Genomic DNA, 288,358 nt, shown 5'->3' on the forward strand with positions numbered 1-288,358 from the left:
GGACCCAAGCTGTTGCCTAGCAACGCAATTCCGTCAAAATGTGCTAAAACAGAGCATTTCAGACAAGAGGGTAAATACAGGTATATTCTGGCTGACAGTATGAGGAAAATAAAGTGTTTTTTTTAACATTACAGAATGTAAACATTTTCTAGTAGAAACATAAAATACAAGTATGAACCTGAAAATGAGCGAAATATGGGACCTTTAATGTTGTTAAAAGGAGCTGGTTGCCTTTTGATAGTAGAGGCAAACTTTTCCTCTGAGTACTTCTGAGTGAAAACAAAGCAGCAGGTGAAACACACACAGAGAGACAGGTGTCTTTACATTACTTATGCTATTCAACAATAAAGCTGTGCATTAACCCTGAAAGCTGGATGGAGAATAAAGAAAGACTTTTTTTCTCTCCTGCAGCAGCAGTGTGTTTGAGCTCATTGGACGGAGTGAGGAGGAGGAGTCAGTCTGAACACCACCAGGCTGACTCTCTGCTCTCTCTCCTGCTTTGACTCTCTGCTCTCCTCCTGCAGGCTGCTCGTCGCTTCCGGAGAACAAACTACTAACTTTTGTTACAGCTGTTTTCTCTTTAAAGCGTTTAAAGTCGAAGCTAGCAGACAAATGGCTCAACCGTTTCCAAACACTTCAGGATGTGATGCAGTTTTAAACTCGGAAAGAGGATTTGCCTAAAAATTGTTGCCACAAACTTGCGGAACAAGTTGGAGCCGAGATAAAGGGATCCGGGATCAGCTATAAAGGTAAGATAGCAGATGTGAGGAGTTAGTTGTTGTTGGTTTGGTGTAACATGGTGTAACATGGTTGCTGCTTGTAGTCTGATAACTTTGGGAGGAAAGTTGAGCGCATGTTGGAGCAGTAATGACCGTAGTTTCACATTTTTACGGCTCAAAACCAATTGGATTTCACGCTGAGTCTCCACGGAAGTCCCCCCGATCCCCCCTTTCAGTCCCCGGTCCCCCCTTTCAGTCCCCCCTTTCAGTGGGGCTTCAATGGACGACTTAAATTTATCTGCTATCAAACAATGGAGGCTTCAAAGCGGAAGATATTTATTTGGTCGTTTTCAAGTTGTGTTCAGTCTTTATTCACCCACTGAGAGCCATGATTATTATTACCATTATGTCATTATATTTATTAGCAGTGCTGGAAGAAGTACTCAAGATCATTTACTTAAGGTAAAAGTAGAAATACAACCGTTTTAAAATACTCTGTTTCATGTAAAACATCCTGAATTCAAAATGAGTTGCTAATTAAAGTTACTTAAGTAAAAGTAGAGAAGTATTATCAGCAAAATATACTTAAAATATCAAAAGTAAAGTACTCATACTATTATAGAGTATTCTATTATTGTGTTTCAGTCACTAATGAGTACATGTAAGAGCATTTAAATGATGTAGTTCATCAATGTGGAGTCAATTTTAGATACTATATGTACTATTTGCTGGGTAGATATATCATATAAACATATCATGTTTTATATTTTCATTTACAAAGTACAACTTGTAGTGGAGTACAATGTTCCCCTCTGAAATGTAGTAAAATAGAAGTATAACAGTAACAGAGACAGGAAATACTCAAGTAAAGTGCAGGTATGTCAAAATTGTACTTGAGTAAAAGTAGAAATACAACAGTGTAAAATACTCAGTTACAAGTAATGAATTCAAAATGTTACTTAAGTCAAAGTACAGAAGTGTTATCAGCAAAATATTAAAAGTAAAAGTACTCATGGTGCAGAATGGCTCCTTTCAGTGTCTATTATCATGTTTTATATTGTTATTTAAAAACGAGCCACTACAGCTGTCAAATAAATGTAGTGGAATAAAAAGTAGTATAAAGTGGCAGAGAATAGAAATACTCACGTAAAGTACAAGTATGTCAAAATTGTATTTCAGTACAGTACTTGAGTAAATGTACTTAGTTACATTCCACCACTGTATATTAGAAATTCAATCACACTTCATATTTAGCATGCAATAATCTTACTTTAAATTCAGCATAAACATCCTCCCACTTGATGTAACGGCTGCAGGCCTGTCTAAATCCACTACAGATGATCAAAAGACAGATTGGGGGTTTTCATCTGTTGCACTGTGGTTGCATAATTTAATCCTCAAGGAGCTGCTGGACTGTCTGAGGTGTCACATCTTATGTGGGCTTGAAAGCTTTGGCACCATCTTGTATGTGAGCCAGCAGAACAAGCTGGAAGGAATTGATTGTCTCTCTCTCGCTCCGTGGTTAGAGGTGACTCACAGCCCTGAAATGTTTATAGGGGTGGATAGATGTGATATGAGGTAACACGCCCAGGTGTTGTTTCTTTTGCCTATCATTAATTACAGATGGAAGGTTAAATTAAATGCCAGTTAATGTAGCCCATTTGTTGTCTTGACACTGATATATGTTTAACAGTGTAAGTCTCTGTGTACACACACTGGGTTTGTGTGGGAGCGCTCCTTATCTGATCTCCTTTCATCTCTGAAGGCTGAAGTTTATTTCCGTTGTAAACCAGCGTACTGATACGAGTATTTTATTCCTGAGCAACCCATTCATCAGCTGTTGGCATTGTGCGTTTTGTTTAATCATAAAATGGGAGGAGTGTTTATGGTGTTCACATCAAAAGGACGGCGCATGACCTGATAAAATCTCTTCCTCCTGCCCAACTGTTATAACGGTTGAATTAAACAAATATAAACCAGGAGTGACTCTTTCCACTTGTGCTTATCATTTTTTTTATCCTCTATTTCCTCCTCCAGGTCCAAGTCAAGATGTCTGTGAGTAACCACGAAAACAGAAAGTCTCGCTCTAGTTCCGGCTCCATGAATATCCAACTCTTCCACAAGACGTCCCACGCCGACAGCCTGTTGACTCAGCTCAACCTGTTACGCAAACGAAAAGTCTTCACAGATGTCGTCCTGAAGGCCGGAAACAAATCGTTTCCCTGCCACCGGGCCGTCCTGGCCTCCTGTAGCCGATACTTTGAGGCCATGTTCAGCGGCGGGCTCAGGGAGAGCCGCGACGCCGAAGTCAACTTCCACGACTCTCTCCACCCGGAGGTGCTGGAGCTCTTGCTCGACTACGCCTACTCCGCCCGCATCCTCATCAACGAGGAAAACGCGGAGTCGCTCCTGGAGGCCGGCGACATGCTTCAGTTTCACGACATCAGAGACGCAGCCTCGGAGTTTCTAGAAAAGAACCTCCACCAGTCAAACTGTCTGGGGATGATGCTGCTGTCAGACGCCCATCAGTGCCAGAGACTGTACGAGATGTCGTGGAGGATGTGCCTTGCAGACTTTGCTACTCTCTTCAAGACTGAGGATTTCCTTAACCTGCCCAGAGACAAAGTCCAGGAGCTGATCCTCAGCGAAGAGCTGGAGGTGGAGGACGAGTGCCTGGTGTACGAGGCTGTCATCGACTGGGTCAAGGCCGACATGGAGCACAGGCACAGCGAGCTGCCCGAGCTGCTGCGCTGTGTCCGCCTGGCGCTGCTCCCTGAAACGTACCTGCTGAAGAACGTCGCTTCAGAGGAGCTGGTGATGTGCAATAAGGTTGGTCGGGAGATTGTGGAAGACGCCGTGCGGTGCAAAATGAGGATCCTCCAGAATGACGGTATTGTAACGGGGTTCTGTGCCCGGCCGAGGAAGGTTAGCCAGGCCCTGCTGCTGCTGGGAGGACAGACTTTCATGTGTGATAAAGTCTACATGATCGACAACAAGACTAAAGAGATCACCCCTAAAACAGACATCCCCAGCCCCAGGAAGGAATGCAGCGCCTGTGCTATTGGTTGCAAGGTATACATATGATCCATACTTGTAATGTTTAATGTAATGCTATGTAGAAGTACACAGAAATAAGACTTTACTCCATGTGTTTCAGGTTTATGTTACCGGAGGACGTGGCTCTGAAAACGGGGCCTCCAAAGATGTGTGGGTCTATGACACATTACACGACGAGTGGTCCAAAGCTTCACCCATGCTGGTCGCCAGATTCGGACATGGGTCTGCGGAGCTCGATCACATGCTGTATGTCGTGGGAGGACACACTTCTCTCGCGGGATCCTTCCCTGCGTCTCCGTCTGTGTCTCTCAAACAGGTGGAACAGTACGACCCTCAGACCAATAAATGGACCCTGGTGGCTCCGCTCAGAGAGGGGGTGAGCAACGCCGCTGTCGTCGGCGCCAAAAACAAACTCTTTGCCTTCGGGGGCACCAGTGTAAACAGAGACAAATTCCCCAAGGTGCAGTGCTTTGACCCCTGCCAGAACCGGTGGTCCGTGCCGGCCGCCTGTCCGCAGCTGTGGCGCTACACCGCAGCGGCCGTGGTCGGCAATCACGTCGTGGTGATCGGAGGCGACACTGAATTCTCCGCCAGCTCTGCTTACCGGTTCAACAGCGAGACGTACCAGTGGTCAAAGTTTGGTGACGTGACGGCCAAACGGATCAGCTGCCATGCCGTGGCGTCAGGGAACAGACTATACGTGGTCGGGGGTTACTTCGGGGCTCAGAGGTGTAAAACACTAGACTGTTACGATCCATCGTCGGACTCTTGGGACAGCGTGACCAGCGTGCCCTACTCACTCATTCCCACCGCCTTCGTCAGCACATGGAAGTACCTCTCGGCATAGACAGAGACGCACCGACTCTTTGAGGTGAGTAATTATAGTCTCCTTAAACTGACGCAAACAAACAAAATGTCAATTATACGTGCTATTCATAGCGTCCCTTGTATCGTCAGAGCATACGTGAAACCAAACAAACAAAAATATCTTCGGATAATACTACTGAACGGAGGTGAATGTCAGTTTGAACCGGACGAGGCCAGTTTAAAAACCCCTCACTGTTTTCAGGGTTGCCAGTGGTTACGGTTACACATTATCTAGCTGCTGTGAAGGCTGGGTGTTGGATAAACATGGTGGAGTCCTGTTTTAGAGAGCAGGAGGAATGTCAGCGGTGCTGGTAATTACAGAGCGAGAGCTGCAACACAAGACCTCTGTCACTGACGGGAGCGAGGCGGAGAGACGGGGGTCGGGTCTGTGCTTGTTGTGGGCCGGGGGCTCTGCTGGGCCGGCCCTGGGTCACGAGTCAGTACCTCAAAAACCTCATAAAAGGTGATGTGACACATGTTGTTTACCATATGGATGGCTTGGAGCCAGAGGAGCACAAGGAGCCTTTGGTGATCTTTAGATAAGAGTAGAAACATACCTTTTATTAGCTTATGTACGTGTGATACACCACTTAAAATCTCAACCTTTTAGACGATTGGAAAAACCTAATATGATTAATAGCTTTCCCCCAAAAGTCCACTGTACACTTAGCCCCTTTTTCCCTTAATGAAATCCCTATCGCACCTTTCTCAAAGTGCTTTAAAGGACAAAAAGAAAGTACCATATGTGCTGACAGACGCTAGGGGCAATCTGTTCTGCTCAAAGTAAAATAGTCTGATCGGTAATCTCATCAGGAATTCAGGATGGGGGATGAAAAAAGAAAGGATACATCTCAAGGGTATGAAAATATGATTGACTTAGATGTAACATACCACATCAGTGAGGAATTGCTCGGGCCTAATCTGCCTGAAGGAACGACAGGTGGCAGTTTTCACAGCTTCATGTGAGATAAGAGATGATACATTTTTCCTGAGGTGTTTCCAGTTTTTCGCAACGGGTGAGGAGGATGAAGGGATGCAGGGGCCAGTAGATGAAACTAGAAGAGGATGTACAGTGATGTTTTTGAAGGTTTTGCAGATTGTTTTTAACATGTGCCTGGTGGTGGTGGAGCTAGTTTTAAGTTTCATGACGTGAGGCATGTCCTCTGATGTTTTTTTTTAGCACTGATGCAATCAATGGAAAACAGTTCATTGCTGCAGTGGTCATTGGGTTTGCTTTTTCAAACAGCCTCCGCTGCATCTTTGTATTGTTGGTTTGGTGGTTTTATCTTTTTATTGGAGGTTTTATGATACCGAGTACATTCACAGAGCGTTCACAAAGCACACGTCTCTCCTAATGTACTATTTTGTGCTGTTCAATGCAGCCCGTTTGCCATAAAGCTCCAGTCTGTCATCAAAGATAACAAATGCCCACACTTACAGCAGTACATCACTTGTGCAACGTTCACATTAATTCACTTTTTGCTTAGTTACAGTTTGATAAGAAGGTTGATACCATACTCACATATGTCTGTTTGATAGAAGGCTACAGACAGCCTTTATTGCTTTAAACTAAACTGGAACAAACCACTTTTGTTTTGAACAACTTTGGCCAGAGATCAAAGTGAACTCATAAACTCATAAATGTGAACTATACTCATGTACTATTATGAAATATCTGACTGTTGAAGTCTGTGGTTTGCATTTATTTCAACCTTTAACTGTTGAAAATCACGTTTAAAGTCTTCCTAGTTGTTGTTAAGAAAGAATACTGAAGTACTGAAGTAAATGGCATGCAGAGTTTGGCCGTTTCTGCGACTGAAGTTTGGATAAATCGTACTCCTCTGTGCTGCAAAACAACTGCTTTCTCTGTCGGGAATTACGGGAAAGAGACTCTGAACAAGCTCCTTTTATGCTGCCAAGAACTTTGAAAGTAAAGCTGAGCGGAAGCAAGTGAGAAGCAGAGGGCTTATGTGTGACTTGTGTATACAGTAAACAGCTGGATATGATGGAACTGGGGGCTTAGCATTATGAGGCTGTCGGTATGGACCGCTAGCCTAGGTTTTCTTGGCCGGGCGGGGTGGAGACAGACAGGCTGGCTATGAAAGATCAAGGCACCGCGTCTTTATGAACTCTTGCAGTTACGGTAGCTACCATCCCACTGTCGGCTGCCTTTCTGTTTTAATTACAGCAGACATGGAAAAAAGCTCAGATTTCCAGCTTGTTAAGCAGGCGTCCTGCCCTGACGCTGGTCGACTCTCTCACCCGAGACACGGGGGCTTCTGAGGAGAAGTGAAGTGGCAAACATTTAGGGAGCAACACAGAGCAGGACGCCTACACACAAAAACAACACACACATATGGAGAGAGGGAGGTGAAGTGGAGAGCGAGTAAGACCAGGAGAAGCAAAGCTATATTTTGCACCATTTGGCGGCCGAGACTAACGCCTGCCTAAAAATACTCTGCTCCCGAGGTTGTCAACTTTCAGCTGGGGTCAGAGAGAAAAATAATTGTGTGTGTGTATGCGCAACTGAGTGTGCGTGTGCGTTCCTTTCATGTTTACAATGGGGCCGAAAACCACCAGTCAGCTGTTCAAGTATTCACTAGTAGTACTGCGAGTTTTTACGCAGTTGTGAAACCACTCGTTTTCCACTCGTACTACTCACACACACACAGAGGCAGTCACATTGCTGGCATTGCCTGTCCTTAAAAAAGCCAGCCATCCTTACTCTAATTTGGGAGGAATGAAGGTGTGGCCTGCCTTCCCATTAGTGAAGATTTGTAAATGTTGCCTTGTGGTTGAGGCCCTTCAGTTGTCCTGGCAGTTTGCGTGGCCTGTATGGGATTGCTAGCCTTTTTGTCACCACCTACTGTAGGCTAGTTTGTGGCCCTGTGCATTTCCACCAGATGTGACTAACCACAGACTCCAGGGCCAAGCCACTGTTGATGGAAAAGTATTTGTAAAAGTTAAAGCATTCTGCTTCGTATTTGTTACGGTCCAGGCGAGAGAATAAATACGTTTTTAGGCTAAAAACAGGAAGACCTAAATCCAGTTTTATTGTAATATTTTGACTATTGCCTGTAACTTTACAGTTAAGCTTTAATTAGTATATTCAGAGTTTGTTTTGGAGATAATAAGCAGAATACCATCGTGGTGTAATCTGGTCCGTTACCAGACTACAGCCAGACAGGATGTAACCGGAGATCCCTGCACAAAGTTCAAGACAATCTCTATCTCTCTCTCCGTTAAACCGCTGAACTATAACGGCCCCAGAAATGACTGTTATCTACGCTTGAGCCTCTGTTTTCTCAGCCCCCCCTTCCTCCATTTTCCTTCTCCATCCCTCCCTCCTCATCACCCCCTCTCCGCTCCAAAAACTCACAGACACAAGCAGCATTCTCTGTTTTTTAACCGAAGCCCTTATGAGGTGGGCACGGCTCTGTGTGACAGGGTACACCTGGAGAGGTCACGGGCCACAGAGGGAGTCCTCGGCGGGCTCTCTGCCTCCTCAGACAGCTGCTGTAAAATGGAAAGGTCACGCTGGGATCAGGGAGGAGGAGTGCAGAGGCCCCAGTCACTCAATACTAATGTTTTATTAATGCCTCGCTGTGAGGGCCACCAGGAACACAAGCTGAATGAGGCTTTTATTGTGGCATCTGTGTACAACAACGATCCCCCCCCCCCCCCTCTTCTCTCAGACACACACAGTCAGACTTAGCACGTGCACACACACTTCGTCTTCACTCCCTTGAGTAATCAATCTGCCACATTACAGCCCTCGGCACGGCTGCTTAAATTTGCATAAACCTAATGGCGTTTTTATTGGTCTTTTCTCCATGCTGTGAGTAACAAAAAGGAAAAGGGAAAAAGATGCTTTAAAATGGCTGAATAATCGCCCAGACTAATTTGATTACGCACTTCAAAAGAGGCGAGCTGTCATACAGTTACAGGGGCCTTTTCAGTCAGCCAGCTGGGATGGGATACAGTGTGTCTGCCTGGTAATTAATCTGAATTACGTAATATTTGCGCCTCTGAAGTAGTACTGGAGTGGCGCTTATTCAGTCACAGAGACGCTCTTTGTTCTTAAACTGGAGTTTCTGCAAGGATTCATCAAGACTCAATATACTTTGCAGCTGTACCAAGATACTTGTGTCTCTGAGCTCACCCGGGAGTCCTTTATCGGTCCCTGAAAACAATGCAAACTCATTGTAAGTGAAGTGACTGTGATTCATACGTTAGTCAATACAGTGCGATTCTTTGTGGTCATTAGTAAACATAGCACAGGCCTAGTTGGACACAAGGGACAGATAAAGAAAGAAGACTTTGGTGTGGTGCATCGTGGGTAATTGGGCCTCTTGAAGACGCAGATGGGAGTCCAAGGTGCAATAAAGCTAAAACAAACGATGAATGTCATGCTGTAGGTGTCGTTCGTTTGGTAAATGCGTTTTAATCTCGTGGTGTGTGTGTTCTTTCAACCACGACAGTGTGTCATTTTTTGAAACGTATAGAAAAGCTTTAGATTTAGTCCTTATTTTTCTTTTGTCAAACTCAATCTGGCCTTTTTCCCATGAGGAGGAGAAAGATAAGTGATGGGAGCAGACAGACTGAGTCAGGTTAAACCCTCAGAGTGCCAGATCCAATCACTTCATATAGTTCAAGCCCATCTGTTTGGTCCGCAGAGGGACACGTGGACTCCCTCCGTCCCTCACAGCGTCACACTGTGGTTACTGCAGTGGACCAGACCAAAGACACACACGGGGCATCTTTCTGGGTCACAGTTATTAACCCCGCCACCTGTGTTGGCACTCCACACGTCTTACCCCCTGTTGGCAGAAGAAAAGTTGGATTTGCGAAGGTCGATTAGGTTGTTTTGGTACAGTGAGAGTTTGTGTTTTGTACAGTTTGAATGCAAGTCAGGATGAGTTTGTCCGTATAAACAAATGTGGGTAAAAAGTGAACAGTGTGGCCGCTGCAGCTCAGCGTTGAGTATAACTGACCTTGACATGATGACAGGTAATAATGACGGTACTGTGAGGCAGTCTGGAGCTCATTTCTGGTGACAGCGGGACCCTTGTTGTGGGCGGCTGAGGGAGCTGAAGTTTGATGATGCGAGACGTGGATGGTGTTCTTTGACGGATGTACTGACAATGACGGACACATAACCTTTGTGGGTCATGATATTTACTTTAATACACTGTGCCCCTTCCTGGCATGGTTGGCCTGGGTTGAGACCCTGCTGGTGTCTTGTCAACATGAATGCAGCATGTGAAAGCCTACTCTCTTTGCGGTAGAGATGGAGGACTAAATATAAAGCTGCAACTCTTATGAAACAGTGATATTGTCGTAGTTGGAGCGGAGCAGAGTGGCAGAGTATTTAAGATTCAGAGGCATGCTCCTCATCATCTGCACTTCAGAGAGATTAGACCAGCAGCAGCAGCAGAAGAACTCAAGAAGTGCAGGCAGTGACCCGTGCACATGTACACACAGAGAGAGAGAGAGAGCAGCAGTGGAAACTTCCACCAGGCCTGCAGTCACATGTGATACAGTAAGTGCTGCTACTGCGGCTTTACTTTGATCAGGAAGGGTGAGCTGAGTTTGTCTCGCAGCAAATGTGCTGTTACTGGTTGGGTTTCAGGGCTGGGTATCGGACTTGAATACTTTTTTGGCACCATCTGAAATGTGTCTGTAGCACAGAAACTGTCAAGTACTGAAAGCTGGCACTGAATGTGTGGCAAGATCTGTAATTTTGTTTACTTATTCTGTGATCACTTAGGTCCAAATTTAAATGATAATGTGTGAACGTAGCCTTACGCCTGGGTCCCACTGCCTGCGTGAGCAGCGTGCAACGGCTACCTCGTTGAACTACTGCGGCTCGCACGTGTGTGGTGTCCACACGGACAGCGTTCCTGCTGCTACGCCGCTACTGCCAGCCCTTTCTTTCTACATAGTTTGCCTTTCATAATGGTCATTTCATTTCATTATAAATGTCATTTATATTTATTTTAGACAGAAAACAAGTTTGTAGTTTTGTAAATAAGCCCTGCTCACGCGGGCTGTGTGGCTGCTCTAACCTGTTAACCTGTGCGGTAAACTTGAAACTTGAACTTGATGGGCGCCAAAATAAAAAGCAACAGGTTGTGCGACGCAGCCGGGCAGTGTGGCCTGGGTGTTAGTGAGCTTTAGATGTGCTGGTAGGTGGATTTTGTTGTCTTTTGACAGAGCCAGTCTAACTGTTTCCCCCTATTTCCAATCTTTGTGCTAAGCTGAGCTAACCGGCTGCTGGCTGTAGCTTCATATTTAACCGAGAAATATAATACTGTAGTTTGCATCAACCTGACAGAGTAATTCTTCTACAGAGTTTAAATGTATAAGCAGATAGTTTTGCTTCTTACTCTGAAGCTTGTTTGTAACCTCTTTCTGTCTCTCTGTTGTGATTCCAGTAGTGCAGTGCTCTGGCCGTGTCCCACTGTTATGCTTCAGGCGATGTATTCACAACAGTAACAGATGCGCATGGATCAGTTGGGGCTTCAGTAGTATCAGCCGGCTTTGTCAGCCATGGAAATGAGAACTCATTAGGTTATCTAAACAAGCCCCCAGCAGAGCCTGTCCAATGTCTTTCTCCTAGAATAGAGAGCACACACACATCCTTCATCTGCTCTGGCAGACCTGAGTTATCATCAAAAATATGCAAATCAGAGGTTAGCGTTTCTCTCCAACCCCCCAAATATCCAGTGGAACATTCCTTCATAACAGCAGGGGAGGAAAATTATGTATCTGAGGTTGCAGAGAAAGGCCAAAGAATTCAGTGTTTGTAGTAAAAATTGTGTTTCACACATTCAGGAATTTGAAAATTGAACCATAAGAAAGCCTCTTACAGTAGGAATTATATCCGGATAAAGCAGATGAGCAGATGATTTTGGAGTATGTGTTTAGTCCAGAGAAGCTTATTTTTACAGCGTGGGGTCCTCAGATATTTATTACCTAGCGACATAAATGGCTTGAGCAGCTTAATCCCACATGCCAGGAGGACTTTGGTTAAATAACGCCCCATCCTGAGGCATTATTAACGCTATGTGGGTAAGCCTGATAAAATGGCATGGTGATAAGCTGATGTGTAGCCCGGAGGACCGAAGTCTCGGCATTCCTCTCCGCTCCCTGAGAATGTCCAGGCTGCCCCTCTGGTCATGTGGTCGGTCCTCATACAGCAGAGTTCACAGGACCTAAACATTAATCTCCTTCTTGTCTCTTTCCCCAGATCAGCCGTGGTGTCTGGTATGTAGGCATGTGTCTCCCTTCACTGGCTCCATGGAGGAGGAGGAGGAGGAGGAAGAAGAGGAAGAGTTTGTGTATTCCTGCTGGGGCTCCATCCAGCCTGATTCACATTATCTTCAGCTGCAGAGAAAGCGAAGGCCGGAGTCCTAGAGACAGCCCAGAGACGGGGAGTCTGCGGCCTCTTTCCCACCTGATCTGTTTACTCGTACTTCTTGTGTAACTTTCCCATGTAGCCACTCGCCTGAGCTGGACTCGTTGCCATGTATACTGCAGGGACCTCACAATCTCTATATAACATGCGAAGCACAGCCAGGAAGCAGACCGAGGTGTGCTCTGAGCATCTGCATCGGAAGCTTTTCTCTTTCCACCTCCTGGGGCGAATCTGTTACTGCGACTGTATCGGCCCTGCACTGCTCAGCTGACTCACTCCATGATCAAACATGTGTATCATCTCGATTACCAGTTTAACAGACTCTGAAAGGACCTATTAGCGTCTCTCACTGACATGTCATTTAACTAAAAAAAAAGAAAGTCAGCTGGTCCTTTGTTGTGGTTTCTCTCCCCTCTTAACACTGGGCGTTTACTCAGGTGTAATTTATTTGGACTGCTGATGTACTGAATTAGACCTTTGCTGTGCCAGGCCTATGGGGAAGGAGAGAAGACATTTGGGGAAGTGTATGATTTTGTGCACAGAAACAATCTTCCTGTCTGTATTTTTAGACTTTGGACTTGGGCTTCCCTCAATTTTGGTAAGCTAAATTTGTATCTTCCTCCTTGACTTAAAATACACACTCGCAAGAGGGAATGTGACCCATTATGGCCGAAGAAGATGCTTTTCTGTTTCATGTCGTTTCAAACTATGATTTTGTCTTTTTTTTGTGTATTTTGTGTCTCAGGGTTTTATATAGTTTTGCCTGTATTTGTTCAAAGAAGGGTAACGTCTTCTAACGTTTTCTGTCTTCTCTTTGTGAATGTACTATTTTATGCTAAACAGTTTTACAGAAGTCTCTCATTTTAGAATACATTCTTACATTGTTATGCCAAGTGTAAATGTATGATTATGCTTAAAAGCAGTGGTCATATTTAAACCATATATATTGCCAAAACCTGAATAGCTAACCTTCGTGCCATTCTGGATTTAAATAACAAAAGCTAAGTGTGTCCAAAGTAGTTAGGAAATACTTTGTAGCTACGATAGATTTTTTTTTTCATTTCATATTTCAGGATCTTTAACGGAAGTCTTTTGTGTGTATAGTTTGTATAGTTGCTATGTAATTAATTTGTAGAAGCCTTTGATTTGCACATTTTGTACAAAGAAATCTCTTATGGTCTTAATTTTGTATCTTTGTCTTAACCCAGCTTGGGTAGTGTGAATAATCAAATTGTTTTTGTAGCAAACTATCAAGTTGTTTTCTCTTTGAACAATCCTCATTTGCTGTGTGCAAGTCTGCAGTTTTACAATAAATCAAAGTATATATCAAATACAGTGATATATTAAGCTATTACTGTTACACCAACTGTTACTTCATGTTCTACAGCTCATAACTCCTCAATAAATATCTTCTTGAAAACATATTTTCCGTTGTTTGTCGTCTTGTTTTTCCAGGGAATGACTGGAATTCAGCAGCTCTCTCATTAAAACAGCGTGGGCAGCCATATAATCACACAGGTACTCTTAACGTGCCTGGAATAGTTTCCAAACGCAGGTTAGGAGTGGTTTTGGTATTTGCCAGGAACACCCGTCTCCTTCCTCCTGCCTGTCTGTGTGTGCACTTAAGATCCAGCGAGATGAACAGTCCATTCTCTGTCTCTTTATAATCTCTCCCACCCACCCTTATCGTAGCGATATCGCACATTCTGGTTATGTGGTATGTGAAGAGCAAGCCTCTGCTGCGCTGGCACTCACATATAAGATGTGCACACATTATAACCCTGAAGAATGTGCTAATGCTGCTCAGCGTCAGTCAGCTGATGCTCCTCCATACCTCTCATTCTGCGGCGGACAGGTTTACGTGAGAAACCGGTGTAGTCCAGACTGGGCGTTGGATAAGAAGAAGTCTTGTTGGCACGTTTGTGCAGACTGGCAGGGAGGAGAACCAGAGAGGAATGTACCCACGCTCAGGTTCAGGGAGGCGGCTCTGTATGTGCTGCCTGCAGGCTTGATGTTTGAAGATGTTTGTGACGTCTTAGCTACTGTGCTGTGGTGATTAAACAATCCACCTCTACTTTGAAATGAGACATCACTTGATGGCTGTTTCTTTACTAGCTTGTGGTATACTTTACCTATTTATTTAAAAGTAAAGGGTTGTCTGAGCATCTGTCCCTCAGAGCTGGCAACAGATGATTTAAACACCAAGTGGAGAAAACTTTAAAGCTCTGACGAAATGGGTGTAGGTATTAACCTTTACCCATTTCCTCCGAATGTTTTACAAATCAATAGTGAAAATGTGAAATAAATCCTAAATTATCCCTTAAAAAGGACCTATGGCATGAACTTTCTCTGAACGACGTTAGCTCATATTTCCTCTTTTGTGAACAGAGGCTCTACACATTTCATTAAATCTATTTTTTGAGTTTGAGTAAAGTTTTTACTGATTTTGCAAACTGAAATTTTTGCTTGATCTTGGAAACAGTAAATTGACAAACAAAAAAAAGTTTTCATGGTGTCTCTCTCTCTTTCTCTCTCTCTCTCTCTCTCTCTCTCTCTCTCTCTCTCTCTCTCTCTCTCTTTCTTTCTCTCTTTCTCTCTCTAGCAATAATAGATCATCATTAAGGTAAAACTAACCCGTTTCACTAAGGTCTAAACTAGTCTGAACTATCCAACACTTGTTTAATTCTTTGAAAGCTCTGGAGAAAAAGCCTGTAAATGGACATTGAGTTAAGGGTCTTTGTCAAAAGACTTAATGTCTTAAATTCCACAGTACTCCTCTGAATGGTAGTATAATAATGTTAATATGTTTAAAAACTTGATGCTGTCAACACTGAAACCTGTTGTATTTGAGAGCATGTTAAATGGCTGTCTGTGTGGATGATCATTGGGTGGAGATGAGATGACTTACCTTGAGGTTATTTGAGGAAGATGGATGGAGGAACGCATATATCAGTGTGTGAGCATGAGTGTGTACAGTACATGTGTTTGTGTCAGACGGTGAGAAGGAAATGAAATGCTGGAGAGCAACACGAGGGAAACAGCCAACCATATGTTTTGCAAGTTGTTTGCAAGTTGAGCTCCGAGTGGTTTGAATATCAAATGAACCTTTCCTCAGATATGCTGATCGCTGTAACATCATGTCCTAAATATTTAAAAATGTTGTAAATGTCTACAAACTTGATCAACAGAAAATATTCCACTAGAAAGGCTCTCAGCTCCATATACATACATACACCAACCTAATTCTATAAATTATGATTTGTGTAACAAATGACATAAAATCTTTAGGGGATGCCCTAAAACAAACAGTGGACTGACATAATGCAACAACGCCGTTGTTAAATCTTTTCAAAGCCAACCGAAAAAACTTCAAAGGTTGCTGTTAATTGGATGTAAACAAGAGACGGCTCCAAAACGTCCCCTTCTGCAGCCATGACATCATGTACGTCCAGTCAAGCATGTGGACATGTTTGTGCCACAGGATGGGTACAATTATTCATCAAAGGTTAATTTATGGATTTTTAAATACAATGCAGACGAGCATAAAAAGATGAAACGCCGCTCTCTGAAAAGAGGACCTGGCACTGGACAGCAGGATGAGCAAGCCGGTCAATGGCTCCTATTGTCATGCAAAATGTGCAAACTGAGCGATTTCAAACAGATCTCGCCGACAACACAATTAAACCATGGCGAATAAATAAATAGACATTTGAAAGTCGGCCGGAGACAAAAGAACCTCAGAGACCGCCAAAACAAAAGGGAGGATGGAGAAGAAAGAGGACAAACTGCCATAACAATCTGGACCCTGGATTGAACGATACGTGGGGTCTCTGTGCATGTGTGTGTGGTTTTTGTGTGCATACTGTGTGAATTTATGCTTCATGCGCATGTGTGTCATTGGTGGTGTGTTTGTGTGTGTGAGGTGGGGGGAAGAGCAGTTACAGCTTCTTGTTAACCCATAAGAAAGGAGGCAGCGAGGTGGAACCGACAGGGACGTTGCACTCTGCCTCTCCACCCAAATATTGGTGTGTGTCTGCTGGCCTGAGACCCCCAGCTGGGGACTCCGCCTGCACCGGATGGGGACAAAGACGCCTTGATGAGTCCAGAATCGACCTCCTCTCACCTTCCCCAGGGGGCCGGGAAAATGCCCCTGCAGGCCGGCTCAGGAACCCCTTACAGCCGAAGGGCAGATCAATATGTGCCTTATGGCAGAAACAGATCTGATCTGACAGATCTGCAAAAAACTGCCTTTACCAAAAGAAGTACAGTCTACTGAATCATTCATATTGTTTGTTAACTCCACATTTTAGAGAGCATCTGACCTGCCAGGTCATTATTAAGAGATCATTTGGATCATTGTAACCACCAGATAGGAATATGAGCAATAACATGTACTGTATATTCGGTGGAGAAGCCTATTTGTGGTTGCACTGTGTACAGTACATGCCTGTCTCTTTATGTATGTGTTTGCGTGTGTGTGCACTTGTTTTTCTGACTTGATTGGGTCCAATGACCAGAAGCCCACAAACGGCATGGGGCCTCGTGGGCCCATAAAGATGGGACCCACACCGATTTTGATTTAAACTAGCTCAGGAGCCTCCCCTGATATGCCTCTTGCTTTTTTTTTCACCTGTCCCACAAGGTGACAAAGTAGCGCAGAGGATTGTGGGTCAGAATAGCCAGAAAAGCATGCTGGCTTGCATACTGCAAAATGCGACCGGATGTAGTAGGACATCCTGCTATTTTTGGCATACTGCACTTGACATACTATGTATTGGGACATAGCCTACTAAATATTTTTCTGGCATACTAAATAGTATGGTAGTATGGGTACTGGAATGCACAAAAGGTATGGTGTGAGACAAACAGGAAGCACAAGGAATTTATATTTGTAGGGACCAGGTGAAGTTTTTGGCAATGATAATTACCTCCGCCAAGGCCGAAGGCCTAGGAAGGAGGTTATGTTTTCACCGCCGTTGGTTTGTTGGTTTGTTGGTTTGTTGGTTTGTTGGTTTGTTGGTTTGTTGGTTTATTGGTTTGTTGGTTTGTTGGTTTGTTGGTTTGTCCGTTTGGAGGATAACTCCAAAAGTCCGCGATGGATTTGAATGAAATTTTTGGAGGGGTTGGGTGTGGCCCAATGACCAATCCATTAGATTTTGGTGGCGATTTTTAAAAAAATATTATTAACCTCTGCTCTCTCCATATATCCACCCTATAGACACCACCCCAAAGCAGATGCTCGTAAGCACGCTCACGCGCGCGCGCACACACACACACACGCACACACACACCACTTGGTTCTCTCATCCTATGGCAGAAATGTGTTAACCAGCCTGTATTCACTGTTTGTGTCATCCTCTTGTTGTTGTGTCAAAAGGAACTATTTTTAAGATTCAGAAATGCTGCTTAACAGTGACACCTGTGGCCTTGAAATCAACGAAAGTCAGTGTCGAGCTCGCGCTTGCTCGCTCTACATTGACATGAACGAGCATCGCTCAAAACAGTGAGGCGACACACATCAGCTAAAACCACAATAACACTCTATATTTCAGCTGCTTGGCAGTAATGTTAGCTGACCAGACGGAGGTCTCCATGAATCACTGCTGATCCTAGTGTTGGCTTTTCCTGCTCAGTGCAGGCTTCAGCAGCGGGGCTCCTCAACGCGTTACGTTATCGCCTCCCGACCGCAGCCGGCAGCCGAAGACACCGGCACCCGGTCGGTAACGAGACGATAACGTAACTCGTTGAGGAGCCCCGTCACTTCACAAGACACGGGAAACCTCTGTTGGTCTGGAGGAGCTGCAGCATTTATTTCTGCACAAACGTCCACTCTACATTCACTAGATATTCTCAGAGCTAAACTAACTCTTCTGCAGTGTGTAGTGAGCGCGCGTTCACGTCTAGAGGTGGAGCGAGACAGCGAGGACGCACGCGCTGTCTGAGTGAAGGAGAGCAGGCAGCGGAGACGAGGCTCCGGCCACACGCGAGCGCGCATATGCGAACGCGCATATGTGCCGACCCGCTACATTTATACGCTTAAAAAGTTACAAACTGTCCCTTTAATGTATTGTCTTTTGTCTTGCAATAAAATAAAATAAAAAGATTTTGATGGTGATCTGGATCATGTGACGGAGTATTAGGGCCACATTGAGGAAAAAATCTGAGATTTCGAGAATAAAGTCATAATATTACGAGAATAAAGTCTCAGGCTGCTATGTCCTCTCGCCCGTTTTGTTGGTTGCTGGTATGTTTTCCTAATATTCCGACTTTTTTTCTCGTAATATTACGACTTTATTCTCGTAATATTATGACTTTATTCTCGTAATATTATGACTTTATTCCCGAAATCTCCGATTTTTTCCTCAATGTGGCCGTAATACTCCATCGTAGGATCATGACCCAGCTTTGGGATTTTTTTTTAATAACTCTGCTCAGCCTGTGCATTAACACCACAGGTTTTAAGACATGTGCAGTGTAACTGATGAGGCGTTCATGACCACCCAGCTCTCTCTCCTCCTGCCAGCTTTCATGAAACATGTAACCTGCCTTGGCGGAGGTCTGCGCTCTCCGAGTGCACTTCTAGTTAAATGTTCTGCTGGAATAGAGAGGAAGTCTGAGAAAAGGGTCATCAACATGAATGCAGAAGAGATTTCTGGGTGTTGTCGTGGGAGGTTCTGTTCTGGGGAAGTTTGCAACAGATGTTGTCCTACACCTAGACAATAGAGAAGTTGTAGCAGAGTGGGAACTGAGGGTGATATTGCAGTATAAGACCAGTATCGCTAGTTGGCGCTAATGCAACATTCTGGATGCCAACCGGCATTAAAACCATGAAGAAGAAGATGGTTCTTCTTGCCAGATAGTGATCTACTCAGAGCCATGCTGTGTCCATGTGCTCTGTAGGCCACCAACCAACTCAACAACTCCTGTGAGCTAAAAGTAGGTTAATTTGATTTAAGTTTGATTTTGTTCATTTGATATTGTTTCTTCCTCGGAACAAGTTCTCCTTGGGGATTAATAAAATACCATTTTATACAGATCACTAGCTTCTAATTTAGCTGCTAATTTCTGGATAAAAAGCACTAAAACGTTTATATTTCTCAACCGATTTAAATGGTTTCACCTGGATACCACTGGCCAGTTTATGACTGTAGCAGGACCATGTAGACATTATGTACATAATTTACCATAATCAGGGTTTTGGTGCATGTGTAACACAAACAGTTTTATTGTGTAATGTTTTATATCAACTGATTTCAATGAGTCGTTTTTCAATTCAAGGTTTTCAAGTAATCTTGTTACTTTTCTAACTCTAATCAGGTCGAGGGTGTCCTGCTGAAAACAGGTGTTGTTGTTAGCAGTCAATTAGCCTTGGGCTGAGTCTGTCAACCAATCAGAGGCTGTGTTCCTGACTGGTCAACCAATCAGAGGCTGTGTTCCTAACTGTGGCAGCTCTGATCTCAAACACATTGTGCATTGGATTGACCCCATCAGCATGGAGTGGATAATAGGGATTTTCTATTTAATTAAATTTTTTTATTTAAGGTTAAAGGTCCACATACATATACTTGTAAAGGGACATACAGACAGCAGGAGCAACATATATAAACAAAAAAAAAAACATAAAAAAGGATAAGAAAAAAAAAGTACTACCCATTGTGACTACCCATTGTGATAGTGCAGTGTCAAGAGATAAGTTCATATACATACAACCAACCTCATATATAGATACATATACATACAGTATATACATATGTCTATTTATACACACGCGTTCATATACATATCCACTTGGATACATTCGCTTAAACAATTATCAATTAATTATATTTACATCCCTTTAGTTGACCTTTATCGACATTATTTATTTATTAATTTTGCTTAACTCCAATCTTCACCCTGACTCAAAGTATCCCACCGACGCTCAAAAAAATATATTCTGTTCTTTATTTCTAGTAACATCCCTCTCAAGGACCCACTGAAACATTCTTGGTGGGCTGGGCTGGTTGTTGGGTTGCAAGGGCTCGTGGCGGTGTTGGTAAACACTATAATTTTATAAATAGATAATTTATGCTGTCACTTTAGGTTACTGGAAACCTGTATACCCGAATGGCAGGATCTCACTGGCTTCACAAAACCTCTGTTATAGCAGAATACATTAGAATTTTAGTGTTATTCAGTCTTTAATACTGTGCGGGTATGTATCAATATTTATACACACTGTTTGTGAACTTCTTTCATCTTAAGTTCATCTATGTGCTGTAGATCTGTACAGTTTACCCAAGTATTCAAGTATTGCAATACTTGGCTCTATGTATAAACTGTAAAGAATTTCAAAGGCTGTATAATGTTTCCATGCAGTGTTTTTAAAGGTTACTGTGTTATATTCTCTGGTATCAGAAAAAAAGTTGCCTTTGCTAATTGAGCAGCACTTAATTATTCATTATTACGAAGAATGTGTGTTGTTATTTTGAATTTAATGCTCAGTGTATAAGTACGCAGGCTAAACGCAAATGCACTATAAATGTCGAGGATTTGTTTACAACCTTGTGTTAAGTGAAATGCTAAATAAGCAGCCATTTGTGTGTTTATTTTTAGTCTTCACAGTGCTAGAGAAGTAATGCTGGTCATGCTGCTCATCATAATCCCAGAAGATTATAATGATTGCACCTGTTAGAAGCTCTCTGCTGTGATTATTGATGCCAAGGGCTACTACATCATTTATCTTTTCATAGTTGTTTGTAACTAAAGTTGCGAAACTACACTTAAAGTGATGATCTAGAAAAATACACTGTTTATTACAAGGTTGGAAGGAATTGTGAACTTTGGTGGACTTAAGCCTACATAGTAAATTATACAGTAGCCTATATCTCCAGTATAATAGGTTGTGAACTAAAGTGGGCTGGTCTGAGGCATCAAAGTCCTGAGCTGCAAATGAGTCCCACTCCGGCCCCTGTACCATCCTCCTATCGATAGAGATACTATTAGAGCAGCACCTGATATAATGAATGATTTTACCATGCATTTTATTTGGCTTCTTGACATGGAAATGGACCAGAAGTGATGTCAGAAGAAAGGCAGTATCACTCAGCTCTATCACTCTTATGGTCATATAACTATTTATATATTCATGGGACATCACTGCAGCATGCGTATTCTAATATGCCTATGGTTGCCTTGAAAAAAGATACATAACTTGGTTGTGATTCTGTTGACTGCGCCACGTAGATCATAAACCCTTGACTATAAAAATGACTCATTGAAATTGGTTGATTTAATTATTGAGGAGGATTGTTTTCTCATGTTGGATACCCGTGTAATGATTTAAACATTATTTTCACAGAGCCATAATGTTCAAAAGGAAGACAAGGATACGGCCTGCTGATGATGCAACGTCATATATTCTTTCGTCGAGGGACAAGCCAAGGTTTATGGAAAGATTTATCGATCATAACAAAGGTACATGGACGTCAGGTTCTTTTGGGGGCAGCATATTACACAACTGCATTTCTCAGTACTATTAATTTACATACACATGGAATAAACAAATATTTAGGCTACATGTCAGAAACGGATATCTGTTGGCAAAAAAACTGCCTTTAAGCTGCTTCCTGGTTTTGTAAATTCCAATGCATTCAGGTATATGCAAGTCTATGTATGCCTGGCTTATATATAAATATTTACAGTAAACACAGGTGAAATTTAACTTAAGTGCTCCACATTTCTTCCAATGGCATATTGCCTGTCTATATGAATTATAAATGCCTATCTTTTTATTTGGAAAATGATAAAAGGCTGTATTGATATTTCCAAAAGGGCTATGAAATCGGCCACAATGTATAATTACACTGGATCTCTAGCTCCAACTTACGTTGGTTTTATTTTTTTTTATACTTTATTTTTTCCCTTTTTTCAAGGTTGTTTTCATATATGCAATTTACAGTTTGTAATTACAATAGTTTATAAACCAATTTTTTAAGCAGTTGAGCTTAGAGAAGAACTCATTAAGTACACTAGAGAAAACAACTTCAACATTCAAAATTGAAATAAAATTAACAAAAGAATTAATAATAATAAAAATAATAAAAAGAAAGATTCGTTGGTTTTAAAGGCAGTAGGCTGTAACATCATTTTGTTATGGTAATACAACATGTAATTTATAAGCAGTGGGTCATGCTGTATGTGAAAGGTTAAGACGACTGAATGTTTCTTCTAATTGAAAGTATATTTAATTATGTGTCCTCATAGGAAGAGGAGTGTTTGCTGTCCGCAGCCCATCGAACCAGATGCTTTTGTCTTGCAGTCCAGGGGAGAACTCGTATCAGTGGAAGAATGCCGATCAAGACACTACTCAGAGACACGGAGTACATTTCTGTTTGAGTTTGAATGGCAGAAACGTCACTGGTGGTACGTACATGTTTTGTAGAGATCAGAGATCAGGGAAATTGTAAATAAGACCTGAAACAAAGGTTTGAATTGTTGGTGAATGAATGAAATCAGGAGCAATCTTTTAATCATACATGCTAGGTGGATCACAACATTTAATTCCAGTGAATCAGTTTTGGTTTGTAATTTTATCTATCACTGATGAGTCTTGACATTTTAGGCTAATGAAAAGAGCTTTATCTGGATCAGGCCTTTCTCTCATCACACGTCATACAGTTAGAGACAATGTGCTATGTATTTTAAATGTCTCTTACAATAAAACTGTGAAGATTTATACACTTGATGAAATTTGATATTTAAGTAGTACAATGTGTAATGGGTAGTTTTCTTATACCTTTTAGTATCGATGCATCCGGAGAAGATGGAGTGAATGAGAAACACAAATCTCCAAACTGCGTCATACTAAACAGCAGGCCAGAAGCAAGAACTGAAATCAACTTCAACGATTGCAATTCAAAATGGCATGGTGTAAAAAGGTTGGGTTGCTTAGATGAGGCATACTGATGCACTTTTTGAGAATTTAGTGTTTTTTAAGTGTCTAAAAATGTGCCGACTAGTACAGCTAGTTTTAGGGTTTTTCAGTCGAGGTTGCAAGTTTAAAATGTGTATTTGAATGCGGTCCATTGCAGCCTCTTTTATGTTGTCAGAGTTGTTGAGACAGCTATGCTTTCAAGGAGTGGTGAGAGTGGAGCCCTGACGCCAAAGATAGATATTTAAGCAATAAACCACAAGAGGCCATGATTTACAACTATTTTACAGCAGTTGTAAAATCACTGTAAATCATGGCCTCAAGTGGCTTATTGCTTTTGAAAAACAGTTACTACATATACCTGGAAAGCTTTCATAAGATATACACCCAGCAACAAAAAAAATGCAATCATTTATTAATAACAAGTAATCATTCTTCCACCAAACAATGTAGTCCTTCAGCGACATTTAGCTGAATGGTTGCCATGGCAACACATAGATGCAGCGGAAAACATGCATAAAGCTTGGTGTAATATTAACATTTATCTGGATATCACCAATAATTGTGCAGTTGTTGAAGTAATGTTCAATCATGTCAGCACTCTTCTTTGCTGGTACAGGGCTGTTTGTCTCTGGACAGGTGTGTTTCTATCACCCCCATGGGTTCTCCAGTATACCTAATGTTAGGAGAAAGAAAAAAAGTTATCATCATGTTGCCGTTACATTATAACCACAAATGTTCTCTTCCCTCCTCCCTTGGTTTGGGGAAGTAAGCTCTTTAAATGTTCATATGTCAAAGTTTAGGGAAGCGACTGTGTGCACAGCTGCTGAAATTATCATCGGTTGTAGAAATGAAAGATAAATAGCATTAAAGAATTGCAGAACAGAGCGTCAATAGTTTTCAATATCTTCTAATACTATGTGCATCTATCACCAAGTATTTTAGTTTCCATGTAGCCCAGTTTTGTGTGTAAAATCACTGCGATTGCATTGACTCTCGCTGAGCTATGCTCTCACCACCTCCCCAGCATCCAGCTCCATCTCTTCTATCCCAGGGGTGAGGTGGTTAAGAGAGTTCATCACTCCCTGAGCTACTCTGCTGTCATGCTCATTTGTGTAATTCAGGTGTTCAGGGAGTAATGAGAGTGGAGCCCTGACGCCAAAGATGATTGATATTTTCAACAGATATATTTTTATTCCATACGGACCTTGTCTGATTGAACTAGAAAAGACCATGCTATGCACATACATGAGTACAATCAGCTCTCAACGCATTCTTGTTTTTTTATCTGAATTCCAGGTGACGTACAAGCAGGCTTCTGCTGTGCAGTAGACACTGAGACATTCCCTAAAGATCTGATGATTCTCATGAGGATTCAAACAGAAGAGGCTAATGCACAGGTAAGGGAGTAATGTAGACACCGTCGTAACAAACTATATTTGTTGACCTGTACACTATGTAGTTCCATTACCAAGATAGACTCTAAGGCTGTGGTCGAAAAGTCTTTTTTTTCGCTTAGGAGGGTTCCTAACTGGGTGAAATGACCCGGAAGTACCTAAGTAGCAGCCATGATAAGAGCTGTTCAAATTCTCTAAATGCTAAGGAAAGGTGCGTCAGTGTTTCCTTTCTTATCTCCTTTAGCATAGGATACACTGGATCATCCTTTACGAAAGGAAAGGAGATAATACCGTCCCACGATTCCTTGCGGCCGCACCATATGTCCGTTTATGAAAACAAACGATATGCCTGTCTTGCATAGATTTAACAAATATTTTCTTATACTAATTGGGATTCACGTTGATAAATGAGTGGACAGTGACAACCATTTAGTTTCACTTTATTTTTATTTAATTATTTCGAACATGTAACAAAAAAACAAAACAAGAATAACAGATCTTTATTTAAAAAATGAACAGTAAACATGTAGCAAACTGTCAATAAACAAATAATCAACATAAATCAATATTACACTTCTAAAAAGGAGTAAGAAGTCCTAAAGCCTACAACTTGAGAATATCTCCACATACATGAGTACTATCAGCTCTTAATGCGTTCTTGTTTTTTGTCTGAAATCCAGGTGACAAACGAGCAGGCTCCTGCTGTGGCAGTAGAGACCGAGACGTAGCCTATAGATCTGACTTCTCATGAGGATTCAAACAGAGAGGATGCTAGTGCACAGGTAATGTAGACACAAACTATGTATGTTGACCTGTACACTGTGTGGTTCCATTCCCAAGATAGGAAGGTGTTCACATTGCTTTTCTGATGCAGCTTTTCAGTCAGGATTACACATTGGGTGATGTGGTTAACCTTCTAGTCTTGCCATCATGGGGCTCTACCGTCTGAATCTTGTCGTGGAAATTACCTGTAAGCACTCAAACATACACAAAATAATGCACAAAACACATTTTGTCCTTACAAAAGCAGGATAAGTTGACCATGGTTACTATTGTATGGCACACTAATGTAGAAAACTTGGTTAAATCACATTACAAACAAGGCGGGCGCTCCACCTGTTGCCATTTCAGTGCCAACTAGACTTAAAAGGATAAAGCAGATAGATGATTCTCGTGTTTCCCGTTCATCTTTAAGAGACACTCATGCCATTATGCATGATTAAGATCCTAATTCAGCCAGTTTTAGTGACAGCTGCTTCATATTTTAAGTCAATATATCTGCCTTGAATATTCGTATTTTCTGTACCCAGATGACAGTATGCCAGATGCACAGGGGTCAGAGAATGAGGTCAGTGGGACATCCCTGCAAGAAGGTACCTCCAGAGTATCTGCCCAAGACCTGAGGAAGTCAGCAAAAAAGAGAGGTAAGCTTAGAAGAATAAAGCAGATTGATGGTCCGAATGTTTCCCATGAGGCATTTCATGTGTTAACTTCAAGTGGTTAGAATAAGACAGTGAGCAGTGACTTTTTTTTTTTAAATGTCAGTGTAGTATGTCATAAAATGTTTAAAAGTCATAGTATGGTATGTCATAATAAATTTCAAAAAAGTCATAATTTAGTATGCCATAAAAAGTAAAAAAAAAGTTATGGTATAGTATGCAATAAAAAATGTCAAAAAGTAATAGTATAGTATGGCAAAAATGTCATAGTATTGTATGTTGAAAAAAAGTCATAAATAAAGGTCATAGTATAGTTTATCCTTAAAAAAAACACACTATAGTATGTCATAAAAGCCATAAAACTAAATTATAGTTAGTAGTGTGTCTAAAAAAGTCATAAAAAGCATATTGTATGTCAAAAAATTCAAAAAATATAGTATAGAATGTCAAAAAAAGTAATTAAAAAGTCATAGTATAGTATGTCAAAAAAGTAATAATAAAGTTTTAGTATATTACGTCAAAAAAAAGTCAGAAAAAAGTCAGTACTTCTTCGACCTCTGCTCACGATTTCATGAATGTGTAGTTGCATGCGTCTCCGACAAATAGCATTTTTAAGATGCCTCTCCCCTCCCATGTTTTTCTCCACCTTACAAACAGAGGTGGGAGGACCATCTGAAATATGCACCCTGGTAGAATAGCCATTGTGACTCCCATCATGTCACAAAGTCAACACGAGGACAGTTTCATTCACAGGAAAAGGACACAAAGGCTTCATCCACTGACCATGGCCAATGAGTAACAACTGTGGGCAGAGACAAGCCAGCGGACATTCCAGGCAAGCCTGGCATACTTGGACTCATTTGGTATAAAATGTCTCTTCCTCTTTGTCACAAAGACGCAGCAAAGCCCTTTGTGTTTTTGCCGGAGATTTATTTTATATATATAATTGACACTTCCTCTGACTCTCATTAATAAAACAGAGATTAATTCCCAGTTGGGTTGGAGTGAGGCTCAAGGAGGGGGTTGCTGAAGGTTGGGGTAGCATGGAGGGGTTTGATATGTTGCCTGAGGTGACACATTTACACACACACACACACACACATACAGTTACAAAACCCCCTTGCTTCTCCAATCAAAAGCCCTTTCCGCTTGGAGAGAGAGGAAAAAACAACTTCAAAAGCATCATCCACAGCCTGATGAGAAGCTGGAGTGTGGCAGCTGTAAACCCGCCCTCTGGCACACGGAAAGACACACCAAACAGAATTGTGAAAATAAGCCACATGCATGTGTGTGTTTGTGTGTGTTTTAGGCGACCCCTTCTGTTGCACCGTGTCCGGCTGACCACTTCGGATGAGATGTGACACTGAGGATGAATAATACAATAGAGAGATACTCGGACGTGTCAGCAGCATCTGTCTCTGTCTGGGGCTGACGTGTGTCATCCTCCCTCCTCATTCAGAACGGAGAGCGGGGGCTTATACAAAACTAATGAAGCAGACACACGCTGTATTAACATACACTCTCATGCATGCACGCACACATAGAGAGGCATAAAAACGAGTGCAGCCCTGATTGAACAAGGGGTGCCATGTGGCCACACCGTGACCAGCATCTCTCATCTCAGATTCCTCAAATTCCCCAAAGAGTCTCAGTCTGCTTTTGATACACAAAAATGAGATCTCAGTGAAGGGGAACGGGTCAGCAGAGGTCGGTCACTGCAAATACTTGCAAGCAAGACCAAAACACTGAATGATTTATGATACGGCTGCAGTGAAAAGCTGGTTATTGCTGGGTGTATTGTTCAGAGTTGTAACTGAACTGAAGTGGAGTTTGTTGTCATTTTCAAAGAAGGCAATGGCCCGACCGCTGCGCTCCGATTGGCTGACAGATGCCGTTTCCCAGAGGGCCGAGGGAAGGATAATTAAAAGACAGATAGATAGAGAGAGAGGGGGGGTAGCAGATATGATGAACAGAGATGAGCAGGAAGAGAGTTGCTGCACTTGAACAATAGTGCAGTCTTCCTTTGTTTGTGGTGGAACAGGTTCTTGAGCAATCAACAGCAGATGACCGAGCTTTCATCGGAGCTTGTATCAAATTATTATATTATCCTACTTAATGCGCTTTAACACTGCCAAGAATGTTGACATGTTAATGGTCTGAAATAAGACCCACGGATAAAAAAAGAAAAGAAAGAGAAAAAGATGCATGTTTGTTTGGGTGTCTGTGTTTACAATGTGTTGTACCTGTGTGTGCACGCCCAAGAGTGATTACACTGGGTTGGCAAATAGTTTCTCCTCTGTTGCGTAAGTTTCTTCCTCAGAGGTGATGAAAACCACAGCAGACGACTGAAAGCTTTTCACTGGGAATAAAGTCGAGAGGTGAATCAGAGGCGCTCTACAGTTTGTTTCTCTCTTGCCAGATAACACTGAATGCATTTAATCTGGAACTGGTCGCTCCTCCAACTGAACATCACACCTAGCGGAGTGTGGCTGCAGTCTTTATTTATATTGTATGTTTATTTCAGCGTTTTAGTCACTGCTTACTTTGTATAATAAGATTTCACATTCATTCATTCATTATCCGTAACCGCTTATCCTATTCAGGGTTGCGGGGGAGGCTGGAGCCGATCCCAGCTGACACTGGGTGAAGGCGGGGTACACCCTGGACAGGTCGCCAGACTCTCACAGGGCTGACAGTGACACATAGAGACAGACAACCATTCATGCCCACATTAACGCCTACGGGCAATATAGAGTCAACAATGAACCTAACCTGCATGTCTTTGGACTGTGTCTGGAGAAAACCCACTCTAACACAGGAAGAACATGCAAACTCCACACAGAACGGCCCCAATTCTGACTCAAATCTGCGACCCTCTTGCTGTGAGGCGACAGTGCTAACCACTGCAGCCCAAGATTTTACATGCAAAAATTAAAATAATATCAACTTAAACATATCATATATTAAACTACCCAGCAGAATATAAAGTAGTTAAAATGAGCTTCACCTTGAAAAAACTAAAACAGTAAAATGCTTTTTTTGCAGTACAATTTGCTGACAATACTTCTGTACTTATATTTAAGTATGATTTTAAAATGCAGGACTTTTACTTGGAATATAGAGAATTTTTACATTGTTGTATTTCTACTGTCACTTAATACAAAGGATCTGAATAGTTTCTTTTCAAATACATTTAGACTGGCAATAATGCCACCTAAATGAGCTTTATATCAACATAATGAGGAAACTTTTCACTGAACATATCTGCAAAGTCGAAAAATTATTATACTGAATGTATCCTGCAAAATATTCTGTGACAACGTATTTCTTATGTTTTAAAGCATGATTGACGTTTTCATGGACAGGTTTAGCTCTTGGTAAAGGTTGGGTAAAGATGATGGTCTTTAATAAATACTGAAAATGTCAACACTGCCTTGAGGAACAAGACGATCTTCTTCTAACCTTAACGTGCTTTTGTAGGTTAACCTAACCAGTGAGATGAGGCAGTTTTTACTTGAGGCGTCTTTAAAGTGAGGGCATGACAGTAATGTCTCCAACTAAAACGTGTACATATATTCCAGGATGCGGTGCATCCTTGGTAATAATCACTTTGGATCTAAAATAAACGGTATTTAAATAAAAAATATGACTTTCCAAAAGAAGTGGTCTCTTGGCTCAACTTGCCCCAGATGAGGCTATCAGTCATACCTGTCCATCAGTGAAGTGAGGTTTTCTAAGAACTCCCCCATCGCTCTTCCAAGAGACGTTGCTTCAGGCGTGCGGCTGACAGATGGTGATGCACCCTAAAAGGTGAACCAATCACGTCCTGGAAAAGGTTAAAAGTTGATTAGCCGACATGATCATCTTTTTATGTATCCTTTATTGAACCATTGCAGTTTACGTAACAAGTTAAAGCTATAATCTCTAAATAAATGGCTCAACTTCTTCATTCAGGATTGATTTTAAGATCCCATTAATAACTTTGAAGGCTCAACATGATCTGACCCCAAGTTATATCGCTTTTTTTTAATTATTATTATCATTATTATTAGAAAGGAGGCTGGGTCATGAATCATATCTTTGGGGGTGTTACACATGCGCAGTAAAATCTGGCCTGCACTTGCTGAAATTGAGCCAATCGCAACGCACGACCGCAGCTTCAGTTACACTGTGCATGTGTTATACCCCATACCCCAAGACCCATGTCCGCCCGTGACCCTGCCTCCTCTCTGAACCCGGGCCGCCGCGGATAGGACTCAGCCTTATTATATGGGCGCCCGCTCTACCAACTGAGCTATCGGGGCGCCCATCACTGAGCTTTAGTCTCCCTGTGCTCCCAAATCCTAAGATCCTCAAACCTCCTCTTGCTAGTTGACCCCAGGTCAAAGCTGGACATTAGGCTTGCAAGCACATTATCTGTTCATTGCATGAAATATATATTTTTATATGAAAGCCTTTCTCGATGCCTGATTTGTAAATTTGTGTTGCATTATCTTCTTTTGTTCTGTTTTTGCCTTTCGGCACGTTATTATTTTAGTTCTTACCATTCTTTTTTATCATTGTATCTGTATTGTATGTTACTTATCTTTTTGGTTTTATTCTCATGTATGTTGTGAAGCACTTTGTAACCGTGTTTAGATAAGAGCTATACAAACAAAGTTATTATTTAGTTTTGCATTGTTTTAGGTCACAGGGCCCTTTTGTACTTTTTTAAGCTGCGGTGTCGGAGTTTGTGAGAACTTTTTTTTCATTTGATTTATACATTTTTGGTCCAACATATTTTGTAAGGAAGGACGTACATGTTGTGGTAAACAAAGTTGTCCTTTTGGAAAACTAGAAAGACTAAAATTCAGGGTGTTGGCTCCACAGATCCAGTGCAGTGAGTATGCCTATTATCAAAGTGGACAGTATGGAGATATTCAGCTTCATATGGGCTCTGAGTTGTGTGCCTCTAAACTGCTTCTGTCCTGTTTGTTGGGTTTTTGTCTCTAGTAATTTGTATAGACACGTCTGTGTTTAATGGTAGTACCTTTGAGTAGTTAAATAAAGGCAGTATAAAATTAAAATTCTCTTTCTTTCTGCACGCTGGCACACACATCCACCCGGCTTTGTCTCATTCCGGTGTTTGGTGTTGCAGCAGTTAGTGGCCTTTTGCTCTTTTGGCAGCGTCTTTCCGTCTCCACTCCCCCCTCTGTCCTCCTTCCCTCCCTCCCTCCCTCCGTCCCTCCCTCTCTCCCTCCCTCCCTCCGTCCCCCATCACCAGCGGCCAGACAGCCATCCAACCCTGCCAGATTTGGTGGGAGGCTGGCGACAGCTCCGTTCCAGCTCCTAAATCAGAGAGGCTGTGTTTAGATCCCCCCTGTAGAGCAGCGCCACACTTGCGATGAGCTCCGCTGCGCTCTACTCTTCCGAGATGAAAGAGGGAAGTGCTGAGGAAGCTCTACGCAGTTATTCTCACCCCTGTTTGTCCATTTCGTGCTGAGTCTGTCAGACTTTTCGAGAAAACATTCTGCCTTTTCTCCTTCATCAGCTAATATTACATTCAAGAAAAAGAGACAAGTGTTGTGGTGGTTCTTGCAGAAGCACTCAAGGAAATTATCAAAGAGCACACAGATAAAGGACACAAACCACCTTATTTAGATGGAGAAAGCAACTTTTCTCTGCTTCTGATGATGTTGAAAGGCTCGTACTGTGAGGAAAGTGCACCACCTCAGGCTACATTCTTCGAAAGGGACAACAAATCCTCACAGAGTTCTTCAAATAATACAGGGAGGTTTAAGTGCACCATCAACAAAAGTGCATCTGTAGCTGATATAGTGAGACCCTACAGCTCCCTTTCACTCACTTTAGATTCACTTCACATCACTGCCTGGTTTTAAGGGCTTCCTGCAGGCCTTTTGTTCCCTTTTACTCCAGATGCACATGTATATTTTCCACTTCTAATGCCCATTTTCTTAAAAGCAGTGCACATGCTCCCTAATGTACTTTCAGAAACAACTTTGATGATGGTAAGAAACTTTTACACAAAGCTCCTATTGGGTCTTTCCAGGGAGAAACATAGCTACTTGATTTGCCCACATCTTCACATTCTGACATGGAGAGGGTTTTCCATGCTGGTTGCCAGTAGGCTGTTTGTCTTGGCACCACCAGCATTTGACTTTAGGTATAAAAAATGTGTGTGTTTGTGTGTGTATGAGGGAAGTTCTTTCTGCTTCTTTGAAAATGCCACAGAGACCTCCCACACTGCATCAGCCTTGAACAATACTGCATCCTGAAACACAGATGGAAAACGCTTAAAGCTGTGGACTCTGATTTAACAATGTTAATTATTGTGCAGATGGAGAATTATCGCATAAAGTTGTGGGTCCTTGTTGGTGAACAAACATTTAGACTATGGGCAAGGAATTCCTTGCGGCCATTAGCGGGGAACTTCATTTTTTAAAGAGTTTCATAAAGGAATAGTTCAAGATTTGGTGAAATAAAGGCTACTTACTTCCTTTCTTGACAAGAGTTATGGTGCCTTCAAATGAAACTCGTGACCTCTTGTTCACAACATGAGAAGTCGTGTACACATATGCTTGGTGTTCAAGTGGTTAAGTCATAAGAACACCGCTGCTAAGCAACGGTAATATTAACGTTACTGTCGGCGTCTAGAAGCCAGAGACGCTAACAATTTAGCAAGCGGGTAACATAATGCAGGAAATGTAAAGGCATAATGACAGAGGAAAAAGATGAGGCAGTTGGGAATATCAACATTTTCCTCAGTCATATAACATTTTGAAGAATTACAATATACAAAACCAAAAAATGAACTTCCATGGCCTCCGCCATTTCTGGCAACGTCAACAAACACGTCACAACTCGTGAACTCTGAGCTTTCAGAAACTTTCCACTTAGAAGGTTGTGAATATCACAAGAGGAGGGCGTTCATATGAACTTCTTCTCTCGTTAACGCGGTAAACACGACCCCATTTGAAGGCACCACGAGATGAGGAGATTGCCACCGCTCTCATTTCTGCACACGAAGCCCCTGTCAGTTATCTTAGCTTAGCATAAAGACTGGAAACAGCTAGCCTGGCTCTGTCCAAATGCAACACTGCACCCGGTGCAGAGAAACCCAATCCAGCACATCATCCCAGTAAAACCAGCTCATTGTTTTTAAACTGTACAATTAAACAAACGAGATACAACGTGGAAATTAGAGAGCTTTTGAAGTGCTGGTAGGCAGGGTTTTTTTAACATTTGGACAAGGCCAGGCTAGCTGTTTCCCTCTGCTTCCAGTCTTTATGCTAAACTAAGATAACCAGCACTGCCAGCAAACTGTACAACAGACAGACAGTTGCAATACCTTCATTTGATGTCTTTTTAGGCTAATTATCATACCACCAAAAAATCATTGCCATAGAGCCTACATAATGCTTAAAAATACAGAAGGCTACCTACCGACAAAATTAGATCTTTTAGCATTATTGTAGCCTGCATTTAAACAACTTTGTTAAATCAATTTGTTTGTTTTGTAATGTAAATATTGTCCGTACAACTTTTGATATATATGTACTACGTATGTATGTGAGCTAGGTGTAGTTTGCTGTTTCTCTGCATATCAGCTTGGTTTTTAGCTCAGGTTTGTAGTCACAGCTAATTTTACATGCTGTATTCCTGGATATGATACATTTCTATGGTTTAATATTTTTTTGTATGGTAAAAAAGACAAGACATTAGTAGCTTCAGCTTCAAATTGAAAGGACAGATATTAGAGTCAATCTTCTCGTCTACTCTTGGCAAGAAAGCAAATATGCGTATCTCCCAAAACTATTCCTTTAATCCTCGACTAAACATTGTTTTGTGATCAAATGATTTGTCGCCATGAATCTCAAAAGCACACATGAGAAGCTAATGTGTTTACTCTTCTCTGGAACAGGCTGATCTCTCACAATGGTGGCATTCAGCACTTCCTGCTGCAGTGTAATCAGCACACAGGCACATGGGAATAAAACTGGAACGACCAGACAGTCACCGGGCTACAGCTGACAGCGAAATGCAAATACTGCGAGCACAAAGAGCGAGTCAGCACAGAGCACACTTCCTTTATAATCCATCTCCCCCTTTCAATTCACCTGAGGCATCTCTCCTGGCAGAACAATAGCCCTGCCCCTGATCTGATTTCTACCTGGCATAACCTTTCTCTGCGGGGGCCTTTTCACCATCGCCCCACACACAGAGACTTCCTTTGTTGATGCAAGATGGAAGATCAGTTTAGCAGGCTGCAGGAACAATGATTCTCATTCATCTGATGCAAAACTGAAGCAGACAGCGTGAAATCAGTCCAAGTTTACATATCACACTTTACAACCCATGAGAAATGTCTGAAGAGATACTGGTGTAAATAAGTAACTACACACAGTTGTTTCAGGCCACAGACCTCTCGTCTCTTTATCTATCACTGATAACAGCTACAACCTGAAAAATTCAAACCTTATCTTTTACCTTAGGCTACCTTATCTTGGACAAACGTCTCTTTTCCAGAATATACCCCAGCCTGCCAAGGAGGTTATGTAAGGAGAGTTTGAAGCAGCCTTGGCTGAGAGACATGTTTTCCTGCCGACTATCTTCCTGTAATCACCTTGGGTGTTAGCGAAGAGGAGAGATAGAGTCCGCTTTGTGTCTTTTCAACAAGAGGATCTTTGTGTCAGCACAGGAGCGATGAAACAAGACTCGGATAAGCAGCAACGAAGCACATTCCTTCATAACATCACTTGCAAAAAGAAGAAAGTAGGAGGTTGAGGAGGATGCAAGCTGGTTTAAAAACATTGCCCCCACAAAGGGTCGCAAGATAAATTTGAGGGGTTGCAAATGGACAGCAAAGCCGAAAAACATATTTCTGCCGCACAAAATCGTACTTAATGTTTGCTTAATAAGCAGCGGTAGCAAAGTCGGTCAGTTCCAACACTTAGGTCCAGACTGAAATGTCTCAACAGCTGGATGGATTGCCATTCAAAGACATTCAAAGACATTCATGATTCCCAGAAGATTAATCAACACATTTTCATGATCTTGACTTTTCCTCTACTGCCGCCATGAGGTTCACATTTGTGGCCTCTTATCAGAGGTAAAATTATAATAATCCGACCTCTTATGATTTCTCAAATAAGACAAGGAAACGTCACAACTGATATGCAACCAGTGACGAGTGTCACAAGTAGACACTGCTTCATTTTGAGGGGTCACAAGACAAAAAGGTTGGGAGCCCATGAATATGAATTGTGGCGTTGTTCAGTAGTCAGGCTGAACTCTTTAAACAGCCTAAAGGCTCATTCCAAAGTACGCTGTTAGATCTGAACAGAAGAGCAAAAACAAATACAGACCAACTGCTGACAGAGAGTCTATCAAACTAAGATTTGTCTCAGCGTTTTATGAGCCTGCAGGGAGGTTCGTCTGCACGTCTATCTCTGTGGAGCGGCTATTTGTTTAACTTTGCGGTGAAAAGTGCCTCCGACACAGAATAACAACAGCCAAGACTCCTGACTTCCTGCAAACTGCATTACATAAAAATGCCTCGGAGCTGCGAGGCGGTCGAGTTGAGGACTGGAGACGTTGGATGAGAGGGGAAGAGACAGGGAGACATGAAATGGGCAGAGCAGTGGAAGGAACGAGACAGAAACAAAGACGGCGTAAAATGCAGCCTCCCTCCACAGGGGAAGCAGCCTGGAAAAATAATTGTTGAGAGGAGACAGAGGAAAGCCACTAATGACAGCAGACAATAAAAACAGGCCACTACTGTAGCGTCTTCCCAGCCAGAATGACAATAACGCAGCAACCGACAGCCCTGCTCTTAGCGAGGTCTGCAGAGGGATTGAACAGCCACAACCACAGCACCTGAAAATAGAGCTTTGTCTGGGAATACTGTTATTAGGTCGTCTAAACACAGGGTCAATAACACCGTTACTGCACCTCCTAGACACAGGAATGGCTGGGGTGCTAGCTAATTGGGTGGTCAGGATTATTTTGACAAGCAGTGAATAGAAATCTAAATAATGAGGCAGAATTATATGGTACATGTGGTAGTTGTTGAGGAGATGGGGAGAGAAAAATCCTTGTAAATACTAATTTACTTGAATAGGAATCATTGCATGCTTGACTTTTTGCCTAAACAGCAATATGCATAAAAAAAAACAATCAGTGTTTGCAATATAAAAACTCAAAAGACAGCAAATACAAAAATCATTTCAAGACTTTTTTTTATTACTAAACTCTCTCTAAGGCAGCAGTTTGTGTCCACAGGTCGTTCTAACGTCTCGCAGTGAATAAAATAAAACGGTACAAAAATCAGTTTTGCTGTGTGTTACAAACGTCATTAGACAGCTCTCGGTAAATAAAAGTTCACAGACAATAATAATAATAATAAGCATTATAAACATTCATTTTCCCCTTCAAGTATGCTACTATCCAAAGTGACTAGTGTAAAATTGGCCGAGGAAATAAAATATGTTCATGATTATTTACACATTACAGGTCCAATATGCGCGTATGAGTGTGTATATATATATATATATATATATATATATATATATATATATAAAAACACGACTGGAAACAAGTCGGTTAGAAATGTTTCCGCTGTGTTTTTGGTGGCGAGCGTACACACACACACAGATACACACAGACACACACAGTGATGTGACTGACTGGCTTCCAAGTTTTAAAACAGAGTAAAGATGTTAAACATTTCAGTAAAGCAAAAGAACATTTAAGACTTTGAGTTGATTCAAACAAGGCAGCACCCACCTCTTCTGTCGAGGTTCACTAAAAGTCTCGTACCTGGAGCACAACTAAAGTGCTCTTACACCACTTTTCCTGCTGCCTGACGTCTCTCACTCAGAATAAAGGAGACACTTGGAAATACAGGAACATGGACAGACATGGGAATGTGTTGAAAAGTCAGGCATTAAAGGTCATTCTTTACTTTTCAAAATATTAGTTTGACAAAACAATCCCAACTCAAGTTTCACTTAATGGCTTTTGTGAAACATTTATTCTATTTGTGAAAATGCAAAAAAGGGAGATTTCACATCAAAACAACATTGGACCAGATCCAGATCAAAAACCACTATAATTACAGTAGACTTGTCAAATCTGTACTTCATTATCCCAGAGACTCTTTAAAGCCTAGACTCAAATTTGTGAAATCTACATTTTATTTGTGAAAATGCAATAAATGGAGATTTCACTTCTTTTTTTTTTTACATCTAGATCACATTGGACCAGATCCAGATGATCAAAAACCACTATACTTAGACTTGACAAATCTGGACTAGATTACCCCAGAGAAGCCAGAGACTTCTGGTCTTCATTAATAGCTGCCATGATTTCATCAATAGCACTTTTAGGACTTCTTGTCCATGTTGGCCTTTAAGTTTAGCATTGGATTAACTATGCAGATGAAGACTGTGTGATATGGTTGAAAGCACCAGGGAGGAAAAAAGCTTGTAAGTGGACATTGAGTTGGGATTTTGTTTGGAAAAGTCTGGAAAAATATTCAGGTTTTTATGGGGCTCACATGTACATTGATGTTACATTGTTGTTGCGTTTGAGAGATGGTGTATATAAATACAATATCTTCTCTATCAGATGAGCTCATATCCTGATAATGAAAAATCCAGATGCTACAGTTGGGTTTTGCCACTTTAAGCCAGAATACTGGGGAACTTCAATGCCCCATTTGATTCATTGTTTGTGTATGCTCTGGTTTCAAAGTGATTATGAAGAGATATTTATGATCTGGACGTGAGGATGGAAAAAACAAACAAACAGCAAACCCAAACGTTTGACCTGAAGCAGAATATGAGCTTGACTAAAACGTTCTGTAAACACACTGGTTATGGACTGTCCCTGGAGGATGTTTTAAAACACTTTGTGGACGACCACACAACCAGCGCAATGTCATTTATCCTTCATACGAGAGCACAGACAGGAACCCCGCCGAATGTGTCTTTGGTTTAACCAACTGAAACAAGCAGATGATTTTGTTTTCACGACTGCTACATAATCTTGGTGAAACATCACTCATGAATGGTGGGAGAAAGACGACCAACAGACAGACAGAGCACCTCAGCTTCAGTGCTACAACATCAACAACACACGTCAGGAGATTAAATAAGCACACCTTCATTTTCAGTTCAACAGCAACGACTGATTGTGGTTTCATTAAACTGCTACGAGTCTATCCAAGCAAGGCTTACCGTAACACACACACACACACACACACACACACACACACACACACACACACACACACACACACACACACACACACACACACACACTCACTCACTCACTCACTCACTCACTCACTCACTCACTCACTCACTCACTCACTCACTCACTCACTCACTCACTCACTCACTCACTCACTCACGTGTATTTTAAGTGTATATACACATATGCACAAACAGACTTTTGGCTGACTTTTGCATCTTGATGCACGTCAAATATCTCCTAATACGAGAATGTGTAAGAGGGCAGCCGCCGGTGCAGAAGATATCACACACACAGTATGTACAACATTATACATAATATACATCAGATCAGACTCCAGCCAGCTTCAGAGACAAGCTTACTTGGACAAAGACAAAAAGCTCTTCCAACATTTTTTCCCTCCAGACACTGAACACATTAATGTGTCAACTACGTCATGATTTAAAGGGTTCTCCCGTATATACAGAGAAGGAAAATCAGACGAACGTCTCCATATTTATTCTGTGAAGAGAGATAAAGACTGTAATTTTAGACAACAGCTGATAGTCGTTATTGCTGCAGGACCACGGCGCCCGGTCACAGTACCGCTTCTCTGTCAGGCACAGAGATTTAAGACCAAGCTAATGAAATGTCATCAGCAATCCATAAAACACACTGTCAATGAAACCTCACCATCTCAATTAAGACTGACATCTTCATAGATATCTCAAAGTTATACCGACTCTGCTAAGAGTAACCCATTCGGAAATGTACTGTCTAAGTCAGCAAAATGAAGTCCAGAGACACAAGCTTTCAAAAACACGACGTGTCAAACACATGAACTTTTCATTTCCTGACGAGTGAAAAATTAGGACCGAAACTTTAAATTGATAACATTTTCTAGCCACGTTAGTCCTGCGAGTCGCTCAAAGACTCAGTACTCAGTACATTAGAGCTTAAGGAGGAAGAATGTGTGTTGTATAATATAGTGCACCATATGAGTGAAGCCACTTCAGAATAACTAAGACTGAGAGATATAAAACAGTGTTAACACCGTGCTCCAGTATGAGCGGTTTACAGTTGGAAATAACACTTTTACTCTACTGGATCGACTAGTGCAAAATCATAAAAATATATTTTTTATTAGCATGATGATGGATATTAATATTTTTCAGTGCATATCAACTCTGTATAAAATTGTTGTGATTATTATTTATGTTCTCTTGAAAGCCTATAACCCAAAATCTTCTCTGCCTAAGCAGTTAGAAAGTTAATTTTACCCTTAAAACAACATGAAGCATGAAATGCTATGACTTGTACAGTAAGCTATGGTTCCACTTAAATGGCAACAGATGTGTTTCTCTAAGATGTGTCTCTTAAAGGGATAGTTTCTGTGAAATGTAACAAACTCAGTGAGGCCTTTTTGATGTCTACAGGGTGCAGTATGCTGAACGGTGCAAAGTTGAGCTCATTTCATGGATGTCTACGGGGTGAGTAGCAGCTCTGCCAAAAGTTTGGGAAATATAGCTTTAAATTCTCATGGTTGTAGGCTAATTTAATTAAAGTACATACTCAAATTGACTAATTTCTGTATTAAAAAAGTGATCTTTTATCAATCAACTTGCTGTTAGGGGTCAAAGCCATGGTGGTAGAACAAAAATGCAACTGTATGTACTAGTGAAACTGTGTTTAGAAATATTATTAATGCAAGGAAAATTAGTAAAACCTCTGGTTTTGAGCAGAGCTACTCCAAAGAAACGCAAGAAAAGACCTAAAGTTGATTGATCTCACATAACTTCAAACTGTACAGACATAATAAAGGCATCCCTGAGTTTGTCTCAGTCTGCATGAGTTGGAAAAACAGTAGAATTTGCCAAAAGTTTAACTCAGGTTTTACAACCAGTGGCAACACTAGAAGTGTATCCCACAGTTCAGCCTTCTCTAATATGCATGGTTAGGAAAAACAAGAACAACAAAATGAAATGAACCTTCACAATTTTGACACCCAAACAATACCACATTTAGTCCATAAGAGTTCATTCATTAGTCTGGAATGGAGTATTCACACTGTGCAAACGAAACATCAAGCAGAAAGTGTTCCTGTATTAAGAGTTTCTGAGTTCCTGTTGAATCATTTCTTGTGGTTCCAGGTCCAGTAGAAGCAGATGGTTAAGGCCAGGGCGCCGTCGCTGCACCTTTCACTTTTTCATGCTTCACTAACCAGCCTGACCGAGTCTCCTGAAAATCATCCAACCGTTTTTCCTTCACATTATTCCTTTCAGTCAAATCCCCTTTCAGCTCTCGCAGCTAAAGTCTTTGGATTGGTTTAACTTCATTTGAACTTTTTCATACACGTTTCCTCCTCATACTTGTCGTCGTCGTCGTCGTCGTCGTGTTAAGAAATAAAACTAAAAATTAAATAAAAAGTACCTGTGGCATCTTAAAAACAAAGATGGGGTAGCAGAGTTAAAATAGAAATGTCATCTTTCTTGAATAACATTTTTCTGTCTTTATGAACCACTGAAGTGCTGACAAAGGCTCTGCCCTCTGTTATGGATTGCTGCAACTTTGTAGAGATATTTAAACCATCTCACCTTATAAACCCTCAATAACAACACACCTGCCCAGTGCCCACACCAAACATACCATCAACATCACCGTATTGCATGCAAGTGGTTCCTTGGAATGGGAGACGTGGTTGATTTGGGACCAGCAACTATCCCGTGATTCTTTTCTTTTTTTGTTTTAGCGATCAGCAGACTGGACTTTAGAAGAAGATGACGTCCTCTTTATTGAGGTCTTCTGTGGCGGTCTTGTAAGGTGGTGGCATGCTGTGGCTGTGGGTGAGCCCGTGAACATTTACCTGGACTTGGGCCTGGGCGTTGGGACTGAGGCCCTGCGGCTGCAGATGGGGCTGGAACTGAAGGGAGCCGGTGCTCTGTGAGTGGGGAGGGATGGCGGGAGGCTGCATGGAGGGCTGTGAAGGAGGCATGGGGGGCTTCTGAACATTTGGAGGGTGGGAGGTGCTGATGGAGGAGGTGGGCTGGGTGTCTGGTCCAGCATTGTCTGGAGGACTGAGTTGATCTGTCACAGACATACAGAGAGAGAACAATGGATTACTCCAAAAATAGCATGAAAACGCCGGCAGATTAATCATTTGTACCTGTTTATTACAGCTGGGTGTTTATTACAGCTGGGTTTACCCAGCCTAAGGAGGATTAAAGTGTTAAAATTGTCTGTGTCAGCAGTACAGCCTGCCATTAATCACAGTGAGGCATGTGAAATTGATAGGTGTTTACACAGGGTGAGGCTGGGTATGAATGTGAGCTTTACAGAGGAACGTGATCGGGTGGGGTCCGGTTTGCCCAGGTGGAGAATGCATGTGTCTCATGTTTGTGTCTGTGAGAACCAAGTTTAATAATGCAGTTGGCAAAGACAAAGAGGAGATTGTGTTTTGGTTTGTCCTGACAGAGCAAAGGAGGAAGTGTGTGTGTGTGTGTGTGTGTGTGTGTGTGTGTGTGTGTGTGTGAGAGTGTGTGTGTGTGTGTGTCATGAGTTTGTGTGTATAAAAGATACCCGCGTGGTGATGCAGGGGAAGAGGAGGCTGAGGAGGGGCTGACAGCGGGAGCTGCTGGTGGGGGCTGATGGAGCGCTTGGCCTTGAGGGCGTTGTCGTCTCGGGCGGACAGCTTCAGCGGCAGCATCTGCTTCATATCCACTGAGGCTGAGAGGAGGAGGAGGAAGAGGAGGAGAAGGAGGAAGAGGAGGAGGAGGGGGAGGGAGGGAGAGGAAGCAAAGGAAACAAGAGAAACAGAGACAGAAGCTCATTTAATTGTAAAATTAGATTGCATTGGTAAACTAAAGTCGCCTTTCTCAGGCCACTATCTGATAAATCAGAGGGTTGACCCAATTTAGACAGCTAATGTGATCCTAATGAGCCACTTAAATCATGCTGATCAGGTCAAGCTCATGTCAGGCACAGATGGCTTGCATATCGATTAAGAGTGAGTGAGAAAAATCCATTTAAAAACAGAAGATGCTGCACTGTTATACATCATCCAAAAGAATGAGAGAGAGGGGAAAACCCCAATGTGACACTCATTAACAATTAGAAAATGAGTGTGCTTTTATGATAATTGTTAGTATGAGTTGATGCACTGTAAGCACTAGTGTAACAGAAAATTCACACGCTCCACCCTGTCCATTTGTTGAGACACTCCTACACTGTCTCCCTTTGTTTCCTTTGTGAAAAGGAAATAATTATCCTCTGCATATTTACTTTAGCAAACTATTCATTCACACTTAATGTGACATTACAGGAATAGTCTGAGTCATGTCTCGATTAAAATAGCAGTTATAAGATTGCCAGACATGCCCGAACATGCTGGTAAGAAAAATCATTATATTCAATTTGTATTTGAGCCATCAAAGATTGCACTAGAGCTGCAACGAATAGTTGATTAACCTATCAACAGAAAAATAACCGGCAACTATTTTAATAATCTACACACTGTAAATTGAATATTATTGAGTTTTGGATAGTTGTTCAGCCAAAAAAAGACATTTGATGTCACTTTGAGATGTAGGACCTGTGGTGGATGTTTTATAGACCCAACAACAAAAACCAAACAGCAGAATAATTAAAAAATAAAATATTGGTTAGTTGCAGCTATTGAATGCACACATACTGTATGACTATGTATATTACTGTTTATGAAGGAGACTCCATGTGCAGGCGTGTGTGCACTTCGGTTACTGTTGATTCTTATCATCAGCAGATGTTTAAACATGGAGAAAGAAAGGAACACAAGTGTCCCAAAACAACCTGCTGATTATGTGAAACTCCTCACCAGTGCTGTCAGTGCGATGTGAGGCTTTACCAATCTTGCCTCCTTTCCCTTTGCCGCCGCTGAACGCAGCCAGCTTGGTGGGGATCTGCTGCTGCACCCCAAGCAGTTTGTGCTGCTGGTTGGTGGTGCTGAAGAGATGAAGCGGCACCTCTGTCTTCAGCGGCAGGGTGGAAGAGCTCGCCTCCCGCCGCAGCATCAATTCAGGGCGCTCTGGATAGTCGGCTGGTGCGACGGACAGGCTGGCACGCACCAGGGGCTTCGGGGGGAGGGGAAGGTCAGAGGCACTGGTGGAGGTGTTGAGGCCGGAGGACATGAGGAGCTCCCCGTTCAGACTGCCAGACAGAGGAGCCACCTGGAGGAGAAAACTGGACGTTATTTAATGAGGTGACTGAAATCTTCTTCAACTGTTGCAAACATCATCATATAAGACTTCAAAATCAGTATTGAAGTTCAGAGAGGACAGCTTTCCTACTCTGCCCTGTAATTATCCATATTTGTGGTCAGATTCAGTTTTGGAATGGAGAGTTGTGAATGTCAAGTTTGCATGTTATATATGTGTCAGCAGCCTGCTGTTAGTTATGCAAGAGAGTGTATTTCTGAAGAAGAAAAACAAAACTTAAAACAGCTTCTTAAGAGTACAGAAGACACACACGCACACAGATACACACTATAAATCGTCTGTGCGACGCCGTGTCATTACAGAAACACAATCTGTTGAGGAGCAGGGTATTTATGGTCTACAGAGGGAATCAGAAACACATGCGACTGTTTCTGCTGAGCACACAGTTTGGTAACAAGTTTTTGATGTGTTCCAAGAGACTCAAGGACAATGCGCACACACACACACATACACACACCCAAAATGAGAAACATAAAACCCTTAATAGTCCCTGTGCACATAAAGGCGTGTCTAACAAAACAGGCAGGGCTGTTAGACAAGCAGGGGAACAAGGAAATGGCTCTCATGACATCAGCGGATGAAAGACACTGACTGCTTTGTCCACTTAATTACTAGACTGAAGGAAAGATGATCTAGAGATGGAGTCAGCATTATTATCCAATCTGCATTCAATGAGACTAACCAGGAGGATTTCTGCAACAATGGAGTGGTGCAGTGTTTGTGTGCGTTGCATTACAAGAGCTATAAAAAGCATCTTTTCACTCTGTTACAGTAAGACAAGTTTAAGCCCTTCTACATTGTGGCCCAATGTGTTGCAGAAGGATATTTATCACACATTAAACTGGAATTACCGCCGAGCGGTTGTATGCCTCCGCCAAGCAGCCAAGTTGCAGTTTACATCCATGACCATGTCTATCCAAAATGTCATCACTTCATCATTTTATCCCTTTTAGACTTTTGTGTGAAATTGTCATTAATTAGCAAATTAATTCTTGACCTTTGACCAGCAAAATCTTATCAGTTCATCCTTGAGTCCAGGTGGATGTCTGTGCCAGATGTAATACAATTCCCTCCAGGCCTGAGATATCACTTTCACAAGAATGGGACGGACTAAGGTCACAGTGTCCTTGACCTTTGACCATCAAAATCTAATCAGTTCATCCTTGAGTCCAGGTGGACGTTTATGCCAAATTTGAAGAAATTCTCTCGAGGCGTTCCTGAGATATCGCGTTCACGAGTATGGGACGGACATACGGACGGATAACCCAAAAACATAATGCCTCTGGCCGCGGCTGTCGCTGGCGTGGATATATAATTAAAATGTCAAAACAGAGAAAACAGTTAGTTTCTTGCTGTTCAGAATCAGCTTGGTATCTACATAAAGCAACATAAAAGTACTTGATGTTTGCGATGATTACAGCCAAGAGACGGATGTTAATGGACTGGAAATCCTCCTCGTCCCTGCGTTTCCAAAGATGGATCGCTGGAATGGTCTCAATCATAGAAAAAACTCTCTTGATCTCTAAGAAACATTCTCTGAGATTCTGGGGCCTGAATGACTGAATGATGCAGCTCAATGCAGCTTTTTGGCCGTATATGCGTCTCTGCTCATTGTGTATTAATTATCATGTATTATATCTTTCGGTTTACATAAATGACACATTTTCAAAATAAATTGGAAAATTTTAAGCAGTCTTAAAACATGTATGTGCTTAATTAAAACTCAGTAGTTATGATACTTTTAAAAAAAAAAAAGGCCAATATCATCATGATCATAATAATATATCACCAAACAAATATTAGTCAGTCTAACACCAGTCTTAACCGTAGTGTCTTCAACCTAAAGTCAGTCTGTAACTGTGTTTGGTATATAGTCCACATGCACTATGATTGATGATGATGCAGAATACTTCCTGTGGAGAAGGGGAACGCATGATGACAGTGTTTTACAAGGCATGAAGGGCAGACTCATCTGACTGTGACTGTGTGTGTGTGTGTAGAGTTGTAACAGCAGAGCATGACGGGACCCGAGGCAGAGAGGGGCCCCACTGGGAAAGTCTCCATACTTCCTTCCCTAAATCCCCCTTTCTTCTTTCCCTCCTTCAGCACTCACTCATCCTGGCACACAGATGTTGCATTGTTCCCAGAACAAGGTGACCGGCTTTAAGCGGCACAAACAGCAGGTTTCCAGGGCAGTAAACTGTGCGGGAGCTGCAGCGCACAAAGATCCCTGACTTGACAGCACATAAACAATTAGCACTGGCTGCCTTCCAGAGGCTTCTGTTAATGACAGGCTTGGACCAGCTAATTATACAGCCAGGTTTCTCTCATCCTGAAACCGACTGCCTGGATACTCCCATATCATACACAGCTTTACAATATGCTGCCTTGGCTTATACACAATGGGACACCAGTGGGAAGGAGATACTGGTTGCTGAATGTTACCTGGACTAAATGATGTGTGGAACAGCACCATGTGTGAGACATTAACTTGAATATTTGTATAATGTGCAGCTCTGATCTGTGGTGAATTAATGAGATTAGCAAACACTGTAGCCTTAAAATCGGTCTAATCCAAAATCAAATTGTGTTCAAGTAATTCATACAGTTTATAAATGTGATGGTGACGCAGAGTAAATACTGTTCTGTATACCATTTATACGATGACTCCTGGGACATCACATTAAGCGATTAGTTGATTGAGCAACCATTTTAATAATTGATTGACGCTATTTTTTAATCAAAAACTCCAAACATTCTCTGAATTCAGCTTATTTAGTGGGACAAAACGAAACATTTGATGACATGACCTTGGACAAGGGATGCAGCGAAACCGGATCACTGACTATTCAATTCAATTCTAAGTTTATATACTATATACATTTTGTACTGGAAATTTAATTCCTGTTTAAGTTTTTACCAATTTGTTGACACATTAAAAAGGTTTACACCTGAATTGCAAATAATGTTGTTTTGAGGATTTTTTTTACCAAGTTTACCACGATTTATGATTTTATTTTAATAAATAACAATTCAGTAAATTCATATCTATGTATTTTTTTTTTTTTACAAAGTTAAAGAAGCGATGTTTAAGTCCAGCTTGATGTTGCCTTACACATAAAAGAATGATCCGAGTCACTTCCACAGTGAGGCATACAGCTTATTAATTAAACACTGGTATCAGATCAGTCCTCGGTATCGGATGACACCCAAAGCCCAGGTATCGCGACTAGATGCATCCCTACTTTGGAAATTCTGATGGGTATTTTTTGCAATTTTTCTGATGTATTAAAAACCAAACGATTGATCAATAATGTGCAGATTCATCGATACTGAAAATAATCATTACATCACATTACCTACATCTCAAGAATTGATGGCAGGAAACAAACAAGATGCACAGAAAAGCGCAACTTATTCTGTGTTCAACTATTTTCTCTCACAGAGCAAACGATTAACTATTGGGTAATTTGACGATATTTCAGTCGAAGGAGGCTACAGAATAGTACTGCACATAGTGCGGGGCAAACAGGTAAGGATAGCTTCGGTGACGGATGGTGTAAAAAAGAAAATATCTACCCTCGAGCTCTGTGTTCTATCTTAGCCTGTGTTGATGTGTAAAGAGTTACTCTTCAGGGTTTTTTTTGAAGACCACATGAACACGCTCAAAAACAGCATCGTAAATCAGCCTGAGGCCAAACAGGAAGCGATAACTCAGTGTAAAAAACACAGATACAGGTCACCATTTTACGACTGACCTTTTAACGTTTCTCTTGAGCTTTGACAATCTTCCCATGTTTTTAGCAATGTTCTTTGTCATGTTCATGTTGTTACTCACACCAGGTAGCAATCCAGTTTTACAGTTTTCTGCTCTTGAGCAAAAAGCAAGAGTTGTTAAACTGAGTGCTTTGCCTAAAGGCATCTCAAAAAAGTTACTGAAGGAAGAGCAGTGGTTATTCATTGATGCGTTTCACCCTAAAGACCCCAATAGGTCGGGGATTGAACCTTTGACCTTGTAGTCATGAACCCAGCTTCCACAATTTAGGTTTCCTTCCAGCAAAAAACTTATTTCTTTCCATTGACTCTTGTTGTATTGTGCAAGTCATTTCTCTGCTTTACTGTCAATCAAATCCCCAACTCCAACTCTATCCTTGATTATGAACACGCTTTATGACTTTGCATTCACAGGACTATTGAGCAATCAGAGCCTAGGCTCTAGCCAATAGAAAAGCCTGAGCCCAAAGCCTTCCTTATCAAGGGGCCAAGTGTGATCACATGAGATAACACATGAAAGAGAAGTTCCTCTGAAGTCAGGACATGCCGCAACGAGCACCGCTCTTGCACAAACACTCGCATATGTTTCGAAACACACAAAACAAGGAGGCATGTTTTTTTTTATGAGGTCTAATTATAGCTCTACGGGTTTGCTGATGAGTCTTAATGTTGGGTGGTGGTGATTAAATGTCGGTTGATATCAGGCTGGCCCGAAGCCTGGAACAGATCCTGAGGTCACAGCTGATGAAAAGACCGTTTGATGTGTTTGACGCAGAGGGGGAACAAACCACTTCCAAATCTCCCACAACCGCAGCAAAGAAATTCCCATAGCACAGCCAACAGTATGGAATTATAACCCATACATCTGCATGTGTACAAAACACACTACTTAGTTGGTCTAAAACAAATATTATGGGCATGATTTAATGGGGTGCTGAGTGTTGATAGGGTCTAGAACTGACCTGCTTCAGGTCTTATCTTGCAGTCCATGTAACAAACAAACAAACCGCGCAGCAATTTTACTCACCATCACTGTTTCAATGAGGGCGTCTGTAATTACCAGGGTCCCTGCATTACTCATCACAGCAGATTAGGTCAACCCAGCCAGAGGCTGTGGTTTTCCAGGATTTGTTGTGAAGTGTCTAGGTACAACTCGCAGTAGAAGGCCGGCCTTCTGCAGCCAGTAATGAGATGATGAATGCAATAGCTCATGTCAGCTGCTTGTGTTCGTCTTGAGTTAAAACATGTCATTGAAAGATCATGTTACCATGAAATCTTCAGACATCTGGCTGCCTATCTACAATCCCTAAGATGTTAAGCTGCAGTAGATGAATAACAATAAAACAGCAGAATGCACAGTTGCAAAAAAGCTCTGTAGCATTTTTTGGGGACGAGTCAGGACTTGAATGGACGACACCGTCAGTTACTCAGCTTGGTATGCAGGAATAACAGGCACTGGCCAATCACAGATATCTGCCAGGCACCAAACAGGTAGGAATGTCAGACAGCAGAGAATGACATCACTAGAGACAGCCTCAATCAGAAAAACAGATCTGTATGCTCGTATACAGATATGTATCAGTGCAGCTCTTCGGGTGATCGGCCCAAAATCTTGGAAAACAGCTGTTCAGTTTGTGCGAACAATGACAATTTAATTTTTTCTTAAGCAGAAGAACACACTGACTCATCCAGCTGAAAGGTTTCGGCTTTCTCATAAAGGAGCATTAGTCAGAGTGAACAATCCTATCATTAGGCCTGCACCTGATGACAGAATCAAACGTGTGACTCAGGATTGGAAATGGAGCTGCCATTAATGTTCATGCTCATCTCCCCGTGATCACATTGCTTGTTTTAAAAATGTACCCACAAATTTAATAAGAAATTACTAAATCAGCCATCGGTTACCAGTATTCACCGTACAAGCAAATCATGTGCAACACCTCAGGAATATTAAAAGAGCGGAGGGACGAAGACTCAAGTGTTAACAGACACAATCGAGATTTGTAGTATCGCCCCCTTTAGCATTTCTCATATTGGATTTTTATTTTTCATCCATGTAATGAACTATTTGGTTTTGTCAGGTCTTTAATTTGCTGGATTAGCAGAAAAACTGAAAATTGCTGTCAGGTTTTATCCAATAACATTTCTTGATTGATTTTCCAGAAAATGATTTATATCAAAATTAAATTGTGATATAAAATTATATATACTGTGATAGAGGATTTTATTCATATCGTCTACCCCAAGTAAGTATACCAGAACTGTCACATTAAGGCCGTTACATACTGGGGGAGCTTTTTTACCAGGATGGCAAACTTTATTACTCCTTTAAATCTTGACAAAGACAGCGCACCTTTCACAATAAAAGCCCTAGACATTTAAATTCGCAGGCGAGTATTTCGCATTTTTGTGTTGTTTATTCGTCACGCCCCCGGTGTGTCAAGGCCTGTATCTTCTTGGTTTGATGAGAAGATAAAGTCTGTATCAAGAGAAAACTTCCCATGCTTCCCTTCCCTCTCCTCAGCATAGAACGCCAATCAACCAAACTGTGATGGTGATACGGGCCTTTGAAAACACACACACAATGCTGATATTAAGTATCTTTACTGTAGCTCCTTGACAGATCTGTTAGCACCGGGCATGAAATTACAGTCAGTGGATCTTTCTCAAAGCTCCTCTCCCATGAAACTCACAAACAATGACCCGCATTGTACTAGCAGGTACTAGGATAGCACAGGGAGGAGAGAGGAGAAACGGAGGTGAAGAGAGGTGAGGAGAAAGACTGCTCCCACCCTGCGTAGGTGGACTCCTGGGTTGAGTGGTTAGAGATGAAATCATTTGTACGTGTGTAATTATCATTCATCAGTGTTTCAGATCCTTGAGTACCTCCTAAAAGGGTGGGTACAGGATTCATGCCCACGGGATGGAAGAAAAAAAAAGAGCCAAGGTAAGGAAAGGTTTGGAAAATGTACGCAACAAATGGGAAAGTCCCTTCTTTTTATTCTTTATCATGTGAGTAATCGTCAGCAGCACCATAGCTCCTGGTATTACCCTCTTCAGCTCACCCTTGTCCTCATTTTCCACTTTCTTACTCATAGCTTTAAAAGGTGCAGTAGCATACTCTTTTATGACCTTCAATTTAGAGTTTCATAGTTTTCAAAAACATTTTTTTTTAATCCATGTCCCCTACAAATTATAATTCAAAAATCTTTATACCTTGAAGTTACAAATGTTTTTAAGTGTATCTGAATTAAATCACATCGTATTGCAAACCTTTTGTTAGCTTAAGCTTCATTTATAGTTTCTGCATCTTTCTGGCTGCCAGAACGAGAATGCCACGACGTACATTTAGCAATCTGCTAATGTGCTGACTGTACGCACCAGGAAATGTGTGAATAAATCCATGTATGTTTATTTTTTGTTTTTATATTATATTGTATTTTGGTAGAATTTCAATTTTTTTATTCTAACGTTTTAATTATTCTATTATTTTTACTGCTTATTTACACCAATGAATCAAAGCAAATTCCTAGTGTATACCTGATACTCTAGAAGATTCTGATGCAAACACCTAATGTAGTATAAACAAAACTGTGTCTGCTGTCCACTCCTTTACTTTTTTGAGGTAAATAATTTTGAGTAAATCAAATATTGTCTCCGCTAGCAATAGCTAACTTGCTAGTCTTGTATTGTATTGTATTGTATGGTGAGCCTGTTCTCCAAACTTAACGGCGTACTGTGATATTTTCACAACTAGTTCCCACCTCAATAGTCTTCCTCTTGATCTTCCTCTGGTGTTCCAGGCGTTCCTTTTCTTTCTCCACAGATCTGGTGGACTCTCTCAGCCTCTCCAGGTCCTGCTGGTACGTCTCCCTCTGACTCTCCAGCTCCTTCCTCTCTTCTGCTAGATGCTCCTGCATCAATAGAACGAGCAATGTTGAAACATCCGGGTGGAACATTGATATTTGTAAAATACATCCTGTGTTTTTATTTCCTACTTTTTAAAAATTACTGGTGTGCAAAATGTACACACTGAACTGAGACATGAACTTGAAAGAAAATACAAAATGTTTCTGAAACAATTTGCATATATAAACTAGAACACTATAGGGACTGTTCGTGAACTGTTCAGGTCATGATATTCAGCCTTCCGCACACATCTTTTGCTCAGGTAGGACAGATCACTTCACCTCCAGCCGTTTGCACTCCTCCTCCCTTTGTCGTAGCCGGGCCTCAGTGGCATCAACTTGCTGCCGGTGCCTCTCCCGCTCCCTCTCCCAGCGCTGCTGCTCCTGCCGGTGCTGAGACTGCAGCTTATTGAATCTGGCCAGCTCTTCTCTCTGCAGGGCCAGAGTCCGCTGTTTCTCCTGCTCCAGGAGCACGTTCCCTCTGTGGCGGCCAGGTAGGGAGGCCCGCTCTGTCAACGAGGCCCGCTGCAGCTCAATGTGACTGTCTTGCTGGGATATGATGGCCTGAAGACAGGAGAAACATAACATAAAGTCATTAGGGAACATATTTGAATTTTGTACCGAGACAATGTTTATTCGCTATTTCAGTGAAACAGAAATTCAACACGTTTGTTATGAAACTGCAAACATACAGAATATACAACATTTTTCAACTTATTTTGTTCACTGACTGTGATAAACACTGAAGGGGACAGTATTACCTGCAGACTATAGAGCCTTTGGGAGAGCATCAGCACCCTGTCAAAGAACTAGAATGGAGACACAGGCAAGGTTATCATAATCAAATGACTACCAGAATTTAATTGGATTAACCCCTAACCCTAGCAAACTTCTCATGGGTACATCTTTTCAGTTCAGCAGGCATGGCTATGAATATCAAAATGTGTAGCACAAGGTGACAGAGGAGAGAAGCAGAGTTTACCTCCGCCTCGGGGAACGAGTTGGACCAGATGCGGTTCCATCTGGCAGGAGAGCAGCAGCTCTCATCAACCTGAGCAACAGCAGTCAAGACACACAGCAGGTCATACTAATGAAATAACGTCACAAACACTCTGAGTACTGTATACAGTACTATATACAATACATTACAGTACAATATAGATGCCGTGAAAACATTTGTTGTAGTCATATGTGATTTTAAAATTGAATTACAGTGGAAACCACTTAAAATGATCACAGTTTCAGTAATCAACTGCTTATATGGTTCAAAAAGCTTGGGACAGAATCATTCCGTTGCTATGGAATTGCATTGCTAGGCAACAGCTTGGGTCCATGTTTACTTCCTGTCAGCTGATGTCATTCACATACGGTGCAGCTGGGACACATTTGTAATGTTTACAACTGTGAAATTGTCTATACTAATGCTATTTAAATAATTTGCATATAGTAATCAAGTAGTCCGCTTACAGTGTTTATTTTGGGTCTTTTCATAAATGACAACATATGCGAAAAAAAATTAAATTTGATGGTAATCTTATTTTTCATGCAGATTACCATCTAATTAATAAAGAAAAAGAAAAATGAAATCGCTAATAATCATCCGCTTATAGTGATCAATTTGACCCAGACGGACGTAATTACAGCAAGCTTAAAGCTCGTATACAGCTGTATTTGATTTTTAGAAGCCATACTTTGTGTAGAAAAAAAACTTAGCTGATACTCAATTCAAAATTAACAGACACAATGCACATGTTTTCTTAATTTCTGTAAATCAAACACACTAAAATATGAAAGAAATTGCATCGAGCTGCTGTAAATAGCCATAGTGGGTAAACTACTACTATTATGTAAAGCAAATAATGTTTAAAAAGCTGTTTTTACAATCTGGATGAGAGCTGAGCAGCATAAGATGTGAAATATTGATTAAATATTCCTCAGTAATTTAACAAGGAGCATTTTTTCTCCCTTAGAGCAATACAGAAACATGGTTTAGTTTAGCTTAGACATAAAAAATAGAATTACTTCATTTAAAGGAATTTTGTAGGACCATAAATAGTGCAAGGTCTTTTCACAGCACTGCAACTCAGTTATAATTACAACTGATCTTGTAACAGAGAATAAAACTGGCTTTGTTTCTCACACACTGCTCATTGTCAGCAACATGTAGATATATTTTATCTGCCTGATCATTCTGGTTTTATCAAGGCTTTATCTATTTATAAACAAATGAAGTGACCTGCAAGAACAGGGTTACAGTAAACATCAGGACATGGAAACTTTCCAGATGACTTGGTCTGGTCACTACTGTTTACAGGAAATAACACTGTGACTCATCACAAGATATACTGTGTGTGTGTGTGTGTGTGTGTGTGTGTGTGTGTGTGTGTGTGTGTGTGTGTGTGTGTGTGTGTGTGTGTGTGTGTGTGCGCGCGCTGAGCGTCTACCGTCTGCTCCAGGGTGTGGCTGCCACAGTGGTCTTTGAGCTGAGGGTCAGAGCTGGCTCTCTGGCTTCTGTCTCTGTTTCTGGACTCGCCAGAAAAGTTCTTCTTCACACTGCCATCTGGCACAGACACACCGACACACCGACACCAACACACACAGAAAGGGACACAGTGACAAACACACACAAGTAATTAAACCAAACAGAAACAGAAATACGGACACACATATACATGTAAAAAACAAGCACATAAATTCAACCAATAAAACCAATACAAGGAATCACATTTTGTTTATAATTTATGATTTATTAATGGCATAAATGCCACTGAAATACAATTGCAAAGCCATTAGATGGTAGACTTCCTCAGGGCGTGGATTGTGCTGGACTCACTCTTACTGAGGATGGTTGGGCTGCTGTCATAGCCCCCAAAAGTATCCGCTCGCCTGGGCAGAACCCCGGAGCCGCTCCCTTCCTCCAGCCGTGAGGTCGGAGCCTCCTCCCTCACTCCGGACTGCAGCAGGTTCTGGAGATTCTCCACTGAAGTGGAAGAGATAGCAAGTTATGGTTGAAAAGCTGCACAGAGTGAGAGGTTTAGGGGGAACAGTAGCAAATTCAACAATGCTACTACCTACTGATTTATTACATAGCTGCAGTGAGCAGTTAATGAACATAAAATTGAGAAAATCTGTAAAATTCACACAATGCCATACCTCTGTATCTAAAGCAGATATCATGCATCATTCTCCTACCCTCAGTGATAGCTCCTTTGAGCAGGGCCTCCCCCTGCTGGAGGTCTGAGGCATCTCCTCGAAGCAGAAGTCTGGAACGTGAAGCTGTGTCCTCCAGACCTGCCACAGACTCTGCCATGTCCGCAAAAAGCTGCAACTTCTCAGTAAGAGCCTGGACGACCACTGCATCCTTCTGGCTCAGCCGCTCTACAATGGGAAACATGAAATGGAATAAGATAGGGCTTAATTTCTTAAAACAACAGATAGGGATGCAGGTTTTGTCACATGCTCACTTCTTGTGCATCTATACAGCAACCCTTATACTTAATCACAGGTGTTATAAACAGCATTTGTTGCCTGGAATACAATCTATGTGTCCTAAATCAGTTTTGATGTACTGAGAGGAGATGTAGAGAAAAAGTCAAATCAACTTCCAACAATTTTAAAGTTAATACACGAGCACCCCCTTGTGGCCGACTACATCTACTATATGATTTTTAGGGGGATTTCTGTATTTACGACATTGCTTACTTGATATGCAGTTACCTTGAAATTCTTTGAACCTGAAAGCTCGTGCCTCTTCCTCCTCGCTGAACAGCCTCTCTTCTGTATGAGGACAACTAAGAGGGGAAAGGATAGAGGCCATTACAGATGGAGAGACAGATGAAGCAAACTGAGTAAGATCCCTATACATTTTCTGTTGTATCGAAGGGCGCTTTCACAAACCATAGTTTGTTTGGCTAGTCCAAATCAGAGTTAAATTGATACTTTCGGTCTGTTTATCTATTTAGTCTGGTTCGGTTCCACAGTGCACAAATTAAAGCGGACCGAATAAAAACATTAATTTGCTGAGGGGTGTGTACGAAGGATTGAAATGATCTTTTTGTCTCGAAAGCTGCCACTTCAATGCAGGGAATCGTGGACTTTGATGCACAGGCTGCCTGCGCTTTGGAAACAACAACAACCGGTCCGAGACCGCTTGTGAGAGGTGGTCTCGGTCCGGTTGTTTTAGTCCACACCAGAGTACGATTACTGCGTTCACAACTGCTCAAACGAACCGCACCAGAGTTCGATTAAAATGGACTAAATGTTGGCTTGTGAAATCGCCCTAAATCTTTCTCATATTTTGTTTAAATGGTTGTGTATTTCCTCCCTGTTAAAATGCAGCTACCTCTCAACAGCTTGCCGTATGTGTCCCATCCAAGTGTTTCGCTCCTCCTTAGAGTTGGTGTGGATCTCGTACATCTCTGGCTCATTGGAGGAGGCACAGATAAGAAACATGGCTTTCTCCTCATGGGCCACTTCCCTGACAATCAGCTTCTGAAGGGAGATCACTGACAGCTTGTTATCCTGAGTGGATCACAATAATAAGGAGGAAAGAAACAGGAGGGTGTGCTTTTTAGTTACTGGTACTTGAGGTAGTCAAATTTGATGAATGACGGTTAAAGAGCCGTCACATATCACTGACTAAATTCTGTTTCCACTCACATCTTACTGCACATTACTCAAGTATTCCTCTTTGATGCACATATAGTTTTTGTTAGATAGTGTCATGCTGGCAGAAAAGATCACTCACCACTGTAGCAAATACATATCTCTGATCCTTCTCTTGTAGCAAGAGTAACACATCTGACAGGAGCACTGCAAGAATATCTGGAAGGACAAAAATCACACCTTTAGACTTGCAAGCTGGAGAGAAGGTAGATGATAATAGATTGTGTCTTTTTTAATGTTAATTAATTCCAAAACTGTGCAAAAGATGAGAACGGCACATTATTGATTTATTTTCATGCACGCCAGTAGATAGTATATCAGGAAAGTATTTTGTTTCACCATGCCATATGATACCTTTGAGCCTGCCAGAAGCAGCTTTCCAGTTGACTGTGCCCTCGTGCAGCAGCCGTCTCCTGCCCTGCGCCAGGTCCTCCCTCCGAAACACTCGGCTGTCTTTGATTTTCCCCAGTGCCTTTGGCTCCATCTTGTTGTGTATGTCTCGGAGTCGAGAGTTCTTCTCGTGGACATTAACCAGTCCGTCGACCTGAACGATGGTGTCTTTAATCAGACCGAGTGCCCGAGTCAGATCCTCGTGCTCCTCTGTACCCGCTAGAGACAAAAAACATGTTTATAGATACAGCAAGATGAAACTATAATGACTTATTCCTCACTAAATATATGGGTGTACTCTCCTCAATAGTGATGTATTTAGCTGAAAAGTGAAATACTGGACCTTCAGTGTTTTGCACAATGCGCTCCACTAGTACTGGGTACTTGGTGATGCGCTGCGTCACCAACAGAATACACTCCGTCACTCCTAACCTCCTCACAATGGACAGGTTGTTGATTTTCTGGGAAGAAAAAAAGGCATTATTTACTTTATTGGGCTGCAAGTGGATTTAACTTAACTACAGATGTACTGTCGATTAAATCTGATATCAAAAGTCAGAAGACTAATGCATCTTACCCGTATGATGTTTTGGAACTTTTTGTTGTTTTGCAGCTGTTCTTTGTAGAAGCCGACAGCCTCCGTGTGGTGACTGCAGAAATCTCCATAGCTGTCCTTCATCCTCCCTCCTATCTCACCTGAGAACTGGAGAACAAAGAAAACCGTCATCTCTCTGTTCTGTTTTTGTAGTCTATGTTTGTGTGCTGGCCCATACTGCACTGTGGCACATGTATTATGCTGTTTACATATAATTTGTGCATCACATTGTTCATGTGCAACTCTATTAAGTGACATATTCCAGAAATCAATGCTGGGCGTTTGTATTCATGTGTGTTCTTGTTGGACGTGCTATGTATCTCCTCCCTACCTGTGCGATCAGAATGTCTGCCACTCTGTTGATAGTGTAGTTCTTCTCGCTGGGCGAAACAAGGCTTTCTCGCCGCCGCTCTCTGAGACAAAACAGGAAGTGTGTGTGAAGCTCGAGGAGGTTTTCCAAACGGGGGAACAGACAGTCCAGCCTGCCTGGCTCCATCTGCAGGTTCTCCTTCAACTCCCGAACGTACACACACAGCATTATCTTCAGTGTTCGCACATGGTGCATCTCCGTCTGCATCAGCTCTGTACAATGACATAAAGTTATAGGTTTATGTTCTGCCATGTAAAGCACATACATGTATGATGCATTGCAATGATATGGACTGGTTCACAACGGGCGCTTCATGGCATCCAAACCTCCCATAACCTATTTTACTCATATTTTTTCCTTGTGCATACACCTGGCTAGAGTTGATCCTTAAAAGAACAGTGTGCAACATTTAGGGGGATCCATTGGCAGAAATGGAATATAATACTAATAAGTGTGTTTTCTTTAGTTTATAATCACCTGAAATAAGAATCGTTGTGTTTTTGTTACTTTAGAATGAGCCGTTTATATCTACATATGGAGCGGGTCCTCTTCACGGACCCGGCCGCCATGTTTCTATATTGGCCCAGAACGGACAAACCAAACACTGGCTCTAGATAGGGCCAATTGCGTTTTAACGTCGGCCACTGTAGTTCTCCTTCACGCTTGGCACAAGTTTCAGATGGTGCAATCTGCAACTTCACCGCTAGACGCACCAGATCCTACACACTGCACCTTTAAAATTAAAGGGGAACTCCATCACATCAAAGTCTGTCTACAGGTCTTGTGGATTATTACTGCATATGTGAAAAAAGTTGTATAAAGTATTTGTGGCTCCTGAGGGAGCTGTGTGAACTCTGATAAATTGCCTTGAGTGATGTCAATCGACTGCATCAGTTCGGGCTGAAGACTGCAAGTTTGAAATTTTAACAATTGAGTAGAGAAAGAAGTGCGTATACTCTGCTTGAGGCTAGCGTCTCACTAGTGGTTGAGTTGCATTCTCGGTAATGTAGGCACAAGGTTTTGTCAAGAAAGAACAATGTGTGGAATAAAAAAGACGATATCTTCTAATTCTGCATCATCAATTTTGATACTTTTCTTTTTTTAATTATCCACCGTGAGTCCAAAAATGTTATAGGAGTGTGATGCTAAATCAGTGGAGTACACTTTTAAAAGTAAAATCAATGTCCATTGTGTGTAGCACTGATGAGCCAGGTTGACAGTTCACCAAAACTATCCCATTAATGAGCTCAGCCTCAATCCACGGGACAGGTGACTCATTGATTGGACAGGTACAGGCCTAAAAAAATAAAATAAAATAATAATCACACTTACCATAAATCACATCCTGTCTCTTCATCATCTCTTTAGTGTGCTTCTTAACATACTGCTGGTCCATCGCCAAACTCCATGACTCTACCTCCAAGTCCTGGGCATCAGACTCCAGATCAGCCCGCACTGTTGCATAGTGAGCATCTGAGGAGAGGAACAGAGGCATCAAAAACTATGACATATGACGGTGTTATAATACAAAAAAATTACTTTTAAGCTGGCTCCTGATATAACGGGAAATTGCACAAAGTTGGGGTCTATGTTTAGGTCAGTGTCTTCACTGAAAGGTCAGTCAGAGGTGAAGGTAAGCAGAACAGCACTCCTGGAAGATACAGTCTGGACTGTACAGCTCGTTCTTGTCATCACTAAGGTGACATCAACTTTCAAACTCTCTCAAACTGACTGATGACACAAAGTGAACAGATTTCGTTTCATCTAAAGGACAAAAAATAACTCAAGTCCTCATATGACTTAAACATAATTCTCTACATTCACTGTCATTCATAAATGATGAACAATGATGTTCAAGGGATGAATCTCTTAAAAGAAAGTCTCCAATTACTAATTGTGAAGCATCCAAGATTAAGAATAGTTCACCGCTGACGTAATGTCTCGTCTTTTTGTGTTTTGGCAGGGCTGAAAATGATAAATGGAGATAGTGACAAGGCAATATGCCGTACTTTCTTTGTTAATCCCAAACTTTTTACAATTTAAAATATAAGGCTTTACCCACCAAACTCTTAGTCTATCATTAATCAGCCCATAATTATGACACTACTGTGTGTGTCATCCAGTATGAAAGCAAAATGCTCTGTCAAAGAGAAAGATGTCAGATTAATCTCAGAGAAAAAACAATGAGGTCTTCTTATTTATGTTTTGCTTTAGTCTGAGCACATTTAAACCTGCACTTCAATAAAAGAGCACTGAACTTGTGGTTTGGACGATGAGACCTGTCAGTGTTGACCTACACTCAGCTCAAGAGTTGCTGATTTGTAGCTGACCCTGCACTCTATACTTTTATTACATTACTATTTATCAACAGATAATACTTAAACTTTTAGGGACTTCCTTAAAAAGGTGTTTGTGGCTGAGTATTTTTTATTGATACAGTCAGCTTAGTGCTAAAAGTACGTACAAGATAGTAAGCCAAATGTTTTTATTAAGCGTCATTCAGACATTGTCAAATTAGTTTTTCTGCAGTTACTTCAGCAATATACTCTAAAGCAACAGAGAGTGGTGGTGCAGTAGCTCTTTCATGGTAAGCGTGTGTCTGATAAAACAATAAACCTTAAAACAGGGGGGCTGGGAGAAAAAGATGGTGTAGTAGCTCTTTGTATGTGGCAAGCTTGTACCCAGTTAGCCTGTCTCCCTCTCCCACACACTACAACTTAATGAGACAGGGTGAGGTCACTCCTGACTCCACAACAAAATACACTCCACTCTCTCTCCTCCCTGCATTTAAGAAAACTCCCTTAAAACAAACTATCACTCTGTACTCAGGCAAACGCATCGATCTTAAGAGGACTGATCGGGCTGCGATAATAAAGTTATTGTTACCACCATAACCAGGAAACAATTACAACCGAGTGTGAAAAGTGGAACTGTCCTCCTCAGTCAGTCAACTCACCTTCAACGATGATGGACTCGGTTGTGGAGGGAGCGAGGGAAATGGCGTCTTCGTTGCAGCGTTTGGAGCGGAGAGCATCTGTCTCATCCATCTCCCCAGGGAGGGATCTGAGGGACGACAACCACAGGTCTAAGGTGGCATACATGCTGACACTGAGACTAACTTAATCCCACTAGCTGGTGGTAGCCTAAGTATGCAACATGTGCATTTACAGGTCCACAGTAACAATGAGCAACAAAAGAGAAACTCATGCAGCTACATTTTTCTCTCCTTCTTTCCTAATTATTGTTGCCCATTTATAACTCCCGGTCTGCTGCTCATGTTTACACCTTCCCTATGCCTCCGTCTCTGCCTCTTTCTCCCCCACCGCCTTCCCATCTCGTTTCACATTTTTCCAAGCAATGCAGCGGAAAAGTAGTCCACTTCTGAGATCCGTCTAGACTCTGTTTCATAAGGCTGTTATATTAAAAAAGACAGCTTGCCTTGATATGTCAACTATAAATACACATCTCACGATGGCACAGAGAAAATTGTATTTCGGCATCAAAGAATCTAAAAATATTCAGCATTAACATACAGGTCCTGTAAACATCTACAGAATTATAGATTTGAGAGAAAGATAGCTAATCTTTGTGGTGGTTAAAAAGGAATCATGTTATTCTGGAACGATCTTTTTTAAAAAGGAGACTAGTTACAAATAAAGAGAGAAATGAAACAAAGTCTTCTGTGCAAAAAAGGCCTTCAGATGAGGAGTGGAAAGGTCTAACTTGCAAGGCAGAGATACTCACCCTGAGCGGTTGTGTTTACGGAGGCTCTGGCCAAGGCCGGAGGCTGCGGCGAAGCTGGTGGTATGGGCGGCAGTCGGCTGAATGCTAGGTCCCCACGGACTAATGGTCATGCCTGGGGTGCTGAGAAAACCTGGGTGGCCATCCAGGGCCTGTGATGAGGCTGGGCCCGAATGCTCCCACTCTCTGTCCCGGTCTTTCAGCGCTGGGGAGGAAAAACAAGAGACAGGTGAATGGAGGAAACAAGAGGACAAGGAGAAGGAAGATGGTGAGAAACGCAGCGAGGAGAGAGAGAGAAAGGAAAAGATGACCAGCGAAGAGCTGAAGAGGACGATGAGGACGAAGAGGCAGGCGGGTGCTTGTTTGACTCCTGTCCGAGTCGACCCCAGTATTTTTTCAGCCAAGATCGAGGAAGGGATCGGAAGAATCGGCAGGTGATCAGGTCACCAACGTGTCCGGACAGACCCCGCAATGAGGCGGAGGAAGAGGAGGATAGTTTAGCAATCCTGGAGCGACTTTTGGAGGCCCCAGTGGTTTGGGTAGTGCCTTTGTTAACTGCTTGCTCCATTGTGAATGTCTCAACCTAGTAGGAGTGGCAGGAGCAGCTTTGTAATAATCCACACTCCAAGGTAAGGTTCAATAGTCTACGTTGCAGTATCAGTAGGTAGCAAAAGTAATAAGCAATGTGCCTTCAATGGAGTAAACCAGAAGCAGAGAACAGCACAAAACCTGGTTTATATATATGCGACCCGCCCAGATACTTCATGTCCGATATCTCTCTTTCTCGCACTTTCGGATTCTTCACTTTTCCTGAATCCCTCTCTCCTTGTCTCCCTGACCCCCTGCAAGAGCTACTGATTGACTAGAGCAGGACAGGAGGAGATATCAGGTGTGGCTGACAGGACTCCAGCTGTTCAGAGGAGAACAACAACTGCTACAGGAGATTAATTTAAGCTGCTGCTGCATGTCTCCTGCGGGTCCAATCACATGCAACAGGACCTGCTGAATATTAAAAATTTCCTGGGATGGACCACTTGATGATAATGAATGAAAACGCACTGCACATTTAACAGGTCAAATGACCTTTAATCTAACCTTTTATAAAGTAGAAGAAATATTGGAATGAAGAATCTGACATTCTTTAAAAATAATTTGCAAAGATAGAATTTTTGTTTTGATTCCTTCTGTTTCTCTTTGTGTTTTGATACAAACTTGACTTAAAGTAAAGTGCTTTTATTGTCTTACAGGCATGTAAAGAAATGTATGTTGTATGTCTATTGTGCTACGGCCCCGGAGGCACTGCTCCGTAGCGGGGCTTAAAAGAAATGGCAGCAATTTTTTTATCTTATGGTTCGGAAGCTGCTCCTTCCATGAGCGCCACCATATAATCAATCAATGAATCTACTACTGTGTATAAATTGTACAATATTACTAAATCCATCCCGGGTTTGGACAAGAATTGAACCAGAGGTGAAGCTCCTGACTGTTGTCAACAACAGCCAATCATCACCTTTGCCTACATTCTGTTGGAGGCCAACTCCCCCTCTACGCTCAGTGTGTAGGCAGAAAAACACACATATACCACAAAGACCCAGACCAACATATACACACACACACACATACATACATACAGTAAGACAAAGAAAGAGAACGTATCCATCATCAGATGTCATAATAATTCATCTGTTTAATCCTCTGCAAACCAACAGAGAGGCAATGTTTTTTTTTATTTGACACATGGGGACTAAGCCATCTTGCTATCCATCAATGTGGATACACACACACACACACACACACACACTTCAATTGATACTGTGGTCAGTGGGACGCACATCTGCACATGCATGTTCTGCTTACCAAGTTTAGGAGATCCCAATGAATAACTCCTCGGTTGAGAATCTCTCTGTGTGGAGAAAATAAAGGAAGACAGCATTTTTTTTCAAGGCCATTCTCTCAAGCTTTCATCAGCTGAGTGACAGATTACAAAATGCCTAAAAATTGCACACTCTTACTGTACTTTCTTTACAGGATGAGACCGCTCACATGGCCTTAACAAGCAAAGTCCATCTCAGGCAGATTCATAAGAGCGGACAGAGGCATGTAATCTTCAGTCAAGCTGTCCCCGAATGAACGCACAACTCTCCCTGCCAAAAGTGGATTCATGCTCCTCTGTCGCGGTGGTGCAGTAGCTACATGTGGAGGCTTTGCTGCTACATAGAGGGTTCCCCTATAACTAATATGCACCACCTCAAAATGTAACTACAGATCATGAAGCATGGGCTACGTGGAGAAAGCAAGAACTGTGGTTGCAAGTGCAGGAAGTGTTTGTTGATAATGAAAACAACAAGTTGTAGAAAAGCTTGGAAATCTCTTTTTTAGAGCAAAGTAATTTATATTGCAAATCTTTTTCTCGTCATTTACTATTACAATTTGAATGAAAAGAACACTGATCATGATGACACATGCATTTAGTGTTGCTGTGGTGCTAAAACAATCCAAGGTTTGAACCTTGGAGATATTGATATTATGTTAATAATACACATATGATAATATCGTGTAAATAATCCGGTGCCTGTTGAATCATTTCAGTTTCTTCTCGTACTCGCTTTTTGTACAGTTATGGTTACAGACTCTCTCTCTCCACCTCCCTACGCTCATATTTTGAGTGTAAATCATTTGCCAAAAAAGAGACAAAATGCACAACAAACAAAGTTAAAGGTGAATTTGTCTGATAGCATTATTGTTATTTTGAAAATTTCTGTAGATATTGCGATAATATTGTTATATTTAATTCTTTTGGCCACAATCATCATGTAGTGAAAATCTGAGATCATGACAGCCCTAGTATATACCTTGTCTATATATGCTAAATAACAGAACACAGTGGAAATGAAGGTACTAGGGGGACTTCACTGTAGCCTCGCCTTAGTCCTTGTTTTTCTATGCTCCAGTGTGGTGTTTACCTTATTCCTGGTGCTGGTGCACTCACCCAGCAGAGACTTGCAGCTCTTGTGAACGTTCACAGCACAGTCTGAAACACAGCAGGACAGGAACAAAGAGTCAGTGCTGCATTAGATACAGAGTATACAATACACAGAGGGGCAACAGTGGTGGCTTCTGGAACGAATATGGACAAGAAAAATGAAACGGTAAACAAAGTTCAGAAATTTCAAAACCAATCCGACAGCTCCCTGAAGGCAGCGCTCAAAGTAAAAGGCTGTAACTCAAACAAAGCACTGCAACGGTGCTGACACAGAAGCCTGGAGGCAGAGCTTTTTCAGCTGCCGCTATCAACAATCACAAAGTTTAGCATTTGTTTTCAGACAAGTATTCTCATAAAGTCATTTCTGGCTCCATGAGATTGGTGCAGCAGTTACTCTAACTGAGGCTTCTGTTTGTTTACATGTACGAGAAACAGAGTCACACTTTAGACAGGCCGCCAAGACTCCCTTTATCTCAGTGATAGGTTTCTCTTTTAGTCCACTTTTCTCCCTGTATGGCAAAGCAAAGCTACTGCTATCCGGTTTAGATGACGTGACTGGTTGTATCTCTGCTGATTAACACAGATACAAATCAGTTGTTTTGGAAAAATATTGTTCTCCCCTCCATGTTTTACTCAATTACTGGACAAAACACTTTTAAAACAACACAATTCAATCTTCCAGCCAGACAACATACATAGTTTATAAGGTAAGCAACAGAAGCCTTTCCTGAGGGACTAGGCTCTCCAAACAAATGAAGCTATCACTATGCAAAGTCTAACCCCAACCAATCCAGTTAAAACCAGGCTGACGTGGAGAAGAAACACATGGCCTCAATGCAAAACATATACAGATGCACACAGGGGAAGACATACATAAACACACAACAATGAGAGCTGCTTCTCTGTAGAGAGGCTGATGAGTGGAAACAGGGTTGGTGAGTTTACAGTAACAGCCTGATCTAATGCTGCTATTAGTGAAAAGCAGACTTCAGCTGACTGCACCAAGCGGGCCACTCAATACTGGAAAAACGTCTGAAATTAGAATCTGAAAAAAAATCACGTGTCATTGTTTTGTGTGTGTTTATCATTCACTGGTGTTTAAGTGCTGTGATTTTAATGACAGCGAGGGTCTTTATGTTGTCATTATTTACCAGATATTATTATTTTCTCAAATGTCAAAAACCTTTTTTCTGTGCGGAATGATTAGTGATCTGAGTGAAAAACGAACTCAAACTTGACCAGCAGCTAGGGCTGGGCAATATATTGATATTATATCTATATAGTGATATGAGACTAGATATCGTCTTAGATTTTGGATAATGTAATACGGCAAAAATGTTGTCTTTTCCTGGTTTTAAAGGTTGCGTCACTTACCAGACTGTTCTAGCTGCTCTATTATTTGTCTTTACCCACTTAGTCATTATATCAACATAACTGATGATTATTTATCAAATCACAAATCAAATAAAAAAATCTGTGATTAATGTTGTGTGTTTTATATATTATGATGTTCTTGTTCATGATCATTTTAACTGTCTAAAGTGTCTTTGAGTTTCATGAAAAGCGCTCTATAGATAAAATGTATTATCATTTTTTCACGTAACAAAGTGAAAATGTTAGTTTTAAAATTAACTTTCCCCCCCACACAACACTGCTCCCTTTACATACAAGGCTGTATGGTGATTGTTTGAATCGGGCTGCATAGCTTGTTGACAAAGGTGGCACTCCTGTGAACAACACAGTTTAAACATGACCCATACCAGCAACTTCCACTAGCTTCTGTACTGCAAAGGCCTCTGTTGCTTATTCCCCTTCTGTGTGCCGGTACAATGGAGGTAATGACAAAAACCCTTCTTTCTGTGCAGTAAAGGCATGAAGCAGTGAGAGATAATCATTTTTGTGTGCAAGTGAAGTGCATATACAATGCAAGTCCTTTTTTATATATTGTTAGTGTAATCTAGCTTCTTTCTTTCCCTTTTACTTTTTAGATCCAGCCCTATCCACCTTTATTCTATTATTTGACTTCATTCATAATCTAACCTACCCCCCCCCCCCTCTTCCTCTCTGGTAATAAATGAACAATTGCTGGCTGAGCTGAAGGAAAAGAAAACAGAAACTGGCTTTTGAATAATCTTCACCAGCAGTGCTGTGTCCCTCTTTGAGTTGGGTCCAGCAGTACTGAACTACTGCATTTTATGAGTGCAAGCCCATTGAATCCTAATGTCGACTGAGCAGTGCACAGTTTGCCCAAAAGCACAAAATACTATACATGCAAACAACACCCTCAGAAATGATTGCGCCCTATCAGATAGTCCTTGTCAGTTTTGAGACCGGAGAAAAGATTGTTTTTTTACCTTGATGGAGGATACGGGCACAGAACTCAGTAAGCCAACAAACTCATCAGCAGTCAAGCAGCCAGACCCAAGAGATCATTTTCCACCTCGCTCCAACTAATATGCAAAATTCCAGTTTCTCTGCCAGCCTGAATCTTTCAGGCAAAATGCACAACAAGCCTTCAATGTCTAATAAAGTCTATCAAGCCAGTGGTACATCTTCAACAAAGCCCAAACTCTAACTAGGCAATGCTGGGAAAAGCATTGCTAAGAACAGGAAAAGATAAGTAAATAAAAAGCCATGTCATTGCAAAAACATCACTTTAAGTCATCACTGAGGAACCCAACAGTAAACTATTTCTGTTTAGGAATGTGTCATAGAGGTGACTGTACTCAAACAGCATTCAAAAGATTTTTTGCTAAATGGAAGTAAAAATTATCCAAAGATAAGCAAGAACAGGGCGTTTTCTGCTTACTGATATCACAGAGCTTATCAGCAATGACTCGCTCACTACTGACCACCTCAACATTTGGCAATAGCACAATACCAAACCAATGCTGCACCAGAAAACTGACAGATCACAGCTCAGGCCAGTATGTACTATCATAGTGTTTATGTCATCAGGTGGACGTAGTGGGTGAGTGTCGACCAGCTCTGCCACTTTTGAGCAATGTGATAAGTTCCAGTCTCTCACTCATGTCAGCCGCACTATGGTTTGCTGATCCACGGGACACTCAGCCCCCCATCAAAACCACCACCACACCCAATATCTGCTGACTGGTAACCACCCTACCAAACAAGAAGCACACTTGTGGTGTACAGCGCACAGTTCAGTGAGTTACTCAATGAACGAGAAATGCAATTGCAAACAAGGCCTAGGTCACAACTGCGATCTGCAGAGTGATAAATGAACAGTGAAAAAATAAGCTAACCAGCAGCAAACCATCAGAAAAGGAAATATCAGAACAAGTTAAAATTACCTGCGCCACAACTGTTCCACTAAAGAGAGAGTGTGTTGCCTCATGTTATCTTACAGGAAAAAGACTTGAATCAGCAGAGCTCCTGATAGTGAAGGGTGGGTTCCTCCTGGAAAATATTAACTCATACAACAGGACTCTTAAAAGTTGTTTTATCATATTTCCTTCAAACACTGTCAGATCCAAGACAGTGTGTGTGTAGAATTGCAGTTTCCAAAAAGGGTGGTTTTGCAAGTTTCGTCACATTAACTAGGACTTGCGCATACCGGCAGTTTACATTACTGATGACCATTTCCTAAAACGTGGTATAGAATTTTAGATGCTGGTATTGTGTAATAAAACTCTCCTTGCTGGTTTACACAGAAACTTTAAGTATTTATCTGCATTGTTAGACGAACAGCTAAACAGAAACCTTTTAATTAAAAAAAAACCCTAAACAATATTTTTCATGAAATCTATGTTTTCTTTTTGTTAGACTTTCAGGTTTGGTTTTCAGTTTTTTTGGTTTGGAGTATTCTTCAAAAAAAAAACTGTGCACCTGTCCATGCACAAACATGAACGCATGTATTATTAACTCCCTAAAATATGGTTAAATTTTAACATGATTTGTAGCATGCAAAAACATACAAAACAAAAGGGAGTTATCTTTTTTAATTCTGTAGCAACAGTACTGCCTCAGTCTAAATGAAAGGTTTCAAATCATGTAGGCTAGTGCCCGTGTGCAGTGTTTTCTATGGGCCATAGCATCTGATTTTAGGTTAAGTGGTGGTACACGATTCACATATGCCAGCATTGTTCAGTTTAAATGTATGAAGAGGGTTAAACAGCATGTACCCCCTCTTCTTGATAACTAATCCAAACATATTAATCTTTCAGAGTGTAACTTCAGATGGTGCAGGGAAACTAACTTGGGGTAGTGTATGTAGGCTAATATTTACTGTGGTTTCCGTTAACCAACACTATTCTGTGTTACTTAAAACTGCATGTGCCACCTACCACCCTATGCAGTTCATAGAAAAACCCTGATACTACAAATGACGAAAAGAGGTCACAACAGCTGTTTTGAAGATATTCCTTTTTTAGCCAAACACAGAAATCACCTGCTCCCTGTATATGTAAGAGGTTACTCTTAATTCCCTGAGACAATAGGGACAAAACCATCAACACTTGTGGCAAACCCTGAAGCAGCCAGCCAACCCATGACATCATCTGGTGAAACAGGAGGAACAGGGGCTCCAGGAGTTGTTTACTCTGTGAAGCGAAACATCTCCCCCGGTCACATTTCTTGCTCAAATAGGAGGGTCAGGATTACCATTGAACACCAGTAGCATACAGATAATACTAGAAGTTAAAGCTTGGGGAAAGCTAAGGCAAAAAGTACATCCAGATCTAAATACATGCCTTATACTTGAAGTTAAAGTCTCACATAGCCTAAGATCAATTATTTTACACATTCAACATCTCCTCTGCTGATTAGCCCCCTCTATGAGACTTGTGTCCATCACCTGACTTAATCAGGCCAATAGATCCCATTAGAAAGTAGATGATAACAACAGTTTAGTAATCTACTGACAAGTATTGAGAGGAGACATGGAGGCAGACCGACTTTAAACCTTGTAAAAAGGCAGACACCCAGAGAGTCAGGCATGCTGGAGGGCAAAGCAGTGATGCATGGAGAAGTGGTGTGCTAACAGGGTGAGATGGGTGAGACCCAGAGTCAGTGGAGTGGGCTGTTATGCACCGGCAGACCTGCCAAGCACAATTAGCACCATGTGACCCAGTCACAGAGAAAAAGCTTAATCCGAACAGAGAGTAAGAAAAGCAAGAATTTGACAATCAAGAACAACATCATTTAACACATCGAGGATTATGGAGTTTCATAACAAAGAGCCAGTTATAGCTGCACAGTCCCTGAGCCAACTATAACGGGGTGGGGAGCACCAGAATAAAAACAAAGATACAGTTATACACAGCTTCGACAGATCACGATCCAAATATAAATGTTTGCTCACCTTTGAATTCCCCTTCATATTAAAAGGCAAAACAATCTGAGCATGCTAGTAAATGTTAATAACAGAAGTTTATCTTGGAAGCTAACGTTAGCTAGCAAATCACCTGTTGAGCTCAAAGCTGCAAAGTCTGCAGCAACTCCTAAAAAGAGCCACATAAAAGTGAAACTGAAGGGAAGTTGTGCAATATACACACACACCAAGACAAACAGAGTTGTCTGCTGTTGTTGTTGTTGTTGTCACTTTAAGCTAATTAAAGCTAACCAGTTATTTTTTTAAATAGCAGCGGTTGGTTGTAGACAGGCTAACTAGCTAGCTAGCCAGCTACTGGGAGTTAATTTGGGGCCAGTTTTGTGATAAATAATAACTTCAGAAGTTGGTTCAACCTTGTTAACACACTTACTGACTCAATCCCCACGTTACACAAAGCTTTAAAGAAGGAAAATACAAGAAGCGGTTCGTTAGCTATGGTTAGCATGTAGCTTCCTAGCTATGGTTAGCATGTAGCAGCGGTTGGTTGCTATGGTTAGCATGTAGCTACCTAGCTGTGGTTAGCATATAGCAGCGGTTGGTTACTATGGTTAGCATGTAGCTTCCTAGCTATAGTTAGCATGTAGCTACCTAGCTATGCTATGGTTAGCATGTAGCTTCCTAGCTATAGTTAGCATGAAGCTACCTAGCTATGCTATGGTTAGCATGTAGCTACCTAGCTATGGTTAGCATGTAGCTAGCCTAGCTAACGGCCAGGATGCCCCTAAAGTTCCATTGAGTGAACCGACGGTTAGTGATCCACCTGATCCCGCTGGAGACCATCGCTACTGTAGCTGCCTTCTTACCGTTCAGGGGTTTATCTGAATCAGCTGCATCCTAAAGGAAATGTAGATAAATCAGCCATTGAGATGATCAACAGCAACAAGTGTCCCACATTCTCGGGTTTTGTCCAGTTTTGTGTCCTCTCTACTCTCAGTGGGAACAATCTCTGGCAGACAAACGACGCATTCCTCAGGCTGATTCTCGGCTGATTCTCCCCTACAGGGCTCGCTTATAATTAAAGGGACACTCACTTGTTTTCTCACGCCTGGTGTGTGTGTGTGTGGCAACCGCACAAGAAGTGTCAAACTTTAGGATTTGTAACTTCACCACTCTCAACAGCCATGCTTAATGAATGGGGAATAGCCTCGGAGAGAGAAAGCAAGAGAGATAGATGTGTTATTGGTTTCTGGTTAATGTCTAAAAGAAGCAGTCTGAATCACAGTGGATGTGTGTGGTGCCCTGTGCCTTGTGAAAGATGCCAGAACAACTTTGTTTAATAAGCACACTATTTAAAAACAAGCACACAGTATATCCCCCCTGCCAGACCACAGGATTTATAAATGTCCTTGGACATATTATGGTGTTTGTCTCCCACAGAACAGAAGGAGTGAGGAAACTTATCAGCCATGAAAGACTAACTGCTCCAGCATATTATTAAGAAAATTACATTATATGCAAGAGTTTTTTAACCGTACAGGACTGACTGTTTTGGGTAGTAATGGTTCTTATAATGATGTAAAAACATCTCTTTCAAAAAACTGGATTTATTCAAGTTTTCCGCCAAAACTAAATTTTACGAGATAACATTTGAACACATCATGATAACGTAATTTATCTTCGCCTAATAGTCATTTTTCCTGAGCCGACTTTGAACGCCTCATAACAATAACTCAATGGCACCTCTTCTAACGTTCATATCTCCGGTATTTACCACCGGCTGCTAACAGCTGACGTTACTAACTCTCCTCCTGCTGATTTCAGCCCAGATTTGTTGTTCACAGTTTCGCTTTATCAGGGTGCATCCCCTCAGGTTTAGTAGCGCCATGCTGTTGAGCAGTTTTTTTTATTCACCGTAACGCGTAATGGTGGGAAAGCATCAATAAGAGGAATCGATAGTCAGAGATTCCTCTGCGTACCACTAGAGAGAGCACGCGTACCACCAGTGGTATTTGTACCATAGTTTGAGAACCATTGCCCTAGGCGAAATTCGGATTTGGAACCCCCCGGAACCCTAACCCTAGTCCCGTAAACCGCAACACACAAACAATTAGTCCCCGATATTGTTGGCATAAAAGTGTTTAGTCAGTTTCACAACAACAAGAGTTGTGGGGTGAAAAGTGTATTTCTTTTTTTGTTCATTTGTTACCTCAATGCAGAAAATGAGGAAGGGCGCCCAACAGCATTTAAAAAAAAAAAAAATTTAGAGGGCGACCAGCGCCCAACGGGGGCGCCCTAGGCGACCGCCTACATGGCCTACGTATGTCTTAAGTCGGCCCTGGCTCCTCTCCTTGTCCTGGAAATAGTCCAGTTCAAAGAAAATTGAAATGGCACTAATACTGAGATCAGTTCTGCTTCCTTGTTCTTTGTTTGAAACTGTATATGTTGATGTGAAATTATCCACCAACAGACCACATGGTTTAGGAGAAGACAGTCTTTGAGTTACAATAATGTTAGCAGATGTTTGCCATAAATCCAGCTGTGCCATCTACCCTGTGGAAGTTTAAAAGTATCACTTTTAAAATAACTTGTATGCACTTTTACAGGGTTTATGGAAGCTCAATAGAGAAAGCTTAACTACAGTATGCAGTTAAATCACATCACAACAATGTCACTTTAATTCTAATTTAAATATATAATAAAGACTAGATTGGCACTTGGAGAGCGCAGACCTCCGCCAAGCTGCCCGAGTAACATTGCCCCCCCTCTCCATTCAGCTTGCGCCATCATCCACGTGTATTTTTGTTTATGTTGAGATCAGCTGTACGTAGCGGAGCATCATAAAACACTTCATTCAAACTGGACAGAAAAAAAATAAAACTCACCTAAACCGTCGTCGTTACTCTTTCCAACAATCACCAAGCGTGCTTTGGTCGAACTCAACTGTAATTTCACCGAGTTTAATGTAAAAAAATGCAGAATCTACAGGTGACCCCCCCTCCCTCCACCACCTGCTCTCTCTCTGTCCCTAGGAAAGAGGCAGGGTGAGGAGTCATCAGTTACACTGAGCATGTCTTAAAGCCTCTGGTGTTAATACACAGGCTGAGCGGAGTTAATAAAAAGAAAATTCCCAAAGCCGGATCGCCACCAAAATCGAATGGATTGTTCATTGTGCCACACCCCACCCCTCCAAAAAATGTCATTCAAATCCATCGTGGACTTTTGGAGTATTCCTCCAAACGGACAAACCAACAAACAAACAAACCAACGCCGGTGAAAACATAACCTCCTTTCCAGGCCTTCGGCCTATTCAAATTATGAATTACACCCAAAATGGTGCATATCTGCATAATGACTTTAAACTTTGAGTAAGGTTGATATTTTGCTGCTTTTTCTTACTTTGGATCTTTACTTGTAATGGATATTGTATTTAAAAAGGTGCTGTTAAAGGGCATGTTATTAAGGGGTTAATAAGGGATGTAATAAAACTACCATTCATTATTTCATTAATTAATCTCCACTGACACTTGCCATTGAATTTTTACATCACTGTATTTAGAAATCTCTAAAATCAAACTGCACTTTAGCACAACCTTATACAATAGATCTATTACCAAAGGTAGAGGTAAGAGTTATAATACACAACTATCACTTTCTGCCAAATTTTACGCTTACCCCACTTTAAACTCTTTTGATTATTTCATTGTTAAGTGGCCTTCTTTTTCAAACATATCTTATAATAAAAAAGGTCTTATCTGTCACAGTCAAACTTATTTCTTTGAGTTTTTCCACTGTACTCTACTCACAAACACTTTTACATGTCTTTCATCAGGTATTGCAGGTATATCAGCTGACCGCCAGGCTACATAGGAGTGGCTTAAGAGAGACCAAATACAACAAGCCACGGGGTGTTAAAATGTCCTGTGCAGGTCTACTCCACGAATGGATGCACAAAGCTGTGGTTGGGCCAGACGAACCAACCCAACACTCAAAAGACACAGGAAACGTGAAGAATATTTCAAGCCAGAGCAATAAAGTTAAGGCGTGAAGTAGATTTACATAAACAACTGTCAGACTGGTGCTAATAGATCAGATAACACATCTAAACAAGTGAGCCGAGTTATGCAAAACTAGGACCCACAGTGATGATGCAGTGTGAAAAAAAGTGCAGAGAGAATTGCAGACTATGTCAATGTGTTTAAAGAGGAACTGAAAGGGAGTATACCATCTTCTTTTCAGCAGTAACATTCAAAAGAAAAGCCACAGTCAATATGACGAGTGGCCTGAACTATAATTATCACTTTCTGGGTTATGACATAGTTGTGAAGACAAAGTGAAAATCTTATTTAGTGTATTTTTAATGCTGTAATCTGCCACGTAACAAAAATGTAAACAAGCGTATTAAAATAACGCTTGTATGTGCTTGAGTACTCCAACAAGTGGGTGGTTGAGCATGCGTGCAGTCAGCGTAGGTACGGTATAAAGAGGTGCAAGTTTGTGAGTGAGCGGAGCACTTGTGCACTCGTGTGTCAGACTGAGAACAAGCGTGGGTGCGTGTACACCTGTGGTTGTGGTGTTACTCACTCATGCACTGCAGGCCATGCTTTCTCTGCAGGGTCTTGCTGCACAGTGAGCAGGTGGCACAGCTGGAAAAAGCACCTGGCACCAAAAAATGCCCGTTGCTGATTCTCCTGCCGCACACTTTGTCTTTCTCTTTGGCCTCTCGCTCCTTCTCCTTCTCTTTTTGCTGCTCTTTTTCTCGGTTCTTACCCTGCAGAGGAACGAGAAGAGCAAACACACAGGTGGGGGGGGTTTACATGCAAAGTTGTGTGTTCTCTTTCACCATGGTACATACTACATGGCATGACATGGCATGACATTGCATAACCGTGTCAGAGGCAGGATATATAACAGGGTTTGTGTAAGTAGATTAGTGGCTCGTGTGTGCAGCAACATGCACACAGGGAACTGTTTACAACTCAGGATTTGGTCTTTTTTTAATGCTAATTAGGTCATATATTCCTTTGCCGTTCAGGCAGCATGGTATATTGCAGTATGAGTTCAAAGTGACATCTGTGGTATAGGTTTACCTTATCTTTATTGAAGGAGCCAGTCACCCTGTTCCTCAGAGAGCTGAGAGTCCTCTTCACCTTGGTGCCTTTCTCCACCTTCTCTGAACGATCCTCCTCTTCTTCATTACTGGTAGAAGAAGCAGAGGATGAAATACACACCAAGAAATAAAGGAAATACAAACACACAGAAACAGACTCTGACAGAATTTAATACTCAGATTTGATAATCATTCATATTTATTGAAAATTATTTATCTGATCATCTTGAAACTCTATTCTTAATATCTTTCAAAAGCTTAAGTCAAGATAGGACATTGTTTGTCTTGTGCAACTTATATAATATATATCATAATTGTGGAAATCAACACACGGGTGATTTTGTTGAATAGTTGCAGCAATGGGAACTTTAATTGGATTGTTTCCATGACAAGAAACCACATCACTGCAGGACCAAAAGCAGCTTTAACTGTACAGACTCTTAATGTTTTAACCCTTTTGGTTTTGATCATCCCCTGTTATAGATGGACAATGAAACACCTCTATGCAAATATGCAAGACACATAGCAACCATTTATTGAGCACATCATTATTATTGTTGTTAGTATTTTTTTTTCATCCAAAATGTCCATAAAGGTGAAAATGTCTGCAGCGTTAGTGATAAGGGAACTGTGATAAGGACGGTACTTACTCATTAGAGAGGAACTCGTACCAAGTGACATTTCCTACAACTTTGGAGTCTGATCTGTTGTTCCTCTGTTTCGCTCTGTGGAGGACAAAGAGAAGGTTTCAGTATGGAGAGAGACTCAGTTTCAATGGCCCAAATATTAACCATAAATAACCATAAGATACTTTTAAAGGGGGCATAGCATGCTTATTTTCAGGTTCATACTTGGCATTTTGGGTTTCTACTAGAACATGTTTAAATGCTTTAATGTTCAAAAACACTTTATTTGTCTCATGCTGTCTGTCTGAATATACCTGTATTCACCCTCTGTCTGAAACGTGTTTGCGAAGGTTCTCAGTCATCCAGGTCATGATATCCGAGTAAGGGGTTAAATCAGCGGCAACTGGACTTGGTCTGAAACGCTCTGTTTTAGCGCCTGTCTCTTTAAGCCCCCCTCCTGAAAAACTCCAGGGTGCTCTGATTGGCTTGCGAGAAAAGTATGGAGCACCTTTACAAAGTTAGTTCTCAAGCTGTGGGTGGAGGTGCTCAGATGGGGGGCGGTATATTCTAATGAGCCTGAATGTGACACAGGAAGGGGAGCCAAATCTGAATGGCTTGTTGAATAACATGTTTTCTAATCTATGCAGTCCACAAAAAAAAAAACTGTCTGGGTTGCTTTAAGGCCCTGACACACCAAGCCGACAGTCGACCGTAGGACAGTTTGGGGCTCTAGTCTGGACGTGTCAGAGTTTTTTTGGCCTTTTCAGCATGTTGAATCAGCAGCGGTCACTCTGATTGGCTGTTCAGCTTAAACGAATCAGTGCACGAGAAAAGAAACGGAAGTGAGGAAAGCAAGCAATGAGTAAAGTCAGGAGGAAAAACACAGAAGGCTCTTCTTATTATTCATTTTCATCTCATGTGATCATTCCAATACACGGATATTTTCACAACGACATGGCCATGTGGAATGAAGCCGAGTTATGAGTGAGAGTGGTGTGAAAACGGTCGGCAAACGCCGTTTTGTTTCATGTACATATCATAACAACGGCTTGTATATTCGTCGTCCTCGGTCTTCCGGTTTCCCTTTTTGAATGACAAATACAGACTACCGCCGCCTGCCGGTGTGGAGAGTTATTTCTCACGCAGGCGCAGTATGTACGTGCTAACTGGCCGTCGGCTGTAGTCTTTGCAATGTGTTGAAATGTAACTTGTCGGCCAAGACAAAAACGAAGTGAGGTGATGCAACAGTTGGCCTTCGTCGTCGCTAGTTCTTTGATGTGGACTTGGTGTGTCTGGGCCTTTATTTATATTTATTTTTAACCCTAATGTATGTGCACAAGCATTGAACAAGTGAGTTTTTCATGATATGTCCCCTTTAAAGCAGCACAAGTGAATAGAGAAACTGAGAGTATAACATGGTCCAGCCAGAAGTGCACTATTAAGTGGTGTTTATCACAAAGTCAGCTGGGTTTCATTGTCAGGTGAGCTCAATGTCAACTAGTGTTTTTGTGAAATAAAAAAACCCTCTAGTGTTCCACAGACCCTTTCCAGGGATGATGGAGAATTCAGTGCCCAAACAGGCACATGCAAACACACGTCGAAATAAAGCATGCACCCACACACAGTGCAGTGCTCCCCCTGGTCACAATCTGGCTCTGCTGCTGCTGCTCTGAAGACGAGCGTTTGAGCCAAGCAGACCTCCCTCTCCTGTTTACTTACCCATGGTACAGCTTTAGCTCCTGCAGGACTTTTTGTACCATCAGCCTAAGACAAACAAGACACTGAGACTGAGTGAGGAGAAGAGAGGAGAGGAGAGGAGAGGAGAGGAGAGGAGAGGAGAGGAGAGGAGAGGAGAGGAGGAGACTACTGGGAGCTGGGTGTCAAACTGCAATTTAGAAAAGGATCCTTTCTTGTCTGCTGCGTCCACACAATAGTCAAAGCACACAAATACAGTACTACACCGACACACACACACACACACACACACACACACACTGAGGGGCCATCTAAGGAGCTAGGAGAGAGGACTGTGGGAGGAGGAGGTTGCAGACATATGACATGGAGCAGAAATGTCAGGAGGGAATGGGGGAAGCCCCCCTGTTATGTGGGAGTTAGACAGCTGTACCAGACTACAATAATTTACAACTACAGAACAGTATGTGAACTATTGTACTGAGCCATTCAAAAGTGTCAGGTATAATTTACTGATCAACAGTTGTCTGCTGTGAATCAAACCAGAGGAGTATCTTTCTTCTTTCTTTCAAGCATCATTAAACCTGAACTGAAGCATCCTCTGGAAAGGAAATAGATATTCCACCTTATATTGCGTGTCATAAGGGGGGGGGGGGAGGTGTAGCCTCAATTCAAGCTGCAGATGCAATTGATGTGCAGACTTACATATGGCTCTGTCCTTCAGTAGAATGTAAGTTTTCTTCAGGGTCAAACTCCTCTGCTGCAGAAGAGAAAAGGTCAAGCATGATGAAAACAGCTGCCTGCTGAGTGTAAAACACACAAACTAACATGTACTCTATACGTGTACCAACACTCAGCCCCACCTCCTGCTGCCATGGCGGCCTGTTTGGATGTCTGCACAACACGAGAAATGTGTGCAGCACGGGAACATTCGTCAGTGGCGAGGATGTCTGAGCGGGAGTACAGATGCCTGCCAGGCACGCCACCAGCCTGGAAGCCCTGAAGAATAAACACACATGTACATCAAGTGCACATTAGATCCGTTTCATCTCCACTCCCCAACATACAGCAGAAATACTTAAAGGGTACATTTGGAGATTATTTAAAGTTTTCTTATTAACAACAAATCGCAAGAAAGACCAACAACAACAAAAATGAATTGATCTGTATCATCTATATAGCAAAAGCTAGACATATCATATTAGAATTGTCCAAAAAAACATTAAAACACATAAATGAGCCACACTGTTGCACTGGGTGACATGTTCCTTCGTCACCATGAACACACATACTGTAGTTTATTTTGCCTCAATGCTACATACCAGAGGTGGTACCAAGTCATTTATTGCAAGTCACTAGTAAGTCTCAAGTCTTTGCACTCAAGTCCTAAACTTTGAGTTTTGAGTCCTAAACAAGTCATAATGTGCACTGCAATTCGTTTTTTTTGTTGACTGCCGCATACTTTAAACGAAATAATCTGTAGTATAATTTTTTTTCTAACTGGCACTCAGTAACGTCATGGTTCTTTCCTGCAACTTGATTGGATGCTGTCGGATTGGTTCAAACAAAGTGGATCTGGGGAATTAAGTATCAACTTGCTAGGAATGAAAAGCGATTCAGGAAATGAAGGGAAGCAAATTAATTCATGTAATATTTTCAAGTCAAAAGACTCAAGTCTAAGTGAAGTCACAAGTCACTGGTTTTAAAGTCCAAATACAATTTTTTTTTATTTTGTCAAGTCGAGTCTAAAGTCATCAAATTTGTGACTCGAGTCTGACTCGATTCCAAAACATGTGACTCGAGTCCACACTGCTGCTACATACACCATCCTGCTGCTGTAAATACTCACGAGAGCACCAAATGTGCATTAATCCAGGGTTGAAAATAGTCCCTAACAAATGCACTATTTCCTGATGTTTGAGCAACAAAAATTTCAGTTCCCAGATGTTTAAGGAAATTACTTAGATTTTTTTTAATGAAAGGATATATTTGTGACCTGTTTTTGAGGATTTATGTCTTCACTGGAGACCAATGGGTATGGAGCTGGAGCTGGAGCTTTCATCTTGAGATAAGATTAGTTGACAATAACATATATAATGTGTCACTGTTGCTTTATTACCATGCTAGTGACCCTGGATCTTGGACAGGGGACCCTCAGCCTGGAGCCATCTGTCTCGTCTCCAGGACAATCTGTGCAGCTGTAGTCCTGCTGCTGGCTGGACTGTCCCTCCTCATCATCCTCTCTCTCTCCATCGCTGTCCATGGCCATGGTGTCCAGACTCAGTCTGGCAGCACAGCACAACAACAAACACACAGCAGGCAGTAAGAAATGTATCTATTAACCAAACTAAACTTTTGAGAGAGACACTATGAGTCTATTTTTGTGTTGTTTTTCGGTTTTGTTTTTCATTAAGTATTTCGGTGCACTGTTCATATTCACACCCCAAAGTAGCCTCGACTGCATTATTTAAAAGCTGTGAAAGAACAACCAACTAAACCACCAAACACACTGAGCTCAGCTAAAACATGTGTAAGACTTTAGATATGACTCATGAGCTGTTTGGGTGTTATTATATTCATCCTTATGAGATCTTTCCATCCTTTACAACCATCCATCCATCTTACCTCCTCCCCAGGTTGATGGGGGACACGGGCATGCACCAGCTGTGCCTCCGAGACGTTGACATGGATCTGACCAGAATAGGAAAGCTATCCAGGTCTGGCTCTCCGTCTAAATCCATAGTGGCTTGCTCCTTTACTTCCTCTGATCCTGTTATTCCTTTTGCTGTTTCCATTGATCCCAACAGTCCATTCAGATTAATAGTCAAGCTGAGCCCTACAGCAGGGCCTGAGGAGTCACCGCTGTCAATGATACAACCCGGCAATATCTTCGGACTGAGCTGAGTGACCACAAAGTTTTGATGAAATTCCTCCGCAGGGTGTATATAGTAAGGGGAAGATGGTGCAGCGACCTGAGGCGAGTGTGTGCTCAAAGAAGTCTGGTTGATGGCAGGATTGTCTGTGTTTAGGGACACCTGGAGGCCAACAGTCAGAGTTTTGCTCTCTGGGACTGTGGTTACTGTGGATGCAGTACTCTGTGAAGCCGGTATCCCTCCCTCCAGGTCTTTAAAGTACTCAGAGTCTCTGAGAGAAGAGCTGAGGCCCTGCAGGTCCTCCACACTGCTGCTCACCTCCAAACAGGGGCAGTCGTAGTCGCTGACTACTGAACACGCATCCTGCAACTCAGCAAGGGAGGCAAGAAGGCAGAAAGGGGTAGGATGAAGCCAAGAAAGATTTAAAAGCAGAGGGGAGAGAGAAGAAAGAGGAAAGACGTGAACAGAGAGGAGATAAGGATATTCTGAACATCAGCTCAAATCCAAAATTCAAGTAGGCTAACTCAAGTAAGTCCATGCTAGCAGCTCTGTGAGGCTGTACTTAAGCACAGCGCTTTTTCAGCTTAATGTTAACATGCTCACAATGACAATGCAAATGTTGCCAATATCTGTCAGGTAGAATGTTTACCATGTTTATCATCTTATTTGACAAGGTTAGCATGCTAACGTTTGCTAATTAGCTCTAAACACAAAGTACGGCTGAGGTTGATGGGAATGTCAGCTCTATGTTCCCTCAGCATCATCCTTGGCCCATGTTAAAATCGGTCTATAACTTTTTTAGTTATCGCCCTGACAATATCCAATAACAGACGGACAGTCTGGCTAATACTTGTTGTCTTCGTTGGTTGGGTTGGTGAGTTTTAGGTAGGAGGAGTGAGATTGGTTAGGGTTAGAATATCAGGGTGAGCTAATCAAAGACAGAGTAGGGCGGATCATGCCTTTGCCATAGTAGAACAAAATTGTGACTGGGAAGGTCCAGCGACGTTATTCTACATAATAATTATCCATGTGCATCTGTTTGTTGCATGGAGAGTGTTTATTTTCGGAACAATGGGCGTTTGTTTTCTGGGTAATGGGCTGTCAGACAAATGGTCTTTCGGTTCAATGTTTTTTGGACTATTGGGGTTTCAGAATAATGGTCCGTCGGAACAACGGCATGGCACCGGCGGGAGTACTTACTGAGGGAACATTGGACTGAGTGAACATAGACACGCTCCCAAAAGTCATTCGTTTTGCAGGTATTTGGTCATAAACTAAAGAACTGGACAAACTGAAGTTTGACCTTTTGATGGAAGGTCAAAGGGTCAACGTTATTATAATACATCCTCTGGGGACATAAATGTCTGAACAGCAATCCATCCCACAGTTTTGTATAGATTTTTCAATAAAAATTAACAAAATGTTAATCTCATAGTGGTACTAAATGAAATGTCAGGGGATCACCAAAGTCATGAGGATTCATCATCTGGGAACCATGAATGTCTTTCAATTTATCCAAAAGTTCAGTGGTTTTCCAGCCTTTTTCCTCAAGGGACCCCTTTTCTATCGTTGAGTAAACTGACAACCCCTGACTAAGTGACATATTTTATGGATATTTCACATTATATTCAATACATAACAGTACAGAACAACTGATAAACTGTACAATTAACCCAAATAGTGAACACAATAACAGCAAGAAGTTTGTGTAAAACGAGCGATTTGGATGAATTTTGATCAGATTATTTCCTGTGAATACTACATCAGAGATGAATTTTCCTGTTGTTTTTAGGAACTCTTTGTCTGTATTGTGTGTGTTTTAAATACTTTTTTCTACTTAATAGGCTTCTTTTTTGACAAATGCAGTGTTTTTTTCTCCCTGGTGCTTGGCCATTGTTCTATTAGCACTTTGGTTGTTTAAACTGCATACTTTTCTAATGCAGGACAAGGCTGTTTAGCAGAGAGGGAAGGCTCTGTGAATATAACTTGTGTTCAGGTCTTCACCTTTGTCCTGCTAAATCTTAAATAATAATTCAAACTATTAAAATATCAATTTCACTTAGTTTTCTTCACAGAAATGAATGAAATTCTGAGATATAGGCCAACTGTATACTTTTAAAAAAGGTTGTCTTACACGCCTTAAAATCAAGAAGGCCTCGCGACCCCCCGTGAAGCTTTGGCGACCCCTAGTGGGGATCGGGACCCCACTAGTTGGGAACCATAGCTATAGTTGATATCTTACAGACATTGCCATCCCAACAGCCATGCCACTAAAAGGGAAGGGAAACAAAATTGAAAATAAAAAAGATCTAAACCAAGAATAAAGAGCTTTACCGGGTCTTTAATGGTGCTACCAAAGAAGACATCCTCAGCGATGGAGGCGGGGGATAGTGATGAGGAGGATTCTGTCCTGCTGGCAGCATGAGGCTGGACACTGAGCTGGGCACTGGGAGGCCCACAGGGCTGACTACATGGCTTGCACTCTGATGCTGAAAGATAACAGAGAAGAGTTATAAACATTTAACAATAACTTCAACAGGAGAAGAAGAACACAAAGAAAGGAAGACGTGGCTGATTGCAACAGCTGCGCAACACCTGCGTAATCAATTTCAGTGTGTATGATGGAAGACAAGCTCAGTTACAGCCGCTTGCTCCATCCTCTCACTGAAAGCTCCTTTACATTTCCATTGCATAAACAGATTCCTGGATTCACATGATGCCACAAAACCACTTTCATCACTGCAAACTGCTTGGTGAGCCAGCATTAGTCTCCATGTCAGTGGTGGAGAGCTGGAGATTATTCCCTCACTGAGCTCTCAGTGGCCCGAGAAGCTGCTTGTCTGTGGTAAATAATGTAATGTACTATAGTTAATAACATGCTATATGAAGGAGATGTACAGTACAGAGGCAAATATGGAGCTTGGTATCACATATTTGAGGTAAAAAGTGTGTAATTATAAATTCTTTTTACATTTTGCATTAATGAAAAACAAACGTGTCAGTGTCTCGTGGTGTCTGAAAGGTCTGTTAAGGCGTCTGAGTATGTCCTGTTCACTGTTAGGGTTTCAGCCACACCATGCCCATCTGAGGAGGGGAGAGCCGCAGCTACGACAGGTTACATAAGCCTCATTTCATAAGGGACGCCTCCTGTGAACCCGAGCCTTAAACCTAAGCCCACCTGGCTCCACAGTCAGGCACTCACTCAATTCTCCTTGAATAGGTTCTCCTCTGTTTCTGTTCCCCTGTGAACGTTCATTTTCTGATTTACCACGATGACCAGTGTAAACAGGTATTCTGCTGCCGCTAATGCTATACATGTTACGTCTGATTTCAGTAATGAAGGAATGATGAAAGAGATGCTCTTACTCTCTGAACTATAAAACAGAAACAGAAACATGCTAGGAGTAAACATCAAAGGGGACATATCATGAAAAACTCACTTTTTCAGTGCTTGTGCACATACATTTGGGTATCTGGAGTGTCTACCAACCCATTACCTGGGAAATAAGACAACCCAGTCAGTTTTTTTGGGCTAAATCAGAAAATATGTGTGTTCAACAAGCCATTCAGATTTGGCTCCCCTTCCTAGGTCACATGCATGCTCATCAGAATATACCACCCCCCATCAGAGTATCTCCACCCATGGCTTGAGAACTACCTTTGCGAAGGTGCACCATATTTTTCTCGCAAGCCAATTCAGCAACATTAGCTTAGTCGTGTTTCTGTCAACCTCACGAATGTTCAATATTCACTCTTCTTTTAGCTCTGGTTTGGTCTTCACCAACTCCTGAGAGGCATATTTTGCTTTTCAGCTTTGCTAAATGCTCCACTATGTTCAACAGAAAGTCGGTAACCATGTCAGTGTGCTGTTTGGTGCTGAGCAGGTTAGCATACAGTGGGTTTATCAGACATTTTTTGCTAAAAAACAGTGTTATAGTCAAGACCACCTAAACCGAGACCAAGTCAAGACCAAGACCAAGGCAGGGCGAAACCGAGTCAAGATCGAGACCAGACCAGTGGGAGTCCCAAACTGAATGACACACGATAAAATGTGGAACATGCAAAGCAGAGGCACTCCTCAAATGAATCTGAAAGTTCAACCATCATAAAAACACCAACCGAAAACAAATGAAGATTCCTTTTCAGTCACCTCTTTTATTGCCAAATATATATATATACAACTTAGTGATATCCCTGCAATTGTGGTCTTGAGCGGTCGTGAAATAAAATCCAGAGTCCTCTTTGTCTGAGGCCGAGACAAGACTGAGTAAAAATGCAGTCGATTCCGAGACCAAAACCTTCAAAAAGTGGTCCTGAGACCGGTCTCAAGACCAAGACCCTCAAGACCAAGACCGGTCTCGAGAACTACAACACTGCTGAAAACAGCTCCCTACAGTTGCTGGAAACAAAGTCGATGAGAGCGGTGATACTGAACAGTAAGTTTACGGGCTAAAGGATGCTAAAATGCTAGTGATAGTGATTTGATATGTTGTTACTATAAAGATATTAATCAGAGTAGCTGTAAAACCCCAAAAAGATATTATATAATCCATTATGCTACAGTTATCTACAGTACATTGGATTATGGACATATCCTGTATGCTCAGGTTGCTGCCACTACCTTAAAACCATTAGAGGTTATCACACTCACCACTGTGAGTTATATGAAATTGACATCTAGAAGGTATCAGCAGACCTGCATTTTTATTTATGAGACAGACTGCAACACAACGTGAAGTTAGAGACGTTCATTCCACTTTGCAACATTTCTTGCAGATACTTCCAATAATATTTGTGATTCTTTTAATTAGACTGTCTGTGTGTGTGAAGATTGTTTTGTGTGCCAGTCACTCCTCGACCTTATGTATAGTACTTGTGCAGTGAGATCGAACGCAGACCGGCCACACTCTGAGTCCTGTACCAAGTCCTGCAATAAACCAGCAGCATCCACACTCCCCTCCTCAGAGATGCTCTCACATAAACACACAGACAGACCCACTGCACATCTATTTTCTATATTACTAAATCACTCCCCGAGGCTGCGGGGATGGCAGTGTCCCCGCCGGAGGGAGAATTTGTTTGCATCCAAATCCCACTCGTGTTAAGTGTAAACTCAGACGCTCGGTACAGACACTGCAGCGGCTGCTTGATGCTGTCTCTTAGTGCCGCTGTAGCCTTTTATGGTTGGCCTCTCATATCTGGTAATACATCACACAAGGATGAAACATCAGTGTGTGTGTGAGTGCGTGCTCAGGTGTGTGTGTGTGTGTGTGTGTGTGTGTGTGTTTGGCACTGTCATAGTCAGCTGTTCTTCCCATAGTTTGGCTCCACATAACAAAGGGTGGTCTGCTACTAAAACGAATGGCTATTATCAACTAATAAATCACTAAATCACATCAACACCACGCCTAAAACTCTTTCAATTATGACACTTAAAGTTTACGCAATATAATACTTCATGTGCTTTATATTACTTTTATTTATCTGTTTAATGTTGTTCCTCTTTTCATACATTGTAATTCCACAACTGTAACTTCTGTCTACTCTGTTAAATGTTTTTTGTGGATTCTTTCCTTATTCAAATCGAGGGTCTAAGGACCGAGGCTGTCATGTCAACACGTTGTCATCTCAACTCATCACATACTGACACTTTGTCAGACCCCTCTGCGCCACTTTTCCGTTGCAGTAAACACATGCTTAATGTTGTGAATTAAACAAAACCACTTAGTTAAGTTTAGGAAAAAACTACATGGTTGTGCTTAAAATGACGATGTTTTTTACAGTGAAAATGTGACTTGACGTGAACACGGGACATGAACGAACTGATTATAACATGAAAGTGAAATGTAACGCACAGGACACAAACAGCAGTCTCCTGGATGAAAGCCTTGTGTTTGAGAACCCATCCACCTCCCCTCCCGCCCGCCCAGTGAGTCTCCTTTTGCTACGTCACCAGCACTTGTTTACTGTTGCCACAGATGGGTTTACATTGTAGTTAATGGACAGCCTGGTGCCGCGAAAAGGTGCCTTGTGCGGTATCGAACGCCGGCGGCCGTCACAAAGCGTCGGTATTTCACGCCCTGGGAATGCATATGTTGCACAGATTGTCCTCTGAACAAAGTTTTGATTTTGGGCTATATAAGTAAAATTGACTTGGCTTGAAAAACACCTTACAATAGATCAACTATTTTACTGAATTTATGTAACTTCAGTTGTTTTTTTGTTTTTTTAAAGTAAAACCATGTTTTTAGGAACTGCTCTTGTGACAAAATTAATACTAATTAATTCTCTAGTGGTGCAAGAGTTTCTTATTTTATTCCTGAAAATGAGTAAACCGTTAAGTATTTTGTTAAAACTGAAGAACAGCGATTCCAACAAAGTAAACACAACTTTAAATCTATAGAAATACTGTAATTTTATATAATAAGTATGTTTCTACAGAATTCTGTAAATGACAGATTTGTGTGCCACAGTGTGAAATCCTGTTTGTGAAACAAGACATTTTTGCGCAAATGTGACAGAAGGAAATGATCTTCACCACAAAGCCTACTGTACATCTGTTTGCAAAACTACATGACGATCACAAGAGGAACTCTGCCATCATATGATACGGTCAGTTGATTATTTACAATGTGCATGATGACTTTATGACAAAGCACATAGATTTAGAAAAAGTGTACAGATGTGTTTTCAACAGAGACACTAGTACAATAAACACCTTGTTATGTATCGTTAAGGTCATTCTGATGAGACAAACATATTAACACAACTAACATAAATATATTATTCAATACTTCAAATAAAGTGTTTGGATTAAGGTCACGGTGACCATTCAGCGCCTGGATGATTCACGGACTGGTGTACAAGTGTGTGTCTGTGTGTGACAGATGTTGTGTGCAGGTGAAAAACAGAACACAGAGGCTGTTAGATCTGAGGTTGAGCCACACATCAAAACAACTGTCATCTCACAGATCCTCTTTGATCAGAAATTCGTCCGACTACAGTTTCAAAGTGCCGAGCTACACAGACGCCACAGCTGAAGCAAAATGGAAGCGTCCTACAGTATACGGCTTCTTAATGTCATAAAAAAAACCATCATATTCCTCTGAAGATAACAGCATGGGAACAGACAGCATGAAATAAATCAAGCTCTGTGTGTTATAGAGAAGGATGAACAGAGAAAGAGGAGTTTTTGTATCTGTAGTGTGTATAAAACTCCACTATTTTCAGTGAACTCTGGCTTTCTTATTGGACTTACATAGAAAACTGTAAAATCACACCAATGCTGCACCAAACATCGTTTAAAAAAAAACTTAATTTAGGCTGTTAACTCCACAGGTACTGTCGCAGTATCGCCAAACAAAATCAAATCAACGGTTTCTCCTCAATTGTAGATGCATGGTGACATTTGTTCTCACAGCTTAAACAATGCACCAGGGTTAGAAATGACTCATTTAACTGATTCACAGCAACTGTCACTCACCACACCTCAATCATGTCAAAATGGTAAACAACGACCGACACATCCTCCTGAGGTCGCATCCAGTCCACAACCTCTACTGGATGACGACCTCTTCTTCTCTCTCTCCAGTTGTACCACCTAACAATGTTTCCTCTGTGCTATCCAACAAACCAAAAAAACACCTGAAGTGTAATCTAAATGTGCAACCAGTACCTCTCTTGAAGGACCATCGCTTCATCCAGAGTTTGGAGAAGGAGGGCCAGGAGTTGTTAAGAGGAGAGTCCGCCATACGAGCAGCACAGTGGGAAAGGCCAGCTGGAACTGGAGCTCGCTCACACTGGAGCTCTGGCACCCAGCAAGAGGAGGAGAGAGGGCAGGAGGGGAGAGGAGGGACGGAGGGAGGGAGGGGAGTCGAGAAAGAGAGGGAGAGAGTCCAAGGCAAGGAACACTGAGCTGCTGGTTGGGGATTACCTCCCCAAAGAGTGGAGGAAGAAAAAAAAATGTGACAGTGGGAAGAGAAATGTAGGTGTGAAAAGTGTTTTGGATCTGTTGAAATTTTTTAATTCTCTATGATACAGTGTAAAAGACTCCAAAGAGGTTTCAAGCTTTTGGTTTTTACTTTAAGACCATCATCAGGAGCAGGTGGAGGTTATAGAAAACAACAGCTCCTTTTTTTGAGTAACTCCACTTATACAGGTTATAATTATGCGTTGTGTTGCGTCTCCTAGTTTCTGATAAAAAGTTAAGGCAAATCTTGAAGATGACCAAGGAGGAGATCAGAAAAGGGTGTTTGGGGTGACACAGCAGTGAGCAAAGGTGTAGTAAAGGGACGTAATGAGTGTTTTAACAGTCTAAGATTACATTCAACACTCATAAAATGAGTTTGTTGAGCATGTTTTACTGCTCCAGACCAGTTTAAAGATGCCATTGTTTTAGGGAAATAAGTCAGAAGCAGAAAAAGAGAAGGAAGTATACGCAATGAAAGTATAAGGCAATGATGCATGCAGTCTGTTCTTTTCTTACTCTGAGTCACGAACCCCTACATCTTCTGGGAAGAAGTAAAGCAAGAGGTCATTTAAAAGAGCTAAAAGAAACTGTCAAGAGGACTGATCACCAAACAGGAGAGAGAGGAGAGTATATCTCTAACTGCTGCAGCTACTGGACACAGAGCCTGACAATTGTTGCAACCATTGTGCTTCTTAATTTGCGCAAGTGTAACTACGGATGACTGTCAAGTTCAGCTCACTGCACATCAAGTGGAAAAGTCTTCTTACTTTCCCACAGAACACTGGCACTGAGAAGGCAAGTAGAAATGTGCTAAAGCAGAACATTATACTGCAGAAAAATACTTCAAATTTCAAACAATGCATTGACAAATGCAAGTAAGGAACTGGGCTCTTGTGTGCAGATCACATTTACAACTCAGAAAAAGCAACATAAACTCTACTTACATTTGATGATAGGACAGATGGCAGCGTGTGAGCCCTCTTTATTCACCTAAACAGGGCAGAAGAGAGGAGAAAAGGTGTTTTATAGTCCCTGAAGTCTGACTGTGCGTATGTCAGGCTCGCCCTCACACTGACTGCCAGAGGATCTCAACACTGCTTCCTCTTTTACTCAGTATGTGCAGCTGAGAACAAAGTGCTGCTGAATGGCCCACACGTAGTTTCACACATCGCTGCTGCTTTAAAATGTGTTGCGGGCAGCTCACGCGCTCGTTGGTAGCACAGCACGATAGCATGATACTGTAAGTGTAGACAATGAGTGACCTATTGACAATAAACACTTGTTCTGACCTCATTCAGTGCACACATACACCCATCATTGAGTTGTAGTTTTATCTCATGACTTACATCAGTCTTATCTCTATTCTTGTGTTGTGCATCTTCATGTCTTGCAGCGTTATGCTCCCCCTGCACAGCCCTGAGAAACTGGGTTAGGAGGAACTCGCTGCGTTTGTAGTGGTTTCAGTCAGAGCACGTCTTCATCAGAGACGCACCTCGACGCACGCTGTACCACCATCCTTTACTTGGAGATCTCAGCGTGTGAATGAACGCCGAGGTTCACATGAATTAGCTGCCAGGTCGGATGTCTTCCCCTGAAATACAATTCACAAGCAGTGAGGAGGGTATGGGCTGATAATGCATGAAGGAATCATTTATTTTCTGTTTATTGCTTATTTATTTTGCACAATGTAAGACTACACAACATAACAAACAAAAAAAAAAGAATAATATAAAGTGCAGGAAGAGGCAAAAGACCCACTGGGCTTATCTGAAGCCTCCACCTAGAGACAAGATTAATATAAATAAATAATATGACTACATAATAGTGATAACAAACAATTAGAACAAGATATATATAATAACAACAATAACAATGCAGTAAATATATCAAATTTGACAAATTTGATGACTAGGTGGGGTGTAATTTAAAATGGTCAGTCACAGTGATTCGGCAAGAAATGCAATTGTTAATAAATATACAAATATATAGATATATTGCATTCTGATTAAAATGGTCAAGTTTGAAGTTTATGTCATTCTTTCTTTTGCAATTGCATCGTTATATAATGTAAGAGAATTAAAATGACGGGGAGCAGCTTTGAATCTTTGACTCACTGAGAAAAAGCAAAGAAGGCAAAGAAGTGTGAAGAAGAAACACTAACTTTCTCTCTCAACTACTGTCGAGATGCCCATGAGCAATGGAGAAGTCAATGGTCATTGATGAGGTGGGTGTACTACTAGGTACATGGGTAGTTTACTGAGATAGGGAAGTGGGTATACGCTCCTATATATGGCTTTTTGGCTGATAGGTGGGTATACTGTACACCACAGGAAAAGAGGTGGGTATACCTATTATACCTGCATATACCCTCCACTACACCACTGCCCGTGAGCAAGGCACTTAAGTCATGTGAGCTGATCATTTCAACAGCAGGAGGTTTATGGCTGAACTTGTTAGTGAGGTGTGAGTGGACAATAAAGCTGGAGGAAAAGAACATGAATCCCAAACAACAAAAGCAAAGTTAAAAGTGTGTAACATGTGATGGAAGGTGTTTAGACAGAGCTAAGTAAAAGTAGCAATACCACATTTAAAAAATACTCCTTTTAAAAGTTGTACTTAAGCATTACCCATGCTTGCATGTATAAAGCATTACCAGCAAAAATTGACCAAATGACCCCTATCATACTTTTATATATTATAGGCCTATAATTTGGAGTATTATGACAGATGCATGGGTCAGTAATGTTGAGAAACTAGCAAGAGCACACGTGATTTAAAAAAAATGATCCAACTGAAACTGAAACAGAGCCCAGTGTTGCCAACTTTTTTCCAATGAAATAGCAGCACTAGCCAGCTCCAAAGGTTTCTAAATTTAGCAAGAAAGTCGCTCTGCAACACTGACAGTCCCTCCAAAGCCACTCCCCCACAATTATCATAATGAACATAAACATATAATAATGAACGTAAACAACAAACATGGCTATTGTTAGTACTCACAGCTGACAGGCCAGCAGCTTGTGGAAGACTCTGGTGACGCGCAATGAGTGCACGGGCAGAGTGCACGCAGGAGGGCAGGTAGACAGACAGACAGACACAGACAGGGGGTCTGTCTAGAACAGTGGTCTCAAACTCAATTTACCTGGGGGCCGCTGGAGGCAGAGTCTGGGTGAGGCTGGGCCACAAAAGGAGCTTTGTTAAAAAAAACAACAATCTTCTCAAACGTCATTATTAACAGTTCTTTAACTTGAATGGGTTCTTCTGAACATGAACTGTCCTGAACATTAATGGAACATTGAAGAACATGAACGGTTCTTCTGAACATGGCCTCTATTGCGTCTCCCACTTTTCCTGAAATTGTCTGTGCTCGTCACCAACCTTTCTCTTCACTGCAGGCTTTGAAAAAGACAAGATATATATTCATTCCACTTGGTGTCACTCCGCAATAAAGTTGTGCCTGCTGTGTTTGTGTTGCTCTGCAATTACACCACCAAACTGCTAGTTGGCGGCGGCGTCTCTATGAGTTTCCTCTTCTTCTTGTACTACAAACAGAAACTGAGCGGAGTTGGAGCTAATAACTGTTGAACCACAGAACTTTTACTGACATTACTGCAACGCCGAAAAGAGAAAATATATCTGAGTGGATTTGTGTGAACAAACATTGAAAAGATGGAGGCAGAGAGAAGTAGAACTTGGTCCTGGCCGCTCAGCATCGCTGAGAGACTGGACCAATCACAGCTGTTGCGGTCTGCGTCGCCGCGACGTGTAGTTACATTTCTGGAGAGGTGCACGTCAGGCTACGGCGTCGATTCAACGCAGAAGTATAAATCAAGCTTTAATCAAGCTTATGCGATGTTACACGGGCGCCGCCACAGTTGTTGTGAAATGTTTCTCTGCTTGCATCAAGCCCGGCCGATTGCCCGTCCCCGGGAGCCATATACCCCGCTGTGATTGGTAGGTTCGTTCAGCTCGGGCTCGCGCAACAAAGGGACCTTCAACGGCAAACTGCCATTCACATAAAACTCGCGGGCCGAGGGCGCCTGGTTAGCTCAGTTGGTAGAGCGGGCGCCCATGTAACAAGACTTGGTCCTGACCGCGGCGGCCCGGGTTCGAATCCGGCCTGTGGCCCTTTCCGCATCCACTCTCTCTCCCCCCTTTCCAAGACTCTATCCACTGTCCTGTCAATAAAAATGAAAAAATGCCCCCAAAAAAACTTTATAAAAAACTTTATAAAAAAAAAAAAAATTTGCGGGCCGCACTAACATTAAACTTTCATATCAAGGTGGGGGCCACAAAATATCGTCTTGCGGGCCGCAATTGGCCCGCGGGCCGCGAGTTTGAGACCCCTGGTCTAGAAGGTAAAGAGCAAATTGCGAAATCTGACAAAAACTTGCAAAAACTCTCGCGAGACTTGATGCCCGACGACCTATCCTAATATTAAAGGTCCCATATCGTGCTCATTTTCAGGTTCATTCTTGTATTTTGTGTTTATACTAGAACATGTTTACATGCATTAATGTTAAAAAAAACCTTTATTTTCCTCGTACTGTCTGCCTGAATATGCCTGTATTTACCCTCTGTCAGAAATGCTCCGTTTTAGCGCATTTCAACGGAATTGCAACAGAATTGCGTTGCTAGGCAACAGTTTGGGTCCATATTTACTTCCTGTCAGCTGATGTCATTAACATACACTGCAACCAGGAATAAACTGGGACACATTTAGTTGACACGTTTACGTTTAAAACCGTGTAATGGTCTAAATATTGTATATTTGTGACATCACAAATAGACAGAAATCCCAACGGCTTGTTTCAAACGCACAATTTCTGAATACGGCTGTGTGTATTTCTCTGTATATTGAGCGTTTCGATACTTTTACAGTATTTATAATGCTCTTAAATCTGCTTTATAATATAAAAGACATGAAAATCGTACTTTTTACAATATGGGACCTTTAACTATTCGAGATCAACGCCTAACCGTTCACTTTATACATCCATGACCCTAAGCCTAACCCTAACCCTAAACAATACTTGGGAACATCTACTTTGTTGCTTTCCTCCACAGGAGCCAAACATTCAGTATCTGTTTTTCCAGAGCTTTCAACTGCATCTCAGTCTTCATCAGTGAAGTGATAATAATCAGTGCTATGATTGTATATATGGTTGATATGGACCCTTGTGTCGGAATTGAAGTTTAATTGAAATATGGCTAAAAGGTGAGATTTCTCTCGCTACCTGCCTCAGTCCATAGTTAAGAACCACGAGAAGACACATATTCTCCAATAATTTTATTCATAATTTTAATATAAACAGTTAATTGTTGAATAATTTACACACAGCAAGATTTTATTTTCATATCATTGCAACATTTTCTGTACATGTCACTACTTGGCTCTCCTTTGAAAACATAGAAAAAATAAATTGTCAAGCGTTCATTTAGTCATGGCACATTTTTGATCCTGTACAATATGCATGTATTTCTGTCTGTGTGAGTGTGTGTGTGTGTGTGTGTGTTCAATATGTTGATATCTGTGATACATAAAGATAATGGCACATTTGGATCCAGTGTGAGGGATGAAGCGATCTCTGTGGGTTGCGGGTTTTTTTTGGACTGTACAAACACACATATACACCTGCTGTCTGCATACGCACCGATGTCTCAACATAATGTATACACAACATATCCCAAAATTAATACATCAGCATATTCATCGGCAATAAATGACATTAATAAAGAGGTATCCTGCAAGACTACACACAGCATTCTGGGGACCACCTATGTGCACTGAGGAGAGAAAGACTTGAAGGAGGAGGAGGAGGAGGAGGAGGAGGAGGAGGAGCAGCGATCAGAGACAAAGAAAGCCGTGGTAAAGACTTCAACAGAGGACAACACAGACACAACTCCATTGATTTAAACAACGTACAGCACAGGGAACAGGATAGAGATAAATATAAGGGATTGGTGTGTAAACTGGAGCAGACCACTGGACCGACAGATTAAACTAAAGAAGAGGCTGCTTTTCCTCAGATTTGTCGTCTAACAAACAGGGTCACCACACCTGCAACGCCACCCCACTCCCCCCCCCCACTCCTACACTGTCCATCTTTAAACAATGCGTCTCTCTCCCTAATCAATAACACAAATATGAACAGTTCATCCTAACACTACTGACAGACAGTACTTAATTCATTCATAGCTGAAGGTGTTTATGCTGAGCCTCCTTAAAGAGAATAGTTCTGACATTTTGGGAAATATGCGTGTTCACTTGCTGGCAGAGTTAAATGAGACTCATATCTGTTACATATAAAGGTTACATCCAGCAGAACAGACCAAAGTTTGGAAAAATATTTTTTAACAGGGTTAGCGTGCCGGGCAATTGGTCAGGACCCGTTGCAAGGCAACCATTGGTAAGTCCAGGAAGTTGCTGCTCCCAGCCAACAATTGGTGCAGCACATATAAACCGTGTAAATCGGCAAATTTTTTACATTGTTTTTTGTTCAGATTAAATAAACGAGATATAATGTGTTAATTGGTGAGATTTAAAGGTGCTGGTAGACATATTTTGTTACTGTTGGATAGAGCCAGGCTAGTTGTTTCCCTCGGTTTCCATTTTTTGTGCTAATCTAACGCTTACCTGATGCTATCAATCTTCTCATCTAACTCTCGGCAAGAAAGCAAATAAGTGTATTTCCCAAAATGTCTTACTATTCCTATAACACCTCCAGCTTTACAGTCTAAACTTACAGATGTATGGTTTTTTGAACCAACGGTAAATTTTTCTTATTTCTTTTTTTTTTTTTAGCTTATTCAGGATTTTATCACTCATGTTTCCTCTTCTTCAAAAGGATGTGCAGTGGTCTTTTCCAGTTTTTCACATACAAAAAAAACAAACACATTTGCAAACTAAGCACACGTCTCTTGTCAGAAACAATTTCATACAACAACATCTGTGATAGGTGACATATTGTGTGACACAAGAAAGGCTTTATGGGTGACATGCTGCTGTGGTTGGGTGGGGTGGTTGAAATGCATGACAACATTCAGAACATGCATCTGGATTAAGCGCAGGGTTCACTGCGAAACGTTTCAGGCCACGTACTATTTATGTGTCGGTACACAGGGGTAAGCCCTCAGACTGGAGTTGTGCTGCTCCTGTTAAATACATTGACAGACTTGACTCTGCTCTTTTCTGTGTAGTGGGTTGTGTCATGAAAACAAAACAAAACAAAAAATCTATCTTTTTAAATTTAGAAAAAAGTTATATACACATTGATAACAATGTTAAATTCATAATGTACAAGAGTAGTAAAAGTTTACAGTCAGAAAAAGTAATTGTATTTGCCCTCCATACTTTGGCTAAAAAAAATAGAAATCAACATCTCTAAAATGTAATACTTTTTTCTTTTCTTTAAAACAAAACAATACATACAATGCTTTGTTCTCACCCTGCGCTGTGTTACTAGCATGCTCTGTCCAACCATGCTCTGTTCAGGTCATCAGAGTTCAACAAAACAAACCTAAACTTCCCTAAAAATCAAGTGCTTTCGTTTTTTCGGGGGGGCCAAAGAGATCTGCTGATATTTACAGTTGAGAGCTTATTAATCAGTTCATTTTTCTCATTTTTGAAAATCATGGAACAATTGAATGCATTTCAAATGGAAAATCCCTAATTGTAATGCAATCACTTGTTGCTAATCATGGGTTTTTTGCATGTGCTTTGGGGCGTTGCTGTCGAAACAGACTGATGACGAGAAGCGAAATCAGTAAGCATCAAATTATCCGCTGGTAGAGATAATTCTTTTTCCATGCACAAAGCAAGCCAGAGCTCAGCAGAGTAGAGACACAAGTCATAAAATCCAAATTACAGTATTTCCCCACTAAGCAGTGAGAACGTTTTTCTCTGCAGTTACAACTAAAGAACACAGAATGCATAAAAACATAATTTCATTTCATGTTTGGAGGTGGGAAATCCTCTTTAGTGATTGGTGGAGACACGTTTCTGCTCTGAGGGTAGTGGACTGGCTGGGAGGAGGTCAGGTGGGCCGTTAGTCTGAGCAAGGCACTATGGGTCGGGGCCCTGTTTGCTTCGCCACCCCTGACCTGCAACGCTCCCATCCAACCGCTAGAGGGCAGTCCAAACCACATCACGCCAGAGAGAGAGGAGGATTCCTGATTATCTTCAGAGGGGCAGAAGGATTTCAGATTTATGAAAAGGGTTGTTTGGGATTTTGTTGTTGAAAACTTGTCCTTGTCCAAAATCTCCATTTTGCTGTTTTTGCAAGGATGCTGAGGAACTTGCGCTTCAGTCAGAGTAGATAAAAGGTAGGTAGGTAGCTCTTCTTTCTCCTCGTCCTCTTTATCCTCCAACCACAAAGCATCAGGCCGCCTCCCTGAGACGAAAAGTTACAATCTAGATTTCATGTCTGTTAATAGTTCTTATGGCACACAGGATTGTCCCAGTCAAGCTTTTTTTTTCCTTTGCAGAGGGGGGTGGGGAGGCGGGGGGGGTCCTCCTCTTTAAAACGTTTTAACCAGCCCAGACGTCAGCGTCCTGATCAGCCAAAACAGACCCAATTCATGGCATTGACAGAAAATAAAGGTTATCTCTTGATATTCACAGTAGAAAAAATATACATACAAAACAAAAATCAGAACAGAGAAACAGACAAATAAACGACTGGAGGAGACGTGGGATTTGAACGCTAACTGTTTTGACCACAAAGAGACGAGTAGAAGAAGAGTAGGGCTTTCTGCCAGACAACAGGTTTAGTCTAGATGTGATTTTTTTTTTTTTAAAAAAAAGCATGAGCATCCAGGGCTGAGTTCAGTTAGCCTTGGCTGCATGTGGGTGATCACAGATATGCATTCACAGCCAAGAGACTCATGCTAATGTCACATCCCCAGAAAGCAGTAGAGCCGCTACTACATACAGTCCAGAGGATTGGCGTAAATGGAAAAGGGGAATACACACAATAAAGCTACGCTGCTTCTTCCAGCGCCCGGGGGGAAGCCTCCTGTGGGTTATTTTACTAACTGTAGCAACAATGAAAAGGATAGACTGTCCATAAAGCCAAATTACTGCCTGATGTTCCACATTTAATTAGTGGTAGGGGTAAAAAAAAAAAAAAAAAGGAGAGGGATATTAGTTGTATATCTTGTAAATCAAGACATTTAAAAACAGAAAAATTTGACGCCCCCAACAATATCCACATACTGCAGGGGTCGATGACAGCTTCCCCCGGGACACAAGAAGAAAACTGAGAAAACAAGGAGGCAGAGGGGTTTAATACGCCGCAGGGGAAAGGAATTCATCAGCAGTGTTGGTAATGTACAATAAAGTGATATTATTTGAAATGATGGGCTATTGAGAGACTGACGGGGATGATTTAGGCTCTTTAGACTGATTCCTCCATATGCACTGAGGTAGACTCTGGCCAAACACAAAGACGACGACAATTACTTACTTACTTACTAACTAACTAACTAACTAGCACTCCTGCTGCTCACCATCAGCTACTCCACCTGTACAATAAACAAACTAGGCTTTTACATCGCTCCACTCTCAAACACCTTAAAAACGCTCGACTAAAAAGCTAACTGTGTTCTTCTTATACAATGACAATGATCATAATAAAATAAATATCTGGTATTTCAAAGATATGGGCACCATCTTAATTAAAAATTGCATATGCGTGTGAACACCACCACAAGATAAGCAACCTAGGTCAAGGTGGAGACGCGAGCTACGTCCCACTTCCATACTACATACTAATTCTAACTGTAGTGTATACAAAGACTGCCAAAACAGTGTACTATTAAGATAAGGATTTAGTATTAGTACATAGTGTGGGATTGCGACACAGCTAAGATCCACCATTTTTCTGTCATGTACGCACGGGCATCAGATTATTTTTTTTTTATATATCTTTTTTTTCTGCTTTTATTTTCCAAACTATGTCACAGATTATTTACAAAGTACAAAAGCCCAAGATTGTAACTCCTCAGAATAATTAGCTAAAATCTACATCATAACCTCGGGCGCCTCTGAGTGCACAACAGCACAGACTCTGGCCGATCCACAGTGTCACCGCTGAAGCACTAGGTGAACATTAGTGTTCAAACCTTAACGCTGGCAACAAGCTGAAAAATACAAAATAAAAGAAAAAAACTGCCCCGAAGACTTCTTCTCTTCCAGCAAAGAACAAAGTTGTAACCCTACAAAGACAAGATGTAGATGCAGCTTTGATTCCTCTGCCTCTCCTGCCTCATGAGAAGAACTACAGAGAGAGCACAGAGGCCTGTGTGTGTGTGTGTATGTGGGTGTGTATGTGTGTGTGTGTGTGTGGTTGTGTGTGTTACTAGCCGATATAACTAGCCTGGACGTGGCTCTGGGTTTGAGAAGGCACTGGTAAAATATGGAGGCAGCTTCTCTGCTTTCTCTGACTCTGTGGGTTCTCATTGTTGACAGAAAGCTGCCAACACTTTGGCTATACTATAAGTGCTGAATGCTGTTCGGCTAGATTGGCAACCACACTGGTTTGTGTATCCAGAAAGAAAACAAAAGTCATCGACTGCTGTGGTTAGAGAGCGAGAGAGGAGCGTTTACAGAGGATCTGTAGTGAAACTCTCCGAATGAAGGTGATCTTAATGAAGGGTCAGCAGCTTTTCTGTAGCTTCGTGTAAGGGTACGGTTGACAGGAATGTTTTGGATTCCTGGCAGGAGGGACAAAATCTTCAGATATTCGATTATTAAGAAGGAAAGTCTTTCATGTGCGTGCTCTGAATCTGACGGGGTGTGGTGATGGTATCAGTCTGCCAGCAGGCTGGCAAAACAGGCGACGAGGGAACGAGCAGTTCCAACTAAATCCTGGAATGTCAGACCTGAGTGAAATAGCTGCTGCACACCGTGTCCTGACTGCGTGTGATAGCAGAGAGAATAATAGGATTAACAATCACTCACACTCAGAAAGATAGAGAGACTGCCCCTCTCTCCACTACCTGCTGTGGACTCTGAACACAGTTGGAACTTTCCGTATTTCTCTCCAGCCCCTCGACCACAAAACGTGGAAATTTCCAACAGCCTGATTTTTTTGAGCAGTGAGTTCAGCAGCCAATGGGAAGCCTCAGAATTACTGAGGAGGGAGCGTGCGCAGGAGGTGTGTGTGTGTGTGTGTGGTGCAGAGCAAAACATGTAAATGTGTGAATTTAATAGAACCTTCCATCTAAAACACTGAGCTCCTGAACTGAGACAGCTCCCAGGTCAGATGGGAATGCTACTGCTCTCTGATTTAAATTATGAGGGAGATTATTTCTGGTCAGACAAAAAGGGCCTCATCGTTCCACTTCACCTGCATTCAGCTGAGAGCTGGTGTTAATTCCCACCCTTCCCTGATCCAAGCAGCGCCGACACACAAGTTAACTGAAAAGCCATCACTGCTATGCCAACATCCAGGCTATTGAAAGAGGCTGGGACACGGTCTTGAGCTATTGGGTATGACACATGCACAGTGTAACTGGAGCTGTGGTGTTGGAGGGTTACAAAAATAAAGGGAAGCTGTCCGCTCAGGTGCTGTTTGGGTGCGCTCGGCCTGACGGAACTTATTGGGTTACGCTCGAATGGATGGCGGCCGATAAACAATAGAATGTTTTCAAATAGAAAGCATTTGATTTCGGTCTTTTATTAAAGATGTTTTCAATAATTGCAGTAGGGCTGACTCGCATGCTTCGAAGCTTTGACCGTTGCCATGGTAATCGCACTCCAAATCAGTATTTGAATACTTTTGTTTAATACATAAGTATGTAATCATAATGTATAAATCACAAAATGGCCCATGAAACATTATTCATATTCAACATTAATCATTATTATTAGTTATTCTCAGACGGATATCGCAGTTTGTTGTGTGTACAGTAGTGCGGCAGCGGCACAGCTTCAAATACCTTCAAATATTTCTAACCGAAGCAGTGCAGACCAGGGTTTACTGTGCATGCGTGGCACCCCAATGACACGACGCGTGACATCTCCTCTTTCAACCCTCCTTGGCCGAGATAAGGAAGTACAATCACCAGGAAAGAGGACGAGTTCTCCTCGCTCTCTAACATCACTGACAGTCGACTTAGACAACCAGCACAACCACCTGAAAGACGTAATAAACCTGCGATAACAAACACATACAGAGCTCAGCTCCAGCGTGACCCGACCAGAGAGACAGCAGACACAGAGACAAACACGCATCAGGTGCACTTCCACCTAGAAAGACCTCATTCCCCTTTTATAAAGCTTTCTTTTTTTGGTTATTTCGTTGTTGTTTTTTTTCCATCGTAGTGAAGTTGCCTCCTCAGCTCTCAGTGGAAACACGGTTTATAAAAAAAATGATGCAGTGAGTTGACAATATTTCGGGGCTTTCTCCTTTTCCCATCCACACGGACAGAGAGTACTCAAAGGGGGACTGGAGGCCTAAGACACAGAGAGCACTGATGGTAGATTAGTGTGATTTCTGGGGCTATAAAAATAAGAAAATTAAAAAACCCAGAAAGAAAAAACCTGGCAAAACAAAATACTAGCAAAGCTTCTGATGAAAAATATTACAAATATGAACTATATACAAAAACATCAATGTCATATATTATATATGAAATATTGGCACATAAATACCAATATTCCATATATACTATATATATTATATATATTTATATATTTCTATACCCACTAAAATATATCAAAGCAGCAGCTATTGGTCAGTCTGAGGAACTCTTTTGTCCAATTCTTAACTGTTTAAATATCCTTCAGCCATATAGTGAGGACACAGAAATAAAACTGAGAAAGAGAAGAGGAAAAGAGAAGAACAATAAAAGCAAATAAATTAAAACTATTCACCAAACACCCGATGAATCTGTGTGTAGTTTGGAATTCTGCAGAACCAAAAGAAAAATAAAAACAAAAAGAAAACATTCCTCTAGGAATAGATGTTTGTTCTAGGATCAAGTCTTTGAAAGTCATCCCACCGTTCCAAACTGATTAAGTCATTGTTCAAAAGGAAATTAGTTTAAGCGCTGATAGACACTTCTCTTTGTTTATAGGCCACATAAAAAAAGGCCACTATCTGAGTAACAAGATTTCACTTGGAGAGAAAAAAAAACAAAGCACAGAAATGTGGAAATGCAGAAAAAGGAGGGACAAGTCTTGAGGAGGTTGAGCGTAAGCAGCCTTCTTGGTTGTCTAAGGTTTGTTGTGTTCACAGTTTTGTTTTTTTCTCTGTTTCCATCACAAGGAGTCCTGGAAACGTGGCAATAGTGAAAAACAATAGTAATACGGTAATAGAAAGTCCGATGTGTTGTGGAGGAAGATAAAAAAGAGTTTGCATCCCTTGCTTGCCTGTGTGCGGCAGCCTGAGGAAGAAAATAAAAGTCCTGAGATCTGTGTCTTTTTTTTTGAAGGGCTTCTCCAAGAATAAGAAAATCATTAGAAAATGATGAGAGGAACATGACAGACACAGAAAAAAGTGGACTGGAAGAGAAAGAAGGATGGGGGGGAGGTTAAACAAGTTCTTTTAGGAAACAGGAAATGTTAGGAAGGGCTGGATCTGGGCAACGATAAGATTCGTCCATTTTTCTTGCCACCGTTCATGTGTGTGTAGGGGACATGCTCCTCATAGTTCCCCCTGAGGGCCACCGAGGGCCCGCTGTCCCTGCCTAAGCTCTCCTCTCTATGGGAGTATGAAGACGGGTCCAGTGGGATGCTCTCCATGTTGTCCAGATCCAGGTCGTAGTCCTCCGTCTCGGGGACTTTGTTCTCCTCGCTGTAGAAGAAGGAGCAATCCTGGAAAGACGGGTGCAGTTCCCCCCGCAGCATCTCGATGATCTCGGCGAACAGCGGACGCATCTTGGGGTTGTACTGCCAACACATCTGCATTAGGCTGTGCCTGGGGAAGGGGATAAAGAGACACAGAGCTTTAACTCTTTAACACATACCTCGGTCGGCGTTTCGATATTTGCACATATCCAAATACCTGTTGATAGCCAAGTATTTCATAATGTATAAAAGCAGTTGTGTTTCTCGTTCCGACCACAAATGTGGGATTTTCTTTTCGGCATGCATCTGTGCAAACTGTCGGCTAGTTGGTTTGTGTACAACACACAAAGCTGAACACAAACAAGCATGAGGCCGTGAGGCAGTGTGTTGCAAACTGCCTTAAAAACCTCAATTGAGACCTCACCTCATATTCTGAATGCGCTGTATACATGTCCAAAGAATGCTCCTAAAACCTGAATAATATTGGCATATCCAACATGTCTTAATCAGAAAAAAACTCCATACGGAATAAGGCCAAATTCCGAATATGTAAACTTAATATGCTGTTTACATGAACCGTATCAAATTCGGAATATTGTCTTATTCGGAATAATAGAGGAATATTAGTGTGCATGTAAACAACGTGTGCTTAACAGATCAGTTTTACCATATAAAGTATTATCAGAATTATAATGATGTCCCCAACAAAAATAAGAAGGCATCAAGAGGAAACCATCCATCGGAGATACTAGATATAGTTAAAGGACCAAGTGAGCGAAGGTGCCCCGAGGTGATTGCGTGTCTGTATTTACTCACATCCTCTCGGGGCAGTTATCCGGCCGGTCCAGGAATTCTCCATCCATGACAAACTTGAGAACCTGTTCGTTGGATAAACCCTGGTAGGGTTGCTCTGCTAGCGTACTGATCTCCCACAGCACGACGCCAAATGACCTGCAGACACACACATATAACCACATGTGATCCAGAGGCACCGGTAATGTAATCAGGGTTGCAAGGACTGTACAACAACTACAGAGGTGTGACTTACCAGCAGTCAGAGTGGGCAGTGAAGACTCCGTCCTTCAGAGACTCCGGAGCCATCCACCTGACAGGAAGCAGGCCCTTCCCTCCTTTGCGGTAGTAGTCAGTCTCATAGATGTCTCGGGTCATACCAAAGTCTACGAGAGAGAGAGGGAGAGATGAGAGGGAGCTCAGTACACCATAACTCAAAGCCCACATCAAAACATGATTCAATTCAACCAAAACACAGAACTAACGGAGATGAACTGCAATTGCAATAGGAACAAAACAAAACAAACATAAGCAGCAACAGTACCTCCGATCTTGACGGTGAAGTCCTCTGCCACCATGCAGTTCCTGGCTGCCAGGTCTCTGTGGACAAACTTCTTGGCGTTGAGGTAGGCCATGCCGTCTGAAATTTCTGCTGCCATCTGGATCATCTCCTTCAGCGTAGGCGGTGAGCGGCCTGTGGGGTTGTGCTACGAAAAAAAACACACAAAAGACAGTTATAAAGTCAGTCAGTGACGTGCTTAAATATCAGAACGAAGCATCATTTAGCTGTCGTGATGGGATTTCTGTGTTACGTACGTCAGAGTCCGGCCTGAGACAACGCAGGTAGCTCTTCAGGTCACCGTGGGTCATCAGCTCCATAACTACCAAGGTGGGCTGACCTTTGGACACCACGCCTAACAGACGGACCTACATAGAGAAAAATAAAGAAAAACACACAGGGTCATACTCATGTGAACTAAACCAGTGATTCTCAAAGTGGGGCACTCTATCCGCAAAATCATTTGCTATAAATTATAAAATTGTGCTGCATCAATAAAAAGTGCAAATCTCATTTATATTTTATATATAACGACTCCAATAAAGAGCTTTGGTCACTTAGATATGAGGAAATACATATAAAAATGATAATTCCCTCACTGCTCCAATGTGGATGTTCAAACCCTCAAAGTAGAGGGCAACTTTGTAATTTAACCTCATAATTAAATTAAATAAGAGAAACCATTCCTGCTGTTAACCAGGCAGACAAGATAACACATCTATACATTTTGCCACTTCATCTTCTTCATTGTAAAGAATAAAAAAATCCCCCCATACATCTCAACCTGATTTTTTACAGCTGACAGCACAACATATGGCAGTTTAATTGGTGCTTAGTAGGCTGTTTAATGAAATAATATTGGTATGCACAAAGTGTGAACATTTGTTTTTGGAGTCAAACTGTGTGCCAATATGGCAGCATCAACACAACAAGCGAGTCATGATTCTATGAGTCATACGTGTTCATGCTGGTTCCAACAACATTGATGGAAAGCTGTAATATACTGTAATTCACAAGTGTATGGATACTGTAGCTGCTCCAGTGTGCCTGTTAGTCAGTAATGAGGCTGTGAGAGGAAACATACCACGTGGTGACAGCTGAAAGCCTTCATGACCGAGGCTTCATTGAGAAACTCGATCCTCTCGCGCAGGCTCGCCGATTCGTTGACCGTCTTGACGGCGACGCGTGTATCCGGGTCTCCTTTGACGATGTCCTTGGCGATCCCCTCGTACACCATGCCGAAGGAGCCCTGACCCAGCTCTTTGAACACATTGATCTTGTCCCTGGGCACCTCCCACTCATCAGGAACATACACTACACAAGACACAAATCACCATTTCCATCAAGTGAACCATTCACAATCATCACAAGGTGCCACTTATCTGTTTACATACAGGAGAAAGCACAACGTGTGTTACTTCCCAATCTTAGTAGTTATGTTATGATGCTCTCTTACCATCGTTGGTGCTGATGTACTCAGGGTTTGAGGAGGCGATAAGAGGTCCTGTCGGGCCTTCTGTTTGCCTGTAACATGACCACAGAAATCATCTGAGATGCTAAAAACTGTTATAAGATGTGCATTTTCCCCAGTCTGTCTGGACCTTCCCGCAGAGTCTGTCTGTGTCCTGTCACACACCCCTGATAGCTACTAGGCTCAAAGTATTCAAACTGAACACCCTCTTCTTCAAATCCCACCATAGGTTCATCATCCTGATGGGCAGCATGTCATAGATCTTACCTCTTCTTGAAGATCACAAAGACTCCACCTCCCACGAACAGCAGCAGGATAAAGCAGATGACTGGACCCATCACAATCCAGATTAAACCTGGATCCGCTGTAATAAACACAGAAGTCAGTGGTCAGTTCACGTGGAAGATTGCAGGGTATGAAAGACAGATCTGCATTAAAGAATAATAATGTGTAAACCAGCTGAAATAGGCCTTGGTTATTAATATTATTATGTACTGTAAGCAGTTTATGAACTTCCAGATTCATGTGAATAATGCATGCCATGCGAGTTGAGCCTCTGGTCTTACGATTGGGCATGAAGAAGTAAGTGGTTTCTGTAAAAGAGCCGTTTCCTGCCAAGGAGGTGGCGCGGACCCTCACGCTGTAGTTTCCAGGTTGCACAAGCGAAAGCTTCGCGCCCCCTGACTTGACGTAGGCCGGCCGTGACACACAAGCTGTGTGATCCTGAAAAAAAAAGAGAAAACATTTGAGCACGATAAAAAACTAATTTGCATTAACGCGTAATTATCGCGTTAACTTTGACAGCCCTAGAAATAACACTTGCACAACCTGTTAAACTGTGTTAGAATATTCACAACTTTTAGCATGTAGACTAGTTAGTCAGTCATAATCAGAGGTCTGCATAAAAAGCATGTGTTAAGTCTTTAGCCATATGCCACCACTAAACCAAATAATTAATTTGAACCTCTGACATGCTCTAAATGTCAGTTTAAAAGAATCCAGATCAGTTTGTTTCAGCTGCAGGGTTAGCTGTTAGTGAGTGGTGTGTTTTCAGTGCAGTGCAGGAGATGTCGTCTGAGATGCCAGTCCATCCCTGCCACTGCATTAGAGTCTTCCTCCCTGCCTCTGTCACTATGGTAACAGAGCTGCTACTGGCTCCTAGGGTCAGGCAGTGCAGCAATGAATAGCAATGAGAGCTGAATTCTCACATTTACAGCAAGTAAACAACAACAACACTTACAGAATCACACTGTCACAGACGAGCAAGTCTGCGCACAAACACACAGAAATAATAATAATATGCAAACACACAGTGGAAGCATTGGGAGTTTGTAAACAAATATTTCCTTTGTTCCTCTCTCCATATAAAGAACAGACAGAATTTGAGTGTATACAGCAAACCTTTCCTGCCTGCCTCCACTCCCCAGAGTCTACCCAGATCTTCCCCGGTTCTCTCTGCATTTCTTCTTACCGTCATCCATGTTTTCTTATGCACCTGTCTGCTCTTTAAGCTCCGTATTTCTCTTTCCTATCAAGTACATCAAGATCATTTCTGCCGAATCCTCTCTCCTGTCTCCTTCACTTTAGCAAACCTCCTTCCCCTGACTTCTTCCCGAATCCTCACTCTCTAAAAGTTCAGTGATGGTTGATACTGACCTCTGAGTCTCCAACCCTCCTGTAGAACACCTCATACAGGATGATGAGGCCGTTAGGGGAGCGAGGTGAGTTCCATTTAATCAACACATAGGGAGGCTCGGCTGTCACTATCTCGTGGGTCACAGGGCCTGGGATGACGTCTGCTTTCTCTGTAGGTACCAGACATAAAGACAAACACTTCACACATGTGCAGTATGAAGCACTGCATTTCCACGTTGCTCTTAGTTGGCAACTTTTATCCCTGATTGACTTTAGAAACAATGTTTCGGTTGCACATGTGAATTGAATGCATATTTGAACTGTTTGATCACTTATGGCCTTTCTCAATGCTGCGTAGGGAAATCTCAACGTGTCAAAAGCATATATACTCAATTACCAAAATGACCATGAAGTTGAATCAACACACCTCTCAAAAAGAGTTTCAACAAAAACATAATAACCTTCATTAAAGGGATAGTTTGCGTGTTATGAAGTGGGGTTGTATGAGGTACTTATCCACAGTCAGTGTATTACTTACAGTGGATGACCGTCTTTAGCCACCTAAAAGAAAGGCCCACCGGTTTACCTCGCCGTTAGACAGCTATACAGTCTGTGTTTCCGACGGGGAACTGAACCATTATGTATGCTCTTGCCAAAGTAACCAGATTCCATGGAAAAAACAGTAATATTACCTCACAGAACAAGGGAGTTGCTGGTGTACCGCTGCCTCGATTGGTTAGTTAGTTAGTGTTATTGTTTGACTTTGGTTAGTTCGGATTCACCAAAGTCACACAATAACACAAACGAGCTAATCGATTGAGGCAGCGGTAGACCAGCAACCCCTGTGTTCTGCAAGGTAAAATTGCAGGTTTTATCAATGGAGTCTGGTGGCCTTGGCGAGAGCATAGATGGATACAACGGCTTCAGTTCCTTGTCAGAAAGGGGCTGTCTCATTGCAAGGTATGAAAATATTCTAAATATAGTATACACGTAAACTAATATTGATTTTTTTATGTGAGCCTTTCTTTTAGGTGGCTAAAATACATTTTGCTGCCGGCCCCCTTCCACAGCAGTACAATTCTTTGCCTCTGAGTGGTAACTACTATTTGTTTCTCCAAACTGGGGGCGTGCCGACCATCATCTACTGTAGGTAATACACTGACTGGATCAGTACCTCATACAACCCACTTCAAAACACCCAAACTATCCCTTTAAGTTGGGATTTCTTGCAGAACTGTTGTATTACACTGCATTACTGTTAGCTTCTATAGGTGTACCTTATAAACTGAGTGCATATAAGTGTGAGATTTGCGTTTGTTCTTACCCTCTGGCATAGTTCGAGCGCTGACATAAGTAGCCATGCTGCAGCGTTTGAGGTCTGTCGCATGGTTGCAGGCCATGATCTCTATCTTATAGCTGGTAAAGTGGTGCAGGTTGGAGATGACTGTCGACTCCTTTGAGGACACCTTCAGCTCCACCTGAGCAGAAAAGACAAGAGAAATGTAACAACTCCAACTGCGTCAGTGATTTGTGGCTACACTCTAGGGATATCATACAAAACCATTTATTTTTGTTAGAAAGTGATGAAGACAAAAACATGTCATGTGCTTTCAATTATTCAGTATGTAAATTTACAGATTTTGAAATACAATATTTTTCAAGAGACAGTGTTTCACTTCTGTTTCTGCTGATTTTGAGCAACTTTTAAAGGGGATCAGTATTAATTTTCTTATTTTACATGTGCATTTCAAAACTGAAACTCTAGGATGGAGAACAGCAAACGATCAGCACATGTGATGACACGAGAATGACAAATCTGTATGGTATACAAAATCTAAAAAGTGTTTGAGACCTTGGATCCCTCCTTGTCCTTGTCCTCAGGGGTGGCTGTGGTGGAGCCGAATGCCAGACTGGGGGCCGTGGTGAGGAAGAAAGAGGATAGGGTGGCGTTGGCAACTCCCACTGAGCGTCGGCGACGAGATGGTCTGGACAAACAGAGCAACAGGTAAAGCTGTTAGCAAAAGTTAGGTAAAATGACAGTAAAAACCTGAAGGAAGTTATTTTTTAGAGCCTCTGCATGCAGTCCTCTCACACAAATGGCTCTCAGACAAGTCAGGAGAAATTAACACAAAAGTCAGAAGCAGTTCACGTGAACTAGATGCTGGCAGATGGAGCAGTAGCGTGGAGGAGACCAGTGAGGACCTCTATCCACACTAACCTTTACAGTGTGGAGCAAGTCTGACTGCATGACATTTATCTACAAATACCACCTACTGCCCTGCTGGATGAGCTACCAACCCTCACCACTAGGTGGTGCCAATGAGCAGGTCCACTTTACTCCCAGTGGTTATGAGTGTACGCCCACCACAAAGGCCATGAACTTAAACCAACTAAGACATAGAAGACCTGCAGTGTAGAGCTGCAACGATTAATCGATCAGTTGTGAACTATCAAATTATCAAAAACTATTTTGATAATCGGTTTGAGTAATTTACAAAAAAAGCCAAAATTCTCTGAATCCAGCTTCTTAAATGTGAATATTTTCTGGTTTCTTTACTCCTCTATGACAGTAATGTGAATATCTCTGAGTTGTGGACAAAACAAAACATTTGAGGACGTCATCTTGGGCTTTGAGAAACTGATCGACATCATTTCTGACATTTTATAGACCAAACAACTTAATGACTTATTGAGAAAATAATCAACAGATTAATCGAAAATGAAAATAATAATTAGTTTGCAACCCTACTGCACTAACCTCTGTGTAAGGACACGGAGAATCACTGTCTATGAATTAGAAAACTATCTTCCTTCCTTCCAAAATGACCACCATTAAGTGTCCTTGAGTAGCACACTTTACCCCAAGCTGCTGCAGGGAAGCTTCTCCTTCACTGTACAGCGAAGTGTAGTTAATGTTGAACCAACACTTGTTCAAGTAGGAGAAAAAATAAGAAGCTTCCTGCATCCCTTTGCGTGATGGAAAAAGAGAGCACGAGGAGTTCTTTGTGTACTTCGGTGTATGGGGCTGACCTTGGCCCGTTCAACAGCATGGGTTCAAAATCCAGCTGAGGTGTGTGTGAGTGTTTGTGTGCTTCCAAATGGCAGTCTGCATGACTGCATCCCTGACTGGCATGAATGATAATGGGCACAGTAATCACTCCCCTAGGGAAGCGGAGGGAGAGACTGTGTGTGTGTGTGTGTGTGTGTGTGTGTGTGTGTGTGTGTGTGTGTGTGTGTCAGGGGAGAGGGTAGGGGTACAGCGGCCCAGACAATCAGCACCTCCCACCCTGAGCCCCCCACAGTAGTGCCCTGCACAAAAACAAGGGTCTACATAAACCACACAAACACACACACGGATGGACAAGACAGAGTTGGCACGGAGCTGTTTTGAGACGCACATCATGGTGGCTGGCACAAAAGAGGAGTGACTGAGTCTGGCTCGAGAGAGAGAGAGAGAGAGAGAGAGAGGATCCAGTGTTGCTGATGCACTGCCATAAACAGCAACTAACAAAGCAAGAAGCTCCTGTTGGTGCTACGCTTGGTGTCACGCTAAATGGACTGACTTTTGAATGTACACAGGCTTTTTAAAACAAGCATAAAGTTCATTAAAAGTTGTAACCAAACCGCTGTACAGTGTGTGACTTTAGTGTGGCCACTGTGACAAGAAAGAAGCTTAAAGTTGGCCTGGACTTGTTTAAACTGTTCAGTCGTTAACAAAGACATTCAAAAACATTGCGATAATAACGTGTTAATACAAAGCTGTTTAAAATATAAATATATAAATATAAATATAAACTGCTACGATTATGACATTGCTGGGATCATGATGTCCAGATGTGTTGGTCATGAGCTGTAACATTTAATTACAATACTGGGATGCGTACCTGCTCTCAAAGACTTCATTGTGGAGGTAGTTCTCAAAGGTCTTGCGGTACTCTATCTCCTCCTGCTCCTTCTTCAGCTGGTTGTCTGTCTTGGGGCAAGCGCAGCACCTGCCCCCTGAGGTGGGCTCATCTGTGTGGTTCCACTTCTGCTCATCCTCGCTGTCCAGGTGGGTTGGGATACGAGACGGCAGCTTCATTCCTGGGCGGGAGAAACAGGCGTGAGGGAAAGCCAGACAAACACATGTAAACAGAGCATCAGCTGATTGTTTTGAAACAGTAGTCTGGGCAGATTTGAATGGATCAACCTATGGATACTGACCTTGTAGGCAGTAGTCAAACTTGTAGAGGTCGCTGTCCTCAGATTGCTTACGACAGATGACGCGGTAGTGGGTGATGTTGCCGTTGGGACTGGCGGGAGGCTTCCACTTCAGGATGATCTGAGAGGAGGAGTTGGAGGAGGAGATGGGGTCCAGAGGCACAGAGGGTTCTGAGGGGGAAGAAGGAAGACAACAGTCAGGACTGCATTGGTGATATATGACCTTAGGCTGCGTTCAGACCAACTTGTGAAAAATACGCAGCCCCTCATTCGTCATTGTCACAAAAAAGGATAAAAATGATTGCTGCAGATATTTTTTCCAGACGGGAAAGGTGGGGGGGAGGAACACTGCTATCAAGCAAACATAGATGTAAACAATGCAGGGTTGAAAATATGCCCAAAAATGTTGCAAATGATTTATGAAGAGGGAAATGCATTCGGCGAGTTTGTTATGCCTCAAGAATAAACACAATGTGTTAAGGTGAGAAAGACTAAATGTAGACATAACTGTGTTTGTTTACAAGAAAACTCCATGGGGTACTTCTAAACCAAGACAGTTGATAGTCCAGAAATTGTGATTCTGTATAATTTATTCATCATCTAATTGTAAAGTCAGATATTCTCTACAGTCAGTGAAACCCTCCATCAAATCTAACATCCAAAACAAAGTCCTTAAAAACATATTCTCCTAACTTCTGTTTTTATGTGGTGTAACTCACTGGTGGCTTCAGTGCGGACGTAGATGATCTTGCTCTTGGCTCCATGAATCTCATGAACCTCGTGCTCGTCAGGTACAGACAGTTGGGTTTTGACCATTATGGCGTACTGGGTCCAGGGCTTCAATGGTCGGATCAGGTGCCCCGGATCCTCCGCTTTCTTGCTGTCCGTGGAACGACTTGGAGGCTCGACATCAGCAATCGCCCAGCTGTTAGAGCCGCACGCGTCCTGCCCATCAAACTCCGTCACATTCCTATACGGCCTGTAGCAGATGGAAAGAAAAAAGATCAGAGAAAGGTAAGGATGTAATGCAATGTTTATTTAAATGGCACATTTAAGTGCTTTAAAAGAGTGTAAGGAGAATTTTAGATTTGATTCTGTCCAAAATAACTCCTGATGGGGTCTCTGTACTCCAGAGACAGTCATTCAAGGTGTGAATACATTTCCCGTCTGATTTTTTTTTAACCTACTAGTATCTCAGTCTTGTCTTTATTCATCTGTAAAAGAGTTCATGACATTCACTAGTTGATGTTGATACAGTTTACAAGCTTGCTTATAGGACTAAAGGCACTGACACACCAAGCCAACGGTCGGCCGACGGCCAGTTTGGGGCTGTTGGTGAGCGTTTGCCGGCCTAGTTTTTGCAGTGTGTCCCACACCATTGGTTCTAGTCTGCCCATATCGGAGTGGTGTGAAAATGGTCAGCAAACAACGCTTTGTTTCATGTACGTATCATAACAATGGCTTGTATGTCTGCCATCCAAAGTCTTCCGGTTTCCTTTTTTGAATGAAAAATATGGACTACCGCCACCTGCTGGCAAAATGTTAGTTTCAGCAGTTTTAAAGCCACTGCCAAACCATTAGTCAAGAGCAAGACGTGTCGGACCAAATGAATCTTGTCTCTTGATGAAAATATCATCAGCAGTATCAAAAGCAGCCGTGGGATCAAGGCAGGCCAATCGTTATGGTTGCTCATTGTGACTAGCTACTGTCATTTTATTTTGTAATAAACTATGGGATGTTTTGTGCCATGGTACGGAGAAATCCAAGGATTTCTGTTAGATACTTACGCCTCTTTGTAGAGAACCATAAAGCCCAGCAAGTCTCTGAAGTCTGTGGGCCAAAAGGGCTCCCACTTCAACATAATCATAGTTGACGTGGTCTTGATCACTTTGAATTCCAGCAGCTTCGTCTCACCTAAGGGATGAAACAGACGATGGTCAGCACATGACTTCGGTAAAAGAGCAAATGAAGAGTAGATGATCAAACACCCCAGTGCTTCTGCTTTTGAGGTACAGACAATCACACCACAATGGTTAAAGATATAAGCAGCATTTCTGCATTTTCTCATAAAACTATATGACAAAACATAAAGCTTAGACTTGTAAAATGCACATTACGTAGAGTAAGGATGTGTGTTTTGTACTTTTCTTGACAACACTGTTCATTAGGAGTATATTTCAGTTTAATAATATACATTCAGCAATAGATGCATGTACTCTCAGCCTTAAGAGCTAAAATGAGAGATGTTGAGGTGGTAAAAAAACCAGGAAGATCTTTTCTATAAGATTAAAAAAAAAATGTAATTATGTTTGTACTGCAAGTACAAAAAATCCAAAGCACATTTAGAACAATACAATAATGAAATGTAATCAGTAAGGTTAGTGAACGTCTCATGTCTGACATTCTGGTCATCTTACAGGAGGCTTGGTCCCCGTTGGTGCGTACGGCGATGTCACTCTTTTGGTTGCGCTCCTTGGTTCCCGTCACCTCCTCCATCTTTCTGATTTCAGACATGCAGAGTTTGGAGTTGTAGTGGAAGAACGTACGACCGCGACGGATGGTCAGGTTGTGCTTGGACCAATCCCACAGCTCACGCAGGTTCTGGTTGTCCAGCGCATAGAAGGAAAAGGTACTAAGAGAGACAGAGGGAAGACAAATAAATATTAAACGCAACATTTATTTAAATGTAGAGGAGAAGAGAGGAGAGGAGAGGAGAGGAGAGGAGAGGAGAGGAGAGGAGAGGAGAGGAGAGGAGAGGAGAGGAGAGGATACTTACTCTCCCTCAAGATGCTCCCCCCTAATAACGCGTAGTTTGCGGAGGAAGGAGAGGGAGACCAGGGCGTAGGCTCTGCGAACAGTCAGGTATCCTGTGATTTCCTCAAGCTGGCCCAAACTAGCCTCCAACTCAGCTGCAATGTTATCTGCATGGAGATGGACATTTGTTCATATAGACAGTCAGTAGGAAGACAGGCAGAAAACAGACAGATGGTCATATGGTCATATGTGAAGGTGGATAGACACAAACTGTAAGGCTAGAAGTCCTGAGGCCTGTACTACGAAGCCAGTTCAACATACCCAGGGTATCTTCTCGTTATCTGGTTTAACTAACCCTAACAATCACGCTAAAGGGTCCTACGACGGTGTTTATCAACTCGGTAAATCAACCCAGGGTTTCTCAATCTGGCTATGCAGTTCACATAAAAGGGCCGGTGTTTGCAGCATGTGACAAATCACAAACATGGACAAGTCTACTGTCAGCAGAGCGGCATATTGAAGAAGCTGGAAAAATAAAGAATTGCTGATGTGTGAGTGTGTAAATTAACAGACTTATAATATCACTCCCCCATCTAGGGCACGATAGATCTGAGTATAATCATTTTGTGTCTTCTGTAATATTATTTTACGATCCGAGCATCAAGCTCTGATTGGTCAGTAGGTGGTGCTTTTATACAAATTGATCTCTTATATTGAACATAACCTGCTCCGGAGCAGATTAGGTGTTAAGCATCAGTAACCATGGCGATCTACCCCGGTAAGAAGTGAACCACCGTCGTAGGACTAAAAACCCTGAAAGGTTAAACCTGAAGTTACCTCACTAACCCCAAATCCTGCTTCGTAGTACAGGCCTCTGATAAAGAGAGCAAGGCAGACTGAGAAACCTGAGCGACAGACATAGTGTGAGAAGCAGAGCCTCTACGGGAGGCCCAGCAGGCGGTGAGGTGTAGTAGTACTCACTCCCTCCTCGAATCTTGATGATCATGTTGCCGTGGAGAACAGTGCAGCCTCTCAAAGCCTGAGCTGATGTGACCGAGTCAACCGTCTTATTTCCCACACACAGTTTAGGACACAGGCCTGCACATGGCGAACAGGTCAACCTACACAGATGGACAGAGAGATGTACACAGATTAGGGCCATCAACACACCTTATTGATGCAGATCAATGCAGACAAGCAGGAACATTACATGCAATTGATACATTCCAGAGCTACAAAACAACTGAAGCTGCAATGTTTATAAGAGCTGGCGATTGATGAGTTAACACGCCAAGCGTCAGTGTCAGGACGCTTGGAGGCGTCATGGTAACACTGCCTAAATTGGAGACAAACAACAAACTGTTTTTTCAGAGAGGAAAACAACAACAAAAATACCATGAATGTTTCTGTGCGTAGATATGAGAAATGGAATGATGCAGAATTGAATGGTATGAGGCAGGAATGCTCAGTGACGTACTGGTGTGGCGTGGGTTGGGACCGGGGATGACATGGCATTTTCAAAACAACAAGGCTGAATCTGTTTAGTGGAATTTAACTGATCTACATTTATTCTACTTGCTGGAATCTATCCTGAATTTTATATGTGGGCAGCTGTCTGGCTTCATATTTGAGTTTGTGGTGTGCTCACTCTTGTTTGTACCTCTTGTTCCTAATATTTTCTGGCTTCTCTGTATTAATCCTTTATTTGACTTCAATAAATATCAAAAAACAAAAGCTTTCTAACAGGGCTGTCAAAGTTAACGCAATAATAACGCAAATTAGTTTTAACGGCACTAATTTCTTTAACGCATTAACGCAACTTGCGATTTTTTAGGTTGTAGCAGACTAAAGCTAGAGTGAATACTTGTATCATATGAAACTACAAAACCTAAGGAATCTATTGGTACCAACCATGTCATACTAGCTCGTTGGGAACGAGGTTAAATAACACTCCAGACTTGTGCTAAATGTTGGCGAGGAAAAACTGGCATGGCTCTTGTAAATGGGTTCTATGGGTACCCACGAGTCTCCCCTTTACAGACATCCCCACTTTATGATAATCACATGCAGTTTGGGGCAAGTCATAGTAAAGTCAGCACACTGACAGCTGTTGTTGCCCGTTGGGCTTGAGTTTGCCATGTTATGATTTGAGCATATTTTTTATGTTAAATGCAGTACCTGTGAGGGTTTCTGGACAATATTTGTCATTGTTTTGTGTTGTTAACTGATTTCTAAAATTAAATATATACATACATTTGCATAAAGCAAGCGTATTTGCCCACTCCCATGTTGATAAGAGTATTCAAAACTTGACAAATCTCCCTTTAAGATACATTTTGAACAAATAAAAAATGTGTGATCGCGATAAAATATTTGAATCGAATGACAGCCTACTTTCTAATAACCAAAGTGGTGGCAAGATGTGTGAAATCTGTGCTAAAACAACTGACTGAATGTAAGGAATCATCTCAAATGAGAGACAATAAAACAGAGCCTCGCAATTCAATGAATGAGCTGATGCATCCAGAGGTGAATCTGTATAATTCTCTAAATTAATTTGATAAATCCCATAATGAATCCATAGGCTTTTAGGAGTGGAATTAGATTACACAATCTATCATCCACATCTGAGCCTCCTTCATTTTTATTAGCACTGGGGGATAGAGGAGGAGAGAGCTTCCTTTCCTTTGCTTCAATTACTTCTGTCGCACATACAACAGACACACAAACACACACACACACACACACACACAGAGCACAATCACAGACAACAATAACAACATGACTGAAACACCAGCTGCAGTTCCCAACAGGCTCTGCTTCTCTCTCTCAGCTCTATGGGTGGCGTCCTCTCCCTCCCTGCAAACATGTGCACGTAATCACACATACACAAATGTACACGGAGCAATGAGGCCTTGATAGTGCTGGCTTTCAGGAAATTCATTCACAAAAGGCAGGGCTTGTCTAGCGAGCAGCCCCGTACACGCCATACGGAGAAAAAGGGACCCGATGCTTCATTCACAAATGAGCTTCTTTTTTTCTTTTTTTCAAGCCGTCTCGAAAGAACATAATCCCTTTCTTTAATTCCACTTCCAGCCTTGACATCCCTAACCACAACGGTCTGCCTTAGACGTAAACTAAAAATGCTGCTTTTTGGTTGGCCGGCTACAAAACCTCAACGTTTCGTTCCTAACACCGCTGAGTGACAGCTTCCCCCACCCACCAGCGTTTTACATACATCCACAAATCAGAGAAGGGGTGACACTGGTTCACTAGAATGGATTTTGAAGCAGCCCAATCAGGGTTTCTCAAACTCAAAGTCAAGGAGACAATGACATCAAACAGCAGCCTTAACAGGCACCTTTTTAAAGCAGCCCCCGAGCCCAGGGAACAGCTAACAAAGGATGCTGTTGTTCACTGCAGGGACCATGCAAGCTCTGCATGCACTGCCATTTGTAAGCTCACCCCGACTTAATTCTATGTTTATGCGACTCTTATTATAATCCCCCTTTCCAGGAAGCACACACAAGTACACACAGTCTTACCAAAATCGTGCCCCTTCTTTCCCCCCAAACAGCCAGGCCGTGCTATAGACGCCATGGTGACATGAAACACTGAGTCTCAGGGGTGTTGTTTTGGTCCTTGTCTGGCTTTTCCTATCCACCCTGAGAGAGCCAAATGAGCCATTACACACCTGGCTTTTCCTACAGTTGTTTCCATCTTATCAAGATCTTAATAACTCACATCAATCAGAGGCCAAATCATTGTTTCCCCTCTATGACTTATAGTGAGTGGAAACACACTGTAATGATCTCTCAAAACAACAGTGAGAAAAAAAAGTATATTTTGTGTGTCTCTCTCTCCCACATGGAAAATCGTATATTCAGCTTCTCAGAAGTAATGCTCTAGTTGCAGTGTAGAAAGGGAGAATGTTTTGGGCCGTTGTACTGAAAAACACAGACACACAGGCAGACAGGCTGGGTCTCAACAGCAGCTCTTAAAGGGACAGTGTTTATCTGTCCGGCTGAACTCTGTGACTCCGGCTCCAGGGTCTGCTAGAACCATCTACGACAGAGGCCGCAGCTGACGCTCGGGTTTGGATTCGGGCCCGGGCCTGGCGGAACCAGACCAAGAACACACACACACACACACACACACACACACTGTACTACTGTGCTGCTATAGCGTCCAGGAAAGATGAGCAAACTCTTTTCAGTGGATTTTAGTGACGATTTCAGTGATTTAGTGATTTCATATCCCGATAATGATATATATCACGATATAGCACTTTTTCTGGTAGTTCAATAAATAAATAGTCTAATAACCACATGGTAAAGCCTATTTTTGTATACTCCTGTGTGAATTAAATACTTGACAAATGAAAAGTGCGGAGTATTTTCTCGTTTAATTAACTTTTTTGCGCACAAAATGTAGTTAACAGCTTTAAATGAAATTATAGAGGAAAAAATGAATACATATTTCCAGCTATACACTGACTAAGTTTACATGCATGCATATAAATACAGAGTAATCACATTAAGACAATAGTTTGATTTAACTGAGTTTGATTAGATTTCCTGAGATTAGATTTAGATGTAGTATGTATTTGTTATCATCAATTTAGATGATTTAATTATGTATCACGATTAGGGCTGCACAATTAATCGAAATTTTATCCAATTATCTATTTAATTAATTAATCTAATTATGTAAAAATGATCATACACTCTAATATCGCAAATCATATCGCAATTGCAATATCAGTCAAAATAATCGCAATTAGATAATTTTTCAAAGTTGTGCAATCACGACATCTCAATATATGATTTCATCACGATACGATTCCATTGAAAGATGATAAATGATTATATTGAATTTTCACCCAGCCCAAGATACACCGTACTGTACATGCTTAAAGTATACAGTACAGTAATGTAAGGGATAATGTGCAGCGAGTCGGTCATTGTTGCGTAATAAACCCGACAGGGTGGTACAGAACCCCGATGCGAAGCATCACCCTGAAGGGGTTTATTTCACAACAATGAACTGCTCGCTGTACATTATTATTCTTATTACACGGCTACTTACTTAAGAAATCAATAATTTGACTGTTATACAAAGCAGCGGTCTGCTATAAGGAAATAACAGACCATAGAATGCCGTAATTGACCAATCAGAATCGAGTATTCAACAAAGTCGTGCAATGATATAGTCGTATACTATACGTAAAAACATGTTTTATCATGAAATGGTTCAAAAACTTCTGAAAAATATCCACCCGACTGTTCCCGTGTGACATCTGGTTCCTCAAAATGTTTTAGTCACTGTTGTAAGCACACTCATAACTTTACAGAAACATCCAGACGAACATTAGATACTCAAATTTACATAATACTATTGACAAACGGCAAAGGGCAGGTAGGATTTTACTGTAAATATTGGCACAACTCATGTTTACAATCATGTGTGTCGTCCGTCTGACTGTCTCGCCGTGCGTGTGTGTGTGTGTGTGTGTGTGTGTGTGTCTATCTGGGTGTTGCTTCTGCCCCTGCGATGATGACGCTTGTTCTCGCTATAACTGAACCATAGCAGCAAAACAGACACACAGAGGTCGCCTGTTGTTGCAACTGCGTCAGAATACCAATGAAAAGTTTTGTTTATCACATAATGTTCGCACACATACATTCTATACGTATGCATGCACATAAACAAACAAACAAACACAAAGGATGCCATTCTGCCTTACGCCTCAGGGTGTATGACTGAGACTTAAAGCAATGTTCTTTTCTGTCTAAGCACCTGATAATCCCTGCAGGCTAGCAGCATGCAAGAGAAAGTCAATCTCTCTCTTACACACACACACACACACTCAAATGTCCTTACCATTTCCGCTGGGTGTGCTAGAGTTCTGTGCACGTGAGCGTGTGTTATTTACCTAATAAATATATCTCTCTCTATATATATAAACCTCTCTCTATCTGGACACAGTGGACATTTCCCCCCCAGCCTTCACCTGGAAAAAGCAGCCCGACCAAACGCCGTACTGGGAACGAGCTAATGTAGTCACAAACACGTTCGGCACACACAAACACTCGACGCGCACTTACATACACATGTATACGCAAAAACGTGCACGTACACAGGTATACCAGAAACACACAAACACCATCAATCATCCAGCCACCTGCGGCTTCAAGCGATGCAGACGTCTCCAGAACACAACCTGCTCTTATTAGAACAAACTCAGAGAAACACACCTCTCTGTGCTTCTTTTTCACCCACTCGCCATCTTTCTCCCTTCTCCACACTCCATTTCATTTCTCTGTCTTTAACAGAAAGTGGTCTCGTACTCAGTAGAGGCTTCACAGCATAAATACTATGGGGTGGGGGAAAAAAATCTATACAACATAGTATCGCGATATTTTGTGTGGCAATATTGTATCTGTAAGAGCTATTTATTTGTAGTTAGTATTTAGTTGTTGTTTTACTAATAATAAGTAGTATTGTTTGATTTATTATTTAAGATGTTTACTTTATTTAGATTTGATTTAGAGTTTTCTTTTGCTAGTTATTTTAGTTGAACTGTTTTCTTGTTTAGTATATTTAGCTTTTTGCGTAGTTAATATTTTGTTTTCTGTTGTTTATGAATTGGGTGACACCGTGGACACCGGCGGTTACATAGGTAAGTAGACAGGTAGGACCAGCATGCACCTGGGTGGGCTACAGTATCGGTACACAGACGTCAAGTATCGATCTTGTAATGCCCATTTTCAAAAGGGGTCCCTTGACCTCTGACCTCAAGATATGTGAATGAAAACTGAGATGAACAGAGTAAAAACGGTATCTTATTAGATAAAACAGATGTTGATAAACTGCATAACGTGCAGTTGAAAAAAGTCAATAAATCGCAATTCTGAGCACATCGCAAAATGTTTAAAATCGCAATAAGTTTGTATCTTGACTTAAACCCGCAGTAGGCAGAATGTTTTTGGCATCATTGGGCAAAAATTCCATAATAACCTTTCAGCATATTGTAATTCAAGTGTTCTGAGAGATAACTGTCTCATGCGCTACTGTCAGGATATAGTGACCGTTTTATAAAAATAACATTTTTTTAATCATATTTGCTCCATTTCTACCCACTGCAGTTTTAAGTATCATGATAGTATAGTATCGTGGGGCATCTGGTAACTCCCACCCCTAATATATACACAAGACTACAACTTCTTGTTATGTTTTTAAATCAACTGGCAGCTCCTGTAATAGCTGTTAAGTCAGATTTGTCTCACTGAAAACAGACAACAGGAGTTTTTCAGCCGTCACATTTCTGCTGGAAAATGTTTAACCTCATTGCGCACACACACACACACACACACACACACACACACACACACACACACACACACACACACACACACACACACACACACACACACACACACACACACACACACACACACACACACACACACCTGTGTATGTGTTTTGAAAGCATGCAAACAGGAGCGGTTTCAAAACACATACTTGGCCTCAAAACAAATACGTGTGTTTGTCATTTAGCAACAGCTACTGGCGCTGAATGAGGAAGCCAGTGATGTTCCTCCTCTACCCCCGTAGAAGTAAGAATGCTAAATAAGGTCATGCCCTTGCTTGTTGCACATGCAGACAAAGCTGTGTGCTAAACAGGACCAGATGAGGTCCAGACACTTTTTTGACATTGCTTTTACATTCACGGCACCTGGCTGACACTTTTATCCAGAGGGAATTTATAATAAGATAAATGGTTCAGTGTGTCTTTAAAAGGGATTTGGACCTTTGATCTTTCACCTATGTACCTTTTAACCACCTTAAACCCGGAGCTATACTACTACTACTACTACAGAGGGCCTACATGTATATGCCCAAAGCATTTCTCGCTGTCAGTGTATATGCTTGCAACACAATATCCAGTTTGAGTAAATAAAAGTTTATGCATTTAATCTGCATATGAGGATGTTAACAAAACGTGTGTAAACTGCTGTGGACAACTGTTTGTTCTATTTATGTCAGTTTGGGAAGGCTTTGACTTGATGCAGCTGTGTAATCACTGAGAACAGAATGCGATGTGAAAACACCAGGGACTCATTTACTGCATTGAGATTAGAGGACTTATTTGCATATGACATTATGTAGTCTCATGCCTATATTATGGCAACTTTGTATTTGGTGCTACTGACTGAAGTATCATACCAATATTAACTGACATCAGAGCTAACGGCGTTTGTTTATTCATATGGTATGCTGCTTGTTTTGTGATTCATACAACTGAAGTTTCAACTAAAATGAGAATACTATTGGAGATTAGGTTGAGAAATAATGACTGCAATTTATTTGCAGTTTGTATTCAAGTTTTTACAAAAGCAGGTCATGGCTGGCCAACAATCACATAACATCTAAATATATGTGTTATTTAGATGTTAATTGTTCCTTAACAGACAATTAGCTCCCCGATGCCTCCGTCTGTTGTGAGTTTTGCATATTTATGAGTTTTGTGGCCTTTTTCTGAGAGATTAAAGCTGCAGTGGGTAGAAATGGAGCAAATATGATTACAAAATTATATTTTTATAAAAAATCGCTATATCCTGACAGTAGTGCATGAGACAGGTAATCTGAAAAAAGCATTTGTCTCTGTGTACACCCACCAGCCGGAGCACAGCCAATAGGAACGCTCTCTCTGAAATGACCTGTGATTGGCTCAAAGTAGATTTTTTAAAGCCTGAAAACAGAGCAATGAAGAGGTGCAGAAGTCTAGTTTTCTCTCAGAACACTTGAATTACAATATGCTGAAAGGTTATTATGGAATTTTTGCCCAATGATGCCAAAAACATTCTGCCTACTGCAGGTTTAGCAGAAAATATAACAAACCTTTTACTGAATCATAAGAATGAGGTGTCTCATAGGCTATCAGTTGACACAGCACTTGATCGTAAATCGTAAACCTGCATGTTTTAACAGCTAAACAGCACTGCTTACCTTTGAGGCGAACAGAGAAGCAGGTGGTGTTTTGCACCTCTACAATGTCTCACATTTATTTGTCCTCAGCAGCCCAGCTGCTTCTCCACAGAGGAGAGAGCAGACTTTCCATAGTGGAAAAACACTCCTGCCCTTTATGTTTGATCAACTTCCAAACGCCATCATCTCTTGTGTGCAAATGTTATTGAGTGTGTTGAGTGACCACAATCCATTTGTTCTCTCTGAAGTCACAGAGGGACGATTTGTTGTGGGTGACAGGTACATCTCATTATGTAATGATGGCCACCATCAATAGCACAGTGGTGTTTATGGTGGCATTAAAGGTGTGTGTGCGTTTGTGTGTGTGTGCGCCAGACGTACGCAGTGGAGTTGATAGTGGTGTATCCAGAAGGACACTCTGGAATACAGGCCCCATTGTGGATGACGTATTCGAAGCAGCCCGTCTCCCGGTCCTGGTTCAACTTCTTAGTCTGCGTACACTGGTTGTGGAGGTCCTGGATTCAAAAACAACGAAAACACATATGTACCACATGTGTTTACACCAGTGTATGCAGTTTACTGTGTGTACATGTGTGCTAAATATTATACAAGTTAAATTGAAGAATTCCAGTTATTACCAACCTGGCAGAATGAGAAGCTGACACAGCGCCAGCCCTTGAAGACGTAGTATCCAGGAGGACACTTCTCCAAACAGTTGCTCCCATGCTGGAGGTTCCTGCAGGCCACACAGCTACTTGAGTTACCCGGCTCAGAGCAGCCGCCCAGGCACTGGTCATGGCAGCACTGGCCCTGGAGGCTACACGCACTATGCTTACAGTTGTCCAAGCACACTGAGGAAAGGAGAAAAAGGAGAGAGGTGGTTAATATCAGGTTCGAGACACATGGACTCAGTCATGTTTTATTTCGTATCACCATGAAGATTGTGTTTATAACCACTCCTGGTTTTGATGGCATCTGGAGACGAGTGGGTGAGCAGTGGGACTTAACCAAAGTTCACAAAAACACACAAATACCCTGCAGAAGCAAAGTAAAATAAAAACAAAACACCAAATATAAACAGCACGGGTCTGCATGTAGGCAGGCATCTACACGTCTAGCATTCAACGCCTCACAAAACGTTAAAACAAGAAGGGGTGGAGAGAGCAAAACCCTGTGGTCAAAATGGCCACCAAGTGGTGGTTTGCTCTGATCTGAGAGCAGCGATGGGAACCACATGCATGTTTGGTGTGTGTAAGTACACACACATGAACACGGCTGTATGAACTATAAACAGGTGTTCTCGGCGAGGGCTTGTGGTTCCCTGTTGCCTTTTTAATGTGTTGTTGCTGCGGTTGCTCAAAAGAGAAAATGGTAACGGCGTACCGCCATCAGAAGGAGCACAAACCTGCAACTGAAAACTGTTTGACCCTCACAGAAAGATCAAACAAATGTCACAAATAACTGAGCTACTGTATTGGTAAAGCGCTGTTGTATCAACAAGTTGAATATAAGCTGCAATTACATGACCTCCTCTCTGTATTCTGTGGTTGTGTTATCCTAAAAATATCACTACTCACCTGAGAGGTTGTCCGAACAAAAGCACACGATTAGACAAACACTAATTAGCAGTGGAGAACACAATCAGACGAGCTCCGGCCGTAATTTGTATGCAAACATGTATTTAGACGACCACTGATTGCACACCTAGCGTCCATAAGGGAGCGACTGTCTACAATTTACGCCTGATGGCCAACAGCGGCGGCCTGCAGCGCCATGGAAACAACCTTAATTGCTAATAGGCTGAACATTATAGGTCATTGGCTCATGTCAGGTTTCATTTGACCTATTGGGAAACTGCATTTGGTGAAAGAGCCCAAGTGTCAATTGTGATTGGATTAGCAGTCCCCTTACCTGACCTATACCCTGTAATGATCTAATAAACTAGCTGTCTTGTCTGAAGGCCAGTAGAGACTCATTACATCTCACCTAATATCAGGCACTGACCTTTTTACCAACTGCACATACTGACTGGACAGGAAATCACCATAAGCAGTGAGTTGGTAAGAGTTTACATACAGTATAGGGCTTTTCCATACACATATGCTGGCTTGGCTCGGCTCGGCTAGACTCGGCACCTCAGCCCAGCACGGCAGGGATTTGCATCGCCACTACAACAGGGCCACCCGCTTGAAAGTGTGTGTGTAGTGGTCAAAAGTGGCTGTAAAATGGTGGAAAGACACTGTATTACCTATAAAATTTCCTATATTCTTCAAAATAAAAGTCCCCCGTTATTTTTAGCAACTTGTTCTCTTCATATCTGCAGTATTAGTAGACTTATTTTATTAATAGTCGCTAACAAACATCTCTAATTCGGATATAAACAATATTTAATTTCCTATAAGCTCTTCACAATAAAAATCCCCTGTTGTTTTGATATTTTAAAGCTTTTATTATGAAGTAGCAAAATCTGAAGGTGGTTGGGTTTTTATCAACTTAACACAACTCCTGTACAGCTGAAAGCGAAACAGTCAAATAAATCAGCTATCTGAAAGTACGAACAGGCTTGGCCCGACTCTGGAGATGGTCCATCTCGGGCGCAGCTCGGCACAACTTGGCGTGCTAAAACTGGTATTGGAAATGCAAATCACCGCGGCATGCTTTGGCACGCCGCGGTCAAAAGTATCAATGGAAAAGGCCTAAGAGGCTGTATGTTCATTTGAATCTAGAATCCACTGGCAGCTAAAGAACATCAGCCAGATGTTTACAATGACAAACCTTTTAGATTTATCAGACACTCGCACCTTTCTGCTGTGTGTTCATCACCGTCTCTCACCATGTTTCTCACTATACTGTCAGCTTTGATGTCATGCGCTAACCGAACCAAAGAGCGTCAGAGGAAGAAGAAGATCCAGGTCAAATAACAAACATTTACAAGATTATATGGCCCTTGTAGGTGAAAACTTACACTATCAAGGAAAAGAAGATTCTCTATTAGAGAGTATTTGATTATCTCGCGTGACATTGGAGTTATCCTTACTATAAACAAGCTAAAATCAGAAAGATGGACCGCTGTTATGGTTCCCCAGCAGCTACAAACATTTAAAGAAAAAGTGCATCAAACAGTTAGCTTAAAAGTGCAAAGGGGGCACTGTATGCCAGCCATCGTGGGATGCCAGCTCTGTGAGGACATCACATGAGCTCTCACTGCCGAGGATACAGCTAGGACCCCCCCCCCCCTGCACGGGAGGGCTGCCCATTGTGCTGCCTGAGTAAAAGCAGAGAGGACAGACGGGGCTGTGGCAGGGGGAGCGGAGGGGTGGGATAATAAGGTTAAAGAAAAGAACAATGACGAAAGGGACAGGGGGTCAAAACCGCGGAGAGGGGGGATGACTAATGTAGATAAAACATAATCTCCGACCTTCTGGGGTAGTTCATGCAGGGGTCGCTCCACTGCATTTTCTTTACCATGAGCTAGTAAACCCACCGCTGCACACAGTCGTCTCTGACCCACAGAGAAAAAATGCACAGCTCTTCCGCCAGCCCTCCCCCCTCTTGTCTGTCTGCTGTGTGTGTACATGCTGTGACCACGGCATCGCATAACAGCGCAGGGAGGGCTGAGGGAGCTCGCAGATCCAGCTCCAGTGGAGAGGATCCATGCCGGAGTGCCGCTCCAGCCCCAGATCCACCCTCGGCTTCAGCCAATGTGTTTGCTGACTGGGGGAGGCAGCCATTCAATGGCCTGTTCCATGTCGGGGAGGAGAGACGTCCAGGGTTAACCCTGGCCTTGCTGGGGCAGACAGGGGGCAGACGCAGCCAAGTAGCCAACATGCCAGGGAAGACAAATCTACTGCTGCTGCTGCTTTAGGTGAATTAGAACTGGAGCGGGGCCGAAACAGAGATACAAAAATCCATTCAACACAGGGTCATAAAAAGCTGTTGTTTACATCCCCCTGTTATATTAACAGACACGTGTGATGCAGTACCTTGGTATTTTATTTGATCTTTCAGTTATTTTCTTTACTAATCCGAGGTACCCTTTTCCTCTCCTGTTCCTATCTGATCCCAGTCTCAGCGGGGAGCACTGTAGTAGCATAACACCACTACTGCAGCAGCATTATTCCTCATTCTGCTCACTCTAGCGCCGCGCTACACAGGCTAGCTGCTATGCCAAACATGCTCCAGTCAGCTCACTCATTCATTCATCTCCTCCTCCTCCTCCTCCTCCTCCTCCACTGTCCTCTTCTCTATCCCTCCTATCCGCCACAGCCTCACCCTGCCCTGCACCACTATCTATCTCTCTATCTGCCTGCCTGCCTTTCTAGGCCACTCTACCCCTCCCACTTTCATTCATACAACGCCTTGTTTTGTTTTCATGCTGGCTGCATGGGGGGATGGAGGGAAGGAAGGCATGGATGGAGGGATGATTTCACTCATGCTTCAACAACAAGAGGAGGAGGAGGAGGAGGAGGCGGTAGCATCCTGGAGAGCTTATCTCTCATTAAGCAAACACACACACGTAAACCTCACTGTGTCATTCAATAATTTGCTTGCCGCTTCCTCACACACACACATACTGTTCCAGTAAGGGTTTTAAATGCAGAGCCTGATCAAAGGTGTACTGTGTTTACCTTTCATTTGGCCATGGCAGTAAAGAGCCCTGGCTGCTCAGTCCCCAGGGAAGAAACATGGGAGAAGCTGAGCAGCCAATAGCGTGCAGCCACACACGGCAACACTTCCTGCTCTTAACACATAAAACCTCCCCTTTAATTGGCAGTGTTGTCTACAGGCGAAGTGCTGGGAACAATAACAAACACGTTTTTACCCCAGAGCCATTTACTCAGGAGAACACATGCACGCACACACTCATCCACACACACACACACACACACAGCTGCTGGATTCACGTTTACTATATTTGGCCACGGTGGGAGTCCTGAGCTTCAAAAGCTTCGCTATAAATGCTTTGAGTGATCTGATGTAAGACATTCGCCCTGAGAGAGTCGAGGAGAGAGACAGGAGGGGGGAGGGGAAAGCGTGTAAACAAAAACACACTGATTGCTGCGAGGGAGAGAGTGATACTGCCATAAGAAGCAAAGCGTCAATACTCATGCAAGCAAGCGCACACATACATAAATACAAATACGCTATGGTCTGTTTGTGGCCACTGCTATGGCCGAGAGGAGAGTAACAGAGGAGGGAGAGTAGAGGGGGAATAAGGTAAACCGAAGGAGATGGAGAAAGATGGTGGGGAAACAGAAGAGCGACATAGGGTGAGCTAAAGGGTGATGGAGAGGGGGAAAGGTCATTTGTATATTAATATTATATTAATAAAAGTAAAGTAATAGTAAGATGATAGGGCTCTGATACATTTTAAAATTCAAAATTACCCAATTTTCTACACATGTATGGGTTTCACTTTAAAGCTGCAGTGGGTAGAAATGGAGCAAATATGTTTAAAAAACATTATTTTTATAAAACGGTCACTATATCCAGACAGTAGTGCATGAGACAGGTAATCAGAATTTTTTTTTTGGCCTCTGTGTCCTCCGGTGCTCCTAATGGCATCTTCAAGATTTCACAGACCGGAGGAAAACAACCAGTCAGAGGTAATCTGGAGTCTGCCGTCCAGCTGCCGTCTATGAGAGCCACGAGTCAATCACTCACGAACTCCGATCAAACGGTCAAACTAGGCAGCGCTGATTGAATATGAATCAATATTCTGTTACTTTAATGCCTATTTCTCTCCTCAAATGTTTTCAAAAACATCCTGTAGTGTACTGTTTAGCTGTAAAATGAGAAAGTTTGTGGTCTGGCAGCCATGTTGAGATCAGTTGAAGAAATACCAAGCACCGCCCACCAGCCGGAGTACAGCCAATAGGAACGCTCAATAGAAACACTCTCTCTGAAATGACCTGTGATTGGCCAAAGTCTCCCGTCACCGGCTAGATTTTTTTAAAGCCTGAAAACAGAGCCATAATAATCTGTCGTTTTGGTCTTAGTTGTTTTTTATGCTTATTTCATGCTGAATGACTTATTTCCAAGAAACTAATGAGCACATCTCTGGCAAACACAAGGTTTAAAGTGGTGCTTTTGTGTGATTCTTTGTGGAGAAACTCAGTTTTACAGACTTTTTTTGGTCGAAGACAGCCCCACATTATGCTGAAACTTTTTCCAACCTGTATTAAAGGATGAAAAGAGAAGTAAACAGTATTTTCCTTTGCACCAGCCACTCCCTCTCAGGGTTATTGACACACAGATAAAGAGCCGCCATCATGCAAGCGACTTTACAAACACAGGAACCTGAGAGGTGTCAATGAGTTTACTCACGTGTACTCGCAAATATCAAGATATTTTACTGCGGTTACAAGGCTGTGTGGGGCGAGGGGAAGTTGATCTGATGCAAGTGTGTGCAGTGGGCTAAAAATGACCAATTTGAGTAATCCTTGTTTACACGTTGTGTGTGTGTGTGAATGTGTATATGTCAAACCAGACGCTAGCTATTAGATCATTATTGAATGTCTTCTATTGATATCGGCCTCAAACATCCAGCTTCCCAATGGCAACATAAATATGACAGGTGATTTTATGAAAGGTTTCCTGTCATGTGATGAAAGCAACACTATTGGAAGTTCTTGTGAATCGCTGCCAATCAGTGATCCCTCAGAAGTGGCTCTGTGTATCATCACTACTAATAAATGAAGTAAATACAGAGATAACACTCAGGAATAACAAACTGAAAGTGGAGTATCTCCCTCCCATTCTATCGGCTCTATTTATATAATCCTGTAGAGCTGTCACCAAGACAATGACGACCACGACGCTCTGTGGTGTCTCTTTACAAAGTGTGTATGACTCATACGCTGAAGCCTGAATTCAAAACGGTAAATGTTTGGACAAGACATTTATTGCATGTCCACGAGGTCTTCCTGTATGCAGACCCGCTTTGTGCAGGGACTCAAACACACACACACACACACACACACACTCATCACTCAGTAATGAGATTGGGTGGTTTACCATGCCAAGATGTTTACTGCTCTGTTTCACGTCACTGGGTCACAACGATGGCTTTATCGACCACATTGTATATTGCAGGTGGTAACACACCGTCACACGGACAACCATTAGGGGCCATTTTACACAAATGCATGTGGATAGTTGCGCCCTTTCACCTAGTGATGTTTACACTATATCGACTATATATGGACATAAATACAGGGCCAAAAATAATTAAAGAATCAATTTGACAAGAGCCTCCTGTATTAGGTGTAAATTCTTCTATAAAAGTGAAGTGACGTCCAGGGAGGGAAAGGTCAGAGCGCCCTGACAACAGATTTTCTGTTGTTTCAAAGTATCTGTGTGTGTGTGTGTGTGTGTGTGTGTGTGTGTGTGTCCTATTGGCTAAATGACCCAGACTAAATTGGGTTACTGATGGTTGGAATTGGCTGAAAGAGAACAGGGCTCGTCTCTCTCTCTCACACACACACGCACACACATACACACACAAACACACACAGTTCATGCAGCGGCCTCTTTTTAGTGCTTGGCTCACTCCAAGCTAGCAAAACCTCTCTCACCCACAAACTCAATGACCTGCCCTTCGCACGCAGGTCATGGCGGTGAAAACGTCATGTTTGTGGACATATATGGAAGGAAGACACATCGAGATTAGAATTCAATTTGATTGTTGGGGAGTATGGATGTCATGATACCAGAAATTTAGTAATCAATACCAATACCAGTGAAATTCCACAATTCTCGATACCAATTCAATACCACGGTAAAGAAACAAAAGTAAAACAATAAATCACATGTACTGCAACATACACTTCTTTATTACCTTTGCATACTGGCTTTTGTTATGAAGTGAAACAAGTCATAATTCCCTCTCTATTATCTATTTCATATTGCTGTGAAAAGGTCGTTTCTCGCCAAAAACTACATTTTACAAGATTACATTTGAACACATCATGATAACGTTAGAATATCCCTTCGCCTAATACTCACTTTAACTGAATGAAGCCTGAACGCACCACAATAGTACTTCCCGTTTAGAAGGTTGAAATCGGCAGGACAAGAGCTAGTTAACGTTAGCTGTTAACATCTGGTAAATAACACAGTCCTGCACAGGGTTTTTCACGACATGGCCATCTGGAATAAATAAGTAGTGAGTGAGAGTGGTGTGAAAATGGTCGTCAAACGCCGATTTGTTTCATCTACGCATCATAACAACGGCTTGTAAATCTGCCGTCTTCGGTCTTCTGGTTTCCCTTTTTGTATGACTAATACAAACTACCGTGACCTGCTGGTGTGGAGAGTTATTTCCTCTCACGTAGGTGCAGAACGTCCGTGGTAGTTGGACGTCGGCTGTAGTCTTTGCAGTGTGTTCAATTGCAATTTTTTGGCAAAAACAAAGGCAACCAGTTCTTTAATGTTGGCTTGATGTGTCCCCAGCTTAACGTTAACCAGCCGATTTCAACACAGAATAGGGTGTGTCCCCTGGATGTGTCGATGGTGAGTTTACGGTGTCCCAAACACATTTTCTATCGCCACTAGTCTTGAGCTTTGACCGTATCTACGGTACCAGTGGTATAGTAGAAAAACAAGTACTGTTAGGTTTATGGAAGTATTGGTTCTCGTAACATTCCTTTTGGGGATCACCAATTTATTTAGCCTACATTATGATTCATCAAGATATCACACAGTACAGTTTTTTTCTCTCTCTGACACACTTGCACACAATCACACCTCTTCCACATATCTGCATACCTGCCCCAACATGTTTAGTTGTTCACTTATATAAACAGTAGTATTCTGTCAATCTCCCCATATTAAAGAAAGAAGGCCTGTTAACAAGGCTCTTAAATGTACACTATCTAAAACGAAATCCAATAACACCTTCTTCGCTGCTGCCAACAGTCATTAAAATGACAAGACTTCAGCACTTTGCCACTAAAAAGCTTTATCAAATCAATTAGAGGTTTCTTGCTTTGCTCAAGGACAATTCAACAGTATCTGCTCAGGGAGCAGAAACACTTTTTTTCCCTTAAGGGAAGTCAAACTTTACTGTCTTTACGGTCGCATGATCCAAACCAGCAATATTCGGATCACAAGCGACCTTCTCTGATCTCTAGCCTGTTTATACATGAGCAAAAAAACTTCTATTGCATGTAAAGGTTAGCTCTTTTCGACAGCCGCTCTAGCAACAAATACCAAGTCTTAATGTAGGGTCAACAGGCGAGCATGACCTGATACACACACATGGACACAGACATGTAAGTGAAAGGGTGAATCTGGTTTAATGAGCATGGTTTTACTCCCTGCTTTGTCTGTCTGTTCATTGATTTCCTTGTCTGTGTCTTCCTGTGTGCTGGCCAGCCCTGCTGGCCCATCTTGTTACCATGGAGATGAGTCCAGACAGAGACTGTCTGCAGTAATTAGCCGCATGCTCCCAACAGGCGTTTTCTTAGGTTCCCCTCTAGTCATCATTTGTGTCTTGTCTTTTCATCATAAAGCGACACTCTCTCCATCTTTCTGTCCCTTTAAGCTTTGCACTCTTCTCCCTGACTTATCCCCCCTTCTCTTGTCTCCTCCTCTTCTCCTCTTGACCCTCTGCTGCCAGTTTCCCTTCTTCACCCCCTGTCCCGCCCAGCCATAGTGTCTGGCCCCAGGTGACAAATCTGCTCCTCCAGAAAGCCACAGCCACTAGATCTCATTACAGACGCTCGGGACGGAGCTACAATCAATACGTCCCGCTGACGGTCCTCCTCGCCACTCCCTTATTCTGTTCTCCTCCGACAGATCCGCCGCAACCACCCTCCCCACTCACCCATCCTCATCCCTGCTTCCTATCCCCTCTTCTGTTACATCCCTATGTTCATCCCTCTTTCTTTACCCTCCTATCATCCCTCTCTTCTCTCCTTACCCTCCTATCCTCCCTCTCTTCTCTCCTCACCCTCCTAACCCCCATCTCTTCCTTCCTCACCCTCCTATTCTCAATCTCTTCCATCCTGACCCTCCTATCCTCCCTCTCTTCTCTCCTCAGCCTCCTATCCTCCCTCTCTTCCCCCCCCTCCTTAACTCCCTCTCTTCCCTCCTAATCCTCCCTCTCTTCCCTCCTTACCTTCCTATCCTCCCGCTCTTCCCTCCTTGCCTTCCTGTCCTCCCTCTCTTCCCTCCTTACCGTCCTGTCTTCCCTCTCTTCCCTCCTAATCCTCCTGTCCTCCCTCTCTTCCCTCCTTGCCCTCCTGTCCTCCCTCTCTTCCCTCCTAATCCTCCTGTCCTCCCTCTCTTCCCTCCTTACCCTCCTGTTTCCCCCCCTCCTTACCCTCCTACCCTCCCTCTCTCCCCACATCTTTAATTTTGTCACACTGCCACCAGCCGCAGCATTTGCTGCTGGCTGCACTTTTTCTGACATCTAGACGCAAACATGAAATACACACACACAAACAAAGACAAGCTGCGGCCACATACACACATTTATACATGCACTGTTGCAGTCAACACAAATATTCTCTCACTCACACACACACACACACACACACACACACACATAAAGCTAAAAGTAGACAAAAAACGGTCAGACATAACTGAGATCAACATGTATACACACACGCACACATACACGCGCACGCACACACACACACACACACACACACACACACAGAGAGAGAGAGATAGAGAGAGGGTCAACAGGCTTTGCTGACTGGACAGTTTGGTGACAGTGGGAAGGACATCCATCTAGAGAGAGAGACACCTGCATCACTGGCTTCATGATTTTCCTTCACATCACCACCAGCGAGAATCACTCACACACACACACATTGATGAGCCTGTGACATTCATTGAGAAGCGAAAAGGTCTGGCTACTCAAAACTATCCAGCAGCTCCAACTTCTACCATGTCGCAGAGAAAATGAAATGACTGAATAAATTAAATAACACTATTTTCTATTCTAGCTCTCTACAAATAGAAAACATACAAAGCCACAAAGAGCTGCAGACAGTGATTTGACATCTTTAACTGGGCGCTCCTAAGTGCAGTTTTATGGATTGTAGTTGTGCTTAGATAAATACCCCTTCATCTGGGTAATTTAATCAGTGGCGCTGAGTGGCAGCCCAGTCATGACTAAGGTGTTTTTAAGCCTTCTCTTTTTGCCTCAATGGCCCATTATCTCCTCATATTGGCCACAGAAAGAGAGAAGGAGAGACTCAAATCTCTCCTTCGCTCTCTCTCTGTCCTCAGTTGACACAGAGAAAATGTTTATCAAAGGGCTGATTGTCAGATTCCTTCTCCTACTTCTACCTCTGCTTCTCTCTCTCTTCCTTGGCTTTCTTGTGTTTCAGGGGCTTTGAGTTCAGCTCGCCCTTATGACCGGGACGAGGACGAGGCGTTGTTGGGGATGCCAGACTGACGCTTATAAAATGAACTGGCAACCTTTTTTAATGTTTTATTTTTCAGTTAAACACTTTTTCAAGAAAAACATACCATGGCTGTTTCAAGCTTCTAAACTGTGAACTGTGGTGCTTTTCTTTGTTTTGCATGATGGTAAACTGAACATCTTTCAACTGCACCTGTGATGGGCATTTTTCACTATTTTCTGACATTTCATAGATTAAACATTTAATCAATTAATAATGGAAAATAATCAGCAGATTAATTGATAATAAAAATAATTGTAAGTTGCAGCCCTACTTGGAATTTATTATATAAATGAAAGGTAACATGATTTTGGAATTTTTACTGGGTTACACTTCAGGGCTGCATGATATGAGGACAATATGCAATAACATTGATCAATAACACGATAACGATATTACTTGTGATAAATAAACAGATATTAAAGTGTTTGCCTTTCTGCTGCAGTGTACTGATAAAATAGTATACTGCAGCAGAAAGGCATCAATGTTATTGCATATTTTCCTCCTATTGTGCAACAATTGCTTGTCGAATTAAAATAATGAAGGGAAATTATTCCCAGCATCCTTTTATTGAAGAAATTGAGCTGAACACAACAATAAAAAAGAATGATAGGGATTTTACTGAGTTAGTTGAAAGAGAGTATCTGTAGAAAACTGCATTTTAAAAAAGTGCAATATCGCAGTCTTTTGCGTGTGTTTATCACGCAACTTGACATTGTGATAAAAAAAATATATATCGTGCAGCCCTATAACATTTGTGTATTAAGTCAAACAAACCTGCCACATAGATAAAAGAGGCTAACTATACAGATACACACGGAAAGATGAAGATGCAGCAACAAGCATACGGGCAAATATGAAGACAAACATGCATGCACAGATAGTAGAAACCAATCTTGTACAGGTAAACACAAACTGAGTCTCAGCAAAAACAAGGAGATGAACCCACTCAAACAAAGACACAAGTAAACTTAACTCTCTTCGACACACACACACAATCTCCATGCTCCTGTGTTTCTGCAGGCTGGCCAGCTGCACTGAGCAGTAGGCACAGTGTGGGGGCTCGGGCGGGATGGCTGCAGTGCAGATGCTAGCTGCCCTATTTCATATTCACAGCGTAGCACTAAGCAGAGCTACGGAACACAGGCAGGCACACAAACACACATATACGCATGCATTCATGCACAAAGAGCAGAGTAAATGATGGAAAAAGAAAAAAAAACACTATAAGGTTGCCGCTACAGATGATAAAGCTTCCAAAATGTTGGAATATTATGAGCACAAACACATTTTCTACAGAGAAAAAAACAGGTGCCAAAAAAATCAATCAAATTAAATCACAGACATCACTTTTGTTCCGAGTCACTGAGTTAAGAACACAGGGCTTTTTTCAGAAATATGGCCAGATGTCATTTTAAGTGCCCTCGCTGCTCTTCTTTGTATCGGACAATTCTGAGCACCCCCGTCCCGCTCGTCTCCTCCCTCCATTCATATCCCACAAGACCTCAGGAAGGCTATTTATTCTGGGAGGAAGGAGGGAAACTCTCCATCATTACCGGGAGAAACAGGCTTGTCACAAGGGGTCACATACACACATTCTCTCATCTTATGTCCAAAAACACACCAAAAACACAGGTCACATGTCGCGGACACGTGAAGTTCTAGTATCTTTCTTTTGTTCTAAGAAAAGCGACCCTCCCTTCCTGCCCCTTGACCCCTGACCCCAACACTGGAGAACAGTTGTCAGCCCTGAATCATACTGTATTCATAGATTAATATCTGCTTGAATTATTCACATATATGAACATTTTCAGCAAATTTTTAAATGGATGGATGGCTATCCTTTCTGACTTCCATTCCCCCCCCACCCCCAATGCAGCAAAACAAACACGTCTGCTGCTTCAAAATGATTAAAATGAGACACTGCCAAATTTGCAAGACTATTAAACACAGATCTGGAAGAAACAATTTGCACGTCAAAAGGGTAAACGTCAGCTACACAATGTCCTTGAAGAGTTGAAAAAAACGTCAGACAATGGCCAAAATGGTTGCATTGTCTAACACATTGGCATGGCTTTGAAGGGCCAGTGGTCATGAAATGTACTCGGGGTTAAAAAATCTAAAAACATGGTGGTCATAATGTCTTCGCCCACAAAAAAAATAGTTATGGAACTGTGGTCATCAATTCGCAGTCATCCCTCACAACCTCACTTCAAGTTGCCGAAGCCTCAGTTTGACCTCGATGAGACTCGTCTTTCCATCAGCAGAGCGAGCGGCCAAGGAAAACAGCCGAGAAGACTGGGCCAGGGGTCTCCTGGGCCGGTGTGCAGGGACCGATTATGGAGAGTGTTAGTCATAAGCAAAACAGTGTAAACTCAGATTCAGGCTCAGATGTGCCGAAGGAATTTTGGGAAAATCGGGAGATCTCTTTGCTTCTGTTTCTGTCTAGGGTTTGGTCAGCCATCTGCCTGATCACGTTCCCTGTTCCTTTTGTCCTGGACTGGAAATGTTGTCCGAGGACTGGAATCATATTGGGTTCTGCTGGTTTTAAGGAGAACAGGTCTACAGCTCTCTGGATCAAAGAAAACCATGCAAGATACTGAATAAAAATGTTTTTTAGAGATGTATCAAAGTTTTAAGTTTGAAAAATGTATTTGTTTTTAGTTGTTGAATTTTAAGACTTTTTTTTCAGTAAATTTGTTTACTGAATCTGCTAATCTCATAATGAACGGGAGAAAATGCAGTACATTATTATTAAAATACCCATCTAAGATTCCCAAGTCACTGTCACTTTGATTTTAGGTAAACAGCTGTCAAAAATACCATACTATTCTGTGGTTATTTGTGAAAAACAGACCTTGAAACCAGGCTCTTTATCAGAATAAGACTAGAGCTGCAATAATTAATCAATTAATTGATTAGTTATCAACTATTAAATTAACCGCCAACTATTTGATAATCAACAAATTGGTTTGAATAATTTTTTATTCCAGCTTCTTAAATGTGACTATTTTCTGGTTTCTTTACTCCTCTATGACAGTAAACTGAATATCCTTGAGTTGTGGACAAAACAAGACATTTGAGGACGTCATCTTGGGCTTTTGGAAACACTGATATTTTTCACCATTTTCTGGCATTTTATCCAAAGAACTTACTGACTAATCGAAAAAATAATCAACAGTTTAATCGACAATGAAAATAACCGTTAGTTGCAGCCCTAAATAAGACTAACTTCTAAAAAAAAGAAGCTATTTAGGCTTCACAACAAACACGATACGGTATGAATAGCTCAGGAGCTGCAGACGAAAGCAGCAGACAGACGTGGACGTTTCCAGATTGACTCCATTTTAGATCAAATTCTAATCCAAACCCATTCGACAGGCGCTGACATGATTCAATCAATCATCCTGACACCTTGCATCAACAACAGGAGGGATTTCTGGCAGCAATGCGTGTGTGATCGGGTACTCAAAAAGAAGGGCTACCATAATGTTCCACTACAACTGAATGGGAAGTGAGATTCCCCAAACTATAAAAAAAATAACCCTTTATGAAAAAAAACTAAAACTTCACCTCCCTGTCTAGATTATGCAGACATAGTATGCATACCATGCAGTCTACATTGCCATTGTCTGTGCTCCTTATTTGACAGGATTGATATGTCTGCTAGTTAGAATGACGGCTCGCTGTCTGCCTGCCAGTCCGCCCATCAAACATGCCCCTGTTGTAATGCTAATGCAGCGTGCGCCGCTCTAAAACCTCCCCTAATTAAAATCTTAGTTCCAATAACTACCAGACTAAAGAGATTTTCCATAAGCACACACTATTAACTGCTGAGGCAGAGAACGAAGAGAGATTATGTGCGTGTTTCCCCGTGTGCTTGCATTCACAAGCCAATGGCGAGCATTATACAGTATATGGGATGCTCGGACGTAGACAAGTCACAACAAACAACAGCAAATGTTACACCTCCATGTAGCAGCATCTCTAGTGAGCTGGACGGGCCATAAACAGATGCTTCCTCCACCCTGGTGGTCACACATACTGTGCTCCGACATGCCTTCAGTGGAGATGGGAGGGAGGAACGGAGGCTATAGGGCCGATGCAGCATATTAAAACAGATACGCAACCGAATGCATCGATACAGATGCACAAGTGAAGTGAGCGGAGGATGGAGGAAGGGGGCCAGGCAGAAGGGTGAAGCTCAAGGGGGAGGGAAGGCGCAAAGGGAGGGAAGGGAGAAAAGCCTTGACGCGAGGGATGACACATAAAGGACAGGAGGCACGTGGCCACTACGAGGGAAACAATTAACAAAATAACACAACCAAACAGCATGGATTCAACAGTCCAGGGTGAAGAGCTCTCGGTTTCTGTCCTCCTCTCCCTCACTCAGTCAGTCTGATCAGTTCGCTTTGACAAACACCCCTCCCCCAGGCTTGTTTTTCTCTCCTGGTACAGGAATTCGCGGGGCGTCTCCTCAAAAACAAGATTAAACCGTGGACACATCAGTTACCTAAGGAGGGCCATTAGGGATGGGAGTTACAATTCACATTTCTAAAAATGTTCCATCAAAGAAATAATATTCCTTAATGGTATGTTCTATGTATCGATTTTAATAGCTCCTTTTAAATACAAAGCAGGATTATATTAATAATCATCTTTACTTGTATTTTCAGAAGAATGTACAAATGAAAAACTGAAACATAATATTCTTATGACATTCATGTTTTATAAAGGTTTCCCTTTTATTTCTCACCTGAATGACCACATGAACAAACCTCTGCAATTTTTAAATTTAATTTCAGGAAAACTGTCATTAATAAAGAACAAACCACCATATGCATAAAATCTGAGTAAAAAAAAGTCTACTTTTTATGCAATCAGAACAGTGGGATCTGCATTTATCACAGTCCCTGTAACATCCAACATCATAGCACTACTATGAGAGGGTGCATCTCTTTGCAAATTAAATAAAGTCTTATTGACTGAGTTCATCTTTACATGCAAACTATTAATTCAAAATCCATAGTGTTTTTGAGAATTGGAATACATCGAATACAGTATCACAAAACATAATATTGCATTATTCAATTTTTTCTTACACCCCTAGACGACACTGCATAAACTGAAAAGACTGACTATCAGCGCATAAAAATAATGTGACAAAAATTTAGTAGATTTAACTCGACATTATTGCCAACCTCAGTTTCTCACTTCTCTGTCTTTCATTGCATGTTTCTGTCTGCAAAGCCGCCAAGTGAGAGACTGTGAGTAAGAACGAAGAGCTGCTTTTTCACTGTAAGGGACCCAGAGCAGACGAGAAAGAGAGCTTTTTGCACATGCATAACATTTTTATTTTATATAAATCTTGACTTTCACATAAGATGCAAAAGCAACCAAGGCTGTTTAAAACCTCTGTTCTGGCTGAGTGAAGTATTGCAGTGATGGAACCAACGTGCAGGTGCATCTGGCTCGACTGCATCCGGAGGGAAATGTGGTAGAAAAAGGGAAGATACACTTGAATGATCTGGTCTGATCATTAAGAAATATATAAGTTATAATAAAACACTTTAAAGACACTGAGCCTCTCTTATTTGATACTTATGACATAGAAGACAACTGAAAGAGTGAGCAGCTCTACTCTAAACATGTTTGCCTCGACAAACAGCGCATGTGTTGTACAGACTATTTCCAAGAATTCAGTTATAACAGAAATACAAATCACAACATCTCTACCGTTGGGACACAATAACACGGTGCTGTCTGCTTTACTGTACAGTGCCCGATAACAAAGAGTTGTGCTCAAGGCCTCCAGTGCTTTTGTATCTATAATTGACTTGATCCTCTGTCCTGATGATCCAAATCTGGTAATAACAATAAAAGGCAAATACATAAACAAAAAAATCTATATGGCTATAGGTTCCAGCCGCTGCAACAAGTTTGAAAGTGTCCGTTCTCGTGTTTGATAGTGATACCCACTTACACCCATTACATCTCTGGCAGCGAGCAGTACAGTGGAGGAGGCGCCGTTTTATTCTGAAAACATTCACAAGCTATTACGGCTGCAGCTCGGGCATAATGTGGACATTCGAGGCAGTAGAGGAGCTGGGTCCTCAGCCAGCCTCAGCTACATGGCCAGGCTCAGGCACATGGCGTCCCTTTAGGGGCCTGACTGAAAAACAAACCCCGGCTGAGGGATTTGCACAGCGGGGTGACTGCTGGAGAAGAAGGGTCCAACTACAAAGGAGCACCCGCTTGTATTATGTGGCCATATGTGTGTATGCGTGCACATACATAATACATGTACACTAGAGTATAGGACAAAGAATGAGGAACATGACACATACATTAGGAGGGAGAAAAGGGTCTCAAGGGACCGAAGAGGCCCTACTTATGCTTGGGGGTGCAGGTGTTGTCAACAGAGGCCCCTCTAGCAGGCAGGCAGCCTGGCTGAGTGGGTGGGTGGGTGGCACACAAAGAGAAAAGCCTTTCACTGAAACACAGCAGCCAGAGGTAAACAGAGAGACAAACTGATGCTACCTGTGCCTCACGGAAAGCTTTACCCCTGCGGCTAATAAAACAGGAATAAATAACAAAGACGACTCGAACAAAATCACATTTTCCTAAAATTCACCACTGCAATTTCAATATCTTGATTTTCTGTCTCTGTAACAAACACTGGCCGCTGGTGAGCTCACCAAAGCTGCGTTCAAAATCACATCAACAAAACAACCCGGGAGAAACTTGTGTTTACTGTTGGTGTGAAGGGTTCGATAAAGAATATCTGACTGAGGCCGCTCACAACCAAAGTTTATGTAGCCCCAAAGGTGCTGGGGGCTAAGCTTTCAGCTTTAGTGTATACTGGATACTTATTTATTCAAAAATTCTTTAACTGCCAATTGTGTTGTGCATGTGTTGCTAAATACTATGAGATTTTATCTCGTAGTAAAGCAAAATAAAGCTCTCACTAAAGCTTGCACAAGTTAAGGGCCACCACTATGTCATTATATTGAAGCAGCTAAAAGAAAATGGGCTTGATAGGAGTTTTACTCGTGTTGTTGGGACTCTACTGTTATGGAGGATGGAGACTGCCAAAATCAAAAATGAATACATAAATAAATACATAAACTGATAGATAAATGAATATACCATTAAATGTACCAAAAATAATATGAAAAACTAGAATGGTACTCAGACAGACAGATCATGATCCGGATCACCACCAAAATTATTTATGTTTATTATCTTTAAATTGATTAATTTATGTTTGCATTTATTATTTATTTATTTTAAATTTATTTGAAATGTATTTATTCATTATTAAATTGTATGTATTTATTTATATATTTGTGTATTTATTTATAATTTTAGGTACATTTAATGGCTTATTTATGTATTTATTGAGTAATTTATTTATTCTTTTTTTAATTCGGCAGGTTCCGTCCACCATATACTATTAGAATCATACTTGAATATATGACCTGACAACCTTTTTGATCTTTTACATTAGACAAAGTGCCTTTAAAAATATGTTAGGGTGGGTGAGAAAGTGGTGCGGTTGAATGAAGGTAGTCAGAGTTATGATGTTGAATCGCCTTAAATCACAGATGCAACTTAAACAATTCTACAACACTAAACTGCTCTATAAACCGAATGATCCCTGAACCGACACACCACTGATTACTAGTATAGTAAAGGGTACATGTATGTGTAACATCATACACATTAAGGTTATTGACCCAAGGCAGGCAAGTGAACACAAAGACGCCCCGAGCTGATTTACACACATCCAGAAAACAATAAAAGACAGAGCAAGAATTGTATCTGTGGATGCTGCCAGGACAAACATAATGAAAGCAGCTCAGAGAAGAAGATGCTGCCTGCAGCTCAGCTGGCTACCGGACAGATGTTATTCTAAGAAACGCTGCTGTTGTGCAGATATGAGTGTGTGAGTAAGGCAAGAGAAAAGGCATTCATATGTGATGAGTAGGGAGCAGTTTGTGGAACATTTAGCAGGTAGGTTCCTATATAGTGAGGATGTGAAACCCGTCGATCCTTCCATTGTTTTAATTCACTAAATAACAAACAAGCCAGAACAAACTGCTCAATGAGTTTTTAGTTTGCAGCAAACCCAAGTTTCTGTGGTCAGCTTCTAAATATGATACTTGCTTCAACACCACAACACCACTGTAAAACAGATGTGATTCTCCGCCACAGAACATTGGACAGGCAGAGGTAAACAGCCGAGTGTGTGTGTGTGTGTGTCTTTGTAATAAGATTTTAAAAAGCAGAATGAGGGCTAAATTAGATCAGTGCAGAGGGGAGAGTCTGGGCGGTCAGGGGGAGAGCGGTTAACAGGAGACAGTAAACAGGTATTGGTGATTGATGCTATCAGCAGCCATAGTCAGCTAAGTGTTCACTGAAGGACCTGTTGACAGTGTGTACGTGTGTGTGTGTGCGGGTGTGTGTAGAGCAAATATTACAATTCACAAAGAAGGAAAACTAACAACTTTGTTTTAATTTTTTTATTTGATCAGTTACTCTCTTTGGTCTTTGGTATGGTCAGGGGATGCAATTATAGATCACATTAATTATCTATAATCAGCATAAAGGCCTTTACACACCGGGGGCATTTTTTCCCCCGTGCGATTGGGCGATTTGTATGTCAATATATTTTTCTGAACTGTTGTTTTTGTCATGAATACTTTCACACAGAACACAAATATTATGCAGTGAAAGAGCGCCCTTGTTGGTCGGAACAAAGTAGATTTTTCTGAGCTTTCGCACCGCGATTAAAGTAGCATCAACCAATCATGTTGTACAGAACGGGTTGAGTTGCGCCTATATTTATGAAACAACAACACGGAGGCTCAATGGTCCGAACCAAGACGTCAAATTTTATTACTCCTTTCAACCTTGACAAAGGCACTGCAGACCAGATCTACTCCTTCCATTCTTACCTTTCACAATAAAAGCCCTAGACATATAATATTCGCAGGCAATTATTTGGCATTTTTGTGTCTTCTCTCCGGTGTTAAACAAGTGGCCATGAATGAGACCACAGCTTTAATCAAACCACCGCCAACAATCACAGCACAAGATCTAACTAACTTGGCCAATAAGCGCCTGGGGGGGGCGGTACGGTCATCCAATCAGCCAGCACAGGCAAAGAGTGCCATACATCACCACAGCTATTTTTCTGCGGTCCAGCACTATTGGCACATTTATCTCTGTCAGCGGTACACATGAGACGAAGAGACTGGAGCATCTGTCTCAATCTACACATGCACATACTGTCCACAGTATGGAGTTATGGAGCGCCAGACAGTCCCCTCCTACAGACATACGTCCCATCAGACAGAACTGGGAGCTGAGTTTGTCATCCAAGCTGTTCTCTGCATCCATCCATCCATCCCTCCATCACTGCTATCCAATCCTCAGAGGGGCCACACACACACACACACACACACACACACACAAAGGCAATCATGGACACACACACACACAGGGAGTGCTGACTCTGAACTGCATTTACAGAACCATTAAAGACAGGCCCGAGTTGTTTAAAAGTGCACTGCTGGACAATCAGGCTTTGATTTAAACATCCACTCACACACTCGCTCAATTACCGATCAATTCATTTACAAATCAATCCATTGATTCAGCTAAATATTCAACTATATGGTCATTTAATCTGCCTGGAAACACCTTTCAATGTAAAAAGCCTCTAAAATGACCAATGACATGATCTCTACAAAAATTAAATATGACAAGTTTGGTATTGGATGCATTAGAATTAGCTTTGTGTGACAATTTGGTGTACTTTGTGTTTTCCAGATGTTATCTGAATGTGTTTTTTTTTTTTTCCTTCATTCTTTTCTGTTTGTTTGATCAGATCAATGCTGAACCTCTCTAATGCAATTCAACAGGTCACATTATAAAGAGCTGTAATTATAATGTTTGCATGTTTTTTAACTGGAATCAACAACAAATATCTGCAACTACAGTACATGTTTTGCTGTGCTCCTATCTAGGCATGGAATGATATGAAAAATTCATGTCACGTTTATCCTAGCCAAAATAATTGAGATTCATGATATTGTCCCGATAATCATCAAAATATGCTTAAAACTCTTAAATTAGGACTAAAGGAATATTTTTATTGCACCACAGATCCTTTTGAGAGAAAAACAAAAAAAAAAATCAAACAATCTTAAACAAATAAAGGATAAATAAATAAATAAAATAAATAGCAACATTGTGTGAGTCTGTTCTTTCTTACATGATAATTCCTGCATTTTTTTTATTATATAGTATATAATACTTTTTTAGTTATAACATTATAAATATAAATAATAATTATAACATTTTATTTTTATTTATTTATTATTTATTATTATATATTTACTATGTATTTTCTTTATTTTTCTATATACTCAGCTTTTTCAGGTCACTTGCGTGAGGATATTCACGATTATCCCGATAATGGAAATTTACCACTATCAACTTATTGTGTTTTTTATCACGATTAAATCCTATATCATCCCATCCCTAGTCCTATCAATGCTATTGCTCTCACTTCCTTCTGTTTATATCTCTCACTTGGACATCTCCCCCTCTCTGCTAACGTTAAACCCTCCAGCGAGGGTCGCAGTTCCACTAACTAGAGCCCCGCCCAGTTCCTCCCTTGGTGTTCCTACTCCTGCTCTGGGAGGAACTGAGGGATAAACACACAAACACACTAAATAGGACCTAACTCTGGCCTGCCTCCATGCACACACGCACACACACACAGATATTCACCTCTGCTCCCAGACTCCCTTCTACCCACAAGCCCTTGCGACCAATTAGTTTAGTGGAATTGGCCAGAGGGGCGCCCCTCTGCCTGGATTGGTCCAGGCAGGCGGCAGGAAGAGAGATGGTGGGCGATAAGGGGGGACATACACCAGCATTCCTCCTGGGGGCTTACATTTTATGTGGGTAACAAGCAAAGCCATTTGTTATCAGATGTGTCAGAAACCCTAGTTTCCCACTTGTCTTTCAATTCCAGCGCTGTATAAAAAAAGCTAAAATCAAGTGTAGAAAGTGTGACTAGAGATGAATTCACTTGGGAGTGTTTGTCCTCTTGGTTTCTTATTTCAGAAGCAGCCACACTTGAGAGGAAAAGGCAGCTCCAAAATGGTGGTTTGTGCACTGGGTTAGTTGGCTAGAGACCTGCGGATGGACTGGTTGCTGTTGTGTGTCCGCTAATGTCCGCTGCTCCTCCCTCGTGATTGATATGAATTACACTGGGTCACATGCTCTAGACACCAGAAATACTGTGGGTCCAGTTGATCTCATTAACCTAAATTCTGAGTTGTGCAGGTCAGATGTTGGTACAGTATAGTACACGCAGGCAGACTAAAAGAGGAAAACCGACAGCACATGACAGCAACATTCCTCATGGGGAAAAAAAATCCTCATTCCACTCTATCTCTGTCAAGATACGAATCGCACAAGGAGTTGTCAGGTGATATATGGGTATACACAGTGCGCACACACAAGCGCAGGTGCACCACAGTTCATCCAAAACACCAGCAAAACATAGCCGCAAGAGTCATCTGCGTCATGCGTATGTGAGAGTGTGTGGAACAGACAGCAGAGTGCAGTATGTCTGGCTGACAGGCGGCGAGCAGAGCGCCGGAGCAGAACCTTATTTAGTTGCAACAATGCCATCACAAGGCCCAGAGCAGGAGACACTGGAGAGAGGAGGCAGCAGCCAAGGCATGCTAAATATTAGCTGGGTCGGACGTCATTCTGCCTGGTGATACACACAAACACATGCGTCGTAAGAGACTAGCGCACTAGCTCATAGTCTATATTAAGGACAGGCTATGGTGGGTGCTACTCAGTGTCATCTTCAATGTATATTAAGAGGCACAAATAATAGAAGCGGACGTTTCGATTTGGGTGATGCCTCCTGAAATTGGCAGAGTTCCTTACGGAGCACCAAAACTATTATTAAATTAGTTGTAATGAAATAGGCAAATCAATTATACCACTCTACAGCACCCTACTAACGAGAAGGTCATCTAAAGGAACAATGTGACTTTGTTGTGTTTAATTTTTTTCTACATGTGCTCGGTCAGTGCCTCATTTCACGTCATTTTAAATTCACTTAATCCTACTTTAGTCTATTTCTTTAAACTTTACAAGCTAAAGTGTACAGGTGTGTATTTGTTGTGTATCTCTTCTGTCGACAATAGACACTGTACATCACTGACATATCACAAGCAATTGTCATTAAGTGAATGATTAGATGATTCAACATCATCTTCCGCAACAACGTGGTCCCGCCACCGTGGGCCAGGGGATGGCGTTATCAGCGGTAACCGCTTTATGTGGCATGCAGCAGCGATTGGCTAGCCAGTGGGACACACATACAGCTTCCATTCACATGATGGGTATCGAATGAAGTACTCTAGATGCTCAGCAAAAACCATGATACCATGACCAATTCCTCTCTCCTTTACATGAAACTACCAAACATTACCTAGTTCCTGCTTCTCAGTTGTGAGTATTTGTTGCATTTCTTTTATCTTATGCGATAGTAAACTGCATAACTTTGGGGTTTGACGGATAAGACAAGACATCTGAAGACGTCACCTTGGGCATTTTTCCCTTTTTTACCTGTAATTTCATAGACCAAACTATCAGTTGATTAATCAGGAAAGTAACTGGCAGATTTATCAAAAATGAAAATTCATAGTTGCAGCCATTGTCTTCATCTCCAAGTGACACAAACACAAAGAAGACACAAACACAGCGGCTTTCAATAACACATAATGTCTCTGAAGCCAAAACTGTGCAGGAGAAAAAAACAGAGGAGAGGAAGAGTTATAGTCACTAAGCAGTCACAAATTACACATGAAAACTGTGCCTTATACAAACAAAAAACTGAAATTCACACTTTTGCCAAAAACACAGGAGCTGTGGACAAACACGTTATAACCAATCACACGGGGAGTAACTCAGATGTGCACCAATCGCAGGCGCTCACACTGCCGGGGCGGCCATCTTTAGTAACAGGAGCCAGGGCTGACAAGTTTGGTCTATCATTTTGAGGCCCAGAAATTCCTGCATGTCTGCATACCACAGTGCAAGGGGAAGGAAGAGGGGGAGAGGGAGAGAGGGAGAGAGAGAGAGAGAGAGAGAGAGAGAGCACAAAGCAAAGGAACAGAGGGACAGAAAGGGGAAAAAAGGAGAAGGGGGGAGTGCAGAGGGAGGATCTTTCCCATAAGGTGGAGCAACAGGGAAGAGAAATGGAGAGGGAAGAAGAAAGAGACCATTTCTTCTCTTTTTCATCACACGTTTTAGCGGTGTCTGATGCTTTTTGCAGGCTTTTCTACACACGACTAGACATCCCCAACCATGTTGATAAAATTATGAACTGCATTCATTCCTCATGAGGGCAGAGGGGCCATCAAAGTGTAGCGAGGAGAGGAGGAGGAGGGGATATTGTGAAGTGCATACTATGAGCATGACTGCAGTCTTTTCCTGTGCTACAATTTTCTACTACTGTTCAATAAAGATGCCGTACTACGAGCGAGAGAGAGAGAGAGAGAGAGCGATAGCAGCAGCCATTTTTACTGCGGTCTTATAACTCTGTCATCACTCTGGTATCATCATGGGATGCATTTAGGCAAAGAGAGAAAGATTATAATAGCATTTTATATCCGTCTTGCAAATATATATTACCACTCAAACCATCACGAGGAGAGTGGAGATGACACAGGCAGCCAAAGGACTTTATGGGCCTTAATGTTTTTACAACATCACTTTTATACTATAGGAGTGTTCAGGCATGATCAGGACAGACGAGAGGACAGGCAGAGTAAAGTGACTCTACGGTGTTTAAAGACAGCAGCAGGAGTGAGGCGAGGCATTCAGACGAAGCAACAACTGACGGAAAAGAGAAAGAAAGTAAATGAATATTCAGGAAACTCAAGGAATAAACACAAACATGAGCTACAGCTTTAGTATTCAGAACCTCAACCTGAGAGGAAACATTCACAACCTCATTCTGTGACCTCCAGTCAGCCTTTGTTCATTACATTAACCAGGGTTCATTTCATATCTTCACACAAACACACTGTTGGCACCGAGATTTATCTGATTATTTACCTGACAAGTTACGTTCACTCATGCTTGAATGTCACCCCGTGTCACACATGTTTTTCACTTCTGTGTAAACATTTCTTATCAGGTTTTGTTTCACTATAGATTCTACAGATTTCTTCTGAGTAATGCAACCAGTCTCGACACAAATGCCACAACAAGTAGCACGAGGTGCAGGTCAGAGGAAAGTACCTGTTTTGCAAATTGGAGCTGTGCCAGTCTGTGTGCTGATGCCAACAGCGTAGGGGTGACACAGCCACTGAGCCATTCAGCATAACAAAGAGATTCAGACCAAAATGTAATAACAAAATGCTTCATGACACCATTTCCTGACCAGATGAGATACTAGATTTCTTTATGAGACATCCTTCGACAACATTTTATACCAAAGCTTGCCCCCGGTGGTCCAGCTGGGGGAGACACCAAAGAAAAAAGAAACATTTACACCCATCAACACTTCATTACAGACTACTGAGCAGCCAGACTTTAAGGACACTCCACCAGGGGAAGCAAGCTTTAAATCTGTTCCAGGGCTGGCAGATAGGGCTGTGTATTGGCAAGAACCTGGCGATACGATACGTATCATGATACAGGGGTAACGATTCAATATATTGCGATATATTGCGATACTGTAAGCAAGGCGAAATATTGCAATTTTTAAAATCTAATTTTAGGAAAACTGTCATAGTATAAAGAACACACCAGAAATAATAAAATAACAGATTTTAAGAAGTTAATTAAAAATCGATACAGTGCTTTGGAGAATCGATACAGTATCACAAAAGATAATATAGTGATACTCATGTTTATCGATATTTTCTGACACCCGCACTGGCAGATAGTTAAATCAGATGGGAAATGAATACTGCTTCATATACATTATCCTGGATAAATATGATCTTGTGTCTAGATGATAGCAGTAGAGCAGGTCAGTAGGGTTATGAAGAGGAAGAAGAAGTAACATTATATCTCCCTGTGTGTTCCTGTTTCTAGGCAAAAACACTATGAACACACACACACACACACACACCTGTCCATGTCCACATTGACACTTCCTGTCTTTGTGAGCCCTCCTGGAATGTGTGTGTGTGTGTGTGTGTACATGTGTATGCATGTATGTGTCCTACCCTGTAGTTATGGCCAGCAAATGGCCCACTGGCCCTATCCCCCCCCCATCCTCTACTTGCTCACCTCTGACCAGGGTGGGTCAAGTCAGGGTCACATTCTCCCAATAATGCGCCCCTGCATCTGTCCACCACGTCCACCACCTCCCCCGCCTCGCTGGAGCCCCTGAGCCTAGTGTCACAAGTATCGCCTTAAATAGACAGAGGTTCTCCGGACTGCACCATTACAGCCTGCACAGGAGTGGTGGTCACCATCAAAGCTCAGTTTACTGAGAATTATGCTCTCTTCCCAGACACTTAACACATTCTGGGTAGGGCCCGACTCCCTGGAGGGTTCTCTGTTTTTTGTGCTAAGAGGAACCTGTTAAATGGTTCAAAGAAAAAAGAGACATTTCTTGAAAGCCGAGGACATGACATTCAGCGAAGTGAGCTGGGTCTGGACAGAACTACGTGGACAGAGTTAGGTTTGGAAGCAACTTCAAGGGTGGGGAGGTCATACGAGGATACACATTTTCAATTTCGGGAAGAGCAAGTTTAGAAACACAAAGTTGATTTCCAGCGCTGACTTCTGAGAGCTTACTTTAGTACATGCATGTTTTCGAGATTTGAGTAACAACTGTTTTGACCATTCTTGCTCAACCAAACCAGGGTGCACTGTACACATGGTGAAAACATAAAGAAATAATACCCGGAAAGCATACTAATAATTTCCATGTGTTAGGTGTCAGATAAGCATGAACTCCACAACCCGCACGCACACCAACACAAATACATTCTCAACCTGTGGGAAACTCTGCTTTCCCGAGAAGGTGATGTAACAACAAAATTCTTGAGAATTCTAATGTCCAAACATCCCTCCCAACCCCTTCAGCTGAGCCGGTGTACCACCTCAAAGCCACCCATGAAATTCCAAGTATTTGACGGAGCATAAGCATCACATATTCCAAATACAGTAAATACTAGTAGCTGTGGTTACAGACTATGTTAAGCCTCTAACACGCGGTTCTGAAATCATGTATGCATGAACATACACAGAGCTTCTTTACTCCACTGAAGCAGCAATATTGTTCCCTCTCTCCATCTCTTTATCTCCCTTTACAGCGTGATAATGATGTTCAGGTAGGGACTTGTATGTTCTTTGACGGAGTAACAAAACATCAGTTCACTCTGGGCTGATGTTTGTTTATAGTAAATAAACACTTTTATTATAGTGGGTTTTTTTTCATTTTATTATTTCCTTTACTCAGAAAAGTTTGAAAATCATGATGGCAACTGTCAAACTGTTTGTTGTAGGCTTCAGATTTCATATATCATGTGTATTCTGAAATAAGAGCAGTGAAACTACAATATGCTGTACACAATATAATCCTGTGCGTGCATCCATGTATGACCTGTGTCAGTGTTACAATATTTACTTTATTAGGAGGTCTTTGGCAGGTGGGTGGTGGGGTTGGGTTTTTATCTGCTTGTTATAATAATAACTGGAAAATTTCAAAAGAAATTTTGACAGTGTGCCTGGTGCTTGGTACGCATCCCACATCCTGAGCTTCCTATTAGGATAGAGTTACTCTATAGGATTTTTATTTTGAAAAAGAAAAAACAGCCGCGTCTAAATAGCATGTTAGTATTGAATTTCGGAAGCAACCTGTGTCTTCACTATCATGTGTGCATGTGTGTATATACAGTATGTGTGTGTAGTGTTGATGTCACCTGATCTGGCCAAACTCTTGAAAACAATCCCCTTCCCTCGACCAGAGGGAGGGTCGTGTTCTTTTCCTCCCTCACACACAAACACTTGCAATGCAATCCTCGCAGCTCGCCTCTCGTCTCAGCTGCCCGTATTCTAATTTCTGACAAACTGATTTACAACCTGGGGTTTGCATTTGCTGAAGGCTCGCAAAGCGATTAATGAAATAAACATTTGCAGCACCGTCAGAGCTTGGCATTTCTGTTAAGGGTGGCGGATCTAGAGAGCTGTGATCCATTCATCTAACTTTTCTTTCCTTTCATATTCCCTCACATGTGAATAATATCTCCCCACCCCAACCCCACTCCACTCCACTCTGTTTGCCCGCCGCCAGCCTTCCCCCAGGGCCCAGTTGTACAGCTCGGCAGTAGGAAGTGTTTGGGACAAAGGCAGGAAGTAATGAGGAAGCCCTTTCGGACAGCTCAGGCTGTAACAACCACTTGCCTGCCAACATGCTTTCCTCTACATCTCACACAAATTCTCACAGAAAAACACACCACTTGTGCACAGAGTGTCACACCATTACCCTCATTAGTCTCCTTCTTAACATCCCCCTGTCCTATGTTAACATAAGTAACATGTATTCTTAAAAAATTAAGAGATAAGGAGTGACTCTTTTCCTCTTTAAAAAAAACACAGTGCAGCAACAGTAGCCGCACATCTTGTTCCAGCATGTTGGTTATCCTCAGAAGCCCCCATCCTCTCCTCACTATAGGCTACTTACATCTCTACCAACAGCCAATCAGCTGTTAGAATAGTGGGCAGCAGTGTCAGCGTGCTCCACTTAGCCTTGTGTGTGCGTTTGTGCTCCACTTGGCCCTGTGTGCATTTGTTGTGCACGTGTATCTGAATGTGTACCGTTACAATTGTGTGCTGTGTGTGTGTGTGTGTGTGTGTGTGTGTGTGTGTGTGGAGCAGGATGTGGGAGTGCCCGTCCATTGATGAGCTGGAGGAGAGAGGAGAGAGTTTTCCAGATCCCCCGGGGCGCTCGGCGAGCACTGCCTGCCTGCTACTGCACTCACTGCACGAATGCAGCGGGTAGAGGGAAATACACACACACACACACACATGCACATACACATGCACGTACACAACTGATGCCAGCTTATCAAAGTTAATTTGGATTTGTTAACAAGGATGCAAGCTGCCAGGAAGGAAAACACAAGAGCACAATTACTAACTCTCCCTCTCCATCTGTCTGTTTCTATCCTTCTCTTCCCCTCTCTTTCAGTTTTTGTCACTCCTTGTCCCTTATAAGATATTCATGGTAATTCAAACACCAGTGTGTGTGTGTGTGTGTGTGTGTGTGTGTGTGTGTGTGTGTGTGTGTGTGTGTGTGTGTGTTGATGTAAGGCAAGCCACCACAGAAAGCCTGTAACTATCACAAATGGACAGCATCAAAGAGGAGCTTGTCTGTGTCTATAACAATAAATGAGAGAGAGATGAGAACAAATGCACGCAGCTCTCTCTTCTGTGTGTAAGAGTGTATCACTATCAGGATCGCATCACTTGTAATTCACTTTACTCGGGTCCTGAAACGGAGCAGGAAATTGGAAGCAATTCAAATACTATCATTCAAGTGTTTGCTCGCTACTTTTTCCTGTTTGAATGAACAGAAGGAAGACAAAAAGTTTTTCCCTTCGGAAGAGAACTCATTTTTTTTACTGAAATGTGCTGCAAAATCTGTAGTTTTGAATCACAAATTTTTCTTCCAGTTTGGATTATTTTGTTCAGTATTGTGAGATACACAATGGTCTAATGTTACACTATACAGCAAGCTGAGCAGGGACAATGACTGGCGAGGAAAACATCCACAATGACTCTTTATTACCTTAATTTGTGGTTATGAAGAAATCAGTCAGACTGTTAGATTAATCTGTTGTCAACTGCATGGTTATCGTATCTCAGCACCTGTCTGTGTCACTGCCTCTGGTGTTGTTGCATCTTGTCCCGGGCACGATCAGGATGCACGGCGGACCTGAGGAGTTATCTGTAGCCTACAATACCTCCTCACTTCACTACAAAAACTTAAATTAAGTGGCAGCTGGCTGGAGGAAGATCGCTAGATAACAACCTACTTGATGTATGTTATTTCTAGGGCTGTCAATCGATTAAAATATTTAATCGCGATTAATCGCATGATTGTCCATGATTAATCACGATTAATCGCAAATTAATCAAACATTTTTTTATCTGTTCAAAATGTACCTTAAAGGGAGATTTGTCAAGTATTTAATACTCTTATCAACACGGGAGTGGGCAAATATGCTGCTTTTTGCAAATATATGTATATATTTATTATTGTTTTGAAATCATGTATGCATGAACATACACAGAGCTTCTTTACTTCACTGAAGCAGCAATGTTGTTCCCTCTCTCCATCTCTCTATCTCCCTTTACAGCGTGATAATGATGTTCATTTAGGGACTGTGCGTTCTTTGACGGAGTAACAAAACATCAGTTCACTCTGGGCTGATGTTTGTTTATAGTAAATAAACACTTTTATTATTGTGTTTATTTTTCATTTTATTATTTCAGTGTGGACAGAGAGGGTCCAACCCCTAACCATATGTGGCACGATAGATGGACGCTTGCATCCACTTAGGACACGGTGTATATTATCATAACAGATAGACAATCATTTTGGCTATAATAATATAGCCCTAACCTTAATGTTGCTGTGAACTTCTGTGTCTCTCAGGTCCACTATATGTTAGACATACTATACTACCCTATACATGCGGCCGGTAATTTGTATGCCTCTTACGGTGTAAAAGTAGTTTAGTTGACTGTAAAAGAAGCTCCCACTTCCTGGCAGCCCAGTTAACTCCAGTAAGGGAGAAGACAGCAAGAGATAGCGTTTCTAGCTCTCGTCCCCTCTCACTGGAGAAGCATCTGTGTCAAAGTTCAAGTGATTATTTGCTTGCGTTTAACGGCAAGTTTAAGACACCTGAGACAAACATGCAAATATGCCCTTAAGGTATTACTGTTATGTATTTTCTTCTCGTCTTCATGGTATACACTTCGCAACCGTTGATCACCAGAGGGAAAGAAAATGAGTGTGTTTGTGGGATCTAGATAGGTGATTGGCATGTGGAAGGCACACAGGAAAAACAACAAGCCTTCTCCTCCAGATGGAGGCTCATGAGTTGAGAGCAGTGACTCAATACGTGTGCAAAGGTTGTTGCTTCACGCATCAAATTTAATGAAGCATTCGAATGTGCACAAAGCCAATTCTAATTCTCGTGACAGTTCTCACTGGATGTACATGTGGACACTTATAGTTTACAATATGTATTGTAGGGCTGCAACTAACGATTATTTTCATTGTCGATTAATCTGTTTATTATTTTCTCGATTAATCAATTAGACAAAATGTATAATCCGAATATTATTTTTTTACTTATGGCTGCAGGTAGTATTGGTTGGGTGTTATCATCTTAGAATTGTTTAAAATTATGGCTGAATTTTAAAACTAAATGAAAATTGTGTTTATATTTCTCAAAAAAAAAGAAAAAATGTATTGTTTTGGTATAAGTACCAAAACTCAGATATCCTATCAGCGTTTGTATCAAATAAAAAATGTGTCCGTTAGTTTGTTTGTGTAATTGTGTGACTTTAGTTAGTTCGGATTCACCAAAGTCACACAATAGGACTAACAAACTAACAGATGAATGCTGTGGTAGACTATGTGAGGTGAAATTACAGGTTTTTTTCAATGGAGTCTGGTGGCTTTGACGAGAGCATAGATGGATACAACGGCTTCAGTTCCCCGTCCGAAAGGGCTGTCTGACCGCAACGTAAACCGGTGAAAATATTCTATAAATAACGTACACTTAAACTGCTATTATTTTTTGTTAGGTGGCTATAATACGTTTTGCTGCTGGCAACGTCCACAGCAGTACACTGCTTTGCTTCTGTGCGTTGTCCCTTCTCCAAACTGGGGTGAGCTGACCGTCATCTATTGTAGGTAATACACTGACTAGGGATAAATACCTCATACAGCCACACTTCAAAACACCCAAACTATCCCTTTGAAAATGACACAAATACACAAAGTAAGTAGAGAAATTTGGTACTTTTTGGGCATTTTGTTTCCCTCTAAAGTAATCCAAAATTAGTAATGTGTCATTATTGATTTTAAATGAGCGCCAACTTTTTACATACCGTAGTCCCTGACATGGATGAGGATCCATGGACTCACACAAACAGAAATCCTGCAGTGTTTCTTTCCACTTACAGAGAGTGCAACACTCCTGTTCCACTATCAGGCAGTCTGTCCCTTTGTGTTTCTGTTCTTGTGTTCCCCGTGTCACTGAGCACTAAATGGCTAATTAAAAACAGCAGCTTCAGAAAAACTCCTTAATTTACTTTTCATTAGAAACAACTGCAGAAACTGAACCAAAGAAAGACAGAGGAGAAGTGGAGATGGAGAGAGAAGTGAGTGTGGAAGCAGCCTGAGCGGAGACACTTTTACACCCCAATTAAGAGGCCGGGCTGGTTTAAGTGTGTCTGTTTGGTTGTGGGCGCAGGCCAACAGCACGCTCCATTGAGCGCCTCCATCCTTAATACCGTCATTTTCTTTCTCTCTTTAGCCTCCTCTAGCTTGGCCACTTGCCACTCTGGCAAAAAGTGAGTGTGTGTGTGTGGTTTTTGAGTGTGTGTCTGTGTGTGTACCTGGGAGCCACACTTGAAACTTGACTTGTTTGTTTTTGCTCTGTTTATTTTGCTTTGCCCAACCCCTTCTCTTCCCCCCTCCTGGCCTCCTCATCTGGCCTCCTCGTCTCATCCACACCGACTGTCCACTTTCATTTGGTAGCATGAGAAATAAAACTGACGGAAATGTCATCGATGACAATTTCCATTACCAAGGCAACCGTGATTACCAGCTGAGTATTATGTTCTGATTAACGGCATAGTGATGCTGTTTAATGGCAGCATATATAGATATTAAAGGAACAGTTCAACATTTAGGATTAGAGTTATTTGCTTAGTTGTTCTGAATTAGATCAGAAGATTGATATCACTCTCATAGCTGTCTGTTAACTACGAAGTTACTCTTAGTCAAATAATCGGTCGTTTTGGTCTTAGTCTAAGATATCACTAGTCGATTAGTTGTGTTTTATGCTTTTTCATGCTGAATGACTTATTTCCAAGAAACGTATGAGCACATCGCTGATAAACACAAGATTTAAAGTGGTGCTTTTTTGTGATTCTTTGTGGAGAAATTCAGTTTTACAGATCTGTTGATTAAATCCACTTATCGATTAGTCATCAAAATTGTATAAGTGTTATTCGACTAAGAATTCCTATGGTTGAGGACAGACCGAGAAGCCACAGCCAGGAAACCTTTAGCTTAGTTTAGCATAAAGACTTAAAGCAGGGGGAAACACACATTATAATCTGTACAAAAAGTGTAAAAATGAAAATTTGTGGTTTTACCAGGGGTCATGTGCGGGACTATTTCTTGGCCGGGATCAGATAGTTCCTGGAGTCTTTACAGTCTTTTAAATACTAAATTTCCTCTTTGTGTTTTGACAGACTTTGTTCCCATTCTGAGGATAATATGTCCTGGTACTTCCGTGTAGATCTGTTGCCGGTATACAACTATAAAATAAACCTACACACAACTACTACAACGAAGAGCTCTCTCAACGTACATGTGAACATGCGTTCAACCTGCTTTTCATGCTTTCATAGACTGCAGTCACAGGTTTATCACCACTCACAGACTACAGCTGTAGTAGCTCCATGGAAATCAGTTCCTGAGAATTACATACAGTGCTGTAAACACCATAAAGTTTTGTTTCCATTTCACCTCACACGCTCTCGGTCCTGCTCAACCGCTCCTGTACTCTCTCTCTCTCTCTCTCTCTCTCTCTCTGTTTTTTGCAAAAGCTTGGAAGTTAGTTGAATGTCATTTAAACGTCCATGTAACTAAATTAAATTCCCATCCCCAGGAGAGAGGCCTGTTCAAAGCTGGGCAGTCCAACCCGTGTTCAACCCCGGTCAGTAGGAGGGTCACAAAGTCATGCCGAATGACGCACGTTGACCCATTTAGGTCGACCACCAGTGCAGGTTTAACCTGTGTGACTGTGGCGGCCTGAAAGTGGTATGTGTAATGGAGAGAGTGCATTTCCCTCTGTGGCTTTTGTCACTGGGAGGTGAAGCTGTGACTGTGTGCTGATGTGTGTGTGTGTGTGTGTGCCTGAAAACAATCGCAGCAAACAACAAAGCACGTAGGCGCAGGCAAAGTGAACTTTGACCTGAAAAGCTTTCTCTCCTCCTGCTTGTGTGTGTGTTTTTGTGTGTGTTGTGCAAGCACAGTGCTGGCTGGTGTCTGCGAGGCTGAACACAGTGTGCCAGGCCTCAGAGCCTTATCTAAACAGGAGATCCACTGTTTGCTCCCATTCCCTCTCTCTCTCTCTCTCTCATCTGTGAATATTACCCGTACTTCCTTTCTGGCTGTACTTTTCTCTCTCTTTACCTCTCATTTGTTAATCCAGTCCCCGTTCTCGTGTGCTTGCTTTCCAACTAGCAATCTGCATTTGTATGCATCTACTATCCACCCGTCTCTCTTCTGTAAATAGAGCTCTATCTCGTCTGTAAGTTCAGCCTTCTTGCTTTCTTTTTTTTTTATTCTCTATTATTTATTTTGTAAATTTAACCAACTCCTTGGAAATGGATTTCAGTTTAACACCATTTAAAAGGGTCCTACTCACAAAACAAACCTCCACCCTTAGATCAAATTATTGTGCACAAGAGTTACTCATTTTTTAATTAATTGAGAATAAATTAGATACTGAACTACATTCATCTCAAAACCAAAACCATTAAGTGCAGAGGCAGCAAAGAGCCAAAAGACAGAAGCTTTCCATCACATCAACCAAACCAGTCCTACGCAAACCAACATTTCATCAAAGTATGTTGGCACACTTGTTTTTTGTAATTTTTACTCATCCTGGATGCATCATGAGAAAACATGTGGGTGCAGAGGTTGCATGCCTCATGCCTACACATCCTGTCTGTCTCATTTAAAGCAGGTGATCCATGAACCCAACTGATCTCAGACCTGAAAACCTTCCCCTTCTCTTCTAGAAGTGTTCTTTTCCTGCCAATCCGGTAATTCAACACCAGTAGCAAACATGTGTTATATATAAATAATAATCATTTTCCTTCTCGGTTTTCCATGGGGACATTCATGTGCAGGGTCAGCTGCAGAATAGCTAGAGCTGTGTATTGGCAAGAATCTGCCAATACGTATCATGATACAGGGGTAACGATTCAATATATTGCGATACTATAAGCGAGGCGATATATTGTGATTTTTTAAAATTTAATTTTAGGAAAACTGTCATAGTATAAAGAACACACCAGAAATAAACCATTTTAGAATAGGCAAAAATAGCACATTTATGCTGCAGGCAAAAAACGACATGGTTTTTGCCCCAAACTGCATGTGATTATCATAAAGTGGGCATGTCTGTAAAGGGGAGACTTGTGGGTACCCATAGAACCCATTTTCATTCACATATCTTGAGGTCAGAGGTCAAGGGACCCCTATGAAAATGGCAATGCCAGTTTTTCCTTGCCAAAATTTTGCGTAACTTTGGTGCATTATTTAGACACCTTCTCGACAAGCCAGTATGACATGCTACCAACGGATTCCTTAGTTTTTCTAGTTTCATAGGATACCACTATCTTAATTCTAGCTTTCAAACTGACCCCGCTACAACCTCTGATATATCGAATAGCGGCCGGGCCCGATGGCGGGCCGTCGGATATTTAGGTTAATTTATAATATAAAATAATAATTAAATAATTTGAGGTTAATTAAAAGTTGACACCAAAATCTACAGTGTTCTGGAGAATCAATACAGTATCACACAACATAATATCGCGATACTCATGTGCATTGATATTTTCTTACACCTCTAAGAACGGCCCGTGTAGGACTCGTAGGAATTCACTGCTCAAATACATTTCAACGGATTCACTCCACACATAGAAAAACTTGTGATTGAAGGATTCCAGTGTATTGAGGTTTTTGGAAGATTTGAAGCCTTTAAAAAAACTGCTGCCCTGCTCTACAGCACAACACAGCCTGCATGAAGCAGACTACCATCGTTGATCGTTGATCGAAATGCACTCTACTGTTGTCCGGAGGAAAAGCCGGCAGAAACCACCAACATTCAATCAGGCAACAAAGCCACAGTGACTGGTGACAGCTTGTAAAAGCTGGGAAAATTGCAGCCTGAGTGCACTTGACAAAACTTACTACTGGACTGACCTCCACATCCCAACAGCTACCTGCACAACGTTGTAAACATACAGGAGGCACATACACACAAAATGCATGTGTGCGGCAGATACACACACACATGCAAAACAGAGAAAATCGCACTGGGCAATGAATGTCAGATCTCATACACTCTCCAGCCTGTTTGGATTGCCAACGAGTTACTTAAGGGCCCTGCACAGTTAAACATGACATGTCTTGGTTCACACACACACACACGCTCGCAGTGGTTTTCCTGCTTGTAAGGAGCATGTGTAAGATCAGAGGAATGCAGGCTCTCCCTTGGCTCTTACCTAAGGCAACTGGAACCCTGTAAAAATCACAACAAAAACAACCCCACAGTTTCCACTCACACATAAACTTTAATGCCCCGTCTAATGTTCCTCCGCCCTGCACACGCACTTGTGTGTGCATTTGAGTTTGTAAACTGTGAGTTTTCATTCACAGAAGCTCTAATTAAAGATCCTACAGTTTCCTCACGCCACCACCACCCAGAACGCGTTTCACTGTATAGAACTGTACCCAAGGGAGACAACACATTTCTCTTTCTTGATGTTCACCTCTCGCATCCTTCCATCTCATACTGGCTGATACACGCCTGCATAGCAATAAGCTGCACAATCATGGTATTAAACTCACTGCGTATATTACTAATACATTTACTACTGTTACTGTGATAATTGCTGTCACACTAATCCTACTTTTACTTATATATTATTCTAATCTAGAGCAGCACTGCTGTAGGTTAAAAAACATGTTTGTAGAACTGTGGCTCTCACCTCCAGTGGGGACCTGTACTTAAGCACGCACATATTAAACACACACGAACACTCGCAAGCATTTACAGTAAGTGTACACATATCATCCCTGTGTGTAGCCTTTACACACTCCCCCCGCCGCAGGGGCAGACAGCCGTTGCATCATGTTCTAGAAATGGCTCCTGCTCTCTTGACTAGACTGGAGCTGGTCACGTGACACAGAACACAGCGTCATACCTGCTGCCATGGCCTATCCAGAGCAAGGGGGACATGAACGCACATGTACAACAGGTTGTTTGCCGTACTGTACTGTACACCCACTTCTGTTTATCAGTCCACATTCTGATTTTAATGGTTTAATGGTAAAAAGTTCCCTATAGAGTTACTGTTCCACATTGACTAGAGCAGACAGTGAGTATGCATGGGAAGTGGAAAAAGGGGAAAAAAGTGGTGTAACATCCTATTAAATGTTTAAATCAAATGCAAATAATAGGCCAAACTTACCACCACCAATTCTGAATTATACATATTGCTTCAGTTAATGTTTAATTCATTGTGACCAATGATATTTATATTTTGTACATTCACGCCAAAACATGTCCCAGACAGATGTATGCTCACATCTGTCTCTTCATCTAATTTTAGCCAACTAAAATTAGCTCTCTTAAGAAGTTTTTATCTTTGCGAGCAGGAGTAAAAGTGAAGGATTTCTACTTGTAACTTTCACTGAAGTCCAAAACTTTATTTTAAAGAAAGTTTTCCTACAGCTGAAATTTTTTATTTCCATGGTGGAAGTGTTTCTCTGGGCTTGCCTAAATTTTCAAAATCGGTCAAACCGTTTGGTTGAAAAGTGAGTTTTCTTTATCATACATATATTCTTTGGGCACATAGGATGACTGTTTTTGCAATAGATGCTACTATTTTACAGAAACAGTAGTCCCATGACTCAAATACTAGCTGTATCTTACAAACTACAAGGAGCACAATCTATCTATCTATCTATGAACTCATACCAAGTTGAATATCAAAGATATGCACACATATGCAGTGTAAAAAATCACATGGAAAACATTAAATAAACACAATGTTAGCATTTTTTCCTAATTTAAAAAAAATCCTGACTTTAACTATTAATTGAAGTGTGATTTTTCCTGTATGTCCGTACCCAATTTCAAGACTTTTCACAAATCACAACAAATGTTGTGGCATTTTTCCTTATTTTATTAAATATAGTCTTTGGGTGCAAATGGGTCAAGTGTCATCATCTGTAATGCTAAAAATTGTTGTTTTAATCTAACCATTAAAACAAATTAAATGCTGTACACCTTGTTGAAGTCAAAACTCTCAGGCGCTGTGTGTGTGCGTGCGTGCGTGCGTGCGTGCGTGCGTGCGTGCGTGCGTGCGTGCGTGCGAGACACAAAGAGAGCCGTTTCTTGTATTACTTTCCCGACAGTGAGACCTGGCAGAAAATCGAGGAGCCAACATTATATGCGGGCTGCAACTGTCGATGTTAAAGTATAAACATGGCCGAGGTCGTTATGCTTTGAACGCTAGCCTTTCGTCAGACACAGAGACAGAAGAGAAAAAACAACACAAGCTATAATCGCCTTGAAAAAATAATAAGCATTCTCTCTGTGTGTCTTACAATAGAAGCCATTCTCTGTGTTTATGGTAGGAGAGGAAAGACTGACTGACTGACTGACTGACTGACTGGCCGACATACTGGCAGCTGGCTGCAGCACCAAGCAAACCCGCAGCTCTTCTCTACAAAAAAAAGGAGAGAAAATCTGTACAATTTCTAGCAAACAAGTGTACTATACTGTTTATTCCTGTCCATCAGCTCTCTTGCTCTTTCTTTCATTGCACTTTTCCCCCCATAATGCCTACCTTTGAGCTTGCAGCTCCCTGACTCAACAATGCAGTTGAGTCACTCCACACATCAAGCAGATCCCGAGCCTATAATTACAGATCACTTGCCCACAATGCTCTAGTCAATGAATGCTAATCAGAGGGAGTCCACGACCCCTGGCTGCTGATATTAGGAGCAACCCTCCGCATCATAGAAATCATTACGTAAACCATTTGGAATCAAAACATCAGTCGTCTCAATTGATTTCTGGGAGGGAAAAAGCTCCAGTGCGTATTATCATTATGTGTCTCAGTGGGCCACTTTACAAGGAGCAGCGTGATGGATTCTGGAAAGGTGCTATACTATCATGTCTGCAAACAACAGTAAGTCAATATGGAGGTCCACACATAGTCTTCTTTTCATTTGGCGAGTATCCGGCTGGTTTAAACCTCTGACAACGATCGACTTTCTAATCAAAAGTCCAAGGAATTTGACACAACTGCTGGGGATGTAAACAGGAAGTATAAGTCAATTAGTTAGCTGTGGACTACTACTTGAGCCCTGATGTTTTACCCTGTATTATCTTTAGGGCTGTCAATCGATTCAAATATTTAATCTCGATTAATCTCAAATTAATTGCAAATTTTTTTATCTGTTCAAAATATATCTTAAAGGGAGATTTGTCAAGTATTTAATACTCTTATCAACATGGGAGTGAGCAAATGTGCTTGCTTTATGCAAATACATACAGTATATATGTATTTATTATTATAAATCATTTATCAACACAAAACAATGACTAAATATTGTCCAGAAACCCTCACAGGTTCTGCTTTTAGCATAAAAAATATGCTTAAATCATAACATGGCAAACTGAAGCCCAACAGGCAACACCAGCTGTCAGTGTGTCAGTGTGCTGACTTGGCTATGACTTTCCTTAAACTGCATGTGATTATCATAAAGTGAGCATGTTTGTAAAGGGGAGCCTCGTGGGTACCCATAGAACCCATTTTCATTCACATATCTTGAGGTATCTTGAAAATGGCCATGCCAGTTTTTCCTCGCCATAATTTAGCGTAACTGGTGCAACAAGCTAGTATATTGTTTGGTACCAATGGATTCTTAGGTTTTCTAGTTTCATATGATGCCAGTATCTTCACTCTAGCTTTAAAACTGAGCCCTCTACAACAAAAGAATAGTAAGTTGCGTTAATGTGTTAAAGAAATTAGTGGTGTTAAAACGAAATTTGCGTTAACGCATTATTATCACGTTAACTTTGACAGCCCTAATTATTTTACATTTGAACAAATTGGAACTGTTAAAAGTATGCCGAATTAGCTATTAGCCGTTCCTGTTTGCAAGGTACACATGGATATACAGATAACTATCACTGGGTTACTTTGATACTGAAGAAAACCTAAAAACATGATGATTCTCAGGCAAGTTCTGGAGGTATAAGGAGAAGCTTTTTTTCTATGACTTCTAAGCAGATCAGTTCTAATGATATCCTCGCAAAGTTTGTGTCACACTGAATCTACAAATATGGGAGTGTATGGGGAAAAAAACGTAATATTAAAAGCAAATTAATACACTTACTTCTCTGGCAATGGTTCTGTGACCAGCATCGCCCCCTGAAGTGTCCGTTGATGGTGTTCTGCGGGCAGATGGTCTGACCTTGGGCCGTGCCGGGACACACATCTCCGCACTCTCTGTCGTTCTTATTGGCCACAATGTAGTTATCTTCCACCGTGTCTAGGATCTTGGACCAGTCCAGGGTGGCCAGGTAGCACAGGTCTGGGTTCTTCTCGATCCTCACGGCGCCCCGGGTGATATTCATGAGGCTGTGGAGGCCCACCTCCTTCAGCTGCAGCATCTCGTAAAGGACAAGAGCGTAGTTGAAGAAGAGGTTGTTTCCGCGGATCACCGTGAGGTTGGGGAAGAGATCGCTGAGGATCTCGAGGCCGTAGACCCTGAACAGCAGCACATAGTCGGTCACCACTCGCAGCTTTGGGTAGCTGAGACCCCGGAAGTCCTCGGTCTTGGTCTTAAACATGAGCAGGATCTTCAGGTGGCCCTCGATGATGGTGCAGTTCTCTAACGACTGGAGGTTGGTCACATTGTTCCGGATGTCCTTACTCTGGCATACTGGAAGGATAAAGAGGGAGGGAGATGTGAGAAACAACAATAAGCCAGTCATAAAACAAAACAGATCATCCAAGAATGTCGTTTATGTTTACTATTGTTTTTTAAATGTCTATGTTCACTTAAATGTTTTTATTTATTGATTAAACTTGTGTTCTTTTTAACTCGTTATGTTCAGCACTTGGAGATGCATTTGATGTATGACTTGTGCTATGTAAATAATGTTTGATTAATTGATTGTTTCGTTGAGACACATTTTGAGCTTTGCCCTGCCTCTCATTTATTAAGTTAAAAATAATTCACACCAGGGAGGGAGCTGTTCAGTGAAAAAGTAGCTTTCCTAAAACACTTTTATTTTAGATAACTTGTTCCAGAGCACATCAGCAAATGTATATTTACACTCAGCTGTCAGTTTATTAATAACACCTACCCATTAAATAAAATTTAATGCAACAGCCCTGAAATGAATCCCACCGTCATGAAGGTTAAAAGGTTCAGGTTTTGTTGAAACTGTTTTGAGTGGTGTTAATTCAACGTTATGTTGTATTTTTCCCATTAATAAATTCATTGTTTAGTTTAGATCTGCAACAATTAATCGATTAGGTGTCAACTATTACATTAATTATTATTAATTGGTTTGAGTCATTTTTTAAGAAAAAAATGAAAGATTCTCTGATTTCAGTTTCTTAAATGTGAATATTTTCTGGTTTCTTTACTCCTCTATGACAGTAAACTGAATATCTTTTGAGTTGTGGACAAAACAAAACATTTGAGGACGTCATCTTGGGCTTTGGGAAACACTGATCAACATTTTTCACAATTTTATAGACCAAACAACTAATCAATTACTCGAGAGAATTATCTACAGATTAATCGACATTGAAAATAATCATTAGTTGCAGCCCTAGTTTAGTTAATAAAATGTTAGGATATACTGAAAATGTCACAATTTCCTAAAGCTCAGGGTGATGGTATTAAATTGCAAGTTCATCACGTAAGACGATGTAAAGCAGCAAATCCACAGAATTGAGAGGCTGGATTTAAGATATATTTGGTAGTTCTTCTTGAAAAATAACTTGGAGATTAACTTATTTTCGAAATAGTAGAAATAGGTGGTTATTTTTCTATTGAACGACTAATTAATCAATCTATCGTTTCAGCATATTTAGTGTAACATTGATGAGAGCACATCACAGTATAAATGGAGAGACGTAACTGTGGCTTACAGTAAAAGGCCGAACCATAGACTGTATATATAGATCTTTATATACATTCAACGGGCCAAATAGGCAAAAGAGTGGATTTCCAACGGCATCAAAACAAAAGGATATGAACATCAACCTCCTTTTTCCTCATTTAAGCCCTGAACACACCAGTGATCTGCAGTAAGTAGAGCAGAGCCATTCATGAAACAGCCTCGCTAAAGTCCCCTCTACAATCTGACTGGCCGCGAGCGCTTTCTCCCTCCCTCTCACACACACACACACACACTCTCTCTCTCTCTCTCTCTCTCTTCTCATTGGCTCCAGCATTATTTCTCCAGAGAGGAAATTACTGTATGGCACTGTCTGATGTGAATGAAGCAGACGTGAAGGGGTTAACAGAAATGAAGCCTGGAAGCAAAATGCTTATCCATGCTCATTCATACTCTTTAGCTGCTGCACACTGGCACACACACGCACAAGCCCACATTTGGACCAGCTAATGCATTCACACACTTATTCACACACATACATCAGAAGAGAGGAGAATTCATTAGGGGGCAGTTACTTACAGTAATGTACAGAGAGAAAAGGCATGCTGCTGCACGCTACAAATAATATGATGCACATTTCCAATGTATTCCACAGAAGTTAAAGGGAAATTATTAACTGGGAGGGATGAATGCTTCATAGTTGAAATAATATATTATCTTATTTGATCTTTTACAGAGCAACATATGAGCTGCTGTCAAAGCCGTGCAACCATTTTCCTCCAACAAAATACATCAGGGATGGTCATATAGGTTGGATGTTTCTCTACCAGATCACTCCAAAAATATGAGCTGGCTCATCCGCCAACACCTTTGTCAAAGCAAGTGTCATGTGCTCATGTGAACAGACCTGCTGTTTAAAATAGAAGAGTTATGACTGACTGCTTGATGCGGCGACGCGCCAGATGATGTTTGTGTTACAATAAGAGGTGCATTTGCATAAACTCTGCAACGTCGACACACCCATTTAAACTCAGTGAACTTACACATTATCTACACAGGTAGTGGTTAGACATATAATACTAGTTTGTTCACATCACAACCATGCAACCAACTAGGGCTACAACTAACAATTATTTTCATTGTTGATTAATCTGTCGATTATTTTCTCATTTAATCGATTCGTTTTCAGAAAATTGTGAAAATGCCAATCGGTTTTTCCGAAAGCCGAAGATGACGTCCTCAAATGTCTTGTTTTGTCCACAATTCAAAGATATTCAGTTTACTGTCATAGGAGTAAAGAAATCAGAAAATATTCACATTTACGAAGCTAGAATCAGAGAATTTTGACTTTTTGTTTTCGATTATCAAAATAGTTGCCAACTAATCTAATAGTTGACAACTAATTGATTAATTGTTGCAGCTCTAGTATCAACCATACTACCAGCCATAACGGCCCAAAGCAGATGGTTATGGTCAATAAGCAACATGCGAGAAGAATGGATTTAAAAGCAATAATGAAACGTTACAACTTGTTTCCTCTACGAGAAGCAAACATTAGGCTACATCTCTTAGTCATTTATCGGACTGCAACAAAGAGAAAAGAATGGCTTGTAGGAAAATAAGCATATTCAACATTAAACCCATTGTGGTAATCAAATGTGAATATCTGTCATCAATATAAGTTCAATTTGTTAAAAAAACAAGTATATTGAAAAGGGCCCGAGCTTGTGCATGCAGGGTAAAATGAGCTTCTTATCAGAGAAGCGATCTAATGGTCTCCATCTCGTCTGCTGCTTTCAAATCGATGATACAGACGCACACCTGCTAATCACACTCCGTCTGTAAGCATCTTCCATGCATCTTAATGGTGTGAACCCCATCTGCTCGCCACCTTTTGCTATGTTCCCCATTTAATACGCTCAATTCTCCACTACCACTTTGCACACACTAAGAAAATAATCAATTGCACTAAAACATGCATCTTAAAATAGATAAAAAGTCTGAATGCATTGCAGTGGACTACTTTGTTCCATTGAGTTGTTATTGACCGCGGTTATTTCCCAGGTGTAAGCTACCTATTAACTTCCCATTCTGTTAATGGTTAGCGAGACAAACATGTCAACAATCTGGGTGCAAACTCTGACCAGCAGCACATCAATGAGACGGTTTAAGTGACTTCTCATAATGGACAGGAGCCAATAAAGCCTGTAATCACTACACGGCCAAATAAAACCGTGTTGTTTACTACAACAGCGTGTTGGCAACTGGGGCGCTTTATTCAGGTGTGGAAAAAGTCAGATATCAAATGGTCAGAAGGTATTTTGCTAAGTACAAACTGGTAGCCTCCTGTTATTAACTTTGAAAAAATGTCTGCATCAGGCTGAAGGGAAAAAAGTCAAATTGAAATTTAAAAAGCCATGCAAGGCATCGGTGTTTCACATTATTTCAAGCATGTAAATTAGTTCCTGATATGTGTTCTGTGATAGTGTAAAGTAAAATAAATAAATCAGAATAAAATAAAGAGCTTCACAATTCAGTATACGATTTATCCAAAAAACATTTAAACTAAAAGAGATATACACACGATAGCAAGCCTGAATGTCAAAATCTTGTTATTTGCTTCTAGACACCTAACAAAAGAGTAATGAAACGCAGGCAGGTATGTTGATAACAGTTATCTTATTTGACATAGTGACAAAACTTTAAAGATAAAAGGAATTGTGCAGGTGAGATATTTAACAGCAGCCATCAACTTTACTCCTTTGTACACAAGATTGACCGAAAACGTTTCCAAAACAACGCAGCAGAGCTTCGACTCTTATGGAGCCGCCAATTTTCTGGAAGTTTTAACATGCCTTTGTGTCTGCAAAAGTAGTCCGTCAATATCTCTCCAAACAGCAGGAGTTCTGTATTAAAGTGACAAAATAAATTATAAATAAATTATAAAATCATATGAAGCTCCTCTCACTTTTCGTCGCTCTGACATTCCATTTTTGACAAAAAACACTGAGAAACATCAACGTATTCATCCATTCATTGTCAACTAGGTCAGACAGCAACAAGTAATCATCACTGTCTGTCGTTCACCGTGTACCGAAATCACTTCCATCAATCAAAAACAATCTGAAAACATCAGCTTGGATAGAAGACATTTTAGGTCTGTAACGATTAATCGTTTTGTTGTCAACTATTATCGGCAACTATTTTATTAATCGGTTTGAGTATTTTTTTAAGGAAAAAAAAAGTCAAAATTCTCTGATTCCAGCTTCTTAAATGTGAATATTTTCTGGTTTCTTTACTCCCTTATGACAGTAAATTGAACGTCTTTGAGTTGTGGACAAAACAAGACATTAGAGGACGTCATCTTGGGCTTTTTAGGAAACACAGATCGACATTTTTCACCATTTTCTGACATTTATAGACCAAACAACTAATAAATTAATCGACAAAATAATCAACCGATTTATCGACAATGAAAATAATCGTTAATTGCAGCCTTGAAAACATTTAAATGGAGCGTTGAAATGTATCCACATTAGTGCAGACGTGGCCAAAGCCAGCTCAACTTTGCACACTTCCTGCCCTCAGCAAGCCTCGCCAGCAGCCAAAAACAACTCATAAAATAAGACAATAAATCTATTTCGGCTGTTAAGCATCTCATCAGATAAGGTTGAGTTTGAAACAACAACAGCTACTCATTCACGCAAGCCAGCCACTTTGGCCTGGCCGCACCCTCTTTATTAGACACATACTGTATCAGGAACCAAAACACAAAAACACACTTCTTCCTCCACTATGTGGCAGTTGGTGTTATTCCCAGCAACCTTACACCTCTCTGCCCCTCCTGCCTTATCTCCTGGACACATCAAACAGGCCTACAGGCCACCCACTCGCTGTCAGCCTGCAGCACTAACCGGATACCTATTGTGCAACACGGCAACATAACAAACTACGTTACGCAACAGCAGCAGGGCCAGGGTGCAACTCACCTCTGGCCACAATGATCTTCAAGAAAACACCAAGAGGACACAAACATGACCTTTTCACATTAAAGTATGGGTAAGAAATGTGTTACTGGAAAATGAGGTGTTTCACACAGCGTGCTAACAGGCCAGCACATACAGTATGTCACGTCTCCTGTTGGAAGAGCTTTATTGACACAAAGAAATGTTAGTGGGCCATGAGGGGAAGCAGTACGCGGCGCTGCTGGGAGCTCCCTCCGCAAAATGGAGTCTTGTTTTCGACTGACAGGAACGAGAGAGGGGGGGGGGGGGAGTGAGGAGGGGTCGTGGGTCATCGGGGGGCAGATGGGGAAGGGGGTGGGAGGAAAGGAGTGGAGGAAGGGTTGTTATGTAGTCAGGGGTTGGCTGCGAAAGCCACTGTGTCTTTAAAATAATGAGCTATCTCCTCCTTCTCTCCTCCCAGGTTTAGGAGCTGGGGGACGCAGGAGAGCGCCAATAGGGAGAGTCAGAGGGAAAACGGGTCGCGGGCAAAAAGAGGGGGTGAAGGGGGCGGCAGGGAAATGATGGGAGGGGGAGTGAGCGGGGTGAAAGTGTAACCTGAGCCCAGGCAGGAACGCAGGGTGACGTAAGGGACCTACAGGACGGTTGGTGATCACATGCATGAATGGAGGGCCGCTATGGACCGCTGTTACATGACAAGCAACACACACACACACACAGACTCACAGTGAGGAGGGAGGAGGGGGAGAGTTTGCTAACTACTGGTCACAAACACAACAATAAGCAATTTTCACCTACAACATAAAATACTCAACAAACTGAGCTTATGACTGGATGACTTCAGAGATCAAGCAAGAAAGACACCTGTTGCACAGTTTTTCATTTCTTGTCATGTAAAGAAAGAAAATTGTCAAACAAGAATGCTCTGACACAAGGAGCTGCTGTTTTAATTTACATTTTGACTTATATAAACGTAGCTTCATATAAAAAACAACCTGGTAGACATTGTGCGGGCGGGGGGGTTTTTGGTGGACAATGACCGTGACCCCTCTGAAGCCCACCCTCCCTCTGAGGACCACCCATAAGCAGACAGCTTGGTGCTCTCACTGGCTGTACAGGAGCTCTTAATTACAATAACAACCCAATCAGCCCCTAATGAGCCTGGGGGGGTGGGGGGCGGAGGGGGAGGAGGAGGGGAAGGGGGCGAGGTCCGTATCGGTGCAGAGAATGGAATAGCAGAGCACGGACTGGAACGTACTGTACCATACTGTGGATCTCTATAGGCGAAATGTGGGCCATCCACCCGCCTTCCCTGTCTGTTTGACACTTAATTTGGCAGCAGGAATGAGAAGAGGAGGAGGAGGAGGAGGAGGAAGAGAGAGGGAGGAAGAGAGGGGTGTCAGACAAACAGAAACAGCAGAGGAAAAAGCTCGGCGATGGAGCGAGGTGAACGAGTTTAAGTCCTCAATAGGAGATTAACAAATTCCCTTGCAAAATTTTACATTTTGAGGAACTGCATTCCCAGAAATGGTTCTTGATAACAAACAAGTCAAAAAAAGATGCCGCCGTCTAGACATTTGTCCCTTTTTTGAATAGTTATGAGGTCTTTTCACACATTCGTGCTGTAACAGAAACTGAATAAATTACCCAAACTGTTCCAGAGAAGGCCGCAGCTCCTGCTGTTCACACAAGCAATGCCTGCATGCTATTTTACATGTAGGTTTGGGCGATAATTAGGGCTGGGCAATATATCAATATTATATCATATCATGATATGAGACCAGATATCGTCTTAGATTTTGGTTATTTTATTCATAATGCAATATACCAGGATGGGATAGAGCTTAACGATACTGGGAAAAAAACATTGTTATGTATAATTTATTATATTATGATACATTTTTTTTCCATTACTCTTCTTTTTTATTATACATTACAGTTGCTGTTATATAAAGCATTAAGTATAAGAAAAATAGAAAAAAGGTAGCGTGTAAATTATGTATCTAGTGCTACGTATACAACACAATATATGGAGATAAATAAATAATAGAAATCAGAAATAATGAGAAATGAGACCTTCTATCCGCTCTGAGAATGACTGCGATCGCGCTTTTGTTGTGCATGCATGTGAAACCAGTAACCAAACTGTAATTAAATGAGGCTGAATTATGTTATTTATCAAAGGGACTGACTGTTCACGTTCAAAATTGGTCATAAAAAGTGAATTTTGATAGTTTTCATTTTCTATCAGGCAGTAAAATGTCTCCTTAGTTTACGATGTTGCGTCTAGCTTGCCTTATTACATTGCATGTTCGCATGTCACTACAGCACATACGACATTGTAATGTTGATGCTGAAATTATGTTTTGTTCAGCTCTAAAATTAAACGTCAGCAGCAACGTTACACAACTTATGTAGTCCTGTTGCTGTAACAAACATTGACTGTGATATTGCGGCATAAGCTCCTTGTCCTCACACAAACCTTTAGGAGCAAAATGAAGTTGAATAGTAATAGTATAGATTGCATATGTGAAAACTATTAAATGGAGTATTTAAAATGTGAGTAGTGACAAAGTATACTGTATTTATAATCCATTCAGTCCTTCTGCTTTCTGTGATGTGTAATTTGAAACTAAGGTGTCAAAATTACTCCAACAATGTCTCAAGACAGTCCAGTACTTTTAATCTACTTGGCAAGCTACTGTATGGCAGCAGGACAGATAGTGATTATAAAAGGTGCCATTCTGAACAACAGATTAACTGAATACTGGTATCAAGTTTTTCAACTCTGATTTAGACGTGTTCAGACTCAAAGAAAACTTAAACGCTGTGTGAAGTAGCTATATGGTGTGCGACTGAGAGAAACATAATGATGATGATGATTTTACTACACAGCTGTGGAATGAAAGACTGTGGTTCATGCAGTGTGCTTACAACAGTGTGATCATCCGTGTAATCTCTCTCCTTTCACTTCTTTTCCTTGCTCAGATCATAGGAATATCATCCAAGTCGGCTCTAAATCATAAGTATCGGCTGTTTCTAATAAGTGTGATCAAAAAAGCAAACATTCTTCCATTTTTACACTCATTCTATGTGACTCAAAAAACGGCAGAAATACTGGCAAATTTCACTTTAGCTCCGAGCCATTTTAGCACGTCATCTGTCTGTTTCACATCCTTGTCAAATATGAAGCAGAATTAGCTCGCAGAATAAGCTCGCCATAATTACGGCTCAAGAATTACTTGAGCATGACCGGTGCAACTGAGGTCATGCCGATGAAACGGCTATCTCTGACAGAAACTGCCATCTCCACCATTCAGTGAGCACCCACAGCTGCAGCCTCCGTTATAGTGGAGCTACAATTTCAGACAGATTCTTCTCTTATTTTTAGAGTTGTGCCCCCTGCAGAGAATTTAATATGCATCGACTAACAGTAGCTGGCTGGCTGGCTAGCCCCGTGCTGGCTGGCAGTGAGAAAGTGGATCACACTGGCTGCTTTAGAAGGTGAGAGTGGAGCCCTCTGTGGCCCGGGGACCAGCCTGCCTCTGCCTTTCGCCGTAGCAGAGGGCGGCCTCGCGTTAGCTTAGCGTGAAACCAGACCTGTCTAGCATGAAACCAGGTGGCGGCTAACTCTGGACTGTGAGAAGTTTCCTCTCTCTGTCAGCTTAGACGCACGTTGTTGCCCCCGATGAGGTGATCTGCTGATTATAGATTTGTCAACAGCTCAGTTGCTGAACAAACCCCAGGAGAGAGAATATGCGGCGGCGGTGCCAAGTTGACTGCCAGTGGAAAAATGCATTTGTTTGTTAATATAGCTGTGGAAAGTCCTGAGAAGTAAAGCCAGCTCCCCGTGCGCCCACTGCCAAGCTGTGGCTTTCTACAGTGAAAAATGATGCTGAGAAATTGCATGAGAGGCATTTTGATTAACATGTACCAACTTGTACCTCCAAAACAAAGAGAGTTGAGGACCAAAATAACAGTATGTGAGCCAGGGAAAGACAGAGAGGGGGGCAGTTTGAAGAGTGGAAATAATCGCAGCGCGCCATTAAATTAAAACCACACAGGAAATATATTTAAAGAAGAAATCTTCTGTTAACAATAAGAGGGGACCAAGTGATACGTGACTGACCTGCACTACCACATTTGAGGGCATCAGATAAAGGTGGGGGGGCTTGGGAGCGGAGAGAGAGGGAGTGTGTGGGTTGGAGCACCTGTTCCTCCATTGCCTCAGCTTCCCATTGAGGAGCATGGCAAGGGGAGCTGGCCGAGCCTATTTATACACAACGCTGGGTCCCGTTACAGCTGTGGCACCGGGCCAGGCTGTGGCAGATTGAAGCGGGTAGAAAAGAGCAACATGCAGGCCCTGCGCTGTCAGATGGCTGGCCAAGAAAAGAGAGCCCTAAATCAAATCACACTGGTGACTTTGGCTCGCCTCCTTCCATCTACCTTCCGGCACTGGCAAAGGAGAGAGGGAGGGAGGGATGGAGGGAGGATAGGTACAGACAGAGGGAGACAGAGAGACAGAATATAAACAGAGAGAAGGAACAAGGAAGTGAAAAAGAAGTGAGGGGGGGCACTTGTTTTTAAAAACAATGACTCGCTATTTTCTACTTCCGAGCTCGGTTCGACCTTCGACTCGAGGCTGCTAGGAGAGAGAAGAAAAGACAGGTGTAGGAGCAAAGTGGAGGAACACAGGGCAGAATAAATAAGAGCAGAATGTGTGTTTGACATCTTCTAAGACTGACAGGGCACCTGATAGGAACTGATCCCTCGAGTCCATGTCCACCAACCCAAACACCAAATATCCACTGCATGGATACACATAGTCTGACAGTGATACATGCCTCATGTCCATCTTAGGCTACGTTCAGATTACAGGGCTTAATGATCAATTCCGATTTTTTGCCCAGATCATATCTTTCTGCCTCGACTGTTCACGTTCATGTATGAAGTGACCCATATCTGACATCAGTGTGAACGGATCTCTGCCCTGAAACACCTCACATGCCACCAATGACGTCACACACATCGGGGACTGCCATCCGATGGCGCATTGTTCCGAAAATACACACTAGAGTCGTTGGAGTCCAGTGACTGCCAGACTCTGTTAAATATTGCTCAATTTAACACACATGATACTCCTAAATCATAACGTATGACGTAGTAAGACTTTTAATTTCGGCTGATATTTAACTTCAACAGCTCTTCTGTGAACTAACTAGATGTGTAACGTTACTGTTTTAGAGCAAAAAAAAATCGGATATGGGCCACATTTGTTTGTAATGTGACCGTGGCCTTGCATGTAAGGTTGATATGATATAAGATGTCAGAGACTCTAAGGCCCTTTCACACTCAAAAGCAGAACAAGGGGCTAACCTGAGGGCTTAAATTTGCTCATATTTGACAAGACAATTCAAATACATTTTATCTGGCGACCTTACAGTTTGCTAGCCGGTCTCTATATCTCCAGCATACTGCGCTGACTCCATACTCAAAACCAGCAAACAAAAGCCAAGAATTCAAAATCCTCAGTCCATATGTGAAGCAGATAAGATGTTCATTGTCTTTGTATCTGAGGTTTTTCCCTTATTGCCCAGTTCCTCATTCCATTTCCAACCTTTTCTGTTTCTCCTTCCCTCATGCTTCTGCAGCACAGCGTAGTGTAATTTTCTATCAGATCTAGTCAGCCTTTCCGCTTAATTCCATGACCGACTGTAACCAACATGTTCCCTGTCTAGAAAATAATTGGACAGCTGGTAATACACAAACCAAGAAAAGAAAAAAATCTGAAATATTCTGGCCACGCCTTACAAAACAGCTAAACCAGGTGGTGCTCCAAACAAATAAAAAGCATGTTGGGGGGGGGAGCAGCATTCCTCACATAGTGGAAGCATTTGGGAACAGACAGACAGAGGACTATGAAACAAGAGCAGGTAATCAACTGCAGGCTGGACTGTGCCGACAATATAGTGCAAGACAGACAGACAGCACACACACACACACACACACAGACTGGAGTGACTAATACAAAAAACATCTGATGTTCCTTTTCATCTTCCCACGTTAGCGAGCGGAGCGCAGAGCAGCGTCTTGGTGTGGTGAGCCTCGGCCTGAGAGGGAGGCAGCCCGGGCTCGGTTCCCCTGCTTGACTTGCAGCCGCACGGCAGCAGCTGCAGGGCCCGGCCCCACCAACGCTCCGACCCACAAACCAGATCTACACATGAGGCTGGACGAGCTACGCCTGCCTGGTGGCTCTGCCAAATCGGCTTCTTCAATCCCATATGGCTTTCTTTCTTCTTCCAAATGGGCCTGTCTGCTTAAGACCTCTACAGTTGAACAATGGCTGTGAAGCTACACTTCCAATCTTAACCTGCTTCCTGCAGTTTGTGCTTTAGCCACTCAGCATTCAGATTGAAACAGAAAAAAATCAAGACGAAGAGGGATTCTCGAATGGGACAGCTGCCCAGGCTGTAGCTCAACATGCTAACTCTTTCTTTTGACACTGAGTAGTTTTTTACCTCCAGCTAAAACAGTTTAGGGGTTTAGTGGAGGTATTCCCTGTGTGGTGAATGGACGAGTGAGCTCATCCCAAGCATGGCAAATCCTATTGATTTGACTGGATCGCTGCGAGGCTGCCAACTCCGAGCTAGAGCGGAATCCAAAATTTGATGCAAACGAAGAAAAACACCCAGAGAGGAGGAAATAATTTGATTCTAACTGCCTTGAAATGAGACTCAAATTGTTTGTGTGTGTGTGTGTGTGTGTGTGTGTGTGTGTGTGTGTGTGTGCGTTTGCATGAGACTAAAGAGGAGTGAGGGGACGAGTTAACAAGCCCAGGAGATGGGAAAGTAAGAAAGAAAGCGATGGAGAAAGCAAAGTGGTACAGAAGCACACAGAGGGGGAAGAGTTGACAAACCAAGATGGAAAAGAGGGAGAAGCAGAGGGGAGGCTGGAGGGATGGAGAGCAGAGGGGCCAGGTCAGTTTAATGGCCCGTTTGTCTGCACTGTTAGACCACCAGCTCTCACTGGCTGCTGCAGGAAAACCTCACACACACACACACACACACACACACACACACATCCTGCTTCCTTCTTTCCATATCTCTCCCTCCCTCTACCTTTTCCATTGCTCAGGCCTGTACCCACAGCTGTGGGAGTGACTCCTTCCATTTAAAGTCCAACTGAAATTAAATTGTATTTTTTTTGTCTGTTGGATATCTGCTCTGTCAATCACAAAAAAAAATCAATAATCAAACAGGAGATTTTGTTTTTATTTCAAAATGGCACCCCCCAGTTTTGCATTAATTTAACGCAATATCATCAGATATCTATTTTGTAGATATGATTTGAGCCAATCAAATGTGTCAGAAATCGGTTTTCGTGTACTCTCTGAACTTTCTTACAGACTTGATATCATTACGCGTGAAGCAGCAAAGTACAGTTAAAGGTACAGTGTGTAGGATTTGGCGGCATGTAGTGGTACGGTTGCAGATTGCAACTAACTGAGTACCGCTCCGCTCACTCCTCCTTTTCGAAGACTGCCGTAACGTGAGCCGCCGCGTGCAAAACCGTGGTAACGCCGTTCATCTCACTCAGAGTCCATCCTTACCATAATAACACTACTTTAGGAACAACGGAAGTTATTCGGGACCACGTTTTTTATGTTACTGCAGTTTCACAAGCATGTGGGAAAACTACGGTGGCCTTAAGGTTACATAAACACGTGAAAGGCTCTCGCTAGAGCCAGCATTTGGTTTGTCAATTCTGGGCTACTGAAGATGGTGGAGCAACATGTCGGTCTCCGTGAAGAGGACCCACTCCCTATGTAGATATGAAGGGCTCATTTAAAAACTAACGAAAAAACACAATGATTCATAGTTTCAGGTGATTATACACTAATGAAAACATAGTTGTGTATTATTTTCCATTTCTGCCAACAGATCCTCCTAAATGTTACACACCGTTCCTTTGACGTGTTATCTATGAATATTTTAGTCGTAGGTTTTTGATTGTGAGCAAACATCCCCTCCGCCTGCTGTTTGTTTTTCCTTTGCAGATTCTCAAAGACTTCAGATCATTGCCCTCCTCTGTTGGTTTTTCCGTACAGGATATCAACGAGCATGCTAGGTATGGCATGGATGGAATACTGACGTCATGTTAACGTTCAAAAGGCCCCCCGGTCAACAAATCACTCGCCGTTACCTCGCCTCTGACAGACGAGTCCCTGGAGGGGAGGGGGGCCTGTGGCCACAGCGGTATTGTAAAATGACTTTCATTCATTACGCTGTCATTTAACAGCAAGGCATGATTCAATATGGGCCCCCTTTAACTGTAAGTGAATTAGGAATGCTTGACGCAGGCTCATAAACTAGACACAAGCTCTTCATCTCTCTGTCCCGTTTCACTCCGTCTTGGCACGAGTCCCTTCAGTGTTTTCTTCCAGATGGAGGCTGCAGTATCAGCGCTGCCACACTGGGACACTCCTTTCACTCCAGTCTGTCCTTAAGTGTCTGTTTTCCTCACTTTCTTCAAGAGCAAGACGCCTAATGGCCGGTTAAACATTGTTGCAGCAGCAAAAGGCACGTGATGCACACACACACACACACACACACACACACACACACACACACACTGAAGCATGTGTCAACAACTAACCAATGACATTTAAAGAAACTAGGTCTGACCTGAATGCTTCAACGCTTAATGTTTTGCCATAACTGATGCTTACGTCTCTACTCAAATACTTTGTTTTTCTTTCCGAGAACACGCACACAAACGCACACACTGAGGGGTAGAGATCACACCACTGCTTTTACTAAACAGAAAACTTTGAAAGTGTATTCAACATTGACATATTGCCGATTGTTTTGTTCAGTATTGTTTCAACCTTCAACTCAATTCACATTAACTTAAATCTGGCATGCAGTTCAGAGAAATGTTCTAATTTGCTTGTCTGAGAATCATTTTTGACAACCCGCTATAGGACTTTGGTCTTTGCTAATGCTTTCCAAAACTGTGAATTGCATTGCTGCCATTTAAAAACAAAAAATCTCTGTTAACCTATCTATCAAAATCAGTTTGTGAATTGTTAAATGGTTGATTGGTCCTGTACAAATCAAATTAAGCTCAGTTGATTCACACTAAATGTTTTTTTCTATTATTACTATTCTGGCGTGTACGAGGCCGTTAGTGGGTTTGTTATTACACGTATCACTGCCAAGGAAAGCCACTGTTCAATAGATAAAACTCCCAAAACGCAGAAACAAACCAGTTAATAAAAAACAGTTAACAGTTAATAAAAGACTGCTAATAAAAATCATACAAGCATACATTCTGTAATTAAAAGATTACATTTACTGCTTGGCCAGTGGTTTTGTGAGGCATGGCCAGATTCTCGCCCATCTGGTTTCATGACTATGGCGGGTGAAATGACGCAGAGGTGGACAGAGCGGTACAGTGGGCACATGAAGGAAACGAGAAGGAAGGTGCTTTTTGTATATTCTCTTTCTGTGGAAGACTGTGTGTAATACTACAGTACATGTTGTGAAAGGAGAAGAGCTCTGCGGAGTGCGGTGCTGCAACTCTGCAGTTTGCTAATCTTGTGCAGGTCTGCGGATGTCTCATGCAAAACTGACAAGTAAATCACAAGTAATATTAAGATCAATTAAAACGCTTTTATAACTGTGTTAATGTAGTGAGTCTGGGACAGTAGTAGGACTGAACTCTTATCAGTTACTGACAGACTGAGATTCAGAAACGGGTCTGAAAAGTGAAGCCAATGCTGAAGTGCCTTAAACTTGCATTCTTTCTAATAGCCAGCAGGGGGCGACTCCTCTGGTTGCAAAAAGAAGTGTGATTGTTTAGAAGTCTATGATAAAATGAGCCTATTTCTCACTTGATTTTTTACCTCAGTAAACATTGTAAACATGAATTTATGGTCTCAATCACCAGTCAAGTCTTCTTCAATCCAGCATGATGTTCATTCAGTAAATTATGGTCCCAATTGAGTGTAACTTTGGAGCGTTATTTAGCGTTCTTCACAACAAGCTAACATGACATGGTTGGTTCCTTGGGATTTCTAGTTTCATATGATACCAGTATCTTCCAATATTGCCATGCAAAATATCGTGGCAAACTTGAGTCTTCAAAACCGTAGTCCACAAACCAACGGGTGACCTCACGGTGACTACGTCCACTTCTTATATACAGTCCATCGTTACTCCCACGGAGCAAGAGGCTCTGACTTGATTACAGGCGCTGAGACTGAATACTTGACACAATCAGGATAGATTATATGGTTTGTTTACAGTGGACACCGCTCTGGTCAAGAGAGGGAAAAATCAGCCATGATTGAATCGCCACTGGCACCATTAAAAATCACACAGCAGCACCTCAATAATATGCCGCTATAGACTAAGACAACTGTGCCTAAAATGATTCTCTTACTTTCTGTCATCACAGATTTAAAATGCATAGATGAGTTAAATGCGAGTTAAATGCAGTGAATCTAGCATTGTATTTATACAGGGGAGGAGGGGGGGAGCACTGTACTACCAGCACAGCTAGTGCTGTCACCATAGTAACCCATCTCAGGCTGGTTCATCAGGACAAAAACAGAGCCCCCCCCCTCCACTGAACACATTACACATACAAGCACGAGTGCTCATAAAAGGACACACAGACACACAACCAGACACAGCAAACACATCATAATCAGAAAGGTCCATGTGACTGGGTGTTCACAGTGTGCAGGTGTACATGTTAAGCATCACTTAGGCCCAGCTGGAGCAAGCAGGCCTAATAAGAGAGGAGAAAGCTAAAAACAAAGAGGGGGAGAGAGAGAGGGAGATGTGTCAAATGGATGGTGTTCACACCTTTAAGAGGTTTGAAAGAGGAGGCTTTCCCACCCCATACAGAGCGGGATTAGCAGGTGTGTGTATGCATGCGTGTATGCGTGTGTGTGTGTGTGGTGTGTGTGTGTGTGTGTGTGTGTGTGTGGAAGACAGGTCCGCAGGCTGTGCGCATCTGCAGTGTGAAAGAAAAACAAATCAGTGGATGAGAGTGAACCCTCTTACCCCTGAACGTAAAAGCAAACGAAGGGAGGGAGGGAGGGAGGGAGGGAGGGAGGGAGGGAGGGAGAATGAGAGATGGATATGGGAGGAGAGAGAGCTCCAGCATACAGAGGGAGAGAGTTACGCAGCTGAGAGAGAAAAGGCCTGGACACACACAGGAAGGAAAAGAGGGAGTACAAGTTGTTGTGGTGCAAACAACTTCTACTGATTCATATTTCATATTTCATTAATCACATTTGTTGCATTTTTCTCACCCAGAATACACCAGAAACAACAAGATATATGCACAAATCATATACAGTTGCTGACGAAGGACCGATTATTCAAATTTAAGAAGAAAAAAATAGCGAGAATAACGTGTTATCGCAAAAAAATTTAACGCCACTAAATTCTTTAACGCAATCGATCATTTAGAGGTTGTAGTGAGCTCAGTTTTAAAGGTAGAGTACCACAATGCAACAATGCGTGGATTGGCTGAATGCGTGATTGTGATCACAAATGTCAACAGTTGCCTGGATCTTTAAAACCATGATGTTTGTGACATTTACCATCAGCTAATGATTGATTTCTACACGTCATTATTCATCATCTGTAGCCAATATTCCTTTATTTTACAGCTTGAATCCATCTGTTCCTCTCCTCGATAACAGTTATCTACATTATGATCCTGTGTGTGTGTAATTAGCTGCCAAGAGGCTCACTGGGTTGTGTGTAAAATGACCACTTTTCAGTCATATGACGGTCCTCAAAATCAATTTAACCCATCAGGTTCAGTTACAAAGCTACTCCAGCCCCACAAACTAACGTACACAAAACACACACACACACACACTCACACAATGGAGATACAAAGAGGGTGACGTTTGCAAAGTTATGCACATACATACTATGCAAATAAGTTAACAACCCACAAGTTTTTGCTCATTAAATTACAGTTTTTTTGTCCTGAGATACAAACAATAAAGGAAAAGGCTATATTTTTAGGAAGTTCATTTATTAAATTAACAGCATATATTTGTTGAAAATAGAGCTGCAACTATTAATAGATTAGTTAACTATTATATTGATAGACAACTATAATCGATTAATCGGTTTGACTATTTTTTTAAGAAAATAAAAGTCAAAAATTCTCTAATTCCAGCTTCTTAAATGTGAATATATTCTGGTTTCTTTACTCCTCTATGACAGTAGACTGGATATCTTTGAATTGTGGACAAATCAAGACATTCGAGAATGTCATCTTGGGCTTTGGGCAACACTGATCGTCATTTTTCACTATTTTCTGACATTTTGTAGACCAAACAACTAATCAATTAATGCAGAAAATATTTGACAGATTAATCGACAATGAAAATAATTGTTAGTTGCAGCCCGAAAGCAGAATAAACAAATGGTAATCAATGTTCAAAGTGTGTAGTTACTATGTGATAATTATAAAATATAAATATAGATAAAATATAAACTAAGCCTGGCAGAGTTGGTATGCATTAACTCTTTTAATTTGAACTTTATTACATCTATAAATGTAAATTTTATTATTTCAAAGTATAGAAAAAAATTGTATAAATCTCAGACAAAAGTTGTAGCTCAACAAATTACTAAAAAAAAACTTAATTTCAAGATTAATCTACCCTGCACACACTGTAGAGTTGTTTAACTCTGGGTTACATCTTTTCCACAGCCCTGTTAGGCCGTAAACAGGAAGCTATTTCTTCACATTTCCTTGTAAGACACAAGCTTACATACATATAAGCTTTCATCAGTGAGGTCAGAGGGTCAGAAACAGCTAGAAGATCAGTGTCCGACTGACAGAGATGGACATGTTAACTGCTGCGAGTGTGACCCTCAAATTACAGGATGGTTTTCTAAACTGTAACCACCAGAGCTCAGATACAGATTCCCATGTGACACAAACAATCCAGTGTTCCCCTCTCACCCACTAATGTAGATAAATCCGGAAACACTGTTTAAAATGTCAAAAGTTTTCTGTCTACACAATTGCTTACATAAAAAAGAAATCTGCTGTCCACTGAGCTGCCAAAACAATAGAAAAACACTTACATCTGTTGTACTGGGCAGGCGCTGGCCAACTGAGCCAGCAGCTTTACGTCACTTCTACCAAAGAGTTGTTTACTAAGCAAGGGTGAACAACGAACTGTGCATTTTGGATGTGTCGCTAAAGCCTGGATCGCATGACAATGAATACTTCTACATTTTTGAAAAGTTGAATTTTCAACATATCCTCATTCAACGTTTCATACGATATCTCACAAAAAGTTATTCCTCATTTTTCCATACGTTTTCCTACGAACGTCCAGCAACATGTCATCCATGTATCAATTTCCGCTCCAGTCTTTTAAAAATAAACTTCTGTCGTCACAGGAAACAACTTGGTTAGGTTTAGGCAACAAAACTAGTTAGTTAGGTTTAGGAAAAGATTGTGGTTTGGGGTTAAAATAACTCTGCAAAGTGGTGTAACTTAAGTATGGATGTTACATGACAAATAAATCAACGCTGACTTCTGGTTTCACACGGGGTACGAACACCAGTCTCCTGGGTGAAAAGTCTGGTGTTTTTTTGACCCGTCCATCCACCCTGAACTCCTCTTATACTGCCCTTTATACTTACTGGTTCACGATTACGTACATCACATAGGAATTGATTTTGTAGGATATATACAAATTACAGTGCATTACTTTTCGTAGGTATAGCTACAAACAGTGTATGAGAGCAGCCTGGAATTTTTCCTCAACACAATCAATATCAAGACATGTTCAACCTTATCAGCTTCGGGCAAAATCTTCGCCAACAACAACAAAAAACACAGTTTAGATGGTCAAAGCCCTAGCCAATATGAAGACAAAAAAAATTATTTTCAAAGTCCCTCACATTAGGACATGGACATGGCTTCAGCCTGTGTCTGGTCATGGCTGCAAAAGGCCCCTAAAAGATCCCGTTGCTGATCCCTGCATTAACAGAGCCAGCTCAACTTGGATTTTACTGTGTGAAGTCACCAACAGTTAAAATAGGGCAGATCCAAACAGCAACAAGGACTATCAAATCAGATTGTTGCAGCATGGCGTAACGGCGCTCTGCGCGTGTGTGTGTGTGTGTGTGTTTGATTCCCGCATCCCATCCATCCCCTCCCAACTCAACCACATTTCTGTGCAGTGAGCAGAGGTTTACATAAACAGTCCCAATCTAGGAATGGGAGTCAGAGAGGAGGGCATCAGCTAAGCTCCGCATTTAAAAAAGAAAAACAACCCCAGACTAATGCACATATTTCAGCCTCATATGATATTGTGTTGGATATGAAGAACTCTTTTGATCGCTGTATTCTCAAATACACCAAGTAGCTTGAATACATTCATTTTCTGGATCAATTTGGCAATGAATAAGTTTTCAGGATATAAATGAATAAACTAGTAAAGTGGTTCCCAACCTTTTTCTTAAGGAACCCCTTTTCTATCATTGAGTAAACTGACGACCCTGACTAAGAGACATATTTTTGGGATATTTCATATTATATTCAATGCATATCAATAACAGTACAGAGCTGATGAAATGTACAATTAATTAACTCATAGTGAACGCAATAACTGCAGGAAGTTTGTGTAAAATGGGTAGATTATTTCCTGTGAATATTGCATCAGAGATGAGTTTCCTGTTATTTTTAGGAACCTTTAATACAATCCCTTGTCTATATTGCACTTTTTATACTTAATAGGCTTCTTTTTTAGACAAATTATGTGTTTTTTTCTCCCAGACACTTGTCCATTGTTCTATTAGCTCTTTGGTTGTTTTAACTGCATACGTTTCTAATACAAGACGAGGCTGTTTAGCAGAGGGAAGGCTCTGTGACTATAACTTGTGTTCAGGTCTTCACCATATCCTTATCTTGTTTATATCCTAAATAAACCAAGCTTTAAAAAGAACAATTTAATTTTAGTTTTCTTTGAAATGCTGACATATAAGGCCAAGTGTATATGTACTATATATACGATATATATATATTATTAAAGTTGTCTTACACCCCTTAAAATCAAGAAGGCCTCACGACCCCCCGTGAAGCTTTGGCGACCCCTAATATGGGTCGGGACCTCCAGGTTAGGAAAAAGTGAACTAGAAGTCTCCGACTGGAGTTTTCTCCATAGCAATGGACATCGAGGCTTCTTATTGGCTGTGTCTTATTTATTGAGACATTCAATACACACAACTGACATAAAAAAAAGTAATTTCTAATAAAAACTACATTAAAACTGATGGCAGTAGATGCCCCTTTCATTTGTGTTCAGTATGGCAACAGCATCAATTAGGCTATTTTCATTGTTTAACTTCTAATATAATGGATGCTCTTACTTTGCTATAAACTTGTTTGTAGACTAAAACCAAATAAGAGGTAATATGTGGCTAAAATACCTGATTAAAAGTAGGGCTGGGCGATAATTCAATATAATAATTTATCGTAATTCAATGGAATCATATCATGATGAAATCATAGATATCGTGATACACAATTACATTGTCTAAATTCATTATAACAAGCACATACTAACTAAAATTTCTCAGAATATCTGAATCTAAACAGTCAGTGTATAGCATGAAACATTTATTCATTTTGCCTCTGTAATTTCACTTGAAACTGTTATGTGCATTTGCACTAAAGTGCCAAATTACATGAGAAAATACTCCATACTTTTCAAATATTTAATTCACACAGGAGTATACAAAAATAGGCTTCACCAAGTGGTTATTTCATATAGACTTCGTATTTATTTATTGAATTACCAAACATGCGATATTATTGTTATCGAGATATGAAATTACGTGATCTGGATAGAAGATTTTGGTCATATTGCCCAGCTAAGAAATAAATAATTGTCCAGCCTCCAGTATGCCTACACAATATGCCTTACAGCTACACTTCACACCTTGAACATGCTCTTGTAACCGCTGGCTGGGTATATTTCTCCATTGGTTGACAATTCAAAGCTTGCTGAGAACACTGTACATTAATACTTATTGTCTCTACTTTCCAAAGGCTGAATTCAAACAATCCTTTCAGCCTTTTCAATCGACTATAAAATGAAAACAATGTTAAGGTCGTACTGAAGCGTCTGTCGAAAGGAGACAAAACCGAACAAGCAAGCAAACACACTATAGGAATGCATTTGCTTGTCGGCCAATGAAACTGTGAATTGTGGGAGTCAAAAGGTCAGGTTGTGTTTTTCATCCTCCGCTTGTGTTGCTGTTGGAAAAGACTGCCAGGAACACACCCACACAAGTGCAAACTAATTGAGAAAAAAAAATGGATTGGCAAGTTAGGAGAAGTTGTAAGGGATACTTGGAAAGATAAGAGCAGAAGAGGAAGCACTTAGGAAAGGCACCCCAACAGTTAATTTCCTTTAGCAGTACATAATGCCTTCCTGGCCAACACTCAAAACGCAGCTGGTGGAGTCCTCAGTTCATGACCCCCATTGTCTGCCGGCTCTGTGTGAAAATGGACTACCCAAACGTACACCGGCAATCTGTGTACGGCTGCATTGTGAAAGCCACGATTTTGCATATAGTCCATTAAACATACAGTAAAGACTGTTCTAATAATGCAACAGACAACAACACAGCCATAGTAAATTACTCTGAACTCATTTTGAATGTACTGAAACAGTAATCAATGCTATGTTAACACATTCTTATCAGCGACAGATGTGTTAATATCTTGATTCTGCTTAAACCCTCACCATCGCCCATAATCACTATTAAACTTCACATCATTATCAATCCCCTTGAGATGTAGCATCTCATTTTCGAGGGGGTCCTATAGACACAAATACAAAAAACACATACAGACAAAACAGCATTACATAGAAAACATACACTGCAAATACATAGATACAGACAGCTTGCTCACCATCTCCCACCCAGACCCCCAGCCCTCTGCTATTATACAAGAAAAATTTGATACAATGACCATATTTAAATCAATTACATCCGCATAAAGAACAATTGCAACAGTTTGTCTTCAGATTGTATGTAGCACAAATAAACTGAGGATCATAAGTACACACAAATTAAAAACATGAACAGGTTGTTTTAAGATGAGAAAATAAAGATTTCCTGAAGCAACGGAAAGAGGTAATAGATCTCAGAAAAAGAGAAAGATTATTCCAGTCTGATGGAGCTTTGTATTGGAATGACCTGCGTCCAACTTCTTTGAAAATTCTTGGGACAAAGAAAAAGGGATGTTGCATATGTCTGAGTGAATATGAAGATCTACATGGAACCATAAACTGTTTCAAATAGGAAGGACAATTAAAATAAACACATTTGAAAATAAACTGAACCCAGTGAAATTGCCTTCTAGATTTCAGCTGCAACCAATTAAGTGATTCATACATGGAACAATGGTGAGTTCTATAAGGACACCTCAAGACAAATCTACAGAGAATTATATACAACATTAAGGGGCCTAAGATAAGTGTCAGGAGTGTTTTGATAGACAATATCAGCATAATCAATAACAGGTAGTATCAACTGTGAAGTTATTCTTTTTCTGACTTCAAAAGTAAAACAATTAATTGAGCGATAGAATGAACTCAGACAACCATATGTTCGTTTTATAATAAAATCAATATGGGGCTTAAAGGAGAGTTCATGGTCAATCCAAAGTCCAAGATATTTGAATGAATCAACTTTCTCAACAAAATGAATATGCAAATCCAAGTAATGTGAACGATTATGTCGCGTACCAAACACCATGCTGCAGGACGTCTTTTTATTCAATGCAAGTTTGTTGTTATGAAACCAGTTTTGGACCAAATTAAAATCAAACTGTAAAGAATTCTGAATTTGTAATATATCAGAGTTAGAAATGTAAATAACAGTGTCATCAGCATAAAGATGAACAAAACAATTTGAGCATATTTGAGGTAGGTCGTTGATAAAGATAGAAAAAAGAAGTGGTCCCAAGGTGGACCCTTGTGGAACACTCTTTTCGACAATGAAATAGTCCGACTGAGAACCTTGAATGACAACACACTGAAGATGGGCATTAAACCAGAGGAGGGCAATTTTGATTTAAACCAATAGAATAGAGCTTATCAAGTAGGAGGTAGTGATCAACCATATCGAAAGCCTTGGAGAGATCGATAAAAATTGCACCTGTCAGTTGGCCTTTATCAAAGGATGAGAACACATCATAAGTAAATTTTAGAAGAGCCGTGGTGGTGGAATGATTAGGTCTAAAACCTGATTGAAATGGAGATAAAAGGTTAAATAAATTGATGTATTGTGATAATTGCTTGAAAATAAGTTTCTCAAAGATTTTAGCAATGGTACAAATAATAGAAATTGTTGATAATTATTCATGTCAGATGGGTCTCCACCTTTATCCAAATGTTATACCATGGCCACAGAAAATTCTTGTTTCTGATTCATCAAGCATAGTCCTGGTCAATAACTCAACCACTAGAGATGATATAATCAACAGTTTAAAAAAGGGGAGCTAATTTGCAAATCAATTAATCCTTCAGGGATTCTTCAAGCAAAAACGAAATTTGATGGGTTCAGCTTCTCAAATGTGAGGATTTGACTTCTCTTTTCTTAACATGATAGTTAACTGAATATGTTTGGGTTTTGGACAGTTAATTAGACAGAGCATTTGAACAATTTGAAGTCTTCCAGAATTTAGTTTTCAACTGTAAAATGTCTCACTCAGTACATATCTTCATCACAAAAATGTTTGTTATGTGTATATATCAAATTACATATGTCAGCCTGTATATCATCATCTATTATCTGATCTAAACTCTCAAATATGAGCCTCAAAACTCCCATCAAAACTTTGACTGACTTAAAATAAGCTTTTAGAAAATAAATGATTATTTAAAAACAGACTCTTTACTTCTCACTGGCCATACAGTAGTTACTCTGCATACATTCTTCACCTCTGCCTCGTTTGTTTTTTATGTATGAGACACCTTCTCATACATTTACGCTGGCTGATTTCATAACAACAAGCATCATGCTGTTTGTCCATTTGATGGATTGGATGTGTGGTGGGTCACAGGGGCCACTCAGGGCACAGGGGCTAGTGCTAACAGGCAGCACACTCTTGAGCCTGCCGCTCTGGTACACACTGTTCTCATGCATGACCACCTCCTCCGGACACAAACACACACACACACAGAAAACATACATTGCCCGGAAGTGGGCAGGTCAGGAGCTGAGAGATGAGATCCTGCAGACAGCACACAGGGTGGCTGGGGTGCATACTGATATACGTGTACACACACACACACAGACACACACATACACACACAGAGACACATGCACAGGCACCTACATGGTGGGCCACTTCAAACACATTCCACAGCATGCACAGCATTGTCGGAAAATGCCACACTGTGCACTCCAGTGAAGAGTGCCTGAGTATACAAATGGGCTTACAGACAAACTCACACACTAAATGGGCATCTCTAGTCGTCCTAATTTTACAAATCAACATGTTAATCCACCAGCAGAGTTAGAAAAACAACTATTCAAATGTAGTTACTGAATAAATGAGACTGCTTTGGACATTTAATTCAGATGGTCAGGGTGGGAGATTCTTTAGGCATTGCTGTCTCTGTGACACACTTGGTTTAAGAGTGTGGAAAAGCATACATAACAACACATGCGTACACACTAGCCCTTTTCCAACAGAGCTGTGCTTACAAGCCTGAGAGGAACAAGAAGGGGGCAAGGCTCCCAGTTGCACAACTTGTTTTTCATGAGTTAGACCAGGAGACAGCTCCTTACTTCAGAAAACTGCTGATAACTATGACAAACTGAAACTGCCCCAATCAAAATCAACCAACAACAATCCTGTAAAAAAAACGTTATTGCATTCTCTAGAACGGATCACAGCTGCAGCGTGGTTTATATATCAATACGGCTTCCTCTTTCCCATGACTGAGGTGGGGATGTCAGGCAGCGTGTGGATTCACAATGAAATATTTTAAGTATTTTTAGGCGTAAACATCTCAAGAGTGCCAAATATGGTCACTTCCCAGAGAATTGAGTAAATCAGGAACCAGAAACAGCCAATGACACAGACCCCACTCCCTGAGAGAGAGAGAGAGAGAGAGAAAGAAGAAAGAGGAGGAAGGAGGGGTACCAGCAGCCCTGTCTCATAAGACCCCCTTTCAGGGGCCTCTGTTCTGTCTGCATACATGACCTGTGTAAAGTAGCCAGAACATTTCCTTTGAACCTGGCCACCGTGAGCCATTTTTAAGTAACACAATTCAAAGTTTGAACAGCCACGTCACTAAATTAAATACAGTAAACAGCAAACACCATTTTATTAATGGTTTCATTATTGTTCCCTAATTTTGAACTGGTGTAACGGCTCACTTGCTCTATCCATGTACACTATGTACTGAAACATTTTGTGGACTTGTGCAACACGTCATCTAAAAAAACTGCACACAAATCTCAAAAGTACAAATGTAGGCCAAAGGTTAAACCACTGATAAACAAGTAAAATGTGCTTTAATTCATCTCAGTGCACTTGTATTCCAGTTATTCTTTTTCTACAATGAATACTGTATGTCTTCCATTGAGACATTCATTCATTCAAACGGAGATAATAACACTAGTAAGTTATGGTCAAACCAAAACAAAAATGCACTGAATTCAGGTGAAGAACCTTATTTTCAGTCTTATTTTGATGCAAAGATATGTACATTAGCAGGAATATAGCACAACATGGAGGTGAAAACAGCGCTCTGTTTATTTAATGTGAAAGTGCAATGAAAATATTTTGTCCCTGAAATCAAAGAATAAGTGTGAAAAATAATCGGGGTCTCAAAATTCATCAAAATAATCAAGATTATCTTTTTGGCCGCAATCGTGCAGCCTTAACCTGGGTATCGGCTGACACCTAAAACCGATCCAACACCAGTTAATAAGCTGTATGCCTCACTGCGTGGAAGTGAATGGGATCATTCTTTTATGTGTAAGGCAACATAAGGCTTGACTTAAACATTGCTTTTTTAACTTTGTAAAACAAAAAGTAACAAAAAAATACCTACATATTTTTATCAAATTGTTATTTATTATAAAATTAATTAATCGTACATCAGCAACTTGGTAAATCTTCCAAATTAACAGAAATTACAGTTCAAGTGTAAACCTTTTTAATGCAGTAACAAATTATTATTATTATTATTATTATTATTATTATCAAAATATTATGTATATAGTATATAAACATAAAACTGAATTGAATAGATCGGCCCCAATGCCACCGGTACCCGATTCAGCTATTTGAGGCAGTATCGGCCGATATCCGATATATATCGGTGCATCCCTACAAGATTTACGCATACAATTCAGTCAATTTTAAAGCTGGAAAATTAATTCATGAGTCAAATCAAGTGTATTTTTATGACTTGGGATAATACTTAAAAGTTTAATATCACATTTATCCTATGCAGATCTTTCATACTAAGATTGTGGATCAACTTTTATGCCAATAAACTGTTTTTTTTCCCCTACATTATATGACTGTTTTAATGCAACAACAGCAGCCAACAATAATATGGGCACCAATTGTAAACAAAGTATTGCAAAATGATCAACTCCACTGCTATAATTGTTATGGCGAGGTCATTAGGCGGTTTACAGTGAGGATCATTATCTCCAGCTCTCCCGCACCCTCTCTGGCAAATCATGGCGGCACTGTTTATATTAGTCGCTGCTACTATATTATTACAATCAAAACACTTTTTCATTGATAAAAAAAAACATCCCTCAGTGAGGAAGACGCCCATACTTTGGTGCGATCCGCTACACAGCCAATGTAGGTTAATCCACCTCCACCACCTATAAAGAGACTTCTTAGCGTCGGCGGCTAATTTGTTTACGTCCAGGCTGCAGCAGCATGTGTGTGTGTGCGTGTTGTTTTTGTTGCGCGTCTGTCGCCATGAGAGAGGCCTAGCTGCGCTCCACAGGGCCAATCCTGCTACTCCCAGTTTAGACTCGCTGCAGCGGACCACACTCGTCCAGTTACAGCGACTAATCTGGCCCTGGGGCTGGCGCATCCGACACACAGGCCGCTGAAAATGTGTAATACCTTTAAGAGACGACGTGAGGTGGGCGGGGATATATTACTCAATAATACATTTACGCAGGAATATCAATTATTAGTGCGCAGCTTTACGCGTATACGCAACAACTAGCAACCCCTTATAATTAAGAACCTGGATGGAACTTTTACGCATGCGCAAGAATGGAGTCTCGTGACTACAATTACAATCTTAATTGATAAAAATAAAGATTAATAATAATAATCCTACTATTGTATGAGCCAACCATTAACGCCATAATATTCCAACAGGGGTGTCAGTAATTAGACAAACTTATACCTTATATTGTCTATATAGAGCTCTTTGGTATGTTTATCATACGTAATGGTAGTTTATCCTCTATAATAGTCCTACTATTGTATGAGCTCCATTAACATCATAATAATCCACCAGGGGTGTCAGTAATAAGACAAACTTATACCTTATAATATTCATATTGTCTATATAGAGCTCTTTGGTATGTTTATCATACTTAATGGTAGTTTATCCTCTTATAATGATACAATAATATTACACAAATGTAATTGTACACGTGTAATATCTACTGTATTATTTTACTTAATAAATATATAAATCACTAAAATTGTTATTTCTTCTCCATGTGCAAACTGATTTATATCAATTATCCAAGGAAATAGTAAAAAAAAATATGCCATGACAGACATGCAGCATCATTGCAAAGGAAAAATAATAATAATAAAAAATACTTACTTTCTCCGTTTATTAGTCCACACTGGCATATAATGCAGGTGCCGATGATAAAAAACACAATTTGTGCTCGCAGCTTTAGCGTCCACCGTCTCATTTTGACTTGGAGATTAAGTTGTGCTCTCCTCTTGAAGCTTCTCAAAAAAAAAAACACTCCAATTGAGGGAGAAATGTTTATGTCAACAACAAAAATATCAAAAAGTATTGAACAAAATCTTTAAAAAAATTAAGGTCCAATAGCTGATTCAACGTTGCCCCCCATGAGCCGGGGGGATTAATAACATTTATATATCTTCCCAGCCAAGTTTGTGATGTATGTGATGATCCCTGGAAAAAAAAAAAAAATAGCAGACCACTAAATAACGTGATCTTGGGTTCTGGCAACACATGTGCGAGTAAAGATCTTCATTTTCCATAAGCGAAGGCGACAGTCCACGTTCATCTGTTTAATAATGTATGGATCAAGAGAGAAATAACTGTATTATTATTAATATAAGGGGGTTTAGTTTCCCCGAAGGAGGTCTACTAGACTCATTTCTCTTTGCTCCAATGAGACCCACAATGATAAGGAGGATTTTTCCTATAGCACAAAAACAACCTCTTCTTCTGCTCCTCCAGCTGAAGTTATCGCCCAAATGCAGAGCCAAGAAACGGGAGTTGGCTTGGTTTTTATCTCCCTTTTGAAGTCCACAGGTCCTTTATGTGTTTGCTAGTATCTTCTCCCTCCTTTTTAAAGACAGACGAGGAGAAAGCACATCCCAGGAAACTCCTCTCAGCAGGAAAAACGTGCAGTGAAGCTCTTCTCCCTCTACTACTACGACCTTCCTCTGAACTCCTTCACCCCCGCTGACCACGAATGAACACCCATAAAAACGGCACAAAAACGGGGAGAAAAAGAAGGGGAGAAACTCTGGATAGGTTTACTTCTTTTTCCTTTATCCAAAAACGTGGATAAATAACAGCTTTAACCTGCACACGTTGAAGTGTAAGAGAGAGAAGTATCTCCTCCACCTCCTCCACCACGCCGCCCGTTTCTTTTCCTCAGTGAGCCGTTGGAAAACAAGCTAACTGTTAGCTTAGCTTAGCTTAATCCAAAACAAACGGCGATAGTTAAAAATTAAACAAAAAAAACACACACACACGCAGACAAAGTCACTATCCCGTCGCTGTGAGGTAAAACGATGAGGTAAACAAACGTAGAAAGACTTAAAAAGGACGGGTCAAGTGTAAAAACTTGTATTCCCGTGTTCTCCGTGTAGCGGTTGTGTCTCCCTCACAGGTTCCCCCTCTCCGTCTCTCTACTCTCTCTGTGTGAGGCTCCTCCAGTAAACAAGTCCTGCCACTCACCTCAGCTGGGCCGCACATGGGCGGAGGGAAAACACGGAGCGGATCGCCCAGAGTCCTGGATCTGGACTGTCTGGAGCCGGGCGCTGCTGTTGTTGGTGACAAAACACACCGGTGCTCTTTGTCAAGGGAGGGGAGGAGATGAATAATACACATCACAACACCATTAAAAAAAAACAGGAATATAAGTTAAAACAAGATATGTGGAGCAGAAGATCCCCTTTGTGGTATAATGTATCTTATTTGTGTTCAAATGGAAAATCACCTGTTAAATTGTCTAGTTATTGTTCACCACTGTGGACTGTTTCTTTAATAAAAAGGGAAGTTTCAGTTATTTTTCATTCTTTAATACAGATTGTGGACAGAATAACATAAACACAGTAGCACTGTGTAACACTTACCAGTGTTAAGGCTGCAGCTAACAAATATTTGCATTATTATGCATTACTATTAATATATATATATATATATATATATATATATATATATACACACATTTTCTTTTTTTCTTTATTATGTCTTCTTTTTATTTTGTAAACTAATATCAATTTCATGTTAATACTGTCATTTTTGGTTGTTGTTGTGTTTTTGTTTTGGAAAAAACAGTAATTACCAGAGTTAAGGCTGCAGCTAACAAATATTTGCATAATGATTAATCAGCTGATCATTTCCTCGATTCATTGTTTTGTCTACAAAATGTCTTTATTGTGTCTTCTTTTTTCTTTTGTAAACTTATTTCAATGTCATATTATTACTGTAATTATTTGCTGTTTTTTTTTTGTTTTGGGAAAAATAATAATAAAAAGAAAAAAGATTCCCATTATGATTTTCCAAAAGACCAACAATCAAGAACCCAAAGACAGTCAGTTTACTATCATATATTGTGACAAAGACATGCAGGAAATCCTCGACATTGATTGCTATTTATGCTTGAAAAATGCCAAACTATTATTCGATTATCGCAATAATTGCAGGTTAATTTTCTTGATTGATCAGCTCTAACCAGTTTGGAAAATATTACTTTCTGTTTGTCTTATGGGGTCTTTATACCATTATTTCTCAACCAAATAAAACAAAATCAATTCATATTTCTTATAATTTGAAGACTATATAGCCTTGATTTAAGTGGCTACACTTACTGTATGCAAAATTTAAAAAAATTATTTATATGTTCATGTGGAGTCACTGACAAGATTTGTGCCACATATTTCATTAATATGAAAACATATCTTAAGCATATAGCAATTTGTTGTTTACTTATCAGCCTATATAAGTGTCAATACCAGTATATATCTGGTAAGCTAATATTGGCACACAGACTTTAGCTCAGATATTTGTTTTTTCCACATATTTCCAGATGAATTTCAAAAAGCAATACAGCATTACTTTGAAAAAGATTCGGATAATTTTGCAGTCAAACCCCAACGATGTGAAAAGACGCATTTATTAAAGCCACAGGTGAAACAAAGATGATCCAATCCTTTTCTTCACTAACAATGTGCCGACTTGCATTCATGCTGAACCAAGCAGCATGTAACATTGACAATCAACACTTACTGTATTAGATATTGTACAACAGGATAACACGTGCAACTGTTAATGAATTTACATCTCATACAGCAGTGAGATTTGTAGGCAAAACAAAGTCTCTCATCATGTGTCATTGAGCAGTGTAAACATTACACACTGCCTTGGCCCTGCAGCCAGGAAGTAAAACACCTGCCTGCAGTACGGAAGGTACACACAGTTCCCTCAGATTTGCATAGCAATTATCTTTAGAATGAAACCTGTCCTATTGGTGGTATTTAACGAGGGAACGATAGAAGATAATAGATCAGAATAGAGTAGAACATTTGCTTCTTGTTTATCACACAGGGATGCAGTGTGCGTGCTCGGATGGGTACATACTCTGCTCAGAGTTTGTGGAGCAGGCTTGTTAATCTGAGGAATGTTGTTACCCGGTGAACAGAGTAAATGAGGTCTCAGTGAGATTAAATGTCACAGGTCTGTAGGACTAAGGGTTGAGGAATCTAGTCAAAACAGATCTCTTTGTGGTTGTCACGCAGTCTGACGCCGACGGGAAGCACACACATGCAGCCTCTCTTCTCTGATTCTCTTCACACACTTCCTCTCAGGTGCTGTGCATATACCACCAATTTCTTTCCTTTTCAGTGGGAGTAGAGGAAGTCAAGTGAATGGCTTTTTATCCCACTAACCTACCTGCTGTAGAGTGCTGTTATGAGTCTGTACACATGCAGCACTTGTGCAGCACTACAGCCGTTGTACTACGACTTCATTTCAGTAGGTGGCACTAAAAATAACTCAATTCACTTACTCCAAATGTCAAACCGGGACAAAGGGATACAATGATGTGAATAAATAGGATTATATCTGACCAGAGAGGGAAGCGTAGGGAGCTTTTGGCTAGATGTCAAATAAACATAATCTGATTCTGACAGAATATACACAGGGATTCATCGGGAAAGGTTGCTTTAATGAAGAATTTTAAAATGAGCATCTGAACATCTTATTGTCTCTAGTTCAGTCACTCACAAAGGCAGTATTCTCCACCGGGAACGGATATCGTAAAGCCGCACTAGTGCCTGTCATGAACATGTTGACACTTCTCTTTTTGTCTCAAGCTCTGGGGCAGGATTGGGACGTTTCCACCTGCTGGTAGTTTATTCAGTCTGGAGGATATGCAGATTATGTGAATGACACAAAGATGGTTGACAGTTGGAGAAAAAGCTGCAGGGTCAGCAACCATTACAACAGTGTGAAAGCTGTTCCTAAATCCGTCACTGACTCAATGTGTATCTTTTTGTTTTTTGTCAAAACAGCACATATCCACGTATATAAAAATTGTCAGCAGTAGCACAACAAAATATATGCATTCCTTTCACCAAGGTCTCTTCTGTTGCTGCAGGTCCAGCAAGATATTGAACACATAAATAAGAATCAAGTCAAAGTATTGCAGCTCTATAAAACTCTATACTAATAGACACTTCCTAAAGCAGTCTCTGTCAAAGCTCAACATGAAGGCTGGAGATCACACTGTCTATGACTTTGCTGTTCACTTTATTCAGCAATCTCTTTATAAATTACAGATATGAAAAACATGAATAAATAACTAGTCATAAAACAAATAATGAATGCAGATGCTTCCATACAGGGAACAAGGGGTCATAGAATGATTTGATTAGGAATGCACTTGGAGCTACAACGATTAATGATTAGACGATTAGTCATCTATTAATCATTAGTTGTCAGCTATTAAAGGAACAGTGTGTAGGATCTGGTGGTATCTAGCGGTGAGGCGAGGAGATAACAACCAATTGAAGCTTCTCCCATGTGCCAAGCGTGTAGGAGAGCTATGGTGGCCGACGCCAAAACGCGAATGGCCCTCTCTAGAGTCAGTTGTTGTGAGAGAAGCGTAGGTCATTTGGAGCAGAGCCAGTGTGTAGAGTGTGTGTGTAAGTGGGAAGTGAGCGGTGAAGCAAGAGAGAGAGAGAGAGAGGCGACGACGGCAGGAGCGAGTAACATTATCGACTCCAACCCAAGCAGGGAAAGTTAACGGTGTTTGGTTTGTCTGTTCTGGGCTACTGATGAAACATGGCGGCCGACTCCGTGAAGAGGGGACCTGCTCCCTATGTAGATATACACGGCTCATCCTAAGGTAACAAAAACAAAACAATTCTTATAATCCGGTGATTATACAATAAAGAAAACATACTTATTAATTTAATGTTCTATTTCTGCCAATAGATCCCCCTAACTGTTACACACTGGTCATTTATATTAATCGCCAACTATTTTGATAATCGATTAATCGATTAGAGTATTTAAAAAAAAAAAAAAAGTAAAAATTCTCTGATTCCAGCTCCTTAAATGTGAATATTTTTCTGGTTTCTTTACTCCTCTATGACAGTAAACTGAATATCTTTCAGTTGTGGACAAAACAAGACATTTGAGGACGTCATCTTGGCCTTTGGGAAAATCTGGTCGACATTTTTCACCATTTTATAGACCAAAAAACTAATCGACTAATCATGAAAATAATGGACAAATGATTAATTGCTGATCCCCTTTTTCTCCCCTGTTACCGATTCCAATCCCTCAACTCAGGTCCAAATGATATCATTATTTGGCATCAGCCTCATCAACTAAGCAAGTGACATATAACAGCTCCATGGAGAGAAGCAGCATTTACTAGTACAGTTGGCATTCACAAGTTAATGAATTACAAATGCATACATTTCCCTCTCCTGCCTCACAACATAAACTTCTGCAACATTAACTCCTGCTACATATTCTGTCTGTTTTTCACACACACATATACACAGATGCAGAAGGCGAAACGAACCCCCGCTCATTCCCTCTGCAGTCGCCTCTGCTGCAGCCTGTAAATGGAGGGATTAATATGTTTGAATGGAGAGAGTCTCTTTCCTTTGTTGGCGTGGAAGGCTCCGTAATTAGCTGTTGGGGAGCCAGGAAGCAGGAACCTCCGTTCAGCCTGTGTGTGTCTGTGTATGCATGAGGGCATCTGTGTGTGTTTATATGTGTGAGATGTCCACCAAGGAGAGGGTCATGAGCTTAAACAGACAAAAGCGTTCATGGATTATCCTCTTGAAAACGGCTCCCTGTGTTAGTTTATTTGCACTTTTAGCACTTGCTCTTCAGTCCCTGTAGCCTGCAGCTGAGACAAACACACAAACTACTGCATCTCTCTCACTGTCTGATTCCCCTTGTTGTCTCTCAATCGCACAATGCAGTCACATGTACTGTATGTTGAGGGTCCACACCTATTACTCTCATGTGGAACTGCACATCGCCTTCTGCAGCCTCTGACATCGGAAAAGGGAGATTACATAGAACATAAACAACAGGATACATAGGGTGATATATCACCCTGTATATCCTGTATACACTGCATACACATTAACCGTGGCAAAAGGAAGTACTTTGGTACATCTGCAGACAATATCTGCATAGAATCAATGAATTCCGCCTGAAACGTTCATAAGTAAATGAGGTTCAGATGTTTCTTACATGCAAAACACTGTAATACACTGATATTACTGTAGCAGGTCTGTGATGTGGAACATGATCTTCTTCCTGTACAGGTGCAGCGGGTGTCAGGGCGAATGAAAGGCGTTGGTATTTTGAGGCTTAGACTTCATCATCATCATGGTTAAAAGAGCCATTAGATTAAAATTATAAGTAATGTAAGCTAAAAAAGCTGTCCGTTGTTATCTAAATGTAGTCATTTGTGTTTTATGTTCTGCTTTCATTGTGTTTTTACTGTCAAGTTAGTTTTTTTTACAAAGTAATATAACTGGCACATTGCATTTTCATTAGTGTATTGCACCTTTTTGTACTTTTATTTGTACTCCTTTTATTTAATTCTTTCTACTTTTATTATATTATATTTTGATTTGTATGTATATTATGTTCACTGTGCAATAACTACATTTCGTGCTGTTAACACTGCTGTCTGCAGACACAAGACACTATACATTCCCTCAAGTGACATTTTTGTTCCATATTTGATCACAACCTCACTTTATCTGTGACTATCTCGTCTCATTACACTTTATAGATACTATTCATGTTATGTTATGTATAAATATTCAAATTTGTAGGCACTCTAGCAGCTCTATAGATGGCACTATCACTTGGTCGGTCTATCGCTTTGTTCCAGACAGAAATAACTCAACAATTATTGGATGAATTGCCATGACATTTTGTACAAACATTCATTTTCCCCACAGGATGAATCCGACTGACTTTGGTGATCCCCTGACTTTTACTCTTGCGCCACCAGCAGGCTGACATTTTAGTTTTTTTGTGAAATCTCTCAACTCTTGGACTCTTGGATGGATTGCATTTAAAGTGTATTCAGACATTCATGTTCCCCACAGGATGAATTTGATAAACTTTAGACTTTTCATCTAGTGGCACCATCAGTTCAAAAATGTATTTTTCCAATACTATTTATGGCCAACTAGCAATTATGGTATTAGACCATATTTATACTCAGCAAGGTTTAAGAGCCAAGCAAGCAGCTCATGATTATTCATCAGCCTCAGCTGTAGGGGAGAGTGGGGTAAGATGAGCCAATTTTTACTTATGCTGTCCTCGAGGTTAGGAAAAATGAGACAGAAGTCAAATGAAAACATGAACCTTAAATTCAGGATCTCTCCTATCAAATGAAATGATCAGCATGCATCCATCACAAAGCTGTCTGAAAAAAATGACCTTCCCAAAAAAAGTGCCCCTGTGGCTCAACTTGCCCCAGGTAAGGGGTAAGTTGATCCGAGTCAGTGGGTAAGTTGAGCCATCGTGGGGTAAACTGAACATCTGAGTTTTTAAGTTTAAACCTCAGCATAAGTGTGTTAATAAACAGTTTCACAGTTATGAACTTGTGAGAACAAACCACCTGTGAGTTTCAAGACCATTGAACAATCAAAATATCATTCAATATTCGACTATATCCCAGTCGTCAAGGTTGCAGGGAAATATGAACTGTTGCTCCCTCCTTGCAGTTCCTCCAGCCTTTTGAGGTTGAGGTAGCTTCTTCAGCACATCACTCAGCAGAAAAGATGCCTCATCCTTTTCCTTGAATACAAAGGTGGGCTTCTCACGTCAAGTGTTCCCCCGGATTCTTCTGAGAAATCTTGCACTCACTTCGTTGCCCTCCAGGCTCTCAACCAAGCCAATGTAATGGTAGCTCCTGCCTTTGGATACAAAGTTTACTATGACAAAGTCACCAACTAACAGATCTGTGATGTCTGATTCACTTCTCTCATCATTAGAACACTCATGCTCAGAAGTGTCATCAAATGGGATGGGAACATCACTCTCCTCAGAACTGCTGTACGCTGTGATTTTCGTCTTGGTCTTTGGTTTGACCTAGGCCTACCTGCTAAACCCTTCTCTTTCCAGTTGTTGGGGACAGGAAGGTTGTTCTTTCTGCCAATTCCAATGCCAGTTCACAGCATTTCTTTGGAGTAAGGCCGTGGAACTGTTCAGCCAGCTTCTTGATATGGTCTGCAAGCTCCTTCTCTACCACCTCTGTGAGGACCCTCTTTGCCTCTGCTGTTCCACTATAACCAACTGTTTTTACTTCCTTTATCTCCCTCTTCTATAAAGGTTAACATATAAAAAATCAAACCAAGTTGTGTAACACTCAACGGTAATACCATTTTATACTTCAGAGAATTAATTTGGTTAATTTATGGTGGGGTAAATTGAGCCAGTGGCTCGGAATAATAGTAGAATATTAGTGAGCCAGTGGCTCAACTTACCCCATAACCTTTGGCTCACTTTGCCCCATAGCTACCATTTTGGAAAAAATGGCCTAGCTTAGCAATTCAGGCTAATCTTTAGCGAAGGGATTAACATGGTGTTATATCTTAGTAAATCACCAACGTGTATAATATATTTTTTTAGACCTGGATACATTTGCTTTGATCTAACATCCATTATTCCTGACATGCAGAAAATTTACTTTGACTGGGAAAAAACTGTTTTTGGTGTAAAAAAGTACTTACTACTTCTCCCATGTGCTTAACTCCATCACAGCAAGATAGAAATGATGGGTACTTCCTAAAACAATGGTCACATGACAAAACATAATCACAGTTGCCAAGATAGAGGGGGTGGGTCAACTTACCCACTGGCTCATCTTACCCCACTCTCCCCTACTTCTTGTTCAGTGCTAATCAGCAAATGTTAGCATTGCTACAACGCTAAGCTAAGCTGTTTAATATGATAAACACTATATACTTACTAAACATCGCTGTCATTGTGAGCATGTTGTTGTTAGCATTTAGCTACTAATGTAGCTGTAGAGTCTTGTTTAAAGTTACTTATCTATATTATGCATCTTGTACGTCTGGTTCTGTGATACTTCAATTTACTTATGTGGGATCAATAAGGTTTAAATATAGTATATTTACTATGTATATATTTGTTTTACTATGAATGGGACGGGGTGAAGTTGAATGGACTGAAATGATCCAGGTGAAGAAGAGAAGCAGACCCCCTGACTCTGTGTGAAACTATCTGAAATAGGAGCAGCGGGGAAGATGAGGGAAGCTGCTGACTATAACAGCACATGTCAGACTAAGCCATTGATGAGGAAGACTAAAGCTGTAGGAAAGAACACGGCGGTCGGGGTGCCCTATGATGCATTCAGTGATCCGATAAATCTCCCTCTCAGACCACACAACTCATGTTGATAATCCATGTTGATAACGGCGGCCTTTCAGGTCGACGGATTGATCCACGGAGCTTCAGTTGGTCTGTCTGTCTCTGTTTGATCAATCACCTCTGCCACTAATGTAATTGTAACCAAGGGTACACTGAACCACCTATAAAGCAGCTTGATATGCATTACTGGGGATTTATGAATCACAGAGTACATACTGTATGTCAGTCAGAGTCTCTTACTGTACACAGTTTACTGCTGGCTGAGACTCAGCGGCAGATTCAGACACAAGTCATCCATGCACATGTTGTAAGATATTTAAAGCACACTATCTGCTTTTCTCCTTCTTCCACATTCAGGCTCCTCCAGGCTTAAGATTCATTGATTTATTTCCAGGAAGAGCTGATGAAATCATAGTATAAAACTGGATTTATATTATGCTTAGGGAGATATAAAATCCCTTTACCTGGACAGCTTCTCATTTGATACGATGAGATGCTGTAAAAACACTATAATTCACTATTTACTCACGTTTATATAGATCATTTATATGGGTCAGAGGCCAGCTAGTGTAATTCAATCTGCAACTCTTTTATAATTGATTAATTGTTTAGGTAATTTCTATTTCTCTGGTTCTAGCTTCTTACATGTGGGAAAATTTTTTTTAAAAATGGATCAGTATCATGTTATAACATGAAACGTTTATTGTTATAACAAGATGTTTTTCACGTTATAACAAGATATTTTAACGTCATTACGACATACAAATGTATCACGTTATAACGAGAAACTTCTTGTAATAACAATATGCTATTTCTCTTGTTATAACGCGCTACTTTTCATGATAAAACGTGTTAACTTATTGTTATAAAATAAAAAGTTTCACGTTATAATGTGATAACTTAGTATATTGTTTTACGTGAAATATTTCACAATACTGATCTGTTTTTTTTCCTGGTGTGGCAGCAATATGCTTCCATACATGTGAATATTCGCTGGTAAATGGAACAGATTTGGGTTTTGTTAGTCAGACAAAAGAATTAGTAATAAAAACATTCATAAGCTGCAGCTCTATGAAACATTATTTGTACCAAACAGGAAGCTGCTGCTGCTGATGGTAAGAGGCTGTTGTATAACTGTCTATGTTTTGAAGTACAGCAAACGTGACAAAAGCCACTATTTAAACACATAACCTTGTTCCTGACATCTAACTTCCTTCTTCCTTTGTATCTATATGTCACGCTGACCAAGATAAAGTGAGACATATAGCAGTTTATTTTCTAGAGGAAAGGCTTGACTTCCTTTTTCAGACAGCTCTATCCGTGTCACAATGTCCTGAACCAGAGGACCCATCAGTAAAACCCGGCCTCCGCCCCTGTTACACCCCGCTCCATCATGTGTGTTGCGTGTCCTTGTGATTTCACCCCTGCTCTTTGTGTAAGACACTTAACCCTGGGTCACACACACACACATCCCTCAAAGCCTTGTTTTCCCACACATGGACCACAACACACTTATCTATAAACAGATTAGACTGTCAAGGTCACCTCTGCGGCCCACTCCTCTCTTTCCGTGCACAAACTCTCATCACCTGCTCTTTTTCTTCACACTCTCAAATCTGAATCCACCTTCTTCATTTTTTTAACTTTCTTCTTTTTCTACTTTCATTCCTTTTTACTCCTTCCTTACCTCTTTGTTTTCTCCTCATTTTCCCTCCCCCCTCCTCCCAATTTTTTCATTTTTTCCCCTCCTTTACCCTTCCCCATATTGTTCTTTTCTCACACTGATGGGCGGTTCAGGGGACCACAGGGCCATGTGCAGGACTAAAGGATTAGCTTTATCACTGATAAGGAACCGGGGAGGAGCGTTGCACGGCGAGCTTGAACCTGAATGCCCTTCCTGAGAGGATGTGTCAGTGACAGCTTTATCCACATATTGTCAGAGTGACAGCGAGAGCAACACATCCAGAGACAGAGAGGCACAGTAAATACATAGGACAGTCAAGGTCAGGTCAATGTCACTGCTCCCCGAGCAGCGAGGGCTCAGGGGGGAAGATAGTGTGTGCTGCACAACATCAAAGTACGGCTCTCATACTTCCCTTCACACTGGGAGCTTGTTGCTTCCTGTTGCACGTAAATGTGTACACGTGTGTGCACACATGCAAACAACTCAGTTCTTAGAAACTTCTGCGTTCTGTTCCAGAAGAAAACCTCATTCAAAATTACGTTCACATTTGTAACTACGCTAAAAACTAATAATCCAGCCTTAGAACAGTACATCTGAACAGTCGCCTTTATGTCGAGTGGCTCGCTGTATATGTTGGGATAAGGAGGGTAGTTTTTCAATCTAATATTAATGAGCAGGTCGTTGTTGCGAAATAAACCCCGACGAGGTGATGACCTGACGCGAAGCATCGCCTAAATTTCATAAGAATGACCCGTATTATCCCATAATTTATATCCCATATTTGATATAAAAATGGTCCGCCAGAGTCCGAGATCAGAACTGCGTCCATAGCAACGTAGAATGCCGTAATTGACCAATCAGAATCAGGTATTCAACAAAGCTGCGTAATAATCAATGACGTTTTTTTAGTGGTCTTTAAAGGTGCTAAATGCGAGATTGGGAGCATTTCTATTGCCTCCGCTCAGCTCTCAAAATGCCGACAGCTGAGCTGGCGGCTTGCAGCTAATAGTGCTTGCAGCTAATAGTGCTAACAGCGCTCACGGTGAAAACAACAGCAACAGTGCTGACAGAGCTAACAGTGTTAACCTAAGGAGGGACCAGATGGTGGGTGCTACGGTTCCGCAATGGTGCTGTTGGTCGGGACAACGTTATCAGCAGTAACCGCCGTATGAGAGCAGTGCAGAGTGGCGGCCGTGATTTAGCCAGTGGGGCACGCTCACATGCACTAAAATGCATTAAAAGGCGTGCACGGCTGACTGACTATTTCAACAAAACAAGGAGAAGCTCAGATTACAACACACACAGAGGGACTTCATTCTCTGCTCAGGTAGACATTACTCCTCTATATCTTTACATTGTAAACAGTTGTTTGCTGCTGTATTAATGCTCTGGATATGTATAGAGAAGCTTTAATGAACATCAGACATTTCCAAGCTAAACTTCGGCTCGACAAAAGAGGCAAGTCCACGAGTGAGTCAAGGGGTCATGGCTAGATCAGACACAGCAGGACATTGTGCTGTGTTTTTGTAGATAATGTGCTTGTAGTTTTTTTACTGTGCTTAAATAGTAAATTACAAAAGCTTCAATTTCTTATAGCAGCTGCTGAAGTAGATGCCGTTTTTACTTAGAATATGGAACGTAAATCCTTAAAATTTTTTCAGAAAGGTCGATGACAGAAATGCTGAATGAGAAATTGCATTGAATTACAGAAGCTAGTGTAACAGAGACGACATGACTTTGCCTTCACCTTGTCTTATTTTTTTCACAGGACTCTAATATTTGACTAAATCATTTGTTTGGATGAAGATTTTTTTGCAGAGTGGTACTTTCATCTTGGCGGCCATTGTTCTTTCTTTTAATAATATTAGTGAATTCATCCATTTGTGTTTATAATCTTATTTTAACATGTAGATTAATGATCAGATGGACGTCATTTACAGTAGATGCCGTCGTGTCATTCTGTAGAATGTGTCATTCATAGTTTTTGATTGTAACCTCTTTCTTTAACTGCATGTGGGTCCAACAAACACAAGGCTTTCATCCAGGAGGTCGCTGTTCATGTCCCGTGCGTTACATTCTCTTACACTTTATAATTAGCTGTTTGTTCGTGTCCCGTGTTCACAATGTCCAGTCACATTTGCACTGTAAAAACATTTTCATTTTAAGCATGTTGTTTTTTCGTAAACCTAACTAAGGGGTTTTGTTGCCTAAACCTAAGCAAGTGTTTTTGTTTAATTCACAACATTAAGCACGTGATTGCACATGTTTACTGCATCTGAAAAGTGACGCAGAGGTGCATGACAAAGCGTCAGTATGTGACATGCGGACTCCATTTCTAACCGAACATTGCTATCGTTGCACACTGTTAGCCCTGTAGCGGAGCTGTAGCTGTAGCTGTGAGTAAAGGCACTCACGAGCGCGCATGACGTCACATACGTTGGATTTTCCAAAAAAATAAATGGCCTGGGTTCTTCACATTAAAAGCAGTCTACAGGCTGATAGAGGAAACACAGAAAGGTGCGGAAGGTCTCATTTTTTAGGTTAGGTTACAACCTGTTCACATATGGCAATAAAAAACAATTAAGAAACGTTTATATGTGTAAAAACTTACATACAGTCCCTTTAACAACGACCTATAAATAGTCTATAGCAGAGATGTATCATAAAAGTGGAAAAAAGTAAATAAAAAATATGATTTCTGTACAAAAATAAAGCTGAGAGGCTGATGCAGAATGTATTTTCTCACTCAGATCGACTGGGACTAAATAATAGAAAGGGGAAAGACTTGATTACTTCCTGAGAGCGAGGCATGGTGGTGGAATAAATGCAGCAGCATTGTGTTAGTGTTTACAGAGGAAACACACCCAGCCGTGCACCACCCATCCTGGATGGTTGCACACATCCAAGGTGAGAACTACTTCTTCTGAGAAGATCAAAGACAGCATCAGTTACAGGGGAGCAACCGACTAACTGCTACTCTTAGATAGTAACCTGGCAGACGTCTGCAAAGTTATTTTCCCCCTGTGAACCATCTCTTCCCCAGACTAAATTAGTAGCAACATGCTGCCAAACAAACTGCCACAATCCTTGATTAGTTTCCTCTTCCGTCTGCCTTTTACTATTGTTATTGACTCTGTGGAATGAAGCCTAAGTACTGGCCCCAAGCTCTTGTCAGTTGTTTGACAGAGAGGTTAGAGTGTGTGTTTGTGTGTGGCCTGTTCTTTTCCGTCCCGGAGGAGCATTGGCGGGGAAGCCAGGCATCAAGGCTTCAACTATTCGCTCTTCCCAAGTCCTATTTACAGCCACAGCCCCGAGGCCTCTACTCCAACATCCTGCGACTCAGGCCTGACTGACCACAGCGCTGCTCCGTGACCCCGGGGGCCAGCGCTCTGCACGCTGAGAATAGGAGGAACCGTGGGGGGGGGCGTGTTGTGTCTTGAAACTTCCCAGAATGACAATAATAAAAACAGTGTTTGTTTATGTTCTCACAAGGAGAGGGATGGGGAAGTCAGGGATCAGGGAAGTAGGATGAGTGTAAAAGTTCAGCGAGGGGTCTGGGAGTCAACAAACAAACTGTCGCTTTAGACTTACGCAAGCGGGAGTTATTGTAAAGTAATGACATTTTGTTGACAGAGTGCAAGTGTGTGTGTGTGATGATTGCATGCCTGGAAGAGGCCGGCTGTGTGAGAGTACAGTGTGTCTAGTCACTATAAATAACCCCGCAGTTTGAAAACATGAGAGAAAAATAGCCCAAATTAGGACATAAATATTCAGAGCGTGTGCAAAAATAACCAATCCCATCAAGCATGCAGGCTAAGATTAGTCAGGTGATGATTGGGAACATGTTGTAACAGTATCAGCAGGACATGTCCCTGCATTTATTCAATGTTGTGTACTCCGTTTAAATGTTTTTAGGTGGTGGTCAAACATTTAATTGTCATGGTATGTCATGGCAGTTTGGGGATTTCAATTATTTCTGCAACTGTTCTTTTTCTGTGACAGTGATTGTCACAAAACAAAACAAATATGTTTGGTTTCTTTTGTGGGTCAAAATACATACAACCAATTACACCATATATACCAGGGGCATAGTTATAAAATATCATTTAACTTCATGGCTCTTAACTTCCTGTCAGTGATTATGATTTGGTAACTTTTCTGTGCCTGTATGAATAGGGCTTGTTTTACAGCATGTGCTATAACTGAGCCGCAAACATCACAATAATATATCAAAGAACTCAGTACGGATCTGAGAACGTGCACAATAGACAAGTCGGGACACTCGTTGCCATCCCAAAGCAGCCTCAGGTCCCAAGACCATCATCAGGACAAACAACTGAGTACTGGGAACAATGGTCTCCTTGTCAAGGTCTGGAAGAAAAGCCAAAGTGTAACACTTTGCTGAGAGACAGTTGATGGTCAAATGTAATCCAAGACTCACCAAAAAACAAGTCTGCCATGAGATTAGGTTTAAGACTGTATATAAGAAGTGGACGTAATCACCGTGATGTCATCCGTTGATTTGTGGACTGCTGTTTCGAAGCCTCAAGTTCGACATTTTGGCCATCGCCATCTTGTTTTTTTGCAACCAGAAGTGACACGAGAGGGAGGAGCTAAGTACAACCGAACGCTGAATAATAATAATAATTTTTAGGCGACCAAAATGTTACAAATAACTTTCATGAACTGAAAACACACTGCGAAAGGGTTAAAGTTGTAAGACGAAAACACGGACAACTCCCAGCAGGACAACGTCGTGGTGGCTTTATGGTCTATCTGACTCTAAATGGGAACATCATTTACTAAATGAACATCATGCTGTTTTGAAGAAGACTTGAAACTAGTGATTGAGACCATAAACTCATGTTTACAATATTTACTGAGGTAATAAATCAAGTGAGAAGTAGCATCATTTTCTCATAGACTTCTTTACAATCTGACTTCTTTTTGCAACCAGAGGAGTCGCCCCCTGCTGGCTATTAGAGAGAATGCAAGTTTAAGGCACTTCAGCATTGGCTTTACATTTCAGACCCGGAGGTTTCCCACTGATTAAGAGTCTACAGCCATGCTGGCAGCTCTGTGAATGAATGCTAACATCAGTGTTTAGCAGGTATAATGTTTGGCATGTTCATCATCTTAGCTCAGTGTGTTTACATTTGCAATTTAGTACTCAACAGAAAGAACAGCCGAGTTTGATGGGAAGGTCAATGGTTTTGCAGGTATTTGGTCATAAACCAAAGTATTGGACAAATAACAAATTTGACCTGATGATGGCGGTTTCAGAAAAGACATGGGATCACCAAAGTCACAAGGAAACATCTTCTTGGGATCATGAATATCTGTACAAAATTACATGGCAATCCATCCAATAGTTGTTGAGATATTTCAGTCTGGACCAAAGGGGTGGAAAGACCGACAGACATTTTATTTGTTCTCACGGCTAAAAACCTTGTGAAGGAGAATTTTGTTGTCACAAAGATTGAGCTATTTGGCAACAATGACAGAAGGTATGTCTGGAGGAGGAAGGGTGAGGCATTCAACCCTGAAGACACTGTAGCTCCTGTCAAGCATGGTGATGGTGGTGGTAGTATCACCCTCTGAGGCTGTTTTGCTCCCAGTGGAGCTGCTGCATCAATGAAGAAGGAAGATTACCTTCGAGTTCTTCAGGACAAAATCAAACCACCAGCTAGAAAGTTAAATCTTGGACGCCATTGGACGGTTTGGGGATGGCTAAATCAAGCTAAGCTAAGCTATTAAGCTATTGGAGTGGTCTTCCCAAAGTCCTGACCTCAACCAAACTGAAAATATGTGGACCGCCCTGAAAAGACGAGTCCATGCACCAACACATTTGGTTGAACTCCACCAATTCTGCCAACAAGAGCAGATGCATGCAACCAAATACTAGCTGTGATTTTGTTATAGTTTCAGAAGAAAATAGTATGAAAACAATTATAATCCCAATGCTGCCATGACACACATGTCAACTTTTGACTGTGTTTTTCAACTATCTTCAAACTCGTGTCTTCTGTCATGGTGACAAATGGATTTCCTGTGTTTGGAGCAGGGACGGAACAGACGCTGTAAACATTTGAGGCTCAGCTCGGGGAGATTTTTTTTCCCCCATTTACGGCAGCTTTATGCACTATTTTTCAAGCTATATGATAATAAAAAAACATAATAGTTGCCAAGGAAACAAAATCATCCTGTAGAGCCTGCATCCTAATTTGTACCTATAATTGTTCTCCAACTGTCTTCATCATTCTGAAACCATAACACAACAGATGTTGAGGATGACTAATCCTTCACTCCTGCCACTTAAAAAGAGGTAAAAATAGTCTGATGTTACTATTTGTAAGTTACATAACATATAAGTAGGAATTTGGCGTAAACAGCATTACTAATTTTGAAACCTATTTTTGTTATACTATGCTGGAGCAGAGTTCACAGAATGAATGTTTAGCTAAACCTGCTACATTTGAGTCTATGCCATAATAATCTAAGCTGCTCTCCGCCAAATAAATGTGGTCTTCAATACTCTAAATTGAAGTTTAGGCCAACAGAAGAACATTTACTCCATTATATTAGATTTCTTTAGGGAATAGCATAATAGTAGTAGTAGTAGTAGTAGTAGCAGCAGCAGTAGTAGCATAGAACAACCCTCATGTGACAATGTTAGGGTGAGCACAGATAGCAATATTTCCCCAGTAATAGAACTTTTGCTCCATTGGGTCCAGTCAGAGCGACTGAGGGGAAACGACACAGAGATGAATGTATTTTAAAAACCTAAAAGATTCGGGGCTTTTGAGAAAAAAACATTTGGGACTGGAACCCCAGGAGCCATGCACCCACTCCTCCCCTGATTTGGAGTTGTTCAACTGATAATGATTGTTGCCGTATTTGAGCATCCCTGAACTGTGATCAATAGCTCTGCCGGTGTTCTTCCATATACCCTCTCACCTGCCTGGCCCTCAAACAACAGGAAGATCCAGGCTTTAACTCGTCAGCGTCAATCACAGACAAGTGGACTGATGTTGAACATCACAAGACGCCGCAGAATAAAAAGCATAACAAAGGAAAATCCAGACGACAATGAAAAATCACTCAATACAAAATCAAATTTTCTGTTTTCTTTAGCAACAGAACAGTTAGTGCCTAAATTGACTGGCAGCAGCCATGGAGAGGGGTTTCAGTCAGAAGATCTCTAAGCTACTAAATAAAAAAAAGCCTCCAACACCGAGCTTAAGCATTACGACTGCAGGTCAAGGTTTCTCCCAACCTTCTCCCTGGTCCTGTGATGTTTTATTTAGTGGTAACGTTTCTCTGCTGCAGTGTGAGATGGATGGAGGCAGAGAGGGGGAGGCAGAGGAGAGGGGGAGGAAGGATAGGGAGAGGTGGACAGGTAAAACTGGGAGAGAAGCCGTGCGATAGGAGAGAATACAATATCAGTGTCGGTTACAGCAGCAGTGGTCGAGGACAGCGTGACATTTACTGAGAAGTACAATTTTCACACCAGGATGTGCAGAAAACCCCAAAAGACACTGCAGAGTAGCAGAACCTGCTAATGACACCTGACCAGCCGAGGAGACGATAGTATCAGTACGCTCAGCGTAAAGATTTAGTCTTAGGGGTGTGTTATCCATCAGCAGCGGTGGAAGAAGTATTCAGATCTATTTTCTTAAGTAAAAGTAGCAATGCAACGATTTAAAAATACCATATTCATGTCAAACTTAAGTAGAAATACAGAAATATTATCAGCAAAATGTACTTGAAGTATCATTTAGTATTATCTTTTTATCTATTATTATTTATTTTATTATTATTATATTTATTTTTTTCTTGTTTTTTTTCCCAGAGTGTGTGTCTTTTATCCTTTAATTGTTTCCTTGTTTTTATTCCTGTTATTATTTTCTTTATTTTTTTTCTAATTTACTATCAATTTAACTTTTTCATTTTTAAATATGTAAACATTATAGAAATTATATAAATATGAACAATATTCATATGTAAGCAAATGTAAATCTATGTTAACTCCTGCACTACAGTATATAAAAAAAAAATTTGGATTATTGTTACTGGTGTGTATTAATGTGAAAGTAGCATTTTATTGTAGTTGGAACTAATTTTAAGTACATTATTTAGTGTTGGGTATTTCTATATGTAACAGCGCATCATATTTTATAAACTGTTCATATGTTTTATATGTCAAATCTTAATCCGCAGAATATATAATAAATGTAGTGGAGTAAAAGTACAATATTTTTCCTCTAAAATGCAAGTATAAAGTACCTCAAACTTCAGACTACTTACATTCCTGCCTATCAGCCTCTCAGTATTCTGACTGAGGTCTAATATTTAATAGCTTATTGTACGTACAAATGATTGTTCCTTCTTTGTATGTGGTGATATGTTGCTTGGATATTGTATAAATCTATTGTTCACTCAGTCTTCTACATTTTTATCTATAATGCTGTTATATTTCCAATACTATGTTCAGGTTCAGGTTCAGGTGACTTTATTTGTACCCGTAGGTAGATTTGTTTTGCAGCAAAAAAAAGATGACATCCGTATCGACAATGAGGTAGAGCACAGACAAGAGACAGACATACCAAAAACATGACAAGGGGTACTCAAGGGCTTACTGGAAACAGGACCCAGCAAAAAGAGAAGGCCACAACAACAGTATAAAACACTACTGAAATATCAGGACAGAAAAGACACAATAAAATGAGAAAAGGGATAAACTTCCATAAATAAGTATGTGCAAAAACTGCTATGACTTATTTAAGTGAACTATTGCAGCTGGAACAAAACTGTTCCTGTAGCGCTTTGTTCTGCACTTTGGGACCCTAAACCTCCGACCAGATGGGAGAAGCTGGAATTCACCCGACAAAGGATGAGAGTCATCTTGTGAAATGTAGCTGGCTATCCGCTGTAACTGTCTGGTATACAGGGACTCTAAACTCAGCTGTGACTCGCCAATCAGCCGACTGGACCATTTAATAATCTGACTCAGCTTATTTTTGTCCTTCAGAGGCAGAGTACCAAACCATGACACTAGTGCAAAGGATAAAACAGACTCAATAAAAGCACGATAAAATAGCGTCATTATGTTTTTTTCAATGTGAAAGTGGGACAGCTTCCTCAAGCAGAACAGGCGCTGGTGCCCCTTCTTGCATACGGCTTCACAATTTGCCTCAAAGTTCAGTTTAGTGTCAATGACGGTCCCAAGGTATTTGTATGACTGCACATGTTCGACAGTTTGACCCTTGATAATTGTGATTTCAGGTTTACAAGCATGTCTTCTGAAATCAATGACCATATCTTTGGTTTTAGAAATGTTTAGTTGCAGATGTGATTCTTCACACCATTTGACGAAGTCATCAACTACAGGGCCATGGCTGCTCTCAAGACTGACAATAACAGAGTCATCCGCATACTTTAAAATAGTTTGATTTTTAAAAGTGCTCTGACACATATTAGTGTAAAGAATAAAAAGCAAGGGTGAGAGCACACACCCTTGTGGGGATCCAGTTGAAGAGCCCACTTTGTTTGATAAAAACCCATTGACTCTGACTCTCTGTGTTCTGTTGGTTAAAAAGTCTAAAATCCAGCCCACAAGGTTGTTACTTAAGTTAAAATGTTCTAACAGCCTGTGGGTTAAAATGTGTGGTTGAATTGTGTTAAAAGCAGAGGAGAAGTCAATGAATAAAAGCCGGGCATGACACCCATTTCCCTCCAGGTGTTTAAAAAGCAGGTTAAGCAGAGTGAGTGTGGCGTCCTCCACTCCTCTGTTAGGCCGATATGCAAACTGCAGCGGATCAAGTGCGTGTGCGGTGATGTTTAAAATTTCTGACCTTACCAGTTTTTCAAGAGTTTTCATTACGATGGAGGTCAGGGCAATTGGTCTAAAATCATTTAAAATTTTGGGACATTTTGATTTAGGAACCGGGACAACAACAGCATCCTTCCAGACTTTGGGGACGTGCTGTGTTTCTAAAGATTGATTAAAAATATAATTAAAAACTGGGCTCAATTCTTTTGCACAAGACTTCAGTAAACGGCCGCAGATATTATCTGGTCCAGGGCTCTTGTTTACTTTTGTGCGGAAGAAAGCTTTTTCAACATCCTTTTGGTTTATAGGAAAGTGCTGATTGTCCTGAAGTCTGAGGCTCAGTTCCTGAATCTCTTTCCCAAAATCACACATATCAAAACGATTATAAAAACAATTAAGAGAATTAGCAAATTCAGTATCTGAATCAAAGCTATTTAAAGTGACGTTTGTGCTATTTTTTGTGCTCTGGAGGCCAGCAATGGTTTTCATGCTGGTCCAAGCTGACCCAAGATTATTAGCAGCCATTTTGTTTTCCAGGTCTGATTTATAGCTCTGTTTTGCCCTCAAAATTTCAATTTTAAGCTCCTTGGTGGCTGAGTATAAGTCTGATGCACCTCCCTGTTGAAAGGCAAGTTTCTTTTTCTTTATGCTAGACTTAACTGATTTGGTGACCCATGGCTTATTATTGGGGTATATTTTAACCCTCTTACTGGGAACAATCATGTCTCTACAAAAAGCAGCATATGAGCATGTAACATCAGTAAGTTCATCCAAGTCATCACAGGACTGCTTAAACATATCCCAGTCAGTGCAGTCAAAGCATTCCTGCAGGGAGAGCACAGATTCATCAGTCCACACTTTGACGTCCCTGGTTTGCGCTTTTTCCCTCTTTAAAACAGTGTTGTAAATGGGCAGAAGATGCACACAGTTATGATCTGCAGAGCACAGAGGGGGGAGAGGGAGTGATTTAAAAGCGTCTTTAATTGACCCGTAACAGAGATCCAAAGTCTTATCCCGCCTGGTTGGACAGGAAACATATTGGTAAAAGTTCGTTAGGGTCTTTTTCAGAGATACATGGTTAAAATCACCCAGTATAAAGTTGGGAGCATCAGGTGAAATAGACTGCAGTTTTTAAATAACGTCAGAGATGGTGCTGGAGGCCGAGGCAGCGTTTGCCTTCGGGTGGATGTACACCGTCGTTATGAAAAGTTGAGGAAACTCACGGGGCAGGTAAAAGGGACGCAGCGTACAGAATATGTATCCTGCAAATCAAACATCCTCCCCCTGCAGGAGGCTCTTCATTCATTTATGAATGCTTTTGTATTGAGCTAAAGCACAGAGCCTGTTACACAAAAAAAATTGCACTCCATATTCCCGCTCATCGAATTTTGTCTCACTGGTTTCCAGTAGCTCACCAGCTCTTTCATGAGACATTTTCTATAGCTGAAGATGCTCACTATTGTAAGCATCCTCTTCCCCGTCTTCCCCTTCGAGACATCTAGTCAGATAACAAGGCACAAGAAACAGAGAGAGAGAAAAGAATCAATAGTTTACATACAAAGAGCTGGAGTTAGTCTGACAACCAAACAAGGCAGCTCCACTATTGATCTGGATCGGTTGGAATATGATGGATTTGAGAGGAGGGCACAGGCAGGATTAGTGCACACACACACAAAATGGATGTGAAACACAATATGTTACATTTACAAAATATAGTCCTAGTATTGAAATCATAATATTCACAGTTTGGGCTGCATTTTCTCAGCGGCGAACCAACATGTCACTGGAAAACCTTGGAGAAGATTATTTTTTGCCAAAATGTAGCACCTATTTGTAATTAATCAAGGTCCATCTGGTCGACCTTGACATACCGACTCAGTGGACAAAACATGCGATGAATGACGTTGGAACTACCCTTGAAAGAAACCTTGGTCTCAAACATCCTCACAAATAACATCTCAGTCAAGGATTCAGCCCTTTTATCAACACGGTATTTTACACACACACACACAACACAAAAAGACATACACAGGTTTAGTGTGAAACTAGAGAGAAACCTCGCAGATGAAAGCAGATATTACACACACACATGCATACACACCCCTAATCTGCTACCCCGAGGAGCCTCCCTTGTTGCAGGAGGGGCCCTGCACCTGCTGTGGCAGCTCGGGGCCTCCTGGGGGAGACCGTGGAGGAGGCCCAGGAGAGGCGCGCCTGGTTCCAACTTATCACTTTTGTTAAACAGCACATTATTCCATGGGATGCATACCCCGACCCACCCCGCACCCCCCAGGAGACATCCCAGTCTTGGCTCCAGCCTCAGGCGGAGCCCAAAGCCTCAACTGCTCCTGCTTCATGTTGTCTACAGCACCTTTACGTCTTTGACAGTTTCTACCCTCAAGGCCTCCTCCCTGTCTGAGCAGCCATTCCCAGCCAGATATTCAGTCTACTCCGAGAAAAACAAGCGCTGCATGAAAGACACCTGCAACTTCTTACCTCAGACTCCAAGTCTAGTTTTAAACACCAGGAATATTTGGACATTTTAAGAAATATGTTTGCTTTCTGCTGGAGAATCAGATGAGAGGATCAATACCGCTCCCGATTCAGTATGAAGCTGCAGCCGGGTAGCTTAGTTTAGGATGAAGACTGGAAACGGGGAAACATCTCGCCTGGCTCTGTCTGAAGTAGGGCTGCAACAAATGTTTATTATGCATTAATATAGCAATTCTTTTTGAATAATAAATTAACTGTTTAGTTTATAACAGGTCAGAAAATAGTGAAAAATGCCACAACACAAGTTCACTAAGACCAAGGTGACTTCTTTAAATGACTTGTTCTGTCCGACAGTTCAAAACCCCCAAAATTTTAAATTTTGCATAATATAAAGCAGAGAAAAGCAGCAAATCCTGACATGTGAGAAGCTGGAGCCAGAGAATGTGTGGCAATATTGCTTGATAAATAACTTAAACTGTTAATCAATTATCAAAATGGTTGCCGATTATTTATTTTTTATTGTTGCAGCTCTAAAAACTGAAGTGTAAAATCATGATTAGGCCAATGTGCCGGACTATTTCTTGCCTTGGAACGGAAAAAACTGTAAAACGGTAAATTTCCATTTTTACACTTCAGTTTTTGAACAGATTACACAAACGAGACAAAACATGTTTATTGGTGAGCTTTAAAGATGCAGATTTTGTTACCTTTAAAGCGAGCTGTTTCCCCTTGTTCCCAGTCTTTATGTTAAGCTAAACTAAGCTCATCTAACTGGCTCTAGCTACATATTTACCGTACAGGCATCAAACTTTTGGCAATAAAGCATATTTCCCCAAAATGTCAAACTATTCCTTTAATAATTGTGCTACATACGAGATTGGGAGCATTTCTACTGCCTCCACACAGCTCTCAACATGGGGACAGCTGAACTGAATGACTTCATTCTCAGGTAGACATTACTCCTCTATATGTTTACATAGCAAACAGTGTTATTAATGCTCTAAATATCATATAGAGAACCTTTAAGTCTGCTGTCTTATGGTCAACCAAAAGGCAGACAAGCTTTCCCTCTCAGTATCAAGCCACACAGCCTCCTGTAGTACCAGCAACAGCAGCAGTCTTCAGCAGTCTGCCTGCTGGGAGATCCTGGATCACTAAAAGGTGAAGGAGCAAAGAACCAAGAAATTAAGCCTCTCAGCAGCAGCACTACCTGAGCTCCATACATCAAAGAGCTGAACAGAGACCAGCAGGGAGATTTGTTCTTTCACTGGGGACTCTTTCAGTGCTGCGCTGCCTGACAAATAGGCTGGAAGGTTCAGTGCATTAACCCACATGTTGACACTAGGCTGCGAGTGATAGAGGGGCAATAGGGGGCTGCAGAGAATGACATATGGCTCAGGTCTTTGGGGTGCAATAAACATACATGCATGCACAGGCGAAAACACACAGGCAAGTACAGACACACACCAAACACACAGCAAAGGAAGTGCTGTTATGGCTGCTTGGTTTATCTTGGTTGATCTGCTTCTTGGTGGAATTTCTCTGAAATCAACCTGGATCCTCAACCTGTCACAGATACAACAAGAGAGGTGAAAGTGGTCCTTCTAGGTGCTTCAACGCTCCAGTCAGAGAGCTGCCACAACACACAGCTGTACATGTGTGTGTGTGTGTGTGTGTGAGCTTTGAGATGAGCCCTCATTAGACTGAGGAAGAGCCACAGACACAACACAACCACACAGACAGACAGAGATACAGAAACAGTCTCACACACACACACACACAGGGAGGCGGGAAACAGTAACGGCAAAATGAAAACAGAGAAACTTCCACTGCACCTGTGTAGACAAGAGAGATTAAGAGATTGAGATCAACAGCGGTGCAACTCTCAGATCAGAAGACACAGACTCCACTCCAAAGTTTTACTGTTTTAATATAAGTTTACCAATAAAGCAGTGCCTTGTAAACTCTACAACCGCTCTGTGAATAAAGATTAACTGCACCAAAGTTGGTTTGGTTTATTGACAACTTTCTAACATTTATTTTGTGGGGGATAAAATGATCAAATTTGACTTATTTCCATCATAGTTCCTAGTGTTTTAACTGTCCATTAACCCACTTCGGGTGATAAAGTTCCCTCTAGGGTGCTTTTCCAGTAGAGAAAATGTCTCGAGTTGCCCTTTAAGTAGAAAAAAAACGTGATGAAGTGCACTATAGGGTGCTCTTAAATCGAGAAAATGTGATGAAGAGCCCCCTAGGGTGCCCTTCCAGTGGAGAAAACGTCTTTAAGTGCCCTCTAGGGTGTCCTTAATCGGAGAAAATATGATAAAGTGCCCTCTAGGGTGCCCTTCCAATGGAGAAAATGTGATGAAGTGCCCTAGGGTGCCCTTCCAGTGAAGAAAACGTGATAAAGTGCCCTTTAGGGTGCCCTTAAATGGAGAAAACAAGATAAAGTCCCCTCTAGGATGCCCTTCCAGTAGAGAAAACGTCTTGAAGTGCCCTCTAGGTGCCCTTAAATGGAGAAATGGTGATGAAGTGCCCTCTAGGGTGTGCATCCAGTAGAGAGTGTGATCAAGGGTCCTCTAGGGTGGTCTTAAAATGGAGAAAACATGATGCCGTGCCATACAGGCTGTCCTACATGCTAGAAAACTGTCTGTGCGCAGCATGCAGCTGGTACCCCTCAGACAGCCTGAGTCCGCCACTGCATTATCCTTTTATCTAGATGATTTCCATGTCTGACCTAAGAAATACTGGAAACTATGAACTAAAAACTGGAAAATTAAACCATAAAAGCAGCCAGTCAATAAAAAAATCAAGGAGTTTATTGACTCATGGGAGATTAAACTGCAAATTGTATAAATTCTGAGCAATTCCAAACCGAGCCTCAGTGACTGAGAGTAAAGGCAGAAGCAGATCAGCTCTGTTTCCATGAATAGGAGTATGTGTGTGTGTGAGATAGTGAGTCACATTATAAGCTTAATAAGTGCAGCCTTTTACGCTCCCATTAGGTCATTAACATTACAGCACATTCAAAACATTGGCAAGAAGAAAAAAAAGAAAAGCCCTCTTTACCCTTTTGCTCCCTGAAGGAAGTACATGGAAAAAAGAGAATGAAAGGAAAATCTCCTTCATCTCTGTAGGCAGCCCAAATCCTCACTGTAGCTGCAGCCAAAAACTAAATTAAAAAGACTGGAGTGTTGGTGTTTAACAGCCGCAGCGCTGCGCTGAGAGGGGATGGAAGCTCTCTCATGCTTAACAATTCCTCTGCTCTCTGCTGTTTGGAAAGATCAAACCAATTTAAAACATACTCTCACACACACACACATACCAGCTCAAATATTACCGGAACAATATCAAACGATATTCCTTGTTTCCTACTCCTAAATGATGAAAAATTGTTCCTATGTATGGCTTGTAACTGATCTACAAAGCATTGGAATAGAGGGATAATGTACAGTGAGCTGGTCATTGTTGTGAAATAAACCCCGACAGGATGATGCATCGACCTGAAGGGGTTTATTTCACAACAATGACCTGCTAGCTGTACATTATCCCGCTTATTACACGGCTACTTACTTAAGAAATCAATAGTTTGACACAAAAACAGTCTGCCAGAGTCCGACATCAGAACAGCGTCCATAGCAACGGTCTGTTATACATAGCAACGGTTTGCTTTAAAGAAATAACAGACCACAGAACGCCATGATTAACCAATCAGAATCCAGTATTCAACGAAGCTGTGTCATAATAACCATTAATAACAAGTGGTGGAAGATATTTTCAGATCTTTTCCTTAAAAACGTAGCAATCCCACACTAAAACAATACTCCATTAAATGTAAATGCCCTGTATTCATAATTTTGTTTTGGTGGCATATAGTGGTGTGGTTGCAGATTGCAACCAACCGAGTACACCTCCGCTCACTCCTCCCTTTACAAGACTGCGGTAACGTGAGCAGCCGAGTGTCAAATCGTGGTAACGCCTTTTGTCTTGCTCAGAGGCCATCCTTACCATAATAACACTACTTTAGGAGCAACAGAAGTCAGACAGCAGCTGGCGGTACCACGATTTTGCACCCTGCGGCTCACGTTACCGCAGTTTCACAAGCGTGTCAGAGAACTACGGTGGCCTTCAGGTAACTTAAAAAAGGGAAAGTCTGTTCCTTTAAGTATATGTAGTAATCCTACACTATAAAAATACTCCATTACAAGTAAAAGCCCTGCAATCAGGATTTTAATTAAGTACAAAAGTACTTACAGCAGAATGATCCCTGTCAGTGTTTATGGATATATATATAATATCATTAGATAATCATTATTGATGCATTACTGTGTAGCTAGTTTTAACTATGTTGGGTAGTTTGGATACTTAAATCTACAACAATGCATCAAATTCTACAAGCTGATTATATATTTTCATACAAAATCTTGATTGTCAAAGTAACTAGTAGTAGTAACTATTTAGAAACCCAAATACCCCACTGGTTGCAACTTACAATCCTTCATAAAGGGTCTTATTACACAATGGTACTGATTGATTCAGCTCAACTTACAAGCACAGGGTGTCAGACACTATTTTCAGGGTGTCCCCGTGGGAAAAGAGTGCAGGAAGGAACCCATTCAGGTTTCCGGGGTCAGAGGTTAAAAGTGCCATTAATGATCCCCACAGATCTCGAGGCCTTTGCTGAATATAGGAACTTAACACGTGCCAGACTCTGGAGTCTGCGTAGGAAACTAAGACGACCCAGTCTCTTTGAGTTAATGGGATAATACAACCATAATGAACATGAGAAACCGCGCTGCTGATGAAGTCATGTACTGTGGCCGCCGTGGCCTCGGAGAGCGGATCACACAGCCAGAGCATTAGCAAAGGCCTGAGAATGGAGGCGCAAACAGCTGTGATTTAACTGAGGGATGATGATCCTCCGCAGTGACACAACCTCATTTGGTCTCCTGGTGGCCTGCATACCTCGGCTTCCAGCAGGCAAAACACCCCCCAGGGATCCTAAAATACACGGCAGGCCGAGTCTCGGCCCAGCCAGCCAACCGGCCGGCCGTGAGGAGGGGCAGCGGCAGAGAGGAAAGGCCAGAGGCAGAGCTGCAAGCCTGGACAAGCTAGTCAGCTCCACAGTCCTCAGACGACAGTCAGACTGACAACACAGCAGGAATGTTAACCTCTTACAAGCCCTTTCAGTGCATCTGATCGCATGAAAAACAGTGATTCCAAAATGTTATCAGGTAAAACTTAAGTAAGAACGAATGCACAGATTACCCAGAAGTCCCATATGGTCACTGTGTGCTTTCTCTTTATTTAGCCATAGTTCAGTCCACAGATCATTTCTAAATGAGTGGTGGGGTTAATTTAGGATTCATGGCTCGATCAGGCCATCGGGGTCATGGAGGCCATTGATTTGTTCACATATGAAGGATGTGACTGACACACTGTGGCCACATGGAGGCACTGCATCAGACATGTTCAACAACAGAGGGCGCAGTTTGGTATTTTTACTTTATGAGGAAAACTCATACACAGCTCCCACAACACAAACACACAAACACACACACAGTACACATGTCACACTTTCTGGAATTAAATTCTTGGGATCCTTAAAACATACAACAGACACTCTGAATGATATATGTGGTTACAGTCATTTTAATGAGAACTAAACTTTCATCAGCTGCAGCAGTCATCACACATATCATCACTGATGGACATTTAAGGAATCAACCAGCAACACATACAGACTCATACACAATAAACAGGACTGAGGCTATTGGACATAATGAGGAGTGGTGAACTAAAAAACTAAAATCTATCAGCACAAAGCTTTAAACATCTGCACTATGAACGTCTGCAAAACTTAACTGAGAAGATGAAAATTAAACTGATGCTTATCTTTTTAGTAATTTGTAATATGTCATTTTAGAGAAACGCTTAACTTTAACCCCTGTATTTAGCATTTATAAGCACTATATAAACATTTAAGAAATGGTTGATAACACACTATAATGTAGTCGTTTATTAAAGCTGCAGTCGGTAACTTTGAACAAGCGCTGGCTGGTGGGTACTGCCTGGTTTTGGCTCGACTGTTTTCAACATGAGCCCCGTTTCCACCGCAGGAACTTTCCCCCCGAACTAAGAACCTTTTGAGGAACAAAGCGTTTTGACTGCAGGGACCAGAGTCTAAATTAAGTTCCGGGGACATTTTATGGGCTTTTTTACCCCCCTAAAAAGGGCCTGGTCGGGGGTAGTACTTTCTGAAAGTACCTGAACTTTCAGGGTGGAGTTTGCAGGGATGACCGTCGCTGATTGGTAAAACACACACACACACAAACAGCACCGCTGCTTCAATGGCATCAACTTGTGTACCGCTTCATTCATGAACAAGTAAGCACACCAGTATCGATTTAGGACCATTTTAGGACGAGGAGAGCATTTGTCTTTGTTTGATAACATTGAGAGTAAAGTTAAGCTCTGCGGTCGGCCTCCTGACTCATTAAAAAAAAGCCAGAGAGAAAAAAAAGAGAGATCGCAAGTGGTAACTTTAGAGGAGGGAGACATCGCAACGGTGCTGTGAACGAGAGAAAGAAAAGTTATTTTCTCATTGTTTCACAGCGGTTACGTTCTAACGCACAAATAAAGAACCATCAAACATTCTGAAAACATTTGAGGCGAGAAATAAGCATTACAGCAACAGAATATAATTATTAACATTTGATCAGCGTTGCCTAGTTTGATCGTTTCAGAGTTTGCAAAATTTGCAAGCAGTGATTGACAGCTGCCCAGAGACGGCTCGGCTCCGATTGGTTGTTTTCGTTTGGGCGCGGTGGAAACTTGGCGTGGTGGAACAATAGGCGGAGACAGAGGAACATGATTTTTTTTCACAGATTACTCGTCTCATGCACTACTGTCAGGATATAGTAACCGTTTTATAATAAATAACTTTTTCTCATATTTGCTCAGTTACCAACTGCAGCTTTAACATACTTTTCAACAAATGTAACTCCTCCTGTGGGCACTCATAAGTGGAGGCTGCTCTATAAGCAGATAATGAATGACAATATAGTAAATATAATATGTCTTCATAGGAGAAGTCAGAATTGTTGACAAAAACTTAAAAACATACTTATAGGTGCTTACAACAACATTATAGTGATTTATTACACGGCTTTGTTGAATGCTCTATTCTGATTGATCAATTATGGCGTTCTACAGTCTGTTATTTCTTTATAGCAGACCGTTGCTATGTATAACAGACTGTTGCTATGGACGCAGTTCTGATGTCAAACTCTGGAGGATCATTTTTGTGTCAAACTATTGTTTTCTTATGTAAGTTGCCGTGTAATAAGCAGGATAATGTACAGCTAGTGGGTCACTGTTGTGAAATAAACCCCTTCATGTCGAGCTCCTGCATCACCCTGTCGGAGTTTATTTCACAACAATGACCCGCTCGATGTACATTATCCCTCACATAAACCATTTATATAGTGTGTATAAAAGCCAAATCGGGCAGTTATAGTTAAGTGTTACCAAACTATTCTAAGCTTTAGCATGTTCTCGGCTATTAATAAGTCAGAATCTTTAGATACTCAATGAATTCAATGTGGTGTTGAAACTGTGGACGATGTAAAGTATATGGTGGACGGTTCGTGAACTCTTTAAGACGTATAGAGACAGAGCACAATTAAGTCCCGCCCACACCGAAAACAATTCATCGCTCTCCATTGACTTTGTATTACGTGAAGGTGCCTCCGTGTCAATTCTGTCCGCTGGCAAACAACAGAAAAGTGTCTAAAGGCTGCTGTGAGATGAGATGCACTACCAACAGGGCAAAGAATCAAGTTTTTATAAGCTGCCGAACCAAAAACCTGAGCTTTTAGGAAAACAAAAGTGAGGCGTCAACAGGGAGAAAACGGGGAAATTGAGGGATGCTGACACTCCGTATGCTTAGGAGCATATGTCAGTTTAAGGCTATCTATGTTTCTGTAAATGAAGCTAAAGCATTTTGACAGCATGCATCTTGTGTTGTAGTGGAATGTGGATAAATCACAAAGCTATGAAGTATTGTTTGTAAGTGCCTTAGCTAAAATTAGCTTGTTAACAGCAAACTTCATCATCTTCGTTATCATCCATCAACATTTTAGTTATCAGCTGCACCCCTGGTAGATATAATCCTTTGACATGCTGAAATCTGATGTTTTTAGATAGCTGCAGGCATTTAGTTAGCATTTCAGCCCTTGGTTGCATATTGTGGCGCCAAATATTTTCCCCTTCGGTGGGCGTGGTTTTCAGAGTATGATGCGTTGTGCTGTCTCTAAAAAAAAGTTCCACAAAAGATGATTTAGTCGCACTAAGTGAGAGGATACATCCACGTGTTGAATGGCTAGTAGCCGACCTGATGAGAGATTAAATTAATTAAGGCTCTGTCGCTGCTGTCTGGGGATTAAGACTACGTTGCTGCTCGCAAAAAAACCCTCCAACAGAAAGCTCTTCACCTCCAATCATGTTCTGTCCTGTTTAAAAAAAAAAGAATATGATGCTTCAAACCACATTTTAAACTTCCATCAGCCCGTCTAGAGGAAGAATTTCTGTTTCAAAAGTGCAAATGTTTCAGTTCGCCGAACTGAGTCGTTTTGGTTCTGACCGCTACCGCTCTGTATCACACACACAGACGAGCTGCGTAGATCTATGTAGTGTACCGCTCTGTAAACACAGGAGGATGTAGCACTAAGAGTTCAGGGGGGTTGTAGACGGTCATCATCGCAGTCTGGGGAAGATTCTGATGAAGAGGATCATGCTGATGAAGGAGAAGGAGACCAGGATGAGCATCAGCCACAGCAGCCAGTTGACGGACTTCTTGGTGTGCTGCTCCAGGCGCTCCGACTCCGTCTTCAGCTTCTCGAAGTTCATGTCCGCCTGACGCATCGACTGGCTCAGAGTCTGGGAGGGAAACGAACGCACAGCTGATGATGATGTAGACGCCCGAGATAAATGTCGAGCACACAAACATACAACTCAGCTTTCTGATTCAGTGAATACTACACCGTTAACTACCGTACATATTTTTTCTGAAATAAGGTCCCATGATGGTCCACCGGAAGGGGCGTGACCTTTATGCATTTGTTGAATATTGAGATTATTCCCATAAACAAATTTAATCTATCCTTGTTTCTGCTGAACCTGGGTCAACAAATATATTATATTTTAGTAACCCTGATATTGTAAATACAGTATGATGAATACTGTGATACTTGCATGTGTCTATCCAGTTACCTGGTTGTCCTGTTTGATGATGTTCTGTGCTGCCAGAGTGTTGTTCTTCAGGTTTCGGGCCAGGTTGAGCATGTCCTCGGCCAGTTTCTCCTGCAGGTTGTGGTGGTGCTGCAGGACAGCCTCCAGCTCTGCAGCAGACTGACGCTCATCCATAGGAACACCTCTGCACAAAGTGGGACAGACTGGTTCATATTTTAAATTTGACTGTATGTCATTTTTTAAAAGCATTTAGCAGTGAGGAGTGATTTATGATCAAGCCTGAACTTTTCAGAAGCAATCACTGTTTGCATATATGTAAATAAATACAGTTTAATAGACGTTAGTCCTTTGAGATAAGAAATAATATGTGCCGCTTTACCTTCTGTTTCGCAAGTCCGTTTCTGACATGCCTAAAGAGAGGAAAGGAGAATGTCATCTTTCTAAAACTAACTTGTTTAAATATAAGTATAATTTTTCAGTCGAGATACTGAAATTAAGATGCCTTTGAATTAAAAAATATTTCTTACCTTTGCCCGACCCCCCCTGTAATGACACAAAAGAATAAAATGTGTGAACTGGACAGATTGAGGCCTTTAATATTTATTTTTTAAATCTATTTTTTCTACCAAACTTTAAAATATTTAATTTGGAGAGCCCAACTCTTAAATACAGTTCAGTCAAGGGGGTAAAATGTCCAAATTTAAATGGAAACAAACAAACAAACAAATTGTAAATGGACTACTAATCTACCTTATATCTTGACTACTCTGCATTTTGGCTCAGGAGTGTACATCTGATCTTACCGTGCCGAGCAGCTCGTTCCTCATCTCTCCTGTACACCGGGCCTTCGTCTGCATGTGGACAGTTTTAGAGGTAGGCATCCTCTCATTGGCTATTGTGGGTGTTCGTCCGGGGGCGAGGAATTGATTAGCTAAAGCTTTTTCTGTTGGTGAAGACTGAACGAGAACAGGAGAGACATGAGACAAGAGATCAATTAAAAAAAAAAGTCTTAGCAGGAACTGTTTGTTGTCAAATGTACATTTCAGATAACAAATACGAAATACAGTAGGTTGAGAGAGTGGACTACTGCTTTAAACACTGCCAGAAATACGAAAGTGACAATAACACATCCAGCACATAACATGGATGATGAATTTGTAAAATATTGCCACTGACCAGTTTCTCTGCCTCAAGAAGTCCTTTCAGAAAATCTACTTTTCTAGAATATTCAGTCAGTAATTCTGCTGTAGGTTTGCTGGAAAAAAAAAACACAAGTTGTTATTGACTTGTGTGTCACAAATTATATAAATAATAAAAAACATTAAGATACATGAGATGTAAGAGAGATGTTACCTCAGGCTTTTCTTCAGAGCCACCAACATCTCCTCGAGGGCAACGACATACTAGAGGAGAGAAAACAGTGATTGTATACGTTAGCTGACATTTGTTTGGATGATTGATTGGATACAGTTTGAAAATGACATGAATTTAAGCGATGCCAAGCTGTGCCTCGGTCTTTTGCAGCTTTTTTGGTGTTAGAAAGCCAAGACAAAGCAGCGCTGAAGACCTATGAAGCTGTAGGTGTTTGTAGGTTTGCAGCTCAAATGCAGTGTGTGATATCAACGTGGCTGCTAGCTGTCATTAGCACAGTCAGCTAACTTAGCAAGGTTAGCAAACAATCTGCAAGTCACCTGTAACACTGGTTAAATGTGTGTAGTGAGTAACGTGTGTCTGGAGAGGTAAACACCACTGAACTGTTGTAGAGGTGTTGACTCAACTTTATGGTCATTTTGGAGGCTTTAGTTTGTGTGATTTTAACATTAGTCTACTCTAATTGATATAAATAAGTGGACACAAGGAATCCCTCTTGTAAAGCAATACAGCTCAACAGCACCTTCAACACCTCTCTAACACAGTTTCAACATTATAACCCTCATAAAGGTAGGATCTATTACAGGACTGTTGTATTACACTGCATTAGTGTTAGCTAGGTTTATCAAATAAGATGTAAAGTGAGTGTTAAAGTGTGAACATGAAGCTGTAGGAGCTCAGATGCAGTGTGTGACATCAACGTGGCTGCTAGCTGTCATTAGCACAGTCAGCTAACTTAACCAGGTGAGCAAACAACCTGCAGCTCACCTGTAACACTGGTTACATGTGTGTGATGAGTAACGTGTGTCAGAGAGGTAAACACCACTGAGAGGAGCCCTGTACTGAGCTCCTGTGGGGGGTTTTCAGTGACGACGTGGCTAACAGGCTGCAGCTCTCAACAACAACAGTCATGCTAACAGTTCACTTTCTCTGCTGAAGGTCAGAGGTCAACAACAACATTATTACATTATGTTCAAACTGTCTTTACCTTCTCTAACCTCCATTCAGCCTCTCCTCGTTTCTCCGACGCTATCGACTCACAGCGGGACAATAATCGGATGAAATTTATTTCTAATCTGGAAGCCATGTTTGCAGCTGACGCACCGTCGCAGCAGTATGACGTCAAACAGAGAGAGAGGTGGACGCGGGTGGAGCGCGTCACGGCTGAACTGTGTTTGGTATTAACATGAAGGACACTGCACTGTAGAAATATTATATTTGGTTGCTATGGTTACAGTGACTAAAGACAGTAATGCATTTTTTCTTATTATTTCATTTTAATTCTCGCCAAGTTCCACATTCACAAGAGTAAATTTACAACAACAAAAAAAAGCCTAATTTCTTAGAATTATATCTGTCAACAATTTCTTCCTCACAAAACAAAAAAGCAATGAAAACAATGAATGTATGCAATATCTTTAATGTTTTTAAGTGAAATTATTGTCATACTCTCGCATGGTCTTTTTTTATTATTATCTACTTATTTATTTATTTTTATTGTGTGTTTTATTTTATGTTTGTTTTGTTTAATTTCTGTTGTCCTTTTATGTTTGACACAACAAATGTTTTTAATGTTTTCTGCTGTTACTATGTATACTGTAATTTTGAAATAAAACCCCAAAAAACCCATGAAGGACATTAAGAGTGACTTGATATTGAACAATCTGATACTGCTGGCAGATTCTTTCATCCATGCATCAAAATGGAGGAAAAGGAAACCCCCTAGAGCAGGGGTGCCCAATACGTCGATCGCGATCTACCGGTCGATCGCAAAGGTAGTGTGGGTAGATCGCATGGCATTAAAAAAAAAAAAAAAAAAATTTTAAAAATTAAAAAAATAAATAAATAGACGTCAGCCTATCAGAGCAGATTGAGAACTGTCTGTCAGAGTTTGACAGACGCTTTCAAGACTTTGTTTTACTGGAGCCAGTCGCTACATTCATGTGCTACCCTTTTCGGGAAGATGCTGAGGCTGATTCACTTGCATCAAAAATTGTAACACTGTTTCACCTGAACTCATCTGGAGTGGAGGATGAGATTTTGACACTACAAGCTGACATTCAGCTTAAGTCCAGGGCCCATGGACAGTTCTGGAACTTACTCACAGAGGAAAAGTACCTCAACATGAGGAAATGTGCTACCTCCTTGACTGCATTATTCGGCTCCACTTATTTATGCGAGTCAGCCTTTTCCCACATGAAGATTATTAAATCCAAATACAGTTCCACCTTGACTGATGATCATTTGGAAGTGTGCTTGAGGCTGGCTATCAGCAGCTACTGTCCGGACTATGCATCCCTGGCTGATTCCATTCAGTGCAAGTCATCAGAGTAAGGTAATGACAAAAAATGTACAGAGTTATATTGTACAATATGGGTTCATGCAGTTATGCAAGGTACACCAACATATATTGTACATATAAAGAATACTCAATATATTTATAAATAAATATATGTTTTGCATTTTTATAGTAGGTAGATCATTTTGACTTGGTCATTTTATAAGTAGCTCGCATGCTGAAAAAGTGTGTGCACCCCTGCCCTAGAGCTACTATGGAAGAGTGCAGTCTTATTGTTTATTTATTTATGCATTTCTTTTTTTGTTCCTTTAATTATTTTCTACCCTCTTTTATTTTTGTTATTATATATATATATTTTTTATAATTTAAGTTATCTTTCCTATCCAATTGTGCCTTGTATGTTATAAGTCTTGAGTTAGATTGCAATGCCTTAATGTTTGTAAATGAATTATCTTCAATATAAAAAAAACCCAAAAAAAACTGTCCAATGGTGGAAATGCTTAAAAATAAATGGAAGTATCATTTATATACTCAATAAATCAAGAGAGAAACAATGTATACAGTATATATATGTATATATGAATAGATTTAGTTTCATTTTATTGTTTTAAATTGTATTTCTTTTACTTGTGTATATTCTTTTTACTTATATATCTATTTTTTGTATATAATATGTTTTTCCTGTATCTATACTGGCTTATTTTACATTAATATTAGGTTTATTAAGTTTCTTTGTACCGAGAATGTTATTATTGGAGACGTTTGTGAATGTTTGTTCTGTTGTTTCAAAATGAACAAAAAAACAATAAATATAATATTGGAAAAAAAGAGAGGAACAATGTTTTGTTTTTTATTTTTTTTACATTTATCATTTGATATTGCAATATATTGATATTAATTGTTTTTTATTTGTTTGTTTGTTTTATTGACACAACAAACATGTATTACTTCTTTATTGTTTTCTTCCATTTACATGCTTGTTCTTTTTAAATATCTATATATTGTAATTTGCTTAATGAATTGTATACATGTGTATATATATGTTTTTGTTTTTATTTTGTTGTTTTTTTATTTTTATTTATTATTGAATTGACGCTTTGGCAATATTGTTCACCTGACAGTCATGCCAATAAAGCAAATTGAATTGAATTGAATTGTATTAAACAAGATCATTTAAACTCCTATTTCTGACATGATTAATATGATCATTTCTTATGTGTAAATATATTCCTAGTAGCAATTGGAGAAATAGTGAGCCTCCTTTGTTTGGGTTATAAATGATTTTAAATTATTTATCTCATCTCTTAAAAAATGTACTCTAGTAAAATAGCAAGAAAGAATTGTGGGGAAATATCTAATTTTTTTTTATTGTTTTGATTCATGCCCCTCATTTTTGAAGTCCTCTCTGTTCCTCTGTTTTTTTTGTTCTTATCTATGCCTAATGATTAAGCAATTACTGTTTATTTCTATATTACCATATATATTTTTAAATAAATCCCCCTTATTTTATTTGTTTTCATTTATTTTGATTTAGTTTGTATTCATCATTTTGAGTCACTGACTCAGAAACACATTTTGAGTTTTATATATGTCTGTAAAGAGCTTTATGGCAATACCAAGATTATCTTTCTATACCAAATATTCTAATGCAATATAGAACAAAACTAAAAAACTAAATGCTTTTTGTTTTAAACGCTGACTGTGATGCTTGACTGACAATGAATGACCAGTGGTCATATTTTTCTGCTTTTATTCACCACATTGCGGGTTGTATTGTTAAGATTCCACTGTTATGTACTGTAAACTGCATGCATCTTGCATTATTAATTACTTATTCATTTTATGTCTGGGCTAATAGGTACTGTAGGTAATGCATTTCTTTATTTAATTTGGAGGTAATTAGTACTCTCTCTATGAGCTTTGTTGCACCTGTTAGGGGGCAAATTACACCTTACCTTTTTATTAGTGAATGGAGTCCATTGACCTCACATTATTCCCAATATATTAACAATTAAAACTAAGATCACACACGCACCTAGCAAGGCCCAAGGAAAAATGCAGAATAGTCTATATTGTGAAGTCATTTCCCACCTCATTTATAGATGGATAGATGACCCACTTGCTAGGAAAGTAGGTACAGAAATAATGTTAACTTTAATTTGAGTAAAATGAAGAATGGTAAGTGAAAATATGAAAAAAACTCCAAACTCCTCTTCTTTGGGGAGCAGTCAAGTCTAGGAAATAGACTATAGTCTGCAAGTCAGGCTGAACAGAAAATAAAATTAAACTTTAATCAAAGCTTTACATATCGGTGTCACTTTATGTACAGCACGCCCTGTGTCAACTCTTGGCTTGAGTTATGATTCTGATATTTAGGCATACCTGTTGATCCTGAAGGGCGGTGTCGTCTTTTGGTGCATTTATTTCTCCATGTGTGTGAGAAGCGCCATGTAGATACAGTTTTCTTTGCCTCGTCTATTCTCCAACAGGTTGTGGGAAAATCCAAAACATTTTCAAAAACTAAATTCAAGTTAGGACAGTTTCAAACGGCTGCGGGTTGTTTTGTACGAGTTGCCAAAGACAACGTAGTGCTGTAATGTGATTTTATAAAATCTGAGTATTTGTTAGTACAAAGAAGCTTGATGGTTATAACTATAAAATTATTACTGTTGTTTTTTTTATCTTGAACAAACTCTTTTCACTGTCCTCTTAACACACAGCACTCTACTTACCTTCGATATGACCTCAGGTTTATCAAGTCATTGCTGCAGTTTTAACTGGGAACAGTGAAAGTTAACATTTAAACAGCCAAACCTAAGTTTAAGTCAGAGTTAATGTCCCTATTTTAAAGAAAATATTGTGACTGCAGACTGAATGTCAAATTGAATGGATGAAGATGTTCAAAACAACAGCAAAGACTTTCATCCCGTGGTTATTTCTTTTGATTCAACATAACTAACACTTAAATAACAAACAGGTGCTGCTCTTCTGTCTAAATGTACAAATTAAAGCACATTAATTCATTTTTAATTAATTTGTGAATGTGTTACTGACTACATTCACATTTTTCTTCACAATAATGGTGTCAATGGGGTAAGTGCGCCTGTTAACCCTTGTTGGAACACGTTGTGCACCCGTTTGTTTAAAATGAACCACCAAATCAGAGTGATTTCTTTCACAGACGAGCTCCGCCGCCAGTTCAACAGGCTGAAGCGGCCGAAAAAACTCTGACATGGGCAGACTAGAACCGACGGTGCGGGATGTACTAGAAAAACTATGCCGACGGACGCTCACCGACGGCCCAAAACTGTCCGATGGCCGACCGTCAGCTTGGTGTGTCAGTGCCTAAAGAGACTAATTCATGGAGTGAGGTCATGAACACACAGCAGCAGATGTTACAAGCATCACGTTCTGTATTGTCATGTTAATACTAATAATAACCATTACAGTTCACGTCATTCAGTCCCAACCACACACTCTCTGTTACACATTACACATCTTCCGCATAATCCAGACAAACTAACAGACATCATTCAACAGCAGTCAGAGAGGAACATTAGTATTACGTTTCATACAAAGTTGGCCAAAGCTGTGCTCCAGCAGAACCTGCTCATTTTGGGACTGTTTACTCTGAATGGCAGGTACGCTACAGCTGAGTGAAGTTCGTTTTTGAAAAGTCGAGTTCGAGGACTTGGAGCTTTAAAGACATCGTGGCACGGCTTGTTGCATCATGGCTGGGTTGGTGTTTTTGATGTTTTCAAAAGGAAAAAAGTGGCGTGTGCTGCTCCCGTTTCCCTTTGCTGTGTGAGGCAATGACTTCCTATCTGGGGTTTGTTGTGCGGTAGGTGGAAAGACAACGTTGTCCATTGCAGCTGTTGTGACGAGGCACCTACATAACAGTCACAATGTGCATGTTCAGGTCCTTGTTTCAAACATGTCTTGTGTCGGTTCAGTACAATAAACACAAAAAGTCACAAAGGACAATGGTACCCTCTCTTAATCCCAGATAACCCTCCCACCCTCTGAGCACTGTCCATAGCACGACAGGAGAAATGTGTTTCTTCGTCAACTTACTGTACATTACCAAGGCACTAGCTAACATTTCAGTGAGCGTGTTCTGCTCATTAGGAGAACTACGAAATGAAAAGTGCGGCTAGAACCTGCAATATCTCCTTGAATTAGCACAAATGTGTTTAAAAAAAACAACAGGAGAAAGAAACAGAATTGCTGCTCCATCATTACGAGGCTACAGAAAACACAGTAACCACAATATATTAAAATGGTAGAAAAGGTGCTTGGCAACATCTTGTCCAGTCATTTTTACTGTCAGAGAGGACAACAACATTTGCAGTTCCTTGATTAGTTCCCACTGACGACAGCGACTGGAAGAGCCTCCATCACCTTTACATGTACAGCTTATGTTCCTCTACTGTGATTCTTGATTCGTATCCTCTCCTGGCTCTCTACTATCCATCATTGTCGTCTGTGGCTACTCGGAGGTTGTCGCTCGTACTCCTCTTCACTTCTCCATCTTTTCTGTTCTGCCCTGGTCACACGTCATCGTCCATATAAGGTATGTCTGGGTCAGAAAATCGTCTCTGGCCCTTCGTGGCTTGAGTGTCGGGGCGCTGGTGCTGAGGAGAGGGTGTTACTATGGAGACGGAGGAGGAGGAGGAGGAAGAGGAGGGAGGGCAGGAGGAGAAATGCATCAATAGGTCACACTCAGGGCTGTCGATGTACAGGGACTGGGTGCTGTCTTTACGGCGGCCTGGGTGATCCCTTCTCCTGACCAAGTACTGTAATGCTCGATTTCCAGGAGGGTTATTAGTCTGATCTGGACTCGAGGCTGCAGTGTGGGACAGGACGCCGGGCGGGAGCTTAACTGTGCTTGGTATGATGGGGTTGCGGCGCTGCAGCGGATGCCTGGAGGACGCGGTGGAGGATTCAGAGGTTGAAGAAACGCAGCTGGACACAGAGGAGATGGAGCTAGCAGGAGTGAGGCTTAGCAGAGAGACACGTCCACCAGGGACTTTAGGTCGCTGGGCCAGGTCTGATGGTTTGTGTGGACAGGCTGGCCTGTATCTCCTCAGCTGGGGGCCACTTCGTCCTGGAAGAGAGAAAGAGGAAAGAGGGAGAGTTGAGGGAGATAAACATGTTTTGCCTCAAAACTATGGAGTCATAAGAGTGCCATAATAAAGAGCACATCTGTAAAAGAATAAGAAAGTAAATGTGAAAATATAAAGAGGAATAAATAATACAAATATGGAAAAATACAAAATACATATAAGCATTTTCATATATTTCACATTTACTTATTCATTTATTTCTGTATGTATGTTTAAAAATGTTTTATTTAATCATTGCATATAAATTACTTAATAAATGAACAATTAAAGGTGAAAATAAATGAATCGCTCATAATTATTCTTTTATATTTTGTTATTTTGTCTTTATATTTCCACATGAATTTATTTATTTTTTTCCTCTTTATATTTCCACGTTTTTTAATTTACTTATTTATTCTTTTATTTATTCCTCTTTATATTTCCACATTTATTTTCTTATTCTTTTACAGATTTAATCCTTATTTATGACTCCATACAAAGCTACTTGTTAAATTCACTCAACAATACTGAGAGGGTGAAGAGCAATGGAAGAGCATGCAACCATGTTATCTACCAAAAATGATGTTCAATCAGGCAAACATCTGACTGGATATGTTGTGCCAAATGTTGAATTCATTAATTTGGATAAAGTTTGAGCATGCTTCTGTGCCACACATGCATTTACATGCATACATGGGTGTGCAGACGTATGGACGCAAACACACACACACACACACACAAACACAAAAACACGGTTGCTGTTCGTCCAACCTGCTTGGTTACAGAGAAGACGTCACCGCCCCCATCACCATCACTGGTCAAGACCTGCACCACAAAAAACAGGTCTGGTCTGGTCAGAAACCCACAGGTGAGTGAGAGAACCAGGTAGAAGGAAGGAGAGGCCATGCTGTACCTTAATACTGACCTTCAAGCTCTGAGCCGTGAACAGAAGAGCGCTGTTGCTGCTGCTCGTCTAAAAGACTCTCGGAGCTCAACGAGGCTTCGGAGTCAAAGTTCTCCTGGTCTGAACCGGGCTGCTCCATCTCTGGCAGTCTGCAGGCCAGATCCTCTCTGCAGAGGAACAGATGACATTAGAGAAATGGAGAAGGACGATACATCATGGTGAACAGAGAAATAACACAGAAAGCATTCTTACTTCTCCTGTTTGATGGACTTGATGCGTTCCATCAGGTTATTCTCAGCCTCCGTGTCCGAGTCCAGAGGCTCGTTCTCAGGGACCACGCTGAGATCAGAAGTCACCTTCTCATGCACCTGCAGAACACAGGACATCACACGCTGATACCTCAAACCAACTCAACTCAACAATGTCCATCATGTAATTATTATATAAACTCAATCGCTCATATAATAATTACACAATAAACATTAAAGGCCACAAAATACACATGGCTTTTCACCCAAATCTGAAACCTTTTGTTAGTGAGGGAAAGAGAAGAGGCTGGATGGTGCCTGTGGCATTCATGCATCTGCATCATTCCTGCAGCAAATCTGTGAAACACAATAACTAAAATGCTGTGATGCAAAAGAAGCTAGAAAACTATGGAGGACGAAGCCTGCCAAAATAAAAAAATAAATGACTCGATAAATAAATATGCCATTAAAATAACCAAAGATAATATTAAAAAATAAATGTTGGCATTGATTAATTGTTTTAATTTGCTTCTTTATTTATTTATCTTTGTATCATGTCCCCCATCTCTCTACTCATCTATTTAATTTCCCCATTTATTTATTTTTTTAACTTAATTTTTTTGTATTAATTTTAGATGTATATTTACATGTATTTATTCATTATTAAATTGTATATTTATTTATTTCTGCATGGTTTTCCCTTTGCATTTCCAACCTATTTATTTCCCCAAACTTAGTTATTTATGTATTATTTTCATTATACATTTCCTTTTAAAATATCAATTTATGTCACATTTTATCAATTAATTAATGGCAACATATATTTTTAATATTATTTTCAATTCATTTAATGGCATATTTATTCATTGATCGAGTCATTTATTTATTTTTTATTTTGTCAGGTTCCGTCCTCCACAGTAAACACATTACCACCCTTTCAAAACAGTACTGGCGCAAGGCGTTTACATATAAACAGTTCGTTGAAGCTATGATAAAAGTTAAAAGACACATCACCACAATCCAGAAACGTCCAACCACTCATCAACAAATATAATTTTCAGAGCTCTGTGGTCTTCTTTCAATAAAAAAACAAAACAGAATAAGATAGGAAGACACTGGAATAGCACAAAGGAAAAAAATGCATGGCAACCATCAAGCTTTGCAAGTCACACTGTTGTCAGGCCATTGTCTTATCATAAGACAACAAAAGTATTATCATGACACCAACCCAGAACCATCTTGTCCTCTTATAAAGAGAACAAGAATAACAAACAGCAACATGCAAACTACTACCAGTTAGTAATGAAGAGTAAAAAGGATTATGGGAAGAAGGATAATAAATAAAAATAAAAAAACAGCCAGAGCATCACCCACATCTAACATGCCATGCACAGGCGCGCTTCCACATGGCACACTACTACACACTACGACTACTAGGTCTACTGTACGAGGAGAGCTCGATGATACATACCACCACTCCTTTGTAAGGAGCTGAGAACCTGAGAGGTAAATGCCAGCAGTGCTAAAGAGAGACAAGGAACATTGGCCATGTTACCCATGTGATTCCTTTACATCCAGACATGAGGCTGAGCAACAGTCTAAAACTTTATGCTGTCGCTGTGGTATTGAGAGACCACTTTAAATCAAACAAAAAGGTGATCCAGAACGAGGCAGAGCGTTCGTTTCTCACCGTGTTCTGTCTTTTGAGTTTGAGCTGGTTAACAGCCAGAGCCTCGGCGTACTCCAGCTGCTCGATCTCATCCATCTTTTCATTGTAGCGTCTGATCTGCTCGTTGATGACCATCTCTATACACCTGCAGGGCGAGGAGGGAACGAGATGTCAGATCGTATGTGTGTACAGATGTTTATTAGTTAACGATGCACGACAGAATGAAGGATTCATTCATATTGTGGAAAAGTGTTTCGCTTTCATGACAGTCTTACGTGGTGGTCTTGGCAACATCCTTCATGCTGAGCAGCGGGTCAGCGTTGTCTGGGCAGCGCAGGATACACGGAGCAAAAACTATGGCCAACGAGTTAGCAGACATACGGTTGTGAGCCTCCTCTTTACACACCCTGCAATGGAAATCATTTGATATCAGCATGTAGTTTAGTTGCACATACATATAATCAGAGCAGTAATTTAAAGGGATAGTTTGGAGAAGCAGACAGGAGTTACTGCCCAGAAGCAAAGTAATGTACTGCTGCGGACGGGGCCGGCAGCAAAGCTTATTTTAGCTACATAAAAGAAAGGCCCACCTAAAACATTCAATATCAGTATAAGTGTACGCTATATATTTAGAATATTTTCGCCGTCAGACAGTTATACAGTCTATGTTTCTGATGGCGAACTGATAGGCTCTCGCCAAAACAACCAGACTCCAAATTACAGTTTTTTTTCAACGGGGTCTGGTGGTTTTGGGGGGAGAATAGATAGATATAACGGCTTCAGTTCCCGGTTGGAAGGGGCTGTCTGACGGCAAAGTAAAGTGTTGAAAATATTGTAAATTTAGCGCACATTTATGCTGATATCGATTTTTTTTTTGGTGGTCTTTCTTTCAGGAGGATAAAACATGTTTTGCTGCCGGTCTTGTCCACACAGCAGTACATTGTTTTGCTTTCGTGCGGTAACTCCTGTCTGTTTCTCCAAACTGGGGGCGTGTCGACCGTCATCTACTGTAGGTGATACACTGACTATGGATAAGTACCTCATACAACCCCACTTCAAAACACCCAAACTATCCCTTTAACTGCTGAGGTAAACTGAATATATTCATATTACGTCAAGTGACAAACGAACCAATACAGAGAGTACATACAGTTTGAGTTGCCGTAATGTATTCAAGTGAAGATCACATTAAAATAAACAAGACCACAGTGAGAGAATCCTTACCTGACGAGGTGGAAGACAAGTCTCTCCAATGTGTTGAAGTTTGCTGAAGGAAGCTCTTCCAGAATTTTGTATACAGCTTGAAGCTGCTCCTGCTTCTCCGGCAGTTCTAGAGGAGAAAACACATCGTAAGTAAAACCCCACAATTAACCATGAACAATAATAGCTCTCATTATATTTTTAAAAATACCTCATTTCAGTTTTAATCACAACTGATAAATGTTTTCCACCTCACATGTCAAATCCTAGTTTCCCCTCACTACTAACAATTTACAAAAACGTTGTCTTAAATAAGTTAAACAGTCCCACAACCCACTGAACACTGAAAAGAAAATACGAGCACTCAGATGATCTATTGTAAAATGCTGCCCCCTGGTGGGGAACTTCCTCCTCACCCACTGCATGCAGGAAGTCACTGTAATGCGTGAAGGTCATGAGTGGATCTGGTAGCTCCCTCAACCACTGTTTCACCAGGCCCGTCACTGTGTGGATGGGATAGTCTTCAAGGCAGACCAGATGGGGGTCTAAACAGCATCAACAGAAAAATCAATAAAGGAGCCATGACAGAGTTTTTATCAGTTATCTGTAAATGTCAAATAGAAGGAGTCTAACCGGTTTCTAGCCGCAGGTGCAGCTCTTTCATTCGGTTGGCAGAGCCTGACTTGCGGTAGATGCCCTCGGTGTAGAGGCCGTGCATCTCCACGTGCTCCAGCATCATCTCCAGCACCATGGGTACCGGGTTCTTTTCGTTGACCAGGCGACACACGCGCACGCCGAAGTGCAGACCGGCAGTGTCTTCGTCACTCTGTAGATTCAGACAGACAGCAACAGTCAGTAAGACGTCTACTTATCCAGCCCACTCACCACAATCTATCTACCACATCTACATTCTTCACTAAAATAAAGTTCACCATCTGATGTTGAAATATAATTAAAGCATAACTTCGGTACTTTTCATCCTGGATCCTATTTTCTCATATTTTTGTGTCTTACTGACTATTGGGACAACAATTTCTGAAACTGGTCCAATATTGAGGGAGAGCGCTGTAGACGGCAGCTGCTCTCGGGCTGCAATATGGTGCTATCAGGTCATCCACTAAAAGTTCTTGTTTTTGTCTCGTTCTTGAAATCTGGCGAGCTGACGTGTTGCTGGAAGACAGCGGTGGAATAGTGGAATACATCCATGGTGGAAACCTGAGTGCCAGCCGGGCAGTTTGTTGTGTTGGAGTACAGAAAGCTTAGCTTAGTGTTATCTAAAAGATTTTCAATGTAATGGCTGAATATTTAGATATTTTCAATGTGGATGAGGTCTTTGAATTCGATGGCCGCCCGTATTTATTTGAGCCAGAGTATACGGATATTTAGATTTCACAACGAGACTTGCATGTCGCGCATGTGTCCCGACCCGGTACATTTATACGCTTACAAAGTTACAAACAGTCCCTTTAAACCCTTTTGTAATTTTAACAAAGATAAGACTGATTGTTAAAATGAGGTGCTTAAATTTCACTAGCCAGTACTGTAATAGTGAGTCATTAATCTTAGAATAAGGACAGTCATAAAGTCGACCATGTTTCAGACTTTATGAGAACATATGCTTGAGTCTAGTAGTACATATTAAATTAGGACATTGTGTTTACTGCCTCACTCCAAACCCTTACATATAATAAGCAAATCATTAATCCAGGCCTGTAATTTCTAAAAATAAAAACCTACCTTTTTGGCACAGAAGGTGGAGCAGTCAGTGACTATTTTGCAGAGGCACTTCTTGTGGCACACCATTTTACAATCTGTCAGGCAAGATAAAAAACAATATTATGAATTAACACAGGAACTCATTACTTTATGCTATGCTGCAAGATTTATTCTTAATATTTGAACACAAATAAAACAATAAAAGAAGAAATAGAGAAAGAAAGAAAGAAAGAGTTTTGTTTGTTAACTCACAGCTGCACATATAGGCCTTCTCCATGCCCCAGATGTAAGAACTACACTGGTCACATGACTGCATAATGTTGACCTGATAGTTGACGAAAACGTGATCCAGGGGGCTCTCCATCTAACAACACAGACACTCACTCAGTTAGAAATCATAATCTACATTAAATTACAAATCATTATTGAATGAAAAAAAGTAGGTGAAATATAATTGGGTTAATCTTAACATTGCATACTTACACTTTTATCTTTTTTCCTCCTCTTCTTCCTCGCTTTAGCAGGCTGAAAAACACACGGAGAGCATTGATGCATTACTTTTTCATATTTGGACTAATTAGACTGAATAATAATGAATGTCGGTATTTAAACCTTTGCAGGTTCGGCCTCCTCCTTCTTCATCTCTCCTCTGATGAAGCCGTCCAGCACCGACTGGAAGAGGTTCACCACCAGTTGGACTTCTCCTTTCTGCTTGCCGCCTGCCAGGATGATCACTTTGTTTTGGTAGCCTGTCATCAGATCTTTGTAGCCGATGGTGGGTTTCTGGTATAAAATGAGGAAGAGGAGAGGATGGTGAGGAAGAACTCTGATCAGTATGTATTATGTGTGTTATTATGTGCCTTCTGACAAACTCACATGGAGAGAATACATGGCTTTGATAGTGTCTCTGAACTGCATGGTGGCTGATACAAAGATGGTCTCTGTGGCTGACAGCGGCTTCCCTCTGGAGCGGAAATCATTGACCTATAAAAGGAACGCAAACAAAACATAGTTTTGCTGGTAAATAAGATAAAATTACTTTATATAATAAGTAAAAATCTTGTTGATTTCCACTCACCTGGTTGCCCAGAAACTCATCGAGGTGCCGCAGCTCGTTGGCGTTGGTGATTTCCCGATCCAGTGAGGCGTTCCACTGCTCAGAGACCCGTGTGGCACGACTGATCTTTATGGTGGGGTTGCGGCTTAAACCTTTACCACCGCGGTCCCCATGTGCCTGGGACAGAGGCCGAGACTGATGTCCAGACGCTGGGGCTGAAAGGGAAGGAGGATGTTTTCATGCTTATCACCACAAAGTAAAAGGTGACTGAATCATACATAGACTACTTCTCCTTTCTCAAACTGAACTCTAAAGGAGAATGTAAAGTACCACGGAGGAAACAAAACCCAGAGTAAAGTTATTCTGTTTGCTCTGAGCGTGATCCTGCACGGGTCGGTATTTTCTCAGAAAGCAAGCAGCAGGATTAGTTAAGGCCTGAGAATATTAGTGATAATAAACCTGTGTTTTCTTTCCAGTTCTCACTTCATGAGGTGTGATGAAAGTGGACGTATCAGTCCAGCAGTTTGTGTCGAGCAATAAAATCTCAATATTTAATTTCAAAATATTTTTATTGATAATGAAATATAATCAGTCGGATCATTTTCAGTATAAAACAGAATTACTTTCCTTTTTATAAGCTTTAAGCAAATGGCCCCCAAAAAACTCAAATTAAAAAGGAATAAAGTTAATCTCTCTGCTCCAGTAAATATAATTTTTCTGAAACATGAAAAAGACAAAGTGTATTATTTACCTTCACCTCCTGTTGGCCTCTCATTGAGAATCTGAGCAAGTGTCACCTCCCCGTCTGGAGTCTGGGCCTCCTTGTGCGGTCGTTTTTTCAAAATCTTGCTGAAGAAACCACCTGACCTGCAGGACAGAGACACGGGAAGCTCTAAAGAATATTCACAAATCTTGTTCAGCAAAACTGTTTTGTAACTCTAAAGTGACTCATAGCGGTGGTAGCTGACTCGGGACACCGGGAAGAGATTTTTCAGTGTGGATTCACAATGTCAGCAGAGAATAGTTTGTTTAGTGTTTCTGAAATATTTTGTGTTCTTAATAATATGCCTGTTCGTAACTCCCTGGAAGATGTCCAGTATTTAAAAATACCACCAAAACGGAATTATCCAGAAACAGTCGTTTTTTTAAACTGCCACATATTCAAGCTCTGCTCCAGCAATGTCACCATAGCAACAATACAAACATACAAATTAAAAACAAAGCCGTCAAGCCGATGCCTCCGTCTGATAAAACTCTGGCTCCGTGTCTGAGCCTCAAGCGTTCATTTCTGGCATATAAATCCATTCAGAGTAAATTCAGTTATCAGGAATTTCCGGCTGTGAACGTGCAGCCCCACACGGGGAGCTGAGGATAGTTTGATTACGCGAGTCAAAGAGATTTCCCAGGAACAATCTGACTCAAGCAGACATTTGATTAAACGGAAGATGATTTCCTGTGAATTTTCTTGTCTCAGCAGTGTATTACGTCAGAGTGCACCTTTACTGACACATTGTCCTCTGCTTCATCTTAATCACCTCCTTTTCAAACCTCCTTTTTTCCCCACATGTAATAGCAAGCCTGCTGCTCCTCTATAGGCCGGTTCAGTGCAGTTCAGTACCTGTCTGGTGTGGACGGGATGGAGGGTGCCGAGTCTTGGTGACCAGAACCATCTTGGTGTTTCCTTCTGATGGAGCTTCCCTTTGAGCCATCGGCATGACTTTCTGAGGGGGAAATCATCTGCAGAACACAAAACAATTTACAAGTGATAAAGTATGTGCAGAATAAGTCGACCAGAAACAGATTTTTACAGCGTAAAAAGTCAAAAAGTTTATATCTGAAGCAATTTTTCCATTGTAACAGATGAGCATTTAAATTACCTCTCTGGCTGAAAAAGCACCAGCTCCTTCATAGCCTGGAGACAAACTGTCAATAGATGAGAAGGCTGTTTCGCTCCTGCAGAAGAACAGAGAGAAAAATAAATATCAATCAATTTATGAAAAGATAATAGTGTTCTTTTAAATGAGGGGTTTCCTAACCACATGAACATTATGTTGGAGAAGATATTGCCATTGATTAGAAAACATGATAATATGATGAGAACTGAAAGACATACAACGGTTGTTTTTTCCTCCTTTCCTCCCTGCTGCGAGGAGGGCTGGTGTTCTCAGTAGATTCTCCATCACCACTCCTCCTCCCCTTCCATTTCTCCGGCTTCTCCTTAATCGCCCCGGGACGGCGATGCAGGTTTGTTGCACCAATGCCGTCCCCTAAACCGTTCCTGTCAGGCACAGGGTCAGCGGTTTGCAGGGCTAACGAAGACGGGCGAACAGGACTGGCAGAAGGAGGAGACGTTTTAGCCTCCTTCTTCCCTCCTTTATCTTCCTTCACCTTCCAGGCCACGAAGGTGTACTGGTCCAGCTCCTTGCTGTCCGCCCGCTCCTTTAGCTTAGAGGGCTCCTGGCTTTTGCTCTTAGGTGGGGATGTTTGATCCTTGCTGCTGGCTGATGTGGAGGAAGAGGAGGCGGCTCGTTCAGTTTCTCTCTGGTTGTGCTCGAGGCCTCTTCGTCTCCTCTGCTCTCTCTTCTCCACACTCTTGGATGACTGGCGCTGAATAGCTGGAGCTCGTGCTTTCTTCTGTTCAGCATTGGGAGGTGTGTCGGTGTCGCCGGGCGCCTGTTTGTCCAACTCCTCACCTGTGTCACCAGAGGGTAGTTTTGAATCTGACTGTCCTAAATCCTCATCTTCTTTCTCGTCCAGCTGGGGTCCAGCCTCAGCCAGGGTACCGTTGGTCTCCAATTCCTCATCCTCCTCCAGCTCTTCATCCTTGCCCTGTTCCTCCTCTGTTGTTGAGCTTGTGTTAACCTCTCCGTCCTCCTCTCCTCTCTCCTCCTCTGTCTCCTGGACAGGGAGGATGTCATCCAGCATCTCCTCTGTGACCAGCTCTATATCCGGATCCTCTCTTGTTTGAGGCTCGCTTGCCAGTCTTTTCTCCGCTTCCTCTCTCAGTTTCTGTGCTTCCTGCTCTTTCCTGGCAGCCTCCTCTTCTTCCTCTGCTCTCCTCCTTGTTTCTTCTTCTTCTTCTGCCTTTCTCCTTGCTGCTGCTTCTTCTTCCATCCTCCTCCTTTCTTCCTCCTCCTCAGCTCTTCTCCTTGCCTCCTCCTCTTCTTCCCTCCTCCTTCTTTCCTCTTCTTCTACCATCCTCAGAGCTTCTCTTTCCTCGTCCTCCTTTTTCTGTTTCTCCTCACGTATGGAGTGGCACCTGGAATACACAAAACATAAATATGACACCCCGCGAGCATTTCTATCAGCATTTTTTAAAGCATAGTATGTCTATCTGTGGTCCACCTGACTTTTAATAATATGTTGTCTACAAACTCTCTGAGTGTCTCTGTGTTGTTACCTTCTGCGTGCCGAGTGTCCTCTGACCAGGGCTTGTATTTTGGTAGCTCCCTGTCTTTGGCGGTGGTACTCTGATCTCTGTCTGTGCCCTCTCCACACAGCCTGGATCACAGAGGCTGCCCGTCGCCTGGTCACCTCTTTGCAGAACCTGCGCCATGAACGCTAAGTAGAAGGACAGGTAACGGGACAGGATCAGCATCACACTTTAATTGTCTCCCAATACTGACATGACAGCCCATAAAATAAATGTTGCGCCTGTGTTTACCTGAATCACGATGGCCGCCTGTATCATGTCCAGAAACTCTTTCCTCTGCAGGCGACTTCTGAACCAGCGCTGAAGGAAGATGATCTTCCGCATTACATCCTTATGCAGCGTGTCCTGCAGCTGCTGTCGCTCCAGCTCCTTCAAGAACACCTGAACAGAGAGAACACATCATGATTTACATGGACAGAAGGGAAACAGGTTTATAAGGTGTACTGAAAGAATACAACTCAGGAGCAATGACGAGAGTTTAGCAGTGTACCTTAGTTTTGCCTATCTGGTACGTGGTGGGGTCCAGGCCCATCTTCTTCTCAAGCAGCGCTGAGATAACTTCTTTAGAGGCAGCGGCGTTCTTTGGCAGCAAAACCCTGAACTGCTCTATGAACTCCTGCAGGGACAGGACAACAAGGATCATCCAAACAAGAAATTAATGAGCTGTTCAAGAGAGGACTTATGTGGTTGAGATGAATGGTCAAAAACCAAGGCCAAATATTAAAACAAATGTAATAGATATTTATGTCCAGGGAGACAGCAGCTATGAGTGAATAAGGACATGTGTGTTGAATAATATTTTGACGCTGTCTTCATGTGTGTTTGTAGTATTGCACCAGCTTCTATCCAGTATTAAAATGATTTATCTTCAATGCCTGGCGTGACATGATATTGGTATGTGATTATCACATGGATTTCCCTAAAGGAGGAGTAACGTTGCAGTACCTGGAATGTGTACTTGGCTCCGTAGCCTGACCTCCTGATGCGAACAGTTTCAAGCATTCCTGTGTATCGCAGCTGCTGAAGCACCAAGGCCTCATCCAGATACATCTCCTGCTGCTCATATGCAAGGACACAAGAAGCACATTCAGTTATACTCTTACTATTTAGATATCCATATTTAGCAAGTAAATAATGTCTCTACGCTGGAAGAAAACGTACCTATTAATCAAAAAGAGGCCAAAGATTTGAACAGAAGATAATAAAGAACAAAGTCTTACCTTCTCAGCATTGGAGCGGATACAACGAATGAAGAAAGGCTCTGCTCTGTTCAGAGTCTCCAAGAGTTTGGTCAGAGAGGTCTGAGGAAAACAAGAAAAGGGGTTTGCTGAATGTTCAGAACTGCTGCTGGAGGCTGCGTTTGGCTTGTTTCTGTGTGTAACGCGCATACTGTTGTAGGTGATGTTACCTGGAACTGGGCACTGATGCTGGGGGGCTTCTTCTTCTTGTGCAGGTGGAGCAGAGACTTGGTGGTGCGATCGTGCAGCGTCAGGCTCACAATGAACTTCAGAGACCGAGAATCCAACAAACTCTGCACAGCAGTAACACAGTAAATGAATTCCCTGCTTAAACTCAATCATTAGAAATCTAATAAAAAGATGGTAAACAGTATATTCTTCTTATCCGCCCCTAAACTTGGGGTCTTTACTCAGGTTTACCTTGGGGATGCCCTGCCTCTGTTTGGTGTTCTTGTTTTTCCTGCGAAAAGGGGAGAAAGATGACGCAAGGTGAGTAAGAACTTAAGAAGTGTTTAAAGCGGGAGAACGGAACAAGTAGTAGATGGAGGGTGTGAAGCCGAGTTAGTACGGACGGCTGATTTCTTCATGCACTGTCAGTCAGTGATGAAATCCAGGGTCGCACCTGGAAGACGAGATGAATGATGGGCAGAGACGAGGCATGAAATGAGTGAGAGGGTGAGGATGACAGAGAGGAGGAGGGCGGAGTCTGCTGCAGGAGATGGGATGTAACTCTAAACAGCTCAGCAGAGACTCACCATACACAGACAGACATGCTCTATCACTTTATAAAAAGGGCCCTAAATTCATGTTCAGGTTCTCTCTGTTGCCATGTGTCAGACTGCAGAACTAATTTCTAACATGCTGCGAGGCCGCTCGGACATACTTTCACAAGACCTCACATGCCAGCACAGTCGTCTGAGGATGCTCATGCAGCAGTCAACGAAGGTATTCAAGGCATCTCAGCTTTAGCCTTCAAGAAAACTAGATAGCGTCTACAAACAGAGCTAATGATGTGATGTCTGCTGATGATGCAGGAGTGTGTTTGATGTTTTATTACATTAGCTCGTTGGTTCCCAACCTTATTTCTTAAGGGGTCCCTTTTCTATCAACGAGTAAACGACCCCTGACTAAGGGATGTATTTCATATTATATTCAATGCATAACAATAACTGTACAGAACAACGGCTGAACTGTACATCAGAAATAGTGAATGCAACAACTGAAGGAAGTTTGTGTAAAACAAGAGATTTGGATCAATGTTGAGCAAACTATTTCCTGTGAATATTGCATCTGAGATGAGTTTTCCTGTTATTTTTAGGAACTTCCTGTCAGCATTATGTATTTTTAACAATCATACATAGGCTTCTTTTTTTTGACAAATTATTTTCTTTTCCTCTCCCTGACGCTTGGCCATCGTTCTAATAGCTCTTTGGTAGTTTTAGCTACATACTTTTCTAATGCAGGACAAGACTTTTTAGCAGAGAAGTTTTGGTAACCCCTAGTGGGGGTCGGGACCCTCAGGTTGGGAATCAGTGGATTAGATCACGAGACATTAACGGGAAAAGTTGCTATAAATGTGACAGCTATAATTACATATGGCTGGTTATGTTATGAACTGAACATGGCTGGTCGAAATGAGTTGATGATAGTCCTTATCATTCTTGGGGGAGAAGAAAAGCTATGATAGGAGCATGTTCTGCCGAAGCAAACTAGACTGGACTGATTTGGAGAAGAGCTGATGCCAGGTCTGCCTGCAGACTCACTGGAGGACGTGTCGAGGGAAGCGGAGGCGACCCCAGGACTGCAGCAGCTTGCGAGGGTCCTCACCGTCCAACGGCAAGTTCTTAATGGAGCTGATGATCTCTGCATGCATGTTTCTGATCACACCACACATACACACACACGCCCAGTGTGGAGAGGGAAAGACAGGGGGAGTACAGGGAGCAGGAGAAGGGAGGGGAAAAAGATTGGAAAAACCGACAAAAGGAGGAAGGAAAGGGAAAAAAAAAGAAAAGTGGGGCGTGATACAACATCACGATTAGGACACCTTAGAAGAAAATACATCACCGCAGTTACCAAAGACAAGAACACACACTGCAGCATAGCTGGGGGTCTGATATTAAGAGGAACTTCATGCTCTGCTCATCCATGAAGAATAACCCATATGTATTCTCCCACTGTTCATGGTTATGTACATGGAAACCACAAGACACACTAGACCACCCAACCATGCTGCCGTATCCTTTTTATGAACAGAGGAAGACACACACACACACACACACACACACACACACACACAAAGAGAATGGGGCACATAGGGGTTGTATTCACACCCATATCCCTGCCGCTGTGGTAGTTAACATGCAGAGCTGACGTTCAGTGTGGTTGGCCGTCTGTTTCCATGCTGGGGTTGTTGTTACTGGCTGTGTGACTGTAAGTTGTTACTGGTGAGGCTGTTGGATTCATTGACTTTTAATCAGGGCTGGTGTTACACTGGACACTGGGTCTGGTGAGGTTAATATGGAACCTTTTCTGTGTCCATGCAATACTTTTCTGTACTTACCATGACTGACCATGAAAACAGAGGGCAGGCAGTGAAGGAATGGGCAACGTATACAGGAAATGAGTCCCAGTGAATCTGACCTCTACACCTCCGTGTTTGCAGATCTGGTAGAGGCTGGTGATTTGATAATGATAACAATGGGCCTCATGCAAGAACCACTCGCACTAACAGATTCGTTATTATGTGGCATGTACGAGTGATTTAGAACTTCAGCAGCATTCACCAATTTTCTTGTATTTTGAATTTTCTCGATTTACAAGTGGTCCAGATCTGTCGTAGGAGTCATGTGCAGTTAGTCTGCTGTTGTTGTTGTTGATTGTATATTTCATTACTTTGAAGCAATTTTGAGTTTGAAAATCTTATAAATTACACTTCATAATTATGTTCACATTATCCTGTTTGATTCTGCAATTTGAATTATAATCTAATTCTAAATGTATTTATATAGCCTAATGATATCATCAACAATTTAAATTGGCCATTGATGCTATCGTATAGCAGCTCCCTCATTTGCATAATGAGGCAGAAATGCATAAATAAATGTGTAAAATAAAGAATACAGAAATAAATACGTTTTGGGAAATAAATAAGGGGATAAATAAGGGCTGAAATGCAAAGGGAAATTGTGCAGGAATAAATAAATGCATAAATACATACATTTAAGAAGTTAAAAAAAATAAATAAAAAAAAATAAAATGATAAATAAACAAAAGGGAAAATTAAACAGAAAAGTAAATAATAATAATAATAATAATAATAATAATAAAATTAATACAAAGATAGACAAATAAAGAAGCAAATCAAAACAGAAATATAAATTTATGTCACATTTTATCAATTAATTAATGGCTACATTTATTTTTTATATTATTTTTGATACATTTAATGACATTTATTTAATTATCGAGTCATTTATTTATTTATTCATTCCTTTTTGATTTTGGCAGTTTACGTCCTGCGTTTGCTGAATCGGACGTGGCACAATCGTTCGAGCCAACGGCACAAAAAAAAGTAAGAGAAAGTTAAGGCAAGAATATGAAAATGTTCCTGCATGAGGCCCAATGTGCTGGGAGGTTCAACTCAGCTCAGGTACTATTCTGTAAAAAAAAAAACACCCCAGTAATTTTAGATCTGAAAGCAGGAGGTTGAAGGTCAGGATTCAGAGGGCCCAACAAAATATTCTCCATGGTTTGGTTCCACTCTGAGAAAGCTCCCCAATTCTGTCTGTCTATTTGACTTGGGGCCTCTGGACGTGTATGAATACTTGTGTGCTTTCAAAGCACCACAGTTGATGTAAGTAATCCGGGTGGCTAATCAGAGAAGGCCAGTACAAACACCTTCCTGTGCTCTATAGCAAGAATAATAAACATGAGGAAGGAGAGAGATTATCACAGCTACAGTAAAAGATGGGGATTACAGTGAGGGAAGAGAGGTAAAGGGCAACTTTGTTGTACTACTGGGTTATAGTGGTGTACTGAACTTCCTCCTATACTTTCATATTTAAAGAAGCGACATTTCGCAAGCCGGGCCTTCTGTGATAAAACCCATTTCATACATCAACTATATTAAATAGCTAAAAAAAGATTCAGATGTTGGTAGATGTTGGTAGCAAACTCAGAAAATGGAGCAAACCAGTCGGTATCTATTACCCCAAACAAAACACACTTCCTTCCTGCCTGGCCTCATTTCTTCATTCCTTTTCCTGTCCACCAAATTCACTTACTTCTTACTCTCATAGCTAGCAAAGATGTCTTCAAAGGCCTCTAGAGGGCGCTCCTCTGAGTGATCAAAGTAGAAATCGAGCATAGATGCTCGTCTGTGGAGGGGAGAGGAGAGAACCGCATACAGTGGGGTCACCAAGAGGTGGAGAGGATATGGGTGACTGAGATGAGGTGAAGGGGGATTCATCTGTCAGGGTGACGTGTTAAAAACAAGCTGTGATTTTGTCAGTTACAGTAACTCAGCTGAACAGATTTCCCCTTCCTCATCTCATCTAGCACCACAGGTTAAATGTGGAGGTCCACAGTTCACCAACCATTTGAAACATCACCTTCAACAAGGAGCATCAAACAGGAAATATGCTGCTGTGTAGTTTATAAGTGGAGGAAAGGCTGCAGCTTCATGAAGGCTGTATATTATATTCATCCTATTTAAAATAACCAGTCTGTGTGAGTCATGGAAGAAAAGTAACAGAGTTATTAGATGTTATTAGTCTGCCTCCACATCCACAGGTACTATAGCAGACAGATTCCTCCAGAGGCAAAACACCTGACAGTTAGAAAAACCATCCAAACCCAACAGAGACCAAGTGAGAAAATAGTTTTATATTAAATTATATACATTACTTACTTGTACATTCTGTCTATTGGGGCATTGGATCGCTGAAGCTCTCCTAAAGGAGTTCTGGAGATTGGACGGACAACACCTATAAAAAAAAAAGAAATAATACGCATTATTAACGAGCAAACAATGTATTTATCATAAGACGGCTTTCAAGTAGAAGAAAAGGTAATCGGAGTCACATGACCTCAGCAGTTTTGGATGTTTTGGTTTTGGTCTCAACCTTATTTAATCTTGTTAATCCACATAAAAAGGCTCCTACGTCAGTGTGTTACGCCTGAGGGCATCAGAATAGTCTGGGGGATTTGAGAATTGCACGGAAAATATCAAAATCTCCTAAAGCCTCCCGATTCTCCGTATTCCTCTGACCTGAGAGGCTAATTACAGAGCAGAGAAACTGCAGGACTCTGAAGTCGTGGTATAAGCTGCACAAGTGGAGTGAAGGAAGCTGGTGTGTGTGACACATTTGTAAATGTACTGTAATCTATCTACCTATAATGAAACCATTGTACCTTTGTGTTCCATCAATACTTCCCTTACAATAATTCTGACTGATGAACAAGAATATCAGTCTCTGTTTAGCAATAGCATAATTCAGATTGGGCTGACACTGTTCCACCGATAACGTACCTGAAGTTTTGGCGGCCCAGGAGCGGCCCGCTTCGTTAAAAGCAGCCATGCCTCTGATGGTGGCGCGCAGGATGCCCCATCGAAACATGGCCACCGGGTCCATGCCGATGAGCTGCCGCACATACGCACGATCGCTACTCCGCAACAACGCCACAATGTCTGGACGCATGTGGTCTGTGTTCTTCTCCCGGAAATCCTGGTGAGGTCAAATATATGAAGAACATTAAAAACAGCATCGTCAACACACAAACAAATGGCCATATGCTTATGCTTATGTTGTTATGCTGATGTCTTCTCTGTCCGTCCTCCTTACCTTGATTTGATATTTGACTTTCCCAGCAAAGTGTCGAATGACGAAGGCGGGCTCCATGACTGCTGTGGGGACAAAGTATTTGTTCCCCTGGTGCTGCTGCTTGAATTTGGCTAATAGTGTCTCATCTGTGGCATGGGGAAAGCTGGAGTACAGGCACAGAGAGAGGGAAAGGGGAACGAGGGATTGATAGAAAGAGGAGAGGAAAAGAGAATATGTGATAGGTTAATAGAAAGCTTCAACTGAATCAAACTCACAGCCGTGAGTCATGAATGAAACAGTGTGAATCATGTGTAGCTGTTCGTACTTGCTCTCCTCATCCAGCAGGTAGAGCAGGCCAGTGGGCTTCTTGCTGATGAGATGGATACAGCCCACGTTGTCTGTGTAGTCGATGTTGTGCCAGGTGATTCCCTCTGCTTGGTACTCCTCCTGGTTGAGGCAGAGCAGAACATGTTGGTGAATAAGCTCAATTTCACTCTTGATTTTTTACCTGATTTATTGGTCTCAAACGTAAAAAAATTACAAATACTTAAAAACATCCAGAACAGATGTAATTATTACACTGTTTATGCTAAAAGATACTGCAGTTTTCCAAGTCAAGTTTGACTAAAGCCCTGTTTCGACCGTAGGAATTTCCCCCCAGAACTAGGAAGCTTTTGAGGAACTCATTGCGTTTCAACCGCAAGGTCCACGGTCTAAATTAAGTTCCATGGACATTTTCCAGGGCATTTTTATTGCTTCAACTCGTACCGTTTCATTCATAAAACAAGGAAGTACTCTAGGATCGATTTAGGACCATTTTAGGATGAGGGGAGAGCATTTCTCCTTGTTTGATAACATTAAAAGTGAAGTAAGGCTCTGCTGTCAGCTTCCCGACTCATTTGAAAAAAGACGGAAAGAAAAAGAGAGAGAGATCGTGTGAGCGAGCCGAGAGGGCAGGCGCTAGAAGAGACGGACAGCGAGTAGTTCCGGGACTAAATTACCAGGAACCTCTTGGTGGAAACAGGGCTTAAATAACTAAATATTTTAACAGTAAATGTAACTTTGTATTCCTGTTGTCACCAGGCTCTGAAGGATAAGATAAACTAACATGTAAACTTTTCTCCCTTCAGAGAGGAAATGTTTGCATGAGTCACCATTTAAGTAGTCATTATTATAAACACAGAGCAGAGAAGAGTCATAAGTTTGAATCACAGGGGAGAAAATCCACTGATGGTGTGTTGTTGGTTGCGTCATATCTGTGAGGCAAACGAAACGCGAACACTCACCTGTTCCAGGTTGAAGATGTGATGGTTGAAATAATACTGCAGCTGCTCGTTTGCATAGTTGATGCAGAACTGCTCAAAGCTGTTGGTCACAAAATCCTCAAAGCCAAAAATGTCCAGGACACCGATGGACAAACACTGGAAAAGAGGATGATGAACACTAGTGAGGAGCAGGAAGGGGAATGCATTGCATACAACAATCATACTCCCAAAAACAACAATATTTATAGCATTTGTTCTTCTGTCACATCAAAATGAAGTTCCTTCAGGTACGTCAGCAGAGGAAATCTCTAATATTCACTGTTTGTGTGTTGTTGTGTGAGTGTTTCTGTCTTACTGGGACAGATTCCTCCATATCTTTCTTGTTGAGCAGTGCGTGATTGATGCGCAGGACGATCCAGTCAAACAAGGCGCTGTACAGAGATTTAGCCATGGAGTCTCTGGCTGTGATAGCCTGATAGGAGGAAGAGGGGATGATGCATATTGTGACGAAAACTTCAATAAACACAATAGAACAAGAGAACTACGGTGGCCTTCAGGTAACGTAAAAAGGTGAAAGTCTCTCTCTAGAGCCTGTTTGGTTTGTCCGTTCTGGGCTGCTGTAGAAACATGGCGGACTCTGTGAAGAGGACCCGCTCCCTATGTAGATATGAAGGGCTCATTCTAAGCTAACGAAAACACAATGATTCTTAGTTTCAGGTGATTATACACTACAGAAAAAATAGTTGTGAATATTATATTCCATTTCTGCTAATAGATCCCCAAAATGTTACACACTGTTCCTTCAATCTGAATCTGCAAAGTTACTGAAGTCTTCAAATACATGTAGTGTAGTAGAAGTATAAGGCAAATCAAAAATGGAAATACTCAAGACAAGTATAAGTACAAAGTACAAGTACAAACTTTGGAAACAGACTATGTTACAACAAAAGTCTGATGTAAGCAAATGTAAATGAGGGCTTAATCAGAAACCAAAACAGAGAAAAGGACAACATGAAAGGTTGAACATTACACACTGACTGTAGGAGTGATATCAATAAAGAAGCAGACACATAAGGTCACCAATTAGTATGTGGTTAGACACCATTACAGTAATGACAGGTTTGATGTCTTCATGGCAGGTGCCTACCTCATAGTGGCTATAGGGAAGGATCAGCTTGTCGTTGACCGTCACTGTTTTCCTCTTCGTCAGCGCCTCAACCAGCAGCTCCTCTTTAACCTGAGAGGGAACCCACACCGGTTAATGCTGACAGTCACAGGCAACTCACCAGACACAGTGAAATATGAACATATGTTACCTTCAGCAGGTCAGAGAGCGTAGCCAGGACCTCTGGAGGTCCCACATCCAACCCTTCGTCTCGGCCTGTCGACTTCCTCCTGTAGGTCACGTTGCCCAGATACAAGATGGCCGAAAGCACAGAAAAGATCCTGCAACACAGTCACAAAAATGAAGCTGAAAGCAGCAGCGACAATGCAGTCGCATGACAAATGCAGGAACAGTGATACACATACTGTTCTTCAGCCATATCATCTGTTTATGTTCAATAACTAGTAACCTGAATAGAAGCATTGTATGGGGCTGCATCCGGACACCGTTTCTAATAAACGGCTACATTAGCCGCATTAGTTGCAGCTATTATTATAAACAGTCTCTTTGATGTAATTTATATTTTTGGTAATGTGCCTCAACGCTCAGACAAAATAACGTCTGTTTTTTGGACTGAGTGGAAAAATGCTTCAAGATGGATTTACAACATAATCCCCCTCAACATGTCTGGAAGAACATTATGTCTCGTTCCTACATTACATACAATGTATGAACACTGATTCACTTACTGTTTCTTGGTGGCGGGAAGGAAGCCAACCATCTCCATCGCCTGCTGCAGCCTTTCAAAGTCATGCCGCAGGTCTTCCTCATCTTCTATCTTAAAGTTTTGCTACAAGACAAGACATACAGTTAGTATGGGTGACAGCAAAAGCACAAAATGGACAAACAAAAAGGTGACTGAAAAGGAGGGTGAGGAAAGAGGGGAATAAAAAAACGAGTGAGAGAACAAAGACTGCTTCATTAACATGCAGTGCACATGTGCGCAGTAAGCTGGGAGTGTATACAGCAGCTTATTCAGGAGCTTGACAGTCTTCATGAATACAGGGTACACTCACAGTGAAATACACTGTTACCTTAAAGGTCAAATCACACACAACAACGGGTTATAGTTCATTAACACAATCCGAAGGTTATCTAGTCGGGTTGCGTAGACTGAAAACGGTAGAATGAAAGTGAATCAAGATTGGCTGTTTATTTCAAATGGATAGACAATGAACTGCTGGGTGTGATGGGACAGGGGAGCAGTACTGTACCTGCTTGAGGTAGAAGTATTCTTCAGGCGGCAGCAGCTTGAACTCCTTCCTCTCCTCCTCTGAAGCTCCCAACAACAGGTAGTAAAACACGTGGTAGTTCCTGGTAAACACACATCATTCTTAAAACCTGTACTATACACAAACTGTACTCACACCAAGTTATTACGGCAAGAAAATGTTCTTTAAACTGCTCTTCAAAGGATGAATTAATTCTTATATGCATCCATTAGGGCGGTCCTTGACCAAAGAAATTCTTAGTTGATTAAAACTCATACCATTTTGTCTACTAATCCACTAATTGATTTAATTGACAGATCTGTAAAACTGAGTTTCTCCACAAAGTATCAACAAAAACACCACTTTAAATCTTGTGTTTACCAGAGATGTGCTCAAAAGTGTCTTGGGAATAAGTCATTTAGCATGAAAAAAAGCATAAAAAACAACTAATCGACTAAAGAAATCTTAGTCCACTAAGAACAAAACGACCGTTTAATTAACTAATCGACTAAGAGGGGGCAGCCCTAGCATCCATCAGTTGTTTATTATGTGGTGAGCAGTTATCAGTGGATATGAGCTTCACGTTTATGGGCACAAATAAGGGGGTGATAAAGTTTTGCCGATAAACCAAGAGTCAACACATTGTAAAAAGCTAATAGAAAGAAGACAATGTCTGGAGCTCAATGATATCAGTTTTCCACTCGTGCTATCAGTGGGCAGGTAGGCAGATAGGCGACTAAGCTTTGTTGTTAAAGCACACGGGAGTAATGAGTTTCCACACGTATCACTAAGAAACACCATACAGTGGAGTCACTCCCTGACCAGACAGGCAGGATGCACCGTCAACAGCAACTGTAGGCTCGGTGACTCACTGTACACTGTACAGGTGGCTGGTAGCTTGAAGGTTACGGAGGCGGGCTTGTCAATGTAAGGTGACTACATTTTCCAAAACTAGGCAGGAAAATCTGGACATGAGAAGTGTAACGCTCTTCTCACTTACAACAGCTACAGTATGTTTTCATAAACAAGGCGTCAACTCCTTCAGCTGAGCTGCTCAGTGCTAGGTTGTGGTTTTTCAGACTAACCCACATGAGCGCCTTTGTGTATCTTTATCTGTACAAATCTAAAACAGAGTATCAAACATGACTTGAGTAGTCTTTCTGTGAAAAGGCTTCCTGTGACAGTTCAATCAATACCACCTCATGGTTAAAGCGTTGCTGCATCTACAGTCAATATGGAAACATTCTTATTGAAGTCAGATTAAACTGGGGTTAATCAACATACGTCAGTCGCTTCTTTTGACTCATTCATCAGTAATACAAATTACTAGAACTTGTTCACTCCCGTAACACTTCAACTGTATTTCTCAATTACCAAAGCCCAAATATTTGTCTGCACATTAATCACACAAGTAGCAACAGACCTGTGGTCTAGTCGGTAGTGAATGTCACAGTGAGTAACAAGGCTTATATGACTTGAGGAAGAGTGAGCAACCACATGGTGAGTGAGGACAGGAAAGTGATTTTGTATCTCCGTTTGTACGGCAACAGTTAATTCTTAACACACAAGCTGGAGTCACTTAAGGTCACAACACCAAATTATATTAATATGATCCATCACTGCTACATTCAAACTCCCACCAAGTGTCCACACTGTCCCCTTTGACATCAGTGGGCAACATTATTCAGTCCTCTATGGACACACAGCTAATGCTAGTTTAATTGCCATAATTGTTTATGTCATTATTTGATATGTTTGTTTACATAATATTATTTATGTGATTTATTTTCATGAATATTGATTTCTTTGTATTAACTAGGGCTGTCAGAGTAAACGCAGTAACGCAAATTTGTTTTAATGCGTCTTATTTCTTAACGCAATAATGGAATTGATCTTTCGGAGGTTGTAGCGGGCTCAGTTTTAAAGCCTGAGTAAAGATGCTGGCATCACATGAAACTAGAAAACCTAAGCACTAAATTGGTACCAACCGTGTCATACTAGCTTGTCGCGAAGGAGGCTAAATAATGCTCTAAACTTATGCTAAATTTTGGCAAGGAAAAACTGGCATGGCCATTTCCAAAGGGGTCCCTTGACCTCTGACCTCAAGATATGTAAATGAAAATTGATTCTCTGGGTACCCACGAGTCTCCCCTTTACAGACATGCCAACTTTATGATAATCACATGCAGTTTGGGGCAAGTCATAGTCAAGTCAGCACACTGACACACTGACACACTGACAGCTGTTGTTGCCTGTTGGGCTTGAGTTTGCCATGTTATGATTTGAGCATATTTTTTATGCAAAATGCAGTACCTGTGAGGGTTTCTGGACAATATTTGTCATTGTTTTGTATTGTTAATTGATTTCCGATAATAAATATAAACATACATTTGCATAAAGCAGCATATTTTCCCACTCCCATATTGATAAGAGTATTAAATACTTGACAATTCTTGACCCTTTAAGGTCAGTTCCCTTTATCAGGAGCTGATTAAAAATGTGTGATTAATTTGCGATTAATCACGATTAACTATGGACAATCCTGCAATTAATCTTGTTTAAATATTTCAATTGATTGACAGCCTTAGTATTAACACATAGGAACTATGTTTACGTCTTATGTTGTGCAGGGACACATTTAGTTGTGGCAATTTCCTCCTAGAAGACACGTGAAGCAGCATAAGTTTTTATTCTCCGCTTAAAGATTTTAGTTGAAGTTTAAGATGATTGCATTGCCTGTTCTTGAGATTTAACAGTGTTCAAGTGGACTCATCCCGTCTCGGTTGTGTGCAGCCAGCGAGGTATGTTTATTTTGTGTTTTGTTTCGTAGCTCACATTTACCGTTACGTGTCTACAATTTGTGTGTAATTATTCTGTACATTGTCATGTATTTTCAACAGTTCGACTGTGGGTTTGATGACGGTGATTTTGACTGAGGCGCTATTAAGAGATGAATAAATCCATTAGTAACAGAAGAACCACGATGTTGTGTATTTCCTGGAGGGAGGGATAGCTAGTATTAAAATATGAACATAATTAAGCTTTTAAGTAGCTAATATCTCAGTCTAGACTGTGAGTTCATGTATGTGGGTGTGTAAGCGTTTAGACAGATGAACATCTAAAGTCAAAGACTGAAGCTGAACTTCATATCCAACCATCAGAGGCTTCCCATGTTTGTACAGAGGGCCCCATGAAGGTCAGTGGGGTGAAGGGTCAAAACCCCTCCTGTCCCTCCTCCTCACCTCTCGTTCTTCTCTCTGGAGACCAGACGAGACTTCTCCAGGAGATACTTCTCCACCACGGCCCTATGAGACAGAGAGAGACGGAGAGGGAGGGGAGAAAAAGGGGAAGAAGAAAGACAATGAGGATGAATCACTTAACACTAAAGGTCACTCAGCTCTGTCTGTGTGTGTGTGTGTGTGTGTGTGTGTGTGTGTGTGTGTGTGCGTGTGCATGTGTTTTCAGGTCATATGTGAAAGTCGGCTGGTAATAAAAAATGAGGGGAGGAGCAGGAGGGGAAGTGAGGACAGATGGTTGGAACAATCAAAGAGCGAACAAAGCGTTCAGATACGGTCAGATGGATAGTAGAACATCACATAGCAACACACACACGTGGCAACAAACAGACAGCTTTGGCATTAATTTGTTTTATTTTATTTTATTGTGTACTATAGATGGAAAGAGGAGACAGGAAGGCTACTGCGGGGGTAGAGGTATGCTTTCAGACCACTGCAGTCATGAGATATGCACTAAGAGCAGTGGTATTTACGCACTGCACCAGGCCAAGGCCATAAACATAAAGTTGTCTAAATCAGGTTTTATAAGTAACAGTTGTTTTTTCTATAGCCAAGCAAAAACAACACTGACGCCAGTCCTCATGGCACACTAAGAATAGAGCGGTGCTGTGAGAAACATAGTTATGTCCATCTGCTAAAACTGCAGCCACAACTGTGGACAGATTAACTGAGACCAGGTTCACGCATCTACTGCATAGATCCACTAGTCTGAGTTCTCCTTCTGCAACTTCTACACAAAAGAAAATTACTTTTATGGATATTATAAAAAAAAATGTTGTGGTGTCATGGCCACGGTTAAACCTTAATTCACAATAGGTACATTTTTACCACCTCAAGTTCAAGATGTATATGCATAAAGATGTATCAGATGTTTTTGACAGGACAGAGCCTCGTGGCGCACCCTGAGTAACTGACAGGCATTTACATTAGGCTGTCCCTGCCATCACACACTGATGTCTGACTGATAAATACCTCTTGGACCAGTTAGGGGCTATGAATATATACAGAAATACAGCCTTCCATGTGAGCTTTCATTGCTTGACCTAAGCAGACGTTCACCAAACTACATGGACTCCTTGTGTAGCATCAAATGGAAATACTCAAGTAAAGTACAAGTAGCTGAAAATTGTACTTATGTATAGTACTTGAGTAGATGTACTTTAATACATTCCACAACTGTGTACACATGGAGGTGATTTGTTTCTGTGAACCTGTTTCACACCTGAGCTCATTCCAGGATATGTTCCAGAAAATGAAGCAGTTGCACAATGTGTCTCATTGGCTCTCATGACGTACACATGTTACAGTACGGTTGTGAAAGTATTTCCAGGGAATACTGAGCATTAAGGGCCACCACAGGAGACAGTATGTGAATGTGAATAGCTCCCTAAAAGTTGTGTCTGTTCATATGAGCTGATCTAATAGAGAACAGTACATGTCTGCAGGAATGTTGACAGGAGCCTCTTTTCAGATAAGTACAGAGGAGCTGACCGGACATACAGGCTATACAGTAAATCTGTCAGCATATACCGAAGAGTAAGAGAAGTCTCACTACACATACAGTACATACATGTTCATGCTCAGACATCTTTCACCAACACTCCCCCTCTTTTTACACCTCCTTTCCTTTCAACGTTCTGCTCCATCTCTCTCAGATCCCAGTGAGGAAGGATTAGCCACACAGAGACCAACACAGCGAGCGAGAGAGCGAGAGAGCATAAAAACATCCCGTCTGTCAGTTAGTCGGTCCGCTCAGAAAGCAGAGCATGGCGGAACAGCAGCCATCCCTTTGTTAATCTCCTCTATTGACTGTCTGAATGGCTGCCACTGGAGATGGAGAGATAGACAGGCAGCCTTTGTTAGGACTACAGAGCAGAGCTGTGATGCTGCTCTGAGTCCAATACATTACTGGTGTGAAGGCTACACCAGCAGCACGTACGGTGATGGTAAACTATGGAATAGGGATGATACAATACCAGAAATTTAGTAGTCGATACCAACACCCGTGAAATTCCAGGATTCTCAATACCAATTCAATAACACAGTAAAGAACAAAAGTAAAACAATAAATCCCACGTACTTCAACATACACTCCTGTATTACCGTTATTAGTATACTGCATACTGTTTTTTGTAGGTTAGTTAAACAGGTCATAATTCTCTCTTTATTATCTATTTTATATTGCCATGAAAACATCTTCTTCAAACAACTGGATTTATTCAAGTTTCTTGCCAAAAAAACTACATTTTACAAGATTACATTTGAACACACGATGATGTTAGAATTTACCTTCGCCTAATACTCATACTTTACTGAATAGATCCTGAACGCATCATAATGTAAATCAATGGCACCTTCCGTGTTGAAATCGGCAGGATGAGAGCTAGGTAACGTTAGCTGACAGCAGCCGGTATGCACAGTCCTGCACAAAGCTAACAGCTAACGTTAACTAACTCTCGTCCTGCTGATTTCAACAGATTTGTTGTTTACAATGTGGCATTATCAGGAAAAAAATAGGGTGTGTCCCCTGGACACGTTGATAGCAATTTTTACTGTGTACCAAACCCATTTTCTATTGTTCCCTCATCAGTCTTGAGCCCTGACGGTACCTATGGTACTGTATAAAAACGAGTACTGTCACGTTTTCAGAATTTTGGCATCGGCTTGGTACCTAAGTATCGGTTCTCGTGACATCCCTGCTGTAGAACGTGTTTCATGTTCACTACAGTCATAGTTTTCAGCATTTCCTTTTCTAAGTGGCTTCACTTTGTAGCACAGAAAAGCAGCAGCCAGCTAAAATCAACTCTACTGATTGGATTACAGACCTTTCTCAGGGTAAGCAATTCAATAGAGCATGATGAGATGTGGTGCCATTAGGGGATAATCAGGTTGGGGATGCCCACTCACTGTGGAGCTGAGCAGCTGTCGCCACAGGCATTTACACGCTTCAGATCTAATTCTATTTCTAGAATGAAACATTTGCATACACACTAGTCTTATAAATCTGATCCTGTTAGCCCTTAGTCAGAATATAGTATCGAATATTTTCTGCAGCCCCTCAGCTGTTGACTCTTCCACAACTATAGCATAACATGTCGTCTTTTTTAAGACACTGTATAGAGCAGCTGTTCCTCTCTCCTGATGAGGAAATGAGGAAGTGACACAGCTGACCAGACTTTGATACAGCTCCTAACCAGAGTCTGACTGCTGAGAAAAAGGAAGGACATGCTGCTGGTGGTTGAAACTTTCAGTCTACACACACACTTATTGCACGGAGGAGGATCCACATGACCAGCCATAAAAAGAGCAAAGAGGAAGATATCAGGCCATAGAGAGGTGGAAGACCCTGTTGTGATGAACAACAGGAAGAGGACACAGAACACAGACACAACCGTTTACATGTCCCTGTTTGGTGTTATGCTGCAGATTAAAGCAGTGTGGTTCGATTTAACTTTGTGTGAGACCTTGTTGAGAGTAGTCGATTGCAAAAGACACAGACACAAAATACACACACATGCACCCGCTGTTAATTACTCACCCTCTGACCACTCCACTCTCCAGGTAATTCACCTGGATGAATTTACCGAAGCGGCTGGAGTTGTTGTTGTGGGCTGTCTTGGCGTTTCCAAAGGCCTGACAGAGACAACAGAAGAAGAGAGAGACACATAAGTTTCAGGGTATGAAGTCAAAGACATGCAGTGCATTAACAAATCTACCAGCAACTTCTCAAGATTAATGCGACATCACTATGAACGTGTTTCTTCTTCTTTTGTCTTTTAAACCAAAAATGTCTTTTTTTTATTTTTTGTCAAATAAACCAATGAGGTAACTGGTTTATATGTGAAAGACAACAACATTTCAAACACTGAGTATATGGCTGCACGACTTCGAGAAAATATCTAATTGCGATTATTTTGACTGATATTGCAATTGCGATATGATTTGCGATATTAGAGGGAAAGATATCTTTTACATTATATTCTCCTTTTCACTGAAAAACATTAAAATTGTTTATGGTGTGATTTTTGTGGGGATCTGTACCAAACAAAGATGTTTTCTTAAGTCTGTAGAATATGATGTGTAGGCCAGGACATCTCTGCAGTACCATAATATTTGATCTAAAATGGTATTTTGACGCACATTTCACCTTTCACTAGCTAGATTTGAAAATTGCAGTAGGCCATATTGCGATTTTGATAAAATTTCTAATAATTGTGCAGCCTTAAAGTGGCAGTAGGCAGTATATTTTTGGCATCATTGGGCAAAAATTCCATAATAACCTTTCAGCATATTGTAATTCAAGTGTTCTGATAGATAACTAGACTTCTGCAACTCATCATGGCTCTGTTTTTAGGCTTTAAAAATCTAGCCTGTGACGGGAGACTTTGACCAATCACAGGTAATTTCATTGAGAGAGCGTTCCTATCGGCTGTGCCCCGGTCATGTGACCGGAACTTGGCGTTTCTTCAACAGATTTTACAATGGCGGCCACGTCACAAACTTTCTCATTTTACAGCTAAACTGTACACTACAGGATGATTCTGAAAACAATTGAGGCAAGAAATAGGCATTAATGTAACATAATTAATAATAATATATATAATAATATATCAATAATATTGATTCATATTTGATCAGCGCTGCCTAGTTTGACCGTTTGGTCGGAGTTCGCGAGTGATTGACAGTCGGCTATCATATACAGCAGATCAGCTCTTACTGCTTGTTTTCCTCCGGTCTGTGAAATTTTGCAGATGCCGTTAGGAGCACCGGAGGACACAGAGGCACATGACTTTTTTCAGGTTACCTGTTTCATGTTACGAAAATAATGTATTTAATGTGAACAGAGCAACATCACAACACAAACGGCAACAAAGTACTTTGTATTTATATATTTGGGAAAATACGCTTATTGCCAGCCATTCATTTTTACCTTTCACAATAACAGCCTTAGAAGCCTTAGACATATACGCTGCATCACTGTTTACCAAGGGGAACTCAAATTCTCTCAGAGCATTTCACTAAGAGACCATATCAGGCTTGATTTTAAAGACATACTAGCTGATTATTTGTAGTTGCACCCAGTAGTGCCCCCCAAAATTTAAAATCTCTTCCCTTCTTCCTTGTTGATGTTTTGAAACTTGACTATGAGCTCTATTGAGTTTCAAACCTTATATGGAGGAGCTATTGGGTGCAACACAATCAGTGCCAGCACATGTATCAGCATCCTCACTGAAGTCAACAACAATAACGACAAATCACCATGACAACAAAGAAACTAAACAGTCATGGGGTTAAATCTTGTTTTGAAACAGCAGCTGAGATGGCAGGAGGGGGTAGGACTATGTGTGTGTGTGTGTGTGTGTGTGTGTGTGTGTGTGTGTGTGTGTGTGTGTGTGTGTGTGTGTGTGTGTGTGTGTGTGTGTGTGTTTGTGTATGTTGGGGGTGATAGGAGGGGGCCAGCATCTGCAACTCGTTGTCCCCTCTTGCCCTTCTCTCACTCTCTTCCCATCCATCTCTTTCTCGTCTTTCCTCCTTCACAACCTTTTCCCCCTCATTCTCTTGTGCACCGTGTGTGTGTGTTTGTGTGTGTGTGTGTGATTAGGTCAGTGATGATAAATGAGGTTGGGACAGCCATTCTGTATAGCAGTGTCGGAGACAGAAACAGAGAGGACCAGGGTTTCTCTCCAGGCTTCTTCAGACTAACGCCAACCCAGCCAGGGGCACACAGAGCCCAGCTACCAGGCCCCGCTGAGGGGCCCCGTTTACTGCATTGAGACGGTAACAGAATAGCGCTCTCTTTTCTTCATGATGCACATGCTCACATGGTTACAGATAGACAGACACACACACACACACTCAACAAAAGGCCACCGCAGGGGAAGTTGACTCAGTGCATGTTAAATAGGAGCCACATTGTATCTTCCAAAGCAGTTGCAGGGTGAATTTGATACAGTGGTGTTGAGGCTGATTGGACTTCGGGGACACAAACACACACACGCCTACAGGGTCTGATTGAGATTCCTTAAGATGAACCGTTGACCTATTTTCATTTGTACTGCTCAAGAGTAGACCTGAAAGTTTTGCATTCTTGTTTTACTAAAACTTTTCTTCCCTTTTAACCCATTTTGCACCAACTTTCTTTTCGGTGCACTAAAGTTGTGTATTAGTTTTGAGACCTGAGGGAAGTATGAGGCAAGAGTTGCTGCTTGTTGATGGATGATGAAAGAGACGATCAGTTGTTTCTTGTCCGTGACCAGAATTATCCCACTTCAGACTAACCTGGACTTGCTTAGACAAGACTCTCACCCACCCACTCACTGGGCTCACCCACCCACACTCTCGCTTTCTTTCTTTTTTTATGCATGTGTGTATACACCACATTGTCATTCTAGGTGCATGTTTGGTTGTATGTTTAGTTTGCCAATAAATAAAATGTAAAATTGTACATTTATTTATACAGCTGTTGCCTGTGTTTACAGAGTAAAATGCCATTGCTTCTGTTCCAGGTTTGAGGGTCAGTACGTGTGTTTTGGCACTGATACCCCAAGGAGTCTCACTGCTCAATGCTGCCCACTGTGACCAGTACTGTTCTGATCACCCCCACTCGTCAAACCTTGCAGCCAAGAAGAGCACAAAAACCCTGGGAAATCTCTGAAAAGCCCAGGCCGTTGCACCACGGAGGGAATGCTAAACATGTCACAGCATCGTTCGTATTTGAACTTGCCCACGAGCAGACGATCTGATTGGCTGGACGGCTCAGCAGGTATGGGGAAGCGGACTGACGGCTTTCCAAAACCGTGTCCCTGGAAAAGGTCTAATCTGCATTCTTACGAAATAGGGGTTGCTCTCAGGGAGAAAAAAGAGGGAAGGGAGAGTGAGAGTATAGAAAGAGAAGGAGAAGGAGAGAGACAGAAAGCAGAAGGGCTCAGCAATCTGCAGTGTGTACATATCTGCATGTTGCGGGTATTCATATCCACTGATCATTTCATGACGTACAACGCTGTCTTAACGGATTCCTCTCTGTGGTGAGCCGGCCTCTCTGGCAGCCCGCTCCCCTGTATATTTCCACTTCAACAGAACCAGACCGATCCGAATGAAGTCTCACATCCCCATTCAGCCCCCTCACACACACTCACACACACTTCTCCTTACAAACTAAACGAGGGGAGTGTCTCTAAAACAGTGCAGTTTATGAGTCGTTTGTCTCAACAAGCGATTGGGGCAGAGACGAGAAAGCATAAATTATCTACTCTAAAACACAACATTAAATGTTTGGTCTAGTATAAACTTGCAAACACAAAAAAATCTGTGTAAGGAAACGGTCTGATGTTGTGTAAAAGATTATATGTTAACGGAAACACAAATTAGATTGACTCCTCAGAAACACATTTCTATGCTCAGAGTTGGCATACTTCTCTGTAAGCTATTTGTAGTTGTCCCTTCTGTGTTGATCTGAAAGAATAAGAGTTTTGAGCATTATTTGCATAATTTCAATATGCCTACAAAACTGAGAAAAAAGAGAAAAACTCTTTGGTAATCAGTAAAAAGTTAGAGCTGGTGTGGGGTACTAGACCTTATTGCTATGACACGGAGGCACTGCTGCATCCTTTAAAGTCTAGCTGCTCAAAAGAGCTTCAGTTTAACGTTTCCACAGGCGCTGCCAAGGCCCCGACACTGACACCTCACTACAGCTCGGATACACTCACAAAAGGAGTCTAAACAGTCCAACCGTCACAAAGAGAGTTCCCACGTTCATAGAGGGCAACGGCAGGCGCTCGTGCAAACATTTATCAAACCTCTAGGTGGACATGCTCTCTCACTCAGCTGCAGACACTTCACACCCATCAATCATGTTCTTTAAGCCCAACTCACCATTAATACACTCTTCAATTACAGGTTAAACTGGAGAATCAAGCAGCAAAAGTAATGAAATATATAAATCACTGTTAGCTGCAATATTGAGGCAAAACACAGAGTGACAAAATAATCACTGTTTGTTGTCCTGAATGTGAAAAATGCTTTGGTGATATCACATGATGTTGGCAGTGATTGAATGCAACCGCGTCTCTACACAGTTCCTCCTCTATGCTTGGCCTCGCTTCAAGCCGCCACTATATCCCACCGACTACACTTAAACCCCTCGAGCTTAACTCAACTGAGATGTTAACAAAGAATTGATTCTTTGATGTGAAATAATGGCGTCAATAGCGCTCAGAGGGGCTTGTGCTCTCAATTCAATAACGGTGGTGAATGTTCCAGTGAAAGCGGTTATACTGAACCACTTCATGATTTCACAGCATGAAGGTCAAGACAAATAATATTTCGATATTCTTTGTTTCTTATCTTAAGCAGAATGACATGGCACTTCTTTGTTTTTGAGGAAATGACTTGCAGTTTACTAAAATTGTGTAGCTGGGTGATACTTTCACACTGCAGATCATTAACATATAAGGATTTTAGCTGATCGATAGAAAAATCAATAATTTATCAAGCATAAATGCCAAATATTTGCTCGTCCTAGTGTCACAAATGTGGGATTTGCTGCTTTTCTCTCTTATACACTCACCGGTCACTTTATTAGGCACACCTGTTCAATTGCTTGTTAACACAAATAGCTAATCAGCCAATCACATGGCAGCAACTCAATGCATTTAGGCATCTAGACGTGGTGAAGAGGACTTGCTGAAGTTCAAACCGAGCATCAGAATGGGGAAGAAAGGGGATTTAAGTGACTTTGAACGTGGCATGGTTGTTGGTGCCAGACGGGCTGGTCTGAGTATTTCAAAAACTGCTGATCTACTGGGATTTTAACACACAACCATCTCTAGGGTTTACAGAGAATGGTCCGAAAAAGAGAAAATATCCAGTGAGCGGCAGTTGTGTGGACGGAAATGCCTTGTTGATGTCAGAGGTCAGAGGAGAATGGGCAGAGTGGTTCGAGATGATAGAAAGGCAACAGAAACTCAAATAACCACTCGTTACAACCAAGGTATGCAGAATACCATCTCTGAACGCACAACACGTCCAACCTTGAAGCAGATGGGCTACAGCAGCAGAAGACCACCCGGTACTAGCAAGGTGTACCTAATAAAGTGTCCGGTGAGTGTATATCATGTTTTGGACTGTTGGTTGGACAAAACAAGCATGAAGATGTCACTTTTGGCACTGAGAAACTGCATTTTTTCACTGCTTTATAATCAACAGTTTAATTGATAATGACAATTGTTAGCTGCAGCCCTAAATGAATTACAGATTTACAGTAAATGGTGACAAAGACACATAAAGCTTGTATGTAAAGTATATTAAGCCTGTTATCACATGACAGCTACACAGCAGTAAATCAACTACAGTGGAAAACAAAACTAACTAGTGTTGGATGTCAGCATAGTGGAAATAAAGACGTGGTAGTGGTGGTTGGGAGAAAAAAAACTATAATTGCTTCAGTATGCAATGGTTGATTGTAATAGATGATCGTTATTATTAGCAAAGGCTGGAAAACAGAGCAGACACTTCCATGCACTGACTTTAAGGTAAATGCTTTGATTAACTGTACAGGGGATCAACAGAATAATGACATGGAGAAGGACTAACTCAGTCTATTAAGCAAGCAACATGAGACAAATAAAGCTCCACAGAGGGAAATCATCTGTGCCCAAATTTCAGTTTCAAAATAAACTGCATAAAACGATAAAGCGGTTGTTAGCAACCGCTTAAAAAAAGCGGTTGCTAACAAGTGGCTAAATGAGACTACTAAACGTCATCACGCCGACACGCCCACTTTTACAGCCTCGGTGTGTATACTCGAGCTCATGCGACTGTGGTGTAATTCGTTATAGCCTAATGTTGGTGTTTTACTTCTGGCGATTGCATTCACGCCTCAGTATCATAAACGTTTGTTTGCCACAGAGTTTATTTTCTGCAATAATCTAAAACCCAATGGAAAAATCCCATTGGCTTTTTGTCGAGGGAACCAGGGCAATGCTAACATCCTGGTTGGCCAACAAAAATACATCATCCCTGCACCACTCTATTTTAGGGACAACATCTAAAACTACTGATACATACACAGAAGCAAATGCTAACTAAATTGACAAACAAGAGCAGTTGACACAAACAGATCAAACCAACAAGGTTATGAGGTCATTTTGTTGAGCCCAGTAGGAGACTGGAGTGTACAGCATACTTTTATTTATTAATATAGTGCAAGAATTTTAGCAATCCTCATCTTTAAAAGGCGTGTTTAGTCTGAACATCACAGACCACACAGGCATTTCAACATCAAGAGTATACATCATGTGTTGTGTCACAACTTTTAACTGACTCAACTACTGAACATAAGGCTGCAATGTGCAATGGAAACATGAACTTTGGAACTGTACACTAATATAGTCAGTCAAACTATAACTTTTCTGCAGCATTAAAATATTACCCTCAACTCTGTTGAGTCTTTTGGACTGAATGAGAAACTGAACCTCTCGTTTTCTGTGTCCCGTACTATTTACACGATTCACTTACTAGTAAATTATCGTTATTTTCATTTGACATATGTCTGAAATACTTTCATTTGCAATTTTACAGTACAATTAGCCCCATTTGTGACCTTGGCACTCCATATGTGACTTCTCAGCGCAAACCTTAAGGCCGGAAATACAAACCTTATTTGTTCACCGGTTATCTGGCAGCGTTTTTCATCTTCAAGGTATTTTCAAGGTGATCTCACAGGTGTTTGATGTCTAAATTATTTGGTTTACCACCTGTATGCATACATAATACAGGGTCAAGTGATGAAGATGTTAGAGGTAAGAGGTTGGAATAGTTAGAATAAAGCTTTCTAGCACCAGTTTTGCTCCTCTTGTGGTCTGGTGTTTTACCAGATTGGAGCCATTTCAAGCAGCTCCACCCATGTCTAGATGGGTACCACATCAAACCTTAGCTTGTGGTGTGGTCAGAGTACCATGAATAGACCCTGAAGTGGCCTGCAGCATACTGCTACATGTAAGCTGTGTTTGGCCTGTAAGGAACAGCATATTCCACTCTTCAATATGTTTCTGAGTGGTATGATTACAGTAAGGCCTTTGTATACTGTACGTGTGTGTGTGTGTATGAAATGAATGACACATGTGCATGACGCAGTGACTTAAACTCAGTAATGCCAGCTTTTCCCAGACTTGTACACAATGCCACCCAGCCTGACCAAATATAGCAGAGGAATAAAGAGGTGCAACCCATAACTAAGAGATAAACAATGGCTCAGCAGAGAGAACGGCCAGCTACTCCTCTGCACTTCCTGCACAACAATACAATACTTTGGTATATCCACACCCCTCAAAGCCCTGAGCTAACAGCAGAGAGAACTACTGACATTACTTCCCGTGTCGTAGCTGCTTCCTGTTAAAAAGGGTTCCGGATGATAGGAACTTCCTGTCTGAAGTTGTGAGACTGAGTAGCATGGAGGAGGCTGGCGACTATATATTACCTCACTGGCTGTTCTGTCGATGACGTTCTCTATGCCGACTAAATCAATAACATCAATCTTTCTATCAAAAGCGTTTTATGTTTATGTATGAGAAAGAAACCTTGGTGAAATAGCTTTTTTCACTTAAGTTGGTATCATTGCATCATTGCATTTTTTATCTTTGGTGGTGGACCTGAAAGTTTGAGTCAAGCTTTTATCCTTGAACTATTAAACTGATAATACACTACTTTCTGATGATGAAATGAATGCTATGCTGCTCAATCTTTTCAGGCCTGTAACCACATTATTAAGTACCTCTTAACCCTTTGAACTCTACAGTAGAATTGGTCATAGGTCATTGTGTCATAAGTACAAACAAAACAAAAATCTGACATGTTTTTTCATTAAATGTTACTAAAAAAACATACAACATACATACAACAAACATACTGATCCAAAAGATTTCTTAATGCAGAAATATGAACAAAATATTTCTCAACACTCCATAATGTATTTCAACTATGCATGTATTTTTAGTTTTTGAGATATGCTCTTTTTAATGAGCAGAACAAGTACAATAGCGTTTTGATAGTTTTGTTACATTCCGCACTTAACGTAACGTAATGATGTCATCATGAGCGTTCAACGTCGAAGACAGCAGCCTTAGCTTTCTGCTGCTTTTTACAGCAATTTAAACAGGATCATGTAAACAGGGATGTCGTGCAGGGAAATCTGGCCCCACCGCGCGTTGTCACCGCGTTTTGTACCACGTTTTGTACCACGTTTTGTACCACGTTTTGTACCACGTTTTGTACCACGTTTTGTACCACGTTTTGAACAATCACAACAGACAGAAAAATAAGCATAATAGGTCTTCTTTAACTTGACCAATTACACCAACTCGCCAAATTGTATCTTTAAGGAGCATGGGTGGGGCTCCATGTGGATTATTAAATCTAGAATTTTTCAAATCCATTTGTTAAAAAACATATCAAGGAAATATTCGTTTAACAGTCTTCTGATAAATACACTGGGACAAGAGAAACTTGATCCATACTTCTCTATGATTAACATATAACTCCAACATATTCCCTGCAACGTGTCAGCCAACCCTCTGCAACTGAGGAGGGCCCTGTCCCTGTGCTGTTGACATTTAGAGTAAATAGGCTTCAAAGCCTCAACCAGTTGGACCAGTTCACAAGTGACACACTCATTCAGAACTGGTGAGCTGTCTTGCAGGCACAAGTCTTATTTGTTCAAACGAACAAACAAAAAGTATTTAGGACAATCTCTCCTTTACCTGCATTATTTTCAAGACAAGGGAGGGAAAATTATAGAATAGAATATAGAATAGAAAGAAGTTGTACAATGAACTAAAGTAGGACAGCGGCTTTCCCACATGGTTTCAGGTTGGGGCCATTCAATCTGCCAGCAACACAGCACATAGCCAGTCTAGCACCATAAACGATGATCTCATCTCCTCAAAATGTGTGACCCGGGTCTGAAGACCTCTCCTATAGCTTGAGGACACACGCGCACGCGCACGCACACGCACACGCACACGCACACGCACACGCACACATTTTCCAACACTGTAACCGGATCAGCGTTCAGGACAAAAGAAGAAGCAAATGAAACCCTTTTGACAAAGTAGAAATTTCTTAATTTTGATATACGTATCTATAAATAGCCCTCTAGACTCCATATATAAAGGGCCTTGACTGGAACCTGTCAGGAAGGAACCACAAGAGGTGGACTATTTGTGTGGAGAGAAACTGCAGGGAACATCATTTCAGAGGAGCTATTGCTTCCTCTGGAAAGTGACTTTTGTTTCATGTCAGCCATCTTATGAGCATGCTGCTAAAGCTGGCGGGTGTTGTTGTCAAAACAGAGTCTTTTCACATAAACTAACTAGGAGGTCTTAGCACGTAATAGTGTGGAAAAACGTTTACTGCAACCGCCTCCGCTTATGCTTTAACTGTTTAGAGTAAAATGCCAATTTAGATGCAAAAATACTGCCAGGGTGGGAATGTACAGCTGTTTACTGACTGGTCGTCCCTGACCTGGATCCTCCAGCGATCAGACCAGCAAGGACCGAACCCGTCTGCCGCTGCAACCACAGCTCTGGACCGGGCTAACACATACTCTGCTTTCTCAAAATGAACGGCAGAGTGGCAGTGTGTCTGCCAAAAGGGACCAGAACTCTGCTGATGGAGGGGAAAATCTCTTCATCCCCCTGCTCCCCCCTTTCTCAAATCAACCGCCTGGAACCAAAGACTGACAGACTGACGCACATCAAGGGACCAACGCCGCACTTATTCAAATGCATCTGAAAGCAGAAGCAGTTCTATGAGTGAAGGCTCCAGTACTGAGTCAGAGGGTCTGGAGACGCCAGTGACAGATGACGGATAGATACACGGTGCCTGTAAATTACTGTGGCTGCCCACCCTGTAAGCCAGGGGTCTCAAACTCGCGGCCCGCGGGCCAATTGCGGCCCGCAAGACGATATTTTGTGGCCCCCACCTTGATATGAAAGTTTAATGTTAGTGCGGCCCGCAAATTTTTTTTTTTTTTTTATAAAGTTTTTTTTTTGGGGGGCATTTTTTCATTTTTATTGACAGGACAGTGGATAGAGTCTTGGAAAGGGGGGAGAGAGAGAGTGGATGCGGAAAGGGCCACAGGCCGGATTCGAACCCGGGCCGCGGCGGTCAGGACCAAGTCTTGTTACATGGGCGCCCGCTCTACCAACTGAGCTAACCAGGCGCCCTCGGCCCGCGAGTTTTATGTGAATGGCAGTTTGCCGTGGAAGGTCCCTTTGTTGCGCGAGCCCGAGCTGAACGAACCTACCAATCACAGCGGGGTATATGGCTCCCGGGGGCGGGCAATCGGCCGGGCTTGATGCAAGCAGAGAAACATTTCACAACAACTATGGCGGCGCCCGTGTAACATCGCATAAGCTTGATTAAAGCTTGATTTATACTTCTGCGTGTAATCGACGCCGTAGCCTGACGTGCACCTCTCCAGAAATGTAACTACACGTCGCGGCGACGCAGACCGCAACAGCTGTGATTGGTCCAGTCTCTCAGCGATGCTGAGCGGCCAGGACCAAGTTCTACTTCTCTCTGCCTCCATCTTTTCAATGTTTGTTCACACAAATCCATTCAGATATATTTTCTCTTTTCGGCGTTGCAGTAATGTCAGTAAAAGTTCTGTGGTTCAACAGTTATTAGCTCCAACTCCCTCAGTTTCTGTTTGTAGTACAAGAAGAAGAAGGAAACTCATAGAGACGCCGCCGCTAACTAGCGGTTTGGTGGTGTAATTGCAGAGCAACACAAACACAGCAGGCACAACTTTATTGCGGAGTGACACCAAGTGGAATGAATATATATCTTGTCTTTTTCAAAGCCTGCAGTGAAGAGAAAGGTTGGTGACAAGCACAGACAATTTCAGGAAAAGTGGGAGACGCAATAGAGGCCATGTTCAGAAGAACCGTTCATGTTCAGAAGAACCCATTCAAGTTAAAGAACTGTTAATAATGACGTTTGAGAAGATTTTTTTTTTTTTAACAAAGCTTTTTTTGTGGAATACCTGATGCGGCCCAGCCTCACCCAGACTCTGCCTCCAGCGGCCCCCAGGTAAATTGAGTTTGAGACCACTGCTGTAAGCCAATAGCTTGTGGCCAATTCTCTCTTTTCTCTTTTATTTTGTTCTGCTCCATAGTGTTGTGTGTTCCAATGAGCTTACTTTCACAGATCAGGGAGTTTTGCTTTTCAGCACCGTTTGGTACTTTGAATAAACCGCATTCCACATACAGCTTTTCTGGCTAAGAGGTCTATTTTTAGCCACATTACTGCGAAATAAAACAGAAAAATCTGTGGAGGAGATTTACTTCCAGACCGGGACTGTAAGTAATTAGCTCCCCACACCAAGGAGGACTATTAAACTGAAGCTCAGAGCTGGGATTTCTGCTTTTTGTCTACATGGTGTTCAGAGATATGGGTCTTCCCAGCCTGATATTTACTCTTCAGCCTCAGGCAGAACTTCATTTGATCTTTTTTTCCATCTCTAGTCTTTCCATATGAAATCACCAACATACATCCAGATTACATCGCTGACAGGAAGAACTCAAACATAACATGACCTAGGGTCACACACTTTCATGCCACCCAGTACACCACACACATCATCACAAGCACACAACATTATGGTTAATCCAGCATAACTGCATGGCAGTGTAATAGTCCACAGTGTTGAAAATATACATCATAGACTTAAAACTTCCAGTGACGGAGGTCTACACTGCAGTGCACAATGTGAGACAACACTCAACACTCTTTGCTTATGAAAGAGCTTCAGAGTGGGAGTGATGTGGATGCTGAAAATGACTTCACAATAATAACCCTGCTTGAGGTCTGACCAGAGGTAAATTCTTCCATATGTGAAAGTAGAGGAGACCACGGCCGTTTCTCATTACAGCAATGAAAAATACACAAAATGAAGTCAACTCTGTTCTTTGCCACGCAGCTCAGGGATTTAACTAATAACTTATCTTTCATGATGCAACCATTTTTTTTGTTAAACAATGTAAAAGCTAACAGATGTCTACTTGTCTGCATGTATTTGTATGGGCCTCTTTTGTAACCAAACAAAGAGAGCTGTAGTTTTCAATGGGCCTTGGGTATTTAACTGTCTGCAGCATAAAGATACCCTCAGCAGCCTTACAGACAGAAGCCTTTGCTCACTGGTGACGCCCCATGCAGTGTCTGTTTCTAAATGCATACTCACTTCACAGTTGACTGAAAAACACACATTCAAGTCAAACCGCTGACAGGACAGGGCAAATAAAAATGAGTAAATAAGTATAACAATTTGAAAATATTTTGAATGCAAATACATGCAACAGGAAAGATGTGTATTCTGGTGGTGTGTTTCATCTGATTAGCACTGCCTTTTCCTGTGTACCAGTGAGGCAGTTGCTCACTGGAGTTAATCAGACGACCAAGTGAGGGAGACGCTCTGTCTGTTCAGAGTCCATATGACTCAGCTGAACAGACTGTTGGTCAGTCTGTCTGTCCGGAGTCAGGCCTGAATGTTGTGAACCATAATTATCAACCAGCTGGCCTTACACAAATATTCAACACTGCTGTGATTAAAAAAAATGGTATCATGTAAAACTCATTGAGTTTTCATGATTTATTGGTAGATATTCTCCCACTAGCTATCAAAATCAGTAACTTACAAGCTTTCTGTATCAGTTTGGCTGTAGTTTTGCTTTGTTCTGTCTTGTCAGCGGTTGCAGAGAGCAAGTCAGTACAAGCATTTCATTTCTCAGAGAGCAGAAAGCAGGAAGAGGAGCAGTCACCTGACTGAAACGGCAACAAAGAGACACCAGCTTTTGGTCAACAGCAACTCCAAATTCATGTTGTCCATAATCTAATGGTGAAAAACCCCTGAAGTTACGCAATCAGTTACCCAAAGATTGCATTTCAAACCTGGTCAGAAATATCAACTCAGAAGTAGGAAGTGATAGAAAGAAAACAGCACTATCTTGTCTAGATTCCCACAGCACTTTCAAAAGACAAGGGGCCACATGATGGGTTAGTAAAGCAACTTCCCATCCTCTTTTTCATTTCTTCTTTCTGAGTAGACCATAGTCTTTATGTTAAAGTCTTTTACGCTGCACACAGACTACCATATGCTCCATTAGGTCAGCCCACGCACGGAAGTGCAATGGAGTCACAGCCTGAAAATACATTTACTCGGCACTGCATGGGATCTGATACTTTCAGGGGATGTTTTATCATTCATAGCCATTGAACTGAAGATAATCATTGTCCCATAAAATCATCTCAAAATATAACTCAAGTGTATTTTACATCCTCTGCCTGTGTGTGTGTACTTTTGCACACTTTAGCAACAAGATGAGTCAGCTTTGAGGAAGTAATGTCATTGTTGGATATGACTTCATCAAAATAGCGAAGTATTTCACACCCGACTGAAGCCAACGCAGAAAAGAAATGTGTGAATTACGATAACAGATCATTTGTGAGATGAGATGATTTCATATGACTGATGAGACAGGGGAAAAGCTAATGGGGATCTAACAGACTCACCTGTTTCACTAACACAATCTTTCATTCTTTCGTTTGTTGTGCCTTATACAAGACAGACACTGGCTCTAATATTAAAGACTTTATCCCATCTCTCATCTCTTCACAAGCATTAACCTGCTTCCCCATCCAGAGCAGGTCACTACGCGTTGTCTAAGAGCAACAGTGGGTTACACTAGTTTAGCAATTACCTCAAATCTTTTGAATAAAAAAACACAACATGAGGAGGTTCGGTAGCACTTTATAATAACCATCATTAATAAATGGTCAATTGATGGTTAAATGAATAGTTATTTTACGGTTACCAAATAATGAAATGATAATGTCTCATAATAATCATCAATGCTATTATTTGTTATTTTAACAGTTTATTGTTGTCCACATTATAACTTTTGATATACTATATTAAGTATTTGTTAATGATTACCAAATGATTTGTAAACCTTTAAGAAATAATTTGTAAAACATCTATAAACATTACATAGATAGATGGACTGGATATTTGAAATACTTTGTTAATGGTTAATAACTGGTTTGTAAAGCGTCTAAAAATATTATTTGGATGGCTATTATAAAGTTGCAACTGATGATTATAATACCTTGTTAAATGGTTAATAAATACTTTGTAAAGCATCTATAAACATTATTTAGATATATAATACTTTGTCAAAGGTTAATAATTGGTTTCTGGTCCATCTGTCTATGTAATGTTTATATATGTTTCACAAACAATTTCTTAGGTTTACAAATCAATTGTTAATTAACAAATATTTGTATAAATATAATATATAAAATGTTATAATGTGTGCAACAGTAAACTGTTATTAACAGTTTACTTATGTAATCAGAATGTAATTCTTATCAGCTATGACACAATATATAATTTATAAACTAATCTCATATTAGAAAAACTAATGATAAAAATAAAATAAATTGTAGCATTACTAATCATTTGTAAACATTATTCATTATCATTCCATTGTTTGTTAACTGCAAAATAACAATTAACTCAGTTCCTATTAAATATCAATTTACCATTTATTATTGATGGTTATTATAAAGTGTTACCGGAGGGGGTCGGCCAAAGTGACTGGTGGAGTAGACACAGGCCAAAACACTGCTGTCACACATGTTAACTTCTTACCTCCAGTACCGGTCCAGCTCCCAGTATGGTCCTCTCCACCCCGCTGGCGTAGCCCTTCTGGCTGAGCGCAGTCAGACAGTGGATCAGGAAGTTGGTACTCTGGGTCTTGCCTGAGCCACTTTCCCCAGAGATGACAATGCACTGGTTGACCCTCTTCCTGAGCATAGCGTAGTAGGCCACATCTGCGATGGCAAAAATATGAGGCTCCAGTTTACCCAGCTGGTGGTTCTCGTACATCTTGACGTACTTAGGGTTGTAGATGGGCAGGAACTTGAAGGGGTTGATGGCGATGAGGATGCTGCCTGCATAGGTGTAGATCTTTTTCTTGTGAAAGCGCGTGCGCAGGTTGTTTAATATGCTGTCCTCATTGAGGACGGGGAGGTTGCAGAGGTCTGCAAAGTCGTCCTGTGGAGGAGGAAGGAAGCCCCTGGCAGCTAACTGCGCCTCCTGCTCCTTAGTCACAGGTGGGAGGTGGACATAATGGATAGTGCCATCATGATTCCTCTCCTGGAAAAGAAAAGAGCTTAAATTAGCCTAACCATTTACTGCTGTTTTTCTGAGACCAGTCAAAATAGTTAAGGGCCGTCCCAAACAGCATTGAACTAACAAGAGAGAAATGATATTGAAGAACATTTCACATATGGCTAATTTAACTGCCTTTTTGGTTATATCTTTCCATCGTTAGTGTGTAATTTTGTTATTTAGGTTGACTACTTGTTTTTGTTTTCTCACAGAAAATGGCAACAAAGAGGAAGAGCGAGCAGAAGGAAGCAGGATGCAATAGTAGTCAGACAGTGGGAGGACATTTCTTAGCGGTCCACATCCACTGACTGCAAAGTGAACTGTGTGCTGTCAACTCTACCTGTAGTAAGAAGTAAAAGCCGAGGCTCCGAGGGTGTTGCTCCTGGGCTTTCCGAGGCCACAGCAGAAACCTCTGTGCTGGCAGGTCTCCGGCCTCTAGCACCCACTCTTCCCCGCCACATTCCTTCACCTCTGCCAACACGTACATGCGGCCAGGGTCCAGCCCAAGCGCCGTGGCAGCGTCCGAGATCACGGAGGCTGCTGTTGCATCCTTTTGCACTCTGATGAATAGAAAAAAGGTAAGTTTGGTCAATGCTGGGTTACAGTTATTCCTCTACTTTTACTACTTCAACAACATCATAGCTAAACATAAACTGCTGATGCTTAATTTTCTCACCTAAGGTTGCAGCAGGTGGAGGACTGGGCAGCCAACCGTGGGTAGATCTGGAGCATGTATGAGCGGCCATCTTGGTCGTTTGGGCTAGCTGGCCCGCCTCCCCCCCCTCCTCCACCTGCGTTCGTTGCCATGGTGGCAGCGCCATCTCTGACACTCATCCTGGGCCAGGGGGAGTGGCCTCAGCATGCCGCACCCACTGCTTCCCTCTCACCACGCAGCACCTGAAAATGACAGGTTGATTGATCAGCGACAATTATTTCCACTTTTATGCATCCACACTGACAATAGTGCCTGATAATTCCCCATATTGACAGAGGCCATGAGAAAAGGAGGCTGTCCGAGGTTACAGCAGAAACATATCTAGTTATAACATGTGGGATGAAAGAGAGAGGACTGACTATCAAGCCAACAAATAGCTATTCTATTCCAATAAAGACTCAGCACTGGCCAGTAGAAACAGACAGTGAACGGATTCCAATATAAAGCACTGCAGCTTTCTAAAAGCCTAAACAATGCGTCATTGCAGCTCCGAGCAAGAATTTTAAAATGCAAACAAAATAGTTGATTTTCAAACAAAGTCTCAAACCACAGGGGAAGCTCATCCTTGGTATTTGACCCTCTGAATTTTACCTTCTGGACATAATGTAACTCAGAGGTGTGTCTTAGATTAGCCGGGACAAGAGGCCCATACAAGAAATATAACAGTTTGATAGGATACAGGCCTTATAAATTAGCACCAGATCTCTTGTGAGGCCTGTGTCCTATCAAGTTATTTACTTGCCTAAAGCTCTTTCTTTGTAATCAGCTGTTTATGATAAAAAGATGTTCAAACTCTGTAGACTACAGTGAGCAAAGTACCCAAAGCTAAATAATATTCCCTTACCAAACGTTTACCAATCACCACCGAAATGTTTCAGAAATATAAGAAGAGAAATCACAAACTGTATGGTGAGAAACCCAGTTGATGCTGTGCTCATGTTGTGAAACAGCTAAGTGTGATAAGTGTAAGTGTAAGATAAGTGTGAAGTGATATTGACAAAACAAACTGAAAGGCAAACTTCAACATATTTAGATTTTATGATATTTGACAGAGAGAAAACTAATAGTTTAATGGAGTGGATGCAACTACTATAGTTTCCAGTTTGTGGTTTTCCTCACATCTAAAAATACAGTTCAGTCATCAGAGTAGGTCAAACGAAAATTATCCATTTAAACAAAATAAAGAGAAGAATATTCCTATTTCCCTAAAAGTACTGTCTGGGTACAGGGCTCAGACATGTGCATCAGTGGCGACTCAAATTTAACAACACTGCAGTGCGTTGATATCACATCACAAGTAAAGTTTGCCACTGAAACTTTACTGTACGTTGCAGCTGCAGATGATGCATAGAAATTGAACCCTACCGCTTGACGATAGTAACCAAGACACAAACACAGTAAACATTTCAACCACAAATGGTGTAATGACTGCACGTCATTCACTCTCACAGACACCTACAGCGGTGTATGACGTAGAACTGGTTGGCAGCAGGATGAAGTGTTTAGCAACTTTTCACCACAACAACTCATCTCTCAATCCATAGATAACTCAATTTTCTCTACCTGGAAAGGTTCCAACACAAAAGGACTTACAACATCACAGAGCGCTGAGCAGACCATGAACTGAGAACAAAGTAGAGGTTTGTTCAGTCATTAATATGGATATCACTGATTTCCTGAGCGAGATGAAGCTGCCTTGAAGATGTACCAGGCTCTTTTATGAACTAAACCACTACAAACTAAAAGGGGCAGGTCAAACCTCTTACTGATGAATCATCACATGACTGGGTTCCATGCCATTAAACTCACTGAAGTCAATGAGGTCGGGCACCAATTCTTTGAAAAACCCTTTCATGTAACTGCAAAACTGTTTATAGGAAGAGTTTGGCCACAGAGGGCTGTGGTGACGGTGTATTAATCAGTAAAATCAGCTCAGAAGGTTTTTAGTTGTAATGAAAAGGTGCGTACTTTCAGCCCACCTCAACATGTGACCCTTTCCACTGTAAGGTATGAGCAGTCATTACCAGCATCAACAAGGTTTTAGTACGCAAGCTTAAATACAAAAGAATAGATTCAACCGCAGCGTTTGCATGCTGTTCTGCAAAAGTTGAGCAAGAGTTCGCGGCATGCTAAAAGTCTACTGACGTCACACGTTTGTGCTAAATGGATTTCTTGTTTCAAAGAAAACTTTAACTGCTAATCTATAACTCTTCCATTAACACATGGCTATGTGCAACCTGAACATAGAGGAAAGAGAACAGTTGGGTTCATCCATGTACAAGTTTTCCGCACCACAATCTACTTTACAGCAGTTAGCTTCAGTACAAAACCATGTCGGGCTAACACTACTCTGTAATTAGCACTCAAATCATTGTACAATCATACTTCTTCGTACAAGTTACCTTTACTCCACACCCAAATTACTGACATTGTGTTGCTGTGGTTACCTTACCAGACTGACATGATGACAGCTTTACATCATAGCCGTTGAACAGAAAGCTTGGCCAACGTTACAGATTAATTTAAAGGCAACTCTTTGAAGTAATGCTGAGGTATTTCGGGACTGAGTCAGTGTAACATCTACAGCCAAAGCAATATGAACCAGGTTAAATCTGCCTGTAACAACAATTAATGCAGAATAGTGAAATATAGTTGAATGTGAATCGCAGAGACAGCAGCTGGGTAAAGTTTGGTCTAATGATGGATCATGTAGCGAGGCTTTTGCATCAGTAAAGTATTCTGTGTACACTGTGAAGTCCCCCTTGGGAACCAGGAACCTGGTTTAAATCACTGTATGGCAGGCAGACTGCCCTGCTTGGGTAACCTGATCCCGGGTCGAGTCCTGAAAGCACAGAGTCCTACAGTTTATCATTTTTATCAGTCGAGCAGAGACAGTTTATTTTCTCGACCTGGAAAATAAGAAATGTTATAGTCTGAGATACAGCATGCCCAAAAAAGCATGCTGAGGGAAAAGAGGCCCTCACAGATGTTTGCATGTGTTATGAAATCAAGTTCTCCATTCCTCCATTATAAGGTTTGTTTTCACTGAGACTTTCCAATGACTGATATAACCAATGTGTTCTGTGGAGTTATCATGAATAACAGACACAGAAAATCTACTAAGTGGCCATTTTATGAGTTAGCTCAAATAACAGGATAGCTCATTTCAATCGTTCAAAAATATCTGGTTTCATAATGGTGGTTTTGTCCTTTCCTCTATTGTTACCACCTGTCTAACCAGGGGGATATTGTGTCGAGAAAAGAATAAATTACAAACAATCTCACCTCAACAATTTCTATCTTTAGAGGGAACTAGTGCGGTGTCTGTTCAGCACCGGGGATCTTCTGCATTCATTGGGCCCATAGAACAGGCGCACTAGCGTTTCCTTTAACCCCACCTCCCAGCCCCCGGTCTGGGGCTCATTCACATGAATGAAGGAAGGGAAAGAACTCTGGTTCAGAAATGTTTTGTACAAACTTTTGTGCCGATTGCTCAAAATGTGCCGGAGTAGTGGCAAAAAATCTGATTTGGAAACAATTCAAGATGACGGAAAATCAATCTACACACAAATGGGCGTGGTTAATATGGATAAAACACAGGAACAAATATTTTTGTTTGTGAGACTTATGGTTAAAAAGTTACAGGCCAAAATGTAAAGTTCATTGTTATAGCGCCACCATCTGGCCAAATTGCACCACATCGACACTGCACTCCCTTGGATCCCCAGCAATACACCCATCAAATGTCAAGAAGATCGGATGAGCGGTTCTCAAGATATTCAAAGGACATACAGAAAGAAAGAAAGAAAGATTCCTTGCTTTATAGCTAGATTAACACCTCTGCATTACTAACAAGAGATACTAAAGCAAACCACACGGTGCTGCTAGTAACTGGTATCCAATATATCTGGGGTTGCCTTAATTGATCCCATTGCAATGTTCAAGCCTGTTTCTATGTTTTCTTTTTGCCTTTATGATGCATGAACATTATCAAATTTGTTGTTTAACACATACAAAAGGACAAAGATCATTACTTACATACTATAATGATGCAAACACAAAACTACAAAACTAAGAGATCTTAACAAAGCCGACTCTGGAATCATTTAGGTCACAGTAGAGAATTAGAGGAAAACTAGAGCAGCTTGAGAGTCATGAGCTTGTGCCTTTGCCAGGCTCGCTGACCACAGTCCCAAAAACATGCAAGCCTGTAAAATGCCAAGGCATGCAAAACTGCAGAGACCACAAAAGACAGCATCATTATTATCCTCGATCATGGGCTCTGTCTGGTTTAAATCTTTAACTCCTGAGCTGCTCTCTGAACTAGTTTCCAAAAAGCAAATACAAAGTACAGTATACGTTTGTAAGACGTAAAGCATTTCATCTCAGTTGGTGTGACCGTGTGAAGAGAGAAAACGGGTTGTGATAGAGAGAAAACTGAATAAAGTAGAGGAGAGGAAGGGAGAAGGACAGACAGACAGACAGACAGACAGACAGAGAAAAGTAAACATCTAAAAGTGAGACAGAAAAGAGAGAGGTCCCGGGGGACAATCAAAGGAGACGGAGGCTTTGAGATAATACAGCTTCCTCCCTGCGGAGGAGATCCTCTGCAAGGATGCCCAGCATTCCTCAGATAAGACCCGGGGTTGTCTGCTTTGCGTAGGCTTAGCCTGGCACTTTAGCTGCTTACTGGGGGCTGATGGGAAGACACTAGAGCACAGAACTACAACTGAGGGTAGAGAGGGACTCTTCAGCTGCTTACTGTGGGCAGGAGGGGGCATTAAATACTAACAAGCTCCTTAAACCAGACATTTTGTTTAAAGGCGGTACCATTGGACTCACTAACCTTATCCCAAGTAACCCTTCATTATCCAGACAAGGAGAATAGGCTTGCAGTAAATTAATTCCACTGTGTGCATTCATCAGGATGAATAGTCAAGATAAATAAAGATTGGCCTACATACAGAATTATTACTCATCTGATTTCATCAAAACAACAAATTGTTGATCAGTACAATCAATTTAACAGCTACTTAAGTAAAACTACTAATTGTGGCTGTCCCGAATACCATTTTTTGGGCTTCGGTGAGAAATATTCAAAGGTATTGGAAGCTTCTGGACAGCGCCGCACGGCACTACTGTACATACACACATACACACACACACACACACACCTCTACACATAACAAACAGCAATATCCGTCTTAGAATAACTAATAATAATTAATGTCGATTACCATGGCAACGGTCGAAGCTACTACTACCACCTAATACTACCCACTACTAATTGAGGGTTTATAGTTAATTTTTTCTTTTGGATTTAATTTCCTTAGACCACCCAGGTTCATGTCTGGACTTCTGCACTGATTTTCAATCCTCTGTCGCAGGGGAACTATTAGAGACAGTCGTGTGAGGGGCAGTATTTCACTGAGCTGTGCTGTTAACACTGAAGGTTATGGTCCATTTTATATGCTATAATTCTGGCCAGCACAGTATTAAAAGCGAGCTATAGTGTACACATTCAGTGAATTAAAATGTGTTGCATGTATGCACACAGGAAGAATGAGGAACAGTAACTGCCGAACTAGAAAGAGATAGCTGCATAAAACAAGCACTCTTCTAATGTAATATTAACTGAAGGTGGAGTTGGCAGTAAGAGCGGAGTTGTTTGACAGGAGTGAAATAATCCAACTAGGTCTTACTCACTTTGCCCTTTCTCCAAACTCCTCCTCAGTCTTCTTCATCCAACTTCAAAGAAACAGCAAAAAGCTCCACCCAGAGAAGGAGAAGGAAGAGGAGGAGGAGGAGGAGTGATAGTAAGTCTAGAGTGCCAATTAGTGAAGAGAGAAAAGAAATGTTTTGCCTTTATATGGCCAGTTGTTGTAGTGTTTATGATCTCACTCAAAAGATGTGTGAAAATCTTGAGTGTAATGCTCTTAGTCTGTCCTACAGACAGTACATTTTTCTTCCTAATGGACCTCCCAAGACTGGCACTCACACTCATATATATAGTCTGCATAAACAGAGAAGCCAGTCAGTGCTGAGACACCAGCAGCTGACTCTATGATCTGGCAGGAAGTGAATGACCCAGTGACACATAGAGGCTCAATGAGCTTCAGCTGGAAGACTGGCAAGTCTCTGTTAAAACCCTCTGTCTCACTCCTTCGGTCTCTCCCTCACTGTATGCCTCACACGCTAATAAACACATGAATACAAAGAGGTGATCCAAAAGGAAGCAGCTTATGATGTCAGCAGTGAGTGTGGACCAAAGATATGGTGACGCCTGATAAATCTCATGAGTCAGGGCTAAAAGCAGCTCCTATCATGGACGCAACTGGTCACTGACACGACACTGACAGCAGTTCGGGGACCTAGAAGGCTGTTATTTCAACCTTGAATGAGTCAATCACTATGATTTTTTTTCAAAAACGGAAAAGCTAACTACAACTTTGAAAGCGTCTGTAGTTTGTTTGCATTTCCACCAACATTGATGTACACTGTCTTTACATCTGGACATGTAATTATTCTATTTGGGTTGAAAATAATGAATAAAAAAAAACAATTTACTTCGCAAATACCCTTAAATGATTGATAATTGTAAAATGATTTGGTAGACAGAGGACAAGTAAGAAATTACTTAATCGATGAATCAATGAGCTGATCAACAGAAAATGTATAACAACTACTTTGATAATCAATTAATCATCAAACATTTCCTATTCTCAAATGTGAGGGTTTGTTGCTTTTCTTTGTTCTATGCGATTGTGGACTGCCTATCTTTGGGTTTAATGTTAGTCGGACAAAATAAGTAATTTGAAAATGGCCCCATGGGCTTTAATAATGAAAAACTTTCAAGTTTCAGCCGTATATACTACTACTATACTAAATACATCTCTGGAAACTATAATGCATTTTCTTTCCAACTAACGTTTTATAAAGAAATGAAAAACCATAACTTTTGTCCATAAGTGACTAACATGTTTTTACCTTCAACTTCATACATGCCCCTTGGGAGCAATTTGGAGTTCAGTGTCTTGCTCAAGGACAAGGGGATGTTGTAGACAAGGGGAGCCGTGAATTGAGGCACCACCCACTATGATTAACGGTCAAAACACTCAATCTGAGCTACAGCCATGTAGGTCAAATTTTCATGCACAAGAAATCATTCACAGATCAATCAAATACAAATATTTTCAATAAAAGCAACAAAGACACGTGTATCAAGAATAATTTGTGCCTTCTGGAGGAGTCCCAGTGAGCCCTAATGAGTAAATGCAAGGCTACACTTCTCATCATGAGTGTTGTAAAGCAGACATTTCTGGATCTGACTCAGAAAGGATGAGCAAGTTAGGTGTAATTGTAGAGATGAGTGATTTCATTGTTACTATAACAAGAGATGCCTCTGGGAAATCACTTTCACACAAAAAAATCTACATGTCTGACTGCTTCATGAAGACACTAAGATATTGCATTGGCAGAAAAGGTCCTATATAGTTTGTTCCAAAGCTTTGTTGAAGCTATTTCTTTTTAATGAATGAATTGTTCAAATCCATCCGCCAACCCTTTTATAATTCTTTGGAAATCTTGAGACCTTGACTAGAATTTAAATGAAGCTCTGTGGGTTTAAACTGTGCTTGTTCCAACAACATGTGCTTGCAATGATGGACCCGCCAAAGGCTTTGTGGGGTTGCGGAGGTTAACCATTTGAACATCTGTGCTCAAGTTAAATGTAATCATTTTGTTTTACACTGAATTTCAAACATTTCAAAATCCCCAAGTCCACCTAGACCCCTTCCAGGGTACATCTGTGTGCCTGGCTGCAACGCTGTAGACCAAGTTGATTTCCTCTCCCTTGGGAAAGTGAAGCTGAGGGCCACTGAGGTATCCATCACCACTACAACTCTCTCTGCATGACCTAATGGAGATGAGAGGGGCTGGCTCTTTGCCAAAGAGGGCTGCATAGTCCTCTGGGCACAATGAGAAGCAGAAGAAAGGAAGTACAGATTCACTCTATGTGTGTGTGTCTGTCCTCTTAGGGATTCATAAATGCACTCGGGACTTGTGGTGATAGAGATCGCTCCTGTTGCTGCTGAGTGGTGGTAAATCAGCCTCACAGTTGAGGCTCTAAAGGAAGTGCAGATGCACCCAAAATGGCTGTGAATGGATCAGAGCCCTCCCACTGGAGCCATGTGGCCTATTCAAAAGATGCTGCCTTTTGTTTAAAAAGGGACCAAAACCTCAATCAGGGAATTAACTCATCCAGCAGAAACCAACTGGGCTCAATAAGACAAACACAGATAGAGAGGGAACTATGAAGAGAGAGTGAAGGAAAGGGAAGAAAAAGGGCACTAAAAGCTCATCTCCTCCCCCCTAGTTTTTAAGTCAGCTCCCAGGCTGGCCAGCCATGAACAATAAAAGCAGAGCTGAGGAGCATCTGCTGCCTCCGTCTAAAGAAGAGGATAAAGGAGAGAGGAGCCGCAGGGATCCAGTCTTTGACTTGTTGATATTATCCTATTCATTCAATATGGAGCCCAAGCTCATGGTCAAAATCCTCTTCTCTGCCACACGTAAGCTGCAAGAAAAGGAGTATGAAGCGCAGAGAAAGACATCACAGATGCTGTTTGGTCTCACAGCCAAACTGCACAGTGGCAAGTCTTTGAGAGGGATAAACACCATTTGATAGCTTGGTTTTCCGAACCATATCTAAACTCAAGCTGGCCAGCTGTCTGTCACAATAAATCACCATAACTACCATAGACAATGCTAATCAATTATAACATGGTCATCTGAGTGCACTCCATTGATCTGCCACTCCCAATATCATGTGTCTGAGTCATGCATCGACAAACTGAAGCGGGCTGCTGTTCATTTGACATCGCTGGGAGGTATCTATGACCCCGTATCACGCACAGATCGTTCAGCAGGCTGGCTGTAAACACAAAGGACTTCAAAACAACGTGAAATCATGGCTGTATCACTCCTCCAAGGCCTCCACGTGTCAGCCCGTTCTGCTGTTGCTTGAGGCAACCCAACATTAGTTTTAGCCACAGCTTTATGAACTCCTACTTTATGTTCATTTCACAGCAGGTGAGTAATCCAAGAGGGCCGGGTACAGACTTACACTACTCCCCCGTGTCTCGCCACCCGTCTGTCCTGGCTGGACTGCTGTGTTTCCAACCGCTTCCTTAACTATACCCCCTTCCCTCCATCTCTCCTGTCATATACCACTGTCTTTAACAGAATCTTCCCCAATGCTACCCCCAATGCCTTCCCTTGGACCCCCCGCTGGTCACCCCCTTCTGCTCCCCACTGCCTAACATTTGGCACTGCTGCTTTAACTCAGTCCAGATGCCAAACCACACTGAGTAGAGGTGAGCGGAGGGAGTGCTCTGTGTTGAGGGAACTCTGCTTACTATAAAAACCAATGTCTTGGTGTTTTTGGTTGACATATAATCCCCCTTTATTATTCTGTCATCCAGACCTGAGGGCAAGCCCCAGTGAGCAAAGTAAAAAGGCCAGCGAAACTGATTTGAATGAAACACAAACTATTATAAGTGCTTCGTATTTCATCAGACCACTCAAAATGTGAGGCAGAGTGCTTGCAACACAGCGCAGTGAAGCTCACATGCAAATACACATGCAAATTCTCTCTAAATATTATCCCAACCTTGAACGTTAATACCGGCATGAGATGGCGCATAGCAACCAAGATGGTGTAGAGAAATATATATGTTTTCAATCAGTGTGATGAGCTGAAACTCTAGATTCAAAGCAACAGCATCCACATGAAATACACCAGACCAGTGAGGCCATAGCATGTCTGACCTAATGCAACCCAGAAGGCCTCTGCTGAGTCTGATTGGCTGTTTTGGGATTCCACGCTGGTTGGTGGTGACAGGGGATTCCGGAGAGTTTTCCGGACCAGTCATGTCAGCCATGTTGGACTAATAATGGACTTGTTTAGACCAGCGGTAAAGAAATACAGCTAAATGATGACATGAAGAGCACTGGTATGCTCTTAATTAGTATTACAGACGTTCAGGGGGTGGACAAAACAGCATTAACACCACTACGATATACAGCAATGTATTCCTCCAATAAAGTCTATATTTGTAAATAGTGATTGGTTGATGCCTTTATTCGCAGTGCAAAAGCTCAGAAAATGTACCTCGTTTTGGGGGGGGGAAATGCTTTTTTCGCCACATAATATTTGCATTATGTGTGACAGTAATCATGAGAAAAACAACAGTTCGAAAAAATATATTGACATGCGAATTAATCGCATGAAAAAAATCGCGCCGGTGTGTAACAGCCTTTAAACTGGTTCCACTTTCTCAAATGAGAATATTTGCTGGTATCCTTAGTGTTCTGTGAGAGTAATCTAAATACCTTTGGGGTTTGTTGGGAGTGTTGGTCAGACAAACGAGTAATTTGAATATCAGTATATAAACTTGGGCTTTGGGAGTAGCTGTAATGGACATTTTTCACAATTTCCAGACATTTTATAGACAAATGATTGATCAATTGTTCAAAATATAATCAACAGATTAACTGTTAATGAAAAGTATTGTTATTTGCAGCCCTGTCTGAATTAAGCCTGTTAAAATAAATGCTATATTTGCACAATGTGTTGCTCAGGATGGTCTCCAGTTTCGGAAACACTTCCTTCCCGTTCAGCTTGACAAACCACAAGCACAAACACACAAACATACAGTATGTCGTCTGGAGATGTGGGGCAGCTGCAGGCAGAAACCAGGAAGAGGAGAAAAGGAAGCGAAGGGAAGGAGGCAGACAGAGGGGATTATTGTACACGCTCACTCATGTGGGCTACCCTGCTCTAAAAACACTTCCCAAACACATGACTCCATTGTAGCACCAGAATAGCCACTGCACTGCACCAAGTTCATACTTATTTAAAATCCTTTAACCCTGCCGCTGGTTCACATGCCACACACATTTTTCTTTATTCCTTAGAAAAAAAAATATTCAGACAGCACTGCAGGGTACAATGCCAAACTGCTTCTGTCTGGAAGCATACATCACAGGTAGATTTAACCCACCCAACACAAACTAAAGACTCAGCTCTCTCTGCTATGGCACCATGTTTTAGTTTGGGTTGCAAAAAGCAGTGCCAAAACCACGCTCTACCAACTGAGAAATGTTAGCAATATTACTCATCTTACATTTTATACACGCCTTGCCCTAAGTTTGAACTTAAAAGTGGGGCAAAAAGCAGCAGGAGGGGTAGCAAAAAGAGCTTATGATGAAGGATGTGTAATGAAGGGGAGCAACAAAAGGGGAAAAAAGTATAATCTCAGTCATTCTAACATACAACAGATTATATGTGGTGCAGCTAGTATAATCTATTGAAACAGTCTTCCCTGTGGTTTGTCCTGATGATGTTTGGGTGGCCTGGCAGATTCACACACCAACGTGTGGATGATAAGCATCTTAGAAAGGATAATGTCATTCTAACATCTAGGCCTAGGGCAACCTTTTTATAAATCTACCCATCTGTATTGTTTCTAGAGAAGTGAAGCTAACAGTAACAGCAG

General features: G+C 41.4%; 5 protein-coding genes and 2 long non-coding RNA genes across 27 annotated transcripts in view; 3 read left to right on the forward strand and 4 right to left on the reverse strand.

The window, feature by feature from the left end:
- Positions 1-490: 490 nt before the first annotated feature.
- enc3 (ectodermal-neural cortex 3) lies at positions 491-13,487 on the forward strand. Its single transcript, XM_074635294.1, has 4 exons — positions 491-749; positions 2,757-3,791; positions 3,877-4,647; positions 11,896-13,487. The coding sequence occupies exons 2-3, from the start codon at positions 2,769-2,771 to the stop codon at positions 4,621-4,623; spliced, it is 1,770 nt and encodes a 589-aa protein (XP_074491395.1). The 5' UTR covers positions 491-749; positions 2,757-2,768; the 3' UTR covers positions 4,624-4,647; positions 11,896-13,487.
- Positions 13,488-18,655: 5,168 nt separating this feature from the next.
- On the forward strand, positions 18,656-23,118 carry LOC141768594 (uncharacterized). Of its 2 annotated transcripts, none has more exons than XR_012594106.1 (4): positions 18,656-18,999; positions 21,404-21,519; positions 22,309-22,467; positions 22,848-23,118. It is a non-coding gene; the product is annotated as an uncharacterized LOC141768594 (long non-coding RNA). The 2 variants fall into 2 exon arrangements; XR_012594105.1 differs by having other exon boundaries at positions 18,662-18,988; positions 22,848-23,112.
- Positions 23,119-24,272: 1,154 nt separating this feature from the next.
- LOC141767725 (uncharacterized) lies at positions 24,273-28,659 on the forward strand. 4 transcript variants are annotated; one of them, XR_012593921.1, is made up of 5 exons: positions 24,273-24,375; positions 25,053-25,154; positions 25,683-25,796; positions 26,469-26,674; positions 27,121-28,659. It is a non-coding gene; the product is annotated as an uncharacterized LOC141767725 (long non-coding RNA). The 4 variants fall into 4 exon arrangements; XR_012593919.1 differs by having other exon boundaries at positions 26,469-28,659; XR_012593920.1 differs by having other exon boundaries at positions 26,553-28,659.
- Positions 28,660-40,312: 11,653 nt separating this feature from the next.
- arhgef18b (rho/rac guanine nucleotide exchange factor (GEF) 18b) lies at positions 40,313-88,385 on the reverse strand. 5 transcript variants are annotated; one of them, XM_074635297.1, is made up of 33 exons: positions 86,987-87,107; positions 81,646-81,800; positions 79,064-79,674; positions 78,558-78,723; positions 77,302-77,437; positions 77,144-77,198; positions 76,466-76,510; positions 74,771-74,845; positions 74,101-74,209; positions 73,595-73,781; positions 63,701-63,768; positions 62,595-62,640; positions 60,741-60,942; positions 59,953-60,059; positions 58,329-58,469; positions 56,958-57,208; positions 56,609-56,734; positions 56,375-56,492; positions 55,996-56,250; positions 55,724-55,800; positions 55,319-55,497; positions 54,694-54,767; positions 54,169-54,354; positions 53,810-53,956; positions 53,421-53,536; positions 51,959-52,027; positions 51,738-51,785; positions 51,259-51,540; positions 50,833-50,982; positions 42,895-43,246; positions 41,622-41,768; positions 40,909-41,129; positions 40,313-40,484 (listed from the first exon to the last, which is right to left on the reverse strand). In XM_074635297.1, the coding sequence occupies exons 1-33, from the start codon at positions 87,060-87,062 to the stop codon at positions 40,461-40,463; spliced, it is 5,001 nt and encodes a 1,666-aa protein (XP_074491398.1). In that variant the 5' UTR covers positions 87,063-87,107; the 3' UTR covers positions 40,313-40,460. The 5 variants fall into 5 exon arrangements, with proteins under 5 accessions (XP_074491398.1, XP_074491400.1, XP_074491396.1 ...); XM_074635299.1 differs by lacking the exons at positions 40,313-40,484; positions 86,987-87,107 and adding an exon at positions 88,225-88,385 and having other exon boundaries at positions 40,776-41,129; XM_074635295.1 differs by lacking the exon at positions 40,313-40,484 and having other exon boundaries at positions 40,776-41,129.
- An 11,176-nt stretch (positions 88,386-99,561) lies between these two features.
- insrb (insulin receptor b) lies at positions 99,562-192,350 on the reverse strand. The gene is made up of 23 exons (XM_074635301.1): positions 191,040-192,350; positions 162,425-162,973; positions 122,117-122,325; positions 121,856-121,989; positions 113,465-113,604; positions 112,506-112,650; positions 112,147-112,361; positions 111,517-111,643; positions 110,449-110,708; positions 109,733-109,900; positions 109,414-109,612; positions 107,382-107,514; positions 106,854-107,007; positions 105,551-105,699; positions 104,461-104,617; positions 104,162-104,258; positions 103,880-103,947; positions 103,508-103,737; positions 102,681-102,791; positions 102,409-102,571; positions 102,121-102,250; positions 101,889-102,023; positions 99,562-101,202 (listed from the first exon to the last, which is right to left on the reverse strand). Exons 1-23 carry the CDS (start codon positions 191,131-191,133, stop codon positions 100,848-100,850), a joined length of 4,122 nt encoding a protein of 1,373 aa, XP_074491402.1. The 5' UTR covers positions 191,134-192,350; the 3' UTR covers positions 99,562-100,847.
- A 27,740-nt stretch (positions 192,351-220,090) lies between these two features.
- Positions 220,091-226,377, reverse strand: use1 (unconventional SNARE in the ER 1 homolog (S. cerevisiae)). Its single transcript, XM_074635302.1, has 9 exons — positions 226,215-226,377; positions 225,209-225,258; positions 225,032-225,110; positions 224,659-224,811; positions 224,383-224,398; positions 224,235-224,265; positions 223,877-224,039; positions 221,575-223,543; positions 220,091-221,091 (listed from the first exon to the last, which is right to left on the reverse strand). Exons 1-8 carry the CDS (start codon positions 226,311-226,313, stop codon positions 223,361-223,363), a joined length of 774 nt encoding a protein of 257 aa, XP_074491403.1. The 5' UTR covers positions 226,314-226,377; the 3' UTR covers positions 220,091-221,091; positions 221,575-223,360.
- Positions 226,378-230,920: 4,543 nt separating this feature from the next.
- Positions 230,921-288,358, reverse strand: part of LOC141767729 (myosin IXB) — a 69,479-nt gene continuing 12,041 nt past the window's right edge. Inside the window, exons 2-45 of one of the 13 annotated variants that reach the window (XM_074635309.1) lie at positions 276,765-276,985; positions 276,429-276,648; positions 275,567-276,073; positions 260,396-260,490; positions 256,804-256,866; positions 253,565-253,664; positions 253,040-253,140; positions 252,502-252,631; positions 252,333-252,422; positions 251,541-251,657; positions 251,207-251,341; positions 250,246-250,367; positions 249,942-250,083; positions 249,629-249,824; positions 249,008-249,083; positions 248,382-248,474; positions 245,859-245,972; positions 244,516-244,555; positions 244,266-244,388; positions 244,078-244,158; positions 243,803-243,913; positions 243,348-243,473; positions 243,089-243,238; positions 242,825-242,985; positions 241,538-242,683; positions 241,302-241,377; positions 241,043-241,161; positions 240,176-240,291; positions 239,446-239,639; positions 239,244-239,351; positions 238,980-239,150; positions 238,851-238,892; positions 238,620-238,731; positions 238,389-238,462; positions 237,285-237,477; positions 237,068-237,196; positions 236,676-236,781; positions 235,727-235,858; positions 235,473-235,596; positions 235,254-235,304; positions 233,787-233,902; positions 233,556-233,701; positions 233,402-233,455; positions 230,921-232,632 (exon numbers count right to left, since the gene is read on the reverse strand). In XM_074635309.1, the coding sequence (XP_074491410.1) occupies positions 233,442-233,455; positions 233,556-233,701; positions 233,787-233,902; positions 235,254-235,304; positions 235,473-235,596; positions 235,727-235,858; positions 236,676-236,781; positions 237,068-237,196; positions 237,285-237,477; positions 238,389-238,462; positions 238,620-238,731; positions 238,851-238,892; positions 238,980-239,150; positions 239,244-239,351; positions 239,446-239,639; positions 240,176-240,291; positions 241,043-241,161; positions 241,302-241,377; positions 241,538-242,683; positions 242,825-242,985; positions 243,089-243,238; positions 243,348-243,473; positions 243,803-243,913; positions 244,078-244,158; positions 244,266-244,388; positions 244,516-244,555; positions 245,859-245,972; positions 248,382-248,474; positions 249,008-249,083; positions 249,629-249,824; positions 249,942-250,083; positions 250,246-250,367; positions 251,207-251,341; positions 251,541-251,657; positions 252,333-252,422; positions 252,502-252,631; positions 253,040-253,140; positions 253,565-253,664; positions 256,804-256,866; positions 260,396-260,490; positions 275,567-276,073; positions 276,429-276,648; positions 276,765-276,922 (6,420 nt within the window). In that variant the 5' untranslated portion in view covers positions 276,923-276,985 and the 3' untranslated portion in view covers positions 230,921-232,632; positions 233,402-233,441. Of the gene's footprint in view, positions 232,633-233,401; positions 233,456-233,543; positions 233,702-233,786; positions 233,903-235,253; positions 235,305-235,472; positions 235,597-235,726; positions 235,859-236,675; positions 236,782-237,067; positions 237,197-237,284; positions 237,478-238,388; positions 238,463-238,619; positions 238,732-238,850; positions 238,893-238,979; positions 239,151-239,243; positions 239,352-239,445; positions 239,640-240,175; positions 240,292-241,042; positions 241,162-241,301; positions 241,378-241,537; positions 242,684-242,824; positions 242,986-243,088; positions 243,239-243,347; positions 243,474-243,802; positions 243,914-244,077; positions 244,159-244,265; positions 244,389-244,515; positions 244,556-245,858; positions 245,973-248,381; positions 248,475-249,007; positions 249,084-249,628; positions 249,825-249,941; positions 250,084-250,245; positions 250,368-251,206; positions 251,342-251,540; positions 251,658-252,332; positions 252,423-252,501; positions 252,632-253,039; positions 253,141-253,564; positions 253,665-256,803; positions 256,867-260,395; positions 260,491-275,566; positions 276,074-276,428; positions 276,649-276,764; positions 276,986-288,358 lie in introns of all 13 variants that reach the window. The other 12 variants (XR_012593923.1, XM_074635311.1, XM_074635303.1 and 9 more) reach the window with 12 other exon arrangements.

Source organism: Sebastes fasciatus, chromosome 5 (genome assembly GCF_043250625.1).
Source record: "Sebastes fasciatus isolate fSebFas1 chromosome 5, fSebFas1.pri, whole genome shotgun sequence".
In the NCBI taxonomy this organism is placed as follows: domain Eukaryota; kingdom Metazoa; phylum Chordata; class Actinopteri; order Perciformes; family Sebastidae; genus Sebastes; species Sebastes fasciatus.

Bases quoted from the DNA above. Each gene is read 5' to 3' on its own strand.
- enc3 (XM_074635294.1), top strand. From the start codon at position 2,769: ATGTCTGTGAGTAACCACGAAAACAGAAAGTCTCGCTCTAGTTCCGGC. The intron at 3,792-3,876 runs GTATACATATGA...CATGTGTTTCAG, and splicing joins CCTGTGCTATTGGTTGCAAG to GTTTATGTTACCGGAGGACG.
- arhgef18b (XM_074635295.1), bottom strand. From the start codon at position 87,062: ATGGCGGACTCTCCTCTTAACAACTCCTGGCCCTCCTTCTCCAAACTC. The intron at 58,470-59,952 runs GTGAGTTGACTG...TCCTCTCCTCAG, and splicing joins CGAGTCCATCATCGTTGAAG to ATGCTCACTATGCAACAGTG. The intron at 41,130-41,621 runs GTATCTTTTATA...TGTCTGTGACAG, and splicing joins TCCCCTGCATCACCACGCGG to ATCAACTCAGTCCTCCAGAC.
- insrb (XM_074635301.1), bottom strand. From the start codon at position 191,133: ATGAGACGGTGGACGCTAAAGCTGCGAGCACAAATTGTGTTTTTTATC. The intron at 107,515-109,413 runs GTACGCATCCCA...CTGTTTGTCCAG, and splicing joins AATGAAGTCTTTGAGAGCAG to ACCATCTCGTCGCCGACGCT. The intron at 104,618-105,550 runs GTCAGTATCAAC...TTTTTTTTTCAG, and splicing joins GGAGGGTTGGAGACTCAGAG to GATCACACAGCTTGTGTGTC.
- use1 (XM_074635302.1), bottom strand. From the start codon at position 226,313: ATGGCTTCCAGATTAGAAATAAATTTCATCCGATTATTGTCCCGCTGT. The intron at 224,812-225,031 runs GTCAGTGGCAAT...GTTCTCGTTCAG, and splicing joins TTCTTGAGGCAGAGAAACTG to TCTTCACCAACAGAAAAAGC. The intron at 224,040-224,234 runs GTAAAGCGGCAC...CACTTTGTGCAG, and splicing joins ACGGACTTGCGAAACAGAAG to AGGTGTTCCTATGGATGAGC.